Source organism: Micromys minutus, assembly GCF_963924665.1.
Source record: "Micromys minutus genome assembly, chromosome: 25".
Classification (NCBI taxonomy): domain Eukaryota; kingdom Metazoa; phylum Chordata; class Mammalia; order Rodentia; family Muridae; genus Micromys; species Micromys minutus.
The window spans coordinates 3,126,677-3,347,159 of NC_137960.1; the positions used below are offsets into that span (position 1 = coordinate 3,126,677).

At 51.1% G+C, this 220,483-nt stretch overlaps 18 protein-coding genes, 2 long non-coding RNA genes and 3 pseudogenes across 32 annotated transcripts; 13 read left to right on the forward strand and 10 right to left on the reverse strand.

Moving 5' to 3' along the window:
- The first annotated feature begins 1,724 nt into the window (after positions 1 to 1,724).
- On the forward strand, positions 1,725 to 2,045 carry LOC308436760 (TSC22 domain family protein 1-like; annotated as a pseudogene). Its single transcript has one exon. The product of its transcript is annotated as a TSC22 domain family protein 1-like (transcript).
- An 18,761-nt stretch (positions 2,046 to 20,806) lies between these two features.
- On the forward strand, positions 20,807 to 24,890 carry LOC308436983 (H-2 class I histocompatibility antigen, D-K alpha chain-like). Its single transcript, XM_080938007.1, has 8 exons — positions 20,807 to 20,906; positions 21,108 to 21,377; positions 21,622 to 21,897; positions 23,427 to 23,702; positions 23,830 to 23,946; positions 24,124 to 24,156; positions 24,357 to 24,404; positions 24,539 to 24,890. The coding sequence occupies exons 1-8, from the start codon at positions 20,834 to 20,836 to the stop codon at positions 24,541 to 24,543; spliced, it is 1,098 nt and encodes a 365-aa protein (XP_080794133.1). The 5' UTR covers positions 20,807 to 20,833; the 3' UTR covers positions 24,544 to 24,890.
- A 9,026-nt stretch (positions 24,891 to 33,916) lies between these two features.
- LOC308436994 lies at positions 33,917 to 36,627 on the reverse strand. Its single transcript, XR_013975549.1, has 3 exons — positions 36,535 to 36,627; positions 36,160 to 36,212; positions 33,917 to 35,927 (listed from the first exon to the last, which is right to left on the reverse strand). It is a non-coding gene; the product is annotated as an uncharacterized lncRNA (long non-coding RNA).
- On the forward strand, positions 36,189 to 43,621 carry LOC308436978 (H-2 class I histocompatibility antigen, D-K alpha chain-like). Of its 5 annotated transcripts, none has more exons than XM_080938001.1 (9): positions 36,189 to 36,384; positions 36,586 to 36,855; positions 37,084 to 37,359; positions 38,876 to 39,151; positions 39,279 to 39,395; positions 39,573 to 39,605; positions 39,806 to 39,853; positions 40,837 to 40,908; positions 43,532 to 43,621. In XM_080938001.1, exons 1-8 carry the CDS (start codon positions 36,312 to 36,314, stop codon positions 40,905 to 40,907), a joined length of 1,164 nt encoding a protein of 387 aa, XP_080794127.1. In that variant the 5' UTR covers positions 36,189 to 36,311; the 3' UTR covers position 40,908; positions 43,532 to 43,621. The 5 variants fall into 5 exon arrangements, with proteins under 5 accessions (XP_080794127.1, XP_080794125.1, XP_080794124.1 ...); XM_080937999.1 differs by lacking the exons at positions 40,837 to 40,908; positions 43,532 to 43,621 and adding exons at positions 40,984 to 41,109; positions 41,190 to 42,408; XM_080937998.1 differs by lacking the exons at positions 40,837 to 40,908; positions 43,532 to 43,621 and adding an exon at positions 40,984 to 42,408.
- A 1,955-nt stretch (positions 43,622 to 45,576) lies between these two features.
- Positions 45,577 to 54,052, reverse strand: VPS52 (VPS52 subunit of GARP complex). The gene is made up of 20 exons (XM_080937991.1): positions 53,749 to 54,052; positions 52,940 to 53,024; positions 52,286 to 52,338; positions 52,073 to 52,148; positions 51,842 to 51,909; positions 51,433 to 51,608; positions 50,888 to 51,038; positions 50,209 to 50,309; positions 49,983 to 50,115; positions 49,824 to 49,881; positions 49,188 to 49,321; positions 48,720 to 48,875; positions 48,329 to 48,447; positions 47,962 to 48,085; positions 47,704 to 47,799; positions 47,509 to 47,616; positions 47,283 to 47,348; positions 46,574 to 46,685; positions 46,219 to 46,337; positions 45,577 to 46,062 (listed from the first exon to the last, which is right to left on the reverse strand). The coding sequence occupies exons 1-20, from the start codon at positions 53,836 to 53,838 to the stop codon at positions 45,916 to 45,918; spliced, it is 2,172 nt and encodes a 723-aa protein (XP_080794117.1). The 5' UTR covers positions 53,839 to 54,052; the 3' UTR covers positions 45,577 to 45,915.
- A 196-nt stretch (positions 54,053 to 54,248) lies between these two features.
- On the forward strand, positions 54,249 to 57,652 carry RPS18 (ribosomal protein S18). The gene is made up of 5 exons (XM_080938011.1): positions 54,249 to 54,288; positions 54,733 to 54,831; positions 57,054 to 57,242; positions 57,332 to 57,423; positions 57,533 to 57,652. The coding sequence occupies exons 1-5, from the start codon at positions 54,286 to 54,288 to the stop codon at positions 57,606 to 57,608; spliced, it is 459 nt and encodes a 152-aa protein (XP_080794137.1). The 5' UTR covers positions 54,249 to 54,285; the 3' UTR covers positions 57,609 to 57,652.
- A 342-nt stretch (positions 57,653 to 57,994) lies between these two features.
- On the forward strand, positions 57,995 to 59,757 carry B3GALT4 (beta-1,3-galactosyltransferase 4). The gene is made up of 2 exons (XM_080938004.1): positions 57,995 to 58,050; positions 58,417 to 59,757. Exons 1-2 carry the CDS (start codon positions 58,037 to 58,039, stop codon positions 59,546 to 59,548), a joined length of 1,146 nt encoding a protein of 381 aa, XP_080794130.1. The 5' UTR covers positions 57,995 to 58,036; the 3' UTR covers positions 59,549 to 59,757.
- Positions 59,758 to 60,059: 302 nt separating this feature from the next.
- On the reverse strand, positions 60,060 to 68,008 carry WDR46 (WD repeat domain 46). Its single transcript, XM_080937994.1, has 14 exons — positions 67,750 to 68,008; positions 67,465 to 67,671; positions 67,293 to 67,373; positions 67,046 to 67,158; positions 66,833 to 66,920; positions 66,690 to 66,751; positions 65,338 to 65,442; positions 65,081 to 65,231; positions 64,843 to 64,978; positions 64,377 to 64,476; positions 60,927 to 61,335; positions 60,744 to 60,839; positions 60,483 to 60,596; positions 60,060 to 60,397 (listed from the first exon to the last, which is right to left on the reverse strand). Exons 1-14 carry the CDS (start codon positions 67,816 to 67,818, stop codon positions 60,296 to 60,298), a joined length of 1,833 nt encoding a protein of 610 aa, XP_080794120.1. The 5' UTR covers positions 67,819 to 68,008; the 3' UTR covers positions 60,060 to 60,295.
- Positions 68,009 to 68,233: 225 nt separating this feature from the next.
- Positions 68,234 to 69,641, forward strand: PFDN6 (prefoldin subunit 6). The gene is made up of 4 exons (XM_080938015.1): positions 68,234 to 68,527; positions 68,732 to 68,802; positions 68,879 to 69,003; positions 69,483 to 69,641. Exons 1-4 carry the CDS (start codon positions 68,464 to 68,466, stop codon positions 69,604 to 69,606), a joined length of 384 nt encoding a protein of 127 aa, XP_080794141.1. The 5' UTR covers positions 68,234 to 68,463; the 3' UTR covers positions 69,607 to 69,641.
- A 916-nt stretch (positions 69,642 to 70,557) lies between these two features.
- On the reverse strand, positions 70,558 to 79,052 carry RGL2 (ral guanine nucleotide dissociation stimulator like 2). Its single transcript, XM_080937988.1, has 18 exons — positions 78,926 to 79,052; positions 78,527 to 78,723; positions 77,129 to 77,212; positions 76,739 to 76,917; positions 76,586 to 76,636; positions 76,204 to 76,501; positions 75,701 to 75,952; positions 75,514 to 75,617; positions 75,349 to 75,433; positions 74,693 to 74,761; positions 74,511 to 74,585; positions 73,610 to 73,642; positions 73,356 to 73,477; positions 73,044 to 73,139; positions 72,843 to 72,954; positions 72,466 to 72,759; positions 71,243 to 71,357; positions 70,558 to 71,143 (listed from the first exon to the last, which is right to left on the reverse strand). The coding sequence occupies exons 2-18, from the start codon at positions 78,680 to 78,682 to the stop codon at positions 70,932 to 70,934; spliced, it is 2,337 nt and encodes a 778-aa protein (XP_080794114.1). The 5' UTR covers positions 78,683 to 78,723; positions 78,926 to 79,052; the 3' UTR covers positions 70,558 to 70,931.
- A 644-nt stretch (positions 79,053 to 79,696) lies between these two features.
- On the reverse strand, positions 79,697 to 87,972 carry TAPBP (TAP binding protein). The gene is made up of 8 exons (XM_080937996.1): positions 87,842 to 87,972; positions 87,532 to 87,702; positions 87,072 to 87,332; positions 83,119 to 83,517; positions 82,587 to 82,928; positions 82,423 to 82,512; positions 82,240 to 82,316; positions 79,697 to 80,668 (listed from the first exon to the last, which is right to left on the reverse strand). Exons 1-8 carry the CDS (start codon positions 87,966 to 87,968, stop codon positions 80,657 to 80,659), a joined length of 1,479 nt encoding a protein of 492 aa, XP_080794122.1. The 5' UTR covers positions 87,969 to 87,972; the 3' UTR covers positions 79,697 to 80,656.
- A 744-nt stretch (positions 87,973 to 88,716) lies between these two features.
- Positions 88,717 to 91,313, reverse strand: ZBTB22 (zinc finger and BTB domain containing 22). Its single transcript, XM_080937993.1, has 2 exons — positions 91,235 to 91,313; positions 88,717 to 90,692 (listed from the first exon to the last, which is right to left on the reverse strand). The coding sequence occupies exon 2, from the start codon at positions 90,624 to 90,626 to the stop codon at positions 88,722 to 88,724; it is 1,905 nt and encodes a 634-aa protein (XP_080794119.1). The 5' UTR covers positions 90,627 to 90,692; positions 91,235 to 91,313; the 3' UTR covers positions 88,717 to 88,721.
- Positions 91,314 to 91,948: 635 nt separating this feature from the next.
- DAXX (death domain associated protein) lies at positions 91,949 to 97,187 on the reverse strand. Its single transcript, XM_080937989.1, has 8 exons — positions 97,064 to 97,187; positions 96,004 to 96,229; positions 94,697 to 95,528; positions 94,390 to 94,601; positions 93,960 to 94,182; positions 93,347 to 93,821; positions 93,023 to 93,242; positions 91,949 to 92,149 (listed from the first exon to the last, which is right to left on the reverse strand). Exons 2-8 carry the CDS (start codon positions 96,211 to 96,213, stop codon positions 92,090 to 92,092), a joined length of 2,232 nt encoding a protein of 743 aa, XP_080794115.1. The 5' UTR covers positions 96,214 to 96,229; positions 97,064 to 97,187; the 3' UTR covers positions 91,949 to 92,089.
- A 148-nt stretch (positions 97,188 to 97,335) lies between these two features.
- LOC308436993 lies at positions 97,336 to 105,648 on the forward strand. 2 transcript variants are annotated; one of them, XR_013975547.1, is made up of 4 exons: positions 97,336 to 97,523; positions 98,177 to 98,351; positions 99,707 to 99,872; positions 104,741 to 105,648. It is a non-coding gene; the product is annotated as an uncharacterized lncRNA (long non-coding RNA). The 2 variants fall into 2 exon arrangements; XR_013975548.1 differs by lacking the exon at positions 98,177 to 98,351.
- An 883-nt stretch (positions 105,649 to 106,531) lies between these two features.
- Positions 106,532 to 106,777, reverse strand: SMIM40 (small integral membrane protein 40; the record flags this gene model as incomplete). The annotated part of the gene is made up of 1 exon (XM_080938016.1): positions 106,532 to 106,777. One exon carries the CDS (start codon positions 106,775 to 106,777, stop codon positions 106,532 to 106,534), a length of 246 nt encoding a protein of 81 aa, XP_080794142.1.
- A 7,579-nt stretch (positions 106,778 to 114,356) lies between these two features.
- On the forward strand, positions 114,357 to 114,939 carry LOC308436985 (high mobility group protein B3-like; annotated as a pseudogene). Its single transcript has one exon. The product of its transcript is annotated as a high mobility group protein B3-like (transcript).
- An 886-nt stretch (positions 114,940 to 115,825) lies between these two features.
- Positions 115,826 to 116,280, forward strand: LOC308436991 (10 kDa heat shock protein, mitochondrial-like; annotated as a pseudogene). The gene has a single exon. The product of its transcript is annotated as a 10 kDa heat shock protein, mitochondrial-like (transcript).
- A 1,122-nt stretch (positions 116,281 to 117,402) lies between these two features.
- KIFC1 (kinesin family member C1) lies at positions 117,403 to 130,733 on the forward strand (the record flags this gene model as incomplete). Its single annotated transcript, XM_080937992.1, has 11 exons — positions 117,403 to 117,527; positions 122,024 to 122,161; positions 122,255 to 122,354; positions 122,916 to 122,969; positions 123,441 to 123,491; positions 123,675 to 124,072; positions 124,781 to 125,560; positions 126,201 to 126,491; positions 126,623 to 126,696; positions 126,785 to 126,860; positions 130,689 to 130,733. Exons 1-11 carry the CDS (start codon positions 117,438 to 117,440, stop codon positions 130,731 to 130,733), a joined length of 2,097 nt encoding a protein of 698 aa, XP_080794118.1. The 5' UTR covers positions 117,403 to 117,437.
- Positions 130,734 to 131,704: 971 nt separating this feature from the next.
- PHF1 (PHD finger protein 1) lies at positions 131,705 to 136,187 on the forward strand. Its single transcript, XM_080937995.1, has 15 exons — positions 131,705 to 132,083; positions 132,600 to 132,774; positions 132,859 to 132,940; positions 133,037 to 133,132; positions 133,319 to 133,419; positions 133,518 to 133,666; positions 133,798 to 133,893; positions 134,017 to 134,085; positions 134,192 to 134,315; positions 134,393 to 134,460; positions 134,552 to 134,656; positions 134,776 to 134,944; positions 135,037 to 135,131; positions 135,365 to 135,445; positions 135,622 to 136,187. The coding sequence occupies exons 2-15, from the start codon at positions 132,616 to 132,618 to the stop codon at positions 135,908 to 135,910; spliced, it is 1,683 nt and encodes a 560-aa protein (XP_080794121.1). The 5' UTR covers positions 131,705 to 132,083; positions 132,600 to 132,615; the 3' UTR covers positions 135,911 to 136,187.
- Positions 136,188 to 136,313: 126 nt separating this feature from the next.
- Positions 136,314 to 137,889, reverse strand: CUTA (cutA divalent cation tolerance homolog). 2 transcript variants are annotated; one of them, XM_080938010.1, is made up of 6 exons: positions 137,770 to 137,889; positions 137,214 to 137,422; positions 137,029 to 137,088; positions 136,886 to 136,931; positions 136,736 to 136,785; positions 136,314 to 136,516 (listed from the first exon to the last, which is right to left on the reverse strand). In XM_080938010.1, exons 2-6 carry the CDS (start codon positions 137,393 to 137,395, stop codon positions 136,390 to 136,392), a joined length of 465 nt encoding a protein of 154 aa, XP_080794136.1. In that variant the 5' UTR covers positions 137,396 to 137,422; positions 137,770 to 137,889; the 3' UTR covers positions 136,314 to 136,389. The 2 variants fall into 2 exon arrangements, with proteins under 2 accessions (XP_080794136.1, XP_080794135.1); XM_080938009.1 differs by having other exon boundaries at positions 137,641 to 137,799.
- A 1,816-nt stretch (positions 137,890 to 139,705) lies between these two features.
- On the forward strand, positions 139,706 to 167,987 carry SYNGAP1 (synaptic Ras GTPase activating protein 1; the record flags this gene model as incomplete). Of its 4 annotated transcripts, none has more annotated exons than XM_080937984.1 (19): positions 139,706 to 139,783; positions 142,808 to 142,929; positions 144,591 to 144,696; positions 150,428 to 150,519; positions 150,896 to 151,017; positions 152,584 to 152,737; positions 152,935 to 153,033; positions 154,623 to 155,246; positions 155,355 to 155,499; positions 155,619 to 155,763; positions 157,114 to 157,350; positions 157,436 to 157,637; positions 157,847 to 158,025; positions 158,599 to 158,640; positions 158,896 to 159,967; positions 160,329 to 160,502; positions 161,838 to 162,049; positions 163,783 to 163,873; positions 167,306 to 167,987. In XM_080937984.1, 19 exons carry the CDS (start codon positions 139,717 to 139,719, stop codon positions 167,450 to 167,452), a joined length of 4,032 nt encoding a protein of 1,343 aa, XP_080794110.1. The 4 variants fall into 4 exon arrangements, with proteins under 4 accessions (XP_080794110.1, XP_080794111.1, XP_080794112.1 ...); XM_080937985.1 differs by having other exon boundaries at positions 161,844 to 162,049; XM_080937986.1 differs by lacking the exon at positions 158,599 to 158,640 and having other exon boundaries at positions 161,844 to 162,049; positions 167,307 to 167,348.
- Positions 167,988 to 170,084: 2,097 nt separating this feature from the next.
- ZBTB9 (zinc finger and BTB domain containing 9) lies at positions 170,085 to 172,523 on the forward strand. Its single transcript, XM_080937997.1, has 2 exons — positions 170,085 to 170,188; positions 170,434 to 172,523. The coding sequence occupies exon 2, from the start codon at positions 170,473 to 170,475 to the stop codon at positions 171,865 to 171,867; it is 1,395 nt and encodes a 464-aa protein (XP_080794123.1). The 5' UTR covers positions 170,085 to 170,188; positions 170,434 to 170,472; the 3' UTR covers positions 171,868 to 172,523.
- Positions 172,524 to 210,543: 38,020 nt separating this feature from the next.
- On the reverse strand, positions 210,544 to 219,068 carry BAK1 (BCL2 antagonist/killer 1). Its single transcript, XM_080938008.1, has 6 exons — positions 218,893 to 219,068; positions 216,423 to 216,523; positions 213,513 to 213,648; positions 213,154 to 213,297; positions 211,828 to 212,008; positions 210,544 to 211,736 (listed from the first exon to the last, which is right to left on the reverse strand). The coding sequence occupies exons 2-6, from the start codon at positions 216,484 to 216,486 to the stop codon at positions 211,632 to 211,634; spliced, it is 630 nt and encodes a 209-aa protein (XP_080794134.1). The 5' UTR covers positions 216,487 to 216,523; positions 218,893 to 219,068; the 3' UTR covers positions 210,544 to 211,631.
- Positions 219,069 to 220,483: the final 1,415 nt, after the last annotated feature.

Consider the following 220,483-nt stretch of genomic DNA (forward strand, 5'->3'; position numbering starts at 1 on the left):
TTTCTTTCTTTCTTTCTTTCTTTCTTTCTTTCTTTCTTTCTATCTTCCTGCTGCCTGTGGATCCATATGTAGAAACCTCAGCTCTGTCCCCAGCCCCATAGCTGCCTGCATGAAGCCATGATTCCCACCATAATGAGAACAGACTGACCTCTGACACCGACAGCAAGCTCTGATTAAATGCTTTCTTTTATAGGGTTTCCTGTGTTTGTGATGTTTCTTTATAGCAATAAACTCTAGCTAAAACATTTTCTTATGTATTTCATGCACAGAAACACCACAACTGCTTGGCAAACCAAACAAACTTCCATACAATTCAAACCACCATAAACTTCACTTTGCCTGTAATGAACATTAGTGAGGAGGGTTGTCCAGTGTGGACATTACTTTGTCTACGTCCCATTATGGTTGTTACGCTCATCCTGCCTTTAGCAACTGTCCACTGCAACCTGGCCCCTGTTAACAACTAGACCCACTGCGTTTAACTCATCCAGTTCAGCAGCATCTCCATCCCTCAGGTCTGACACAAAAGAAAGGACAATGACAAAGCTCTTCATGTGCTGGTGCCCTTCTTATATTTTGTGTCTTATAGGACCAGTGAAGGGCATGTCCTCTGAGCCTTCCTATGGCAAAGAATTAGGTTTTACACAGATAACCACTCTACCATTGCAATTTCTCTGAGCCTTAAAATCCCTCCATCAACACCAAGCCAGGGGATATTAGGCATCTTCAACTCCTTCTCAGTAGACGGTCTCTTGATAAATATTTCAGCCATGTTTCAAACATAGTCTTGACACCTTTAAAATGTAAATCTTCCACAGGAAAGCTACAATATCCATGCAGCAGCACCACATCCCAAAACACAGTCTGACCCAGGTTTATGTTCTTTCAAATATCCCACACCCACAAAGTCCATTCCCACTCACTCCCCAGACTTCTGCTTAATGAATAGCAAACTCTTCAAGCTCCTTACATGTGTGCACAGAAGTGTAGGGCTCCTCCGCATGGACCACACCTTCTTCCTTCCCTCCTGGAATCTACTTTGTCTGAAGTCTGGTTTCAGGTCTGGAGTCAGATAACAGAGATGCTGAAAAACACTGGAGTGAGAAAGGACTGCTGGACAGACCGGCAGACATATGTGAGAACCTCAGAGTGGAAGGCAGGAAATGTGTCGAGTTCAGGGAGATGCTTTGCCTTTGTTTCAACGTGTGAAGAAAAGCTACAAATTCCTTCAAAGTTAGTAAACCTTACATTTGACCAGGGGAGACCTCATGCACAAAAGAAGAAAGAAAAGAAGAACCAGACAAAGCATGAATTCTTGTCCCTCTACAGCATACGGCTCTGAGACTGGCTGAGACACGAATGTTTCCAGCCAGGATGTCAGCTACTCATAACCAGTAAATCTTATTGGCTACGAAGTCCTCATGGCTTCTCCGGCCACCCTTGCATATGGCGTGGGTGGATTCACAGTGCAGCTTGGGTTTATAGCACAAACAGACTTATAAAGACTGATGCCTTTCCTTCTCACACATAGAAGAGAATCAGCTGTAACTGATCTGTGCACACTGTGTATTCCATGCACGTGTTAATCCAGATATGCATATTACTTGTAAAAATTTGTGTTTTCACAGATGCATCTAGGAGTTTACCAACTGGGACATTTCTCAATTTCTTTCTTGTCTTTGCTGGGAACTGAAAACGCTTCCGTGAGACTTGACAATAGCTCTGGTGCAAGCGTGGTAGCCATCGACACCAAAATAGAGCAAGCTATGGATCTGGTGAAAAGCCAGTGGATGTGTGCAGTTAGAGAGGAAGTGGAGGTGCTGAGGGAGCAGATCAAAGAACTAACAGAGAAAAACTCCCCGCTGGAGCAGGAGAACAATCTGCTGAAGACACTGGCCAGTCCAGAGCAGCTCGCCCAGTTTCAGGACAGCTGCAGACTGGCTCCCCTCCGGCCACCACACAGCCACAGGGGACCACACAGCCTTCCTCTCCCCACCCTCCCCCCCGAACAGCCAGCATCCCAGGGCTCAGGATCAACCACATAGCCTGCTGTGCCCAACAGAACTGGCTGCTGCTGTCTGAACTGTACAGACGAAGAGATGTGTTAGTGAGACGCCGCCTCCACAGTCACCCATTTCATTGCTGTCTGCGAGAGACGTGAGACTCACACACGCTGTTCTCGCTTTCTCCCCAGTGTTAAGCACTCATAATGCTTTGGCTTGGAGAAATATACTAGTTGAGTGAATTTAAGGTTTCATCAGAGTGGGCGTGGATGTACTCTGTGCCACGTGGCAGATGTCTGAGGACTGGTTTAATTGACGCTGAGGCGCTGTGTGCCTTTTCGACCCTCCCCAGCCTCCTACCCTGCTTCCAAGAGCTCTGGGGCTTGCCTGCACGGGGCTCGGAAAGTGGGTGCTCCTGGATCTCGTGGTCTCCTCTCCTTCCCTTCAGAGAACTTGAGAGGCCAGAAACAAGACTGCAGGGGGGGGATGCAGTCCTTTTACAAAACCGACAACTGTCACCAAAGCTTACAGAACATGACAGTACTGTCCCTCTTTTCAGAAACACCAGAAGACACAAAACTGTTAGAGACACAAGGGTGGCAGGTAGCTGGGACCTAGGCTGTCCTATATGAAGGTTGTTTCGCTTGTTGTATATTTGTGTATGTAGTGTAACTAATTTGTACACTAGAGGACGGTAACTATTGTTTAGGTTTCACAGGTCATTCTGCGCATGTCCCACTGTCCCTGTGTTTATCTGCTCTGCTTGTCACCTTCTAACAAAGCATATCAAATGTAAAATAAAGAACACTAAGTCCTCACTCCCAAGGTTTGGGGCTATAGGTATTTGGTTATCGAGTGGGTGATGAATGTTCGTTGTTGTGAAAGTGTGGTTTGTCACAAGTCCTTAAAGGTCCTGGTCAGAGAGCAAACAAAGGAAAGGAGACTGGATTCAGAAATTTCTTCCTCTCCTTTTCTTTCTTCTGTCTTTCTCTACTCTCTGATGTTAGGGTTGAAGCTTGAGAAGGGATGAAAAGAAAAAGCAAGCAATACAAACATAAATTATCCAACCTACTTAATAAATGTTTAATAATAATGAACATTAAATATGTGTACAGCCTCTCCTTTTGCCCACCACCCGGAAGAGGAGGTGAAAGAGAAAAGTTATTAGGATATGGGGGAAGCAGACCTGTTTCATCATAGTTCTTTGGTGACAAGCCCAGTCTTCTTGTCAGGAGTTCAGTCCTAAAGGAAAAGCCAAATACAAATCAACAGCTGCACTACAATGTTCTCGGCCGGCAGACCCCACACAAGAACCAGCAGCTACAATCCAGTCCTCTCGGCAGACAGACACCATGCCCCAAACAGCAACTGTAGATCAATCCCGAAGAAACTGCAAGGCCCACCAACCAAGAAGCTGCAGGAACCTCACAAGCAGTTCTTGGAGAGTTTCTCTCAATGGCAGCATCACCACAAGTGGATCTCAACAACACAACGATGTAAGAAAAAAACAACACATGCATGTCATTCGTGAGGAACAGCAGGGCTGAGGAAACCAGACGGAAGCTCAGTGCTCATCCCGCCTGTCTGTGGGGTCACATTCATTCTATTCATCACAGGTCCTTCCATGTGTCTGCTATAGCACAGCATCCTTTCACCTGTGTCTGCTGCAGGAAAACATTCTTTCACATATGTGGTTTAGCAAGACATGCTTCCCCTGTGTCTTCTTCAGGGAAACACTCTTTCACGTGTGTGCTCCAGCCATCATTTGACATAACTGACTTTCAAATAAACTGGAAGTTTCCACGTCAGGACTAGAAGGGAATGATAGGATAAATGGATAGATTGTTGAATCTACGTTTAGACATAATATATACTTATAGTCTCTATATTTTACATTAGTTTAGATTTTTGGATATTGAGAGAAATGTAAGCTTATATTTTGCTACAACATACTGTACACATGCTTCAACTCTTGTTTAAGGTATTGTACCTAGATTCCGGGTGTTGGAGACAGAGGGACTGCTACTCTACAATGGCAATGCATGAGGTAGACTTCCTGGCTCTGACTCTGTTGGATGGGCATGTGCAGTTCAGGGTGCTTGATCGGACCTCTGTGGTCATCAGCCTGAAGGATACATTCCTATGCTGGACATCAACAACCAGCAGCCTGAGCTTAGCAACCGGCAGAGGGCTGTGGTTCAAAGCTCTGGTGTGGGAGAATGTGAACACCATCTGTGCTTACCTAATTCCTGCCATGGTAGGGCCCTAAGGCAGGTGCGGGAGGCTGGCATGTTCCTCTGTCTGCCCACCTGACCGCTTTGGCACAACTTGTGCAGATAAAAAGAGCCCCTGCCAGCCAAATCCCTGCCATGGAGCAGCCCCTGCCGTGTGCTTTCCAGAGGTGGGGTCAAGTGTGAGTGCCCCTGGGACGCAGTGGTACCCTCTGTCAGACAGTCCTGGGCCCTTCCTAGCTGACATAATGGCTTCTCTGACTCCCTAAGCGGCCATCAACTGCTGACTCGGAGCATGTGTTGCGGGCAGTAGATGTCTCACCTTCTGCAGACCACCCTTGTCCCCAGACCTTGGGCAACCCCTGTCTTAATGGGAGCTCGTGTGTCCCGAGGGAAGCCACTTATGAATGCCTGTGACCTGGGGGCTTCTCTGTGCTGCACTGAGAGAAGGGGCTAGTTGAAAAGTCAGTGGGGGACCTAGAAACACTGGCCTTCGATGGGCAGAGCTACACTGAATACCTCAATGCTGGGATTGAGAGTCAGAAGGCAATGCAGAGCAACCACTTTGAACTGAGCTTATGCATGGAGGCCACTCGGGCTAGTGCTGTGGATTAGCAAGGCCACAGAACCTGCAGAAAACATGGCTCTGGCCATTGAGGATGGGCACCTACAACTGAGCTATAGTGTAGCATCCCAGCAGAAGATCAACACCATCTGGTGACTTCGAGTCAGGGCTCACAGGGAGCACAGGGAAGGTTCCCTTCATGTTGGCAATAAAACCCCTATGACTGGCTCTTCCCCACTGGGTGCCACACAGTTGGACACAGATGGAGCTCTGTGGCTTGAAGGCCTGCAGAAGCTTCCTGTGGGGCAGGCTCACCCCAAGCACATGTTTTGTGGGCTGTCTGCAGCTGCATCTGCTGGAGGTCGCTGTCACCAAACAGAGCTAAGACCCTGCTTCTATCCCTGAGTTGCCATCTTCCCTACTGTAATTATTCTCTATTTTTGTAAACTTCTTGCATTTTTATATGATTTTCTTGACTGCATGTTGTCCAGATGGACGGCTGTCCTGGCCTCCTTTCCATCCAGGCAGCTGTGCTGCAGAGACAAAGTGGTGCTGAGGGACTCAAGTAGACCGTAGCACCGAGAGCCTTGGCCTTCGAAGATGACCTTAGGACACACTCCTCTGCCTAAGGTACCGTGCCTCAGCCCTGTGCACTGTATGTTGCTACCTGTCCACTTGTATTGGTCCATTGGGTCTCCTGAGCCATTTCTAGGCCTTGTTTGTGTGTAATTAATGTGTTATGGATGAGAACTGTGTCCCTGAACAGGAGGGGGCTGTTGGGTTTGAGGGGGCCCTTCATTAAACCTTCATCCATCAAAGACCCAATGTTACCAAGTGTTGGTGATCCAAGGCTAAAGGGAGCTGCACAGCATGTTGTTACTAACTCCAGGTCAATGTCAAATACCATAAAACCAAGTCTGAAAACCTTTTTTAAAAAGCTATTGTATCTGTGGAACTCATTTTAAAATGTATTGCAAAGTTCTAGTGCTTGAAAGAAACTGTGGCAAACAGTGCAAGATAATTAAGAAATAAATGCAAGTTGGTAGACGGTCAGTCAATCTATGGACCTGTTAGATCCTAGTTGTGTTAATTACAGAAAGAGGTTTTCTTTAGCCTCTCGTGGAGGTTTCCAAAGTTGAAGAGATAGTAGATGGCTAGACACAAGCAAACTTTGCCTATTCTGATATACTACAGACAGATGGGTGGTCTTCAAAATTCCAGAGATCTACAGGATATGGCATTCAAAACGTTTCATTAACACGAGGCTTTCCATAACAGTGAGACATGACTGACCTGGCCACACCCCTGTTCTACTTCAGAGAGGATGATGGGCTTCGAAGAACCTCCATGTGGAGTTTGCTTCAAATGTGGCAAAGCCAGGCACCAGCCAAACCTGCCCTTCTTCTCCTGCACACAGCATGCTGTCCTAACAGTGGACACGCAGAACACACAGGAAGATGACTGGTGAGCTTTGCCAAGGCAAGCTGGGGAAGTCCTTCACTAGTCCTGCTTCACAGAAATGTGAAAAAGCTGCAAGGTTCCCAAGCCTTGGCATTGCAGGAGAGGTAAAGGCATGTTGGTCTTTAAGCTAATGGTAACAGCACCTGGTTAAATCACAAGGAGGGAGCACACATCAAAAAGGAGCATCTTGACCTGGGAAAGACTTATGATTTCTTAGCCCACTCTGCTGTTACCAGCCAGCGGCAGCTGCTGTGTCTATTTTTACTAATGCCAGGGACATTTCATGATTTTCTCAGGCCTGAAGGGTGGCGGCCATGAATCTCCCAAAATAAATTAACTTCCAATGGAGTCCTAAGAACAAAATGGAGTTTATTCTACTACCTCAGTCCCTTCAACTGCAAATCCTACCAGGGCCTCACCTGATGGTCTCTCCTGAGCCTTTATTACACAAGACTTACAAATGGTAGAATCCAGATGGACCAAATGCGACCATTGGACCCCTGGTGGCCAATGGGCCTCAAATTTGCTCAGCAGAGATATCTTAGAGTATCTAAATGTGGCCCTTGCGAGTGGAGAGGAAAGAGAATGTCTCCAAATAGAAGACAATCAAACATATCAAAATCAAAAGCATCCCAAATTCTAAGAGCCGCTGTTGATTCCTTACCCCCTGACTGGAAGGGATGACTGAAGAATCCTGACTGAACAATGGCCTTTAAAATGGGGAGAATTGAACAATTTCACCATTAGTTAAACACCAGTCAGACATGAGGATCATTCATTCCTCTAGGAGCCCCTGGAATGTCCAGGATTTTAAATTGAAAAAGAAGCCTGGGACCTGGAGGCTCCTGAGGATCTAAGAGCAATTCATAAAACCATAAAAATTTGGGGCTCACCTCAATGTGGTCTCCCCCTTGCCCTTGTCATAGCTGTAAATACCCTGCTATTAGTCACTAAAGATGCCTCTTTTCAATGCCACACCATGAACAAGATTGCAAGAGCTTTGCCCTCTCAGCACCTAAAGTCAATACCCCAGAACCAGCTGGTAGGTTTGAGTGAAGGGCACTTGCAGGAGGCCTGGTTAACAGCTGCACCATTTGTTAAGAAGCCATAAAGCTGTACCAGGTGCATTAAAACCCCCTTTTAACTTAGTTCTCTATATAGTTCATTACATAGATGACCTGTTAATAGGACAAGATAAAAGGCAAGACCAATAACTAACCTCAGAGAATCTTAAACAACAAGCCATAAAAGCCCTAACAGAAAGAGGCTTTATATTGTCCAAAGTTAAGATTCAGCTTCTTTGGACTGGAGAGATGGCTCAGTGGTTAGAGCACTGACTGCTCCTCCAGAGGTCCTGAGTTCAATTCCAAGCAATCATATGGTGGCTAAAAAGTATGTTTAATGGGATCCAATATGCTATTCTGGTGTCTATGAAGAGAGCTACAGTGTACTATATATAAAATAAAATAACTCTTTAAAAAAGATTCAACCTGTTCCTCCCATCACATTTTTAGGGAAAGAAATTAGCATATCCTCAGTCTGGAAGCTAGATTGTCGGTGACTTCCCAACCCACTAACTCTAAATACCCTTCAAAGCTTCTTAGGCAATGTTAATTGCTGTAGGTCTTGGCTCCCATGCAACCAGGAAATAACAGCCTCTATTTGATTTATTACAGGGTGACAAGGATCCCCTCTCTCCTCTCTTCCTGATGCCAGAGGCAGAGAGACCCTTTGTTGTAATAAAAATCACAGTATAGAAGCACCTGGCTTGTTCTGATCCTCAGCAGTAATCCAGGTCCTTACATTCAGTTCTTCCCCACAGTGGGTGGAGTCTCAGTCTCAGGGGAACCTAGAACAGCTCCATGTGCTGATAGTGGGAGGACCTCAACTATTTAGAGAGTGTACCTTAAAAATTAAAGGTAAAGAACCTGATGTAGGTGTTTTACCCTCCCCCGCCTCCTGACATCCAATGACTCCTGAGAAACCACCTCTTTTCCTAATAGCCTCACTGGCTTTCCAGGACAAACAAACAACCGTTATTCACAAGATAAATTCCTTCCAACACACCAGTCTTTGGTTGGCTTCCTCTTGGTCTCTATCCCATGGGCCCCACAGCTTTTACTGATGGAGAACCACAGGATGCTGTCTACACAGCATACCAAAGACACACCAGCTCCGAGTCACATTTTCCCCTCTCACAGATAAATCTACCCACTTTAAAGAACTGTATTTCATCATCCTGGTCCTAACACACCTGAAAGAACCATCTAATCTATATTCAGACGACACTTATGCGGTCAACTTCCTCCCGTGGCTGGCCTGCTCCCATGTCAGACTTGGTGGGAACCATCTTTCCCTATTATTCATTAAGATTTCAAAAATACTATAAACTAGAACATATCCATTTTTAATCAGCCATGTGTGGTCACACTCATCCCTCATCAGACTCCTCTCTGATGGCAACACATCAGCCAGTAAGACCGCTAACGAACTCCCATCCGCTGACCCATGTTAACCTGAAAGTAAGACCGCTAACGAACTCCCATCCGCTGACCCATATTTACCTGAAAGACCTTCAGCTCAGTTCCCCAATTCCTTCATGAAATACCTCAAATGCATCTTCAGAACTTGCTCCTTCTGTGCCTCCCTAATTCCCACCCTTGCTATACAACTGGGCACCAAACCCAGAAGCCCTAAGGCTAATGCTCCCTTCCAAGAATGATGTTGCCCACATCCCATCAGTTGGTACACAAAAATTTGTATTTGTTACCATTGGTACCCATCCCAACAAAACGTAATTAATAACATTTTCCACTTTTGCTATCATGGGGTCCCTCTCCGTAGCAAAACTGATATTGGACCGGCATTCAATTTTATATTATATTATATTATAAAATTTCTGCAAGACGTGGAAAATTGTCGACCATACTGGTGTTCCTCACAACCCTCAGGGCCAAGCTGTCATTGAAAGAAGAAATCAAACACTTAAAAAAGTAATTAATTAAACACAAGGCTTCCTACCACCAAATACTGAATTAAACCTTGCACTATTCACACTGAATGTGTTCAACATCTATGCCAAAGACAAGCCTTCCCTTGTCTGTCACTGGAGTTTGTTGTAGTAAATATTAAAACATAAAGAATTGTTTATCTGTTTATCAGGCCTGAGGTCTCACTCCTCAGGTTCCGCCCTGATATGGAGTGTGCACACCTGGTAGTCACCACCTGGATCTCACTCCATTCTCACAACTCCCTTCCCTTGGTGGTTTACTACCGTCTGTTCTCCGCCTCTGTTCTGGGGTGTTTCTGTACCCCAAAATCTCACAAACACAACTCTACAGCCCAATAGCTTTTTATACAGGTTTATATATTCAACTCTCAATCCACAAACCCTCTACACAACAACATTGCATCAAATAGAAAAAAAAATTGTCTTTCTTTATGAGATATTAGACCTATACAATCTTTAATGTTCATAGGTATTTAACACCAATCAATATCACCTGGGTCTAGCTCGTCCTTGGGAACCTCCATCTTACCACGACCACTTCTTGTCCTCTAACCTCTTGTCCTCTGACTTCTTAGTCCTCCCTTCTCTCCACCTCTCTCTCCCCAGCCAGTCACTGGCTTTCCTTTATTTTACTAATTAAAATGGAAAGGTTCAGATAGTCACCTCTTGAGTAGGTGACTGGGCAGCCTTTCTTGGGGAATTAACATTAAAATACAAACAGCCTCAGGAATATCTACAGGAGTCCACCACCACATATACCAATACGGACCCATTTGACAGGTATTGGAGGGGATAGATTCCCTATTGACTACAGGAAGGGCATTTGTTTGTATCTTTCCACAGGACCAACCTCACCCTGTGGGGGTCCCTGCCTGCAATGTCCGATGAGAACCCTTCAGTCAGAAGGACGGAGCACCTGGGGATCACAGAGAAAACAAAGAGGAGACCATGAAGACACCCAAGGGCACACAACCAGGTCATGTTGTGAGACCTCAGGAGTCTTAGCTCAGGAGCGCAACCCACAGAACACAATTAGACAACAGACCACTGTAGTAACAAGAGGTTTTTATTTCATGTACATGGGGTTGCTCATCCTCACAAGGAGAGTCAACCCCGAACTCAACAAGCACACATCTTTTATACTTTTTTGTGAGGGGAGTGAAGTACTATTTTACTATTGGTCAGCAGTATAATTTTCAGAAAGAGGAAAGGAAGGGGGAGGAAAAGGGGGAGAAACTTTGGCAGTAAGGTTGTTGACAATTTGCATTCTCCTTGGAATTCAGTACAGGGAGGGGTAGGGGAGCTGTTCCTTAAGCAGTCATTTTTGTTTTGTCTTAACTCAGCTTGGTCAGTATAGCTTGACCTGTCCACTAAAACTTTGTTTTTACATTTTCAGAACCTTGTTTATATATTTCAAAACTTTGAGGGGTTTTGTCCTCGTTTTGTTTCTCAGAATTGGGGGTTTAGAGCATGAATTAATTATGACATGCGTCAGGACCGTATCTAGGGCCTTCTAGAGGCCAGGTGTCTATCAGTCAGCATATTCTGTGGTTTTTCTGAGAATTACTCTGGGCCATTGTTTTTGTTTGTCAGGCACAGGTGGGATCTCATAGCCTTGGGATGACTGGAAAGTCTCTGAGTCTGACTTCAGCCATTTCTGTGTCTTTGGAGTCTCACATTCTAAGAATGGGGTGTTTTAGAAAAGTCTCAGAGCCCCTTAAAACTTTGTTTTCTACATCAATCACCTGGAAGGACGCTCCTGTCCTCATGGATACAGCTCGATGTAGCTGTTCCCCCTCAACCCACCAGACACTCCTCCGCCATTCTCATGACTGTTGTTTCCCTGCTGACCTCCATGGCTAGTGCACCCCTCCTGATGCTTGTTTAATGTCAGGGAAACCTCCCGGGAGGAACCAGATCCTCGGGAATGGAGACTGACTGCTCACTAGCAGATGTGAGAAACCCATCATGACTCCTGTGCACCAGTGGCACTGCTGATTCCTTTGCTTGTTTCCTTGACAACCAGACCCGCCATGCCTTAGGAAAGTTAATACCTATGGAGGATGTCCCTATTGGGCAGGTAAGCAATGACTGGTGAGTTCAGAAGAAGTCGGGAGGCTCAGCTGTTTGCTGTTAGAAGTAGGTTTTTACGGGTGATTTCAGTCTCCAATTGACAGGACACCCGCAGTCACGTCAGTAGTGTCAGGATAGCAACCATGAGTCAGCAGCAGTGGCACAACTCAGCAGAAACAGCCAGGCTTCCACCAAATCAGCATGAGTCAGCAGGAATGACCAGGACCAGCAGGGAAACCAGGAGAAGTTCTCTGCCATGACTCTCAACGCAGTGAAGACCAGTGAAGGTGAAGACTTGAGACCCACAAAGTGTTGCAAAGCCACCTAAGCAAGCCACCATCGCTGCCCACTGTGTCCTATTTATTCTCCCTCCAAACGTCACCTGTTCTCACGCGAGTCTTGCCTTCCACAAGCCTTGTCTCTGCAAAACACCATGTGAGTCTGTCTCAGCCAAATTCCACTTGGGTCTGTATGAGCTGACATATCCAGAGTCTGCCCATCAGCCCACCGCAGAGAAGCAAGAAGCCACCAGAACACCACCAGAACTTTTTGCTACATTTCTCTATGGAATTAGAGGAAACTGCGATCTCTAAACCATATTAAGGCACCTTGTGTACTGTCTCTTGGGTTTTATTCCTTCAAACATCATGTGCCCTTTCACGTGTTTGCTTTGACATAACATCCTGTGTCTGCTTCAGCAAAACCTCATCGACACAACCAACTTTCCAAAGAAACCAGAAGTTTCCACTTCAAGAACAGAGATGCTTCTCTCTCCTGTAACTTGGGTCGCACCCCTGGAACTTATGCTCCTGGACTACCTTATCTTTCAGCAGCTGATAGTCTGGAGTTCACTCCCCGCAGCTCCAACGAGGGCAGGAGGATGCGGTGTTCAGCATAGTCTGACTTAAAGACCTGTTCACAAGCCTGTTGCTGCTCTGCATTGTGGATGGCTCTGTACTGCAGGAGAGAAAAGTCCTGCTCACAGACCTGTAACCATTTAAATCATCTCATATTTATACCAATAAAGAATGACAATGGAGGCAGAAACTGAGAAAGAATTTTACCAGCTCAGTGAGGAAACTTTATTTCCTTAACTATATCTGAGATATCTATTCATAAGCCTGAAGCTACAACTCAACTGCTAGCTCTTTAGAAATCCTTTCTCTGTCATTCTTCTGAGCTAGTCTGCGTTTCTCTTGACCTCCTCAAACTCCAAAATGGCTCCTCAGCTCTCTTTCCTAGATTTCTGTTGTACCTGTGTACTGTCAGTTGCTTCTCTGTGGTTCCTGCAAGGGCTGAGAGGAACTGTCATCACTTACCTGGAGCTTCTTCCATAGAGTCTTTTTAATGCTGAGAGAGAGAGAGAGAGAGAGAGAGAGAGAGAGAGAGAGAGAGAGAGAGAGAGAGATGTTTATAAAGAAGTCCAGCTCCGACTATACACCCTGGCAGGCTGAGCCATGACACTGGTATGGGAATTTTTTGTTCCGGGATTGGTGGCTTTTTTCACCTCCTTTTTCCTGGCATCGGAGCCATGGATTAGAGTGGGAAGAACTTCCAGATGCAGCTGGCTTTTGCTGAGGTGCCCTTTCAGTGAGGACTGGAGGGGAATGGAGAGGTGTCACCACTGTGGACAGCTCCTGAGGTGTTTCACCAAGGCAGCAGAAAGAAGGTGTCCCACCATGGACAGCTCCTGTTTTGCCTGCAGGCTGAGGAGACTTCATGGAGCCCCCATTTTGGACAGCTCCTGTGGGACATTTTACTGAGGTGGCCTGTAGGCTGGAGCATAAAGTAAGGGCCTGCCGACACTTTGAGGTCTTTAGCATTAGAGACCACAGTGAGCCAGGATAAACTTTCCCTGAGCTGTATCTTGTCAGATATTAAGCTACAACAATGGAAAATGGAACTGTATTGGATACTTTCCTATTGCTGTGATTAAACACATGTCCAAGAAAAATTATAGAAGGTTCATCGGGGGATTAGGGTCCCAAAGAGTTAAGAGTCCATCAGCATCATGACAGCAGACACCAGGCATGACAGCAGCAACAGCTGAGAGCTCACACCTCCAACCATGTCCCCAGTGACACACTTCCTCCAGCAAGGCCACACACATCCTAAGCTTGCCCAAACAGAGCCTACTGGGAACTAAGTATTCAAATGACCAAGAATACAGGGTTCATCTTATTCAAAGGAACACAGTAAGTAATACAGTGACCCCCCAAGCTCTCTGTGCGAATATGAGATCTTCCAGGTGTAGTGCCAGGGAAATGTTATCGATCCCCCAAACCCAGTCAGGAGCTGATCTGATGTGATCACAATAGAGGCTTTTTATTTGATCTATCTCGGGCCCATCAGTGCACCGTGGTCATGCAGGACTGTTTTAGTGATGAGGAGCCCGAATATGTATCGGGGAAGGTTGTATAGTAAGTAACAAGTGGGGGGTAAGTGCATAAGCATCTAATTGGGAAGGTGCTAGGGCCTTTAACATAATTCACTGGAGCTGAGAGTCATATTATAAACTTAATTTCTGTTTCTGTCTTTATTGGTGGTCATTAGACAGAGGTGGGCTTGTAATCTTGGGGTACAGGTTTGTTGGGGGTATAATATGGAAATGCAGGTCCTGTTTGGGTTTAACCTAGAGAGTCATGCTCAGGATTTGTTGAGAGGTAACTTTGGAACTAATTCTCAGAACTTTTCTGTTAGTTTGCCTGAGTTCAGTTCTGTGAAATGGAGTCTGAATTTAACTTTGGTTTATCACAGGCAGCATCTGTCTGACACTGCCACATTTAGACCCTGGGCAGGAAGGCTTGGTTCTCCAGAGTCTCCCACGGCAATGCCTGTACCCAACTGGCCAAAATGCTTTACTAATGTCATGGTTGGCACAGGAATAAAGAAACTTTCCAAAGGAAACTTCAAATCCATTCTCTCCAAGGGGACCACTGTGTTGGCTCAGAGGGTAAACGTTCTTGCCACCATGCTTGGTTCCCTGAGTTTGAACCACAGAAGCCACATGGTGAATGGAGAGACCTGACTCCCGTAAGTTCTCCTCTGAGCCTCACACGGGCATCACACACACCCCTACACATAATTATTAAATTGTTGTAATAAAAATAAAAACAAACCATGATGGCTTCATGTTGAAGGAAACAAAAATACATATGTGTAAGTTGTGTCAAATTTGCCTCCAGACTTTCCAATGTGCAAATTTTCCTGTGTCCAAAACCCACATTGTGATGAGAAGCTTCCAGAAGGATTGAAGGGCAATCCGAGCAAGGAAAATCACAAGATTTTAAACTATTTTATGCGTAGTGTATGTAAACTATTGCTGTATGTGTACAGTGTGTGATGGAGGGCACTCCCCAGCTGTGGGGTGTGTGTTGGGGGCAGAGGGAGCCAGAAGACAACTTTATGGAGGTGTTGAGAATTTGAACCCAGGGCCTGTGGTGGACAAGGTGGGAATTCTAGTTACCGAGCCATATTTCCAATGTTTAAAAACCAGTCAGTAGATAAGGGTTTTCTGTTATTTCAAAGGCCAGCACTAAAGCTTTTGTCTAGAGATGGAATTAGAGACTACCTGTTAGAGACAGACATGGTGGACTACAAGAAGAGCTTTAGTAATGCAGCTAGCTGGTCTGAGGACCTAATTTTGGAGAACCAGGCCTGAGGTGGATATTTCTGAATTCCTTGCAGATTCAGTTGGGTCGTGTGATGTTTTTCTGGAAACTGTCTTATGAGAGGATGTTTTTGCCGTAGGATAAACATGGATTTTTGGAATATGCCTGGAAAGGGGCATGTGATGATTTGCTAGAGTTTGAGAGATTCCTCTTGAGAGAACACATTATATTTGGAAAAGGTATAAATATAACCCAGCAGACCGCTGACGATGCTGTGTGGCATTGGTTCACCTTGCCTTCTTTGCTGCTCTTCCTTAGGCTTTGCCGAGGCTGGTCTTCACTGGTGATGTCCAGACATTGGTCAGCCTAGACTTCTTTGCTGATCATTTGTCTTGACTTTGAGGAGAGAAAAGAACCAAAGAACTTCTGGTGGTGTTCCAGCAGCTTCTTCCTGCTCCTGCAGACTAAGGCCGATTGGTAGAGCCTCAGAGTTGCATCTGGACTGAAAGGCCATTGCTCATAATTGTGTGAACACAACTGCTGATATCCTGACAACACAGACATCTCCCCAAAGGACTATTTCTATACAGGTCCACATCTTCCTTTGCTGTATTAACCCTTTCTTTCTACTACCTCTGGTGGTTGTTGGGCTAGAAGAGAAGTTAATACATTTAAATAAACTTATTAAAGCATTTTTTGGCAAATATAAGCCCACATAGGGCATCTGGACCTTTCTGTGTGTGGGTTATGTGACCAGTGCTGCATTGGTGCTGGAGGACATCCGATGTTTGGATAGACTGAGCACTGTGGGAACAGATGGGAAGCTCATTCTCTTGGATTCTGTGACCCTGAGGAATCCAGGGCTTCTCATATCCAAACCTCTGCAGGTAACTTAGGAGGCTCAGGCCTGAGTGAGGCCCCATGCTGCAGAGAAAAGAATCACACAGAGCCAAAGCATGAAAATAAAAATGGTGTCAATTCTGAGTAAAATATGGCACTGGAGAGATTGTTCAGAGGTAAAGAATGCTTACTGCTGTCCCAGAGAACCTGGGCTCAGTTCCCAGCTCTAACCCACTTGTAACTCCATCTCAGAGGGGATAGGGCGCCCTCTTCTGGCCGCCTGTGGCACTCCATACACTTGGCACACAGACTTTTGGAGACAAAATACCCATATACATAAATAATTTTTTAAAAGAATGAAAAAGAAATGGAGGTAAATTTCTATAGAGAAAGAGATCCCTGAACAATATTGGGGGTCATGAGAGCAGTAGGAATACCTCCAAACCCTAGTGCAGGACTCTGGGATCCTCTGCACTTGTTAGGGATTCGGCAACATAAGGAAGAATATACACAAGTCCCCACAGAGTGGCCCTGATGTTACTGCTCTATGAAGACTGTGTGTTCATTTGTGCTGTTTGTGTTGATATGTCTTGATGTAGCTCAGGTTGATCATGAATTATTATTTTTTCAAGATTTATTTAGTTATTATATACTCCATTCTGCTTTCATATGGTCCATCTGCATAAGTCCACCAGAAGAGGGCGCCAGATCTCAGATGGTTGTGCGCCACCACGTGATTTCTGAGAATTCAACTCGGGACCTAAGGAAGAGCAGTTAGTGTTCTCATACCTGAGTCATCTCTTCAATCCTGACCTTGAATTTTTGATCCTCCTGCCTCACCTCAGCATGCCAGAGCCAGAATCACATGTGTGGTGTTGTGTGATGTGTCTGTGTGTTTGGGTGTGTCTATGTTAAGGTGACTGGAGAGTGTGGTAGAGCAACAATTGGGGAAAAGCCTACACAGTCTCACTCAGAAGATGTGTTTCAGCCCGAAGACCATAAGGACCCGTGAAAACCGCAGAACAGAGGATTTGGGGCTGAAGGGAAAATCCTTGTCTGCTTCGGTATCAAGAGGGCAGAGGAGAAACTCCCTGCCTTCCCCAGCATTCAAAGCTCACAGCCCCTTAGGTGATCCTGAACCGGACCGGCTCCTACTCCTGTGTCCTGCTGCCCCCTGGCGGCCTTCAGCGGTATCGCGGTTGCCAAGGGTCCTGAGGACAGACTGGGCTGTGTCCAATGTCCCTCCAGACTGAAAAGTCCGGGTCACACTGAAAAAGAGCCGCACTAAGGAAGCTGGAATCCCCTGCATAGCCCCCACATCGAAGCCTTAGTTTTTCTTTTGTTGCTGCTGTTGGATCCAGAGTCACACGCTTCCTGTTTTCATTCCTGTTGCTTAGTCAAGAGTGCTATCCCTTTTATAAACAAAGTAGTCAACTTGAGGGAAAGTAGAAAAAAAAAAAACCTGCAGCTGAAACCCTTGTGGGGCGTGGCCCAAGAAAAGCCTCAGTAAACACTTTGTTTGCTTTTTGAAACAAAGTATCCATCCCTCTTTTTCCTGCCTTTTGTTCTACTCTAATGAAAATGAAAGCTCCCATTCTGCAATGCCCAGGTAGAGACCATTGTAAAGTGTGTGTGTTTACAACAGTAACCAGTTCTCTTAACTGACTGCATTCCATAATACCAGGTTTCAGCCCAGTTTCTTTAAACATTTCTCCCCACCATTCCTCCCTCAGTCCCCAACAGTCTTCTTAATCACTCCCTTCTCCCAGTGTTCCCAGTACCAACAGCTCCAAACTGTAACCTGTAGTTTCTAAGCAGCGCACTGCAGAACCTTCAGAGGAGCTGCAGAGCCCTCCTTCAGCCCCAGCTTTAAGATGCTTCCACAGACACTGTCAGAATTGGTGGCTTCTGAGAAAATGGCCAGACCAAGGCATCAATCAGCCTGAAGCCATCACAGTCGTTGTCCATGGTGGCTCATCTCCGTTCCCCTAAGCAGGAGCTGCCCCTCAGGAGCAGGACATGGTGGGTCAGCTCCTCTCCAGCCTCTCCCAGAAGCTCCTCAAAGATGTCAACTTAGCAAAAGGCATCTGTGGCCAGGAAAGATTTTTCTCTCAGGGACCTGATGCAAGGGAGGTGAGGGAACAGATAGAAGATTCTACCAATCTCTGTGCAAAACCAAAACCAAACCACCAGTTCCTGAGCTTCCCACAAACCCCACCAACATTAATCAGGAAACTTATCAATCTGTGAATAGGAAAACCTACCACTCTTTCAACTTTTTATAAACAAAATAACATAAAATGAAGAAAAAGAACCTGCTGCTGAACATGACACAGGGCATTTCCCAAGAACAGCCTCCCTCAGTAAACACAATGATGGTTTTAAAAACAAAGTATCGATCTCTCCTTTTCCTGCCTTTTGCTGAATGGTACTTGAAATCAAATCTCCCATAGTGCAGTGCCCTACACTGGGCACCACTTTTACAATGTGTGCTTTATGTCCAAACAGTCATCAGCTCTGTGGTCCCCAATCTGTGAGCTGCTGATCATCAAAGCTACAGCCAGTCTCTCCTCCCTGCCCCAGCCTACACTGAGATGCCCGCACAGGAGCTGACAAGATGGTGGGGCCATGACATCTCCTCAGCCTGCAGCCATCACAGGAGCTGTTTATGGTTGGTCACCGCCTTTCCTGATCAGCCAACTGCAGCCATGAGGAAGTATTCCCCGTGGTGACACCTTCCATGCCTTAGCCTACAGACTTGGTAAAATACCACCCCAGGAGCTGTCCCTCAGGTGATGGCTGCAGTGACAGCACCTCCTCCCCAGCCTCCCACAGCAGCTCCACAGAGATGGCGCTGTTGTGTTGTGTTTTTCTCAACCCTACTTTTAATATAGGTTCTTAAATGTATAACCTCCCTTCTAGCTCACTCCCCACAAGAGGTAGTAGAGAAGAAATGTTATTAGGATACTGCGGAAGTGGATCTGTTTAAGAATTGTTCTTTGGAGCAAATCCCATCTGTGTTGTCAGGAACTCAGCAGTTCTGTTCACAGGTCAGCAGTGGCAGCTTGATTGGCTCCCGATGACTCCGTGGATACACCTGCACTCCAGGTCATCGGTGTTGGGACAGGAGCAGGAACAGGTCAGCTGAATTGGCATGAGTCAGCAGAGGGATTAGGACCAGCAGACACACCAGAAGTTCTTTGCCATGCCGCTCTCATGGAAGTGAAGATCAGTGAAGACACAAGACCAAGAAGCATTGCAAAGCAAGCTATGCAAGCAAGCCCAGCCTCCCGTCTCTGTCCACTGCGTCCTATTTATACTCCCTGCAAACATCACAGGTCCTCCATTGGTCCTGTCTCACCACGTGTCCTGCCTCAGCATGTGAGTCTGTCTTAGCAAAACTCCACACAAGTCGGTATCACCCACAGATTGATGTCACTCTGCCATTGAGCCTGAGTCCACAGAGGCAGCAAGGAGCCCCCAGCACACATGTAGTTCACGGTGCTTGTCTCTCTATGGAGGGCCAACAAACAGAGTTCCACAAAACAATGTAAGGTGAACCAATACCTGTGTGTCTTCATCAAATAACCCTTGATCACGGGTCCTTTCACAGGCTTGCTTTAGCAGAACATCCTTTCACTGTGTTTGCTCCAGGAAAACATTCCTTCACATGTTGTCACAACAAAACACCATTGAACACAACTGACTTTCTAAAGAAACCTGAATTTCAATTCATGTCACCTCAGAAAGGCTGGTGACATCTGGGAAGAGCTATCCACTGTCACCCATGGAGGCTTCCTCTTGGGGCTATGTGGTTCCTGAGGTCCTGTGTCTCTAGTGCCCTTCCACTGGGATACCTTCTCCCTCAGGGCTGTGTGATCCTGGGCTTCTGACTCCTGGGACATTCTCCATCTGAGCAGAAACACTTACATTTTGGTGCAGTGACTAGAACAGGCTCTTCTGGTGCCTGTGCTTCCTAAAGCTGACACGTGAAGGAATGTTTCACCACAGCAGACACAGGTGAGAGGATGTTTTCCTAAACCAAGCATGTGAAAGGACCCATGATGTTAATTAAGAAGGAATATAAATGTGACCCAACAGATGGTGGAAGAAGCAGATATTGGTACCTGGCCGTTTCTTACTGGTCATCGTTTGCCTGCAGATCTTTTGCTGAAAACTGCTCGATGTAGCTGTTCCCCCTCAACCCCCGAGACACTCCTTCTCCACCATTCTCATGACTGTTGTTACCCTGCTGACCTTCATGGCTAGCCGCACCCCTCCTGATACTTGTTTAATGTCAGGGAAGCCTCCTGGAAGGAACCAGGGAGTCTACTGTGCAGAGACAATGACCCAAGTCCACACAGACAATCTCAGGACCGGGAATGAAGATCCTTGTAAATCAAACACCCATCTGGAGCTACAGAACTTCTTCTGTGAATAAACAGGAGTCTGGGTCTAAGTCCAAGGGTGAGAAGACAGATCCTGGGGGAAGAGGCAAAGGCTCCTCTTTACAGATGAGAGTCTTGCACTCAGGCTTGGCAGTGTGAGGCGCCCTCTGAGGAGAACAGAGCCTGGTCTCTGTGGGGTCCTTGTGGGGCTTGTGTAGTCATGGTATATCCGGAAGTGGCTTTTCTTCTAGAAGTTTCCAGGGTCTGACTCTGAAGAGAAGAAGGAAGAGGAAGGGTGGGGGAGAGGACAGACAGAGTCTGGCCTGCGGGTCTCTCCTGTCGTCTGACAGTTTCTGGGTTAGAAAGACAGACACCATGACAAACAGCGCTCTGTCCACAGCACAGGATTCAGGCAAAGTCTCAGTCCCCAGGCAGTGAGGTCAGGGGCGGGGAAGCCCAGGGCTGGGGATTCCCCATCTCCCCAGTTTCACTTCTGCTCCTGTGTCAGATCCTTCTGCCCGGACACTGATGACGCGACGGCAGGTCTCATTCCTATTGGGTGACGAGATCCCGGAAAACCAATCAGCATCTCCGCGGGCACTGACTATAAAGTCCCTGCAGCCCGCGGGACTCAGACGCGGGTGATCACCGATGGGGGCGATGGCACCGCGCACGCTGCTCCTGCTGCTGGCGGCCGCCCTGGCCCCGACCCAGAGCCGCGCGGGTGAGTGCGGGGTCGGGAGGGAAACGGCCTCTGCGGGGAGGGTCGGGGGCGGCACCGGGGAAGCCGCGTCCCCGCGTCGCCCACCTGACCCTCCGCCCTTCTCCACCCGCGTCCCGACCCCGCGCCCCGCTCCCCTCCCGGCCCGCGCACCCGCCCGGGGTCCCGGGAGGAGGTCGGGGTCTCACTGCTCGCCGCCCCCAGGATCACACTCGATGCGGTATTTCAACACCGCCGTGTCCGGGCCCGGCCTCGGGGAGCCCCGGTATATGGAAGTCGGCTACGTGGACGACACGGAGTTCGTGCGCTTCGACAGCGACGCGGAGAATCCGAGGATGGAGCCGCGCGCGCGGTGGGTGGAGCAGGAGGGGCCGGAGTATTGGGAGCGGAACACACAGAAAGCCAAGGGCAATGAGCAGAGTTTCCGAGGGAACCTGAGGAACCTGCTCCGCTACTACAACCAGAGCGAGGGCGGTGAGTGACCCCGGGTCGGAGGTCACAACCTCTCCACGTCCCAACACTCAGGACAGAGACGTCCGGGGTCCCAAGTCCGAGGTTCAGGAGCAGAACCGACCCGGACCGGTTTCCCTTTCGGTTTACCAAAGTTGGTGGGCGGGGCGGGGCGGGGCGGGTGGGCGGGGCCGGGGCGGGTGGGCGGGGCCGGGGCGGGTGGGCGGGGCCGGGGCGGGTGGGCGGGGCTGACCGCGGGGTCCCACAGGCTCTCACACAGTCCAGGAGATGTATGGCTGTGACGTGGGGTCAGACGGGCGTTTCCTCCGGGGTTATGATCAGTTTGCCTACGACGGTCGCGATTACATCGCCCTGAACGGAGACCTGAAAACGTGGACGGCGGCGGACACGGAGGCGCTCATCACCCGACGCAAGTGGGAACAGGCTGGTGAAGCAGAGAGACTCAGGGCCTACCTGGAGGGCACGTGCGTGCAGTGGCTCCGCAGATACCTGGAGCTCGGGAAGGAGACGCTGCTGCGCTCAGGTGCTGGGCCGCGGGCAGCTCCTCCCTCTGCCCTCGGGCTGGGGCTCAGTCCTGGGGAAGAAGAAACCCTCAGCTGGGGTGATGCCCCTGTCTCAGAGGGAAAGAGTGTCCCTGGGTCTCCTGATCCTTCCTCTCAGTGACTGCACTGACTCCCAGGACTCAGCCTTCTATCTGGAGAGTTCAACTCTGTCTCAGGGGAAAGGAGAGAGTTTCCTGACAGAACAGCGGGGGCTCCCTGCTGTCAGCCATGGCCTCTCCCAGGCAACTTCTCTCCCCACAGCTGTGTGTGGACACTGACTCCTGTCCTGCTGAGTGTGTTACACCTTAGGACCGGAAGTCTCCTTTCTCTGATAGGAGACATGGGCTGCACTACATAACACTGGTTTCTCCAGTTTCTAGAACTTTCCAAAGAATACATTATTGCAGATCCTTCTCTGTCTTTGGGGATTGCATTTCTTTCATGCCCCATTTCTCTCCGTACAGTGGAGAATGGTCACATGAGCCCTTTTAGGGTACCGGTAATAATATAAATTGTTGAATTTTTAAAAAATTTTTTCCTCTTATTTTTTACTTTCCTTTTTATTTACTTTTTTTTTTTTTTTTTTTTTTTTGGGAATGTCTTATTTTGGGTCTACTCAGTTTTTGTCTGAACTGCATTGTTCCTGTTTCTCCCCGCCCTTGTATTAGCATTGGTATCAGTCTCCCATGTGCCAGGGTTAACTGCTAACCTGGAAAATTAGACAAGTTCAATCAGAGTTCTCATTAAAGGAGAGATTCTTGTGAACTTAGATTGTTTCCTGTCAGAACTAAACATCCAGAAGCCTCCTGCTCTTCCTCTGCCCCCACAAGTCACAGTTCTCCCCACAGTGAATCAGGAATTGGACTTTCTGAGTGACAGGGTCTTCTACAATCCAGGGCTGGAGTGAGAGGGAAGATCCACACACCCTGTGAGCCCACTGTGTTCCAGTGAGTGCTGCACTGGGTTCCACAGCACACTCCAGGGATCCTGTGTGACACACCTGTACCTTGTCACTCCAGAGACAGGATCTGGGAGTCATTTTCTCTGGCTGTGTGTCAGAGTTCACCACATTTCTACTACACACTTCCTGATGGTTGGTCACTTGGATCAACAGTTAATGCTGGTCAGCAAGATGACCACAGTGTTAGACTCTGTGGTGGCAGCCTTCCAGTAGCACATGGCCCTAATTTCTAATTTTAATGTGAACTCAAACATACATTAAATTATTCATTTTCCATTCATCTTCCATTTGGGCTCCCTGTCTCATGCTATAGAGCATCACATGAGGACGGCCATGTTGATCCACTGGTTCCTGTGGATTCTCTCTTAGTTTCTGAGTCCCTCAGGAAAATGTGCAGTTCTGTGCTGAGGGAACAGCTGTACCTGCAGGTCACTAGTGCGATGACAGTTGAAGTGTGAGACACAGAGTTCAGTGTCATTGATTTATCTTGTCTTGGTTAGATCTCAGTTGATCTTATTAACTGTGTAACTTCTTGAATCTTCCACACAGATCCCCCAAAGGCCCATGTGACCCATCACCCTAGGTCTGAGGGTGAAGTCACCCTGAGGTGCTGGGCCCTGGGCTTCTACCCTGCTGACATCACCCTGACCTGGCAGTTGAATGGGGAGGACCTGACCCAGGACATGGAGCTTGTGGAGACCAGGCCTGCGGGGGATGGAACCTTCCAGAAGTGGGCATCTGTGGTGGTGCCTTCTGGGAAGGAACAGAATTACACATGCCATGTGGAACATGAGGGGCTGCCTGAGCCCCTCACCCGGAGATGGGGTAAGGAGGGTGTGGGTGCAGAGCTGGGGTCAGGGAAAGTTAGAACCTTCTGCAGACCCTGAGGTGCTCAGGGCTGAGAGCTGGGGTCATGACCCTCACCTTCCTTTCCTGTACCTGTCCTTCCCAGAGCCTCCTCCATCCACTGACTCTAACATGGTGATCATTGCTGCTCTGGCTGTCCTTGTAGCTGTGGCCACCATTGGAGCTCTGGTGGCTGTTGTGATGAGGAGGAGGAGAAACACAGGTAGGAAAGGGAGGGTCTGAGTTTTCTCTCAGCCTCCTTTAGAACAGTGCTCTGCTCATTAATGGGAAACACAGCCACACCCACATCACTACTGTCTCCAAGTGGGTCTGATGTCAGTTCTGGAAACTTCCCAGTGTCTAGATCTTCCTTGAAGTCTCACAGCTTTTCTTCTCACAGGTGGAAGAGGAGGAGACTATACTCCAGCTTCAGGTGAGTGTGGGGGTGAGATTGTCCTGAGGCCACTGGACTGAGGTTGGAGGTTTTGGGAATTTGGGAATTCATAAGGGCTCCTCCACAGAAATCTTCAGGGGCCTGAGTTTCACCTTTGTAGGAATACATACATATACACAGATACATCCACATTAATATACACATACATATATGTATACATTTGTTTTGTTTTACCCTAGGCAGGGACAGTGCCCAGAGCTCTGACGCGTCTCTCCCAGATTGTAAAGGTGACACTGTGGGACCGAATAGGGAGGGGCAATGTGGACATGATTGGGTTTCAGGAACTCCCAGAATCCCCTGTGAGTGGTGAGTTGTTGGGATGCTGACTTCACACTGATAGTTCGTGACTCTCATTCTCTAGCATGAAGACAGCTGCCTGCAGGGGACTGAGTGACAGACGCTGTGTTCAGGTCTCTCCTGTGACATCCAGAGCCCTCAGTTTTCTTAGACAACCTTGTCTGATGTTCCCTGTGAGCCTATGGGCTCAGTGTGAAGAAATATGTAGCCTAGTCTGCCCTGCCCAACAGGACCCTGTCCCTGCACTGCCTGTGTTCCCTTCCTCAGCCAACCTTCCTGGTCCTCCAAACACTGGGGACATCTGTATCCTGTGAGCTCCATGTTGCCCTGAGCTGCAGCTCCTCACTTCACACCAGAACAAAACTCTGAATGTGAACTTGATTGTTAACATCATGACTTGAGGGTTGATTGATTGTTAAATTAAAGGATTAATAATAGATTTTTTTTGGTGTGTGTGGTGATTTCTGCTTTTTTTTCAGTGATGTTGCTCTGCATTGTGGATGGCTCTGTATTACAGGAGAGCAACATCCTGCTCATAGGCCTGTAACCACTTAATCATCTCATATTTAAAGGAATAAAGACACAGGGTCATAAACTGAAGAAAAATCTGCAGCTCAGCGAGGAAACTTTATTTCCTTAACTATATCTGAGATATCTATTCATAAGCCTGAAACTACAACTCAACTGCCAGCTCTTTTGAAATACTTTCTCTGGGTCAGTCTTCTGAGCTCGTCTGCGTATCTCTTGTCCTCCTCCAAATCCAAGATGGCTCCTCAGCTCTCTTTCCTAGATTTCTGTTTTACCTGTGTCCTGTCAGATGCTTCTCTGTGGTTCCTGCAAGGACTGAGAGGAAAGGCCATCACTTACCCGGAGCCCCTTCCATAGAGTCTCTTTAAAGCAGAGAAGAGAGAGGGAGAGGGAAAAGGAGAGAGTGTGCTCTGTCCAAGGTCCAATTGTTTATAAAGAAGTCTAGCTCCTACTATACACCCTTGGCAGGCTGAGCCATGACACTGGTATGGGATTTTTCTGTTCAGGGATTGGTGGCTTTTGTCACCTTCTTTCCCCTGGCTTTGGGCCCATGGATTAGAGTGGGTCATCCTTCCCAGATGCAGCTGGCTTTTGCTGAGGTTCCATTTCTGTGAGGACTGGAGGGGACTGGAGAGGTGTCACTACTGAGGACAGCTCCAGAGGTGTTTCACCAAGGCAGCAGGCTGAAGCAGGAAAGAAGTTTCCCACCATGAACAGCTCCTGGGATGTCTGCAGCCTGAGGAGATGTCATTGAGCTGCTATTTTAACAGGAGCCCCATTTTGGAAAGCTCCTGTGGGACATTTTACTGAAGTGGTCCATAGGTTGGAGCAGGAAGGAAGGGCCTGCCGCCACTTAGAGGGATTTAGCATTAGAGACTCCAGTGAGCCAGGATAAGCCCTTTGTCCCCGAGCTGTGTCTTGTCAGATATTGAACCACAGTGATGAAAATGGAACTGTATTGGTTACTTTCCTGTTGCTGTGATAAAACACATGTCCAAGGAACCTTATAGAAGGTTCATCTGGGGATTAGGGTCCCAAAGAGTTAAGAGTCCACAGCATCATGACAGCAGACACCGGCCATGACAGCAGCAACAGCTGAGAGCTCACACTGCCAACCATGTCCCCAGTGAAACACTTCCTCCAGCAAGGCCACACATCCTAAGCTTGTCCAAACAGGGCCAACTGGGAACTAAGTATTCAAATGACCAAGGATTCGGGGATCATCTTATTCAAAGGACCACAGTAACTAATACAGTGACCCCCAAGCTCTCACTGCAAACATGGAATCTTCCAGGTGTAGTGCCAGGGAAATGTTAGAATTCCCCAAACCCAGTCAGGAGCTGATCTGATGGGATCTCAGTAAGGTGTTTTTATTTGAGGTAGCTGGGGCCCATTAATGCACCACAGTCATACAGGTCTGTTTTAGCAATGAGGATTCCTGAATATGTATCGGGGAAGGATTTATCGTAAGCAGCAATTGAGGGGTAGAGTGTGCAAGCATCTTATTAAAAAAGTTGCTACGGCCTTTAACATAATTGGCGGGTGCAGGGAGTCATATCATAAACTTAATTTCTGTTTCCCTCTGTACTGGAGGTCATTAGGCAGGGGTGGGCTTGTAACCTTGGGGCACATGTTTGTTATGGGTGTAACTTGGAGATGCAGGTCCTGTTGTGGGTTAGCCTAGAGACTGGAGCTAGGCTCAGGTTTTGTTAGGAGATAACCTGGGAATTAATGCTTGGAACCTGTTAGTTGGCCTGAATTCAGTTTTCTGAAATGGAGTCTGAATTTAAAAGATTTGGAAGATCCACACACCCTGTGAGCCCACTGTGTTCCAGTGAGTGCTGCACTGGGTTCCACAGCACACTCCAGGGATCCTGTGTGACACACATGTACCTTGTCACCCCAGAGTCAGGATCTGGGAGTCATTTTCTCCGGCTGAGTGTCAGAGTTCACCACATTTCTGCTACTACACACTTCCTGATGGTTGATCACTTGGACCAACAGTTAATGCTGGTCAGCAAGATGACCACAGTGTTAGACTCTCAGTGGTGGCAGCCTTTCAGTAGCACATGGCCCTAACTTCTAATTTTAATATGAACTCAAACATACTAAATTATATATTTTCCATTCCATCTTCCATTTGGGTTCTTTGTCTCATGCTATAGAGCATCACATGAGGACGGCCATGTTGATCCTCTGGCCCCTTTGGATTCCCTCTTAGCTTCTGAGTCCCTCAGGAAAATGTGCAGTTCTGTGCTGAGGGACCAGCTGTACCTGCAGGTCACTAGTGTGATGACAGTTGAAGTGTGAGACACATAGTTCAGTGTCATCATTGATTTAACTTGTCTTGTGTAGATCTCAGTTGATCTTATTAATGGTGTGACTTCTTGAATCTTCCACACAGATTCTCCAAAGGCCCATGTGACCCATCATCCCAGATCTGAGGGTGAAGTCACACTGAGGTGCTGGGCCCTGGGTCTGATGTCAGTTCTGGAATCTTCCCAGTGTCTAGATCTTCCTTGAACTCTCACAGCTTTTCTTCTCACAGGTGGAAGAGGAGGAGACTACGCCCCAGCCCCAGGTTAGTGTGGGGGTGAGGTTGTCCTGAGGCCACTGGAGTGAAGCTGGATTTGTTGGGAGCTCTGGGAACCCATAAAGGCTCCTCCAGAGAAATCTCAGGGGCCTGGGTTGCACTGATATATGAATATATAAATATACATATATACATCATATACATATACACATACATATACACATACATATATACATACATATACACATACATATACATATACACATACATATACACATACATATACACATACATAAACACATACACATTATTTTGTTTTACCCTAGGCAGGGACAGCCCCCAGAGCTCTGATGTGTCTCTCCCAGATTGTAAAGGTGACACTGTGGGACCTGAATGGGGAGGGGCAATGTGGACATGATTCGGTTTCAGGAACTCCCAGAATCCCCTGTGAGTGGTGAGTTGTTGGGATGCTGACTTCACACTGATGGTTCGTGACTCTCTTTCTCTAGCATGAAGACAGCTGCCTGCAGGGGACACAGTGACAGATGGTGTGTTCAGGTCTCTCCTGTGACATCCAGAGCCCTCAGTTTTCTTAGACAACCTTGTCTGATGTTCCCTGTGAGCCTATGGGCTCAGTGTGAAGAAATATGTAGCCTAGTCTGCCCTGCCCAACAGGACCCTGTCCCTGCACTGCCTGTGTTCCCTTCCTCAGCCAACCTTCCTGGTCCTCCAAACACTGGGGACATCTGTATCCTGTGAGCTCCATGCTGCCCTGAGCTGCAGCTCCTCACTTCACACCCAGAACAAAACTCTGAATGTGAACATGATTGTTAACATCATGACTTGAGGGTTGATTGATTGTTAAATTAATGGATAGAGAATAGATCTTTTTGGTGTGTGTGGAGATTTCTGCTTTTTTTTTCAGTGTTGCTTTGCATTGTGGATGTGTATTACAGGAGAGCAAAGTCCTGCTCATAGGCCTGTACCATTTAAATCATCTCATATTTAAAATAATAAAGACACAGGAGGCATCAACTGATGAAAAATCCTGCAGCTCATTGAGGAAATGTTAATGATCCCACAAACCAAAAAGAAGCTGGTCTGATGTAGTCACAGTAGAGCCTTTCTATTTGATCTGCCTCGGGCCCATCAGTGCACCACGGCAAAGCAGGGCTGTTTTAGTGATGAGGATCCCGAATATGTATTGGGCAAGACTTTATAGTCAGCAGCTGGTGGGGGGTAAGAGTGCAAGCCTCTAATTGGAAGTTTCTTACGGCCTTTAACATAATTGGATGGTGCTGGAAGTCATATCATAACCTTAATTTCTACTTCCCTCTGCATTGGTGATCGTTTGGCAGGGGTGGGCTTGTAACCTGGGGGTGCAGGTTTGCTGGGGGTGTAACTTGGAGATGCAGGTCCTGTTTGGGGATAGCCCAGAGAGTGGAGCTATGTTCAGGTTATTTGGAAGATAACCTGGGAACTAATGCTTGGTACCAGCCTGTTTGTTTGCCTGAGTTCAGTTCTCTGAAATGGAGTCTGAATTTAAAAGCTTTGGCCTCTCACAGGCAGCAGCTGGCTGACAGTGCCACAGGTGGAACCTGGGCAGTATTCTTGGTTCTCCAGAGTCACCCAAGGCAATGCTGGCACCTATCTGACCAGTAAATTCTTTTTCTAATGTCATGGTGGGCAGCCCTTGTCTGTGCCAAGTCCAGGAATGAAGGAACTTTCCAAAGAAAACATCCAAACCCAATTGTCTCCAGGGTGACCATCAATATGGCTCAGGGTGTAAAAATTCTTGCCACCAAGCTTGGCTCCCTGAGTTTGATTCACGGAAGCCACATGGTGAATGGAGAGACCTGACTCCTGTAAGTTCTCCTCTGAGCCTCACACAGGCATCACGCACATCCCTACACATAATTATTAAATCAGTGCAATAAAACTAAAAAGAAACCATGATGGCTTCATGTTGAAGGACACAAAAACACATATGTGTAACTTGTGTCCAATTTGCCTTCAGACTTTCCAGAGGGCAAATTTTTTTGTCTCCAAAACATACATTGTGATGAGAAGCTTCCAGAAGGATTGAAGGGCAACCTGTGCAAGGATAATCACAGGATTTTAAATTATTTTACATGTTACATATTTAAACTATCGCTGTATGTGTACAGTGTGTGAAGGAGGGCACTCCCCAGCTGCGGGGTGTGTGTTGGGGGCAGAGGGAGTCAGAAGACAACATTGGGGATCCAGTTCTCTCTCTCCATGAGGAGTCACCTCACCTTCCTGGCCTGTGTGCCACCATCCTGATTATGGAGGTGTTGAGAATTGGAACCCAGGGCCTGTGGTGGACAAGGTGGGAATTCTAGTCACCGAGCCACATTCCAATGTTGAAATCTCATCAGTAGACAATGGTATTCTCTTATTTCAATGGCCAGCACTAAAGCTTTTGTCTAGAGATGGAATTAGAGACTACCTGTTAGAGACAGACATGGGTGGACTACAAGAAGAGCTTTAGTAATTGAGCCAGCTGGTCTGAGCACCTAATTTTGGACAATCAGGCCTGAAGTAGATATTTCTGAATTAATTGCAGACTCAGTTGGGTTGTGTGATGCTTTTCTGTAAACTGTCTTATGAGAGGATGTTTTTGCTTTAGGAGAAACATAGATTTTTCTGGAATCTGCCTGAAAAGGGGGCATGTGATGTTTTGCTAGAGTTTGAGAGATGTCCTCTTGAGAGAACACATTATATTTGGAAAAGGTATAAATATAACCCAGCAGACTGCTGACGATGCTGTGTGGCATTGGTTCACCTTGCCTTCTTTGCTGCTCTTCCTTGGGCTTTGCCGAGGCTGGTCTTCACTGGTGATGCCCAGACATTGGTCAGCCTTGCCTTCATTGCTGATAGTTTGTCCTGACTTTGAGGAGAGGAAAGACCAACGAACTTCTGGTGGTGTTCCAGCAGCTTCTTCCTGCTCCTGCAGACTGAGGCCGATTGGTAGAGCCTCAGAGTTGCTTCTGAATTGAAAGGCCATTGTTCACAATTGTGTGAACTCAATTGCTGAAATTCTTACAACACAGAAATCTCCCCAAAGGACTATTTCTATACAAGTCCACATCTTCCTTTGCTGTATTAACCCTTTCTTTCTACTACCTCTGGTGGTTGGTGGGATAGAAGTGAGATTAAAACATTTAAGTAAATTGATTAAAGTACTTTTGGGCAAATATAAACCCATACAGGGCATCAGGACCATTCTGTGTGTGAGTTATGTGACCAGTGCTGCATTGGTGCTGGAGGACATCCGATGTTGGATAGACTGAGCACTGTGGGAACAGATGGGAAGCTCATTCTCTTGGACTCTGTGACCCTGAGGAACCCATGGCTTCTCCCACCCAAACCTCTGCAGGGTAGTTAGGAGGCTCAGGCCTGAGTGAGGCCAAATGCTGCAGAAAAAAAGAATCACAGAGAGCCAAAGCATGAAAATAAAAATGGTGTCAATTCCGAGTAAAATATGGTGCTGGAGAGATTGTTCAGAGGTAAAGAATGCTTACTGCTGTCCCAGAGGACCTGTGCTCAGTTCCCAGCTCTCACCCATGTGTAACTCCATCACAGAGGGGATAGGGCACCCTCTTCTGGCCGCCTGTGATACTCCATGCACGCGGAGCACAGACATGTGGAGACAAAATACCCTCATACATAAATTTTTTTTAAAGAATTTAAAAGAAATGGAGGTAAATAAGATTTCTATACACAAAGAGATTCCTGAACTATATTGGGGGTCATTCCAGCTGAAGGAACACCCCCAAACCCTAGTGCAGGACTCTGGGATCCTCTGCACTTGATGTACACACTGGTCTTAGGGATTCGGCAACAGAAGGAAAAATCGACACAAGTCCCCACAGAGTGGCCCTGATGCTACTGCTCTATGAAGACTGTGTTCATTTGTGCTGTTTGTGTTGTTGTGTCTTGTTGTAGCTCATGTTCACCTTGAATTCTTTTTTTTTATTATCTACAATGTTCTGCCTGCATATGTTTGTCTGCCAGAAGAGGGCGTCCTATGTCTTTACAAATGTTGGTGAGCCACAGCTTGATTTCTGAGAATTCAACTCAGAACCTAAGGAAGTACAGTTAGTGCTCTCCACCTCTGAGTCATCTCTCCAGTCCTGACCTGAATTCTTGATCCTCCTGCCTCACCTCAGCATTTCAGGGGCCGGGATCACACGTGTGGTGTTGTGTGATGTGTCTCTGTGTGTGTCAGTGTGTGTCTATGTCAAGTTGACTGCAGTGTGTGGTAGAGCAACAATTGGGGAAAAGCCTATAATCTCACTCAAAAGTTGTGTTTCAGCCAGAAGATCAGAAGGACTCGTGAAAACCGCAGAACAGAGGAATTGGGGCTGAAGGGAAAATCCCTGGCTGCTTCGGTATGAAGAGGGCAGAGGAGAAACTCCCTGCCTTCCCCAGCATTCAAAGCTCACAGCCCCTTAGGTGATCCTGAACCGGACCGGCTCCTACTCCTGTGTCCTGCTGCCCCCTGGCGGCCTTCAGCGGTATCGCGGCTCCCAGGGGTCGTGAGGACAGACTGGACTGTGTCCAATGTCCCTCCAGACTGCAGACTGCAGAGTCCAGGAACTGCTGGCCAGCTTCACGTGTCTTGAAGCTGTCCGGGTCACACTGAAGAAGTGCCACACTAAGGAAGCAGAAATCCCTTCAAAGCCCCCACATCGGAGCGTTAGTTTTTCTTTTGTTGATGCTGTTGGATCCAGAGTCACAGGCTTCCCGTTTTCATTCCTGTCGCTTAGTCAAGAGTGCTATCCCTTTTATAAACAAAGTAGTCAACGTGAGGGAAAGTAGAAAAAAAAACTGCAACTGAAACCCTTGTGGGCGGGGACCAAAAAAAGTCTCAGTAAATATTTGTTTGCTTTTTGAAACAAAGTATCCATCCCTCTTCTTCTGCCTTTTGTTCTACTCTAATGAAAATGAAAGCTCCCATTCTGCAATGCCCTGGTAGAGACCTTGTAAAGTGTGTGTGTGTGTGTGTTTACTACAGTAACCAGTTTTCTTAACTGCCATCCCTGCTCCCATTTTCAGCCCAGTCTTCAAACATTTCTCCCCACCATTCCTCCCTCAGTCCCCAATAGTCTTCTTAAACACTCCCTTCTCCCAGTGTTCCCAGTACCAAAAGCTCCAAACTGTAACCTGTATTTTCTAAGCAGTGCACTGCAGAACCTTCAGAGCAGCTGCAGGCCCCTCCTTCAGCCCCAGCTTTAAGATGCTTCCACAGATACTGTCACAATTGGTGGCTTCTGAGAAAATGGCCAGACCAAGGCATCAATCAGCCTGAAGGCATCACGGGAGTTGTCCATGGTGGCTCATCTCCTTTCCCCTAAGCAGGAGCTGCCCCTCAGGAGCAGGACATGTTGGGTCAGCTCCTCTCCAGCCTCTCCCAGAAGCTCCATAAGATGGCACCTCAGCAAAAGCCATCTGTGGCCAGGAAAGATTTTTCACTCAGGGACCTGATGCAAGGGAGGTGAGGGACAGACAAAAAAAATCTACCAATCTCTGTGCAAATCCAAAACCAAACCACCAGTTCCTGAGCTTCCCACAAACCCCACCAACATTGATCAGGAAACCTATCAATCTGTGAATAGGAAAACCTAAAATGCTTTCCACCTTTTATAAACAAAATAAGATAAAATAAAAAAAAAGAAAAGAACCTGCTGCTGAAAATGACACAGGGTATTTCCCAAGAACAGCCTCCCTCAGTAAACACAATGATGGTTTTGGAAACAAAGTATCTATCCCTCCTTTTTCTGCTTTTCGCTGAATGGTACTAGAAATCAAATCTCCCATACTGCAGTGCCCTACACTGGCACCACTTATACAATGTGTGTTTTATGTCCAAACAGTCATCAGCTCTGTGGTCCCCAATCTGTGAGCTGCCAATCATCAAAGCTACAGCCAGTCTCTCCTCCCTGCCCCAGCCTACACTGAGATGCCCCCACAGGAGCTGACAAAATGGTGGGGCCATGACATTTCCTCAGCCTGCAGCCATCACAGGAGCTGTCCATGGTTGGGCACCACCTTTCCTGATCAGCCAACTGCAGTCATGAGGAAGTATTCCCTGTGGTGACACCTTCCATGCCTTAGCCTACAGACTTGGTAAAATACCACCCCAGGAGCTGTCCCTCAGGTGATGGCCACAGTGACAGCACCTCATCCCCAGCCCCCACAGCAGCTCCACAGAGATGGCGCTGTAATGTTGTGTTTTTCTCAACTCTACTTTTAATATAGATTCTTAAATGTTTAACCTCCCTTCAAGGTCACTGCCCACCAGCGGTAGTAGAGAAGAAATGTTATTAGGATGTTTGGGAACTGGATCTGTTTAGGAATTGTTCTTTGGAGCAAATCCCATCTGTGTTGTCAGGAACTCAGCAGTTCTGTTCACAGGTCAGCAGCGGCAGCTTGATTGGCTCCCGATGACTCCCTGGATATACCTGCACTCCAGGTCATCGGTGTTGGGACAGGAGTAGGAACAGGTCAGCTGAATCGGCATGAGTCAGCAGAGGGATTAGGACCAGCAGAGACACCAGAAGTTCTTTGCCATGCCGCTCTCATGGAAGTGAAGATCAGTGAAGACACAAGACCAAGAAGCATTGCAAAGCAAGCTATGCAAGCAAGCCCAGCCTCCCGTCTCTGTCCACTGCGTCCTATTTATACTCCCTGCAAACATCACAGGTCTCCATGGGTCCTGTCTCACCACGTGTCCTGCCTCAGCATGTGAGTCTGTCTTAGCAAAACTCCACACAAGTCTGTATCATCCACAGATTGATGTCACTCTGCCATTCAGCCTGAGTCCACAGAGGCAGCAAGGAGCCCCCAGCACACACGTAGTTCACGGTGCTTGTCTCTCTATGGAGGGCCAAAAAACAGAGTTCCACACAACAATGTAAGGTGAGGCAATACCTGTGTGTCTTCATCAAATAACCCTTGATCACAAGTCCTTTCACAGGCTTGCTTTAGCAGAACATCCTTCTACTGCGTCTGCTCCAGGAAAACATTCCTTCACATGTTGTCACAACAAAACACCATTGAACACAACTGACTTTCTAAAGAAACCTGAAGTTTCAACTTCATGTCACCTCAGAAAGGCTGGTGACATCTGGGAAGAGCTACCCACCCTCACCCATGGAGGCTTCCTCTTGGGGCTATGTGGTTCCTGAGGTCCTGTGTCTCTGGTGCCGTTCCACTGAGATACCTTCTCCCTCAGAGCTGTGTGATCCTGGGCTTCTGACTCCTGGAACATTCTCTATCTGAGCAGAAACACTTACATTTTGGTGCAGTGACTAGAACAGGCTCTTCTGGTGCTTGTGCTTCCTAAAGAGGACACGAGAAGGAATGTTTCACCACAGCAGACACAGGTGAGAGGATGTTTTCCTAAACCAAGCATGTGAAAAGACCCATGATGTTAATAAAGAAGGAATATAAATGTGACCCATCAGATGGTGGAAGAAGCAGATATTGGTACCTGGCCGTTTCTTACTGGTCATCGTTTGTCTGCAGATCTTTTGCTGAAAACTGCTCGATGTAGCTGTTCCCCCTCGACCCACCAGACACTCTTTCTCTGCCATTCTCATGACTGTTGTTTCCCTGCTGACCTCCATGGCTAGTGCACCCGTCCTGATGCTTATTTAATGTCAGGGAAGCCTCCTGGGAGGAACCAGATCCTCAGGACTGGACACTGACTGCTCAGTAGCAGATGTGAGAAACCCATCATGACTCCTGTGCACCAATGCCACTGCTGATTCCTTTGCTTGTTTCCTTGACAACCAGACCTGCCATGCCTTAGGAACGTTAATACCTATGGAGGATGTCCCTATTGGTCAGGTAGGTTAAAAAACGGAGCATGGGACATCCCACAGGACAGATGTACAGTAAGCTACAGTTCCTGATGGTAACCACGTTTGGATAAACAGTGGAGAACCTTGGAACAAACTGTGGAGAATGGGGGGGATTCATAAAATTTATGTTCACTTTGATACCAAATCCTCTTCCCAGAAGACAAGGGGGTCTACTGTGCAGACACAATGACCCAAGTCCACACAGACAATCTCCGGACCGGGAATGAAGATCCTTGTAAATCAAACACCCATCTGGAGCTACAGAAGCTTCTTCTGTGAATAAACAGGAGTCTGGGTCTAAGCCCAAGGGTGAGAAGACAGATCCTGCGGGAAGAGGCAAAGTCTCCTCTTTACAGATGAGAGTCCTGCACTCAGGCTTGGCAGTGTGAGCCGCCCTCTGAGGAGAACAGAGCCTGGTCTCTGTGGGGTCCTTGTGGGGCTTGTGTAGCCATAGTATACCCGGAAGTGGCTTTTCTTCCAGAAGACTCCAGGGTCTGACTCTGAAGAGAAGAAGGAAGAGGAAGGGTGGAGGAGATGACAGAGAGAGTCTGGCCTGCGGGTCTCTCCTGTCCCAGAGCTTCTGGGTTAGAACTCAGAGACATCAAGAGGAATAGCGCTCTGTCCACAACACAGGATTCAGGCAAAGTGTCAGTCACCAGGCAGTGAGGTCAGGGGCGGGGAAACCCAGGGCTGGGGATTCCCCATCTCCCCAGTTTCACTTCTGCTCCTAACCTGTGTCAAGTCCTTCCGCCCGGACACTGATGACGCGACGGCAGGTTTCATTCCTATTGGGTGGAGAGATCCCGGGAAACCAATCAGCATCTCCGCGGGCACTGACTATAAAGTCCCCGCAGCTCGCGGGACTCAGACGCGGGTGATCACCGATGGGGGCGATGGCACCGCGCACGCTGCTCCTGCTGCTGGCGGCCGCCCTGGCCCCGACCCAGACCCGTGCGGGTGAGTGCGGGGTCGGGAGGGAAACGGCCTCTGCGGGGAGGGGCGGGGGCGGCACCGGGGAAGCCGCGTCCACGCGTCGCCCACCTGACCCTCCGCCCTTCTCCACCCGCGTCCCGACCCCGCGCCCTGCTCCCCTCCCCGCCCGCGCACCCGCCCGGGGTCCCGGGAGGAGGTCGGGGTCTCACTGCTCGCCGCCCCCAGGATCACACTCGATGCGGTATTTCCACACCGCCGTGTCCCGGCCCGGCCTCGGGGAGCCCCGGTACATCGCTGTCGGCTACGTGGACGACACGGAGTTCGTGCGCTTCGACAGCGACGCGGAGAATCCGAGATACGAGCCGCGCGCGCGGTGGATGGAGCAGGTGGAGCCGGAGTATTGGGAGCGGAACACACGGATCGCCAAGAGCAATGAGCAGAGTTTCCGAGTGAGTCTGAGGACCCTGCTCCGCTACTACAACCAGAGCGATGGCGGTGAGTGACCCCGGGTCGGAGGTCACGACCCCTCCACGTCCCAACACTCAGGACAGAGACGTCCGGGGTCCCAAGTCCGAGGTTCAAGAGTAGAACCGACCCGGACCGGTTTCCCTTTCGGTTTACCAAAGTTGGTGGGCGGGGCCGGGCGGGTGGGCGGGGCCGGGCGGGTGGGCGGGGCCGGGCGGGTGGGCGGGGGTGGGCGGGGCTGACCGCGGGGTCCCACAGGCTCTCACACGATCCAGCGCACGTTTGGCTGTGAGTTGGGGTCGGACGGGCGTTTCCTCCGCGGGTATAATCAGTTCGCCTACGACGGCCTCGATTACATCGCCCTGAACGGAGACCTGAAAACGTGGACGGCGGCGGACATGGCGGCGCTCATCACCCGACGCAAGTGGGAACAGGCTGGTGAAGCAGAGAGACGCAGGGCCTACCTGGAGGGCACGTGCGTGCAGTGGCTCCGCAGATACCTGGAGCGTGGGAAGGAGACGCTGCTGCGCTCAGGTGCTGGGGCCGCGGGCAGCTCCTCCCTCTGCCCTCGGGCTGGGTCTCAGTCCTGGGGAAGAAGAAACCCTCAGCTGGGTTGATGCCCCTGTCTCAGAGAAAAAGAGTGTCCCTGGGTCTCCTGATCCCTCCTCTCAGTGACTGCACTGACTCCCAGGGCTCAGCCTTCTCCCTGCAGAGTTCAAGTCTGTCTCAGGGGGAAGGAGAGAGTTTCCTGACAGAACAGCGGGGGCTCCCTGCTGTCAGCCATGGTCTGTCTCAGGGGGCTTCTCTCCCCACAGCTGTGTGTGGACAGTGACCCCTGTTCTGCTGAGTGTGTCAGCCCTTATACCTCAGGACCAGAAGTCTCCTTTCCATGATAGGAGACATGGGCTGCACTACATAAGACTGGTTTCTCCAGTTTCTAGAACTTTCCCAAAAGTACATTCTTACATATCCTTCCCTGTCTTTGGGGATTGCATTTCTTCCATGCCCCATTTCTCTCCGGACAGTGTAGAATGGTCACATGAACCCTTTTGGGGTACCGGTGATAATATAAATTGTGGAATTAAAAATTTTTTTTTAAATTTTTTCCTCTTATTTTTTACTTTCCTTTTTATTTACTTTTTTTTTTTTGAATGTCTTATTTAGGGTCTACTCAGTTTTTGTCTGAACTGCATTGATCCAGTTTCTCCCCGCCCTTGTATTAGCATTGGTATTAGTCTCCCATGTGCCAGGGTTAACTGCTAACCTGGATAATTAGACAGGTTAAATCAGGGTTCTCATTAAAGGAGAGATTCTTGTGAACTTAGATTGTTTCCTGTCACAACTAAACATCCAGAAGCCTCCTGCTCTTCCTCTGCCCCCACAAGTCACAGTGCTCCCCACAGTGAATCAGGAATTGGACTTTCTGAGAGACAGGATCTTCTACAATCCAGGGCTGGAGTGAGAGGGAAGATCCACACACCCTGTGAGCCCACTGTGTTCCAGTGAGTGCTGCACTGGGTTCCACAGCACACTCCAGGTATCCTGTGTAACACACCTGTACCTTGTCACTCCAGAGACAGGATCTGGGAGTCATTTTCTCTGGCTGAGTGTCAGAGTTCACCACATTTCTGCTACACACTTCCTGATGGTTGGTCACTTGGACCAACAGTTAATGCTGGTCAGCAAGATGACCACAGTGTTAGACTCAGTGGTGGCAGCCTTCCAGTTTCACATGGGCCTAAATTCTAATTTTAATGTGAACTCAAACATATATTAAATTACTTATTTTCCATTCATCTTCCATTTTGGGCTCCCTGTCTCATGTATAGAGCAGCACATGAGGACGGCCATGTTGATCCACTGGCTCCTGTGGATTCCATCTTAGTTTCTGAGTCCCTCAGGAAAATGTGCAGTTCTGTGCTGAGGGACCAGCTCTACCTGCAGGTCACTAGTGCGATGACAGTCGAAGTGTCATCATTGATTTAAATGTGTCTTGTGTAGACCTCAGTTGATCTTATTAACTGTGTGACTTCTTAAATCTTCCACACAGATCCCCCAAAGGCCCATGTGACCCATCACCCCAGATCTGAGGGTGAAGTCACCCTGAGGTGCTGGGCCCTGGGCTTCTACCCTGCTGACATCACCCTGACCTGGCAGTTGAATGGGGAGGACCTGACCCAGGACATGGAGCTTGTGGAGACCAGGCCCTCAGGGGATGGAACCTTCCAGGTGTGGGCATCTGTGGTGGTGCCTTCTGGGAAGGAGCAGAATTACACATGCCATGTGGAACATGAGGGGCTGCCTCAGCCCCTCACCCTGAGATGGGGTAAGGAGGGTGTGGGTGCAGAGCTGCGGTGAGGGAAAGCTAGAACCTTCTGCAGACCCTGAGCTGGTCAGGGCTGAGAGCTGGGGTCATGACCCTCACCTTCCTTTCCTGTACCTGCCCTTCCCAGAGCCTCCTCCATCCACTGACTCTAACATGGTGATCATTGCTGCTCTGGTTGTCCTTGGAGCTGTGGTCGCCATTACAGCTGTGGTGGCTGTTGTGATGATGAGGAGGAGAAACACAGGTAGGAAAGGGAGGGTCTGAGTTTTCTCTCAGCCTCCTTTAGAACAGTGCTCTGCTCATTTATGGGAAACACAGCCACACACACATCACTACTGTCTCCAAGTGGGTCTGATGTCAGTTCTGGAAACTTCCTTCTGTTAAGATCTTCCTTGAAGTCTCACAGCTTTTCTTCTCACAGGTGAGAAAGGAGGAAACTACACTCTCGCTCCAGGTGAGTGTGGGGGTGAGATTGTCCTGAGGCCAACGGAGTGAGGTTGGAGGTTTTGGGAGTTTGGGAATTCATAAGGGCTCCTCCACCGAAATCTTCAAGGGCCTGAGTTTCACCTTTGTAGGAATACATACATATACACAGATACATCCACACTAATATACACATACATATATGTATACATTTGTTTTGTTTTACCCTAGGCAGGGACAGCCCCCAGAGCTCTGATGTGTCTCTCGAAGATTGTAAAGGTGACACTGTGGGGCCTGAACAGGGAGGGGCAATGTGGACATGATTGGGTTTCAGGAACTCCCAGAATCCCCTGTGAGTGGTGAGTTGTTGGGATGCTGACTTCACATTGATGGTTCGTGACTCTCTTTCTCTAGCATGAAGACAGCTGCCTTCAGGGGACACAGTGACAGATGGTGTGTTCAGGCCTCTCCTGTGACACCTAGAGTCCTCGGGTTTTCTTTAGACAACAGTGTCTGATGTTCCCTGTGAGCCTATGGGCTCAGTGTGAAAAAATATGGAGCCTAGTCTGCCCTGCCCAACAGGACCCTGTCCCTGCACTGCCTGTGTTCCCTTCCTCAGCCAACCTTCCTGGTCCTCCAAACACTGGGGACATCTGTATCCTGTGAGCTCCATGCTGCCCTGAGCTGCAGCTCCTCACTTTACACCCAGAACAAAACTCTGAATGTGAACGTGATTGTTAACATCTTTGGCTTGAGGGTTGATTGATTGTTAAATTAATGGATTGAGAATAGAGGGTTTTGGTTTTTTGTTTGTTTGCTTGTTTTTTTATTTTAAGAAATGGCAGATGGAGAACCTTTCAGAATCCATGTCACTAAGCTGTGTGTATCTGATGGGACAGGATGAGGCTGTGTGAGCTGAGTGTGAACAGGGCTGTGCCCAGGTGTGCTCAGTGTGTTGTTACCTGTGATGAGGTCACTCCTCAGCTGTGTCAACTCTGGGCTCTGCTCTGTCCATCACTGTGAAGCACCTGCTGGGAGTCTGTGATCACAGGACACAGGGAAGGACACAGCCTTGTCCTGTCCCCAGGATTAGGAGCCCCCAGGGCTAAAGATCAGAGACTCACCTGGGGATCCTTTAAAGTGCAGGGTGCACAGGATAAGTCACACTGCATTTCCTCAGATTTGTTTTAGCCTCTAACTGAAGCTGCTCCGGGCTCTGCCTGTAGCTATGCAGCTGTGGTGATTTCTGCTTCTCTTCCCAGTGTCCTTCCCCGGGTTCTCAGGTATAAGAAGTGATTTTCTGTTGAACTCCCAGGATCACATCCACAGTTGAGGTAATTAGCTTAGATTTTCAAAACTTAATTTCAATAAGAGTTCTTAAATTTTATCCTTCCTTCTAACCACACCAGAGGTTGTGGAAAAGAAAGGTGATGGGAATACAGGGGAAGTGGACCCGTTTAGAAATGGTTTCAGAGCAAATGAATCTGTGCTGTCAGGATATCAGCCGTTCAGTTCGCAGGAATCAGCCATGACTGGTGAGTTCAGAAGTCGGGAGGCTCAGCTGTTTGCTGTTTAGAAGTAGGTTTTTGGGGTGATTTCAGTCTCCAATTGACAGGACACCCGCAGTCACGTCAGTAGTGTCAGGATAGCAACCACGAGTCAGCAGCGGTGACACAACCCAGCAGAAACAGCCAGGCCTCCACCAAATCAGCATGAGTCAGCAGGAATGACCAGGACCAGCAGGGAAACCAGGAGAAGTTCTCTGCCATGACTCTCAACGCAGTGAAGATCAGTGAAGATGAAGTCTTAAGACCAACAAACCGTTGCAAAGCCACCTAAGCAAGTTACCATCGCTGCCCACTGTGTCCTATTTATTCTCCCTCCAAACGTCACCTGTCCTCACAAGTCTTGCCTTCCATGAGCCTTGTCTTAGCAAAACACCATGTGAGTCTGTCTTAGCAAAACTCCACTTGGGTCTGTATGAGCTGACATATCCAGAGTCTGCCCATCAGCCCACCGCAGAGCAGCAAGAAGCCACCAGAACATCACCAGAACTTTTTGCTACATTTCTCTATGGAATTACAGGAAACTCCGATCAATAAACCATATTAAGGCACCTTGTGTACTGTCTCTTGGGTTTTATTCCTTCAAACATCATGTGCCCTTTCACGTGTTTGCTTTGACATAACATCCTGTGTCTGCTTCAGCAAAACCTCATCGACACAACCAACTTTCCAAAGAAACCAGAAGTTTCCACTTCAAGAACAGAGATGCTTCTCTCTCCGGTAACTTGGGTACCACCCCTGGAACTTATGCTCCTGGACTATCTGATCTTTCAGCAACTGATAGTCTGGAGTTCACTCCCTGCAGCTCCAGCGTGGGCAGGAGGATGCGGTGTTCAGCATAGTCTGTCTTAACGTCCTGTTCACAAGCCTGTTGCTGCTCTGCACTGTGGATGGCTCTGTATTGCAGGAGAGAAAAGTCCTGCTCACAGACCTGTAACCATTTAAATCATCTCATATTTATACCAATAAAGAATGACAATGGAGGCATAAACTGAGAAAGAATTTTACCAGCTCAGTGAGGAAACTTCATTTTCTTAACTATATATGAGATAACCTATTCACAAGCCCGATCAGCTCTTTCCTAGATTTACCTGTGTCCTGTCAGATGCTTCTCTGTGGTTCCTGCAAGGACTGAGAGGAAAACCCATCACTTACCTGGAGCTTCTTCCTTAGAGATTCTTCTCCAAGATGAGGAGAGAGAGAGAGAGAGATAGAGGGGGGAGAGAGAGAGAGACAGAGAGAGAGAGAGCTCTGTCAAAGGTCCAATTGTTTATAAAGAAGTCCAGCTCCTACTATACACCCTTGGCAACCTGAGCCATGACACTGGTATGGGATTTTTCTGCCCAGGGATTGGTGGCTTTTTCACCTCCTTTCCCCTGGCTTTGGCCCCATGGATTAGAGTGGGTCATCCTTTCCAGATGTAGCTGGCTTTTGCTGAGGTTCCATTTCTGTGAGGACTGGAGGGGATTGGAGAGGTGTCACCACTGTGAACAGCTCCTGAGGTGTTTCACCAAGGCATCAGGCTGAAGCAGGAAAGAAGGTGTTCCACCATGAACAGCTCCTGGGATGTCTGCAGCCTGAGGAGATGTCATGGAGCTGCCATTTTAACAGGACTCCATTTGGACAGCTCCTGTGGGACATTTTACTGAGGTGGGCCATAGACTGGAGCAGGAAGGAAGGGCCTGCCACCACTTTGAGGGATTTAGCATTAGAGGCCACAGTGAGCCAGGATAAGCCCTTTGTCCCTGAGCTGTGTCTCGTCAGATATTAAGCCAAGGTGATGAAAAATTGAACTGTATTGTTTACTTTTCTGTTGCTGTAATAAAACACATGTCTAAGAAACTTATAGAAAATTTATCTGGTGATTAGGGTCCCAAAGAGTTAAGAGTCCATCAGCATCATGACAGCAGACAACAGGCATGACAGCAACAACGCTGAGAGCTCACACCTCCAACCATGTCCCCAGTGACACACTTCCTCCAGCAAGGCCACACATCCTAAGCTTGCCCAAACAGAGCCAACTGGGAACTAAATATACCCATATACATAAGAATATTTTTTAAAATAACAAAAAAGAAATGGAGGGAGGGAAATAAGATTTTGGTAAAGAAACACAGATCCCTGAAATAATATTGGGGGGTCTCTATAGCACGTAGGAACACCTCTAAATTCTAGTGCAGGAATCTAGGGTGGCTAGTACTGGATATATATATATATTGTGGTCTTAGGGATTGAACAAGGAAAAGGAAAAATCGACACAACTTTCCCCACAGAGTGGCCCTGATGCTACTTCTCTATGAAGACTGTGTGTATATCCATTTGTGCTTCTTGTGTTGTTGTGTCTTGTGTCGGCTCAGATTGACCTTGAATTCTTTTTTTTTTTTTTAATAAGATTTATTATATGCTGTGCTCTGCCTGCATATATCCGCCAGAAGAGGGCGCCAGATCTCATTACAGGTTGTTGTGCGCCACCATGTGATTTCTGAGACTTCAACTCTGAACCAAAGGAAGTGCTCTCAACCTGAGTCATCTCTCCCTCCAGTCCTGACCTTGAATTCTTGATCCTCCTGCCTCACCTCAGCATGCCAAGTGCCAGGATCACACGTGTGGTGTTGTGTGGTGTGTGTTTATATCACAGTGACTGGAAAGTGTGGTGTTAAGTAACAATCAGGGAAGAAGCCTGAGGTGCAATCTCACTCAGAAGTTGTATTTCAGCCTGAAGACCATTAGGACCCGTGAAAACCACAGAACAGAAGATTTGGAGCTGAAGGGAAAATCCGTGGCTGCTTTGGTATGAAGTGGGCATAGGAGAAACTCCCTGCCTTCCCCGGCAGTCAAAGCTCACAGCCACTTAGGTGATCCTGAACTGGACCGGCTCCTACTCCTGTGTTCTGCACAGCCTTCAGCAGAATAGCGGCCCCCAAGGATCGTCTGGACAGTCCCTCTGACTGGCTGGCTTCATGTATCCCCAAAGCTGTCCGGGTCACACTGAAGAAGGGCCACACACTAAGGAACTGTTATCTCCTGCACAGCCCCAAAATCTAACATTAGTTCCTTTTTCTTTTAATGTTCCTGCTGCCCAGAATTTATTCGAGGGCTTCCTTCTTGTTTGACCATGTCCTGTGTCCTAACACACTGGCAGAGTTTGATGTGATCCACCCAAAGAAAGGGTCCTGGGTTTCTTTAGGATTAAATGTCTCTAATCCTAGCCCTCAGGAGGGTGGATCTCTGTATTCTTCCACCATATAGCATGTTCCAGAACACCCAGGGCTCTAAGGTGAAACCAGAAGACTGGGATCCCCAGGACTGACCCTGGTGGCTCAGTAGGGAAAGTAAGTGAGAAAGAAGCATGAATTCCCTGGGGCAGGTCTGGGTGAACTTCTGGTCCCTCAGCCCAGTACAGCCAAGGCACTGGGATGAACAGGGTAAAGGAAATACTCAAATTACTTTTATTTTCCTTGCCAGCATCTTTCACCTGTTGTAGATAGAACATAGGGACTGCTTCCTGCCCTTTACTATATCCTAGCCCTTTACTTTTAAGAAGTGGTCTAGGCTGGCCTTGAACTTATTCTATAACTAAAGCAGACTTTCCATCCAATGCCTCAGGCTCCCAGTTAGCCAGGATTACAGGCCTACAAACCAGCCTAGGTTTTGCTTAAGACTTGGTCAGACTGTGGTGGTATACACCTTTAGTCCTAACACTTGGGAGGCAGAGGCAGATGGATCTCCAAGTTCAAGACCAGCCTGGTCTACAGAGTGAGTTACAGGACAACCAGAGCTACACAGAGAGACCCTGTGTTGAAAAACAAACAACTTGGTCAAGGATGTTCCTTCACTCTAGAACCTGTGGGTTATGACCCCTTTGGGGGCCAAAGCACCCTTTCACGGGTGTTTTAAGACCATCAGAAAACACAGATATTTATATTACTATTATTAACAGAATTATGGTATATTATAAAGTAACAATGAAAATAATGTCATGGTTGGGGCCACCATGAGGAACTGTATTAAAGGGTCACAGTATTAGGAAGGTTGAGAACCACCGTTCTGGAGTCTGCAGACTCCATACAGAGGTGGGGCGGAGGGCAGCACAAAGGGTCTGAGTCACAGGTAAATGACAAGATCTGTTTTGGAGCCAGGTCTACCCCTGCCTCAATGCATGGGTGCAGGTGTTACAGGCTGTCCACCCTCAAAGGAGCTGTGACAGCCACTTAAGACAACCTGGGAGGCTGTGGATCTTTCCCATGGTAGCCCTCAGGACAGTGCACAAAGCTGTCACCTTCCCAGGCCTGTGGCATGTGCCAGCCTCCTGGAGAGCTGCAGTCACAACTATGCCACCCCTGGGCCACAAGCAGCAATAGACCATGGGCTATACTGCACCCTCTTCCTGATGCCCACCAGGAACTGAGTAGGTCTACAGAAAAGAAATGCTGAGAACTCAAAGTGTTTATTATTGTCAGACTGAGAGAGCCCCGCCAGGAGGTGATGTCACTGTCCCAGAGGAGCCCACAGATCAGCTACAGGGTGGCCGGCACCGCTCTGCCCTAAGAGCTGGAAGCTCACAGGCTGCGAATGCCCAGCACAGGAGCTGACCTGACTGGGAATTGAAGGTCATGTCAGCCCAGGGAGTGGCCTCGGGCACACTGTTGAGACAGAGTCCTGGCAATGGGGGCTGAGTGAGGTGTGTGGAAGCCTTGGAGAGCACAGGAACGGGAAGGGGTTCCAGGTGACAGCTCCACCTATGGGTGCATGGGGCTTAGGGCCTGGTAGTCTGAGTCAGAAGTTGGGCTTGTGTTTCTTCAGCTCCACCATGAGGTGATGGATGTTGATGAGCTCCGCCCTGGCTGGGAGCGCACGGAGCTGGGGCTGGGACAGCACCCGGTGGAAGCGATGGTACAGCTGGATCAGCTGGGTCAGGGCCCCCTGCAGAGAGCACAGTTGGGTCAGACTCATGGCCACTGGGCCTGTCACAGCTTCACCAGAACGTGGCACAGCTGCTTGTGGGCCTTCAGGGCGTTCGTGTGCTGCAGAGCCCAGAGGAAAGAGCAAGGACACACGCAGAGGGCTGGGAGCGGTCACCTGGATGATGCTGGTTCCATTTCGAAAGTTGGTAAAACTCCGCATTACATCCTGACTCAGGGACTCCACTGACGCCTTCCAGGAACTACCGAAGCCACGGATCAGCTGAGTGACTCGGGCTGACCACCAGAGGAAAGAGTGTCTCAAAGAGCAACCAGGGCTGGTGACCATCAGGTAAGGCCTGCCCAGGGCATAGCCATGCTCACCATCAAGCCTGGCTTTCCAGGTATTTTTCCAGCCAAGTCTTTCCTGCTGTGATGCCTCCCTGTCTCTCTCCCCGCTCTCCCTGTTAACCTGCACACTCCTGCTGTTCCTAACTCCCGCTGCCCACAGCGCCAGGACAACATCCACATACCTTCCTCCCCCCGGAGCCGCTCAGCCTGCCCACGCTCAATCAAGGCTTCAGCCTCCTTCACAAATGCCACCAGACCCCCAAAGGGGGGAGACAGCAACTCTTCAATGAACTCCTAGGGAAACATGCAAGCCCAACAGAGTCAGACTCCTGGAAACAAAGGATCCCTATTATGGACGGTCATGTCTAATGACAGGCCATATAGTAGCCTCTGTGAACCTTCTAATTTAGGTGGTGATGTCACAAGTTGCAGAGAACGTCCCCAAGGATTTCCTTCCAGAACCAAGAACCAATAAGCTGGCTCATCAGGGAACAGTGCTTGCCACCGGTCCCCAGACACAATGTGGAAGAAGGAATGGAGCCCACTCCTAGAAGCTGTGACCTGTGACCTCCATGTGCTTCAGATGTGCCTATGGGAGCTAGCACACACGAGTACATTCACACAGGACTATAGTGCAGTAACGTACACACATGCATAGCTATAGTGCACACACATGCACACATATACACAATACGTATAGTGCATGCATGCACACACACACACACACACACACATACATAAATAGCTACTTTTCTTATCTGTTTCTAAGGTATTATTACCATTAAAAGTTAAATGGAACAGACTAGCATGAAGGCAGTGAGTCGTGATTACAACGGCACATGGAGGTCAGTCCAACAGCACCGTGGTCTCCCTGCCACACCCAGGCCCTACCTGTGTCCGAGCATTGAGCAGCTGCTGGAAACTCTCCACCTCTTTGCTGTCGTCAGCAGCCCGCTCCTAAGGAAGACAAGACGAGTGAGGAGCCTGGGAATCCTTTACTGTCGTCAGCGCTTCCCCTTCACTCCACGCTGCAGACACGGCCAGGGTCCAGCGGTAAAGCACTGAGCTCCTGTGGAGCTTGCAGCCTTAGGGACTCCCGTGGGGGGGGCACCGTTACCATCAGCACGCCCAGCATCATGTCATAGTTGTTGATCAGAAACACAAGCTGCTCCTTCCTGGAGGAGAACTCCGCAGCCACTCGGAGGACAAAATTTTCCACCTCCACCTGCAAAAGCCAAACAAAAGCAGCAGGTTAAAAAGCCAGGTCCCAGGTCCCCTCGCCGTGCTGGCACGCGGTCCTGCCTAGCCTCACCTGTAGCTGTCCCAGCAGCTGCAGCGTGCGTTCATTGGGGATGGTCTGGTTGATGCTGACAAGCGCGGAGGAGAACTCAGCATAGCGGCGTGTGATCTGGGAGCAAGAAGGGAAGGCTCACACCGGCCTGCCTGGCAGACACAACCCTGCTGCCTCTGCAGCTCCTGTCCCCAGTCAGGACAGGAGTTGTCTGCCGAAGTGCCCAACCCACCACTTAGTGTGACCACCAGATCCGCTTGTTACCTCACCCGCCCTTACATAGTGGGGCCGAGTGTCCAGTCCCCCAAGGCGCTGGGGGTCAGTGCTGCGGACACTCTGGACATTCATCTCCAAGATCAGCTCAAACCGAGGCCACAGCAAGGCAAGCACCTGCTCCCAGTACCTGCAGACTTAACCAGAATCTAAGGTCAGCTGCCTAAGGTCTCCTGGCTGCCCAGGAGAGCACAGCAACCTTCAGGGTGACGGTGGGTGTGTGTGTGCCCGACACCAGTGCTGCCCCGGGACACACAGATGGGAATAGGGTAAAGGATGTCAGGTGAGGAAGAGCCCACATTCAGGGCAGAGTTGTTTGCATAAAATTAAAAAGCTGACCACCTCCAGGCACCAAGGACCAGAGCTCAGTGACCTGTCCAGGGCAGGGACGTCCCTCTTTGCTGCAATGTTGCGGAACCGGAGAACAATGTGAATGCAGAGAAAAACAGCAATGGCGTCATAGCAGTCGGCCAGGTAGGACTCCAGGTGTTTCTGTGGCACAGCAACAGGCAGACAACTCAGTGTTAGCTTGTTCCAGTGGCTGTAGGCAAACAGATGTACATCTCTTTGGGGAAATGGCACTGGCCAGGGAGACCAGCTCCATCCCTGTCCACAGGCACCTCGAGCGGCCTGACTTATATAAGTTCCCCAGAGCAGAAGCCGGGGCTGAGCTTGGGATGGGAGCTCCAGGGTTCCAGGGCTTACAGGACATTCTCCTGGAGTTGCTGCCTGCCTGTGGAAAAGCACAGAAGTTGGAAACTCACCAGCGTCATGGAGAGCGTTCGGCCCATGACAGCGTGGAACAGGTCATGTGCAGCAGGGCCAGACACGACGAAGAATTCACAGATGAAAAGATATTCACGGCAAGAATTGTCGAGGAGGGCATAGTGCTGGCTGCGGAAGAGTGCTTCAAATGGATACTACCAGGACAGAGAGACACACACGGATGGGTCTCACACTGACCCCGTGGGTATGGAGACTCAGCTCAGTAATGAGAGCTCACAAGACCACACACCCAACCTCCAGGCAGGGAAGAGCCCTCTGAACAGGCACTGTAGAGGGGACACAGGGCACAAGAAGAGCCCTGCCCACTGGCTGCTGCCGCCCCCAAATGCACTTCAACTATTGTCTCCTGACAGTTATTTGGCAGCCGGTCTCCCTGTGCAGGCCACGGACCCCCAAACTAACACTGGGGACTGATCCCTGGCAACAGAGGCGTAGCCTTGCAATACCCTCTGCTCTCCACGCTGGGCAGTGTGGGGCACCAGGATGGGGGCCTCGAGCTCGGCCGGTGAGATGACAGCACCACGGGTGCCCAGGGTAAAGATGGTGTTCCTGCTTCGGAGGGACGGCTTCGAGAAGAATCGTAAACAGCATCGGAGTCAGGGAAAACAGTGAGACCAACCACCCCAGGCCCAACAAGCCGAGGCCTGAGAATCCCAGAACCAGAGCCTTGCTCCGCCTGACACCCGTAATGGCCGTCAAAATTTTACAAACCCTCTGAAATAATTGTGAAAAACTGTCAAGAGTGGCGCGTGCTTCTTGGAGAGGAAGCTCTAGCTTTAACGTCCTCAAAAGTCTCGAACCACAGAACGGGTAAGAAACACATCTCTGGGCTGGAGAGATGGCTCACCAGTTAAGAGCACTCTGCTCTTCCAGAGGTCCAGAGTTCAATTCCCAGCCACCACATGGTGGCTCACAACCATCTCTAACGGGATCTGATGCCCTCTCCTGGTGTCTGAAGACAGCTACAGAGTACTGAAAGGAAGGAAGGAAGGAAGGAAACCCAGCCCTGCAGGCTGAAGCCAAACGTCCCCACCATGGTTCCCACCATGAGCCCCACATGTGAGGCTCCCTCTCCAGGATATCTTTCTTTGCCGTGTCTTCTACACCCATCAGATCGTCTTTCTCAGCAACTTCCTCGTACTAGAAAAAATAACAGAGAGCTGAACCATCACTCTCCACCACCAGCAGGCAGGGAGCTCTGTCCCTCCTTCTCCTCCTCCCGCTCCAAGCCAGGGGCTCACCTGCACTTTCATGAGCCGCCCCACATACGACCGGTAGTATGACAGGTAGATCTTGCTCAGCGTCTCTACGTACTCATCCCTGATCTCCTTGGCTGTCGCACGCTCATTGCCCAGCAGGAACTGATAGAAAAACCTGGAAGGACCAGGGCAAGTCAGACACCATGGATGCCCACGCTGGACTGTTGAGAGGCTTACCGGCCACCCTGTGCCCTCCTGGTGTGGGCACCTGTACTTCAGCAGGGCCGTCTGGGGGATCTGATAGTTGGTCATCGGCTTTCTGAAGGAGTAAATCTTCTGGAGAATGAACTCACGGATCTTCGTCACTGCCTAGACGTAGGGAACAGATAGGCCACGAAAGGGGGGGAGCGTTTACTGTACGGCAGGAAGGGAGGGAGGTGATGGGGGGTGCTGAGGATAAAGGAAAGGAACAAATACTTCTGTTGTGTTCTGGTTATGGAAGCAGGGTCTCTCTGTGCAGCCCTTGCTGTCCTAAGACTCATGGAGGTCTGCCTGCCTCTGCCTCCTGAGTGCTAGGGCTAAAATCGTGCACCACCATGCCCGTCTTATCTTTTCGGACTGTTTCATCTTGTAAATATGGAATACAGAAGGTTTTATAAATTTCATGTCATTCCTTACTTACACAGGGGCCATGCTCGTCCTCTCTGCATGGCTCTAACTTTAGTATCCAATACCAAAGCGAGCACTGCTTGTTTTTGAGGCAGGGTCTCATGTATCTGGGGCTGACCCCAGGCTCCTTCCTGTATGCGGCACTGGGGATGGAAACCTCTACCAACAGAGCCACATCGAGAGCCTCTTTAGATTTTCAGGAGGGCTGGAGGGCCAACGACTCACTACACAGTGGGAAGCAGGGGGAGCCCTTGGGAAGCTGACTCTAAGCTCCCCACCTTGACCCGGAGCCGGTCGAGCACGCCCCTGACGTCTGCACAGGCTGCGGTGCCTCTGGCCTCCTGCTCTCTGACCGCAGCTGCCTTGGCATCCAGTTCCTGTAGCTGCTCCAAGAACCTGGGCTCCGTCACTGGAGCTTCCAGAATTGCTCTGAGGAGCAAGGGAGAATGGGACTGGTTAGATGGGAGATTCAACAGCCTCCTGAGCCACACCTCCTCACATGGCCCTGGATTACTCCCAACCTGTGTCCCAGCCTTTGGTGGCTAAAGCAGGGTTAGGAGTTTTTAACCCATCCGTTATTTCCTGTACCATTTTTTTAAAAAAAAAAAAAAAAAACAAGATCTCACTCTATAGCCCAGGCTGGTTTTCTTACAATCCTCCTGCCTCAGCCTCTCAAGCATGTGATTACAGGCATGGGCCAGCACACCTGGTTTCTACGTGGTAGCTGACAATCCCAGCCTGGAGACCTATGTGGTAAACTGGGTAGGTAACCCAGTCCAGCCACCTGCTCTGGACATTTCGACCCTTCCAACCAGTGACTCACGTGACCAGAGCAGAGGGCACCACTAGCCCATCTACAAGTTCCCCAAGTTTCCCCCGGACTGCCTGTCGGTTACGAAGTCGGATGTTCATGGCCCCTGACTGCTCCTGCAGGGTCCGGATCTCAGAGCTGATGGAGCTGAGGTCGCTCTGAAAAGCTCCCAGCATCTGCTCCATGCGCTGTGGGGAGGGCAGAAAACACTGTGGATGTGACTCCCAGTTGACAGGGAATGGGCAAGTGTGCCACCCAAGTCTCTAAGCAAATACCCCAGTATCCAGCAACCCAGGAGGGGTGGGAGATCTTTACTTGTCCAAGAGGGCCAAAAAAATACTTAACAAGAAAAAAAAATGGGGGTGGGGGAGAGTAGAAGGCAATTAGGTGAGATCTGAGGCAGCGTTTGAGGATTACCAACCTCCAGCACAGCGTCACAGGCTGTGATCTGATTGTGCAGAGATGTTATGTTTTCACTCTCTTGGATATCTGACCCACAAAAGTCAAGGGCTTCACACTCAACAGAGTTCTGCAGATCTGCAGTACCTGCCCCCCAGTTGTCCCCAAAGTGACAGAAACCTGTGGGGGCTACCTGCATCACACATCCCCCAACCCCAAGCCAGTAACGCCCATCTTTCCCCCCGGGGGATACAGTCCCGGATGGACTTCTGCTCGACCTGCTGCAGCTCCAGCTCCACCTGCTTCGAATAGTGTCGAAGATCCACACCCTGTGGGACATGGCAAGGTCGGGGAGAAGCCACAGAGAAAGGACACCAGAACAGACTGGCTGGAGGGGAGCCACCAAGGTGAGGCGACACCCAGAGTAAGGGAAGGTGGGGGAGATGAGGGGAGTGAAGAGTCTCACCGTTTTGAGAGCTTCCTTCACTAACTCGTCCTCCAGATTTGCCTGGATGTGAACTGGAAACGAGTTTATCATTAGGGTCCCCTGCCACACCTCCCTCTACCCATTTCTGCACACCACACCAATCTCCCCTTTCCTTCCAGCCCCCATCCTCTCCAGTTATAGGCACAGTCGTTTTGCACCGTGGGACTTTCCGCTGTCTCGCCTTCTCACGGTCCTACTTGACCACAGATCAAAAATGTGAGATCTAAAGCGTGTGGTATTCTGAGAAGGTGAAGAACCTCTCACCTGGCCTTGGATATGAAACATCTTTGCTCCGTTCATCTATGGTGCGTGCTGTGCCTGCCTCTCAATCACTCGGTCTTGGCTGTCTGCACATTTATGTCCAAACAGGCTTTATTTTTACTTAATACTAGTCCCAAAGAGCAAGAAATGATGCAGCAACTCTATTACAGTGAATTACTATAATTAGTCTACTCTTTCTCTTCATTTCTTACTAAGCCTAAGTTAGAAGTTAAACCTTCTCAATTCATAGATTAAACTTTATACATGCATTAAGGGAAAAAAAAACATAGAGGGCCATCTACTGGGGTCATGTAACACATTCCTAAAGAATAAAGGGGGCTTACTTTGCCCCCCCCCCACGTTACCACTTACCATCCACTTCATCCAAGATGAATTCATCAGAGGTGATATCCAACTCCCCAAGTTGTAGGGGCTCTTGGAGTCCAGAGCCAGCCCCCTGAAGAGGGACAGGTTAATGAATGTGGGATATAAGAGGAGATGTTGGAAACAAAATACAACCCGATATCACTAATCCTGCAAGCGAGGTAAGGGTTGCTTTTTCAGGGTTGCCACAGTAAGGGGTCAACGATTCTGATGCACTCAGATCTACATTTTGGGGCTACTGAGAATTGTCAGGAAATTCATGGAGTCGCTGGGGTTGTTCAAATGAGAAAAACTAGCATGAGTCAAACTTGCCTTTGAACTACGGACCTCAGTCTCCTGCTATCCCAGGTGATCTACCTGAAGGAGTTCCAGGGGCTAAAATTGTCAGCTTACACAGTGTTTACCCATGTGTTAGGTGCACCCTAAAGCATACTCATTAGGTTAATCCTAACTACCAACTATATATAAGGCAGGTCCTAATAAGGTCTCCATTTTATAGGTGTGGTAAGCGTTGGCACCGAAAACATAGCAAGTGGTGGGACTGGAAGGAACCCAGGCAATCCTATTACAGAGCCACGTTCTTAATCTTTTACACTATATTCTCATTTATACTAAAAAACGTGAACAGGAAGCTGACCCTGTATTCCTGGGACTTGAGTTTGAGCCACTTTGGTCTCTACGAGTCACCATCACCCATAGCAGGGCGGCTCTAAACCTTGTGTCTAAACCCGGCCTATGCCTTCCTGAGAAGGACGACCTGACGACACTCCAGAGGACAAACAGTCCCGTGCTCTCACCAGCGGGCCCTCCTCCTCCTCCATATCTGAGGCCCCAGCCCGCAACACCAGCTCCCGGGCAGCAGCCGCCATGGTCGCGGCGGCTGCCATTCCCCCTCAGCCTCACTTCCGGCAGCTGTCAGTCTCAGAGAGTCCGTTTCCCAAAGCAAAAGCACAAGTCCTGGAATGTCTTCTATAGAGCAAAAAAGGCTCCGAGATATTTGAGCTAACGCCTCCAGTCTCCCTTGTGAGGTTTTGATCAGTTCGGTTAAGTGCAAGCGGGAAGGTGAACGTCTCGAACACAACCCTGCCCCGGAACCTTTGCTCCTTGCCCTCACAAGAACCGTAAGACGCCAAGGAACACCGAACCGGAAGTTATAACTCCCGTCCTATCCAAACTGTCTCAATACAACTCCTCCCTTAAGGAGAAAAGCAGTTACCGGAAGCGGTTCTCCGGAATAGCCCCGCCTCTTCCTCCAGGAAGGTATATAAGAACTATACGTCACTTCCGCTCTCTCTTCCACAGGAGGCCTACACGCCGCCGCTTGTGCCGCCGCCATGGTAAGAGCGGATTCCGCGCCGAGATCCGGCGACATCGGAACCGGGGCAGGGAGAGTTTTCCATCAGGGCTCAGAGAATGCCCTGTGCTGCGAACCTGCAGCCTCCCCTGAAGCGATGGAGCGCGACTCGGAAGGGGGCAACCTAAGACGTGTAATTCCGGGGAGCAGGGACCCGAGAAAGGGTCACTCCCCGGACACACCAAAGTTGCCAGGAGCTTGACTGTGGGGTCCTCCCGCCTCCCCTACTCAGGGTACTGGGGGCCGCGGCCGACGTCCACCTTCATGTCAAAGGTTGCGCTTGAGCGCGCCTGGCGTTTGTGGTGAGCGCTGGTGACTGAGTTGTGTAAGAACTTAGCAGAGGCGGTGGTCACTGCCTTCGACCCTGCCTCGGCCACCTTGTCGGTTTCGTGGTTACCTGTCTTGATAACTGCCCGTGTTCTCTTAGTCTCTAGTGATCCCTGAGAAGTTCCAGCACATCTTGCGAGTACTGAACACCAACATCGATGGGCGGCGGAAAATAGCCTTCGCCATCACTGCCATCAAGGTAAAAGTGTTTAGGGGGCAGAGAGTAGCAACTAAACTCGCCTGACACGTTAGGAGGAAAGCCCGAAGATGACCTGAGGTGAAACCAAAACACTGCTCCAGGGGAAGTGAGTGTGGCCCTGCCCCACCTTGCTAAGGTGTTCCCTAGATCTTCAGCTTATGAGATCGATTCTAGCGTGATCTCTGCCGTCTGCAAGCCTTGAGTAGAATTCCTGTGAACATACATCTTAGACGGTGGTGATCGCTGCGGGTGGCCTATGAAGGATAGCACACAGGTGCCACGGTGGAAAGTGACAGTTGGTATAGGAGCTGGTTTATGGCAAAACACCAACTGGTAGGTGAAAGTGGGACGTTCGTCCTTTCAAAGCTAAGAGCCTCCTAGAGGGGGCCATGGCTTGTGGAAGTTGGTAATTGGAGGAATAACATGCAGCTGGTGAGAATGTGTGCTCTCCTTGAGGTCAAGCACTAGACCTGTCTCTGGGTTCAAGGGAGCTGCAGTTTGGCTTTATGTGATGGATGGAGGTCTCGGTAGCTGAAGGGATGTCACATGGACATAAAATTTTGAAGTAAATTTTTTTTAACCTTACAAAGTCTTGGTGTTTTGTTTTTTAAGTTCTTGCCATATTTACTTTTTTTTTTAATTTGCACTTTGGGAAACAATAGTGGAGAGGGAGGTTCCCTGGTATGGTGGCCAGAACACTGTCTAGGAGGTTGGAAGGCATGGGGAGGTGCTTGTGCTGTGTGTGACCTTTGTAAACCGAGCATCTGCTCACTTTAGAGTCCAGACAGAATGAATTGAGGCACTTAGGGGCTATGCCATGACAGTAGAACTTGGGTGCCGGATTGTGAGGGAGAGATCTGAGGTAAAGGTCAAAGCAGTGGAGCACGCCTTTAATCCCAGCACTGGGAGGCCAAGGCAAACACAGCTCTGAGCTTGAGGCAAGCCATGGCTACACAGGGGGAAACCCTGCCTCAAAAACAAAGGTTAAGCTTGTTGGGAGTATTGAGGAGGGTGACTGGGAGTTTGAGGGTAGAGGGATTGTAAGGTGACTTACTCCGGAGGTGATTAGGATGGATTACGGTGAGAATTTGAATATTTGGAAGGACATAGGAAGAGTTTGATCAGACAATTGCTTTAAATACTGAAAGTTGTTTCTTTATAGTCAGCAAGGTAGGCATAGTGCTGCGCTCTGTAGCCTAGCTGGCCTTGAACTGTAAAGCTCTGTCCTGTGCCTTGTCACCATAACCTGACTTCATATAGTACAACTTTAACAGCAACAGTCTCAAAGAGAAGTCGACAAAGATGTGGAGGCTGAGGCGGTGGTTGTGAAGGTGTTTACCTTCGTGTCTGAATGCACATACAGTGCCTGTGGAGACAAGAGGGTGGCTTAGATCCTAATTGGGTGTTAAGAGTGCTTGGTGTTGGACCCAGGTCCTAGAAGAGCAGCCAATGCACCAAGCCATTTCTACAGCTTGTACAATGACAGTCTTCCCCCTCCCCCCTCCCACTTAATTCTGGTAGTCAGAGCTCAAGGGAAAAAAAAACTCCTTCCTATAGATTTGACTTTGTTCATCTAATGATGAATGCCTGGAGCCTGTGGCTGGGCATTGAGAGAAACATCCTGCTCTTGTGGAGTTGAATTTGTGACACATGTCCAGTTTGTCCTGAATGGTGTTCCCTTCTGGTTAGTGGACAGGCTTTGTGGAAGAGTGGTCTGGAAAATTGTAGGGTTCAGGACTCCTGTGGGTGGGATTAACTAATGCAGGATCCCTAAGGTAGGCCATAGCAATCCTGTCTGGGCCTCCAGGGTACTGGGATGGATAACAGGTGAACCAACACCTGCACAGCCCCTCTCCTTTTGAGTAATGGCTTAGTGGGAGGTAAGGGGGCTGGAGGTGGTTCAGCGTTTAAGAGAGCAATGGCTGCTCTTCCAGAGGATCTAGGTTCAATAACCAACACTCAGCCAAGAGCATCAGCACCTTCTGTGTTCACTGTGGCACACAGACCTACAATCAAACAAAACACAGGGGCAGGAGAGAACTCAGCTCTTACAAGCACTGACTGCTTTCAGAGGTTAAGTTCCCAGTGACCACATGGTGGCTCACAACCATGTGATGAGATCTCACACAGTGCCCTCTTCTGGTGTGTCAGAAGGCAACGACAGTGCTCATAAATAAAGTCTTCAAAACAAGTTTATACCTAATTCTGAACTTTAACCTCAGGGTGTGGGGCGGAGATATGCTCATGTGGTGTTGAGGAAAGCAGACATTGACCTCACCAAGAGGGCTGGAGAACTCACCGAGGATGAGGTGGAGCGTGTGATCACCATCATGCAGAACCCACGACAGTACAAGATCCCAGACTGGTTCCTGAACAGGCAGAAGGATGTGAAGGATGGGAAATACAGCCAGGTGTGTGGGGCGTTGGGGTGGGCATGGGGTATCTGTTAAAACCGGACAGCGTTGGGAGATAAAGCTGGCGCCCCTGTCTCCAAATCTAGGTTCTAGCCAATGGTCTAGACAACAAACTGCGTGAGGACCTGGAGCGCCTAAAGAAAATTCGAGCCCATAGGGGGCTGCGCCACTTCTGGGGGTGAGTGAGGCTTCATTCAACTAACTGCCTGCTGCTAAGCAGGCTTCACAGTCCGCACGTGTCTCAACTCTTGCTGCTTGGTGACCTGTGTCTTGTTTTTCTTCTGCAGCCTTCGTGTCCGCGGTCAGCACACCAAGACCACTGGCCGCAGGGGCCGTACTGTGGGTGTATCCAAGAAGAAATAAATCTCTGGGCCTTTGCTGTTAATAAATAGTTTATATACACATGACCTTGGTCTCTGCGTCTTCCATCTCTTGGTAGTGCGATAGTATAGTGACCCTGAGCTCTGCTAGTTCGGTCGTTGGAGGGGGTTGGGTGCCCTCCGGGTACAACGTTTTTGGTGTGTTAGAACTTAATTTTTCCCAAAAGCTCCTGTCATGTAGTGGGAGCTGTGTGGTCCTATCTGCCTGCCTTACCACCCCCACTGGTGTCGGCTCCTTTCTGTGGGGTGTTGACAAGGAACAACCTTAAGTGTAACCGCAAGTGGGCGGGAACAGTCATCTAGGTGGGGCGTCCGGTGTTGGTAACCTCCAGGGGGAGCTTGGGTAGGTTTCAATTGGGTCTCGAGGGGTTGGCGCACAGATCTGTTGTGAAGTGGGTTCTGCACGGCCAGATGCTGCTGCTCCGGTGAGTTATCGGGAGATACTGCTATATGAGGTCCTCTGTAGTGGGGAAAAGCGGTATAGTGCCCCATGTGCTGGGAACAGAAGGGTTGGACCAAGTGTGATACACGCTGTTTCTCGGCTTCCGGGCTGAAGTGGCATGATGGGAAGGTGGTGGGGGAGGGGCAGGATGAAGCTGCGTTCCGGCGTGCAGGCTAGGCTAGGGGAACGAAGCGGTCCCCGGGAGCCGCTGCGGTGGGCTAGGGCCGCACCCGACCGACTGCATCTCATGATGTACCTGGGCCCCACTCATGGATCACCCGGTCTCCGCTGCAGCAGACGGTTAGGGCCGCCTTCCAAGCTCCCAGCGCTCTAACAGCTCTGCCCACAGGTCTCCGCGGCTCGCCATGCCCCTCAGCCTCTTCCGGCGCCTCCTCCTGGCAGTCCTAGTACTGGTGATCATCTGGACACTGTTTGGGCCTTCGGGCTTGGGGGAGGAGCTGCTGAGCCTGTCTTTGGCGTCCCTGCTGCCAGCCTCAGCCTCGCCTGGACCGCCCCTGGCCCTGCCCCGCCTCTTAATTTCTAACCCCCAGGCCTGTAAAGGCTCCGGACCCCCTCCCTTCCTGCTTATCCTGGTGTGTACGGCTCCAGAGCACCTGAACCAGAGGAACGCCATTCGGGAATCTTGGGGCGCCATCCGCGAAGCCCGGGGATTCAGGGTGCAGACGCTCTTCCTTCTGGGAGAACCTATAGGACAGCAGCTTGCTGACCTGGCTTCAGAGTCAGCAGTCCAGGGGGATATCTTGCAGGCCTCCTTCCAGGATTCCTACCGCAACCTCACCCTCAAGACCCTCAGCGGACTGAACTGGGTGAACAGATACTGTCCTATGGCCCGGTACGTCCTCAAGACGGATGATGACGTGTATGTTAACGTCCCAGAGCTGGTGTCAGAGCTGATACAGAGAGGGGGTCCTTCAGAACAGTGGCAGAAGGGCAAAGAACCACAGGAAGAGATAACAGCAGTTCGTGAAGAGCCCAAAGGCCAGGAAGTGCCCCTTCTGTATTTAGGCCGGGTACACTGGAGGGTGAGGCCCACTCGGACACCAGAATCGCGGCACCATGTATCAGAAGAACTGTGGCCAGAAAACTGGGGTCCTTTCCCACCCTATGCCTCGGGCACGGGGTATGTACTGTCCATCTCTGCTGTGCAGCTCATTTTGAAGGTGGCCAGCCGGGCGCCCCCTCTACCTCTAGAGGATGTCTTTGTGGGAGTAAGTGCAAGGCGGGGGGGCCTTGCCCCCACACACTGTGTCAAGTTGGCTGGTGCTACCCACTATCCCCTGGATAGGTGCTGTTATGGGAAGTTCCTGCTGACATCCCACCAGGTGGATCCTTGGAAAATGCAGGAAGCCTGGCAGCTGGTGAACAGACTGGATGGGAAAAGGACTAAGCCCTTTTGCTCCTGGCTCCAGGGATTTCTAGGTAACTTGAGGTGCCGGTTCATAGCCTGGCTCAATAGTTGAGGACCTGGGGCCTCAGAAAATAAGACAGCACCTCAGGGACCTTTGCCCCAAAATCGATGCACAGGTTGCAATCTTTTTCCTCACAGCAGACTCTGGATAGCTAGGAGACTTGGAACCTGGCCTACCAACTCCAAAGACCTGGGGGGCATAAAGCACAGGGGGGCTGTGGGGAAGACTATGTTCTCACCAGCAGGAACAAGAGCCCAATAAACATGTCTCTCTACCTCAAGTGCAGTGTCTTCACCAGGACCCCAGCACACCTAGACAGCCCAGAGGTTCCAATACTGCACGTTAGTTCTTTATTACGACCACTCTGGGGTTAAAAACCCCACCACACCAAGGCAAAGGCAATGGTGGGGATACAGGCAGGACAGTGAGCTAAGCCTAGAACTGCCCAACAGACCAACAGGATGGTCCAGACCTCTCCAGAAACCTTGTTTAATGCCCACCCACCCCAAGGAGCTGGCTGTTCATACCCAGTAGAGACACAAGGCACACGGGAGTTTCCCTATAGATCTTTGTGTTTTATTTACAGTGCGGGGTGTGTGTGTGTGTGTGTGTTTAGTGTGAGATGTCCTAGATGGTCCATGCGAGAATGGAAAGGTTTAACAACTTGTTTTTTCTCCTGCCAAGTATCTTCTGGGAACTGGTGTCTTCCGGGAACGGAACTCAGGTTAGGCATCAAGTGCCTTTGCCAACTGAGCATTCTGGTCCCTAAGGGTCAACTTGGGAACTGCTGTCTCTGGCTCATCGTACAAATCTATCCAGTGCAGACGGACGGGCTCCAGGCTTGGCCATCTCTTGCTTCTTCTTCTTCTGCTGTTGCTCAAGGCTCTGCCGGACTTTGTCCTGAGGACGAAGTGGGGAAGGAGCATGAGGCACAGCAGAGGCTGGCTCAGGCTCAAGGCCGACACCTGGCCCCGAGCATACATACCCTGTGCTCCTGGTCCATGACCTTCTTCTTCCTCTTCACGAGGCTGGCTGTAGAGCTTCGGCCTTTCTGCTTTGCCTTGGGTTGAAAGGCAGCCTTGGCATCGGGATCGTAGCCCTGACATGGGACATGAAGGAGGTCAACAGCAGTCCTGGTGACCCAGCAGCACTTACATCCCCTGCTGCACTACAGTGGGGTGGGACAGAGGCGAGGGCTGGACACTCGAGGAGAGGTAGGAAGGCTGCGCAGTAGGCAGCGCCATACCAGTCTCTCTATCCGCTCCTTCGTTTGCTGCTCCAGAGTAATCACATCCACCTCTGCCAGGGCTCGAGGATCCAAACAAATGAGCTCTGCGGGTACCTGGGAGCGTCACAGGACAATGTGTAAGGAGCCATGGGGAGGTGACCAGAAAGGAAGGAGGGCCAAGTCCCAGCACAGCTAGCTCACCTTCTCCAGGAGGGCCTTCACCTCCCACTCCTGGCGCTGCTTCTGGCTCCTGTAGGGATTATTCTCCAAACCATCAAAGTTGGGCTCAGCAGCCCCAGGGACCAGCATGCTGGTGATGCCTCCGCTGTGCCCCACCCCCAACACGTCTTCAAACGGGCAGAACTGGACACCATGCACATGGCCTGAGAGCCGGTGGGTGAGGTAGGGCTGCTCCAGGGAGGGTGGGCTAGCCTTGCCCTGCCCTGCCCATATGTTGACCACGTCACCCATTCCTGCAACTAACAGTCCCCGCTGGGAAAAGGCCAGGTGCCCTGCTCCCTGGGGCAAGGTCCGGGAACTCAGGGGCTGGAATGTCCCTCGCAAGTCAAAGATCTTCAGCTGGTGGTCCAGACCAGATGTGGCCATGTACCTGTGTGGGAGATGGGCCAATTAATCTCCAATAGGGAATGACTGGAGCCTGTGGCCACCTCCAAGGTCTGGATATGAAGGAAGCACCACTTTCCCCACTTAATGCTGTGCCTCACACAGCCCACCCCACGGTTTCCATTACTTGCTACTTGCTTATTGAGAGTCTGACTATTGTGGAGCCCTGAGCTCAGAGATCAGCCTACCTGTACCTCCCAAAGGCTGAGATTAAGGGGTATGTGCCCCACTGTTTTCAAGGCCAGAGATGAAACCTGGGTTAGGGAATGGCTGAGACAAACATCAAATCTCGCCTGTTTGTTCTGGGGTTTTGTTATTGGAGAAGTTGAATTCGGGGCCTCATGTCTGCTGGATAGTTCTGCTACCCTTGGCTCCTGCCCACGCCGATCTGGTGCCTGCTTCCAAACCTACTGGCACTGCACTGCTCCCAAGTCGCAGCTCTGCAGAACACATGCCAGTCTGTACATAAGCGATAATCTACTTCAGAAGGCAGCACTGTGGCCCGATAGAGGCGCCAAGTATTTAGAGCGGGGCCTTCCTTAGCAAGAGCCAAGTTGTGACAGCAGGCCAGCTGTGGGCAGCCATGAAAGCATGTCTGTCTGCAAGGTTGGTAGGGACACCAAGAGGAAAGGGGCTGTGTGAAGTCTGGCTCCACAGACTCTCCAGCAGTGACCTAACAGTGAAGGCTGTGTTTCTCAAGAAAACCTCCCTTGGTGTGTGTGGTAATGCATGCCATCGATCCCAGGCATGTAGGGGCAGAGGCAGCCTGCCTCAGAGAGAGTTCCAGGACAGCCAGGGCTGCACAGAGGTGCCTAGCAACCCTGTCTCGAAAAAGAAAGAAAAAAAATCCTCCTAGAAAGTAGCAAAGTTAACACACACAGTACACCACGTATAACCAGATACCCAAGTATAAACTATTTTCTTTCAGAGGCTAGGAGGGGAGCTAAAGTTGATGAGCCTTGCCAAGGGGCCAAGGAGTCCAGGAAGGAACTGAAAACTTCTATGAGCAGAGGTTCACCAGGTAACAGAGCTCAGTAGAGCCCCAACAGGACAAAAAGGCCACTGGGCTAGACATGGTTGTGCATGACCTTAATCCCAGTACTTAGGTGAGTTCAAGGTCAGTCTCGTCCACATAGCAAACATAGCAAGCTCCAAGCCAGGGCTATATAATGAGACCATGTGCCATGCCAAAAAAAGCCACTGGTACAAACCAGAAACAACTGAGAGAACCTGGACAGTGTCACACCCTCAGGTGGACCTGACACGTAACCACGGGTCCAATGTTTAAGTTAGTCAGGCACAGAGGTATTCTGTGAGAAGCATCTCAGCCTCCAGAAGCTGGCTCTATGCTATCCTAATGCAGGCTTCCAGGAAGCCTTGGGGAAGAGATCAGCTTCACCTGTAGCCTGAGGGGGCCCATCGATAAGCAGGGATATGGTGAAGATCCAGAACTTTTAGGACCACGGTGCTGACCAGGCAGCGGAGGCCTGGGTGGGAGAGCTGTGGACCCAGGCAGGGTGAGCTACAGCTTGGACCTGGTGCTGCCGGAGGCACAGACATGCTTCCCTACTCTCCAGAGCCAGGCTGTTACAGGGAGAATGGGCAGAACCAAACTACGTGTTCACAAAGACAGTGATGGCAGCCAAAGTAACCTCAGTATCCTGAAAGCCTTTGCAAGTGGGTAACTTTGGGCTTTTCCTTACCAACCTCCTTTACTGGTTTGTTTCCATCTTAAAAAAAAAAATTAACGTAGAAAATCCCTGACCATCAGTGAAGGGGGATGTGGTTTGTGGGAAGTCCCTCTGGAAACAGGGCAGACATGCCATGCAGAGCTGGCCGCACCATGCCTGTCAGGAGAGTTCCCAGAGGTACAAGGCAGAACTGCAGAGGTAGTCAGTCACAAGCAAGATCAAGAGTGAAGAAGCCACCAGGGCTGGGAGTTGGCAGCACACACCTTTCATCCCAGTACTCAGAGGACAGGCAAGCAGAACTATGAGTTCAAAGCCAGCCTGGTCTACAAAGCGAGTTCCAGGACAGCCAGGGCTACACAGAGAGACACTGTCTCAAAAAACCAAAAGAGTGGTACTACTAGCCAGGCCCAGACCCATAGAGCACTCAGAGACGTTGGTTTTTAGACTTAGTTTCAGTTTGTAGTATAGTATGTACAAAGATCTTGATCTTCCATTCCCCTGCCTCAGCCTCCTGGATGTCGGGGTTAAAGTATGTAGTACAGTTGCTGCTCTGGCAATGAGTGTTCTGATTCCTGAAGAAGTTGATAACCGTGTGGCTCAAACCATTAGAAAGAAGGCCCAGTGGCAGAATCCAGTAACCCCAGCACTCATGGAGTAAAGCAACCCTCTACCTGCACACTCAACACTGTGTGGGCATGGGTGGAGGTGAGGGGTTGGAGTCTGTGTGCTAAGCCTTTGCTCTTTGGTACCAGGGGTTTCAATGCAGAGTTCAGGTACAGAATCTGGGACACATCATGGTCTCCTTGTCTAAGACATCAGCAAAGATACAGCTGGGAAGTAGGTTGGGGTGGGAGTCGGCTGTCCCTGAGAGGACCAACATTCCCCATGGCCTAGCTCCTCCCTCCACCACCCACAGGCACCCTTGGCAGGCTACGCTCTGGGCTGAGCTGGGGACATGAGCATGATCCCTGACCTACCCTCATGTGGCTAAAAAAACAAGTTCAGGTTGGGGAAATTTCTGTGTAAGGGAACAAGAGAGAAGGCACTTCATGGAGGAAGTGACACAGCAACTGATGGGCCCAGCAAAAGGAACAAGACGTCACATCACAGAATGGAGGCACTAGCTGGGAAGTGCTCCTGGGAACACAGCATGCACCAAACTAGACCCACATCCCTCTCAGGATCGGGAAACCGCGACTCGGGCTCTGCAACACACCCACGCTTTACACAGCTGGTCAGCTACAACTTAAGGACACACACTCACACACTCACACCAAGCCATCCACCTTCCTGCCCAGCTGTGCCCAACACCAAGTCCCCCAAATACGTGACTTACGTGCCTGTAGAATCCACTGCCACAGCCCGAACCCCGCCACGGTGACACAGAATCTTCGCCAGTGGCTCCTTCACGGCTGGACTCCATAAAGACACTGTGCCTGAAAGGCGGAGACCTGGGTTACTACTATAAGCCCAGCCTGGGGCTCCTGAGGCATTAGCCTCAGGCTATTAAGTGGAGAACAGACAGGACACAGGTAAAGACTTCCACAGACCTGGAAGGCTGGGGTGCAGCTCAGGAGAGCACGGTCTCATATGGCCCTGGGCTCAGTTCCCAAAACCACGAAATGTATTAACGTGTTAGTAGAGGGTCAAGAAGGTATAAGAGAAACAGGTCGGCCAGGCTGGCACACACTTGTAACTCCCACTGTGCAGAAAGCTGAGGCAGGACAGTTGCTGTAGCCACAGGTCTGAGACAGGTACTAGACAGTCTCAAAGAGAGAATGAAAGAAAATCCGAGAACTGACCATTGCTGTGTCCCAGGTGGATAACAGCATTGTAGGGGTTCTGAGCCATGACACTGAGCCGTCCAGCCCGCGCATTCAGAGCTGTCACGATCTTCCCCACTGACACATCCAGGTAGGTCAGAAACCCTGTCTCTGACTGAGAGAAAAACGAGATGTCCAGCTGTCTTCTTTCTACCAGACCTGAGGAAGAAAGGTCCGCCCAAGGACCCACCGGGCCCTCTGCCCCACAAGCACTCACAGCGCTGGCCAGGAGGAAATGGAAGGGGAGGAATTCAAGGCGGGTCACGCGGTCACATCGACGGATACAGTGGAGCTCGATGCCCTGGTTGTCATAGATGTAAAGCCAGCGGTTCTGGGCGACCGCGAGCAGAGCCTCAGAATGGAGAAAGCTGCATAGAAAAGGGGAAGGGCTCATGGGACTCAGCACCCCAGGGCACCATCCAATAGGAAACCGGCTGGCCCACCTCCCAACGACCACCACCGGGAAACACTGACTGGATGTCCCGCACTGCTTCCATGACGTTGATCTCACACATGAGCTTCTTTGTCACCCAGTCCAGGGCAGCCACATGACCCCGGCGCCCTCCTAAAGCCAGGTGTCTGTTGGAGATGAAGCAGAGAGTTAATTTCAGACTGGAATAATTCAGCCAGACCCATCCCAGCCCCGGGAAGAAGCACGTTGCCGCACACTGCAGCGAACAAACCCATGCTGTGTAACTGAAGAAGGCACAGGTCGTGTACACACATGACCAGCTGAGGAGACACAGCCAAATCTTAGTTCAAGAGTCACAGAAGGGGCTAGGAAGATGGCTAAGTCTGTAAAGTGCTTGCCACAAAAGTATAGGGGCCTGAGCCTGAATCCCTGGCACACGGTAATCTCAGTGGTAAGAACACTTGATGCTCTCATGAGAACATTGGGTTCGGTTCCCAACAGTCACAACTAAATCACTCGTGACACCAACTCCTGGGTGTCTGATGTCCTCTTCTGACTTGGATGATACCAGGCAAATGTGTGATGCTCAGACATACACGCAGACAAAACACTCATACACATAAAACATAAAAACTTAGAAACATTAGAGAATAAAGAAGAGGTTCAGCAAGAAGGCCCAGTGGCTGAAAATATTTTCCCACAAGCCTGGTGACCGGAGTTTGAACTCCCCAACCCACATGAAGGTAAATGAAGAAAATGGCTCTTCGGGCTGCCCACACACAGTGTCACGGGTACGAACAAGCACACTCGTACACATCAATAATAAGGGGGGGGAGAAAAGCAGTAATGAAGACTCCACATTGACCTCTGGTGATCACACGCACACACACCCATGTGCAGGCAACCAAAACATGAACTGGAACACACATACACAAGTCGACAGAAGCTGAGGGGCTGAGGGAAGGTGTGGCTCAACAGCCAAGTGTGTGTTTTGCAGGCACACACAAGGTCATGGGTTTCATATCTAGAACCACCAAAAGGACTCAGCTTCTTCCAGCCCTTGCTGCAACGAACCCCTTCCATGACAAACTACACCCCCCCCAACTATAAGCCGAAGTTAAGCTAACTTCTTCCCTTAGAAAGGGGACAGGGCAGTATGGTAGAGGGGCAACTCAGAGACAGCAGAGTTAGGTGTGCAAACATCTGTGTCTAGTACACGACGAAAACCCCCAGCCTAAAAGGAAAGAAAGGCAGGATGACCAAAGGAGGCTTGCTGGCTTCGAGATGAAGAGATCACAAGCCCCAGGTTCTCTTCTGACCTCCAGGTGTACACACATGTGCGCACGCACGCACACACACACACACACAAATAAATAACTAGAGGGAGAATAGAGCTGCCGGAACTCAACCTTACCTCCCTGTTCGAGAGTAGTTCAGTCTGTAGGGTCCAAACTGCCTCAGATTCAGGTCAAAGTGCTAGAAAGGGTAAAAAATAGCCATGAAAGAATGAACTCGCCCCACCCAGTCTCCTGAGCCCCTCTTCCCGCTTGGGCTCACCTTCGCAGCACTCGAGATATCCACAGCCTCCACAATGTCTGTCTGGAGTATTTTTGCTGTGTCTTCCCCATCTTCTCCTACCAGAAACCTGAAAGGCAGTTAGGACGACGACGGTGACACTCCCCACCATGAAGCGGGAATACAAACATAAGAACGATAAAACGAAGTCCCACAAAGACAGGACAAGGAAAGCCCAGGTCGGGGTCCACTCACCCGGGTTCCTCTGCAAGCAGCAGCTCAGCGCGGGCAGCTCTGATACTCGCCTCTTCTTCCTGCGCTTCAGCCTTCTCGAGTCGGCTTTGGGTTTTAGGCTTCGAATGTGGGAGCTACGGCATTGTTGACAGGGTTGGAAGAACCGAGGAGCATGATGTGGGGGTCCCAGGAAAGCCACTTGAGAAGCTGCCACCACCTCACCCAACCCCTCGGCCTCCCATCCCTCTCACTGCCCGCAGGTCCTCACCTTTTTGGACTTGTCAATACGACAGAACTTCCGGGCCACCTCCAGGGGGGCGGGGACGGGTCCTGGGAACGGGTCCTGAGCCTGGCGAGGCAAGAGGCAGGTTCTGATGAAAACGGTTCCTCCCGTTCTTACGGGGAGACCTGCATAGCCACCCTGTCAACCCCGGGCTCACCCCAGACAGGGTCCTCTGCGGCTTCTTCCGGTCTGAGGCGTTCTTTGGGATCGGGGGTTTCTTGGAGAACCGAGATTTCTGGGCGATGTGCGCGCTCTTGGACCTCGGGGGTCGCGGCTCCCCTGTCCTCGTCTTCTTCCGAGGCGGCCCCGGGGAGGCGCCGGCGGCGGACGGGGTGGTCTCCTCCTCCCAGTAGCGCCGCGGTTTCTAAGGAGCAGAGGAGAAGTCCTCGCACGCACAGCCCGAGCCCGGGCCCAGGGCGCGGACACCTCCCACCAAAGCTACCTTCCTCGTGGCCTGAGGCTTGTCTTTCTTGGGTGGGACACCCCGACCCGGCTTGGGGGCTGTCTCCATCTCGAAGACCGAACTACGATCCACGTGCGAAACTCCTTCTTCAGCGGCCCCACAGCCTTCTAGGAAACTTCCGGAAGTCCCCTGGTCTTCATCCAATCATCGCGTACGGGCGTCTGAAGCCTCTGGAGCCATGTTGAGTGAGGGCATGCCTTTATGAGCCCGGTAGCCTCGCCCGAGGAGCAACTTCTAACTAAATGAAGATTAAAGCAAGTCTGAGCCCCGAATCCTGGTAACGATGAACTTTGATTTTCCACATTAACTCCTCTGTCTTTCCCAAAACCTCTCGAGTCGAATCTTTTAAGAAGAACGAGTCTCACACAGGTCAGAACTACGTGTCCCGGCATGTGTCAGAATTTAACTTCCGGCGCCGTCTTTTTTTTCCCGGCATGCCTTGTTTACTTCCGGGTTTATTAATACTGAGAGTAGAGCGTGAAAAGGATAGGCTTTGGCTTGGAGGATTTGGGGGTCTCTTTTTTCGCTCTCCATTGCCTAGGGAGTGGCTCTTCTGGACGAAGAAAGGCTGCGGTGCCTCGGAGAGCCGCCGGTAGAAGGTCCTGTCCTTCTGCAGGGCCAGGAAGGGGAGTTCAGGTGCCTTCCAGAGCTGAAGACCCAGCGACACCCGCCCAGGAGGCTTTCTCCTTCCCCATGGCTGAACTGATCCAAAAGAAGCTTCAGGGAGAGGTAGAGAAGTATCAACAGCTGCAGAAGGGTAAGAGGGCGGAGTTGGTGTGGTCTTGCCCCTGTCCACTCTCAACTATGATGAGGCGTCGTGCCCCATGTTGGGGTTGTGTGTGGGGAATCTTGTGTGCACCGAACTCGGTACCCTCTCTTTCTCACAACCAGTCTCTCCAGAATTGTGCGGTTCTGGGCCCATTTGATGTTTTTAATAGTGTATTTCCTGTCATCACCCCAGACTTGAGTAAATCCATGTCAGGGAGGCAGAAGCTTGAAGCACAGCTAACGGAAAATAATATCGTGAAGGAGGTGAGGATGGGACGCTGGGGGCGAGGCGGGGCTTACAGGCACGGTTATCTCATACACCGCCCCATCCCCTCTTCAGGAACTGGCCTTGCTGGATGGATCCAACGTGGTCTTCAAGCTTCTGGGACCCGTGCTTGTCAAACAGGAGCTGGGGGAGGCTCGGGCCACGGTGGGGAAGAGGCTAGACTACATCACAGCGGAAATGTAAGCGCTGCAGCTGGCGTTTCAGTGCAGAGATGTTGAGCCCGTGCTGGATGGTTCTCTGTAGCAGCACCCACCTACCTATGTCTGTAAAGTCCTGGCTGTCCTGCAATTCACTCTGTAGACTGGGCCGACCTGTCACAGACTCGCCTGCTGCAGCCTCCCAAGGGATGATGGGATTAAAGGAGTGTGCCACCACTCCAGGCCTTTCTTTTTGTGTTACATTTGGGCCATGGCCCGCATTCGTCAAAGGACAACCTTTGGGAATGATCTCCCTATTGTGGGGTTCTGTAGCTTGAATTCGGGTGCCAGCCTTGGGAACTCAGTGCAACCCGTCTCACCAGCCCAGTCTTCAAGACCCTTAGTGACCTCCCCACTTTCTGTCCCATAACCCTCAAATTTTCCACCAGTCTCCCTTTATCCCAGAACATTGAGCCCTCACAGATTTCTCATTTCCTCTTGCCTCCCGTTTTCCTCCTCAGCAAGCGCTACGAATCGCAGCTTCGGGACCTGGAGCGGCAGTCAGAGCAACAGAGGGAAACCCTTGCCCAGCTGCAGCAAGAGTTCCAGCGGGCCCAGGCAGCAAAGGCTCCTGGGAAAGCCTGACCCCGTGGAAGGGGGAAAGGGAGGGAGGGATGAGGCTAACCCTGAGCCAATAAAATGTAAACAGAACCAAGCCTACCTTCTAGCCAGTCTTTCTTCACTGTCCTTTCTATTTTTTTTTAAACTAGTTGAAGACTTTGCTTACCTGTAATAGGTTTTTTTAAAAATTATCATTATTTTTAATGTATGTATGAGTACATTGTAGCTGTCTTCAGACACACCAGAAGAGGGCATCAGATCACATTGTAGATGGATGTGAGCCACCTTGTGGTTGCTGGGATTTGAACTCGGGACCTCTGGAAGAGCAGTCAGTGTTCTAACCACTGAGCTCCAGCTCCCTTCTATTTCTTTACACTTTACACCCTGAGATTCAGGTTCTTATGACTGGAATCTCTCTGCGGCCGGATTCTGGTGTTTTGTTTTCCTGTGGCTGAGAACCGAGCTCAGGGTGTTGGCTGTGTGCCTTCAGTTTCGAAACTGAAGTCTGAGGTGTCTGAAGCCATTCTTGCCTGTACCCTTTGGCTTCCCTTAACTTGGTTGGTGTAACTTGGAGACATGGCCTGAGAGCCCAAGATATAACAGAGTCACTCGGTCACTCCCTGTGAGCACCTGGTTTTCCCCTCTGTCTTCTTAGGATTGGCTAGAATGTAACCTTTAACCAATCTGACAATTCCTTCACCACCTCCACAAAGTTGTTCTTTGGTTTCTTTGTCCTAAGCTATTTCCTGTATAAATCTGCCTTGAGAGAAGTCCACGGGGATCACTGTCATTCGGGAGCCCCAGCTGCTTAGGGCCTTTGACAAGAGAAACAGGAATGTCTAAGGAACCAGGAGTGAAGGGATCGCTGGGTTACCTCTCACCATCTTGTCCTTGGATCCAAGGATGGCACCGTGGTCTGAGCACCCACTCCTCTCACTACCCAGCTCCGCACACTGAAGGGTGGGGACAGGACTCAGGTAGTGTCTTGGTTTATTAGTGTCACAGTGGCGAGAACCCCCAGAGTGGGACAAGAGACCCCCAAACAGAGCGTCTTGTCACTGCCCTATGCCCTGGCTCAGCCTCTAGGCCTTCCCTTGGCCCTTCACAGGCTGTAGTGGATAATGCTCTTCGCAGCACAGATGCACCACATTCCCCAGAGAAGGAAGCTATATGCAGGTCGATCACCAGTCCCACGGGGCTGGCTTTCTCAGCGGTTTCGTAAACAGGTGACTTCACTGTCCCAGGGTGGCTGGCCACCTTTCAGAATTTCTGCTCTTAATGCAATGGCCACCGCTCGTGGCTGCTCACTCCTGGTATGAGTTGCGATGTAAACCAACAGGACTTCATCCTCAGAACAGTGCCCGAGCAATCTTCCTCCCCGTGGCCTTGATCCTGGGAAAGGAGCCCCCTCCTCCCTCACTCGGAGGAGTTCCTGAGGCAGAGGGGCCGCTGTGGGAACCCGAGGTGGCCGCAGAGGGTCTTCTCCGCTGCCGCAGGAGGAAGTCGTGAGATGCACCATCCATGGCGTAGAAGACGTTAGCTGAGTGTGGGATGGTCAGCTCTGTGGGTTCCAGAGTGGGAAGGAAGCACTCAGTCCTCCCACGAGTGCCAGCTATGAGCGAGCGCCGCCCTCCGTGTGCCCTCCCTCCAGCCTGCTCACCTCGCTCCCCTGGTAGCAGCTGCACCAGCTCAAACTCTGAAGCCACAGCAGAATCACGATTGTTTTTCTTAAGGACACGGCTAATGACACTTGGAGCCTTGTCCTGGCTTGTCACCTTGCAGGAGAGACCAACAGAACAATAAGCAAGCTGGGCAGTGGTGGCTCACACCTTTGATCCCAGCACTTGGGAGGCAGAAGCAGGTGGATCTCTGAGTTCGAGGCCAGCCTGTTCTACAGAGTGAGTTCTAGGACAGACAGGGCTACACAGAGAAATCCTGTCTTGGGAGGCCAGGGGGGAGGGGGTGGACAATAAATATGCCATGATGACTTGTTTCCTGTCCTTTTAGCCCAACCAAAACAGGTCACCTGCATCTAATACTTTATTTTTTTATTCAAGATTTATTTATTATATATGAGTACACTGTAGCTGTCTTCAGACACACTAGAGGAGGGCATTGGATCTCATTACAGATGGTTGTGAGCCACCATGTGGTTGCTGGGATTTGAACTCAGGACCTCAGGAAGAGCAGTCAGTGCTCTTAACCACTGAGCCATCTCTCCAGTCCGTCTAATACTTTAAAATAAATAAGAGCCAGGTGTGTGGTGGCACACGCCTTTCATCCCAGCAATTGGGAGGCAGAAGCAGGTGGATCTCTGAGATCAAGGCCAGCCTGGTCTACAGAGTGAGCTCCTGGATAGCCAGGACTACACAGAGAAATCCAGTCTCAAAAACTAAGATTAAAAAAAAAAAATTAAGCAGGAGAGATGGCTCAGAGGTTAAGAGTACTGACTAAGGTTAAGACCTCTTCCAGAGGTCCTGAGTTCAAATCCCAGCAATCACATGGTGGCTTACAACCATCTGTAATGGGATCTGATGCCTTCTTCTGGTGTGTCTGAAGACAGTTACAGTGTACATATATATAACAAAAAAAAAAATTAAACAAGAAACCTAATGTAGTAGCTGCCAGTGTCCTGTCAGCCAGCCCACATGGTTCCTAGGGCAACAAGGCTGCTTCCCTGTGGGAAAACTGTTGACTTTGAACATGTAATACAGTTCCTGAAAACTCAGGGTGTGGCCTGCTAATGCACAGTTGCCACCAACATCAAACAAGTACCTGAGTCCCACAGAAGCTACAGTTGAGTCCTTCTGGCTACCCAAACCCAAGACTAATGCCTAATAAGGTGAGGTTCTTCCCACCCTGCCCAGCCCCGGGCTCCCTCACCAGGATGCTCTTGTAGACGCTGCCGTCCTCCCCCAGCTCCATCTGGACTCGGATGATTCGGCAATCAGAGGACCCTGGCCCAGATACCCCGCCCCCATATCCAGCAGTCCTAGAGGCCCCCTCTCCTGTGCCCCCACTCAACGGAGACCCACAGGAGGCGGAGCGCCGATGGCCTCGAGAAGGCCTAGGGGAGGAGGCTGGAGGAGAGAGGTGGCCGGGGTCAGCAGGGCTGTGTAGGGAGGGGCTGCTTTCCAGGGCAGAGTCCAGAGATGAGACGGATGGCCACTTCACGTGCTAGGGGCAAACAGGTGAGGTCACGACCGGAGGGAGGCAGAAGAGAAAGGTCCTCGCGTGCTCAGAGGCGAGTGCAGGCTCACCTGGGCGAGGCGAGTCAGCAGAGGAGCCGGGGTCCCAGGCACCTCATCTCCCCCCACACTGGGCCGATCCCAGGACACAAGCGGACTGGGGCCTCCAACAGAGCCCAGAACTCTGCAGAGGGAAGAAGTTAGACAATGACGGGGGGGGGGGGTCGTCAAGTCCCCAGGAAACCGGCTCCCAGCAGCCAGTGATGTCCTCACTCTGTCCATTGTGTGATGACCAGTGCTGGCCGAAGCATCCTTGCAGCAGGGGAGTCGCTGGTACCGGGTGGCTCCACTTCACAGGACACACAGTGACTGGACAGGATAGCCATGGGCAGAGGTCAGGACGTGCCACCAACACACACATACACACACACACACACACACACGCTCACAAGTACCCATGCACACACTCACACACAAACACATGCACACACACATTCACACATGCACATACGCTCTCGAACACATGTGCACACACACACCCATCCCAGAGTCCTAGAACCCAACCACCCAGACACAGCCAGTCACCTCTGAGCTTCAGTCAATGGCTGCAGGCCCTGGAGCCATTGCTGGATGTCAGGGTTAGGTCGGAGGTCATAGCCACGACATTCGTTCTGAAGACGCAGCAGCTCGGAGAGGACAGCAAACTCCTGGGAAGGAGCCCTCAGACTGCAGGAGCCAAAACTCAGGGCCCCTGACTTCACTTCCCTCTCCCCCTTCCTGGGACACAGAGAGGGAGATCCACCCCAGCCCCGCCCCCGTCCCTCTCAGACTCCCCTCACCTTCCTCCGCTTGTCGAAATTGATGTAGCCATTCTGCAAGGGCAGTAGGGGAGGGATAAAGGGCTAATCCTGCTCAGAGAGAACACCCCTCCTTCCCCAAACACAGCCAGTGCACCAGCTACTTGGACTGCGTCTTCCGATCCCTCCTCTTCCTCACAGTCACATCTCAGACCTAAACCCATCTTGACTTGATCCTTTGTTTTTGAGATGGTCTCACTGTGTAGCCTTGACTGGCCTAGAACTCACTATGTAGATCAGGCTAGCCTTGAAAGCATAGAGATCTGCACCACCCCCCCACCTCTGCATCCTGAGTGCAGAGATTAAAGGTGTGTGTCACCAGGCTGGGCAAACTAAATCTTTAATAAACAACGTAGACCAGGCAGAGACCAGCCTGCCTCTGCCTCCCGAGTGCTGAGACCACAGGCAATGCCCCTCCACTTGACGCTGACAGAGAGCATCTAGCTTCTAGATGAGAAATGGAGCTCACAGCGGGACAAGGAACTTTCTGGAAACCTCAGCGTTTCATTCTCTTTACTACACTGGGGATGGAACCCAGGGTCTTGAACGTGCCATGGAGTCACTCACACGACCAGCTACTCAGTCTTTGTGTATTTAATAAACTGTTTGTGCTGATGTTTCCAACCTGCTGTAAGCACTTGACAAATACGAATAAACCTCTCCCACTAACAGGTGGATGTGCATACAGTCGGATGTGCATACAGTCGGACATACACAGCCCAATGGTGTACAGAGGCTGAACTACTTCCCATGGTAACAGAACCTGACTCCAGAGCCTGCACTCTTCCTCCTGCCTTCAGCCTCTCTGATCCTGAGGTATACATGTTGAACTACCCAGGGTAGACACATACACACACACACACACACACATACATACACTGACCTCCAGCTCATCCTTGGAGGCTGCATCCAGCATCACGAGATCCTTCAGGAAGGTTCCCAGATACGGAACCACACCCTGCAGGCAGAGATCCGGGATGTGAGCCCTTCTCACCTTCCCTTCAGACACAACAGTCATTCATCTCACAGGTAAGCCGCCCCTTCCCAGCCCCACTGAGCACTCACCCCACCCCTGGAGCCAGACCTTGGGGTCTTCTTGGAGTGTGGCTCCACAGGGGGCTGCAGCTTCACTTCCTAGTGGTGACAAAGCAAAGGTGATGGGGAGGAAGGAGCAGGGGAGGAGGGAGCAGGGGGTGAGGGAGAAGGGGAGGAGGAAGCAGGGGAGGAGGGAGAAGGAGAGGAGGGAGAAGAGGAGGAGGGAACAGGAGAAGAGGGAGGAGGGGAGGAGGGAACAGGGGAGGAGGGAGAAGGGGGTGAGGGAGAAGGGGAGGAGGAAGCAGGGGAAGAGGGAGAAGGAGAGGAGGGAGAAGAGGAGGGAACAGGAGAAGAGGGAGGAGGGGAGGAGGGAACAGGGGAGGAGGGAGAAGGGGAGGAATGAGCAGGGGAGGAGGAAGCAGGGGAGGAGGGAGAAGGGGAGGAGGAAGCAGGGGAGGGGGGAGAAGGAGAGGAGGGAGAAGAGGAGGAGGGAATAGGAGAAGAGGGAGGAGGGGAGGAGGGAACAGGGGAGGAGGGAGAACGGGAGGGATGAGCAGGGGAGGAGGAAGCAGGGGAGGAGAGGAGGGAGAAGAGAAGGAGGGGACAGGAGAAGAGGGAGAAGGGGAGGAGTGAGCAGGGGAGGAGGGAGCAGGTGTGGAGGCTGGGGAAAGCAAGACTGCCCTCACCTGCATGAGGAGCTCTCTGCTCTGGGAATAATTATCCTCCTCTGAGAAAATCTGACACAGGCTGGAAAAGACTCTGAGGCTGTCCCTAGAGAGGAAGAACAGGGCCCTGAGCGCAGGCCTGGGAAGCTTCCACACCCAGGCCTCCGGCACCTTCCCTCCTCCTACCTGGTTGTCTCCCCCCAGGCTGCCCGGAGCCTGTGGATGGGGCTGGACTGCAGAGCAGACACAACAGCATACACGGAGGAGAAGTTCCGAAGCAGGCGGCACTCCTGTGAGGACACGGAGTCAAGGCTCTAGGGTCCCTCCCCACTCCATGAAAGAGTCCCCAGCCAGCAAGGCTGTTTTCTCTCACCTCAGCCACACGGATCCACTTCTCCAGGAGCCGGGCCCTCTGTGGAGGTCGGAGTGGCCTCACGGTCACCTCTCTCGGCCCCTCTCCAATTGAGGTGGCCCCCAGGACAGAGCTAACTACCGCCCTCGCCACCTTGTTGAACTGTGTGACTGTAGCTCGGACAGACGGGCAGAGGTGAGAGTGTCCTGGCCGGTCTCTGTGACCCCATAGGCCTCCCAGACACTGAGAGGGGATCAGATTGAGAAACAGCTCCTGCAGGGCAGAAGTCAGAGGTTACAATTTAGAGTCAAGCCAGGCAAGTTTCCAGTATCAGGGATCTGAGGCTCTTAAGTAGCCAGGGACCAGTGGGGTCAGAGTTCAAGGGGAACAGCCAAGGGGCGAAGGAAAGAGAAGGGTCAGAGAAGCAGACGGAAGGAAGAGATTGGAAGCAAGAAAAGGATCTGGAGCCAAGGAGAGGTTAGTGAGGGGGTCAGAGAACGTGGGGTCAAAGGTCAAGGTCTCACCGCATCTAGCAGGGTCAGCTGTTCGGCCAAGTGGTCAGCGAGGAACACCAGGACATCCGTGGGGTCAGCAGGGGAATCGCCAGGAAGGGCCAGGGGCTTAGGAAGGTCGGGGGCCCGAGGGTCCACCCGGGCCCGGAGGTTTCGGATGAGGTCAGCACTGCCCCCCACAACACCCTCCCGGGCTGCATACCCTGTCCGAAGCAAGAAGCTCTCAAGCCGGTCAAGTTGACCCTTGACCTCAGAGCCAAAATCCTCAGGGTGAGAGGCCAGCCAGGTTGAGAGTACAGACATGGCTACCCTGAGAGAAGGGGAACCAGCCAGGGGTCAGAGGTCAGCCTCAGCTCCCTCTTGTGGGGATTGAAGTTGAGACAGGGTCACTCACCCTGTGGTCCTCTCTAGCTCGCCTGGAGGATGCGATTCGAGGGCTTCCAGCCTGGGGATTAGGAGAGGGTCTACCTTGCAGCTTTTTCAGCCCCCCTGGTGCTGGGAGTTGCTCAGAGGGAATCCAGGAGCCTCCTCACCCTGGGCCCCTGACCTGTCAGCCACAAGCCCAAACAGGGCTGGAGTGGAGGTGAAGGCCCGGTGTGTGGCCAGCAAGGCTGGAGTGAACGTCACGTCGGCCCCTGACGTCCTGGCATCCAAGAGGTGTCTGACCAGGGCCTCCAGAGTACCAGCGCGGAGCCGTCGGGAGGAGCGAGGGGGCGGCAAGGGAGCCTGGAGAACAAGGAGCGCCTCTCATCAATCCCAGTCTCACTGCTGAATCTGGGATACTCCAGGTCTAGCTCTTTTTTTTTTTTTTTTTTTTTTTTTTTGCCACGGTTCAGAAATGGCTTAAATCACACAAGAGTACCACCAGACCTCCAACCTAGTGCTCTGGCAAAAAAAAAAAAAAAAAAAAGGCAAGACCTCAAAGTCGTGATCTCACCAAGGGATCAAGAGGCCTATACTGGCGGCTTGTGACAGTAAAGGTCGCGCCATCCTCCTCCTCGTCCCACACTGACAGAGAAGCCTGAAGGAGCAAGAAGAGGAAGTGAGTTCCGCAGCACCTCCAGTCCCCAGCCATTGTCCCCAGGCCCTGCTCCTCCCTCTGCACCCCTCCCTCACCTGTGATGGCGGGGGACAATACCAGCGCGTGCGAGGGGTAGAGGGTACTGGTGACCCCAGGTCTACCCCACCCCGGGGCTCAGACAGCCCCCCCTAGCCACCTCAGAGCTGGGTGGAATAGAAGAGGTTGGAGTGGGAGTTTCAACTGAATGCAGGAACCCCTCTTCTGGTCACCCCCAAATCCCCTTGCACCCACAGCTGAGCCCAACACAGCAGAAAAGTGGGGTGCAAAGTCATGAGCAGAGCGCCCGAAGAAGCACAAAGCCAAAGGCAGAGAGACCTGAAGCAGAGAGAAGCTGAAACTTCAGGTTTTCACTAGACCCGCCCTCCCCGACAGAACCAGAGGAACCCAAATTTAGTCTTTCCGCAGAGACTCCCTTTCCCCATCCCCAATACAGCTTCCACTCAATCTCAGGACCCCTTGAAGGTGGCGGCTCCAATCCCAGTTACAAGAAGAAGGGGAAGTAGGGATGATGGGGGGGGGGGGAGCGGTAGACTCAAAGTCATGTGGCCCTAGCCCCTCCCCCGACCGATCCCGAAAAACCAGCCTTGCCAGTCACCCTAACTTTACCAATGTCGGGGCCCAGGAGTCTGGGTCCTCGGGCTCGGATTCTAACTTCTGGACCCTCCTGAAGCCCTAAATCCTGCTGCTGGTCACGACTATTATTCTCTAAGGACGAAGATGACCACGCTCTACCTATCCCGGGACGTGTCTCCAGGTGCCAGAACCTCTTTCTTGGCTTGCTGCCTCTATTAAGCACCAGGGGGTGGGGAAGAGGCGGCGAAATCTGAGGGTTCCCTCCCCTCCCTCCCCAATCCTAGAGTGTGAGGAGCTGGTTACTGTGGAAACAAACCCCTCCCAGTCAAACAAGGAAAAAAAAAAAAAAAACGAGAGACAGGGACCAAGACACAACTGCCCAGTGGCAGCCGTCTGAGGCAGGTACGGGCAAAGAGGGCCTGGGCCCCGCAGGCACAGTCAGGCTGCCTGCCAGTCAGACATTCCAGGCAGGAACTCAGCAGGTTCCTGCGGGCGAGTTCCGAGTCAGACGGACAGGGCCAACTTCAGAGAGACCAGGACCCGCAGCCAGGGGACAGATATCCAGAGAGAGCGTGGCGGGGTGTGAGTGAGGTTGGGAGGAAGAGATCGAGGGACCCAGAGACACCAAAAGGAGAGTCTCAGAAATATTTAATGCCCTGCCTCCCGCCACCTGCGTCTCACCTCTTCTTCTTCCTCATCCTCTTCCTCCTGCCCCCCGCCCACGGCCCGGCCACCTGGGTCCCCACCCTCTTCGGGGTCCCGGCTCCGGAAGCTGCTCAGCACGACTCCCCCAGGGGGGCTCGTGTCCAAAAGCAGCCGCAGGGGCCGCGGGAGCATGGCCGAGAGAAGGAATCAGCGGGGTCGGGCCATGGGGGCGCCTGGGGAGAGACGGGTGGGATTGGGGTGGAGTCAGACGGGCGTGGGGGAGTCGGGCTAGAAGGGACCTGGGTGGGAGTCCCTCAGGAAGGCTGGGGGAGGAGGAGATACCGGAGTGGGAAACCCGAGCCCTCGGTGCGTGCTGGGGGTTAGGGGCATAACTAGTGCGGAATGGGCAGGGTCACCCGGTGCTCCGGCTCTGACCTGCTCGGGAAGGGTGAGGGGCTGCGCGCGGGTCCCAGGCCTCAGTTCTCCTCCGTCTCTGGCCCTTTACCGAGTCCCCTCCCCGGCTTTTCCGCGATGCCCCCCTCCTGCACCCGGCCGGGCTCCCGGGCCCTCCCGCCCTTTCCGCTTCCCCCCTCCCCGTGTCCGCCCGACAGCAGGAGCCAAAAAGGGAAGGAAGTGAGGACAGGAGCCAGGGCGACCGACTAGGGGAGCTGGATGCCAGGGGCTGGGACGCAGGCTCCAGGTGCCCCACTCCACTGTCCCCTACAACGCTACTTGGGGATTCTGAAGCCCATGTCTCCCAGCACAAATAGACTGGAGATCAGGGTCCTGTCGCGAGCCTCCACGGGAGGGCAAGCACGGGGTTTTAAGTCACTTTCTCTAACAAGAGCAGAGATGCAACTCGCGAGGAAAGCGACCTACTGAGGGCGCGACCCCGTTACAGCAGCCCCAGAATGACACCGCCCACGCCAGCACGAATGCGACGGAGTAAATCCGCGCCAGGTTTTCCGAGCCGCCCTTATGCCCGCCCACTCACGGTGGGGGGAGCGGAAGCCAACTAGAACGGCGCCGCGGCGCTTCCGGTTCCATTTTGGTCCGTCGCTCCGGGCGTCCGGTTCTCACAGTGCACGCAGTTCCTACGGTGGCTGTGTCGTCACCCCGCGTACGGGAAGACCCGGTAATGGCAAGGGCCCAGAGTTACTAGGAGATTGGCTGTGCTTGGAAATAGGAGAATGAAAGGCCGGCATGTTAACTCTTAAAGACTTTATTGGCTCACGAGGCCCGGCAAACAGGAGAGCACGGCCATCCCTTAAGTACAGCCAGGGGACAACATGGGGGACACTCGTGAAAGGACGAGGCTCACCAGGCCTGGGGCCCCCGAGATGGCTAAGGTGGACCAGGCAAAGGAAACGCTGTAGTATGAATGGAGGGCTGGAGAGGTACGCATTAGTCTGCCATGGGAGACACATGGACCCTTCGTCTCTAGATTACTGTTGTAGGCTGTCCCCGAGGTACCTAGAACGCTAAAATGCTATGAGGTCTTATCGTCCTTAATTCCCTGAGCAGTGGTTCTCAACCTTTCCAATGTTACAACCCTTTGACGCGGTTCCTCAAGTTGTAAAGTTATTTTCATTGCTACTCCCTAACTGGTTTTGCTACTGTTGTGAATCCTAATGTAAATGTCAGGTATTCCCGATGGACTTAGGGGTCTTGACCTACTAAGCCTCACTTTTTTTCTCATTTTAACTTTTTTGTTCGATTCCAATAGCTGTAGCACACATGACAGAAACTCGTTGGGCTTCTTGGTCATTTTAAAGATGTACTAGAACCAAAAAGTTTGAGAAACACTGCCTCGGGATGTTAAGAATGCTAGATTTGTCTTAAAAAAAAAAAAAAAACAAAACAAAAAACCCTATAAGCATGTCCATTGTCATTTGTTACTCTGGAGGCAGAGAGACAGGTGGATCTCTGGGACCTTGAGGCCAGCCTGGTTGGCTTGGTGCAGGTCCAAGCCAGCTAGCCAAAATTACATACAGAGACCTTGTCTAAAAACAAGAACACAAAACAAAGAAGTTAATTAAAAAAAAACAAAACACCAATCCGAGCCACTGGAGAGAGAAGAGGACATGAGGGATGTTGTTCTGGGGCAGGAGCTCCTGAAATCATTTGGGCCAGAGATGAGGAAGGCAGCTTCCGCCGACGAAAGCTTTACTGTGACTTCTGCAAGAGAGGGAAGTGGGGAATTTAATGTGTTAGGAGAGTTCCTCTTGGTTAATCTAGAAACATCCTCATAGTTACAGGCATGGGAGCAGGAGGGGGCTGGCATTTCCCACCTGCCAGACATAGTCCTATGTCCTAGCTCCTGAGTCTTCTAGAAGACCCCATGGGTCAGCTGAGTCAACCCCACCCCTGGGCTGTGCCCTGAGCTTTATAACTCTAAGTTGTTTACAGGTTTAAATTGTCTGGAGAGGTAAGATTCAGACTTGTAGGCTGCAGAGTGGTCTCCCTGGCCACTGTTCTTCCATCCTGAGGGGAGTTTCCCTCCGAAACAGCCTCTGTCCGAGGTTCTCATGCTTTGATAGGGCCCCACTTTATTTACTCTCGTAAATTCCAATTGTCCTCTGCTTTGATGGGGCCCCACTTTATTTACTCTCGTAAATTCCAATTGTCCTCTGCTTTGATGGGGCCCCACTTTATTTACTCTCGTAAATTCCAATTGTCCTCTGCTTTGATAGGGCCCCACTTTATTTACTCTAGTAAATTCCAATTGTCCTCTGCAGTTTAAAAATAAGAACTTAAGCTGGTGAGAAGCTCAGCAGGCAGAATCAATTGCTGGTTTGAATTTGATCCAGGATCCTACAAGGCTGTAGGAGAAAACTGGTTCCCAGGAGTTATCCTCTGACCTCCAACCAATTATAGTAATACATTCATACGCACACATAGGAGAAAATCTTAAAGAGGAATAAAGATGGTCTCAGGGGGGGGAAGGTACTTGCCATTCTGATCCCCCAAGACCCGTAGGGCAGGAGTTTTGACCTCCACACATGCTGTGGCATGCACAGCCCCACACAAATAAATGTAACTTGTGAAAGTTACAAAGGCTCAGTACCTGGGTGGTGAGGCCCTTTAGATCTAGCATCTGGGAAGTGGAGGCGGGAGGAGGACGGATTTTAAGATCACCCTCAAAAAGCTGGCAGTGGTGGCACATGGTTTTAATCCTAAGAAAGAGGCGGGCACATCTGTGCCTTTGGCCAGCGTGGTCTACAGAGCGAGTTCCGGGACAGCAGGGGCTACACGGAGAAACCAAAGTGGGAGTGTGTGTGTGTTGGGGGGTGTTATCCTCAAATATATAGCAAGTTTGAGGGCAGCCTGAGCTACATGAGACCCATATCAACAAAAATTTAATAAAATGTATGATTAAATTTTGCCTGTTTCATTTTACTCTCTCCCCCGTGAGCCAGGGTTTCTGGGTAGCAGCTGAGAACTCAAGATTCTGCCCGGCCTCTGAAGTGTTGTGCACTCGGCTTTTTTTTTTTTTTCTTCTCCCCCTCTAATGTAGCTACTAATGTGTGGCCTACATCTTCAATGGACAGAACCGCCTGAGTAATTTTTAAAAATCACTACTCCCAAGGAAACAGATCCAGGTCAGATAGTCTGAGGTGAACCATGCTGAGGATGAGGAGGGATTGAGACCAGGTGTGTGTAAAGTCTACACCTGCCACGGCAGCCATCGTCCCTCCCAGGAATAACCATCAGGAGCAGGTAAAGCCCCAGCAACGGGGCACTGTTACCTTCGAGTCTCTGGGAGTGGTCAGGCTGGAAGCTGTGGCCTTCTCCTTTGAGACTTCAGGAATGGTCAGGTAGGCAGCTATGGGGAAAGAGTGGTGAGACATGGGCAAGCCTGAGGAAGGGAGGGGTGGGTGAGACTTCAGAGTGGGCAGGGTATGTCCTGTGGGAGCAGGCCTCACACTTACCCATCCAGCCTAGTGCCTTGAAGAGGCCCAGGAGGAGAAAAGCAGACAGGAACAGGCCTATGCCGTCCTCTACTGAGGGCCCAGAGAAGCCTAGCAAACAGAAGTCAAGTCAGCTTGGTGTTTCCTGAGGCTCCCCCTGATTGAGAGGTTCTCCAAGTGATTACCTGCCACCTCCAGGGTGACTTCAGCACTGCGCCCCGATGCCGGCAGGCTAGGGTGGTGGACCCGGCAAGCATAGTGCACACCGTGTTGTTTGGCAGTGATTGGGGGTAGCTGCAGGTGCCCAGACTGGCTGACAGAGCCATCAGAATGGTGGCGGGTGGTGGAGAGCCATGTCTTCCCCTCAGCCTTTCTAGAACTTCCTTCTGGGCCATTTCTGAGCTCCCATTCCACCTTCAGGCCCTCCTCAGGGTAGAAGTGAGACACAAGACAGAGCAGTTCTGGGGGTGCCTCTCCTGGGGCAGCCCACACAAGGGGTGCTGGTGTTAGAGACACTCTGGGGGGCTCTGAAGAAAAGAGAAAAGGAAACTGAGGGAATCCACCCCCCTCAGTTCATCTTGTTGCTTCCCTGCTATTATTGGGGTGCTCTGTCCCATTAGTACTCCACAAGAACCCCACGTTGAAGCTTTCAGATCCCTACGACTCCCAAGTATCTTCGTTATCATCCCTCCCCCCGCCACGGTGCTCCCGACTCACTGTGCACAGTCAGCTCCAGGGAGACCTGTCCTTGCAGATAGGGCAGGTGTACAGTAGCCAGGTAGACGCCCTCCTGAGAAGGCTTCACTGCTGGCAGCCAGAAGGTCCCATTCCCAGTCCACGGGCCCCAGGGCTCATCGTCATCCCAAGCAGCAAATGCTACAGCCTTTTCTTGGGCTGGTGGCATCTTCTCAGCCAGCCCGGGAGTTGCAGCCAGCAGCAGGTAACCCTTCCCCTTGTGCTGGCGCCGCCACTCCAGCCCAAAGGGAGGAGGACCTGGGGCCAGAGAAGGAGCATCTTCCAGAGCGGTGGGCGCGTAGGCAAAGCGCAGGTCCAGCACTGCATCCTTTCCCAGTTGGATTCGAGGGGCAGGGTTATGAGTCAGGACGGTCAGCACCACTGGGCGTTGGGAGAGTGGAAAGAAAGGAAATGGAGAGGCAGAGCTGAGGGCCCAAGCTCCAGTTTACGCACGATTCAGAGACACGTTCATTTATAATACTATGAGGGGTAAATCAAGGTGATGGGGGAAGGGGGTCACAGCCCTGGATATTCTGTACTGAACACACTGCCAACTGCAATTCTCAAATTCTATAGATGGCTAGGATCTAAGGACACACTTTTTTAAGTTTAAAATTGTATGCTTATGAGTATTTCCACCTGCACCCCCAAAGATGTTAAGTGCACCGTGTGTGCAGCACCAAGGGAGGCCAGCAGAGGGCACTAGATCCCCTAGAATTAGAGTTACTACACTAGGACCACCTCTTGTGAAGAAGCTCTTAACTGCTGGGCCATCTTTCTACCACGACCACACACACACACACACACACACACACACCTTCTCTCTCTCTCTCTCTCTCTCTCTCTCTCTCTTGTGAAGAAGCTCTTAACTGCTGGGCCATCTTTCTACCACTACCACACACACACACACACACACACACACCTTCTCTCTCTCACTCTCTCTTTAAACACAAGACTCACTCTGGCCCAGGATATCTTGAAACTCACTGTGCAAGCTAATCTAGTCTGGAACTAATAGATAAGTTATCTCATCTCAGCCTCCCTTCTTTCCTGTGTGTGTGTGGGGAGGGTGACTACTGCTGCCATGCTAAGGGCTGACCCTAAGGCCTTGTGCATGGGAACAAGCACCTGTCATTGAGAAACAGTCCATCAGGGAGACACAGCTATCAGGGATGTCCTGAAGCTCCTGTCCCTGCCTCTCAGGTGCTGGGATTACAGGCCTGAGCATCCAGTGCTGACTGTCACACACAGCAGGCAATGCGCCTACCACTGGGCTACACCTCAGCCCCACCCCCCAGTCTCCAAAGCAGAAACAGAAACTGGACTTAGTGGTTCACACTGGTAACCCTGGCACATGGGACACTCTGGCAGGAGGGTTGACATGACTTCCAGACAAGCCTGCCTGAGACCCAGTCTCAAAAACAAAAATGAGTAACGGGAAGCCATAGGAAGAACTGTACCATAGTGGGAATTCTGGGATTTGGGTCTCTTTTTTTTTTTTAATTTTTTTTAAGATTTATCACTGTCTCTGTCTTCAGACACACCAGAATCCCGTTACAGATGGCTGTGAGCCACCATGTGGTTGCTGGGAATTGAACTCAGGACCTCTGGAAGAGCAGTCAGTGCTCTAACCACTGAGCCATCTCTCCAGCCTGATTTTGGTCTCTTAAGGGCTGCTTCAGACTGGCTGTGTGTCTGTGGCAGCCGACAGTCGGCCTTTGTGCTCTAGCAGAGGTGTGGTTTGGCCAGCTTCGGATAGTTTCTGTGATTGTGTGATGCTTGCTTGGAATTATGGGAACTTTTCTGAGAGTAAATAAACACTAGGACACACACACCCCGCTAGGAGGAGCAGGCTGTTGGCCATTCAGGGGGTTTGGTTGCAATTTGTTAGTCATGCTCAAAGAAGCAACAAAAAGAAATTAGATTCAGAGATCTCTCTCTCTCTCTCCTATCTAGTCATAGGGAGTAAAACCCAGGGCATAAAGGGTGGGAAAAAGAAGAACACACAAAGTAACAAAGACCAGCTACACCAATTACTGAGCTGCCAAGGCTGCAGTGAAGGTTATGCCATTTAATGCCCCTAGCTAACCAAATCTGTTCCACTCCTTCCAATCCTTGACCCCCTTTTTGATGTTGCATATTTGTATTTGTCTATGTGTATATACTTCAGGTACAGCCTGCCTAGGACATGTTTCTGAAGAGTGGTTAGAACTAAGTACTGTATGCACTAACTATTAAGGAAGGTAGACTTGGCACTGGTTAGGCAGCTCCTCGGCTGTGGCATGTCTGTGGGTGAGCGCCAGCTCCCGAGACTGGAGTTACACCTGTGAGCTGCCATGTAGGTGCCAGGAATTGAACCCAGACCTTCTGAAAGGTCAGCCAGTCCTCTTAACCGATGAGCCATCTACCCCTGTTTTCCTGAGTTTCTAATCAAGCAGAAGTGACCTGATAAGGAAGACAGGACAAAGCAACTTGATTTTGCCCAAGAGTGTATGAGAAGGGGTCTCCTGAGAATCAGCTCTGGCCCGGAGCACTCTAGGAGCCCAAACAAGGGCCTAGAGAGGTGACTCAGCACTTTAAACCACACACTGCATTACTGAGGATCCAAGTTCGGACCCAGCACCGGTGCCACACGGCTCAAAACCACCTGTAACCCAGCTCCAGAGGGTCCAACAACCTCTTCTGGCTTTCCTGGGCAGCTACATTCAATGTATGGACCCATACACAGACACACACACAAACAAAACTGACGTTGCAAGTAACTCACTACAGTCACTGAGCCACGCACGCCTGCCCTGCGGAGGCCACACAGGACTGTCACTGAGCACACAGGGCCACCCTGTACACTGTGACTCACATGCCCAGACGTTCAGTGTGTTCGTTGTCTGCAGCTTCATCTGGGAACCTGGGGTCCTAACTTTCTCTTGGTGCTAATAACATTTATTGGATAGCACAGCGCCTTAATTCACGGCCACAGAGAAAAGTAGCTTGGGAAATAGATCCTTCTTTTTACAGTTGGAAAAAGCAGACCCATAGGGCAAAGGCTGTGGTCACTACCACCATCCCACATGTAGACCAGCAGTGTGACGACTGGTTCTCTCCAGAGAGCTACTGTCCCCACAATGGGCCTACACAGGGTGGAGCTAAGAGTGGGGGTGTGGGGAGAGCTGAGGGTTTCAGACTGTCCCCCTTAGGAGATTTCAAATGATGAAGACAACGGTCTCCGGTTTGGTGAGAGTATTTGCATAAAAACACCAGAAATGGGGAAAGCCGGTGAATAGGTGGTGTCAGAGGGTGTCAGAGAGAAGAGCAGAAGCTCATAGACATTCAAGACAGGTCTTCCCCATTTCTGCGTATCTGCCCACGGACACCCGCTTGCTCTGTCCAGCACGAAAAGTGGTGGACCTCTGGGAACTCAAGCTGCACTTAGTGAGAGGGTGGCCTTTGCAGGAGAATCTCTGTGTGTCCCTTCTGCCCACTCACTAGAGGACACTGAGGCCGACGGCCTTAGGAAGAGGTTCCTTGCTGGGCTGATTGTCGCCAAGCTCTAGAGGGTTTTGAAGAGACTCGAAGTGTGATTTTTGAAACCTGACTTCTAACTGTGAGCTTCTCAAACTCTGGTATCTGGAAACCGACACCAGACCACCTCCCCAACCCCTCTACAAAGCCCCGCCCCAAAACCACAGGTTTCGATTTTACTCTCCGCCTACAATGAAAAGTGAAGATAGTCTAACCAACTCCTTCCCTTAACAACAACAACAAAAAAAAAAAACTACACACACAACACTAACTCTCCTCCCTCTCCTCCCCCCCCCACCCCCAATTGGATAAATGACCTATTCAAACTTCTCGGCAAGTTGACGAACTGGCCGATCTAGACAGACCCTTAAAAACCACCCAACCATCTCCCGCTTCCCGCTCCTCTGCGTGGCTACCTGTTGCCATGGTGATGAAGACAGGCTCCCGCTGAGGCTCCGGCTGTGACCGCAGCAGGCTGGAGAGGCGGAAGGCAGTGCTGGATACGCTGACCAGCAGCCAATCCCCGTCCAGGGCCCGCGGGCAGTTCTGCTGCGGAATCAGACCTCTAGCCCACTTCGCCGAGGCGGGGAACGGGATGAACCGACTCATCTCGCAGTGTGGGGCGGAGGCGCTTGCAGGATACCGCCTGAAGGCAGCCAGGAGCATTCCCGCCGGGTCTGCGGAACCGAAAAGGGTGTACCGGTCGCACTGGCTTGAAATGTGCTCACTATATACAGGCCGGAAGGCACAAGCTAACAAAGTAGAGAGCGACTTAGAGAGCATCCAAACTTAATTTACAAAGGGGAAAACTAAGGCCCAGGGTCCCTATGTGAGCTAAGAGGAAGTGACAGATACAGGCGAGTCCCGAAGACTCACCATCCACCTTGAAGTATAGCTTAGGGTCAAGATCTGGCCGAGGCGGCGGCCCCCTGGGTCCATGGCGCAGTAACAATGTGGCAGGTTTCTTGGACAGGCCACCCCCACCTGCATCCTCCACGAACCAGCATTCAATGGTCTCTGGTCCAGCCGAGACCACGTTCGCCAGGCCTGGGGGAGAGGGGCTCCGGTGACCAGGCGGCCACAGGGTGTCCGGCGACCTGCCCGCCCCTTCAGACCTGCGATGGGACCACCTCCCTCTCCTTCCCAGTGTGTCCTTTTCTAAATAGAAGAAATGGGGTCCGCTCACCCAGTGCCACAGCGACGAGCAGAGACAGTGGCTTCATGGTGCCGCGATCGCCCTTACCAAGTCTCTTCTTGCCTCTTTCACTTTCATTTTCCCCCAGGGTGAAGAACTGGAAATTCCCCGCTCTCATCAGGTGAGGGCGTGACTGCGCGTTGGAGGAACGCAGCCCACAAGGGCCAAACCGAGATCTCGAAACCCGGTCTCCCCCCTCCTCGCCCTGCACCCACCCCCGTAGATCACCGGACGGAGTTTGAGCTCTTTAGCAGCTAAGGCTCCGCCCTCCGGCTGCGCCGTCTCAGCGCCACCTCCCTTAGAACCAGACTCCCACGTCCCCCGACCTGTATCAGGTCCCAGCAAACAGAGGGGTGTTGGGAAGCCAAGTGAAGTGACCAATAAATATTTAATCACTGTTAACGCGGCTCACTCCTTGTCTCCACCCACTTTCATGACAACCCAATTTGGGATCCCCATGGCAAGAGTGAGATAGTACAGAAATAAGGGGCGCATCTTTCAAGAGGAGAAAGGACAATTGTTAAGAATCAAAGGCTTCGTCCCACAACACAAACACAGACTTCAGGCACAAACTAGCACAACCTGACTGTTGGCCCTGTGACTCCAGGATGCTCAAAAGGTCCCTTTTCCATTCCCCCACCGTGTTGGCACTACTCCGTGAAGGTGGGGCTCTGGTGTGCTCAAGGGAGAAGGAAAAAACAAAACAAAACGGCTTAGTTCCAGAGATATCGAGGAAGGGGCTGGTGATGGTGCAACCTATGCCCTTCTCTAGAATATATACAAAAGTCCACAGAGATAAGGGAAGACGGTTTGGTGGGAAAACCCCGGGAGCCACGTTGCCCTTAGACTAAGCTCCCCAACTGCCTGCCCTTCAGTGTGCTGCTCCTCCACCCCCACTGAAATCCATCTCCACTTTGTGCACGCTGGGTGGGGACCAGACACGCCTATGGGATGGGGGTGTGGCCGAATTTGCCTCATCGCCACTGCCCCCACCCACTGCGGAAGACTCCCTCTTGGGTTGCAATGCTGGCCCCGCAGGTGCCCCAGGTCCAGGTCCAGGTCCCGATCCGGCCCCGCCTGCGCCCATTCGGTGCCGGCGCTCACAGTGTCCCCGGTGACGCATGAAACTGTCCCGCCACATGAACTTCTTGGCGCAGACACTGCATTCGTAGGGCTTGAGGCCTGTGTGAGTCTTCATGTGCTCGGTCAGGTGGTGTTTCATCTTGAACTTCTTGTTGCACACCGGGCAGTCAAAGGGTCGCAGGTTGAGATGCATATTCACGTGCCGGTCGCGCATACTCTTGTGTGAGAAGGCCTTCCCACAGTGGCACAGAAAGATCTTATTCCCTTCGCTGTTGCCCACCCCTCCAGGAGCCCCACCAGAGCCACCAGGTATGCCCAGCCCCACCGCAGAGGTGCCCCCTAGGGTTACTGCCCCGTGTTCTGCTGCGTTCCCAGGTGGCTGGCCTGGAGCCTGTGAAGAGGAGGATGGGAAAACCAAGATCTGGTTGCCCGGCACATCCAACGGAAGGAGGGGTCGTGGAGGGTGGGCGAGGCCATAGGAGGAAGGGGTGGGGCCTCCGGAGTCATCAAGCCCTGCTGCAGCGCCCCCACCCTCATAGGGGCCAAAGTCATTGGAGGATTCACAGAAGTTGACCTGTTCCTCCCCCTTGTCTGCAGGCTCGGTCAAGGTCCGAACGTCACTGATACTAAGGGTAGCCTCAGGTTCCCCCCCTGCAGGAACTCCAGAGCCACCCCCCAGTTCTTCATCCTCGTCATCCTCACAAGTCAATACCAGATCTTCCTCCTCTTCCTCATCCTCTAGATCAGGGTCTTGGTGGACCAGAGATGCTGGTGCAGGGCAATTTCTAGGTCGCTTCCCATACACCCAATGTTTCTGTGGCACGGCACTGGTAGGCATGCAGTTAGGCCTCCGGAGCCCGGCCCCCGGGGCCACTGCCCCTCTCCCATCCCCACCGTCATCACAAAGCTCGTCGGCCTCCAGCAGCAACTTCCCGGAGGTGGTACCCGCACTGCCAACCACAGGCCCTGGGAACACAGGGCCACCATCTCGACGGTTCCCACTACCCGCCGCTGAGGCCACAAATGCATCTTGGGAGGAAGAGGAGAAATCAGCAGACTCCCGGGGGCTGAAGTAGTTGCTACTACTGGGAGACTGGTTCTCACTGGCCCGGCTGGAGGTATGGGAACGTACAGAGCCTACGGTGGCAGGGGCGACAGTGCCCCCGCTCCCTGAGGGGACACCGGCACAAGGGACAGAGACAGAGGGGGCTGCAGCAGTAGCGACAGTGGCAGTAGTGGCTGAGGATCGGCCCTCCCGAAGGAGTTCAGTGCACTTATCCACAATGTGCCACATCTGGAGGACCGACCCCACGGTGAGAAAGTTCACAATGTCCGCAGCCGCCATGCTGAGGCGGCCAGTGTACGCCGAGGCCAGGACAGTCTCAAAAGCACCTGGGTCCATGACGCTTGGCAGTGAGATGGAAGTCATGCCTTTGAGTAGGACCTGGTCATGAAAGTAAGGAGAAGAGGCGGCCAAGACAGCCCTGTGAGCACGGAACTCCCGTCCCTGCACGCGGATGGACACATCGCAGAGTTGACCCTGGAGCCTCTGCTGGTTGAGGGACTCCAGGAGGGCACTGGTCACCTCAGGGAAGGACACATGGACCACTGCAGCTGCCGGCAGTGGCGGTGGAGCCAGTGACAGAGGCAGTGGGAGTGTGGCCCCACTAGGTGACAGAGGAGATGGCTCCATGTTGTGGAAGGAGATACCCCCCCAGCCACAGGAACAAAGGAAAGAGGAGGGCGGCCGGGGGGGTCTCTAGGAGGAAAAAAAAAGAATAGCATTTTGAAAAGACATAGACCATCACATTTAAAGAAACAAAACACTGAGAAAGGTACAACTGTTAACCCCATGGCACAGATGGGGCAACTGAGGCTCAGAATTATTAAGTAAAACATCCAAGTACACCAATCAAACCGCAGCTCTAGCAAAGAAAGTATTCCAAGTTTAGTACTTTTTCCTAGGTCAGAAAATAGGGGATTCTCAGGGAATGGGTGTCTATCCTAGTCTACAGATGCCTAGAGCCTTTCAAAAAACGCCCCTCCTTGGTGTTACTTACCAATTTCTTTGGGGTGAAGGGGTGTCCTCCACAAGTTCTCAAGCTCCTCCCCCTACAGCCCCCACTTAATTCCCCGACCCCGCCCCTTCAGGACCCTCCATGGCTCCGCCCCCTAGATCCCCGACCCCGCCTCGTGTTTGCCCCCGCCCCCCGAACTCCGCCCCCCACTTTTCCCCAGTCGCACTCTTGGACTGTTCCCCTGCCTGAGGAAGGCCCCCAGCCATGCGCGCCCCATGCTTACCTGGCCGCACGCCCCCGGGCCCCCCCCTCACTCGGCGACCAGAGCCGCAGCCCCAGCCCCTCCCGCCGCCATCTTGTGCCGACTCCCTCCGCCCTCCGCCTCCACTCCGCCTCCCGGACCAGCGACCTTAAAGGCGCAAGCCAGCACCCCTCCTGTGCCGCTGGGCTAAATTCAACCGACACCGACACTTTTCCTTTAAAGAACCAGCTCTTCATTTGGTCTTAAAGGTACCAGGTCCCCTCTGCGGCTGAGGACTGAGGAATTAATTTGGCCGAAGCTTTCTTTCCCCTTTAATCCTACAAGCCTACCTTTTCCCATTGACCAGTCCTGGCTTCCGCTCCTCAGGCTCCACCCCAAGCTCTGGACATTAGCTTGCTCGCGGGATCTAACAGCCCTTTTCCCAGCATCTGACAGAACCCTTGAAGCCCCGCCCCCTTCCTCCAGGCCTGGATTGGCCAAATAACCTTGAGTCAGCCCCTGATTGGCCTTTTCACTCATACCGCTCAAAATGAGAAAGTAAAGCCGCTTAAGAAGGCTTCTGAAGCACTTATCTTAACAAGTGCCTAGGGGAAGGAAGGCTCAAGGAAGGGTAAAGATGAGCAGATGAGTGCGCCCTAAAAAGAGGTCTGCAAGGGCCAAGCTAGAAAGGGCAGATCAAAGACAAAGGAAAGGAAAGAATACAATAAGAAAAGAAATTCATTGTTTATTAATGTATCTGTGTAAAACTTAAAAACATCTGATTTTTTTTTCTGTCAAAAGAAACACCACCAAAACGGGAGGAGCTCCGTCCATGTTCTGCTGGTCATCTTCCAACAGTCATACAAACCCTTCTGGATGCAGGGAGTACAGGGACTGCTAATCAGAGTCTGAGAGCACAATGATCTCCTCGGGATCGCACTGTGTGGCCACACTCGTCTGCAGACAAATCAGGGGAGAAGAAAGGGTGAGCCAGGCATGGTGGCCCATGCCTTTTTAGCACTCAGGAGGCAGAGGCAGACTGGTATCTGAGTTTGGGGCCAGCCTGGTCTACATACAGAGTTCTAGAACTGTCAGGGCTACATAGAGAGGCCCTGTCTCCAAAACAAACAAGATGGAAGGAAGGCTGGGAGATGGCTCAGCCACTAAGCACACTGCTGCTTTACAGCAGACCTGTGTGTTGTCTCCAGAACTCACATGGTGGCTTACTGCCTGCCCTCTCTGTAACTCCAGACCTAGAGGCTCAGACACCCTCTTTTGGCCTCCATGGCCATGAGCCACAAATGTAGCACACAGATGTACATGCCAACAAAGTACTTATTTACATCAAATCAGTTTGTTTCACTCGGCCTCACTATATAACCTTGACTGTCCTGGAGCTCACAGTGTAGACTAGACTGGCCTTGCAGTCAGAGATCAGTGTGCCTCCGCCTCCTGGGTGCGGGGGTTAAAGGAATAAGCCACTATGCTGGGCTAAATAAATCTAAACATACAGTCAGTCTTTGAGACTTTGTGGGTTCTTTTTCCTCCTCTTTATCTGCACCCATCACTAGATAGAAAAGAAGGAAGAATAGAGAGAGGGGAGAAATAGGGAACTCTGAATCTAATTTGATTCTTCTTGAGCAAGACTACCAACAAACCACAACCACGACCACTCAGCTCTGAGTTTTTATAAAGAAACCAAAATTCCAAAATTGTCACTACACATGCATGCATGTGCGAATGTGGATGGGGAAAAAGAGTAGCAGGTGCAATACACCCAGAGAGAACCAGTGAGAATGACCAGCCAGGAGAAACTCCACCCCAGCTTACCTTATAAACACAGGGCCGGGGAGACTGAGCCTGGGACATCTGGAGTGTCAGGGATGGAGAAGGGCTGCACAGGGAACTGGTCACCAGTTCATGGCTGGAAGAGTCCACCCTTGTGGAGGAATCAGCAACAGGAGCCGCAGAGGCCAAGGGGGGAGACGGGACAGGTAGGATGCTTGTCTTCTGCCCACTGTCCTGCTGTGCCGTCTCCTTTTTTATATAGCTAAGGACAGAAGAGAAATGACAGAGAGGGCCTGAGGCCGCAGGGAGACCCAGGACATCAGGTTCCCTTCAGAGAGTCCTGCCTCCTTCCTCACCCAGTGTTACCTGTTTTCTAAGGGTCCAGATTCCAGTTGCTTCTTTTCCTTCCGCAATCTCTTGCTTGGTGGACTGCCATCTAGCCACGTCTGATAAGAAACACACCCATTGAAAGATGTAGAGGTAACTACAGCTGCCCCATTTTCCAAGATGGTGGGGAGGGAATCTTCTGACTTTTTTCTGGAAGAGGAAATGTTCCTTTCCTTGGGGTAAGGGGTGTTATCCTTAGGCAAAGCTTCAATCTCTAGCTCAGAGAGCTGGGGCACAGGACTCGCTTCCCCCAGGAGCGGCTCTTGGAGCTGTTCTCCACTGCTTTCAGCATCGGTGCTGAGAGGGTCCGGGGATGCTCCTGGCGGGGATGCTGGTGTCCCTGTCAGTCCTCTCTCTTGCTGCTCCTCTGGGGATCTGAGCCCTTCTGTGGGCTCTGAGTTCCTTCTTCGGAAAATGTGCGAAGGGGGTGTGGGACTCTTATCTCCTTCATTATCTGGAAAAGAAAAGGGGGTGGAGTGAGGAACAGCTTGAGGGGCTGTGCAAAGGATGGAGAAGGAAGGAAAGGATCAACAAGGAACTCATGTCTGGCAGAGCCAAACTCCCCACAGAAGTGTTCCGTTTACACATATACCTCCTCCTTCCTCTTCTTCATCACCCCCTTGATCTTCCTGCAACTGTTCTAAATCCTCATCTTCAGTGACCTCTTCCTCCTCATCATCCTCTTCCTCCTCATCATCCTCTTCCTCCTCATCATCCTCTTCCTCCTCATCATCCTCTTCCTCCTCGTCATCATCATCATCAGTCTCAGCCTTGGAGGTAGTAGGGCACTCCTGGGATGCCATGCCGCTAGGACCCTAGGGAAGAAGGAGTCTCTCTTAAGGAATCCCTTGCCCCAGAGGTTTCTGGTAGTACGAGGACTTGACTCTGGGTCATAGTGCTAGGTAAGCACGTCACCAGTGTTCTTTCCCTGCTTCCATAAGCGACTCCAGGAGTCACCCTGGATCCCTGCTGGCAATCCAGGGTGAAGACAAGCTTTCTGACAGGTGTTAGCCCTCCCATACCTCACCAGAATCCGAGGAGGCTTTGGGGAGGTCTTTAGACTGGGAAGCGGCGCCTGAGAGCCGGGCCCGCCTCTTCTGCCTGTCCCCCTCCTCACTCTTGTCTTGCATCATTGCATACTTGGAGATGACTTCATCCAGCCGGTTCATGGCCAAGGTTCGATTTTCCCGAAGGCGGCGAGCCAAGGTCGGATCCGAGAGTGCGGGGTCAATGCCTATGTGGGAAAACAGGGTCAGAGCACCTAGTCCCAATCTGAGAAGGGACTAGAGATGCTTCCATTCCTAAGGAGGCATCTCAGGAGCTTCCTACCTGGCCGGTAGTCATCAGTGAGGTGGCATCCGAAGTTATAGATGAGATCCAGATGTCGCCGCTCCTGTAACCTGACACCCACATCCCGGAAGGCATCCTGAGCCAGGAGCTGAAGCTGCTGTCTGGAAAGGCCCAGACTGTGCCGGGTCGCCGCCTTCTCCACTGCCCTCAGCACGTCTCCGTAGTCGGGGAAGGTGTCCAGCCCCGGCTTGTTGATGAGACGCTCAACGCGCCTGTTGACCTCCGGATATCGGGTGCCTCGGTAAGGGATTCGCTGCTCTATGACCCTCCCAGTCAGCGAAGAGCAGTCTTTCAATTCACACAAGCGCCCAAAGAGACGGATCAGTTTCCTCTTCAAGCGGGCCTCCTGCAAATATGACGAGTCTGGATCATCCAGTTCTGAGAGATCCAGCTCCTTTTCCTGCAGCCGCCGTATCTCTGCCACATACAGGGCCAACAGTTGCTCTAAGCGCTGGATCTGCCTCCTGGAACCACGAGTCCTTGAGGCCTCAGAGGCAGTGGTCTCAGTGTTTGTAAGGTCAGAGGGGGGGTCTGTGGGAAGGTTATCCCCACAGGATTCACTGGCCGCTGAGGCTGCGGGAGCTAATTGCAACTTCTTCTTGACCGAATGAGCTTTAAGGACAGTGCACAGCTCATTGATGTAGACATAGAGCTTAGCAGGCCGGCTCCGAGACCGAGACAGAACCCGGGACAGGATGTTGCAGAACTCTGCAGAGGCCAGAAAGGCAGACTGGGCACGCTGCTGCAGTTTGTGGAGGAACGAAACCACCTCAGGGTGGTCCGATGTCTGCATCTTACACAGTTCAAGGAACTAAATGGTTCAAGGGAGGGGAGGGAAAACAAAACCACGACAAAAACCGCTGGCATCAGTGAGGAAGCTAGAACATCAGCCAATCAAACACCCCTTTCCCTGGAATCTCCCCAATCGCATCATAGTGGTTCACACCTATTTTTTTTTTTTCAATATTTATTCTACATATGAGTACACTGTCAGTCTTCAGACACACCAGAGAGGGCATCGGATCCCATCACAGATGGTCATGTGCCACCATGTGGTTGCTGGGAACTGAACTCAGGACCTCTGGAAGAGCAGTCAGTGTTCTTAACCACCAAGCCAGCCATCTCTCCAGCCCAAGGTCACATCTTTAATCCCAGCTGTCAGGAGGCAGAGGCAGGTAGAACTCTGTGAGTTCCAAGGCCAGCCTCATCTAGACGGTTCCAAGCAACCAGCGCCACAAATGGAGACCCTTATCTCAAAAGCAAGGGGAGCCGGCCCTAAAGCTTACCTCTTCAAACAGCTTCTCATTCTCCAACTTGTAGCACTTCCTGCTACCTGAGTTACTGCTCCCTCCATCCCCACGAGGGTCAGAAGAACCAGAGGCTTCTTCTGGTCCTGGTGAGACAGGGTTGGAGGGTAGGTTGGAGGGCCCTGGCTCAGCAGATGCTTCATCCTCCTCATCATCATCAAGCACAATGATGCTGTCATCAGTGGCCATGGGAGATCAAATCCCCCTGAGGGAGAAAGTATTTGAAAGGTCAGAATTCTGGAAGGGAGCCTCGAAAGAGCCCCTCCTGCTTAGTCCTCACCCTGTCAGATACCTCGGGGTTCCAAACAGCTTAATCCTTCCCAAACTGCAACTATCAGTTTCAAGCAGTTCTGGGGGAAAACCTACCGACCATCTTAAATCCTCACCCTAGACTCCAACCCTCCGGTCAATTTCCTGTCTTTCAGTTGCGTTTCTTTCCCTACTCTCTGTTAGCTGTTAAGTTTCCTTCTTACTCCCAATCCTCAGTGGGGTCCATATCCCACACTGCTCTCCGAGTTTTTCTGTCTACAGAAAACAGCACCCTGTCGATGCCACCTTATGGGTTTGCCCAGCTCTCGCCCTCAGACACGACAGTCCTCTCCGAGTTCTTCCTAACTCCCACTTCTTAGACTCCGAGGTTAAAAGGTTTCCCTCTCACAGAGCCTGGTGTCCTCTCCGCTCTTACAGACATCTCCATGTTCCACCTTCCACAAACCAGGACTTTAGACTGGAGATTTTTCATCTCCAGTCCCCTCCCTCTCACCGCACCCTGGTTCCCCCCATTCTCTATGACTTGTAACCGACAGCGTGCCCACCACCCGGCATTCCTAATGTCCAGCCCCAGGCTAGAACAGTCTCCAGCCTCAGCTTCCCGCCAAGTAACCATCTCTGCGTTCAGCCCTAGGCCGCCACACTCCTCTTCAGGGCTAGCAAGGTACCACACGAGCTCGCCCCTCAGACTCGGCAGCCAGGCCGACAGTCTTTCGCCTTCACCACTCCTGCGCCGCCACCCCCGCTCCGCGAACGACCTGGCCCCCACCTCAGAAACGGTCTCTCGAGGATCCCCCTCAGCGCGGGTCACAAATCCTCACAAAGTTCCTTCCGCCTTCCTATCCCCCACCCCCACCTCAGGCCCTACAACAGACCGGAAGACTCAGAGTTTCCGCCTGAAGCATCTGAGGGCGGCCATATTGCTGTACGAGACCCAGCACACTTGGAACCGGAAATGACGCTTGGTCCGCCCACCTAGGCCGCCGCTCTAGATGAGCGAACGCTCAGGGGGCGGGGCTTGGGACCAGGTAGATGGGGCGCGCCATGTTGCCGTACGTCACCGACCAACCGGCTTGGCCAGGTGTGGAGCTCTTTGCACCAGGAGCTTGCCCAAACCCCTCGGCCGGTCAGAAACTTCCTGCCTCTGACCTGCCCCCACCCCACGCCATCGGGTGGACGGTGGAGAAGACCCATTTTTCCATCCTAGGAGGGGCAGGAACCCCAAGCAGGTACCTGAGGGGCTGATGTCTTTTAAGATTGTGCAGGGTTCCAGGGAAGGAAATAAAGGATTTTCCTGCCTACGCTTGCCCTTCCCTTCGAGAGGCGGCGTGCACCTGGAGGCTGCCCAGCGTCGGCCTCCTGAGTCAGGTGCACGCGCTTGCGTGTACACACACACACACACACACACACACACACACACACACACACTGACACACGAATACAAATGAGCACAGCATGCTGCTCGAGTAAGGTATTGTTGTTATTGCTGTCGGAGACTGGATGCTCAACCTGCGCCACAGACGTAATGACCGGGCCCCCTGGTGGGGATGGTGGCCCTGTTTCACCGAGGGTCGTCCTCGGCGACAATACAAAGGCAGTGCTTCCGGGCGGGGTTTTGCAGGGCGCGGGATAACCTGGCGCGGGCTTGGTGAGAAGCCGTGCAAGCTGCCGCTTGGGAGCGCTGGGAAACGAAATGAGGCTCATAAAATCCCGCTGGGTGTCTCCTCCAGGATAGCTGCGGAAAACAGAAAGGGAGGGGAAGCGCTGTGATGCCCGCCAGGCCCAGGGTGGGGAGGCGAGGTCCTCAGGTGTGCTGATGAAGCCTGATCAGCCTACACCCTTCGCGCGCGGATTCCGCATCTCCGTCGCCTCCCTTCCTCAGGTGGTGGGCATCTCGCCAGTTTGCCGGACCAGGAAAGAAGCCCAGCTGCTCTCAGATCACCCGAACTTCAAACTTAAACCCACCTCCTCGCTTCCAGTCCGGTCTTCTAGGCTTACACGTTTCAATGTGGGGAGGGGGGGCTCTCCAATGTCCAATGGCTAACCGCACTCTAGAGGTAATGGATTTAATTTGTCCTTGGGTTTCTCAAAACGGGTTTCCGTGAATGAATGCCTGAAGTGAGGGTTCCGGTTCTTTTCACAATTACTTATATTCCGTTTTATGTGCGTGTCAGTTTTAAGTCTCTGCACGACCTGAGCGCAGGTGCCTGCCGAGCCTTTTAAGAACACTTGTTGCTCTACCAGGTTCAACTCCCAGCACCTCCCTAGTGTGACTCACAACCGTCTTGTAACCCTAGTTCCAGGAAATCCAATAGGCTTGTGCATGGTGAACCTACATGCATACAGGCAAGTCACCCATACACATAATAAAGCAAAATAAATATGTTTTAAAAGTTAATCATAAAAGCAGACAGAAAGCTGAGGGAGCATGGAAGAATGGAGGTGGGGTGGAAGAAAGTTAGGTGAGAAGAATTCTGTGAAATGCTGTCTGGACAAGGCCGGCTTATGGCACTGACTCAGAGAAGCCAAGGTTACCTGCTCCAGGTAAAGAGCTATCAAGGAAGGAGGCTCAGGAGGATCCCCACCCATCTCTGAAGAGCTACTAGCAAATAATTGTTGTTGGGGGAGTCTTTTTTTGACACTGGTAAATCCAGTTGAGCTCGTGCAAAAAATCCTAATTAAAGTGAGTCACAAAACAAAGACAGGGAAGTAGAATCAACTTGGGGGTGGGGGGATTTCCCTAAGAGTTAAAGGGGGATTCGAGAGAGAAATGAAGGTTAAAAATGACCAGAATCCATTACGTACAATGAATAAAAATAAACATGTTTTACACTGTTTGACCCATTCTGTTCCTGCAACAATCGAAACAGCTCAAAGTGGCTTTACGTATCCGGGTGTTTGCCAACAGGCATGCCTATGCCACTCGTGTACCTGATGCCCATGAAAATCAAAAGAGGGTGACTGACCCCAGGGTCTGCAGTTATGAGGAGTATTCGGAACTGGGGATAGGGAGGCCCTGACCTGGAGCAGGGCTGGGAGTCTCAGGAAGGAGGGTGCTAGTGTGGTGGCTTTGAAGTGTATACCGGACACTGGTGAATAGGGACTGAAGGCGTGGGTTCCAATATGCTGAGAGGCCCCCTAGGCACAGGTCCACACAGACAGACACATGTCCATACAGACAGACACAGGTCCATGTTGGAAGCTGTTTGTGCCTCACCGATAGATGGTGCCGGCTTCCTGCCTATGTTTCAGCAAACAGAGCTGTTGTCCAGCCCGAGGGATGTAGTGCGCATATACCACACACGTCACAGCCCGCTCTCGGGGCATGCTAATGAGATACTGGAGGGCGCACTAATCAGGAAGCTGCAAGAGTCTCCTTGGCATATTTAAGCAGTGCACTTTTCTTCCTCAGGTTCCTCTGCTCAAGAGTACTGTACAATAAAGGTTGTTCGCAGAAAAATCCTGTTGCCGCTCGTTAGGCGTGCAACAAGTGGTGCTAAAAATCCCGGGAAGCCTTAACATCACTGGTGCCAAGGGGAACCTTCAGTCCGCTGAAGTGGATTCAGAACTGCGAAAAGGTAAATTAAATAAGTAAGCTCCGAGAGGCATGTCCCTCTTTGGATTTTATGGAGCACCAAGAGAGCGTGCCAAAAACGGAGGCATGTCCCTCCTTGGATTCTCTCCGGCAGTAGAAGGGTTATTGCTTGCATTCGTGGTGACCATTGTGATAGTATCGCTGTGGAAGTTAGTTAGATCATGTTTGCGGGATCAGAAATGCGAGGCCATGATTAAGGCAGGACAGAAAGTTATCACGCAGCACCAAGAAGGCATGTCAGAAACAGAGCAGAATAAAATTGGGAGCGCACAAGGAACAAAAATTAAAACAGGTAGGCTCCGAGAAGCATGTCCGGAGCATGTCAGAAACGGAGCAGAATACAAAATGAAAGTGAAAGAAAACCGAACGCTGGCAGACGAGTTAGAGGATGAACTGTTTGAGTCTGAAGAGGAAGATTTAGAGGAGGAGGCAGCGGAATATGAGGCAGAGCGATGGTATCATCGGGGTGGAGGACTCCTGTAGCGAGACCAAAAGCTCTTAAAGCAGCCGCTGCGGTGGCCTCTACTCCTCCGCTTTATCCAGAGAGGAAGTGCGAGTTCTCCTTCTGTTCACCGGAGACACGCCATGCCATCTGGCAAATGTTTCCTGTGTTCGAGGATGATAACAGTGTCTGTAGCTATCACCCCCTCGAGTATGAGCAAGTTAAAGAGTTGGCAGAGTCAGTCCGAGCTTATGGAGTCACCGCTAATTATACCATGTTCCAGATAGAGAGGTTAACTACAATAGCCATGACCCCTGCTGATTGGCAGTTTGTTACCAAAGCTTGTCTCCCAAGTATGGGACAATACATTGAGTGGAAAGCCTTGTGGCATGACGCTTGTCAGACCCAGGCTTTTGCCAATGCAGCCGCTGGACAGCCAGCTTGGAATTTTGAAATGTTGACAGGACAGGGACAGTGGGCAGTTAACCAAACAACCTACCCCGTGGAAGTCTATGGCCAGATAGCGCTTTGTGCCGTGAAGGCATGGAAAGCGCACACTAATAAGGGAAAAGTGTCAGGAAATCTAACAAAAGTTATTCAGAGTCCAAGTGAACCCTTCTCAGACTTTGTGGCCCGCATGATGGAAGCAGCGGGCAAAATATTCGGAGACCAAGAACAGGATATGCCCTTGATAGAGCAACTGGTCTTTAAACAATGCACTAAGGAATGTCGTAATGCCATTATCCCCTGGAAGGTAAAGGATTACAAGCCTGGATTAAAGCCTGTAGAGAGATTGGAGGACCTTTAACTAATGCAGGCTTAGCTGCCGCCATACTACTGGGGCGGCGGCGGCCTGGTCCTCCTAGGAGGAATGTCACTTGTTTTCAGTGTGGGAAGCCTGGTCATATGAAGAGAGAGTGTAGAAGTCAGAGCTCTAGATTCAACCCTAAGAGTATTCCTGACCTGTGTCCTAAGTGTAAGAAAGGGAAGCATTGGGCTAATGAATGTAGATCAGTAAAAGATATCACTGGGAGGCCCCTAGAAGCATCAAAAAATGTACAGCGGGGCCCCCATCCTCAGGGCCCTTAAATATATGGGGCAACCAGCTCCCCAGTAGTCTGGGAGCAGGAGAACCCCCACGGAGAGCCACTCTGGGTTCCGCGGGATTGGACCTCCGTGCCACCACCAGAATTGTCCTGACCCCACAAATGGGAGTTCAGCCTATCCCTTCTGACTTTCATGGACCATTACCCGCTAATACAATAGGGCTGCTTTTAGGATGCTCATCTGCCACCCTTAAAGGTTTGGTAGTACACCCTGGAGTGATTGATCAGGATTATAAAGGCCAACTAAAGATCATGTGCTCCTCCCCAAGTTTGCTTCCCATCTCCCCAATTCGGATCGGATTGCTCAATTGCTCATCCTCCCCAATTGTCCTGCCCAATTTGCATCAAACAGGGTGAGAAGGGAGAACAAAGGCTTCAGTTCTTCAGGAACTAACTTAGCATATCTATTAGTAGATTTGAATACTCGACCAACCTTGAATTTGGAGATTGAAGGAAACCTTTTGAAGGACTTTTGGACACAGGGTCAGACAAAAGCATCATCTCTACTAGGTGGTGGCCTGCTAAGTGGCCAGTTATTCAATCTTCCCACTCATTACGAGGCCTTGGCTATGAAGCCAGTCCTGCTATCAGCTCTAAATCATTAAAATGGAAAGCCCCTGAGGGACAGAAAGGGACTTTTACACCATATGTCCTTCCACTACCTGTTAATCTATGGGGAAGAGACATTTTAACAGAACTAGGTCTTAAACTTATGAACAATTACTCCCTGCCTGCACAGGGGATGATGACTGATATGGGGTATATCCCCAGAAGAGGCATCGGCAAACATCATCAAGGTCCTACAGACCCCATACAGCCCACCATAAAATCTGATCGAAGTGGTTTGGGTATTTCTTAGGGGCCGTTGAGGGGACTATGCCCATACCATGGCTTACAGAGGAGGCAGTGTGGGTTCCTCAATGGCCTCTTTCCTCTGAAAAATTAGAGGCTGCCCACAAATTGGTAAGAGAGCAATTACAGTTAGGAGCCTTCTAGCTCCCCTTAAAATACTCCAATTTTTGTCATAAAAAAGAAATCAAGCAAATGGAGACTCTTACATGACCTCAGAGCTGTTAATACACAAATGCAACTGTTTGGGTCTGTCCAACACAGTCTCCCGCTTCTGTCAGCATTACCCAAGCTGTGGGAGATAATTATTGTAGATATTAAAGACTTTTTTTTCTGTCCCGTTACATCCCAGAGATAAAGAGAGGTTTGCCTTTACTCTGCCTGCCATAAACCATGTAGAACCTGATAAAAGATACCAATGGAAAGTTCTCCCACAAGGAATGGCAAACAGTCCTACTATGTGCCAGCTGTATGTACAACAAGCTTTAACCCCTATTAGAAGGCAATACTCGTCATTGTCCATTTTTCATTATATTGATGACGTTCTTTTATGTGGCCCTAATGTTCAAGACTTAGAAGTAGCCTTTCATGATTTAGTTAAGTCCTTACAGCACTTTGGGTTAACGATAGCTTCAGAGAAAGTTCAGCAATCACAGGTGGGAAGGTTCTTAGGAGCCGTCATTCACCCAGAATTTGTTGTACCTCAAAAAATAGAAATCAGAAGAGATCATTTACAGACATTAAATGATTTCCAAAAGCTCCTAGGGGACATTAATTGGCTAAGGCCTTTCCTAAAGATTTCTACTGCTGAACTAAAACCCTTGTTTGATATTCTTGAAGGAGATCCACAGTTAACATCCCCACGGTGTCTGACCCCAGAGGCTGTTGCAGCCTTACAAAAGGTAGAAAAAGCCTTGACTAAAGCTCAGCTAGTCAGAATACACCCAGGTGAACCTTTTGAACTATGTCTCTTACAGACTGAGAAGTTGCCTACTGCAGTATTATGGCAAAAAGGTCCTTTGCTGTGGATTCATCCACAGGCTTCCCCGGCCAAAATTATTGAATGGTATCCCTCGGCCATAGCCAAACTTGCCTTGCGAGGATTAAAGGCTGCGGTTACTCATTTTGGTACCTATCCAGAAAAAAATAGTTATTCCATATACTGCAGAACAGTTACAGACTTTGGCTGCAGTTGATGATGATTGGGCCATACTTGTATGTGCCTTTTCTGGGACGTTTGACAATCATTACCCTAAAAACCCAATTTTGACCTTTGCACGCTGCCAGCCTCTCGTGTTTCCCCGTGTGACAAGCGCAGTCCCTCTTACAAAAGGTGACATAGTATATACTGATGGCTCTAAAACAGGGCTAGGCGCATATGTGCATGAAGGCAAAGTAGTAACCAAACAATTTGCCCAAAATTCCCCTCAATTGGTTGAATGTCAAACTGTTCTAGAAGTTTTACGTGCTTTCCTTGGTCCTGTTAATATACTCTCAGACTCCTCTTAGTTAGTAGTTAATGCAGTTAATTCCCTGGAGGTAGCTGGTCTAATTAAAACTGGGAGCCCAGTTGCTTCCATATTTATGCAAATTCAGCAGGACGTTCTCCTTGCTACACCACGCACATTCGTGCCTACTAGGCCTACCCGGCCCGATGTCACAAGGTAATATTTTAGCAGATCTTGCCACCTGAGCTACTGCATTTGCAGTCCTGACCCCTGTGGAGGCCGCCACCCGGTTCCACTCTCTGTTTCATGTGACAGCTGAAACCTTACGTAGGCGTTTCTCCATCACCAGAAAAGACGCCAGAGACATAGTTTTCCGCTGTGGGAACTGCAGCGTCTTTGCCACCACCCCACATGTAGGGGTAAACCCATGAAGCATTCAGCCTCTCCAAATATGGCAAATGGATGTTCCCTCCTTCAAAAAATTAAAATATGTACATGTGTCCATTGACACCTGTTCAGGAGTCATTTTTGCTTCTCCTTTATCAGGAGAAAAGGCTTCTCATGTTATTACTCATTGTCTTGAAGTGTGGAGTGCATGGGCATACGTAAAGTGTTAAAAACAGACATTGGTCCTGCCTATACTTCAGCAAAATTCAAGCAATTTTGCCATCACATGGGAGTTTCACTCCTGACAGGATTGCCTTATAATCCTCAGGGTCAAGGCATCATTGAACATGCTCATCGCACCCTAAAGGTTTATTTAAACAAATAAAAAGGGGGAATTGGAGAGGTGCCCCCTATACCCAAAATGGCCATTTCTACTATACTTCTTACCTTAAATTTTTTTAATTTGGATGCTCATGGCCATTCAGCTGCTGAGCGCCATGGACAATGGCCTGTGCCACCTAAAGAGTTAGTGAAATGGAAAGATGTCCTCACTGGTGATTGGAAAGGCCTGGATCCTATTTTAATACGATCCAGGGGAGCTATTTGTGTGTTTCCACAGGGAGAAGAAAGCCCAATTTGGATCCCAGAACGTCTAACACGTCAAATGCTACCAGAACAAGATGCTGTTCCACTTGCTTCTGATGAGCTTGTCCTGCATGACAATTCAAGCGGAACCTCGACGGGGGATTCTGTCGGTGTTTCCAAAACCGATACCCATTCGCCTTAATGCAAAACTATTTCCTCGTTTGTTTGGCACCAATAAAACCTTTGATGTACCGTACTTGCTCTTAGACACTGAGATAGCAGGGTTAGGGGAAAATAGAACTTTTGCCTTATCAGGTAGTTTTTGGCATGCTTTTATGCGGAGGTACTGTGTTTCTGCTCTAGATGGTGTGCAAACTCCGTACTCAACAACAATGTGACAAAGTGGTCATAGTGCAAGCTCTTGCTGCACTTGAAATGGGCACCTCTCCCTCTGTTTGGCTTAGTAAAAGTGATGGGTCTGTGTCTGGATAGCCCCTGCACCCTGAGCCTTTGAGGCATTGCACCAGGAATGGGTGTCCTACACATAGGCAGCCTTTGCACCCTGCAGGGCTCATTCCCATTGCACGCAGGAAGGTGCCTTACCCAAAATTATTGCTGATCATGGTCTTGAACCCTAAAGGTCCAACAAGAGCCTGATGGTTGATCGGCCATGTTTTATTTAAGAAAAAAAGGGGGAGATGTTGGAAGCCGTTTGTGCCTCACCAATAGATGGTGCCGGCTTCCTGCCGATGTTTCAGCAAACAGAGCTGTTGTCCAGCCCAAGGGACGTAGTGCGCATATACCACGCATAATGCTCATATACCACGAACGTCACAGCCCGCTCTCAGGGCATGCTAATGAGATACTGGAGGGCACACCAATCAGGAAGCGGCACAAGTCTCCTGGGCATATTTAAGCAGTGCACTTTTCTTCCTCGGGTTCCCCTGCTCAAGAGTACTTTACAATAAAGGTTGTTTGCAGAAAAATCCTGTTGCCGCACCTTGTTCTTGTTGGTGAGACATTAGGCGCGCGACAGGTCCACACAGAGCCTTACATCTCTTTTTCCAGAGGCAAGGGAAACAAATCCTTTCTGCAAACAGAAACCTGTTTCACACATTCCTGGGGGAATTCTGGCCTTTATCTGCCAGGGTCCCTTCTATAGTTTGAGGTGGGCCAAGACTCATTTCTGGACATATGCACAGCCTAAGACCTAACAAGTCCCAGCTGTGTTGCTCCGGGATAGCTACTCAAAGAGACCTGAGTCAGAGCCCCGCAGAGACATTTGGTGTATCCACATTTATCGCTTAGCACTCACAATAACCAAAAGAATGGGAGCAGCCAACCTGCCCATAAAACAGACAAAAAGACAAAATGTGGGATGGACATACAGTGGAGTCTTAAAGCCAGGAGGAAGACTTGAACCATGATATTTGCAGGAAAACAAAAGGAAATGAAATCCATTCTTAAGCAAATTAAGCTATTCAAAAGGCAAAATGGCTCCTTGTATTCTCTTTCATAGGTGGGCTCTGGAATTACATTTATATACTATATGTATATAAAGGTAGGGATGTGTTTCTGTTGCAGACCTAAGTTTGGTTCCCAGTACCCACTTCAGGTGACTTAAGGCTCCTGTAACTCTAGCCCCTGGGGACACAACACCTTCTATCTTCTGCGGGCACCTGAGCTCATGTGCCCATACCCACAAACGGACAGATAAAGATAATCTTAGGGTGCTGGCCTTAATTCTATCTTCCACCCCAATCTCTCTAACATCTATCTCCGTTCTCACCTCAGTAATAAGGACAGGTTGTCTATAAGAAGATGCTCACAGTTCCAGAGCTGCCTCTTCCCCAGGGGTCCTCAGGAGCCAGTCCCAAAACTTGGTCCATGGCAGGGGCCACAGCAGTTTGTATGCAGCCTCCAGCATCAGCAGTGTCAAGAACAGGACCAAGAAAGTGAGGAAGAGCTTGTCCAAAGCGCGCCGCAGGGGCCCCCGGGGAGGAGTGGGACCCCGGGCGAATGCTAGGAATATATCCCCCTCCTCCACGCCGCCCTCATTGTCCTCTGCCATTTTCACCCTCTGACAGCTGGCCTGCTCAGTGTGGGGATGGGAGGCCTGACTCAGCACTGCTGGGATTAAAGGGTGGTGCTAAATCTTCTGAAATCTCTGTGGGATACTAGTGGGGACCCTGTAAACTCACTTATTAAACTGAAGACAAAGGGTCCCAGCATAGTAGGGATAGCTGGTCTTTGCTACTTTGTGGGTTCTTTCTCCCACCCTTTATCCCCCTGGTTACACCCCCTAACACTAGATAGAGAAAGAAGAGACGTGAGAAAGGAATTAGGAAAATCCTTGAGTCTAGTACCTTTCCTTTTGTTTCTTCTTTGACCCGCAGCTGCTAACAAAGAGAAAACCTCCCCAAATCTCCATCACCACCCCACCACCACAGGCTCCAGCATCTATCTACCTTCTGAAAAGTTTCCATAATTCCAAATGTCACACAATCACAGAAACTGCACCTGGCAAACCCATGCTTCTGCTAGAGCAGGAGGCAGATCAGTCAGCTGGTATGGACTGGCTGAAGCAGCCCCACATCCCACATCTGGGAGTAAAATAGAAACATGTTCCTTTCTCTTTTTTCAATTTTATTTTTGTTTTATATGTATTGATATTTTACCTACTTGTCTTTCTGTGTGAGACCATCAGACCCCCTGGAACTGGAGTTCCAGGTAGTTGTGAGCTACCATGTGGGTGCTGGGAATTGAACCCATGTTCTCTGGAAAGAGCAGCCAGTGTTCTAAACTGCTGAGCCATCTCTCCAGTCCCAAAATCACACTCTTATAATATCTCTGGGTTTTTGTTTTGTTTTTTAAAAAACCAAAATTCCAGAATTCTCAGGACAGTGGAACCCACCATTAAACTTACTACTAGGGAGGCCAAGGCAGGTGAATCTCTGAATTGAAGGCCAGCCTGGTCTACATGGAGAGTTCCAGGCCAAGAATGGAGAAACAAAGAGAAGTTAACTTGAGTCATAAGTGCAACAATGTTGCACAGAGACAAACAGGATGAGGGAGGGAGGAAGGACCTGTTCAGGATCTTGGTGAGAAATGACAACATAAGTTTCAGTAGAATTGAAACTTTAGCCTAATTTTAAGTTCTGACTTCTGAGTTTTCCTTACCTCCTTCTCTTTTTCTCTCCTCTATTTTTGTTTTTTTTTGTTTTTTTTTTTTTTTTTTTTTTTGATTTTTAGAGGTAATTTTTTCCCCTATTCCAGGGTGGCCTTGAACTCGCCGCTTAGCTCAGGCTTTTGGGATGTCTCTGTGACCTTCTCAGGCTACAGAGAGACAGGCCTTGGGAAGCAAGAAGGGAGTTTGGCTCAATACAACTCCTGTAGCTGATGTCAGTCCAATCTTCTGGAGTGATTTATTTTAGATGAATTTAAGGACAGCACAATTTGCTGAAAACTGCTCCAGTGATAATTAGCTCAGTCCCTCGTTTCCAAGAAAGCATCCATAGATCTCCTCCTTCAGAACAAAGAAAGCTATATACAAACATGGAGACCCTTTGTGAAAAGTCCATAAAACTAGGTTCTACTGATTTACTGAGAAAAACAAATTTATGATAAGGGTCTGGGGGAGGATCCAAGCTCTAGAATAGTCTCTAGTCACAAGATAGCACAAAGGTCACCAAGCCAGAAAACATGTCCACTCCAGCTCTGCTGGGCGGATAACAGATCCTGCATTCCTTCCCTGACCTGCTGAGCACAGCAGGGAACCTGGTGCTTATCTGTGAGCACTCAGATCTCTGTGCCTCCCTCATAGGCTTGCCTTTAATACAGAGCAGTCCTGGCCTCTGCCTCCCTCCCGAGCACCAGGGTTAGGATTACCCTGTGCAGTGTGCCCTGGGCTTTAATTCTTGGGACAAGATCTATGAAGATCTTTAAAACAGTATTTAAAAACAAGTCATTTTAAGAAGATATATAGGCATGCAATGAATTCTGTGGTGGTTTGCCAGGAAGCCCTGGATTTAATCTTTCACATTTCAAACACCCACTGTGGTGAATGTTGGCATTAGGACATTAGGACCGCTCCTACCCAGTGATGGTGCCACCCACAGGTGACAGGGACCTGGCCTATCCATCACCATGGAAACAGCCAAGCATTCCCAGAATACACCGGTTCAGAAGGCCACTTCCACCTGGAAGCAAATGATGTCACTACCCCCATAAAAGACCAAACCCTCCTCCTCCCCTTCTCTCTCTCCTCTCCTCCTCTCTTCTTTTGACCCCAACCCCTGTCTAGTCATTCTATTAAACCTCTCCACTTGGAACCCATATTGGTTTGGCATGGTTTGTCTGGGTGCGAGCCAAGAAATCTATTTAACAACAGTGAGTGCTTACAATTCCAACACCGGGTAATTGGAGGCAGGAGAATCCTAAATTCAAGATCATCCTCCACTACATAGCAAATTCAGGACCAGCCTTCTGTCCCGGATACATTGTCTCAAATAAATGAAGGGGCTGGAGAGATGATGGCTTAGCCATTAAGAGCACTGACTGCTCTTCCAGAGGTCCTGAGTTCAATTCCAAGCAACCACATGGTGGTTCATAACCATCCGTAGTAATGGGATCTGATGCCCTCTTCTGGTGTGTCTGAAAACAGCTTCAGTGTATTCAAATAAATAAAGTAAATACATCTTTAATCCCAGCACTCAGAAGGCAGAGGCAGGCAGATCTCTGAGTTCCAGACCAGCCAGGGTTACACAGAGAAACCCAGACTCGAAAGAAAAAATAAATTTAATTTTTACATATACAGCTCTGGCCGTCCTTGGACTCATTATGTAGTCTAGGCTGGCCTTGAATTTATAGAGATCTGCCTGCCTTTGCCTCCTGAAATAGCATCCCTGGCAGGTCTCCTTCACACGCCCCTCCAGAGAAGGGCAGGTCCACTCAACCTGGCCTAGAGAGGGGTTTGGGGCAGTTAGATAAAAGCCAGCCTTCCTAGGAACTTGTGAAACCTGCTCCTCTCTGCCAAACGACAACATTTCCCTTACCTCTGGCAGACAGGACAAATGGCTCCCCCAACAAATATCCGTGGTTGCATATCAAAGCCATGCTGGCCTCCAGGCTCCATCTGTCCCTAGTCATGCATGTACTGTTGTCCAAAGCCCCTACCCTGGCATCCGGGCCCTTCACTTCACATTGCCATTGCTCTTCTCCCCACCATCATCTATCTCCCTCCCTCCCTCCCTCCCTCTCTAACATCTACACTGAAAACCTTCCCTAATAATGTAGCACTCATGTCAACCTCTGGGGCCCCTCAGGTAACATCTGCTGCTGGGCACCCAGGAGAGAACAAACCGCCCGGCCTCTTCTCACCGAACCTAGCTGCCGATCTGACTCTCCTGAGAGAGAGGATTCATGTCCCTGAGTCTGGAGGTTTCTCTTGCCCTAATGGATACCCATCTCATGGAAACGGATGCCTTGTCTTTGGGATTCAGACATTTCTCTCTGACAAGTCTCAGCGATAGTGCCAGAGATGGTTGGGGATAGTGCCAGCTGACCTTCTCACCAGGGTGTCGGGTCCAAAGGAAACTCCTAGTTTCCCAAACTCCAAAAGGGCAGTCCAAGTACCAGAAATGACTAATATATATATATTGTATAAAATATATAGAAATTATATAAATATATAATAATATATAATTGATAATAATAAACATGTCACATATATGGCTATATATTACTTTCTCACAGATAAAGCCTGAAACTAGCATTCCCCAGGAACTTGTGAATCTGGCTCCCATCTTCTGAAAGGAGTCATTTTCCTTCCTTACAGCAGAAGGGACATATGGCATATCAAAATGCACGGCGGTCTCCAGCCTGGGTGCCCATGCTTGACTTGGGTTTAAGTCACTAGACAGTCTTTATGTGCCAGCCAGAGACGGTTAGGCGGAAGTGGAGCAACAGGAACTGTCAGGTTAGCACAGGCAGAGAGATTCCCTGTGGACATTGATGGATTAGGCCTTTGTTTATTCCTTTCAGCAGCTGTCTACATCTTGAATGTCACTTGCATCCCGGAGCCAGTTGTGCTAAAGTCTGGACACCTCCTGAGACCTGGGAGGTGTCACAGGCTCCCCTTAGTATCACCTCAGCTACACAGCTCAGAGTCCACACTGTAGACTCCTAACCCCTTCTCACCTTCTCACCTACCTAAGCTCGCATAGGCTACTTCAGCCACTCTCCTCCCTCCCTCCCGCCCTCTGTTGTTTTCTATACAGGGTCTCTCTGTGTAGCCCTTGGTTGTCCTGGAACTCACTTCGTAGACCAGGCTGGCCCCAAGTGCAGAGATCTCCCTGCCTCTGCCTCCCCAGCACTGGGATTAAAGGTGTGCACCACCACTGCCTGGCTTGTTTTCTCTGCTCTCTGTTCCCTGCTATTCTCCAGTCTCACCGACATCCAGTCTGATCAGTCAGCTTTCTCCTTCACTCTCTACTCTGGACTCTTCCAGATGCCTCTGGATTTTCCCCTCCCTTATACACAATAACCCCTCCCCAAACTATGGATTATATATATATCAGTTTCTACAAATGGTGCCCAACACCTGGGGAGGGTACAAAAGGACCCCTTTCCCAGGGGCCGGTCTCCCCTGACTGAACCTAGCTGCTGGTTTAACTCTCTGTTGAACCATTTGTTTCTGCTGCTGGCTTCTGCCTCGGGCCATATTTGAATCCGAGGTTGTGAAGCTGCCTCTTCCTCGGCTTCTGTCCTCACCTGATCTCTCAGGTGCTCAAGGGTCACCTTGGAGCAGTCTCTGCCGGCTCTTGTGTTCCTGCTCTTTACTCTCTCACTCTTGCTCTCCCCCCTTGCCCCTCCTCTCCCCATTCCCTTCCCCCATCTCTCTCCTGAGCTCATGGCTGCCAGCCTCTACTCCTCTACTTCTTTCTTCCTCTCTTCTCTCTGCCTCTACTACCCTCTTAACTCCCCTACGACCTAAATAAACTCTATTCTGTAAAAAAAAAAAAAAAAAAAAAAAAGAAAGAAAGAAAGAAAGAAAAAAAAATCCTTGTAACAGAAGGGCTGGTAGTTAAAACTCTCCAGCATGGGGCTAGAGAGATGGCCCAGCGGTTAAGAACACTGACTGCTCTTCTAGAGGTCCTGAGTTCAATTCATATGGTGGCTCACAACCATCTGTAATGAAAACTGATGCCCTCTTCTGGTGTGTCTGAAGATGGCTACAGTGTTACTCACATACATTAAATAAATAAATAAATAAATCTTTAAAAAAAGAAACTACAGCATACTTGTATGCAACCTGGATTCAACTCTTATTTAGGAAAATAGACTTTGTTGTTATTTATCACCAGGCTGTGTCAACCAGCCAGCGTCCTAAAAAATGACACTGGGACATCTCCATTATGAATGCTTGGCCTTAGCTGAGGTTTGTTCCCAACTAGTGGGTATGACTTAAATTAACCTATTAATATTTATCTACATTCTGCCATGGGGCTTGTTACCCCCGCCAGCTCTTTATTAAACAAATCAGAAGGTGTTTGAGGGCATGTTTACAAGATGAATGCAGGTATAAGAATAAAATAGCAAGGCTGGAGGGATGGCTCAGTGGTTAGAGCACTGGCTGCTCTTCCAAAGGTCCTGAGTTCAATTCCCAGCAACCAAATGGTGGCTCACATCCATCTATATGGGGATCTGATGCCCTCTTCTGGTGTGTCTGAGGACAGTATCAGTGTACTCATATATAAAATAAATATATTTAGTATTTTTCCTCTCTCAGCTTGCTATGCTTGTTTAAAATGCTCTTCATGAGATTTAACCAGAGAACAAAGTCTATGATGGGCGTTTCTGAGCCTTCCTTTGTCAGTGCAGTTAATCTGAGTCTCTTCACCTTAGCCTCAGGCAGACTCTTCAGACAAGGGCAAAAAGTAGCCACATTCTTCATCCAAAATACCACAAAAAACAGTCTCTAGGCCACATATTGAAATTCTCTGTTAAAACCTCTTGGGCCAGGTCTGTACAATTCAAATTACTCTCAGCAACGAAGTCTTCCATATTCCTTCTAGGATGGTCCACTAAACCTCACTTAAAGCATTCCACTGCTTTCTAAATCCAAAGTTCCAAAATCCACATTCTTCCAAAGAAAAGCATGGGCAGGCCTATCACAGCGACACCTCACCAGTCCCTGGTACCAACTTCTGTCTTAGGGCTTTACTGCTATGAACAGACACCATGACCTTATAAAGGACAACATTTAATTGGGGCTGGCTACAGGTTCAGAAGTTCAGCCCATCATCATCAAAGCGGGAGCATGGCAGCATCTAGGCAGGCATCATACAGGAGTTGAGAGTTTTATATCTTCATCTGAAGGCTGCTAGCAGAATATTGCCTGGCAGGCAGCTATACCCCCACCCACACTGACACACCTACTCCAACAAGGCCATACCTCCAAACAGTGCTAATCCCTGGCCCAAGCATATACAAACCATCACAAATGGCAAGGTTAAGCCTAAAGCAAAGAACTAAAACATGTATTTGTTTAAAATCAGGTCTACCTAACAGAATGATTACATAATGGCTCCCAAACCTCTCAGCGAGATCTGCTGACTATGGCATTTAAGGTGTTTAATGAAAAAGATGGGCTGGAGAGAAAAGGCTCAGTGGTTAGACCACTTCCAGAGGTCCTGAGTTCAATTCCCAGCAACCACATGCTGGCTTACAACCATCTGGAATGGGATCTGATGCTGTCTTCTGGTGAGTCTGTAGACAGCTACAGTGTATTTATATATAATTAATAAATATATCTTTAAAAAAAGATAAGAAAAGAAAAAGGCTTTCCCTGACCACAAAATACCAGCTCCTAATAGCAGCAGCTGAGGCTGTCTCCAAAGAAGACAGGCAGCAACTGACTCCCCTGGAGCTTGCTTCAAAAGTGTGGCTTTACTGATCACTGGGCAAATCACTGCCTCCTGGCAGGGCCTGCCCAAGCTAAGAACAACGCTGGGTTGACTGTCCTGCTGTGCTTCACCAAGGTGAGTCAGTTCTCCCAAGTTCCCTCTCTGCAGAAAAACCTCTGTAGCTGTGGCTGCTCTGTATGACAGTGGAATCCTGATTTAGGCCCCTGAAGAGAAGTCCCACAGGCTGCCTTTCCTTGCTGTCTGGTTTCATGTTAAGAAAGATAAACTCCCCAAACAGGTTCTTTCTTTCTTTCTTTCTTTCTTTCTTCCTTCCTTTCTCTCTTTCTTTCTTTTCTTTCTTTTAAAGATTTATTTATTTACTATGTCCAGATTTTATTATAGAGGGTTGTGAGCCACCATGTGGTGGTTGAGAATTGAACTCAGGACCTCTAGAAGAACAGCCAGTTCTCTTAACCATTGAACCATCTCTCCAGCTCCACCCCAAAACAGGTTTTAGTAGAAGTCAAACTCATATTTTTTTCACACACTAAAATTTTTGCTTTTTTTTTTTCTAGAAAGTCACTAGGGAAATACTGTCTAGTCTAAAACCCATTAATCTTTGGAAAATTAAAACTAGAAAATTTCTAGAGGCGGCTCTCGTGGAGGCAGCTAGCGTGAGGCTGGGGAGCACTGAGCGGCGCGTTGGGTCCTGTGCTGCCCAGACTAGCGAACAATACAGTCTGGATGGCTAAAGGTGATCCCAAGAAACCAAAGGGCAAGATGTCTGCTTATGCCTTCTTCATGCAGACATGCAGGGAAGAACATAAGGAAAACCCAGAGGTTCCAGTCAATTTTGCAGAGTTTTCCAAGCAGTACTCGGAGCGGTGGAAGACACTGTCCAGCAGAGAGAAATCAAAGTTTGATGAAATGGTAGATAAAGTACGCTATGATCGGGAGATGAGAGATTATGGGCCAGCTAAAGGAGGCAAGAAGGACCCAAATGCCCCCAAAAGACCTCCATCTGGATTTTTCTTATTCTGCTCTGAATTCTGCCCCAACATCAAATCCACAAACCCTGGCATTTCCATTGGAGATGTGGCAAAAAAAGCTGGGTGAGATGTGGAAAAACTTAAGTGACAGTGAGAAGCAGCCCTACATTACCAAGGCAGCCAAGCTGAAGGAGAAGTATGATGTTGCTGACTATAAGTCTAAAGGGAAGTTTGATGGCGCCAAGGGTCCTGCTAAAGTTGCCCGGAAAAAGGTGGAAGAAGAGGAGGAGGAGGAAGAAGAGGAAGAGGAGGAGGAGGAGGAAGAGGAAGATGAATAAAAACTGTCTCCTTGTGAATACCTTAGAGTAGGAGAGCACTGTGATCGACACATCTCTTATTTGAGTCGTGTCTATTGCCCCTGTTAGGTTTAATTACAAAATTAGATCACAATCACATTGTAGTTTCTCAAAGTGTCAGCGGTTTACATGAAGTGGCCTTGGGTGTATCAAAGTTGTACACAGCTCCAAACATTGTTAAAATGAAAGGCACTCTCCCGCCCTCCTCACTCAGTGCACTTTGCTGTTGGTTCAACAAGACATTTGGAGATGTTTCTGGCATCTTGTTTGTTCTCAACTGTAAGGTAGTGTTGACCATATGGTCATTGGCTAGAAGTCCTGAGTTGTCACCTGTACATATCTATAGTTTGTAAAGAGAACAAAGCAACCCAGACAGATTCTTGATGCTCCTTGTTTGGTGTGGAGGCCGTGAGGGAAGATGCCTTTTGGAGGGGGCTGTAGCTCAGGGCGTGCACTGAGGCTGGACCTGTTGATACTGCGGTGGGCATCCATTTAGCTTCAGGTTGTCTTGTTTTTGTATATAGTGGCATAGCATTCTGCTGACATTCTTAGTTGTGAGGGGGGAGGGGTCAGCTGGCGTGAGAAAGAAGTGTTTGGAGTTTTTTCTTTAGTTAAGTGAGGTTGAAACTTTTTAAAGAAACTGTAGAACTCATTGTTGTCAGCAAAGGGGGGGGGGGGGAGGAAACTACTGCATCAATGGACGTTCAAGACCCTCTGAACCTAAACGCAATTTGCAACATTCTGTTATTTTTTGTATGTTTAGAATGCTGAAATGTTTTTGAAGTTAAATAAACAATATTACATCTAAAAAAAAAAAAAAAAAAAAAAAAGAGCTTTTCACGTGTCCCGAGCCGGCCCGCTGGACTCTCCTTGCAGCAAGCGGCCCGAGTGCAGAGTCCGGAGCTGCGGCGGCGGAAGTCATGGCTGGACAAGCTTTTAAGAAGTTTATTCCGCTCTTTGACAGAGTATTGGTTGAGAGGAGCGCTGCCGAAACTGTAACCAAAGGTAGCATTATGCTTCCAGAAAAGTCTCAAGGAAAAGTATTGAATGCAACAGTCGTGGCTGTGGGATCAGGCGGAAAGGAAAGGGTGGAGAGATTCAGCCTGTCAGTGTGAAAGTTGGAGATAAAGTTCTTCTCCCAGAATATGGAGGCACCAAAGTAGTTATAGACGACAAGGATTATTTCTTATTTAGAGATGGTGACATTCTTGGAAAGTATGTCGACTGAAGTCACTGTTGAAATGGTGTCACATGAAGCTGCCCATTCCACTGATGTTCTGGACTATTTCATCATGTAAATAATTTCCATGCCTCCCTTTTATAATAAACGGATGATGCCTAAACTGAAAAAAAAAAAAAGAAGAAAATTTCGTGTTCCCCCCCTTAACATTCAGAAGCATCTCAGGTAAGATCTTTGGCGGCCATAGATTTACAACTTGGTGTCAATAAACGTACTATTTATATTTATTTATCTGGTTATGTATGTATGTATGTATGTATGTATGTATATATGTATGTATTTAAGACAGAGTCTCTTTATAGAGCCCTGGCTGCCCTGGAATTTACTTTGCAGACTCAGAGATCTATCTGCCTCTGTATTCTGAGTACTGGGATTAAAGGCAAGTGCTATCATGCCTGGCTTCTAGGTTATAATTTTTTTTTTTCTAATCTAAAAAAAGTTTTATTGACCTGGGCCTGGTGGCGCAGGCTACCTCTGGCATCTCTGAGTTTGAGGCCAGCCTGGTATACAGATAGATTTCCAGGACACTCGGGGATACAGAGAAATCCAATCTCAAACAAAAGAAAACAAATGTATGTGTAATTTATGTATTATTCACATATATATGTTTATATATAATATATATTATTGATTTTATATTCTTTACATGTGTAAAGATATAGTACACTTATGTTTATGTATATGATATATATATTGTTTATGTATAATATATACATTATTGAGTGCGGGAGGGGCACACTTGTGGAGAAACCACGAGCGACCTCTGTGGAGCGTCTCCAGGCCACAGGGTTGGAGAGGAGGCGTGCAGGTTCAGCAGCAGCCGCTAGGTGGCGCTCGCTCTACCCCGACCCTGCTTCGGCGCCTTTGCACATGCGTATTGCCTCCCACGCGCACACGCGCACTAATGACGCAACCAGCGGCCTCAGAAGCCGAGCCGGAAGTGCAGCGAGCTCCGCGCAAAGGAGGGGGAGAGGGAGAAAAGAGGAAGAGCGGATCCGGAAGTACGCTCCAAAGAGTCTAGTTTTCTTGCTCTGTCTAGCGACAAGAGTCCCGACTCGGGGGCGTGGCCCCAAAGGCGGAGAACACCGTGATTGGCTCGCGGTCGCGGCGCCGGCGCGGATTGGCCTCTGCGGATTGAGCGGTGAGTTTACTGCGCGGCGGTTGAAATTCAAAAGTGGCGGGTGTGGCGGGTGGCCTGGCTCCCGTCCTGCCTGGCTCCAGCGTTGCGTGGCGCGAGCCCATGAAAGGACGCGGGTCTCGGGACACCGGCACCCTGTCTGCTGCCTTTGCATCCCGTCCTGTGCAGACCACCGTGGACATGCAGGCGCAGGTGAGTGCGGCGGAGCCGGCGGCGCGCCACGAGCGGAGGACGCAGGCCGGCCACCCGGGGTCCCGGGTCCTGGGGACAGGTCCGGACAAGCTGGCCTGCAAGGGCGAGTCGCACCTCCTCGCGCCCTGGACTCCAGCGGCCGAGTCAGTGCAGGCGACACACAGGCAGCGAGGCTCCCTGGACGGTCGGAGTGACGTTGGCCCGCCATCCCTGTCGTGCAGGAGCGACAGTCCCGAATGTCTTATCTCTCTCCAGCATTTCCCATTTCGAATTCTCAAGCGGATTCGACGTGTTTGTGCTTCTCAGTTCTTACAGATTGCCTAGTGGGAGAAGCGAGGGTTCTGAGAGGTGTTGTCTCGCTTGTCCGCTACGCACATTCCTGCCGATGTCCTGTTGTGTTGCCTTTTCTTTACTGCTGGATCTGGATGGAGGAAGGGGAGAGGAAAAATGGGGCAGTCTACCCAAAGGAGTCCTTAATTCCTCGTCTGTCTCTCTCTTTTTCCCATTTGGACCGGTTGACTAGTTTATGGTTTCCCTGCTCCCCCCCAACCATCTGAGGTGTAAGTGTGTGTGTGTGTGTGTGGCAGTTAATGGGCTGATCTCTCTAGTGTCAGGAAAGCCGGCCTACATTCCTCGTTTTACTTGCTTACTCACAGTCGGTGTTCAGCTCGAAAAGACTTTCTGGTGTACTCGAAGCCAAAAAGGAGAGCATTGCACTGTGACAGGTGACAAAAAAATAAAGTTTAGGTTTTCTCAGATGTGCTCATGCAGTATTTGCAGAGCATCTTCTGTTCCTACACTGTTGTACTTATGTAGGAGACAGGAGTCCTAGCTACCAGAGACAGAAATAAAGTGTGTATCTCTGTTGGGAGGCAGTGAAGGATTGTAAGGGAAAGAAGAAAGCTAGGAGGAGGAGTAACATAAGTAAGGTATAAACAGTCAAAACTAGGAGGAGGTTGGTTAGTGCAAGGCCAGCATCCAAGAAACCCCTGGATCAATAATCCTCTGAATCAAAAGCAACAAACCTTTCGGAGGTCATAAGGTTCAAGCTAGTGATACATTGTCTCAAAAAGAAAAATGATAAAAACAAACCCAGAAGAAACAATATAAAGTTGATCTGGTAATCTGGAGCTGGTAGCCTTAAAAGAATAGCAGTCAGTGTTTGCTTTCTTTTGTTTGTTTAATCATTTTGGGTGATGGTGGTGGTGGTTTTCTCTGTGTAACCCTGACTGTCCTAGAACTCACTCTGTAGACCAGGCTGGCCTAGAACTCAGATCTACCTGCCTCTATCTCCCAAGTTCTGAGAAATAACAGTTTTTGGTGGAATGGTTGAAGTGAAATTGTTGAGATAAATTGAATCCAGGGGTTCTCACCTTCCTGATGCCTATGACCCTTTAATACAGTTCTTCATGATGTGGTGACCCCAAACCATAAAGGTATTTTTGTTACTTTATAAGTGTAATTTTGCCACTGTTATGAACTATATATATCTGACATGCAGGAGACCTGAACCCTGTGAAAGGGTCACTCGATCCTCCCATAGGAGTCCTGACCCCCCAGGTTGAGATCCTGTGTCCTAGATGCTATTTTTGAGAAGTTTTGCTGCAGCCGGCAGCAGCTGCCAGGGAGCACCTTCAAGAGAGGGGGTTTTTCTGTTAGAGGAAGTGTAGTATGTGTGGGCTGGCTGAGGTGGGACTGGTGTGGTGAGCACAGGCAGGGTTGGATTTGGATCCATTGGTACTGAATGGTAAGTGGGATGAGAGATGAGGGCATTGTGCGTACCTTCACGGCAGGAGAGAAGCATTCGTACTGTGAGAGTTGTCCAGAGCAAACGCAGGCACAAAGGTACTGTGAGAGTTGTCCAGAGCAAACGCAGGCACAAAGGTGGTGCTTTTCAGTTACTCAGCAATGAAGTTGCAGTTTTGTTTTTGTTTTTGAAACAGTCTTACCATGTTACTCTGGCTAGTACTGACTGGTCTCAGACTCAAAGGGAGGCAGAAGCAGGTGGGTCTCCATGAGTTTGAGGTCAGGATAGTGTGAGTTCCAGGACAGCCAAGGCACAGAGAAACCTTGTCACAATGCTCCCCCCCACAATAATATGTACAGGGGTACGTGAATACTAAGTTCAACATTTGGTCTTATCAAAATGCATTCTTGCAGGACTCCATCTCGATGCGCCTGTGTCTTACTAAAATATTTTACTTGGTTAAGTTCACTACTAGGAGAGTTTACCAGTTGTTCCCAGCTATCTCAGGGACACATGGGATAGCTAGTCCTTATGTACAGTTAGACCCTTTCTCCAGTCTTCCTTACAGCTTCTCTACATTCCTCCTTATGTATTAAGTCAAGTTCTGTCCTCACAGAGACACTTCCCAAAGTACAGCTGGGACGAGGGCACGTGAGTGCTCTGCTTCAGGCTGGGGGCTGGGTTGCCGGATATACTTGCTGCCCATCTGGTTGACTCCCTAGAGTCAGCCAGTATGCAAGCAATTTAGCTTTGGGGGTAAGACTACAGACTTTGGCAGTGGGCTGGTTAGTGCATACACTCAGTTCCCCCAGTAGCCTTCGGTTTTTGGTTTGACAAAAGCTCAAACTAACCCAGAGCTTCCTGTGATGGAGTAGGTATCCTCAGGTCAGCTTAGGCTTTCTTAGCTCCTGCCCTCCCACCATCCCTGTAGCTCCCCCTGACCCTTGACACCAGCCAGTTCCTAATTACCCCAACACTGGCTGCAGGAGACCCTTCTCCTCAGCCCTACTGCTGGTTTATTTAGCACTCACTTGCGTGCCTCAGGTGGACAGAGAGTATGGTCTGGTGCACAAGCACATCCTTTGTACCCAGTCACTAGCTCCAGTGAACTAGACTCTGTCCCAGGCACTCAGAATGATAAAGGTGGGCTGGAGAGATGGCTCAGCGGTTAAGAGCACTGACTGCTCTTCCAGAGGTCCTGAGTTCAATCCCCAGCAACCACATGGTGGCTCACATCCATCTGTAATGGGATCCGATGTCCTCTCTGGTGTGTCTGAAGACAGCTACAGTGTACTCATATACACAAATAAATCTTTAAAAAAATATATGTGCTAGTCCAGGTATAGTAGCACTTGGAGGCAGAGGGAGGTAGGTCTCTGTGAGTTCAAGGCCAGCCTGGTCTACAAAGTGAGTTCCGGGACAGCCAGAACCATGTAATGTGACCCTGTCTCAAAAACGTGCACGAGAAATAAAAAATTAAAAAAAAAAAAGAATGATAAAGGTGTTCATATTCTTGAGGAAGTAGATAGCTTCCTATAGCTTAGTCATTTGCAGAACTCCAGGTTGGCAGTTACCCTAAGCTCTTAGAAGGCAAGGACTTGGTGTTCATTGTCACCAAGTACTGTGCCTGCTGGATGACGCAGGCTCTGCATATGATGTCACTCATCTTTTATACCTACCTCATTTTCAAATGCTCATAGTTAATCCCCAACCCCACAAGGTCTTGCTTATAGCCCAGCCAGTCAGTCCCAAACTTGTGATCTTACTGTCTCTGTTCCTGGGTGTGGGACTAGAATGTGCTGCTTCCTGTGGCTCACAGGTCAGTTCTTCACATCTATCATGTTGAAACTCAGAAACCTCAGTACCCACCCCATTATAGCACACAGCCAGTATAGTCTCTTCCCTGTCTGCTGAGTCCCATGTGTTGATCTGCATAGGACATTGCTGTTCATGTGTGTCTCTTTTTGCTATATTAGAATGCTTTTCCTTGAACCACGCTTATGAAGCCAACTCTTATCCTCCAAATCGCTACTGAAGGGGCCTTAAAGGGCTGGGAGAGCTTGGGGCATTTGCTGCCAAACTTGAGAGCCTGAACTGGATCCCCAGGACATGGTGACCAGCAGCCTAAGGGGGTTTGACAACCTCTGCTTGGCCTCCACTAGTCTTGCATGTGTATAGTGAGCAGATCTGACCTTAGAATGACATCTCACCTCATGATATCTACCTTCCCCCATTTGGAGATTTAGTTAAAAATGGTGCCCAGAGATGAGTCATTTAGCTTGGCATTCTATAAACAGTGTGCTCCTCCCAACGAGTGTCCCTCTCTTCTATCTAAGGTCCGAGTTTTAACCAGAAAGGCCTGTTGGCTTCGTAGTTGTACTGTAGGTTTCTGTGTTCGAGAATAGTGCTAACCCTGAAAGGTGTGCTAGCTGTACACACAGGGCACTCAGTGCTTGCCGATGGTCAGTCGCAGCTGATGTTGCTGATAATCAATATTGAGAGTTAAAGTTGAAGGGAGCTCAGAAAAGGGCATTTGTGGGCTTTTGGTTCTGTCTTGTTCTTAAGAATCTCTTTTGCCAGCAGGGTGTGATGGCACACACTTTTAATTTAGGCACTTGGGAGGCAGAAGCAGACAGATATATGTGAAACTGAGGCTAGCCTGGTTTACAAATCGAGTTCCAGTACGGCCAGGGCTACACAGAGAAACCCTGTTGAAAGAAAGAAGATGGAGAGTCTTTTTTCCCAACAGAGGCCCCCTTTGTTGGAAGTGAAGAGGAACTTGGAGCTGAACACAACCCTGGTCAAGTCCTCCTCCCGACTGCCCATGCCAGGAAGCAGGCTCAAGAGGGGCCCTGACCAGATGGAGGGTGCCTTGGAGCCTGCAAAGGTAAGGTGTTTGGAGAGCAGAGAGTACGAAAGCCGCGGTGAGGTGGGGTGCGGATAAGGACAGGTTATGGAACCTCATCTTTATCTCTCACAGAAACGAACACGAGGCCTGGGTGCAGTGACCAAAGTTGACACGTTCCGCACGAGAGGACCAGTCCTTAGCACTGTGTCACAGACCCAGGGCCACACTGCAGGTGGGCTGTGGGGGGTGGGCAGGGCCAAGGGTATGGAAGTGCACTGCTGTCTTACTTTCTCTGTCCTCTTGTCTTGAACGCCTGCTTCTCCCAGGCTGCTGTGCATGCTAGTGAAGAGTCTGAGTAGAGGGTGTGAGAGCAAGTGTGAGCAGGTAGCAGCACACTGCGTGCATAGCACGGCCTGCTGAGTCTTCTCACTTGTTGGGTTCCAGCGCAGTGAGTCATATCTGGGGCTGGCCGGACACTTAAAGGACAGGACAAGAAGAGTCTCTTTTTTTAAAAAAAAACGATTTATTTGTATTATATATGAGTACACTGTAGCTGTTTTCAGACACACCAGAAAAGGGCATCAGATACCATTACAGACAGTTGTGAGCTATAGCATGTAGTTGCTGGGAATTGAACTCAGGATCTTTGGAAGAGCAGCCAGTGTTCTTAATTGCTGAGCCATCTCTCCAGCTCCCAAGTAGAGTCATCTCATTCCCAACCCTTTAAGATACATACGTATCAGTGCATGCTGCCTAAGTGTTGTACCATCTCCTCTTCTCCATCCTTGCACAGCTCAGAAAGGCCTTAAGAAGACAGGACCTCGTGGGTGTTCTACTGTTGGTACAGGTAACAGTGCTTAAGGGGGAGCTGACCTGGGATCTGGGTCCATGTAATGGGAGTGGTGACGGAGGGGCTCTGGTCCTACAAGTCTTCTAGGGGAGGGCTGGTGTTGGGATCACATCCAGGGACTTGCACATGTTAGCAAACACAGCCCATAAGTTTATTTGTTTTATTAGTTTTTTCATTTTACTTTATGTGTATGTGCCTGAGCACACATACATGCACACACACAGAGTGAGAAGCATTGAGTCCTCTGGAGCTAGAGTTGCAGATGGTCATGAGTCTCCTGATAAGAATGATGGGAATTCAACCTGAGGTCTCTTTGAGAGTAGCAAGTGCTCTTACCTGCTCAGCCATCTTTGTGGTTTTTGATGAATTTTCACTGTGGCTCATAGTGGCCTCCCTGTGCTGGACTAGAGGTGTGCTCGGTGCCCTCCGTGTCCAGCCTGTAACTCCATGTCAATTCTGATTCTCCAGTGCTGAGGAACCAGAAGCCAGCTCCCGCTGCTCCTGCCCAGAAGCCTTGCAGTAGGTGACATAGAAACATTGGGTGAGAGGCTGGGAGGGGGAGGTGAGGTGGTGAGTGCCCAGAAAGCTCTGTCTTCTACTTTCCTGTCAGGCGAGGTAAGAGGCAGCTGTGGCCTGAGGTATAGAGGCCTCAAGGATAGAAGGCCAGGACTCCTGACTTTGCCCTTTCTGTGCCCATATTAGCAACAACTGCTCCTATGGTGGTAGGGAAGAAGCCTGGTAAACGTCCTGCCTGGGACTTAAAGGGTCAGTTGTGTGACCTCAATGAAGAGTTGAAACGCTATCGGGAGAAGACTCAAACGCTAGACCGGGAGAACCAGGGGCTTCAGGAGCAACTCAGAGAGGTTCAGGAGCAGGCCACAACCCTGGGGTCAGAGCGGAACACCTTGGAGGGGGAACTGGCCAGTGTACGCACCCAGGCTGAGCAGGGCCAGCAGAAGTTGGAGACTCTGAGTGCCCGTGTCTTGGAGCTGGAGGAATGTCTGGGTACCAAGGAAAGGCTGGTTCAGGAGCTTCAGAAAGAGCGCCTGCAGTTGCAGGAGGAACGGAGCACACTGAGCACCCAGCTGGAGGAGCAGGAGGTAAGGCCACTTGCGGCCAGACTCACGGCTGCCCCTCTCCAGCAGAGGCCCTGCCTCTCCAGCACGATGTCTGCACTCAGTTCCTTTGAGCAGCTCCTCACAGCCTGCTCACAGCTCCAACATTCTTCCCTCTTCCCGTGTGTGTGTGTGTGAGCTCTGGTGAGCTTCCGGTAGATGGCATGGCTGTCTCTCAGGTGACTGACATGTCACGTGTGGCACTTTTGAAGTGCATGTCCACCTTACTTGTTCCTATGTTTTACTGTTGCTCTAGAGAGACCTTCCTGGATACCCCTTCCCACTCCTCACAGTGCTAGGTCTTTCTTTTTCTCTCTTTGGCAGCAGGGGCTAGGGATGACTGAACCTGAAGCTTGCTATCCTAGCTAGGATAGCCAGCAAGGTCCCTGGGTCCCCATGTCTCTGCTCAGCTCTGGGAGTCCATGTGCATAACCATAGCCAGCTCTTTTCATTTTTCTTTTGTTCTTCTTTTTTTAAATGTGGGTGCTAGGGATTTTAACTCCGGTCCTTCTGCTTTTACATTAATCTTTTATTCACTGTGTGATCTCCGAAGACTATGGAACTCCCCACCCCTATTTTCTTATCTCTTTTCTTCACTAGACTTCGAGGTCCACAGGGCTAGAGACCCACCCCATCTTGGCATAAGACTTGCTCTAACTGTTGCATCCCACCCACTTTCTCTGTTCTGGGCAGAGGAGGTTTCAGGCCTCAGAAGCAGCTCTATCAAGCAGCCAAGCAGAAGTGGTGTGTCTTCGGGAGAAGACTGCAGCCCAGGTGACATTACTGGCTGAGCAAGGAGACCGGCTCCATGGGTTAGAGATGGAGCGCCGTCGACTCCACAACCAGCTGCAGGAACTGAAGGGCAATATCCGGGTATTCTGCCGGGTGCGCCCTGTCCTTGCAGGGGAATCCACTCCATCTCCTGGCTTCCTCGTATTTCCTCCTGGCCCTGCTGGACCCTCTGATCCTCCAACTCGCCTTAGCCTCTCACGGTCTGATGATCGGCGCTCCACCCTCACTGGGGTACCAGCACCCACTACCCGCCATGATTTCTCCTTTGATCGGGTGTTTCCACCAGGAAGCAAGCAGGAGGAAGTGTTTGAGGAGATCTCCATGCTTGTCCAGTCAGCACTGGATGGCTACCCTGTGTGCATCTTTGCCTATGGACAGACAGGCAGTGGCAAGACCTTCACTATGGAGGGTGGGCCTAGGGGAGACCCCCAATTGGAAGGGCTGATCCCTCGGGCCATGAGGCATCTGTTCTCTGTGGCCCAAGAGATGGGTGGCCAGGGCTGGACATACAGTTTTGTGGCAAGTTATGTAGAGATCTACAATGAGACCGTCCGAGACCTGCTAGCTACGGGGACCCGCAAGGGACAAGGGGGCGAGTGCGAGATCCGTCGGGCAGGCCCAGGGAGTGAGGAGCTTACTGTCACCAATGCAAGATATGTCCCTGTTTCCTGTGAGAAAGAGGTAAGTGGGGACTGGAGCAGGAGTGGCAGAGTGGGGCAAGCCTAAAGCTCAGAAGGGACAAAGGATGGGCTGTGAGGGTAGGCTGCAAGGAGGTCTGCTTTGATAAGGCAAGCCAAGGAGTGAAGGGGTGACACACTCTTCCAAGTGAGTCTGAGGGTTCATTTCCTGCTGCTTACATTGTTCAGTTCATCCTAGTCAGGATGGACTGCCTCAGGGTTTTTAGGAGCTTGATTGCACCTTCTCTGGAGGACTTCAGGCAGTGAGGCCACTTGGGTTGTTCTCTTATTCATTTTGAGAACTTTGCACTGTAGCCCTGACTGCCTTAGAACTCCTGCCTCGACCTCCTGCGTGCAGGGATTACAGGCCTAAGCCACCATGCCTGGCCTGTTTTTATTTTGAGACATGGTCTCACAAGAACCCTTGATATACTTACTCTCTCTGTATCTTGAAGTATTTTTGAATTTCTAGCATTTCTCCTTCAGCCTCCCAAGTAGCTGGGATTATGGGATGGTTTCTCCTGTCTAAATGTGCATACACTCATTTTGCTGGTCTGGTGTTTTGCTCTAAGAGGGTAAGGGCACACCTCACCAGCATGTCCTGGCTTCTGACTGCCTGTACCCCTTGTTAATCCCATCCCTAGGTGGAGGCTCTGCTCCATCTGGCCCATCAGAATCGGGCTGTGGCCCGCACTGCCCAGAATGAGAGATCATCCCGCAGTCACAGCGTGTTCCAGCTGCAGATTGCTGGAGAGCATGCTGCCCGGGGCCTGCAGTGTGGCGCCCCCCTCAACCTTGTGGACCTGGCTGGGAGTGAGCGGCTAGACCCTGGCTTAACCCTAGGCCCTGGAGAGCGTGATCGTCTTCGGGAAACACAGGCCATTAACAGCAGTCTGTCCACATTGGGACTGGTCATAATGGCCCTGAGCAATAAGGTAGAGATGGATGCGTGGGCAGGTAATGTGAGGGGCGTGGCATGAGCTGTGAGAACCCTGCCGTGTCCTAACTGCCTGTGCCCCTTACCCCCCCCCCATGTCCTAACTGCCTGTGCCCCTTACCCCCCCAGGAGTCCCATGTGCCTTACCGAAACAGCAAGCTCACCTACCTGCTGCAGAACTCTCTGGGTGGCAGTGCCAAGATGTGAGTAGAAGGGAGAGATGGGAAGGACTGTGGGAACTAGAGTTAAGATGAGGAGGAAAGAAACAGCTGTGGGCTTCTCTTTCCACAGGCTCATGTTTGTGAACATTTCTCCTCTGGAAGAAAATGTCTCCGAGTCTCTGAATTCTCTACGCTTTGCTTCCAAGGTATAATGATTATCCTGCTGTCTTAGTTTTCTATTCTTGTGACAAGACTGTGGCCAAAGAACTTAGAGTTTATTGGTGGCTTACAGTTTCAGAGGATTAGAGTCCATGGCAGTTATGGTAATGGACCAGGGCAGCAGCAGGCAGGTGAGGTTGGAGCAGTAGCTGCAGCTCACATCCCGAGACCCAACCATGAGACAGAGAGACTGGGAGTGATATGAGCTTTTGAAACCTCAGCACCCCTCCACACACATACGCACACACGCACACACACGAGCGCACGCATACACTTCTGACAAGGCCACACCTCCCAATCCTCTCCACCTGCTGGGGCCTAAGTATTCAGTACAGGAGCTGATGGGCTTCTTCTTTAACCCACCACGGCTGCCCGCTCTGTCATGGCTCCTGCCTGCTCGTAGGCATCTCCATCATGACTCCTGTTTTTTAAGCTAGGGCACATCTATCCAGAGAGGATTTAAACTTGCTAGGCATCTTGGGTACTGCCCACCTGATTCCATTTTTAACTGCTGGCATTTGAATTAATATTTTTAGAAGAAATAACCAGAGTCAGGACTGTATTGCAAGAATAAACTCTGTCCATGTTCCGAGACCTCTCTCTCTTCTCCCTGTATTTGTACTGTTGTTCCCGCTCTGCCCTTCAGAATAGCCCCAAGATGACTGCCAGCATACCAGGACTGCACACTATTGGCTCTGCATAGGACTCTAACAGAATGTACCAGAGTGTATTCTCCAGTCCCCATTGCTGGGCTGGGGCACTTCCACCTTGTTCTGGTGGCAAACAAGGTTCCATCGACACCTTGGTGTATTCTCCAGTTACATGTATCTGGAGAAAAGCTCCTTGGAATGGGATTGCCAGAGCAAAGGACATGGACAGAGTTTTGAAAATTTCCCAAATAGACGTGGAAATTCTAACTCTCACCAGGGGCCAGCCAGGACCCATAATCTCACCTGTCAGGGCTGAGCAGGCCTCCGTTTCATTACCGTCTGCTTTGGTGGGTAATGTTTTCTCCTGGTTTCCCCTTATCCTGAGGGTAGAAGAGCTCTTTGAGTTCTGACTTAATTTGGCGTCTGATGATGACTGGGCCTGCCCTCGGCCAGGCAGAGTGGTCAGGCATGCCAACACCTGTGTTGTGCTGCCTAGAAAGTTACTTGGCCTGTTTTTCACCTGTCAGGGCTTGAGCCAGGCCCTCGTCACAATAAGCCTGAGCTATGTGACCAGCATAATCTCTCAAAGCTAATAAGCAGGCTTTAGCCATATATGGTGGCACACACTTTTTGTCCCAGTATTTGGGAGGCTGAGGCTGACTGATTCCCTGTGAGTTCCAGGACAGCCAGAGCCATTTAGAGAGATTGTCGAAAAGGGGGTGGAGGGAGCTTTAAACTGTTGTACAGGTTCCACAGACTGCTCAGTGGTTAGCACCTGTTGCTCTTCCATATTCAGACTCTGAGGGTAGCTTTAAAGTGTCTTACAGACTGGACAGACGGCTCAGTGGTTACCACCTGCTGCTCATTCATATTCAGACTTTGGTTGCTCACTCTTCCCCTAGGAGTTTTGCTGTTTGGTAGTTAGAGATTTGGTTTGGTTAGATTGGTAATGTTAGTTCAAATTCTTGACCTATTTTATAGCTGGGACAATTGGTATTCAATTACATCCTAAGAACCAGGTCTACATTTATTATTTGCTTAACTCTTTTTTTTTTTTTCTTTTTTTAATGGTGTTATAGGTATCCCAGAGCCCTTGTTCAGCAAGTGTTCTATCCCTGAACCACCTCCTCTGCTGCCACTGTCATTTTATGTCCTTTTTTTTTCCTGTTTGAGACAGACAGGGTCTCAGGTAGCCTAGGCTAGCTTGGAACTCATCTTCTTGCTTGCCTGTCTAGTGCTGGGACCTAGACTTGTGTCTGGGCTTCTTGATTCTCAAAGGTGACTTTATGAGTCAGTAATTTTAGATCCATTATTAGGGCTCTAAAGTGGTGATTTGTAATCAGTATTCATTATTTATGATGAGTAAAAGCATACCCCAGAGGTACTGTTGTGGGTCAGTCTGTGAACATGGTGGTAAAGCAGAGGCATGAAGTGTCTCCAGGTTATAGTGTGCTGGGGCCTGATGAGCTCTCACGGTGTGGACTGACTGTAATGACATGATTGCTAAGATGTGGGAATGATTACCTCAGCTACTGACAATGGCACCCACTAGACTTGTCCAGTGCAGTTAGCTCAGACCGTGAGTTTGTCAAGAACACATTGTGAAACACGCTGAGATGGGAGTGACACCTGTGCTGTGTTGAGTTGGACGTAGTGTAGGAAAACTGGCATGCATAGTTCTTTTGTATGTGAGTATTTTGTGTGCTTGTATATCTGTGCACTATGTGTGCCTGGTGCCTAAGGAAGACAAAAAGGAGGCTGCATTCCTTGGGGTAGACTTGCACACAGCTCTGAGCTGCTGTGTGGTTCCATGAGCCTTTGGAATATAGCCTGTGTTCTTAATCCCTGAACCCCTGAACCTCTTCTCCAGCCCCGAAATGACGGATTTATTTACTTAGTAATATTTAGCTGGGTGTGGTGGCACACCCCTTAATTCCAGCACCCAGGAGGCAAGAGACAGATTCCTGAGTTTGAGGCCACCCTGGTTTACAGAGTAAGTCCCAGGATAGCAGCCAGGGCTACACACAAGGAAACCCTGTGTCAAAAAAAGGGTGGGGGTGAGAAGGTTGTATTTTATGTGAAAGCTTGGCCTGCAGAGGTTATGTTCACAACATTTGTACTTGGTATCTGATGAGGTTAGAAGAGGGCATTGGATTTCCTGGAACTGTAGTGTTTTTTGTGAGCCACCATATAGGTGCTAACAACGGAACCCAGGTCCTCTGCAAGAACCAGTGTTTTTAAACACTGAATCATCTCTCCAGCCTCAAGATGCTGATACTTTATAGGTTTTCATGATTGAGTTCCTATCCTGAGTGACTCCCTATGTGCCTGTAAGCTTTTATGAAGAAGTGGGCCTTACAAGTGCTATATCTTTGGTCAGCAAATTAGCCCTTTGGACTGGGCAAGTGCTCTACCTCTAAATAACAGTTCCAGTGATCACGTATCCTTTGATCTGTACCTAGTAGTCTGTTTCCAATTCTCTACTGTGGTGATACTTTTTTTCTTAGGAGCCCTAGTTCTCAAAGGAGTTTAATGTCTTGATAGGTTTTTGTAGGAGGGCTTTGGGGTGTTTAGACCAGCATGTTGTGGAAAATGGAGAGCTCTTTGCTACTGTAATATTTGTGTAGGTGTCTCAGTTAACTTTCTAACACTGTGTTAAAACACCACTATCAAAAGCAATGTGGAGTAAAGAGGGTTTGTCCATTGTCTAGGGATGTCAGGTCAGTAACTTCTGTAGGCAATAATTAAGTGCTGTTTACTGTTTGCTCCCTATGGTTTCCTCAGTTGGCTTTCTTACCTCATTAGGGACCCACCTGTTCAGGGGTGGCACTGCCCCACAATAAGGTTGGGTCCTCCAATATCAATCTTGAGTTAAGAAAAGGCCCTGTGGCTTGCTCACAGGCCAATCTGATGGGATATGTTCTCGATTGAGGTTCCCTCTTCTCCAGTGAGGAGTGGGTTGTGTCATGTTGACATAGAAACCAGCTGGTGCTGTAGAGCTTCATCTTCCCAGGCTTCTGAACACAGCAGCATCCCTCCAGGGGACCAGGCTGAACCTGCTCCCGTAGCCCTTATTCCAGGGATTCAGACAGTGGGGCAGCGTTGGGGTGGAATGGGAAGATCTGTAGGCCGGAATCTTGTGTAACCCTCTTTACTGCTCCACAGGTGAACCAGTGTGTCATTGGCACTGCTCAGGCTAACAAGAAATGAAGATGGATTTGGAGCCTGGCTCCTCTGCAAGAGTGTTTGCATGTGTCTGTTGTGGTGTATATGTATTTGGTGGGGGTGGGTGGGGTTAGACATTTTATTGGGTGGACAACACTATGTATCCAACTATCAAATAAAGAAAAATTGTTGTAGCTTTTTTCCTTAATCTTCGCTTTAAAGAGATTGAGTAGAGTTGTTTTCCTGAGTATTATGTGCACCACGTGCATGTCTCCTGCTCCGTGAGTTCAGAAGAGGGCTTTAGGTCCTGGAACTGGAATTATGGATAGTTATGAGTCCTCTGCAAAATCACTAAGTGCTCTTAACCGATGAGCCCCTTTCCAGCCCTCTTAACGGTCTTATTACTAGTAGTTGCAGAGGGAGGTGCTGTAAATAAATACTGCAAGCATGTAGAAATGCCCATTTTGACATGTTTTGCAGGTGAGGCTATGGGCTTTCATTTGGGAGGGCACACTTTGCAGTCTTGATGTATCTTCTCTATCCTTCAGCATGGAATTGTGCCCATAGCTGCCCACACTGGGCTCTCTGAACGATTTCTTAGGACTGCCAGGCCCCAGCCTGTAACAGGAATGTTCTTGTCTGGTGTGAGTGCCAGTGCACTCCACAATCTCTTCCTTTCCCTGCCATGGTTCAAACCATGGTGCCGCCTAGTGCCCATTGGTTGGTGTGGGCGCGTCACCGCCTCAGTACCAGTTCGAAATAGCCCCTGGAGGAGCACAGCCATACCAGTGCTCTCACGGAGGAGTGGCTGTGCCCAGGTGCGGCGCGCAGGCGGGGTTACGCGTGCGCAAGAGGGCGGGGCGACAGAAGCGTGAATGAGGAGGGCGGTGCCGCGTGCGAAGGCGGAGCTTGGAGTGGCCACGGGGGCGGGACAGCTAACGGATGTGGCATGGGGCGGGGCCTGGCCCTGACCTGCAGGCTTGCTGCCAAGAAGGTTATTTCCTGCTGCCCTCAGAGCAAGCCTACCCGAAAAGGGGGCTGCAGGGATTTCCTAGTCCTCCCTGACCGGCCGCGCCCCCAACAGCGCAGCGCCCTCTGGGCCTGCTGGAGGTGAGGGAGGTACTGCCTGCCCGCCCCTCCATCTTCTCCTCCCCCTGGTACTCCCCACCCTCCACTCTCCTCCCTCCTTCTGTCGACTCCTCCTGCCGCCGCTGCTGCTTTGGCTGCTGCGTCATACGCCCCAGAGCCGCCAGAACGGAGGGGCTGGGCCCGGGGACCCCCTGGCCTCCACCTGCACGCCCCCCGGTGCTCACACTCCGTCTTCCCGAACCGGGGACTCACCTAGGTTTCTTGGGTCTACCTCTACCTGGCTTCCAGCTGCCCCAGCTGTCACCGGTAAGGAGAAGGCGGGAGGCCCGGAGGGGGGGGGGCAAGGAGCCGGGGGTCTGTGTGCAAGAAGGGGTTGGGAGAGCCTCCTGGTCCAGCTTAGGGTCTGTGCTGGGGCGACTCAAGTTCCTCCTTGAACTGGCAGTGTAGGGAGTAGAGACTTGGACAGGGACACACCCCCTTCCTGGGGCACTCAGGGAAGTTATCTAATCTCTGGTCAAGGAGCCCCAAATTTGAGGGTGACCTAACATAACCTGGCACCAGGATGGTGGTTCTAAATAAGACACACAGGTCTGAGGAGGCAGCTGTTTCAGAAATGTCTTCAGAAAAGCTCCCAAAACATCTCTGGGCAACAGATTGCCCTAGTTAGGATACTTCTACACAGCTGGGAAAGGTGAAACTTAACCAGTAACCTTGACTCTGAAGACATCTCTTCACCTGAAGTCCCTAAGAGTTGGGATGCTACAGAACTAGGCACAGTGACGCTTTCTCAACTCAAACTCTTACCCTCCTATTTCGGAATAGCCCCTCCCAGGATGCAATGGCGCAGCTCCCCCGGCTGAGCCGTTTGGGTGCCCCCTCTCTTTGGGATCCAGCTTCCCCTGCTCCCGCCTCAGGCCCCAGACCTCGGCTTTGGGAGGGTCAGGATGTGCTGGCTAGATGGACGGATGGGCTGCTGTACTTGGGCACCATCAAAAAGGTAAGACCCACCTCTGATCCCACTGCTTCCCAGTCTCCGGCCTGATTCTCGTTCCCATTTTATCATCTTGGTCATCCATTCCAGGTGGACAGTGGCCGGGAGGTGTGCCTGGTCCAGTTTGAGGACGATTCCCAGTTTCTGGTTCTGTGGAAGGACATCAGCCCAGGTGAGACCCTTCAGACTGCAGCCTCTCACAGCAGACGCTGGAGTGGGTGGGCACGCTGGTTGGAAACAGGCCTCCTGACACTTCATTCTCTCCCAGCTGCCCTCCCTGGGGAGGAGCTCATCTGCTGTGTGTGTCGCTCTGAGACTGTGGTCCCTGAGAACCGGCTGGTCAGCTGTGAGAAGTGTCGCCACGGTGAGGGTGCAGTTTGCCCTGGGCCTCCCTTGTAGCATGAGTCTTCACCCTGTCGCCTCATCTCAGTACAGGGAGGGAGCCATAGATGAAGATGACAGGGCCATGCAAGGCCGTGCAAGGCTGAGGGCTTAAATGGTCAGGACTTTAGTGCACACAGTGTCCACTCTCAACATTGTCCTTACTCAGCTTATCACCAAGACTGCCACGTTCCCAGGGCCCCAGCCCCTGGAGAAGGAGAGGATACATCCTGGGTCTGCCGCCAGTGTGTCTTTGCGATTGCCACTAAGGTAAAGGTACCTCTCTGCCCCTTGTGTGTGGAGCCTCCCATGATCTCTCTCTCCTCTCCTTTCCTGCCTCTCTGAAGTTTCCATCTGTTCTTCTGCAGAGGGGAGGCGCACTGAAGAAGGGTCCCTATGCCCGGGCCATGCTGGGCATGAAACTCTCCCTGCCATATGGACTGAAAGGGCTGGACTGGGACGCTGGACATTTGAGCAACAGACAGCAGAGCTACTGTTACTGTGGAGGCCCTGGGGAGTAAGTGAAGAGGGTGGCCAGCTATGGGGTGGGTGTTGTGTGGGGGCAGAGCCCAGGACAAAGGGGAACCAACAGGGTGAGTGGTTTCAAGAGGGCTGTCTGAGGGCCACAAGCACTGTCTTCCCCTTGAGGTGGAACCTGAAAATGCTGCAGTGCCGGAGCTGCCTCCAGTGGTTCCACGAGGCCTGCACCCAGTGTCTGAGCAAGCCCCTCCTCTACGGAGACAGGTGAGACCCAGGGAGGCTGCGCAGGAGCCAAGGATACTCTCTGGCTGTCCCGACTAGTTAGCCCTCTGCAGGGTGTACCGGAGGGTTGAGTGAGGTGCATCCTCTGTCCTGGCCCGTGTACAGATTCTATGAATTTGAATGCTGTGTGTGCCGGGGCGGCCCTGAGAAGGTCCGGAGGTTACAGCTTCGCTGGTGAGATGGATTGTCCTCCGTGTGACTCATTTCTGTCCCCCGCCGGTTTACTGTAATGACTCCTGACTTCAAAGTTGCTGCTGTTGACTGTCTCATGCTCTTCCAGGGTGGACGTGGCTCACCTCGTCCTCTACCATCTCAGCGTTTGCTGTAAGAAGAAATATTTCGATTTTGACCGAGAGATCCTCCCCTTCACCTCTGAGAATTGGGACAGTCTGCTTCTGGGAGAGGTAAGGGTTCTAAAGTTTGGGAACTGGGGTGGGACAAGGAATGTCTGCTCCCTGACCCATTTATCCTCCTCCTTCAGCTTTCAGACACTCCCAAAGGAGAACGTTCTTCCAAGCTCCTTTCTGCTCTTAACAGCCACAAGGACCGGTGAGTCAGAAGAGGGAGGCGTGTGATGTGCTAGTCTGGATGAGGGGAACTTTGCTACAGCACTGACCTGCCGATTTTCTCCTTGTCCCAGTTTCATTTCAGGGAGGGAGATTAAAAAGAGGAAATGTCTTTTTGGTCTCCATGCTCGGACCCCTCCTCCTGTGGAGCTTCTTACTGGAGATGGAGCCCCTACCAGGTCACTGATCCAGGGGGGATGGGGAAAATTCTCAAGGATCTGTTTGGAGGGTATTTGTATAGAAATGGGGGTCTTGGGGTGCCTGGGAGGGGCTGGGGGGATAAGGAGGCCTCTTACAGCTTCCCTTTAGGGCAGGGCCCTGGGGGAGGGGTCTCAAGTCCCCTGGGGAAACGACGGAGGTCGGAGCCAGAACCCTTGAGGAGGAGGCAGAAGGGGAAAGTGGAGGAACTGGGGCCACCCACAGCAGCGCACAGTCGGCATGGGTCCCGGGAGCAGAGGGCCCTGCAGGTACAAGGGCAGGGGAAATCCCATGGGGCAACCTGGCGGGGTGTGTGAAGGAACCAAGGGTCATCTCACAGACCCTCTGCCTTTTCCTACAGGCCTCAGTGTCTCCACCACCCCCCAGCCCTAACCAGAGCTACCAAGGCAGCAGCGGCTACAACTTCCGGCCCACAGACGCCCGCTGTCTGCCCAGGTCAGTGCCTGGTCTAGATGTGCCCCTGTCATTCCTTCTCCACTCTGTCACCTGCAACTCTTTTTCCCGTTCTGCTTTCATTTCTCAATTCTTGTCCAAAGAGACTGTAGAGTCAATCGCTGCCCAGCCTTCTGGGCGCGCAGACGCACTAGCGGTAGTATGTGAGATCGCCCTTCGCAGGGAAGACATGCTTCCCTGCTTCAGGTGCTGACTTGCCTGTTCCCCAACCTCAGCAGCCCCATCCGGATGTTCGCCTCCTTCCACCCTTCTGCCAGCACTGCAGGGACCTCTGGGGACAGTGAACCCCCAGACAGGTGAGACACTACCGGTTCCCTCCTTTCCTTATATGACCTCAGGCTTCTTAGACTCTCAAGTCCAGACTAACCTCAAAGTCATGGCTGCCCTTCTGCCTTAACTGTTGGGATTAAAGGCATAAGCCACCCTCATCTATCTGGCCTGTCTTATCTTACCGTTGTCTTCTCTCTTCCAGGTCACCTCTGGAACTTCACATTGGCTTCCCCACAGACATCCCCAAAAGTTCTCCCCACTCAATGACTGCCTCATCTTCTTCAGTCCCAGCCCTGACCCCAGGCCTTTCTAGACATTCATTGCCCCCTTCTCCCTTGTGTCGTAGTTTGTCTCCGGGGACTGGGGGAGGAGTCCAAGGTGGGGTTAGCTACCTGTCCCGAGGGGACCCTGTCAGGGTCCTGGCTCGAAGAGTGCGCCCTGACGGCTCTGTGCAGTACCTAGTTGAGTGGGGAGGAGGGGGCATCTTCTGACAGCTCACTTCTGTCCGCCTCCCATTCACACACTGGCACTTTCATGCCCTGACCTCTGACCTCACCTACAGCTGGGATGTACCTGGAGAGACAGGGAGTGGTTCTCCCTCCTGCCCAGGCTGGAATCCAGGGGTGTGGGGGAGAGGCCCTCTACTCTGCCCCTTCATGACTCCTAACCCCCCCCTCATTTCCTTTGATGTTATTTTGTTACAGCTTTTGAAATATTTTTTAAAACTATTTAACCCCTGGGTATAGAGATTTGGGGGGTGGGTAGGTTGGGTGGTCCAGGATTCCAGACTGTATGACTAATAAAGATAAATAAACCAAGCAGGCATGAGTCATTTTGAAAGATGGACAGAGGTGCTCCTGATCTTCCCCCAGCTATATGTCACAAGAGAAAATGCACGGAGAGCAGGTGAGGGTTTATTAGGGCTCAGTCAGCACATGGAAGGAGGGAGCTGTGGCAGGAACAGGGCTCGTCACGGCAGGGCTGTGCCCGAATCGGAAACCGAGTCTGTGACCTGGTGCACCCAGTGCAGGTACGGGGGATTCCCCTGCTCCACAGGCAGTGCGATCACCTCGGCAACTTCATAAGGGTGCACAGACCTGCAAAGTGACAGGGTCCGGGTTACTCAGACACCCAAAGACATCCCCCCTAAGACTCCAGCCCTGACTCCGAAGTAGTTTCCACCACTCGTTCATCTCGGAGCTCTTTACCAAGCTGGAGGGTGTCTCAGTGGCAGAGTGCTTGTTTGCCTGAATGCTCAAGGCCCTGCCTGGTTCACCCCCAGTACCACCACCAAAAGAAAACCTCAAAGTTCTTACCGAACAAACTCTGTCAGAGCAGGAACCAGGGAACTTTGGGTTTTAATCATCTAAGGGCAAAGACAGACATAGTTCAACCAAAGGGGTGCAACTGGTTAATAGGTGATAGCCAGAGTGGTCAAAGGAACCAGGCAGAGGGAGTTTTCTCACCATCAGCACCTCACTATCTTCCTCAATCTTTCCTTTCCATTCATAGCTGAAGATGTCAGAGAAAAAGAAAGGAACAAAGTCTTTGGAAAGAAGATTTCTCCCACAAAAAGCTCCCCGCCCCTCAAGTTAGACTGACAACTTACATGGATGTGATCTGCGGGATGAGGTTGACGCAGGCTGCCAGGCGCTTCTCTACCACTGCCCTGAGGGTGAAGCAAGATCAGAATGAGCACAGCCAGGGGTTGTGGGTTGTGCTGGTAGCCTAGAGACAGCACCCTTCCCCTATCCCCAACTCTTCCCTCGTAGGTCATCGGGCTGAGGTCCCCACCTGGCAATCTCCTTGGCGACTTTTTCGTTAGGACAAGTGACAAAGGCTGCAGAGACTGATCCTGGGACGTAACCGGATCCCGAAGCAGGAGAGGGCTGGGACGGAGGGCTACCAGAAGCCATGGACAGCAGAGCTCGGGGTAGCAATAGAAGGCGGGAAGCCACTGGCAGTAGCGCAGGCATCCAAAGAAACGACAGGAGGAGCGTGGCCTGGAGCGGGGTGGGAGGGGCTGATTCAGTGTCCCCACAACTGCACCAGGAAACTGCACCCGTGGTGCCTTCTGGGACAGACACCAAGCCCCTGCCCTGCCTTTTCTGCACCAGGAAGAAAAATGTCCCTGAAACTTAAAAAACTTGGGACAGCTCCTCTGTTCAGCTGCAGAAGCTCGGTGAGACTTCGAGACCGGAAGGGGCGGGACCAGACTCACCCCTCCGCCGAGTAGGACGCCAGGCGCCCGCCCCCAGTTCATGCAGCCCACGCTGGTAGAGAAAAGATGAAAGGCCGCTCGTTTCACGGAGGAAAGATCCGGTGCCCCGGAGGAGCGGCCTCCTCTTACCTGCAGCAGCCACGTGACGAGAAAACAGTGCGCATCACGTGACAGGAGCAGCCCTGCCTTCGGACTCTCCAGACCTGGCCAATCCCGGCCCTCGAGTGGCCCGATTGCCCTGCCTCCCGAAGGGGGCGGGGCGTCCGGCCCTCTGGCCAATCGGCAGCTTGATCTGAGGACGTGCGCAGAAGTGGCCCGCCCGCTTCCGTGAAGCCTCAGCCCGTTGCTGGCAGGGGAACGCCGCTGCGGCGGCCCGCCGTCACGTGACGAGGCCTGTCCTTTCACGCGGCGCCGCCTCAGGAGCCGCGAGCGGGGGCCAATCGCCGGCCGGCCTCGCCGGCCACGTGACGTGAGACCTGGCGACCCGCGCTCTCGCTGCGTCAGGCTGGGGCCGGAGAGTCGTCCTGAGCCCCGGAGTGTGCCTAGTAACAGTCCTCCTCCCTCCCCGCGCTGACAGGCAGGGAGCAGTCTTGGGTGGGGACAGTGTTTCCCCCCCCTTGCGTTAGCACCGAGCTGAGAAGCCAGCTGTCCCTGGGTAGGGGGCAGTGATCAGGCAGGCTCAGACATGGCACTGCCAAGGCTGAGTGAGGAAAGACACCTTTTCAAAGCACTGGGTGACACCACCTGTAAATGGGCTAGTGGGTGATGGAAGATACCGAGAGCCCAAAGCTTAGGACTGGCTGACTGGCAAATGAGAGGGTAACAGAAATGAGAGTTGCAGGTTAGAGTTCCGAGTGATGGCCCTGTTCTTTCTCCCTTGCTGATTCTTCTCCCCAGGACTGGCCCACCTCTCGGTCTTGGGTCTCCTTACCTTCATCCATTTCCCCAAGGAGCCAGGACCTGCCCTACATAACCTCCCTGGAGCCTAAGCACATCCAGTGACCCAAAAATGGAGAGGGGGCCAGTGAGAGGCCAGAGAAGAGGGAGGAGTCAGCAGGAAAAAGGGCTCTGCCGCCCAAATTTTATCCCTCCCTCCAAGGCCTGGGGTCCTTGGCGTGGGTGGCTGATGTTAGGCACCTGCATTTCCCTCTTGAGTTGGGGAGGGGGTCTCAGAGACTCTTGTGTGTGTAGGTGAGGGTAGGGTCCAATATTTGGGTCCTTCCTAGGGTATGAGTTACCTGTCGAGTTGTTTCAGGGAATTGAGTCCCATGATCATCAACTCTGATCTTTCAAATGCAATGTATTTTAAATCTCGGTATGGTCATCTTCATCTTTCGGCCAGTCGAATGTCTCCTCCCTCAACCCCAAATTTGCAACTTCTTTGAGATATGAATGTGGGTTTTATCTCTAGCTAGATTCTAAAATCTAATTCTGGCCTGGAGCTCTTTCTAATATTCACTTCACCTTTTTCTTTGGGTCTAGGTCTCCGTTTTGGGTCCAGGGGTCGGACAAGATTAACATGGGTCTGGAGAACCTTGCTGAGACTAAATTCTCAGATTCTGGTCCATGACTCTTTTCTTTAATTTGGGTTCGGGGGCGGGGGGCTCTGAGCTCAGGGGTATCTTTCCCTCTAGATTTGGATCTGTGAGACCCAATTTGTTGAGTATGGAGTGAGGGGTGAGGTGGTGAAGTATCTTCTCTGGGTCTGGGGTCTGTCTCGGGGGTCTTGGGTCAGCTTCTTCAGGACTGCCGTCTCCGGTGTGTATGAGTCAGGGGTCCCTCGCTCTCTCTTTTCCGGGTCTCTCTGAGTAGGGGTGGGGGCTGCAGTCTCTCCCTCCTCCTCCTGCTCTCTCCTCTCTAGCTCGCTTCCCCCGCCCCCCCTCTCTCTGCTGCCGCTGCTGCCGTTGGCTCTTATTCTCCTCCTCCTCCTCTCCTCCTCTCTGCTCTTCTCCGCTCCTCTCTCCTCCTCTCTCCTCCTCCTCCTCCTCCTCCACCTCCTCCTTCTCCCCCTTTCTCTCCCCCTCTTTCTCTCTTCTTTTTCTTCCCCGTCCCCCCGCCCCCTCCCCCTCAGGCCTGATGAGCAGGTCTCGAGCCTCCATCCATCGGGGGAGCATCCCCGCGATGTCCTATGCCCCCTTCAGAGGTACGGTGGTGCTAAGGGTAGGGGAGGGCCATGGGGGGGGCAAGAGGGGGAGGGGCAGGGGGCGGGGGGCCGGGGCCACCGAGGGGAAGGATCGGCTGAAATGGAGGGAGAGGGGAGAGCTGGGAAGGCAGAGGTGGGAACAGTGGGAAAGGAGGGATTAGAGGCATAGGGGTAGGTAAGGGATAGAGGGGCTGGGACATGGACCTCGAAGGGGGCTGAGGGGAAGATGATGGAGGGGAAAGCGCGTCAGAAAGGGATGAGAAGGGAGGACTGAGTTTGGGGAAAGGCTGCAGAAACGGTTTGGGTTTGGGAGCCGAGTGAGGAAGAAATTACCAAGGAAATAGAGACACGGTCTTAGGAGAGGGTAGAGGGGAAAATGAAAACACGGGCGGCCGGCGTGATAGACCAAGAAGATGGGAAGGAAATTTGGTGAGGGGCTCAGAATGATAGGACTTAGGAAAAAAAAGAGGAGGATGGAGGGAGGGAAGGGGCCAGATGGAGAAAGAGGGTGGCAGTGGGGGGGTGGGGGGTCCAGATGGAGGGAAGAGAGGAGAGAGAAAAGGTTGGGGGAGGGGACACCAGAGAAGGGGGAGGACCAAGTGGTTTTTTTTTTTTTTTTTTTTTTTTTTTTTTGGTTGGGTGAGGGGGAGATGCAAGTAAGGCTGAGGGATGGGAGCAAGGGCCAGGTAAAAATCCTGGGGGTGACTGACTGGCCCTCATCAGATTCTTGAGAAGTGAGATGCAGTCTCTGGGTCTCATCTGTTTCCTCCACTTAATCGCTTTGACCCCTTCCCCCACCCACCTCTTCTTTCCAGTCCCCCTCCCTGCCTCTGCTGTCCATCACTTATATCTTTCCCCCCATATGGTGTCCGTTTCTTATATGAGTCCCCCTTCTGTCCTTCCCCTGTATTGGTCCCTATCTCATCTCTCTCCCTCGCTGTCTTCTAATAACCACCTTAGTACACCACTGCTGCTCCTGGGCCCCATGTCTCAGCCCCCTGTCGGGTCTGGCTCACCACCTCTGCCCCATGTTGGCAGAAACCTTGTGGCCCATTCCCTTGCCCTAGGCATGTACCACCATCTTTACTTCCCCTTCTCTTAGGTCTGTTTCCTATCCCACTTCCCATCTTGTCACGTGCTCTGAGCTTATTTCTTATTTTCCAACCTGGTGATTCCTCTGTTCTTGTCCCCTCTGCTTCCTAGGGTAATGGAGATTTGGGGGGCGGGTACCAAAAGACTGGTTTTGATGGTTGGAACAGGGCTTTAAGGAATCCCCGTCTTAGAGCCTTGTGGAACTTCCCATTTCACCTTTCTCTGCTATGTTCCATTGCCTCCTAGGACCATTAGTGTTCTTAACTATAGACTGTGTTGCATGTGTGCGAGTGTGTGTGTATGTGTGTGTGTTTGTGTAGAGTTGTACCTAAGCCAAGGTTCCCTGTGTGTGTCCCTTTCCTGTTCCCAGTAGAATAGTGTTTCTTGAGGTCTAACTTGCTTGCCCCAGCTGCAGCCCTGAGCAGCTCCTCTGTTGTGTTTTGGTTATATGTATCAACAGAATTTTCCTCTGGATCCACCATGTGTTGAGATGTACTAGGCCTCAAGTGACTGAGACCTAAGTTATGGGTAGTTCTTGTTGCTGTTGTGCTGGGGTTCTGAATCCTGGTGGGGTTTGTTGTTGTTGTTGTTGATGGTTGTTTGTTTTGTTTTCCCTACCACTGAGCTATACTCCCCAGCTCCGTCAGTGATCTCTGATGTTTAAAGAATAGGAGTAGAGTCTCCAAGAAAGCATCGAGACAGTGAAATTTCCAAAGTATCATGAGGTGCTCCATCTTTTCTGCAATTCGGGTAAATTTGAGGAATATGACCATCATCAATAAGGGAATGGGGTTCCCTGAAGTTACTCAAGGGGCTGGAATGAAGCGTGAAGGCCAGTTTTCCTTAAGTGTGCCCAAGTTAATTGCCCCACAAAGGTGACAGCACTGGCCTTTTCTTCCTGTGAACATTCTCCTTGGCCCAGCCTCATCACCCCAGTGTCACCAGTTTCCTTTTCTGACTCCCTGAGGCCTTTCCTTCACTGTACAACGCTAGCAAGACAGCAAAGATAGAGCAGGGAGACCCTTGGGTGCCTGAGAACACACAACTGTTGGTCCCCTTTTTTTTTCTGGAAATGTGTCTATTTTCAGATCATATCTTAGAAAGTTCCTCTGTCATCAGACATGGCTGTTCCACGCTTCCCTCCACTCTTTCTTAAGTTTCTTGCTGTGCCCAGTGACAGCCAGGTGCGGCTGTCAACCTGTAGTGTTGGCTTCGGTCCTGTCTGTGAAGATGAGGTGGGGAGTGGAGGGTTGACTCTTGACTCCTGAGCATGTGGTGGACAGAGAGGCCAGTTATTCTCTGGTCCTCCAAGCAGTGTACTTACCACGTTCTCCCACCCGGATCCCTGCACAGCCAGATGCTAAGAAGAGCTACCCTCTCCCTGGTAACATCTCCCAAAGGACAATCAGGGTAGGGGTAGGGAATTAGGAAGGGAAGAAGAGGAGAGAGGCCTCACGCCTCTCTGAACATGGAAGCCCCTTCCTCTCTTCTAAGTGTTTAGTTCTCAGAATCTCATGACTCAAATATTCAGCACAAAATCATCTTTTCCACAGCTGGGTACCTCGTATTCTCCTAAATGTGTGAGACCACATCCATTTTAAGCAGATTATTAATGCCTTTCCTCTGACCTCTGTGTCTTTTGCCAGTTTCATGAACCTCTACCCCCTACCCCCAACACTAGTGAACTGGCCACCTTCTCCTGCCCCCAGTAAAGTCCCTCTCTGTCATGAGACTAATTCTCATCCTTGAAGCCATGCTCATGACCATCTTGTGACCCTTTAAAGTCACCAGGCACCTCACACTAGGACCTCTTCAGGTGGGCGGCAGTCCCTTCTCCCTCTCCTTCAGGAGGGCAGACTCTCTTTCCCGCTTTAGGTTTCTACACCCAGAGTGTAGACCCTCCCTCACTGTTTGTGTGTCTCTGTCCCCCAGATGTACGGGGACCCCCTATGCACCGAACCCAGTACGTTCATTCCCCGTATGACCGTCCCGGTTGGAACCCTCGGTTTTGCATCATCTCGGGGAACCAGCTGCTCATGCTGGATGAGGACGAGGTGAGCGGGCTGAGGAGGAGGGTGGCCATTGGGATTGTTACAAAGTAGATAGTCCTTCTTGGACTTCCGCTAGAAGGTCTTGGAGGCCGTTGGCAGTGCTGTAGAAGAACTATAGTTCTGAAGATTTGAGGGTGCCTCCTGACCTCACCCCCCCATATTGTGGGGGAGGGAAAGTGAAGGGCTTAAAGCAAGTGAAGAAAGGGAGCCTTCCTCCAAAGGGATGCTCAGCTTTCTCCTCCCCTGCCTCTCCTAGTTCTTTATCACAGGGCACAGAGCAGGCCAAGACTGGGTGACCCCGAGGAAAGGCAGAGGAAGTGGGGTCAGCCATAGGGCCAGAGGGACTGACAGACAGGACAGGGGTTGCTGGATCTTGGCATGAACGGGAAGGAAAAATGGTTCAAGCTTCAGACTAGGTTTACTTACACCTCTACAGGGCAGGTTGGGTTTCAGGAAGGGCCGTGATAGGTTGAGAGGCCAGAGCAGGCATGCGAGGGACTGTGGGGAGCTGTGTACAGGGCAGTACTTGGGCTACTCAGAGTGAGGAGGTGGTTAGTGGCCATGTAAGGCCTAGGAGTACAAGGAGTGTTGGTTCCAGAGTAGGAACAGGGCCCAATTCTGAAGGGCGAGGCCCCAGGTGTGGTTTGGGGAGCCATCTTTAGAGGATCTAGGTGATGAAGTTTCGTGTAAACACTGTTGGGGCTGGAACTGTGGGGTGTAGAGGAGCCTTGAGGGCAGGTGAAATGTGGACAGAAAATATCCAGGTCAGGAGATAGAAGTATCTGACAGGGACCATGGTAACTCTGGCTGCAGGTGAGGTGGCCTGGTAGACCTAAGCTCAGGGTACTGGAATGCATTTGAGTGGTTTGCTATTGGTCATCAGCCTTGACCAAGGATTTGAAGTCCACTGGATGGTCTGGGAAAGGGGCGGGGGCAGAGCAGCAGTGGCAAGGAAGGAATCAGACGTGGAGACAGAGAGGAGCCACTAGCCAGCAGGAATAGCCTGTCTGGTAGGAAGGTGGGAGTGGGAAGGCGAAGATGGAGATGGAAGAATGAAGGCCCTTGGGAGCTGGAATTGGATGGTGGGGCTGGGGCCTCGTGGGAGTCTTGCTTTGGTAGGGGTGGAAGTTAGGATGACGCCTCCCAGGGGGAGCTGAGGTGAGGCATAGGGAAAGGTAGGGCTGAGGGAAAGAGGGTAAAGGAGAGAGATGAAAAGGGGGGAGGTGACCAGGCCCTCTTGGGGGAGGGGAGGTTGGGTCCCAGTCTGGCCGCAAGCCGGGCTGTGGGAGGGAGACAAGCTGTGGAACTGATTATAAATGCAGCTGTGGCAAGCTTGAGGGAGAGAAGGGGGCGAGGAAGGTGGGAGGTTGGGAGGGAAGCAGGGAGGATGGACAAACTGAAGGTCATAGAGAAACCAGACTCAGGAGGTAGCTAAGTCCTGTGGATTTTCTCGGGCAGCGCTGAGCTGAGTGGGGTTTGGGAGAATTCTCTAGACTGTTTCAGGAGAAATGGAGGGAGAGCAGGGAACGAGAAGTCCCATCACCAGGGCCAAGGGACGTGGGCAGGGGTGGAAGGGGCAGGTGGGCTGGCAAGGGGCTCCCATGGAAGGGGAGAGGAGGGAGGGCGCAGGCCCGTGGGGTCTGACACACTCCCCAATCCCCTAGATACACCCCCTTCTGATCCGCGACCGGAGGAGCGAGTCCAGCCGAAACAAACTGCTGAGACGCACCGTCTCTGTGCCAGTGGAGGGGCGGCCCCACGGCGAGCATGGTACGGCGGCCGAGCAGGCTCGTGCCCCGGACAGTCGCGGGGAGCGGGCGGGGGTGGAGAGCAGCCGTGATCCCGATCCCGAGGACAGGGCGCCCTCGTCCGGGCTGCGCGGGGTACCGGGGCTGTTGGTGAGCGGCCCCCGCGTGTCCACACACTGCTTAGCTTTGCTCCCTTTTTCCTCTCCAGCAGTGAAGTTTGACTGTTTCCCTGGTGCTTGTAAAAATAATCTGCTTAGATCTTCAGTCTCCTGTCTGTGCTCCTGGCCCTGGCCCCCGCATCCTCTATCTGAGAACTTGGAGAAAATGACCTAGTCCCCGCCCTCCCCCAGACCGTGTCCCACTCGCGAGCTCCCATCTTTTTCCAGATCTTCGGGCCTGTGGCCTCTCCTTCTTCTTCCTTCAATTGATTCTGTTTTCTGCAGTGGGATCACTCCCTGCTTTCTTGTTTCTCCCCAGTCTCATTTCTGTTCCCCCTTGATCCCCGTGTTCCTCTCCTCTGCTCCGGGTGGAACTCCGTCAGACCCCATCTCCTCACTGTCTCTCCAACTCTCTCCCTCTCTCCATCTGTCTCTTCCCCTTCCTCCTCCTTTCTGCCCCCCACCCCCCTCTTTAGTCATTTAAAAAAAGATTTTTGTCTTCCTCTGAGAAGTTCGCTTAAAAGGTTTCCATGGGAACAGTGAGGGGAGATGAAGGCAGAGAACAGGGATCTGCAGCCAAGGTGCAGAGAGACGCCCTCACTCTCCGGAAACCCCCTTGCCACTGCCCAGTTCCTCAGCATTTCCCTTCCATGACCTCCATCCAACCCCATGAGACCCCTTTATCCCTCCCACCATCTCTTCCTCCCCAGGGTTACAGGCTTTCTTAGAGAACTAGTGTTATCCAGTCAGCTGCCTGCTGATAGGTCCCAGCCTCACTGCCCCTGGGAGGCTAGCTTTGGCACCCCAGGCCAGTGGTCTGGGATGTGTGTCATTGTCATGGAAACTGACATGAGGGTGTAGGTAGCACTCTGAGGCAAGCCAGGAGGTGGTGGCGAAGAGTATACAGAGATTGGGTGATGTCTGTCTGTCGTGTCCATGTGGGGCATGATTTTTGTTTGTGCAGTGTGTACCTGTGTGCTCTGGAATGGTAACATGCTCATAGAGTGTTTGTCATGTGTCCTGCTGTTGGCCGCTCTGCCCACACAGTTCTCTGTCTCCTTAGAGTCCTCAGGCCTTTGGTGTGGGTCTCCAGTGTTTTGGGTGAAGTTAAGGTGGCCCGTGAAGGTTACTGTATTGGGGCTTAGTAAAGGCTGGGAATGGTTTCGGATATTTATATTTGAGGGGCAGGATTTATTAGAAGTTAGTAGGTGGTGAAGGTTTGGAATCTTCGGAGAGAAACAGAAATGTGTAGAGGACACGGAGGGTGTGCAGGGGACATAAAGGGTTTGGGGACTTTGGGGGCTCCACTCTGCAAAGGTGTTTGCTGAGGCTGTGGACGCTACAGCCCGGGAGAGGTCGCCGGACCTTTGAGGGCATTGGAATCCAGGGCTCCTCCTCTGCTGGGTGGAGCTGCAAACCCTCACTCCCTTCTAGGGTTTCTCTCTCCCTCCCTCTCTCTCTCTGTCTCTCTCTCTCTCTGTCTCTGTCTCTCTTTTTGGGGGTGGGGGTCTGTTCACGAGGCGATGATGGGAGGCCTAGTTGGTTTTGGGGGTCCCTCTGTCCCCCTCCCCCGTCTCTCTCGCGCTGTCTCCGGGCGACAGGGCTCGTGACAGAGGCGGCCACGGCAGCAGCGGTCGCCTAGCAACGGCGGCGGGGCCCGGGCAACGGCGGCAGCGGCGGGAGCGGCGGCGGAGGGAGCCGTTCCCGCGGTTGTCACCGCGCGGCCGTCCAGGCCGTCCCGGGCCCCGCCGCCGCCCCACCGCGTCGGGCGGCGCGAGCCGGGCCGCCGCCCCCTCTCCCTCCGTACCCGCCCCTCCCCCGCGCAGAGCGGGCCCCTCCCCCATCGGGGACACCCTCGACCCCCCGGGGGGCGGTGCGAGGTAAGGGCGGGGCTGAACGGACGAAGCACGCGCGTGGGGGGCCGCGCGCGTGGGGCGGGGGCGCGCGTGTGCGTGGGCACGGGAGGGGGCTGGGGAGGCCGCGGTGGCGGCGGCGGCGGCAGCTGCTCCCTCCGCATGTTCTCGCTGCATCTTCCGAGTGGGGGGAGTTATGGTAACCGGAGGGGGGGCAGTAGAGGTCGGGAGGGTGGGGGTCTGGGCAGCTTCCTGCTTGTGACTGCGCGTGGGGGCGGCTGGTGTGAGGGGGTCTTGGAACCCTAGAGGAGGGCCAGACCTGGTGTTTGCCTGTGTGATCTTGACCATGCTTGTACCCTGTGTGTCGGTGCATGTGCACATGGGGCCCAGTTCCTCTTGCACACGTGTAGCCAGCACTGTGCAGGTATGCCCTGTCTTGCCCCGCCTCTGCCAATTAACAGCCTTAGGGCCTGTGGGGCTAGCCACCGGTTTATGGGGTAATCTGTGGCCATACTAATTCATGTCACCTCTGACCCTGAGCATGCATGTCCCTGGTTGAGGCCAATGTGTAAGAATGTGTGGCTGGCCAGATGAGAATTTTCAGTGTCCCTGGTGGCAGGTGTGTGTCTTTGCATGTATGTTCCAACACTGGTCTGAGAATCTGTGTCAGTCCCAGCATGGGTGTCCAGGGCGTGTCTGGATGTGGGTGGTTGTGTGCCGGTGTGCCGGTGGTGGGGATAAAGTGTGTGAATGGTTCCTTGTAGTCTGACTGCATGAAAGACCTTTGGACTAGGCAGGTGTGAGCCTCTCTGTCTGCCCTAGATGGGGACAGAAAAGCTTGACAGGAAAGAAGTGAAGGGTAAAGAGGGAAGTAGGGATGAGAGAGTCAGCAAGAAGAGGAGAGCAAAGAGCAAGGGAGAAAGAATGCCTTGAGAATAGGAACCTAAGAGCTGAGCTGAACTTGGAGAGAAGAGGGCAGAGGACAGGGAAGTTAGGCAGCTGAAGAGCCAGGCCCTGCCGGGAAGCAGTCTGAGAGGGTGGAGAGAAGTGGATGCAGGAGGGCCTTGGCTGCCAGGTCTGTAGGACCAGGCTTGGCTGGATTGCAGGAGGCCATCCAGCCACAGAAGCTGGTTCCCAGTAAGGCCTGTCACCACGGAGACTGCAGTGTGTGCCCTACCTCCAATTTCTCTGGCCCCTCTCTAGCCCCTCTCTAGCCCAGCTCATCTTTCTCTGGCTCCCTTGGAGAGCTGTCAGCTGGGTATGGAGAAGAAAGGCTACAGGAGGGGCAGGGGGTTGGTGGGGGGTGTCGGGGGTTGGAGGGTAGGAGAAATGTTTGTGGGTGATGTCAAGATTACAGACATTGGAGAGGTGGAGTCCAAGCCCTTGCTCTCTCTCTCTCTCTCTCTCTCTCTCTCTGTGTGTGTGTGTGTGTATACAGGGTGTGTACTGTGTGGGTGTATGCACAATGCCTATGTTACGGGTCTGTGTAGGTGGCTGTTCTGTGTGTGCATGAGTGTATATATCATGCAGGGATGGGACATGGAGACCCAGTGTGGCAGTGTATGCTTTTCAGGTTTGCTGTGTGTACATGGCTGTGTGCTCTTTTCTGTGTATGTCACCACAGGCAGCACTAATGACAGGCCATCCCATGCTCCCGTCACTCTGCCCTCTTCTGTGTCTGAGTCCTGGGGATCACATGTGTGTGGCCTTGGAGCCTGTGACTTAGTTCCTGGTATTACATGCCTTTCCTCCAGGAAGTAAGCAAAACAATCCGCAGATTTTACCCCCTCTGTGGTGGATCTAAACTTAAGGCTTTTATGACTCTATTAGAGATGCATGTGTGTGAAAATAACGGCTGGCCTAGGTTCCCTGGACTGAGAGTAAGGCAGCCATACCTGAGAGACGCAGGGGGTAGATGAGGAGGGGGCAGCGCTGGGCCTCCGGGTGACAGAGGCTCATTAACACATTTGCTCCTCATTGCTTGTTTTATGTGTTGTGTTTTCCTGGTAGCCATCACAGATGCTGGTGATTAGAGCCATGAAAGAGCTAAAAGAAAGCTGGGACTGGGGAGGAGGGAGCTGTCCCAAGGCGGTGAATGTGGTTGTACTGTTAATATGGATTGTGAGTGTTGACTGGGATCATGATGTATGTATACATCAGGGGTGACACAGGACCACAATATACTTAAGCATATGTCTCAGGGCTTAGACTGACATGCTCCTGTGGAGCACGGGTTGTCATAGGGTTACATGTCAATGTATGTAGTGTACTGCCCACATGATAGCCACATGGTCCACACCAGCAGTTTTCATGTGGCTGTCTGAGTTCAAGTATGTACACCCCTGTTGCAGTACTCACAAATGTCTAGGCATGTGGGGTATGTGGGCCTGGGGTCCCCATGCTCAAGGCTGTTTGTATGTCTCTGAAGCACAGTTTCCTATTATTTCTCCTAATGCGGCTGTGATATCCATGGTTCCCCACTGCTTGGTGGATTTTTGTGCTCTACTGTATTTTCGTGCTCTACACACGGTTCCTGGGAGACAGAGAGGGTTCTGGTGTCTCGGGATCCAGACTGACTTTTGTGTGCAAACCTGAGTCTACCTATTAAAGGACCAAAGAAGGACTGGCTCTGAGGCTGTGGGCAGCCTGGAAGCAGACATGAAAATGTCTTGCGGTTTTCTCTGTTCTCTTCTGGAACCTAGCGGGTTAACAAGCAGTTCTTCCGGTCGCCCCTCCCAGCCTGTAGCTTCTTGTTGCCATGGAGATGGTGGCCCCGCCCCTGATGCAGCACCAGCCCCCCCATTGGCTGCAGTGGTGACTGTGGGGCTGAGGGGGGAGCCCAGGCCTGGGCAGCCATTCTGGAGCTGGAGCCGGAGCTTGGCTTCCCCCACTTTGATTCTCCTTCAGCCCTTCAGCCCCTCCAAATTCCCTAGCAGCGGACCTTCAGCTCCCTTCCTCTAAGCTCTTGTTCCCTCGATTCTTGGCAGGCTGAGCTTCATCCGTATTCACCTCCCCCCTCCTCTTTGCCAGCCTTTACTTGGGAGTCCCCAGAATCCCACTGTCCTTCCTCCCCACTCCTCTGCATTCTTTTCTTCTCCTCTTCAACCATTCACTAGCACTGCAGTGCACGTGGACCCGGCTCCTTCTCCCCGCTCCCCATCGGTCCCTTCCTCAGATTTCCTGTTGTTCCCTTCTACTCAGCACAGGTCCCTTCTGAGACCTTCCCCTCCGGTCCTGGGAGGGGGTCATGGGAGGCAGCCCTGGACCTCCAGACAGACAGGGCCTCTGGGAGGTGTGGGGCAGGAGGAGGATGTGCCTGGCCGGGAAAAGAGGAAAGCCCACCAATGGGCAATGACCTTTAACCTGTCTTCCTCCAAGCAAGCCCCTTCTCTTGGGTGGGGGACAGGCAACTGAGCCTCCCTGGGCCGTGGGTATTCTCCATTAGGGGGTTTTACTGACCCTCTTGACTATGCCCTCCTGCTGACTGCTAGTCCCAGTCATGGGCTTAAGGCCTCCCACCCCAACCCCGTCAGGGGGCTCCGGCTCGGGTTCCTTGCCCCCTCCTTCCCACCGCCAGCCGCTCCGCCGCCGCTGCTCTTCTTGCTGCTTTCCGGGGGGTAGGTGAGGCCGGAGCTGAGGGGCCGAGGGAGGTGGCTAATACACTGGCCCAGGGTGGAAATCGGGACTAACAGTTCCCCAGCCCCTTCCCCAACTTTCCTTCGGGCCCTTTCCTTCCCTCCAGAATACCACTTGGGTCGCTCGAGGAGGAAGAGTGTCCCAGGGGGGAAACAGTACAGCATGGAGGCCGCCCCCGCTGCGCCCTTCCGGCCCTCGGTGAGTGAATGGAAGTGCTACCAGATGTGGCTCAGCCTGGCCCCATCTCCTCCAGCCCCAGCTGGAGCCCCAGGATTCTGAAAAAGAGGACCCAAGGAAGAGTGTGCATGTATCCCCACCTCTTTGGTTTACCCCTTCTTGGCTCTGCCCCCTACTTCTTGGACCAGCCCTCCCACCTTTTCCAAGCTAGTGTGTGTGTTTGTGTGTCTGCTCACATCATACACAGCACCCGTGGGAGCAAGGAAGGCAAACTGGTGTCAGGGCTCCTGTCCCTTTTCCTCTACTCCATCTTCTTCCAGGGATTCCCTGCCACCTGAGGGTGTCTAGGGAGAATCTGAGCTGCCCCCAGTCACCCCTATTCCCATTTGCTCCCCAGCAAGGCTTCCTGAGCCGGAGGCTAAAAAGCTCTATCAAACGTACAAAGTCACAACCCAAACTTGACCGGACCAGCAGCTTTCGACAGATCCTGCCTCGCTTCCGAAGTGCTGACCATGACCGGTAGGTACAGGACCTGAAAGGAGATGGGTGCTGAGTGAAGTCGGGGTCCCTGAGAACAAAGGTTAACCGCAGAGAAGAGCTGGCCTAAGCTATAGGTGACAGGAAAGAGGTAGTGACAAGGGGTGATCTGCTGAGGCAGGGGAGGAGGTGAAGGTGAAGCCAAGGAGGGCAGGAGGGCTCATAGGGTGGAAGGAAGGGTGGGCTCCTGCCCCTGGTGAGAGGGAGGCAACAGAACCTGGGGGAGGTGAGGCAGGGCAGCAGGTGGACCTGGTGAGGGGCAGCTGATGCTGATGGAGGGTCAGGGCTCAGAGACCCCAGTAGTAGGGCTGGTGGGGAGCAAGGGAACAATGGGAGAGGGAGTGTCTGGTATTCCGGTAACAGAATGGGGGCAAAGGCTGGGGTTAATCCAGGCCTGAGGAATGGGGAAGGAAACCTGGCTGCTTGCCTTTGTCCTCTGGGCTTCCCCTAGTCCAGTCACTCCCCGGAGAGAGTCTGTCCTTTTCCCTTGCGTATGGCTTTCCTAGGGACTGAGCAGGGTAGGAAGGTTGGGATCAGGTGAGTCACACCTTTCCCTGCCCCCTTCTAAGTAACCAGTGCTGGATTTGGGGCTGGAGGGGGGGGGGGGTGTGAGGGCATGGTATTCCTGGCCGCGGGGGCGGGGGGCCGGGGGAGCGTGGTGCTGACGGCAGCCAGAGCCTGTGATGACGGGGCTGCTATAAATAACTTCATGGAGGCTCCCACACCCGAGCTCCCCTCCTGCTTCCCCATGCTCTCCATCTTGGTCCCCTACCCATTTCCACGCCACTTGCTGTCCTTTCTCTCCTCGCTCTGGTACCTCAGCCCCGTGTACACCCTGGTCTGTCCTCTGCACAGCAAACGCTTGCTCTTCCTCAGCCTGACTGCCCCTGCTTGCTGTGCTGCCTCCTCCTCTTCCCAAGTCTGCTTTCCAGCCTCTGACCTTTATTCTGCCCCCTGACTCTCCTGTGCCTTTCTCTCTTTATCCCCGGGTTGTACTGAAAACTCACTTCATTTATGGTTTGAATCATAAAATGTTTATTAGGCACTGTGTGCCAGGTCCAAACCAGACATTACTGTATTTCCTCTGTGACTAGACTCTTAGATTCCAGTTTTTTCCTTTATATTGAGATTCTGCTTTCTGAAGTCACCTAGACATGTCCAGGCCATTTTGTTTTTACCTTTTCTTTTTTGCTGCTGTTGTTTTGTTTTCGACATGGTTTGTTTCTGTTTTTAAAGACAAAGTCTCACTATGTGGCCCTAGCTAGCCTGGGACCTGCTATGTAGTCCAGGATGGCCTCAGACTTAACAGGGATCTATCGGTCTCTGCCTCCTAAGTGCTGGGCTTAAAGGTTCGTATTACTATGCCCAGCAATTTTGAGGATGAGTTGACACAGATAAGTCTCTTGAAGGGCTTTGGTTTCCATACACCTCCCCCATCCACACGAGGGGCCTAGGCTTCCTCCTGTGATGCTGTATGTGAAGGACTGAGACTCTCCTCTAGTAAGGAAAGGGCCTTCCATAATGTTTCTCTGAACCTTGTGCCACCAGGGCCCGGCTAATGCAGAGCTTCAAGGAGTCACACTCCCATGAATCTCTGCTGAGTCCCAGTAGTGCTGCTGAGGCCTTGGAGCTCAACCTGGATGAAGACTCCATTATCAAGCCAGTACATAGCTCCATTCTGGGCCAGGAATTCTGCTTTGAGGTAGTGGCTTTGTGGGCTGTGGTGGACTGAGAGGGCAGGGATGCAGGAGGGTAGGCCCCAAGGGCCTGGAGTAAGTGGTGCATGTGTGGATATCAGGGGAACAGGGCTAGGATGACGGAGGAAGGTGAGGTGTGGTCTCCAGCCTCTAGGAAGCACCCCTTTTTGGAGCCCCACCTCAAATTCATACTCATCTCCAGGTAACAACATCGTCTGGAACAAAATGTTTTGCCTGTCGGTCTGCAGCCGAAAGGGACAAATGGATTGAGAATCTACAGAGGGCCGTAAAACCCAACAAGGTACTGGGGAGGAAGGGAAACGGGGGCTGTGGGCCTAGTGGGCTAAATGATGGGGGTCTGGAAGGAGGAGCAGGCATAGGAGCTAGGGTGATTGCCATTGTTTGGAGTCCCCCGTTTATTTCCCTTCCTTCCCCAACTGCTACCTTATGTCATGCTCTGCTTCCCAACCATGAAAGCCACAGAGCTAGGGAGCAGACAGGGCTTGTCAAGTTCTTCAGTCCAGTCTCCCTGCAGATGGAAGGCCTTACTCCCCTAACAGGTGGTTACCCAGCCCCAGTCAGTGCTTTGTGAACCCTGGCTCTCTTTATAAAGTCTACACAAGTGTGGTTGGACTCAGTGACCTCAAGGCCCTCTTGACAGAGTCCCTGTGCATCTGCTCCAACCAAGACTTAAGTTCCCCGAGAAGAAGCTGCCACTCCGTCAGCTGGCCTCGGATTCCAGTTTGTAGCAGACTCACAGTCCTGGCCATCTTCCTCTTTTCCCCCTGGGCCTTTCTTAGGAAATCCCACTTAAAATGCTCCACACAATCTGAACCATACAGGATCCAAGTACCACACTGCTTTCAACACACCTCCTCAAGCTGATCCTCAGGTCACACTGCACGGGCCCTATATCTGATGTTTCTGTGGGACTCTCTCATCCACATGTTTGAGGTCTCCCTTACTTTAAAGAACAGTGTTGCTGTGGTGGCACAGGCCTTTAACCCCAGCACAGAAGCAGGTGGACTTCTGTGAGTTCAAGGCCAGAGTGCATTCCAGGATAGTCAGAGCTATATGGGGTGATCCTGTTTCATAAAACCAAAAATAAATAACATTAAAAGTCCACATTTATTTCTTTGTGGGGGTAGGGGGGGTCACAGTGCACATGTGGCGACCAGAGCGTGGCTTTCTGGACTTGGTTCTTTCCTTCCACTCTCATGGGTCCTGGAGCGCACACTCATGCTTGGCACCATCACCAAGGAAGCCATCTTGTTGGCCCCTTCATGCTTGTGACTTGCCACTTGAGCATTTCCCAGCCTTAATTCTGTATGAGCTGCCCTTCTCTGTTAGCCTTCGGGGCCGCAGTAAAAGTCACCATGGACTGAGCCAGCTGAAGCTGCTCTCCCACAGGTCAGGGTTGAAGTCCAGTGTAAGCAAGGCCAGGTCAGTTCTGAAGCTGTCACATCAGTCCTTCCCTCTTTATATGGCGGCCTTCCTTCTGTATGTCTGGAAATAGCCCTCTCCATGTGATAAAGTCACCAATGACTGGATTAAGAGATCACATTCATCAAGTGTGCCCTCATCGTAGTTGACATCTGCAGGACATGTTTTTGAATGAAGCCACACTTGGGCTCTAGAGAAACACTAATTCACGGTCACTGCTAGGGGTAGTGGTGCACGTGCTCATTTGGGCCAGCCTGGGCTACCTAGTGAGGCTATCTCAGAAACCAGAACCAGGGTGGAATAGAATTCTGGGCGTGGTGGACACTATTCAAGCCCAGTATACTTACTGCTCACCTTATAGCCACCATCATGATCCTGCGTGTTCACTGTCCTTCCGGTGTGTCTGTCTTTACCCTTTGATCTGCCCCAACCACTTCCTCATGCCAGGACAACAGCCGCCGGGTAGACAATGTGCTGAAACTATGGATCATAGAGGCTCGGGAGCTGCCCCCTAAAAAGCGTTACTACTGTGAGCTGTGTCTGGATGACATGCTGTATGCACGGACCACCTCCAAGCCCCGCTCAGCTTCCGGAGACACTGTCTTTTGGGGCGAGCACTTCGAGTTTAACAACCTGCCGGCTGTCCGGGCCCTGCGGCTGCATCTGTACCGTGACTCGGACAAAAAGCGGAAGAAGGACAAGGCAGGCTATGTTGGCCTGGTGACTGTTCCAGTGGCCACCCTAGCTGGGCGCCACTTCACAGAGCAGTGGTACCCCGTGACCTTGCCGACAGGCAGTGGGGGCTCTGGGGGTATGGGCTCAGGGGGAGGAGGGGGGTCAGGGGGTGGCTCAGGAGGCAAAGGGAAAGGAGGTTGTCCTGCTGTGAGGCTGAAAGCTCGGTACCAGACGATGAGCATCCTGCCCATGGAGCTGTATAAGGAGTTTGCGGAGTATGTGACTAACCATTACCGGATGCTGTGTGCAGTGCTGGAGCCTGCCCTGAATGTCAAGGGCAAGGAGGAGGTTGCCAGTGCACTGGTTCACATCCTGCAGAGTACTGGCAAGGCCAAGGTGAGCTCTGTGCCCCCAGGGAAAGCTGGCTTGAGTGAGCATGGGCTTGTGGGCAGTGAAGAGAAAATAAACTCACGAGGCTGACCCTTGGGTTTTCCTGGACTCCAGGACTTCCTTTCAGACATGGCCATGTCAGAGGTAGACCGGTTCATGGAGCGGGAACACCTCATATTCCGCGAGAACACGCTCGCCACTAAAGCCATAGAAGAGTACATGAGATTGATTGGCCAGAAATACCTCAAGGATGCCATTGGTACTTCAGGCCTTCTTCCCGAACCTCCCTGTGCCCACCCTACCATTCCTCCAACCCAGGGAGCCCCTGTCCCTGCCCTTGGAAAGTGTGACCGCTCCCTGTTGTACACCCTCTCCCAGGGGAGTTCATCCGTGCTCTGTATGAATCTGAGGAGAACTGTGAAGTAGACCCCATCAAGTGCACAGCGTCCAGTCTGGCAGAGCATCAGGCCAACCTGCGGATGTGCTGTGAGTTGGCCCTGTGCAAGGTGGTCAACTCCCATTGGTGAGACTGGGAACTCTGGGCTGGGGGGCCAGGGCTGGGCAGTTGTGTGTTCATCTGTTCATCCATCTGTCCATCCTCAGAGGACTGATCATCAGTACGGGCAAAGCATTTTCTGGGGTGTCGTAGAACAGAGAGAGGTGAACCTCAGATGACCTCTAACCAAAATGAGTAGGGACACATGAGATGCACAGAAAGCCACAGAACCGTTATGATGTGTGTTAAGGGAGGGTTCCGAGGGCAACACCAAGTCAGAGAAGACAAAACCGTAACAAGGTGCCCCGGACTGGACCATGAGGACCGGACTTGGGCTGGTATTTGTACACAGTAGGCAAAGGACATTTCCAGGCTGTGAGATCGCACAGTTGTGTTGTGAGAAGGCCTGGAGCTTTCAGAGGATGGCCATCAGCTGCAGCACAGCTTCTAGTGGAGGCAACAGGGGAGAGAGAGCTGTGCTTTGGGGATGAAAGAACCTGGAAGTACAGGGCTCAGGAGTCTGCAACTGTCAGACACCAGGAAGAGGCATGACGGAGGCTGCCCACAAGTCAGAGCTACACGGGGAGGGAAAGAAAGAAGCCCAGACCACTGGAGGCTCTGGTTCAGGTGTGAAAACCAGATGTTGGATCAGGGTGCAGTCAGAAAGCCTAGAAAGGGGCTACTCAGGCTCAGGGTTGGCTAGAGGAAGGATCAGCAGGGGTTGTGTGAAGAGTCAGGAGGACTCAGAGGTCATGAGACTCTAGTGCTTAGGAGACCCACAGCCTCACTGACAGATCCAGGGAAGTCAAAAGGAGGAGCCAGCTGGCAGTGTGGGGGCGATGGTGAGCTGTTTTACACGAGTCAAGTTTAAGGTGTCAGTGGGACATTGAAGTGGCACTGGGAGGCGGGGAAGAGCAAGCTGAGCCATTCCAGGGACTGGGGATCATGCCTGGGGCACGTCCATCCCCATTTCCCTGGAATCCAGAAGAGTTGGGGGGTCCGAGCTCCCTGTACCTCAAGTGACCCTCCATCTCTCTCCCATCTCTGTCTCTTCCCTTGGTGTCTGTTTTTCTTCTCCTCCTCTCCTTGTCTCTCTCACACCCTCCGTCTCTCTCCCACGTGTCTCTCTCCCCTTGCCCCTTTCCCCAACTCTCCATTTCTCTCTCCAGAATCTGTTCCCTCTACCGTGGCCCTCTTCTTCAGCAGCCTCCTGTCTTCCTCCTGCAGTCCCTCCCTCCCAGTCTCTCTCACCTGTCTCCACACCCTCACCTCCTACCACCCCCTCAGCATGTTCCCTGAAAGCTGAGGGTCTCTGGGGCTCAGTCCCGGTCTCTCTTTCTCTCTTTCTCTCTCTGTCTCCCTACCCCTTCCCCCCAGCGTGTTCCCGAGGGAGCTGAAGGAGGTGTTTGCATCTTGGCGGCTGCGCTGCGCAGAGCGGGGCCGGGAGGACATTGCTGACAGGCTGATCAGTGCCTCGCTCTTCCTGCGCTTCCTCTGCCCGGCCATTATGTCGCCCAGCCTGTTTGGGCTTATGCAGGAGTACCCAGACGAGCAGACCTCACGGACCCTCACCCTCATCGCCAAGGTCATCCAGAACCTGGCCAACTTCTCCAAGTGAGGGAAACTTCAGGAAGGGCGGGATGAGCTGGGCTTCTAGAAGGGTGTCCTGAGTCACCAGGGCATCTGTGTCTCTGGCCAGGTTTACCTCAAAGGAGGACTTCCTGGGCTTCATGAATGAGTTTCTGGAGCTGGAGTGGGGTTCTATGCAGCAGTTCTTGTATGAGATATCCAACCTGGACACGCTGACCAACAGCAGCAGTTTTGAGGGCTATATAGACTTGGGCCGCGAGCTCTCCACACTTCACGCCCTGCTCTGGGAGGTGCTGCCCCAGCTCAGCAAGGTCAGTAGAGGTTCCTTCTGTCCCATCCCCAGGTACTTCTAGAAATACCTGGGCTAAGAGATGATCTCTGCACAAAATTCTTACCTCCTTCCTGTTCCCAGAAACGTCACCACCACTTCTAGTGCACGTCACGAAACCTCTGCCCATGGCCTCTGAGGCCCTTTTAGAACTGGGCACTCACTCATCAAGTGACAGCCTTGTCCTTCCAGGAAGCCCTCCTGAAGCTGGGTCCACTGCCCCGGCTCCTCAATGACATCAGCACAGCCCTGAGGAACCCTAACATCCAAAGGCAGCCAAGCCGCCAGAGTGAACGGACTCGGTCTCAGCCCATGGTGCTGCGAGGGCCATCAGCCGAGATGCAGGGCTACATGATGCGGGACCTCAATAGGTGAGCACCCTGCTTCCACACCACTGCTCTGGGAGCATGACCGCTCCTGGAGGCTTCCTGCTGGGCCCTGTATGTATCTCTCCAGACCTCAGAAGGGAAGAACAAGGTTCTGAGGGACAGTGGTTAGAGTACAGGTAGTGGGAGGCTGGGGGCTCCTCAAAGCCAGTGAGGGAGAGGTGCAGAGCCCAGAAGTGCTGAGGCTCCTCGGCTCCAAGCTCAGCCTGCCGTAGCTGGCTTACTTTGTTCCCCTGACAACCCACTGCTTTCCTTAGGCTGTGGTTCAGCCATGTGGTACCAAAATCATCAGGTATCCCTGGGAGACCTAACTCCTGCTCCCCCACACTGCCTTACCCCAGTGGGCTCTGGAGCCCGACATCCAGTTTGATGGGGGAGGGGAGGGTCTGAGCCTCAGCTCCGGACGGTGTCCTTCATCTGTGATTACTCTGCTGTCCTCACCCATGTCTTCGTCTGCAACACCACGCCCTCCCGCCATCCCTTCCATCTCCGTCCACACCTCTCTCCTCCTCTTCCTCCTCCTCCTGTCTGTGCTTGCCCCTTTGCATCTCTCTCCAGCTCCATCGACCTTCAGTCCTTCATGGCTCGAGGCCTCAACAGGTGAGGGCTCTGTCCTCCCCACCCTTCTGTCCTGCTGCACTGGCCTTCACCCACCTCTGCTCCTCATCTCCTCCTTTCCCAGGCCTTGTCCCTTCCCTTCTCCCATCCTCCCTGCCTGCCTCTTTAGGGCTGCCACCACAAGCTCTCGGCCCTCCCCTGTGGGTCCCACTTTTTACCTAAGGCCAGCACCAGCCCACAGGCTCAGGTGCCAATAGTCCTGGCCTTACTCGCCTGTGTCCCCTTTCCTTCCAACAGCTCTATGGACATGGCTCGCCTCCCCTCCCCAACCAAGGAAAAACCACCACCACCACCTCCCGGTGGGGGTAAAGACCTGTTCTATGTGAGCCGGCCACCACTGGCTCGGTCGTCCCCAGCGTATTGCACAAGCAGCTCGGACATCACAGAGCCAGAGCAGAAGATGCTGAGTGTCAACAAGAGCGTGTCCATGCTGGACCTTCAGGGCGACGGGCCTGGGGGCCGCCTTAACAGTAGCAGTGTTTCCAACCTGGCCGCTGTTGGAGACTTGTTACACTCAAGCCAGGCCTCACTGACAGCAGCCTTGGGGTTGCGGCCTGCACCTGCCGGGCGCCTCTCCCAGGGGAGTGGCTCTTCTATCACAGCAGCTGGCATGCGCCTCAGCCAGATGGGTGTCACTACGGATGGTGTCCCTGCCCAGCAACTGCGCATCCCTCTTTCCTTCCAGAACCCTCTCTTCCATATGGCTGCTGATGGGCCAGGGCCCCCAGCAGGCCATGGAGGGAGCAGTGGTCACGGTCCACCCTCCTCCCATCACCACCACCACCACCATCACCACCACCGAGGGGGAGAACCCCCAGGGGACACTTTTGCCCCATTCCATGGCTATAGCAAGAGTGAGGACCTCTCTTCAGGGGTCCCTAAGCCCCCTGCCGCCTCCATCCTTCACAGCCACAGCTACAGTGATGAGTTTGGACCCTCTGGTACTGATTTTACCCGTCGGCAGCTCTCACTTCAGGACAACCTACAGCACATGCTATCCCCTCCCCAGATTACCATCGGTCCCCAGAGGCCAGCTCCCTCAGGGCCAGGAGGGGGCAGTGGTGGGGGCAGTGGTGGGGGTGGTGGGGGCCAACCACCTCCCTTGCAGAGGGGCAAGTCTCAACAGTTGACAGTGAGTGCTGCCCAGAAACCCCGGCCGTCCAGCGGGAACCTATTGCAGTCCCCGGAGCCAAGTTATGGTCCTGCCCGTCCACGGCAACAGAGCCTCAGCAAAGAGGGCAGCATTGGGGGCAGCGGGGGCAGCGGTGGCGGAGGGGGTGGGGGGCTCAAGCCCTCCATCACCAAGCAGGTAGGTGAGGGTAGGGTGAGGTGGGGTGGGTGAAGCAGTGTAGTCTGGTGTGACATTAAACAAAGGGGTGGCAGTTGGCCTGCATTGCCAGTCTGAGGGCAGCTAGGACTAGGTAGTGATTTTTTTAAACAAACTCAACGAACATTAAGAAGAGGGTCCTCGGCAATGTCCTCTGAACTGTTGAGGCGCCAAGGATGTGTGGATGAACAGCTGAGGGCCCAACCTCAGCACTTCTCCAGGCGGGCAGGGCTACTCTACTAGTTCTGAGGGAGAAGGGCTAAGTCAGGGGAACAGGTCTGGGGTCATTTCTCTGTTCTCTTCCTCTGAGCATGCCCTCCCTTTCCCTCCTTGCTGGTCTCAGCATTCCCAGACTCCATCCACGCTGAACCCCACAATGCCGGCCTCAGAGCGGACCGTGGCCTGGGTCTCCAATATGCCTCACCTGTCGGCTGACATTGAGAGTGCGCACATCGAGCGGGAAGAGTACAAGCTCAAGGAGTACTCAAAATCCATGGACGAGAGCCGGCTGGACAGGGTACAGTGGCCTTGCCCTCTGACCCCCGTTCTTTTCTTTTCATGCCAGGGGAAGGAAGGCTGTCAGTCCATCCATGCAGATAAGGAGGGTAAAAAGAAAACAGACAGACCTCTTTCCTATTAGGAGTAGAAAGACTCTGTTAGCCCAGCTGTCTTTGTGGGTCAATCCATACTACCTGCCTATAGTGTAGACCGGAGGGAGCCGTTCTGTTTAAGCTCTGAGGAAGAGAATGGCTCCAGGATTAGGGTGTATGTAAGGAAACCACTGAAGGTGGTCAAGGTAGCACAGGCCTGTGAACTGTTGTTTACTCAGGAGGCTAAGGCAGGAAATGTCAGCTCAAGACCAGCTTGGACAACTTAATGAGACCCTGTTTCAAAATAAGAAGTGGGAAGGAAGCTGTTGGAACAGTTTGTGGTAGAATGTGTTTGAGGATGCAGGATGCAGGAGGCCCTTGGTGTCAGCGTCCAGCACTCACCCAAGGCAGCTAGCCCAAGCCATGACTCCCCCTGCCTGTAAAATGGCACTGCTTAGGAGCAGGCCTTCAGAGGATGGTGACGCTTCTTACGCTTCTTACGCTTCTTACGCTGCTGCCGTTCCTGCCCGGATGCAGATGAGTCCTTGTTGAGGAAAGCCCAGTCCAGCACTGCACAGAGCTTTCACAAGTGCAGAGCAGCTGGGAGCTCCCTATGGGATACGTGTGTACTGTGCAACTCAGGAGCTGCGGTTTTAGTTACCTCGCGGTTAGGTAGCTGTGTGTAAGCTGGGGTAGAGCTTAGCAGTGGGGTTCTGGGTTTGACCCCTAGCACGGAAAAACAGCAGAGCATAAAAGCACTACCTGTGACGTCTGGATTCAGCCACATGGAGCTAGTCTGAGCCAGACTCCTATTAGTAGCTGTATTCTCAGCCTCTTGTTTGCAGCACAGGACTAGGGTGGAAGTACAGAGACAGCACCTGTCCCACCTCACCCAGTAACTTTTCTCCTGTCCCCCATGTGCTAGGTTTGGAATTCTTGTCCTTAGGCCTTTAATTTGTAGATAAGATTCTCAAGGAGTGTCCAGGAGTTTTGACAGGGTGCCCAGTGGACCCCGTGTTCCCCATGCATGTGTGAGGGCATGGCACATTTCTAGGGTTTGGGACTGACTTTGACTTTGCTCCACCTTGAAGAAGCCTCAGTATTACCTCAGAGCTTTCTTCAAGGCAGATCAAGTGTGTTCAATATGCAGAGAAAGGACAGGGTACTCCTTGTCCATGGCGGAAGCAACAGGGATGGGAGCAGACTGGTAAGGCTGAGGCTGGGCGCCTCTCACAGTACGGGGTCATGTGCCCGGCGGGCAGGTGAAGGAGTACGAGGAGGAGATACATTCACTGAAGGAGAGGCTACACATGTCCAACCGGAAGCTGGAGGAGTATGAGCGGAGGCTGCTGTCCCAGGAAGAGCAGACCAGCAAGATCCTGATGCAGTACCAAGCCCGCCTGGAGCAGAGCGAGAAGCGTTTGAGGCAGCAGCAGGTGGAAAAGGACTCCCAGATCAAGAGCATCATTGGCAGGTGAGGGGCGGCCCGGGGAGGGAGAGGGAGAGAGGAGAAACTGCTCAAGGCAGTGAGTGGTCGTCCCTTACCATGCCCTACACTGCTCACACACTACCTCCCGAGGCCCGTAGTCTAACCATCAGCATTTGGACTTAGGCCTGGGCTCCCTACCAGTTCTCCCTAACCCAGCCTGTGAGGTTCACCACTGAGCTAAGCTACAGGCTCAGGTTTCTAGCCGCAGGAACTCTAAACCACTCCTGTGTCCCTGGCCAGAGCACCTTGTCCAGGCTTGAGATGGGCTCTAGATGGGCTTTTGGCTTGCCAGTGCTCTGAAGGACCTGCCTCCTCAGGGGCCACCACAGACAGAGCCAGCTGCACCCTGACCTATTGTAATGTGAGATTTAATGAGAGGAAAATGTTTTTTCCACCTAAGAGTAGACCTAAGAGTGACTCAGGCACAGGGCATAGAAGCTCCATCCACTCCGTCCTCTGGGAAGGAGCTGCACTGGGGGAACCTGGCGGACAGGAGTCTTGGAGATACAGAAACCTAGCTGTGTGCAGTTGTGTACACTTCTTTGTTTATTTCTAGACAGGGTTTCTCTGTGTAGCCCTGGCTGTTGTAGAACTTGCTCTGAAGACCAGGCTGGCCTCCAACTCAGAGATTCACCTGCCTCTGCCTCCCAAAAGCTGGAATTAAAGGTACGAACCCCCACCACCAGTATACTTGTGCACATTTGTAATTCAGGCTTTCTGGTGGCAAAGGCAGGTAGATAGATCTCTGTGAGTGTAAGGCCAGCCTGGTTTACATAGAGAGTTCTAGCTGGACTGCATAGAGAAACCTTGTCTCAAGAAACAAACAGATGACACAGAAATCTCACAGGCATACCCATGTTTGTAATTCCAACATTTAGGAGGCCGAGGCAGGAGGATAACCTCAGCTACACTGTGCATTCTAGGCTTCCTGGCTACAATGTGAGGCTCTATCTGAAAACAACCAATGGGAGAAATCGAGTCTACTTCCATGGGTTCGAGAGATGCCTTAAGTGCTGAGAGGATACACAGTTCCTGCAGAGAATCTGAGTTAAATCCCCAGTGCCCACTGCGGGAACTTACACCTGCCTGTAACTCTGGTACCTCAGGCCTCTGCCAGCTCCTACACTCGTGTGCACAGAGCCGACAGACACACACAATTAAAAATAATAGGCCTGGCGGCAGTGGTGACACACACCTTTAACCCCAACACTTGGGAGGCAGAGTCAGGCAGATCTATAAGTTTGAGTCCAGCTTGGTCTAATAGAGTGAGCTCCAGGACAGCCAAAGCTACACAGAGAAACCCTGTTGTGAAAAAAAAAGAAAGAAAAATGCTGGGTGTGGTGACACATGCCTTTAATTCTATCGTGAGAGAAGCAAAAGCAGGCAGATCTCCAGAGTCTAAGGTCAGCCTTGTCTACACAGTGAGTTCCAGGCCAGCCAGAGCTACACAGTAGAACTGTCCCCCAAAAACAACATACATACATATATACAAGTGTTAAAAACTCCCCAGAAAGTAGGCATGAAAATCCCTGGGTGAAAGTAGAAAGCAAGACTCTGGTGACAGCATTTTTTAGGTAATGGGGGAAGAGGAATTCTGCAAGGAGGGGGAAATGTCCAAAGCTTTTCCAGAGTTGCAGGGGTTCCCCAGGGTCAAGAGTACCACAGGTGGGCTCTGAGTCCGTGCCCGCCACTAACCCCACTGAAGCCCGTCCCTTCAGGCTGATGCTGGTGGAGGAGGAGCTGCGTCGGGACCACCCCGCCATGGCTGAGCCGCTGCCTGAACCCAAGAAGAGGCTGCTCGACGCTCAGGTGGAAATTACAATGTCATTTATCTTCTCTGTGTCCCATCCCCATCCATCCCACTGTCTGTGGACTCACCGCACCAGCCGAACCGCCCTGGCCCCATCACTGTCTGTCCGTCTCCTGTTGTCCTCAGTTTGTCTACTCATCTGCATCCCGTTGTCTGTGCCTTCATCACTCCTGGCACTGCCAGCCTTACTCCTGTGCCTTCCTGTCCCATCTTCCCACTCTTGCCTGCATCTCAGGGCCTTCCCCAGAGCCTCAGCCTCTCAGCTCCCTGCCTCCGATGCCCTTGAACTTCTGCATCCTCCTGGCCCAAACCTGTCTGCTCCCTCAGCTCCTCTTCGTCAGGGAGGCTGTAGGTTCTGGATGGAACAGAACATAGCATAACCTGAGCTGTGATTTCTCCAGCCCCATTACCCTAGAGACTCGAGCTTCTCTTGACTTCTCATTCTGACTCCTTGGTAGATCCTACAAATCTTGTCCCTGCTCTTCAGATCCTAAAGGCCTCTCCCAGAAACCCCTTTTCATAGTTGAAGTTCAACCTTCCTTTGGCCTGTGGTGTTTCCCAAAGCTACCGTCTAACACCCTGTCGCCACTCTCTCTGCTCCTCAGCCAGCTTCCAGGCCTTTCTGCACCCTGGCCCCTGCTTCCCTCAGATCCTGCTCTTTCCTGCCCATACTCCTCCTCCCTCTGCTCTGACCACCAGGCATCCCTGCCACCACCCCAAAGCTTCCTGACCCCATGACCCCACTCTCTCCCCCTGCAGCTCCTCATCAGGTAATTCTCCTGGTTCCGCTTTGACCACGGGCGGAGGACACTGGGGGAGGTGACTCCGGACCACTGCAGGTTGGTGGTGAAGCCCACCCCCTCCAACTCTCTGGAGCCTCTCCCCTCTCACTGCTTCGCACCACACCCAGAGACCCTCCACAGCCCCCTCTCTCCTGACACCTCCTGCACAGACCCCTTCCCAAGGTACAACCAGAGCTCACCTGATGACACCCCCACACCTATCCTTCAGTGCTTAGCGGTACCAAACTGGACCCTTCGAAAGACCAAACACAGTTACAGGTTCCCCACCAGCCACCTCCTGGCACCACCCTCCTTTCCTCTACCTATCCAGTGTCTGTCTGTCACCCCCCATTTCACCAGAGCGTCCTTGGGAGCTGGGAGGTTGGAGTGGGTGAAACAGGGTGGTGGGATACTGGGCTGAGGCCAGGCTGGAGGGCTGTGCTGACTGCAGCAGGTAGGTTGGGGGTCCTGCTTCCTTTCCTAATCCCTCACCCCCTCCTTCTGTTGCCTCCTTGTTTCTCCTTTGCACTTGTGAGGCAGAAGGAATGTGAGGCTTCCTTAGTTCTCCTGGGTGGAAGTTGGGAGTGGGCAGTTAGTTCAGGGCGAATGTGAGGAGCCCGGAGGAATGCTGCTGAGGTGTCCTGCAGTGAGCAGAGCAGGTGGCACATGAGGGCAAGAGTCCTGGACAGTCTCACATGGCCTGTCAGTCAGAAGTGAGGAGGAACAGCTCCCTAGAATGTATTCAGGGCTCAGCACCATATTTAATGCCAGGCAGGGACTCCAGGAACAGCATGTTAAATAGCCTTTCAGGACACATAATCCTATCCAAAAGCCAGAGAATGGGAAGCTTCAGGGTCACCTGTCCCGAGACCCTTCTGTGGGAAGGATGTGTGGCGGACAGTGGCTCCTCCCTGTGTAATTGTTACTTTCCGCCTGCCCGGAGTTGTCAGTGATCTGCAGACAAATGCTGAGAGACACAAGGAGCCTCACCATGCGGGGACTCCTGCAGTGAGTTCTTTTGTAAAATGAGCAGTGGCACCCTAATCTATCCAGTTTCTAAATTTGGGTTCCTGAGGGCGTAGGGGCATGCCCATGTGTCGTCATGAGCAGACAGGCAGAATGGAGGCGATCTGAGGGCTCCTTCCCCTGCTCCCACTGACGGCCTGTGAGATACCCAGAGACCCAAGAGGGCAGCTTGTCTAAGGGTATATTTTGGGTGGCCTTGTAACAACAGGTGAGTCTTTGATCCTGACATGGGGGTGGGAAGCTGATCTTGACTTTTGTGTCCTTTGGAGACAGGGTGAGATACAGATAACTACATGCTGCCCAACCTACGTGTCTGTGGCTTAGACAGTGATTTGGATGTTTGTTCCAAACTATTTTGTAGGCTTTGACCCCACTGCAGCCCAGCTACTACTTAAAGCTAATAGAATTCATTTTAAGCTGGATTCGAAAAGCCGAGTTTGTGTCCTGCATTGTGGGGACACACGCCCTCTCCTGCAGAGGCACAGAAGGCTGTGCTGTGGGTAGGAGCTGGGAAGTGTGTTAAAGAGCAGTAGAAGTTTCTAAAAATAGGTCCAGGAGTAGCCTAGAATCTGCTACTCAAGCTGGAAACTTGGGGAGAAGAGCTGAGACAAAAGAAGGATGGGGCAGGAAGATGGGGATTAGTCAGTCTGGGAATGCAGTCTAGGCACAGAAAATGCCTCTAAAACCAGTGGTTCTCAACCTGTGGGTCACAAGCCCTGTGGGGTCGAACAAGCCTTTCACAGGGGCCCCGAGTCTAATATGTACATTATGATTCATAACAGCAGCAAAATTACTGTTATGAAGTAGCAACAAAATAGCTTGATACTTGGGGTGACCACATGAGGAGCGGTGGTAAAGGGCCATGGCATTAGGAAGGTGAGAACCACTTTCTCTGGTCACTCCTCCCAAGTGTCCCTCTTCATCACTTCCCTACCGTCTCCTGTACAGTCAGACCTAGTCTGGGATGTTATGTTTGAAAGGCCCGCTCTGATAGCTGACAAACCTGAATGACAATGTCTATCCAGTAAAGGCCTGTCTTCAACACAGTGAGTAGAGCTCTGTGAACAAGGCTTCCACAGACCCTCAGGGAGCACAGCATAATGAATGAAGTCTGTTTGCTGCTGTGGGCTAAGGCCCCCTCCCACAGACATGTTTCCACCAATTTGTTTAGCACACTCTTTTTTTCACAGATAAAGGAAAACTCAATTCCTGGTTTTGTTGAAGTTACTAACAAACTTCTAGATCTGTAGGGGTTTGCATTAATGAGGTTTTACTATACTGCCCCCTGATTCCTCAGTGCGTTCTGAAAAGTTCCTGCCTGGGGTGGAGGTTGCTGGGAGGGGGCTCCATGGAAGTGGGGCTGGGAGGGAGCGGGGAAATACATAGTTCCTGAAGTAGGTGTTCTATTGGAGGGAAGCTGTGTTTGAGCTGGTTTTCTGGTGTGTGCTTCGAAGACTCCTGGTAGGAGTTGGGGTAATGTTTCCTGGAGGTGAGAAACAGACAGGAGAGGGGTGGACATGGCTGTGGAGTGAACTGGGTAGGGTAAGCACAGCTTGGGGCTAGCATCCTGGCCCCCGCGAAGCGTCTCAATAAGTCCGCGCTCTCCTCTTTGGTGTCTTGCAGGAGAGGCAGCTTCCCCCCTTGGGTCCAACAAACCCGCGTGTGACGCTGGCCCCACCTTGGAACGGCCTGGCCCCCCCAGCCCCACCCCCCCCACCCCGGCTGCAGATCACAGAGAACGGCGAGTTCCGGAACACCGCAGACCACTAGCCCACCCAGCATCACAGACCTCCTTCCCTGTGCACCCTACCCCGGCCCACCCAGCATCACAGACCTCCTTCCCTGTGCACCCCACCCTGGAACATCACCAACCACCAGGACTGGACGTCACCAAGGGACAGCGGGATTGTCTCCCTTAATGCCTCCTTGGGGCACCCATCTGCCGACTCCACTGCTCCATTCTAGGAGGGAGAGTGGGACCCTCAGCTGCCCTCTTTCACCCCAGGACACCACCTACCCACACAGACCCCTTCACTCTGGGGTGCTATCCCCATCCTCTGCCTCATAGTTCCCCTGAGCACTGGGGGACAGACCCTCACCCCCACACTGGGGGTGTGGCACCTCCAAACTTTCAACTTCAGGGTGATTTTTTTAGCAGTAACCAGAGCTGACAATCTATAACTCCCCTTTACCACCCCATTTTGGCCTCCCCTGCCCCCCTTGTTATGGGGAGGGGACCCCGGGTGAGGGGCCCTATTACCCCTTGATTTCTCAGGAGCGTCTGGGGGGGCTCAGCACGCACAACTCCTTCTCCTCTCTCCACTCTTACATTAACTCTCCCCACCCAGAACCCAGATGGGGTGGAGGGGGCCACCGGGGCAGGGAGGGGGCGGCAAGGGGGGAATGGGAGTTGCCTCCCCTTCTTCCCACACCTGATCTGCTCTTGGCTGGTCCCAGAGCGGGGTGAGGGGGCACATGCCCTCCCCTCCCCCAGTGTGTTGGGTGGGGTGGAATTGAGGTTCGGATGAGGGGGTTAGGGTTTAGGAGGCCATGTGTGTTGGGTTGTAGAGGACAGACTAGCTGATCTGCCCTACCCTAACACACGGCCAGTCCTCTACCCCTTCCCTCTCTTGTCTCTACTCCCATGGGGAGGGGGGAATTTACTCTAGGAAAAGCCATGTCTCTCTCCCCCAGGATGGGGGGACCTGTGTTGGAGGATGGGTGTTTGGGGGCCCCCTTACATGACTCTGTCCCCTGGGGGAGGTAGGACAGGGCTGGGCTTCCCTCTCACCCTCCCCCTCACCCAGTCTCCCTCCCTCCCGCCAGCTCCACGCTTTTTCGGTGTTTTTCTGTACATAGCTCTCTGGCGGAATAGGGGAGGTAGGATGGATGGGGTTTGGGGTGGGTAGGCCATGGAAGGGGAGAAACCCCTCCTGGGTACCCCCTCTTATCTGACTGCTGTCCCCTACCCAGCCTTGTCTCTTCACTCCTTCTTGCGTTTGGTATTGAGAATTCTTCCCAGACTCCAGACTCGACCTTTCTTTTGTATGGACAGCTCTCCTTCAGACTTACCCTTCTACATACACCCACCCAGCCGGGGCCAAATTTATACTTATATAAAAGTTGTAAATATGTGAAATTTTATCCCATACCGTTTCCTCTGCTTCCCCCCCCCCCCATCAGGCCTTACCCTTGGACCTCCTCCCTCCTCTTTGGCTGTTGTAATTATCTGGGGTTTGTACTGTACATAATTGGGGTGGGGGGCTGGGAGGCGACCCCTCTGTACAGAGCTTCCTGGCTCCCTAGCCTCACCCCTCACTTCCCTCCCCACCCACCACCTTAAGAGTAGGGAGAAGATCTTCTTACTCGGTTGTTTTGTTTTTTTTTTTTTTTTTCTGTTTGTTTACTTGTTTTCCCTGCCCCTGCTCCCAGACTCTTGGTCCCCCACCACTGCCCCCCCCTTTTCTCCCAGGCCCATTTCTTTCTTTCTTTTTTTTTTTTTTCTTTTTTTCTGGAGTGTGTGGTGAAACCGAAAAATCATGTTTAATAAACGGAGATTGTTCTTTTATCGCTGGGCTGACTTTTATTTATCTTTGGTTTTTCAAGACAGGATCTCTCTGTGTGGCTCTGGCTATCCTGAAACACTCAGTAGACCAGGGTCTAACCCTTGAACTCAAAAGAGATCTGCCTGCCTCTGAAATGCTGCAACTAAAAAACTCGCCCGGCGTTGGGCTGACTTTTTAGCCTGGGGTCTGCAGAACCACTTAAGGCTGACAGGGACTACTTTTAGGGAGAAAAAATAAAATCAAGTCTGCTTCCACTATACACTGCTCCACCCAATCAGGAGAACAATATATACAATACCACCGGGTCTTCCTGGTGAGACCCGGACTCCCGCTCTCTACCAGCAGTAGCACTTGACCCGAAGGCGCTGAGGCTGACAGGCTTTAGCGCCCGAAAGACTCCAAGTGCAGGGTCGGTGCAAAACCCTCTCAACCTAGGGTTTCACCCTGAGAACGCTCGTCTGCGAAATGGAGGAAAGAACCCGGGTCTTCAGCAAGCGTGCGCTCCAGACCTGGCTGCCCCGCATGCACGCGGAGGACAGCAGCACCTACCTCGCGCGGCGGGAGTGGAGATGAACACCGCGCTGCGGAGCCCGTCCCTCCCCTCACCGCGTCTCCAGAAACAGGGGAACCGTCCTCCACTGCGGTCGCCCCACCAGATCACATTCGGCGACACTCGGACAGTCCGCCCGCCCTCAGTCCCGCCCCTCTGTCCGCACAGCCAATGAGGAGAGGGCTTGTAGGCTGCCGCTCTTCCATTGGTTGCAGACCTTGCCCCGCCCTCCGCGCCAGGCCTCAGCAGCGTCCGGCGGAATTGCGGCAACTTCCGGCCGGCCAGGCTCAGTGGAAGCTGCGGAGCTCCGACGCGGTCGCGCGTGCGGTGGGGGCGTGTCGGTGGGAAGTCGCGGGGCCGGAGCTCGCGGAGCCGGCCTGTGCGTGCACGGTAAGGAGGGGCGAGCGGCGGCGGAGGGCGACCCGAGCCAGCGAGGTGGGGCGCCATCCCTGCCCTCTTCGGCTTCCGCTGGGCCTGGAAGTGAAAACCCTGGTTAGTGTTTTGTTGGGTTTTTAGGTGGGCGGAACTAATATACAGAAACTTGTTACTGAGGAGTTTTCAAGTGTCGGTAGGGAGTGGCTTGAGACAGGTCTCATACCCCGAACTTGTGTGACCCCAGTCTCTTTCCTCTGCAGCCTTCACCCCTGGGATTTATTTCTCTTCCTGGGGTAGCCATGGATGGTTCGACTCCTTTGCCTCCCGCACCCTCTTCTCCGAGGTGCAACCCAGCCCCACAGACAATCCATATTGAGTTCCCTCATCATAGCTCTTCGCTGCTGGAATCCCTGAACCGCCACAGGCTGGAGGGAAAGTTCTGTGACGTATCCCTCCTGGTTCAGGGCAGGGAACTTAGGGCTCACAAAGCAGTGTTGGCTGCTGCCTCTCCTTACTTCCATGACAAGCTGCTTTTGGGGGATGCGCCCCGACTCACTTTACCGAATGTCATCGAGGCAGATGCGTTCGAGGGACTACTTCAGCTCATTTATTCAGGAAGCCTCCACCTGCCGCTGGATGCTCTCCCCGCCCATCTTCTTGTAGCCAGTGGCCTTCAGATGTGGCAGGTAGTGGATCGGTGCTCAGAGATTCTTCGAGAACTAGAAACGTCTGGTGGAGTTTCAGCTGCTGGAGGAGCCTCCAACCTCACACTTCTTTCCACAACATCTTCAGGAGGCTGGTGCATCCGCTCTTCCCCTTTCCAGAACTCAGTACGGCCCTCTGCTTCTACAGAGAACTCTGCTTCTCCTGAGAGCCCCGTTGGAGGGGAGGGGAGTGCACTAGAAGGAATGTTACAGATTCAGGTGAAAGTCGAGGAGGAAGAGGAGCAGGGGTCAGCAGCCCCACTCTTTCAGACTCCTCAGCCTGAGAGAGTGTCAGGAGAGGGTTCCGAAGCTTGTGGATCCCACCCATTGCCTACATCTGCTCTTGCCAGCGAGCCTTCAGAGGATGAGAACTCAACACTTGATCCTCCTGCCCCTCCTGTACAAGCTTCCCAAATCTTTTATGTTAATCAGGAAAACGTCGAGTGTAAGGAGGAGATTTCAGGAGGCAGGGCTCAGTCTGGAGGAGCAAAAGAAAAGGCCAAAGTACTATCTGGAGAGAACTCTGAGGAAAATGGGGAACTAAGATACTTGCTGTCCTCAGGAGGAGAAACGTCTGGGGCAGGAGATCCATCCTGGAAACCAGTGGATCTTCATGGGAATGAAATCCTGTCAGGGGGTGGAGGACCTGGAGGAACAGGACAGGCTATGCATGGGCCTGTGAAGCTAGGAGGGACACCCCCTGCAGACGGAAAGTGCTTTGCTTGCTTGTGTGGCAAACGGTTTGCAGTAAAGCCAAAACGAGACCGCCACATCATGTTGACCTTCAGCCTTCGCCCTTTTGGATGTGGCATCTGTAATAAACGTTTCAAGTTGAAGCATCATCTGACAGAGCACATGAAGACCCATGCTAGAGCTCTGCATGCGTGTCCCCATTGTGGCCGTCGGTTCCGTGTCCAGGCCTTTTACCTTCGACACCGGGACTTATGCAAGGGCCAGGGCTGGCCCACTTACCACTGGACTTACAAATGACTACTGATGCTCTGTAGTGATTTCTAGGGCAAGGTAGCCACTGCTGCTGATGGACTCTTACCTTTCACACCTCAGTCCTGGGTTGTGTAATCATTCCAAGAGATTATATATGTTATGAACCCCTTACTCCTTACTCTTGGGTATGAGCCTCACCCTGGTATATTTGGAAGTCCTCCTTTTCATGCTGATAGCCCGTGGAGGAACTGCTGACCTCAGATTATGTTAGTGAGAGAAGAGTTGGAGCAAAATGACCCAGTAACTCTTACCTCTTCTTCACGAGGAGGTGAGGGAGCTGGTCTCCAACTAGGGATGCGTTAGATTTGGAGCTGAAGTAATTACCAGGCTCAGCTGTGAGCGGCCTCTCCCTCACTGTCAGCAGTATTCTGTTCCTGTACCCTGTCATTTCTTTCCAGAGCTTTCTAGGTTGTACTTTGCTTTCTCACCAGGAGACACCTTTCCCCAATATCCTTTTAAAAATGTACTTGATTGGGGCTGGAGAGATGGCTCAGCAGTTAAGAGCACCAGCTGCTCTTCCAGAGATCCTGAGTTCAAATCCCAGCAACCACAGGATCTTTCACAACCATCTGTAATGGGATTCATACATGCAGACAGCATTCATATGTTTAAAAAAATGTACTTGAACATGCGACAGTTGTGCTGCACATATTTAATCACAGCACACAGGAGGCAGAGGCAGGTGGATCTCTTCAAGTTCAAGGCCAGCCTGGTCTACACATGGTGAGACCCTTTTTTTTTTTTTTTAGGGGGAAATAGTACTTGAGCACTTTAGCAGACTGAGCGCTACATATGTTATTCTCTAAGCCCACAGTAGAGGGTATTCCCTCAGCAGCCTTCACCTTATCCATCTTTCACTACCACTGATGACTTGCTTATGATCACAATGACAGATGTGACTCATGAACTCAGGAGATGGCAGCTGACATATAACGCTTTCGGGGTGGCATTTGCTCTCTGAACAAATCGCCCCGCTTAGAGGAACTCAGGGTTGAAACCACACGTGGTGAAGTCTGCAGAGGAGCTACAGTGGGGCCATACTGCTCACTCTCCCATCTCTTCCACGTTTGGTAGGAACACCACCTTTGTAGGGTAGAGGGGTAGATGGGATGCAGGTGAAGGGGATGCAAAGTCACTAATAAACTGCCCTGAAACCTAACCTGACCGTAGACTGGATTGAGTAATTTGTGTGGAAGAGGTGTGGGGGCGGAGCTGCAGGAGATGAGTGTGTCTCTTTTGCACCCAGTTACATTGGTGGAAGAAGAATGAGCGGGTTTCAGACATCACAGAGAGTGCGGTCCTGCTGAGGAACCTGAGTCTGACCTGCTACTGCTTGGTTCTCTGTCTCGGTTTGTTGACATCTTGCCTTTCTGACTAGCCCAGCCTGGCCTCAAACTCATGATCCTCCTACCTCAGCCTGTTGAATACTAGGATCACAAGCACATACGGACATGTCTGGCTATGTCCACTTTTTGAAAGGCTTTGGGTCACATACTAGCTTAAATTACTTCCTAATTTCTGACAGCCTGCATAGTGTTGGATGGCACTTTGATTTATTCTATGAATACTTAGAACAGAGCAGTGTGCTAGCCCGATTTTTCCTCATTGGGGCAGTGTCTCAGTGAAGAAGAACACTCACTGCCCAGACACAAAGGCCTGAGTTCGGGTCCGAGCACTCATGGAAAAAAGCCAGGTGTTGGGCTGACAAGAGGGTTCAGCAGTTACCTACTGACAAGCCTGACACTTCGAGTTTGCTCCCCAGAACCCACATGGTGGGAAGAGAGAACCTGCTGGGGGCTACAGGGTAGCCTGCACAGGAGATAAGGGGTGGGTGAGGGAAGGGAGGGAGTCAGGCATGGGTGGTCCAGGGAATTTCACGGCTCTGACTGACTAGCTATCAGGTGCCGCTTTATTTATATAGGTTTCACAGAATACAGGCAGATTAATGATTATCCGAGTGTTACAGATTGGGTGCTTGATTTTTCGTTACATATCCAGGGTTACAAGTTCAGTCACAATTAATACAAACAGAACAGGTTTTAAATGTATCTATATGTTTATTTTGGTTTTTTGAAACAGGGTTTCTCTGGGTAGTTCTGGCTGCCCCTGGAACTCTGTAGACCAGGCTGGCCTTAAGCTTAGAGATCCACCTGCCTCTGCCTCCCAAGTGCTGGGATTAAAAGGTGTGGGCCATCATCACCTAGTGTCTTGGTTTTGCTTTTTTGTTGTTTGGTTGTTTTGATGCTAGGGATTGAATCTAAAACCTCACAGTTGGAATTATGAATCTCACTAGTGAGCTACAAACTCAGCTGAATCTTGTTCTTGTGGCACTGGACTGAAAATAAATTTCTTAGGCAAGTGTAGGCTTAGATTTTTCAAAACCTACTTTAATAAGGTTTTTTTTTTTAAAGATTTATTTATTTAGTATATATGAGTACACTGTAGCTGTCTTCAGACACCAGAAGAGGCCATTAGATCTCATTACAGATGGTTGTGAGCCACCATGTGGTTGCTGGGATTTGAACTCAGGACGTCTGAAAGGCAGTCAGTGCTCTTACCCGCTGAGCCATCTCTCCAGTCCAATAAGGTTCCTTAAATGCTTTAACCTCCCTTCTAACCCACCACCCACTAGAGGTAGTGGAAAGGAAAGGTTAATAGGCCAAAGGGGGGCAGTGTGGACCTGTTTAGAAATAGTTCTTTTGGGCAATTCCAATCTTCATTGTCAGGATATTGCCAGTTCAGTTCATACGGATCAGTAGCTTGATCGACTCACAAACCATTCATGAATCAGCAATGGCAGTTTGACCAGAAGTTCTTTGGTGTGTTTCTCTCTACAAACTCAAACAATGATCAGTGAAGGTTGGGGTAACCAGTGCCTCAGCATCATCACTGAAGACCAGCCTCAGTAAAGCCCAAGGAAGACCAGCAAAGAGTGGCAAGGCGAACCAATGCCACACAGTGTGACCCACTGTTGGGTTATATTTATACCCTTCCCAGACATGTGTCCTCTTAAGTGTTTGCTCCAGCAAAACATCACATGCCCTTTTTTCAGGCAGCTTCCAGAAAAACACCATGTGTCCTCAACAAAACACCCTCCCACATGTCTGAGCAAAACATCCTCTCATAAGACAGTTTCCAGAAAAACATCACATGACACAACTGAGCCTCCAAAGAAACAGCTCTAGCACCTTGTCCACACCTCAGTGTGACTGAAATCTTGAAAGAAAACAATGAAGTCCTTAGTAGAAGAGGGAAGAATGTGTATAGGTCAGCAGAGACCTGTTGAAGATAATCTTCCATCTGGGATGCCTTAAAACCTCAATGCTGGGCTGGAGAGATGGCTCAGTGGTTAAGAGCACTGACTGCTCTTCCAGAGGTCCTGAGTTCAATTCCCAGCAACCACATGGTGGCTCACAACCATCTGTAATAAGATCTGGTGCCCTTTTCTGATGTGTCTGAAGACAGCTACAGTGTATTCATATAAAATAAAAATAAATAATTCTTAAAAAAAAAAAAAAAAAAAAAAAAAAAAAAAAACCTCAATGCTGTAGATTTTAATCCTAAACCAGGGGTTTCTACCCTGCCCTTAGCCATGTTCAATAGAACACACACACACAAGAGCTGAGCAAATCTGTCCTCTACACTAGCATGTCTACTTCCCAGCTGATAATCCCATTATATAATTTGACATATTTCGTCTGGGCTGCTCTTAACATCAATTAGCCAACCCACATGGCCATTATTTTAAGATTCTTGGGGGCTGGAGAGATGGCTTAGTGGTTAAGAGCACTGACTGCTCTTCCAGAGGTCCTGAGTTCAATTCCCAGCAACCACATGGTGGCTCACAACCATCTGGAATGAGATCCGATGTCCTTTTCTGGTGTGTCTGAAGACACCAGAAATTCACTAGTAAGGGATGACGTGGGAGTGGGCGTGGTCACGTAGCATCACCTGGGTCTACTCGTAGTGTCTGGCAGCAGCCAGGATCTAGCATAGCTGAGCACCTCGGTCTGTGTAGCCTTTACCTGAGCATTGATTGACGAAGGTGAGCCTGCCCGCCGCCTCCCTTCAGCTTGTGAATTTTAAGGCAGAATCCGTCTTTTTGCTTTTGAGAGTTTCTGACTACCGGAACTTGCTCTGTAGACCAGGCTGGTCAGGAACCTACAGAGATCCTCCTGTCTCCACCTCCTGAGTGCTGGGATTAAAGGTGTGTGCCCCTGTGTATGGTCCTCTTTCCGTCTTTATAATACTTGGTTATCCTATGAGACAAACAGTTCTTAATCATTACCTAATATGTCTTTTTGTTCTGGACATGTTTTTTTGCTGAGCCCCTCAGCAATCTTACCTGGAAAAATTAAATTGGGGCTGGAGAGGTGACTTGGCAGTTGACACTTCCTGCTCTTACAGACAACTCAGGTTCAATGCCCAGCACCCAGATGATGGCTCACAACTGCCTATAACTAATCCCAGGTACCCCACTTCCTCTTCTGGCCTCCTAGGGCACCAAGCTTGCAAATGGTGCGCAGATATAAAAACAGAAGAAACACCTATATACATAAATAGATGAAAATTTTAAAAATGGAGATAAACTCAGCACTCGGGAGGCAGAGGCAGGAGGATCTCTGTGAGTTCAAGACCAGTCTGGTCTACAGAGCAAGTTCCAGGGCGTCCGGGGCTACACAGAGAAACCCTGCCTCGAAAAGTCAAAAGCAAAAAGAATAAAAATAAAACTGCAGGTATAGATTGAGATCGTTGGGCTGAGAACGTGGTGCAGGAGGAGCAGTAATTCAAAGTCAGCTTCAGCTGCTCCGAGAGTTTAAGGACAGCCTGGGCTGTGCAACACGTGTAAGAACAAAAAGAGAGACCTTTATGCCAGATCTCTTCAAAACACATCCCGAAAGATCAGTTGCTTTCCTGAAAAGTGACTTGGATAATACACCTACATCCTTCACATCAAAATTCGAGAGGTCATGTGACCCTTGCCTTGACTCCTTAATCATTGTTGATATGCAAGGCATGTATTTTCTTTAAAAAAAGATTTATTTATTTTATGTGAGTACACTGTAGCTGTCTTCAGACACACAGAAGAGGGCATCAGATCCCATGACAGGTGGTTGTGAGCCACCATGTGGTTGCTTGGAGTTGAACTCAGGACCTCTGGAGGAGCAGTCAGTGCTCTAACCACTGAGCCTTCGTCTCTCCAGCCCCGCAAGGCATATATTCTTAAACTGTGTGTGTCATCACATTTCTGTGCATGTGGAGGTCAGACAGCTTGCAGAGTCAGTTGTCTTCCGCCACGTCAGTGTAGGGCTCAAACTCGGCTTCTCAGCCTCAGCAGCAGCGCCTTTGCCCACTGAGCCGTCTCACCAGACCTGTGCCCTGCTGTGTGACATGTCTTTACCTGAGCTTACAGGGGTGTCAGTCATAGTTACCATAGTTACGTTGTTCTGTACCCTCATGCCAGTGACAGGAGTATCACTTAAAGTGAGAACACACAAGGCAGTGTGTCTCTTGGTTAACGTGCTGCCGTAGGAACACTACAAAGGGCTTCTGCGAACCCGAGTGCTGTGTGGAATGTACCGTGAGAGTCTGTGAGGCTGAAGCGCTTACGTTGCCCATTGCTGTGACAAGCATACCCTGCGGAAACTACTCACCTTCCAGAGAGTCCCGGGGAGTTCGGGCTGATCTCAAGCTCACCGGTAACCAATGATGGCCTTGAACCTGCTTCCACCTCCAGTGTGTGGTTCTCGTGGCTCAGTCCCACACCCAAATGGTTCGGTGCTTGTCGCTGTGACCAAATACCTGGCAACCTACAGGTTTATTTTTGGCTTCCAGTCTGAGAAGACAGTCCCTTTTCTTAGGTGGTGGGAGGTGGGGTGGGAGGCAGGACAAGGCGGATGGATGCCGTTGGAACAAGGAGAGGTGGGTTCTAACTATTCCTTGTGATCAGAACTTCAGCCTATGAAATGACACTTGCCTACACCAAGGTACTTCCCCCCAACCCCATGTCAGTAAAACCTCCCTGGAAAGACTCAAGTTGACCAGATTAACTGTCAAAAATGTGAAAGAAACTCTAACACTCTCAGCGACACTATGAACTGCTAAGATATGCTACAGGAAGTGAACAAGCTGCAAAAGGACAGGTGATTTTCTTTTGCCATTGGCATAGTGACAAACGTCTTTGAAGACCTGCAGAGGTTATTTAAACTCCTAGAGACTAAGCACTGTGCACGCTGGAGAAGACATGAGGGGGGCCTTTGGCTCAGAGGTGTGTGGCTTCTGTTTCAGCAGAGGACAAAGCTCTGGAGGTGGGTGGATAATTTCACAGCTGTGCGAACATGCTTAATGTCAAAACTATACACCGGCAAAATGGATGAAAATGGTAAACTTTATTAACTGGAATTTAAAAAAGAGCCCCCAGTGAATGAATGGGTAAGGCATTCGAATCAGTGGCTGCTACATCACAAAAAGACGAGCAGACATTATGTTCCACTTGCAGAAAATGCCACCACCACATAAGAGTTAGTACTGCCAAAAATACCCACAGTGAAAATGATGAGGCCTTAAGAGCTAACACACACACAAAATGTCTGGGGCCAGGAAGCATGATCAGAAAACAAGCAAAGCTGGAACCGAGGACAGCTCAGCTTGTCCAACAAAAAAGAATTTTAGTGGCTGGGCACCCACCTTTGATCCCTGTCCCCAGGAGGCAGGAGGAGGGGATCTCTGAGAGTTACAGGCATGCCCAGTCTACATAGGGCAAGTTCCGGGCGTGAGGGCTGCAGGATAACCTGCCTTAAAAACAAGCACGTGAAAGAATGTTAATAGCTGTGGACACTGGTGGTGGTGGGGGAGTGCTGGGGGGAGAGTGTTAGGGGGGGATTGCTGGGGTTGGGGTGCTGGGGGAGGAGTGCTGTGCTGGCAAGGACACAGTATCATCCTCTGGCTTTTACACACACACACGCAAATACATGCACAGGTAAGCACACCCTGACACACACACACAAAATATAAACTCACAAAACAATAGAAATAGTCTTAAAAATATACCTATTATGGGTCATGGTCTAAGAAATAATTTGTTCCCTGGAGACAGGGTCTTCCCCTGCAGCCTAGGCTGGCTTGGAAGTTGCCCATAGTGCAAACATGGCTTTCCTTTCTTATTTCTTGAAGCAGAATCTCCCAGGCTGGTCCTGAGTGGAAATTCTTCCTAGCTTTCTTAGCTGCCTGAGAGTTGTACTTTGAAGTGTGAGTTGCCAAACCACACACACACACCGTGGACAAGCGGTGCGCTTGGCTGCCTGTGTTCCGCAGGTTATGCACCGCATCTCCAACACCACACTAGGTGTTACTGGTTTTTCCTTAACCTGGGTCCAGTCAAGGGATACACCGTGTTATTAAAGAAACTTCTATTCTCCGGATGCACTGTCATCTCCGAGGCTTACTGTCTGTCCGCTAACCTAGGCCTAGGCCATGAAGCTTCTGCCCTCCGTACAATCTAGACTTAGAATGCTTTCAGCCTCTGAGACTCAATAGGCTCACCCTTCCTGTCCTTTGTGAGCTCTGGCTGGCCGGTCAACTCAGATGTTCTGGCTCAAACTCCTCTCCAAGATGACTGGTTCAGTCTGGCTTCTCTTTCGGCCTCTGACTTTTTGCTCTTCCTGTTCTCAAAATATGGCAATTTGTTCTAATCTTCTGGCTCCTTCTCATTCTCTGGCTTGTTCTCTCCTCAGCCTGTCCCTGTACAGCTCTCCCAGTTAGAACTGCCTCCTCTCTGCCCCTCAAGCAGCTGCCTCTCTCTCCTCCTGAGTTGGACGCATCCTGTTCTGTCAACTGTCTCTGACTCTCACTGCCACTCAATCAGACATCACTTTCAAACATGGCGGCTTCCTTCTGCAAACTAAGGTTACCTTCATTGTTTGGGATTAGAGGTGTGTGTTAAGGGAGTGTTTGTATTCCAGCCGGAGGGATTAAAGGTGTGGGCTAAGGGTAAACCACACCACAACTAGAAACAGGTATTTTTTTTCCTCCAGTAAATAATGCAGTCTTGGGGTTCACAGCGTGATCAAATATCTTGCAACAGCACTATGTAGTAATGTAAATAGCATAGTCTTGGTCCCTCCTGCTGACTGGAGCCAAGGCTGAGTCCTGGCTGTCTCTGTTAGGTCACATCATTGCTATCCCAATCCTACTGAACGAAGTGCTGGTGCATCCGTGAAGTGTTTGCGAGTGGATCGAGCCGCCGCTGACCTGTGAACTGAGCTGCCAATTTCCAGACAACGCAGATGGAAGTTGCTCCAAAGAACAATTTCTAAACAGGTCCCCCATCCTTTCTTTCCCATGAGGTGGTTGGTGAGCTACAAGGGAGGTTAAAGCATTTAAGAACCACCATTAAAGATAGGGTTTGGAAAAGTTAAGGTTACAACACAGTGAGGCTTTTTTAAAATATGTGTTGGGGTCGAATACAGAGCCTCACACACTAGACTAATGCGTTAAGATTAAGCTACACTCTCAGGCCAATAATAGTTCCTTTTGTGGTTGTTGCTGTAGTTGTTGGCTAGTGTGAGAATACATGGAATGTACATGAGCAAGTCCTTGCACCTATCCTGCCCACTGTTCTGAGAGGATCCTGCAGCAGTGGGCACAGGGCTGTGAGGGGCAGGAAATGTCTAGGCTGTGGGGATCGTTGGACATTGGCTCTGGATAATTGTGTGTGGGGGGAGGATATGTGGTATGTGTATGTGTGTGTGTATGTGTGATGTGTGGTGTGTTTTTGCCTGTGTTTGGGTACATGTATGTATGTGTGTGTACACATGTGCATGTGGGTACATATGTGTGTATGCAAGTATGTGTGTGCATACATGTGCACATGTATGTGCAAATGTGTGTGTAGTATGTTTGTATGTGTGTGTTCATGCATGTGTGTGTGTCCACATGTCTGTGGAAGCCAGAGGTCCACGCCACTGTCTTCTTCAATTGCTCCTCCACCTTTACATTTTCTGAGTGCACATGGCCTGTGTAGGCATGCGTGTGCCCCAGTACACATGTGAGTGTGAGAGGAGTTTGACTTTCCCTTCCATCTTCATGTGTGTTCTGGGAATCAAGCTCAGGTTTTCAGACTCCCACAGCAGGCAGCTCTACCCACTGGGCCATCTCCCTACCTTGTTTTAAACAGGGTCTCTCGCTGAACCTGGAACTCATGGATTAGGCTAGCCTGGCTGGACAGCAAGCCCCGGGGGTGCCCCGTCTCTTTCCCCGGGATGAGATTGCAGGTGCGAGCAGCAGCTGTCAGCTTCCTCTGCAAATGCTAGAGATCAGAACTAGATGCCTCCTGCCCTCACTAGGTAACATCCTCAGCCCTGCACATAGATTTATTTTAGCTCTCACTGTGTAGCCCAGGCTAGCCCCCTATTTATGATCCTCCTGCCTCTCTCACTGTCGTGCCTGGCTTTGCCATATCCCCCAAAAATAGCCTATTTATTTATTTAATTAATTAATTTTTTAAAGAATTCATTATATGTATATGGGTGTTATGTCTGTATGTCTGTCTCTGTCCCACATTCGCACCTGGGCCCTTAAAGGCCAGAAGAAGAGTTTTGTCTTGTTTTTCTGAGGCAGGTCTCACTATAGCCCTGGCTGGCCCAGACTTGCTGTGTAGACCACCTTGACCTCAAACTCAGACATCTGCCGGCTTCTTTCTCCAAGTGCTAGGATTAAAGACATTAGGTTTTTCACTTTAGTTGTGAAGGTCATGATGTGATCGATTTTTAAAGTGACACTGGGGTAGCTGAGGAGTCAGCGGTTATGAGCGTTTGTTGTTCTTCCCGAGGGCCTGAGCTCAGGTCTCAGCACCCACATGGAGGCTCACAACTGCCTCTAACTGCAGCCCTGGAGGATCTGAGCCTCTCTTCTGGTCTCCACGTGCTTACAGACCAAACACCCATATACAAAATAAAATAGTGGAGTTTTTAAAAGAACATTTACTTAACTGCAATATTACACTTACTAAAAATAACTCCTTATTACAAGTACCACAGTCTGGATCCATGTTTTTAAAGCTGTCCAGCTAAGGCTTGACTGCTATGACTGCTCTGGTGTTCAGGTTGTGATCGCTCTCAAGTGGCTTGCTAGTTTGGGGTGGCAACTTGAGTTCCCAGACACTACCTGTAAGAACTGTGGAGGGGACTGGGGGGGGATTGCTCAGTGGTTAGAGCACTGGCTGCTCTTCCAGAGGTTCTGAGTTCAATTCCCAGCAACCACATGGTGGCTCACAGGCATCTGTAATGAGATTGGATTCCCTCTTCTAGTGTGTCTGAAGACAGTGACAGTGGACTCAATACATAAAATAAATCTTAAAACAAAACAAGAACTGTGAAGGGCTAGGGGTGTTCAGTGGTTAAACTTGTTCTAGCACATTCCAAGCTCTCGTCACCATCCCCAACACCACAACAGTCATGAGGACAGTGCACCCTTGCCTTCTGATTTTGGTAGTTACTGAGAAGTTTGCCATTTGTGTGGGCCTAGGTGCTCTGTGGGAAACCTGAGTTTCTCTCTGACACTTAGAAGTGCCCACTGCCTTTGAATTAAGTTTGTCAGCAGAGGATTTGGCTCATCTTGGGATTTATTTCCCAACACTGAGATTTCTTGTCCAGATCTGTCTGGAGGATCCTCAGGCATGGCCACTTCTCCGCTCTTCGTTGTCCGAAGAGTCCAGAACAGTGCCTGCAAGTCAGTGCTGGAAGTAGCTGTTAAACGGACTTGTAGACAGTGCTTTCCCTCTTCCTCCTCATCCCCCCACTTTCCCCGGCTTACACCTGAGACATTTTGGAATGCCCCCCATTACCCACTTCAGACTTGCTGTGTTGCTGGGTGACCCTGCCCTGAATACTGGGGCACAGGTGTGGTCACCAGGCCCAGCCTTTGTTGTACCTCAGGACTCGGGACTCTGATGTGCTTTGCAAGGTTTTGTCTTTCTGTTTGTTGTACAAGCACACACTTAAGTCACAGCAGATTAATCCCTCTTATGTGCCCCCTGACTGCCCAAGACAAGGTCTTGTCATGTAACCCTGGCTGGCCTGGAAATCACTGTGTACCTGCCTCTGCCCCCTGAGTGCTTGGATTAAAGGTGTGGGCCCATGGGCTTTCTTATACTGAAATACACTGAAGCTGTCTGTCTTCACACACACCAGAAGTGGGCATCGGATCCCATTACAGATGGTGGTGAGGCACCATGTGGTTGCTGGGATTTGAACTCAGGACCTCTGGAAGAGCAGTCAGTGCTCTTAACCACTGAGCCATCTCTCCAGCCCCATTATGTGGTTTCTGATTTCAGCTTATGAGCTTGTGTTGGTGACCTTGGGATAGACCATCTTAGGCTATTACCGGATTCTGTTAACCTTGTTTTTATGAGTGTGTCAAGTCTGTGGAGAAATGAAATCATATGAAAAGGAATTGGCAGTAAAGGTAAGCAAGGCCCAAGTTATAGAAGAGACACAGACCTGAAAGTGAGAAGAGCGTCAGGGGTGAGCGTCACACCCTGTCAGGAGTCAGTGCAATACAAGGCAGAAGCCACGCTAAGGACTCCCAGGAGGCCGAGCATGGTGGCCACAACTTTAATCCCAGCACTCAGGAGATAGAGGCAGGGGGATCAATGTGAGTCTGAGGCCAGCCCAGTCTACATAGTGAGTTCCAGGACAGCCAGCACTACATAGTAAGAGCCTGCCTCAAAAACCAAAACTACAAAAGTCCCAAGAGCTGCAGAGGTGGCTCAGTGCTTCAGAGTAACACTTGCAGAGAACCGGAGATTAGTTCCCAGCACCCAAACCCCGTGACTCCAGTTCCAGGAATGACACACACACACACCTAATGAAAAATAAATCTTTTAACAACAGAGCCTGGAGAGACAGCTCTGCAATTAAGTGTGTTTGCTGCTCTTGCAAAGGACCTGAGTTCAGTCCCAGCCACGCACATCAGACAGCTCACCACCACCTATAACTCTAGTTCCAGAGGATCCGATGCCCTCTTTGGCCTCTGTGGGCACACACATGGTAACACACTCTCAAGTGCATGCACCTGAATAAAAAGAAATCTTAAGGGGACTAGAGAGGTGGTGGCCCAGTGGTTAGAGCACTGGCTTTACCTCCTGAAGACCCACATTCAATTCCCAGCACCCATATGACAGCTCACAACTGTCTGCAACTCCAGTACCAGAGGACCTGACACCCTCACACACATACAGGCAGAACACCAACGCACATGAAATAAATATAAACACAAATGTAAAACCTTATCTAAAATAAAAGATCGGGCTGGTGAGATGACAGTGGTTAAGAGCACTCACTGGCTCTGTTCCTGTCACACACGGTGGCTCAAAGCTGTCTGTAACTCAGTCCCAAGAGGGTTCAAAAGTCCTCCTCCGGCACCAGGTACACATGCAGTGCGCAGGCTAACACAGAAATACTTCTCCATACAAATAACTTTGAAGACTGTCTTCTCTCTGCGTTCTTTGGTGTCTTCGTAATAGATGCGGGAGGAGGGGGTGGGTAATTGGGGTAATTGCAGAGCAGCGTCTGCAAGAAGGTTATTAGCCAGGAACCCCCGCTCAGAAGCGGGTCCGAGCGGCTATCCTGTTCATCCCTTCCCTAAAGGACTCTCGGTGGGGAGAACACACCACTCTCTGGCCCACGTGGTATTTCCCCAGTTTTAATTTCGAATCAGGCTAATTATGTCCGTGGATCATACAGATGTGTTAAATAATTGACGAGATGGGAAAAGAACTCGTAAAACCCCAAAGAATTACCATCTTAAGCAGAGAAATTTTCATATTCTATTTTCTCTCGATCTTTCCAATTTGGGATTTTGTTTATATACCAGGGAAAGCAATTAAACAGGCAGCTTACTTTTGAGAAGCCCCTAGAGCCTCCACAGCCCAGCAAAGTATATCTGAGCTGGGCATCCGGCACTCAGCACACCCCTGTGGCTCTAAGCTGTTAATAGGGAGCTGGCAAATCAGCCTCATGGAAACAAGCCGGCTCAGCTCACAGCCGTGCCTTGTGAGCCCAGACGGGCTGCAGCCTCTGTCCACTTGGCTTGCTGGCTCTGAGCCCCTCCATGTGTGGCTCTCCTGGGGATCATCTTTCTCCGGAGAGAACAGGAGACCTGGGGCACCCAGGAGTCATACACAGGTTTTGTTGTTATGGGAGTGAATTTACAATTTTTACTTGTAATGGTGTGTGTGTGTGTAGGTACACATGTGCATGTACCTGTATGCCCATTAGCAAAGGGCGTTAGATCTCTCGGAGCTGAGGGTTCAGATGGTTGTGAGCCTCATGCGTGGATACTGAGAGCCAAACATGAATTTTTAAAAGAACAGTAAGTTCTTACCGGCTGAGCCTTGTTATTGTTTTTTTGTGTTGAGACAAGGGCTCACTATATAGCTCTGGCTAGCCCAGGTCTCTCTCTGTCAACTGGTATGAACTAGAACTCACAGAAATCCTCCTGCCTCTGCCTGGTTCTGTTTCATTCTGCTTTTAACTTTAAAAGGTTTTTGTTTTTAGTTTTTTATATTTACTTACGTGTATTGAGTATGTTGTCTGCATGTATGTGTGTACCACATATGTGTCTAGTGCCCTCAGAGGTCAGAAGAAGGCTTTGGATCCTCTGGAGCTAGCTACAGATCGTTCTGAGCCTCTACGTGTCCTGGAAACTGAACTTGGAAGAGCAAAAAGAGCTCTTAGCCTTTTAGCCATCTCTCCACCTCCAAAGTAAATCTCTAAAATAGGAGAATATCTTCTCTTTCTTAGGCAGATGGCAGAGTGCTAAGACCATCCTTAGCTACATAGCAAGTTCAAGACTAACCTTAATTACTTTTTAAAAAAGGTTTATTTATTGTATGTATGTGAGTACACTGTAGCTGTCTTCAGACACACCAGAAGAGGACATTAGATCTCATTACAGATGGCTGTGAGCCACCATGTTGTTGCTGGAAATTGAACTCAGGACCTTTGGAAGAGCAGTCAGTGCTCTTAATCACTGAGCCATCTCTCCAGCCTTTAAAATTACTTTATGTATTTTTTTCTTACATCCTGATTGCAGTTTCCCCTCCTTCTTCTCCTCCCAGTTCCTTCCTCCACCTCCCCTTCCCACCAACCACTCTCCTCTCTTTCTTTTCAGAAAATCTCCAAAAGGCTGGCTTCCCCTGGTCATCAACCAGCCATGACATATCAACTTGCAGGAAGAGTAGAGGAGGAAGATTTTTTCTTTCTTTTTAAACATTTTGTTTTATTGTTGAAGGCAGGGAAGATTTATTTTTATGCATGTCTGTGTTCCTGTGTGTGTGCCTCATGTTAAGTGCACACAGAGAGTTGGATCCTCTGGAGCTCCAGCTGTGGGCAATTGTGAGCTGCAAGCACTCTTACCTGATGCTCTATGTCTTAAAGAAGTGTGTGTGTGTATGAGAGAGAGAGAGGGATAGGGAGAGAAGAGAGAGAGAAGGGGATAGGGAGAGAAGAGAGAGAGAGAGAGGGAGGGAGGGAGAGAAGAGGGAGGGAAGAGAGAGAGGGAGAGAGGGAGGGAGAGGGGAGAGAGAGGGAGGGAGAGAGGAGAGGAGAGAGAGGGGGAGAAAGAGAGGGAGGGAGAGAAAGGGAGGTAGAGAGGAGAGAGGGAGGGAGAGAGGAGAGAGAGGAGGTAGAGAGGGAGGAAGTGGGAGAGAGGGAGGGAGAGAGGGAGGGAGGGGGAGAGGGATAGAGGATGAGAGAGGGAGGGAGAGAGAGGAGAGGGGGAAGGAGAGAGAGAGAGGGAGGAAGAGAGAGGAGGGGGGAAGGAGAGAGAGAGGGAGGGAGAAAGGAGAGAGAGAGGGAGGGAGAGGAAAGAGAGGTGATATGTATAAGTGTAGTCATACATGTACCATAATATGCATGTACACATTTTGGAAGTCAATACTCTTCTTCCATTGTGAACTAGCCTGGGGTAGTGTAGGCATATAATTTTCTCAACCTACTTTAGTAAGCATTCAACCTCTTCTAGCCCACCACCCACCAGAGGCAGCAGAAAAGTTATCAGGATACAGTGGAAGTGGACCAACCTGTTTAGCAATAGTTCTTTGAGGACAGGCTCAACCTTTGTCAGGATGTCAGCACTTCAGTCCTGTAGCCAATACCACTCCAGTCCTCTGGGCAGACACCACACATGAACCAGCAAGGGCAGTTCAATCCAGAAGAAGCCGCAAAGGTTCGCCAACTGGCCAGGGTCCAAGGAAGCTACAAAGAGCCACAGGAACCTCACAAGAAGTTCTTTGGCAAGTTTCTCTCTAAGATGTCATTACAAGCAGAGCTCAGCAATGAAATGTAAGGCAAACCAATACATGTCTGTACATAACAAACGAAGAATAGAAGAATAGCAAACCATGCTCTCTCCCACTGTCTGTGGGGTCATATTTATCTCCTTCATCATGCGTCCTTCCATGGGTCTGCTCCAGCAAAACATCCTTTCCAAAACGTCCTTTCTCCTGTGTCTGCTTCAGGAAAACATCATTTGACATATCTGACTTTCCAAAGCAACCAAAAGTTTTCTCTTCAGGGTAGGGAGAGAATCCAGGAGGGAGGAGTCTGCAAAGCAGATGTGAGCTGTAGCATGTTGTGGATGTGTCTTAGTCAGTTTCATTGCTGTGAGCAGACACCATGATCAAGGCAACCCTTATAAAGGACAACATTTAATTGGGGCTGGCTTACAGGTTCAGAGGTTCAGTCCATTATCATTGTGACAGGAAGCATGGCAGCGTGCAGGCAGACATGGTGCAGGAGGAGCTGAGAGTTCTACATTTCCTCCAAAGACAGCGGTGGGGGGGGGGGTCTCTTCAGCACCGGACAGAGCCTGACCATAAGATCTCAAAGCCCTGCCCCCACAGTGACACACTTTCTTCAAAAAGGCCACGCCTCCTAATAGCACCACATCCTTCCAACCGAGCATCTTCAAAGGACCCCAGGATGCGCCTATGTGTTTCCTCTGAGAAGCTGGGGATATCCTCAGGGTTCAAAACCTCTTCTGGTCTGCCACCTGTCTACTCAGCTCAACCCAGTGTCCAGGATTAGAGAGCCGCTCCTCAGTACAGTCTAGGAAGGATGGTGTCCGTCCGGGATTCACCAGCCTCCACCTAGCAGATCTGGGAGTTCAGGCCAGGGCTGAGCTCTCCAGCCTTTCTTGCTCAGCATTCCGAGTGGATGCCGTGGAAATGGATGGTATACAATCAAAGTTTCAGACGTCAGGAAACTGGGGCAGTCAAAGTGCTGGGTGACAGAGTCGCCGTCCAAAAATAACCGAGTAGCCTAGAATGGGGGGCTGAGCTGAGATGACAAAACAATAGGGAGCTTGGCTGGCTGTTCTGCCTGACTTGGCTCTCCCATGTGCAGGGTAAGGGTATGTGGTTAGCCTCCCGTGTGGAGGCTGAGCGGTGTGGTTTGGCAGCCTCAGTGCACACGGGGAGTGCATGGGCTTCTTTTTCTTTTTTGCTTAGATTGTTTCACTTTGCCTTTTGCGTATCTTTTGCCTGCCTGTTTGTATGAGCACCATGTGTGTGCCCAGTGCCCGTGGGAAGTCAGAAGAGAGCATCAGATTCTCTGGCACTGGAGTTACAGATGGTTGTGAGCCACCACGTGCTTCCCTTGCGCTGAACTGAGGTTCTTGCAAAAGCAGGGAGCACCCTTAACCACCGAACCGTCTCTCCAGATCCACAGCTTGTGGGTTTTGTGGGCACAGAACCACTCTTTGTAAGAGGGAAGCCTGCTGCCTGTTTATTTCCAGTGTGTCTTTGACTGTGGGGATCCCTGCTGAACGAGGGCAGGCTCGTCATTTGTGAAACAAACAAGTCACCAAGGAAGTGTCCATTCTAGACGCTAGGATCTGCAAGGTCACCCTGAAATGAGAGCACCTTCTAACTGGAGAGATTAGCCTTGGGGAGAACTGAGGCTGCCCCTCTTCCTGTGGACACTGGACTGTCTCCTCAGATGAGTACCTCTCTGGAGTCACCCTGAAGAGAGGCAGGACTACTGCTCCTCCCTCAGTTAAGCGTCTGAAGTTCCAGACTCAGAAAATGGCTGCGATGTTTGGTCTTCCGCCTCTCAAAATGGCCACTTTGATTAAAATAGTTTCCTGTCTTTTGACCTTCCTTTTGTCTACCTTTTGCTTTTAAAAAAATTATTCATTCTATGTATATGAGTACACTGTAGCTGTCTTCAGACAAGCTGTCTTCAGAGGGCATCAGATCCCATTACAGATGGTTGTGAGCCACCATGTGGTTGCTGGGAATTGAACTCAGAACCCCTGGAAGAGCAACCAGTGCTCTAACCACTAAGCAATCTCTCCAGCCCCTTGCCTTTTGCTTTTGAGACAGGGTCACACGTAGCCAGATGGCCTAAGAATCTCTCTATGGTGAAGACGACCCTGAACTTTTGACCCTCCTGCCTGCACCTCCTCAATACAGCTGTGCTCCACTAACCCTGGGGTCTGCAGTGCTGGGCGTGGAACTCAGGGCTTTGGGTGTGCTAGGCCGGTGAGCAACAACTAAACCACCACGTGCTGCTCAAGAGTGAGGACAATGACCTGGGTGGGGAGCAGGTTGGCTGTGGAGAGGTGCTGAGACCTGTGGCTGGTCTTTGCTACTTTGTGGGTTCTTCTTTCTGCCACCCTTCCTTCTCCTTCACCCCCTTTGTCTCCCCTTCCCCCACATCACTAGATAGGAAAGAGAGAGCGCCTCTCTCTTCTTCCAGCATTGCTGCAGCTTTGTACACCCTAGCATTTATCATCTACCTCTGAATTTCAAAGGTCACAGAGAAACTATCTGCAGCTGGCAAAATCACGCCCCTGTTAGAGCATGAAGCAAATCACAGCTGCTGCAAAGAGGCCCCATATCCCACACCTGGGATTAAAACAAAAACAAGTTACAATATTTTTGTGGGGTTTTTTAAAAGAAAAATTCCAGAGTTCTCTCTACAGAGACCTAGTTCAGATACTCAGTTCAGGCTCTTGAGGAACACAGGCCGCTCGGCAGAAGCTAGAGGAGCTTCTACAACAGCCACAGAGCACAGGAACTCCTCACATGTAGCCTGGGATGAGGCTTCCCTGGGTTTAGCAGGGTAGTGGAGCTATTAAATAGGGCATACGGCTGTAATGTAGGCATAACCCACACTGTGTCTTACAAAGCCTTCCCTCTGTGGGAGCTTCTTCCATCCCCAAGCTGGCCTCAAACCCCGGGGTTCAAGGAACTATCCTGCCTCACCTTGATGGGGGAGGATAAGCCTGGTGGCAGTTGTTTCTTGAGCACAGAGTAGCCTCCTCCGCCAGCTGCCTGTTGGTTTGCTCACAGTCCATTGCCTGTGTTACCTGTGGTCCTTCCTGGATGGAGTCCACGGCAAGTTCTCCGCTGTGCCGCACTAACTCGCAGGGCCCGGGGAACTAACTCTAAGCATCCGACTGTTGGTGCGGAAGAGATGGCAGAGGACCAAGCTGAGTTCCAACACCCACATCGGGCAGCTCACAGCACCTGCCACTGCAGCTTCAGGGAATAAGATGCTTCCTGCACTGATATGCACACGTGCGTGCACGCACACGCACACACACTGCCTGGTGTGGTCGTACACTCCTTTAACCTCAGCACTTGGGCAGCAGAAGCAGGCAGATCTCTCTCAGTTTGAGGCCAGCCTGGTCTACATAGTCAGTTCCAAGACTACCTAGTGAGACTACCTTTTCTTTTCTTTCCTTTTAAAAAGAAAAAAAAATTACTTATTTTATTTATGAGAATACACTGTTGCCTTCTTCCTGCACACTAGAAGAGGGCATCAGATCCCATTACAGATGGTTGTGAGCCACCATGTGGTTTCTGGGAATTGAACTCAGGACCTCCCGAAGAGCAGTCCGCTGAGCCATCTCTCCAGCCCCCCCCCACTCCTTTTCAAACAAAATAATAACTATTTTTTTTTAAATGCCTGTATTCGTTTCCTAGCACCCATAAGTCAGGGGTAGTGGTGTAGAAATGAAGTTCCAGCACCAGTCAGGAATGTCAAAGGTCATGGGTGAGTGGCCACAGAGTCAGGAACTGTATGGGTAGAGAGAGGCAAACAATCAAATCCCTTCTCTCATGTGTGCACATGTGTGTTTGTGCGAGTGACTGAGGAGACCCAAAGAGGGTGCTGGGTCCCTAAAGCTAGAGTTTCAGGGGCTTGTGAGTCACCCAAGGGTGCTGGGAAGTATCAGTCCCTCTCTTTTAATTTTTTTTTAAGATTTATTTATTTTGTATATATGAGAACACTATAGCTGTCGTCAGACGCACCAGAAGAGGACATCAAATCCCATTACAAATGGCTGTGAGCCACCATGTGGTTGCTGGGATTTGAACTCAGGACCTCTGGAAGAGCAGTCAGTGCTCTTAACCACTGAGCCATCTCTCCAGTCCCTCTCTTTTAATTCTTCGTACTACATTTTAATACTCTCTGTGTATGTATGTGTGTTTGTCTGTCTTCATGAGACAGAGGGCATACAGGTTGGAGAACACCTCCCCTTCCACCCTGTGGATCCAGAGTCAGGCTTGAGGACAAGTGCCTTTGCCCACTGAGCTGTCTTGACCAGCGGCGTGCATTCCTCTCCCCTAACCTGTTTGCCGGGCCACTTTGGACCAGTGACTCAAACTCTCTGACTGTGAAGACAAGATGGCAGGCAGGACCCACCTCCTCAGGTTGTGCGGAGGATAAAATGGAACGGCAAGTTCAGCTCACCCGCTCAGCACCTGGCTCCCGAGGCATTCCAAGGGGATGTGATTGTCTACCTCTACAGATCCGCACGCGTGGCCCCGTTTCCCCGTCGTTCCCGGCGCTATTAATTTCACTTCCCGCTTTCTATTTTGGGCACTTCGGAGGAGTCGGCTGTGGCTTTCTAGCAATTCTGGATGTTATGGTGTTCTCTCTCACCTCTCTCGGGGTTTCAAGGCTCATAAACCTCCCCCTCCCGCTTGCTGCCTTATCCCAGGCAATTTGGAAGGCAGTGCTGTGCCGCCCCGCCCACACTTGACTGTTGAGCACCCCCTTCCCCCACCCACTGGTTAAGAGGAGGGTCTTAGGAAAGCTTTATTTCCGACTCCACTTCCATTTCCCCACCCCCATGCTTCAGCCTTCGCTTGTGATCTTGGGCTCAGTGGAGATGCTTCCCCTAGTCAGTGAAGAAGCTCCCCACCCATGTCCTTCCTGCACTCTCCAGATTTCAAGCTCAGTCTGATTCCAGGGAAGGGGCAGGTGGGTCACACAAAGAGCGGCAGAAATGGCTCACTCCATCCTCATCCATTCACATGAGAGTTGGGACGTTACAGGCCACTGGTAAGGCTGGGTGTGATGGTGCATGCATCTGTAATCCAAGCAGCCAGAAACAGGATTGCTACAAGTTCAAGGCTAGCCCAATATACCTGGCCTGTTCTAGGCTAGCCACCCTGTCTCAGAAAACAAGACAAAATGTTGCATGTGGCTTTCAAACCAGACTTGAAATACAGGCTGTCCCCACAGACATCTTGCTCTAGGTGGCCTGTCTTCCCCTGTGTCCCCAACTTTGGTTTCAAATAGAGCTGGCCAACTCTGGCAGAAGCCTCTTTCCCTTCTTCATTCTGAGGTGACCTCAACCCACCATTCCCCAAAGCACAGCACACACTGGTGTCTCTAAGTGTAAAATGGACTTCAGAGAGGAGCTGAGCAGGAGCCCTGATGCCCTGCATTCAACAAGACCTGTGACTGTTCTTCCAGAGGTCCTGAGTTCAAATCCCAGCAACTACATGATGGCTCACAACCATCTGTAAAGAAGCTTGTGGGGAAGGTAAGGGTGGCTGTAGGAAAGACAGTGATGAGTGACCACTCCTGCCCCCTGCTGCCACAGGTGGCACCTCCATAAGTCTACAGGAAAGGGATCACCTCCTAGGTGACCCAGGCTGCTGTCTCCGCCTCTTGCCTATTGTATCTTGGCACTGCTGTTCCACCCTCATGCTAGTTAACTCCTTTGGCCACTAAAAGCCTAGAGACACTGGGTGTGGTGATACACACTGGGCGTGGTGGCACACACCTTTAATCCCAGCACTCCAGAGACAGAGGCAATCCAGAGATATATTGGAGGTCAGCCTGGTCTGCAGAAAGTTCCAGGACAACCAGGGCTACACAAAGAAACCTTGTCTGGGAGGTGGTGGGGTGGACCTAGAGACCTTGAAGAAATTTCCCACAGAGACAATGGAGCCCAGAAAGACACTGGCCACAACTGTGTAACTAGAGTCACGTGTGATACAGATCTCTCCCTTGTCCCCCGAGGGAGCAAGTGCGGCAGGGGCTGAGTTGATGAGTTCCTGACGCACGTGAACAAACATATACTTGCCAAAGATGGATGACCAACACTTCACCAAGGAACAGTTCCACCCAAGTCTTGAGTACTGAGCCAGTGAGCTCTCTGAGAGTCGGAAAGGTGACATTTGAGACTTTCTGAGAAGGGGGCCAGCACAGCAAAGACTCTCGAAAACCGCACCCAGGAAGTGCTTACTGCTTACGCCTCTTGGACGAGTCCCCTTCTCTTGAGATTTAAGTCATATTTAGTTATATGAACGTGTCTGTAAATGTAGCACCTGTGGCGGCCAAAAGGGGGCACTGGGTTTCACTGGAGCTGGAGTTACAGGTGGTGAGCTACCCGAAATGGACTGGGAACCAAATTCTGGTCCTTTGAAAGAACAGCAAGTCATCTCTCCCGCCTCTACTTTCAAGTCTTACAAGCCTCCGGAGAATGTCACAGTTGGGGGTGGAACAGAAAGTGGCTATACACAGTAGGATCCTGGCTTTTGTCCCCAGGCATCCTCTGTGGTTAGGTCTGCTTGCTCTCTGTGCCCACCCTGAACAGCCATTCTCTGCAAAGCCCCCTGTACCTGTCTAATCCACTCATCTGATCTGGGTGTGTTGAATGATGTTGATATGCTCTCTGGAGGTGTGGGGGAGGGGATCCCTCTGGCAGAGCCATGTTGGACATTCCTTTCCCCTGAGGGACCAGCCACATGACGGTATAGTATAGAATAGAGTTTAATCAGGGCACGGGGAGGGGAGTTAAGAAGGTAGTAGAGGCAGAGAGGAGAGGAGAGGAGTAGAGAAGTAGAGGCCGGCCATGAGCATGTGGAGAGAGAGGGGAAAGGGAATGGGGAGAGGGACAAAGGGAGTAAGGACAAGTGGGCAAGGGGAGAGAGAGCAAGAGAGAGAGGAGGGGGCAAGAGGCCCCTTTATAGTGCCAAGTAACTGTGGGACAAAGCATACCTGGCTGTTGCCAGGTAACTGTGTTGGAGTTTACAGAATCCTAACACCCACCAAATATATATACAAGTCCACTCTTTAGCCCTGGGACCCCGTCATAAGGTGACCGGGTCTATAAAAGAGATGTTTGTAGATATGAGGACTCTGAAAATAAAAGAATCCTAGGTTATTTTAGGCCTATGTCTAGTAATGGGTGTCATAGGACACACACACACACACACACACACACACACACACGGGGGCGAAGGGATCTGGCATCTTGATGTTAAATTCATAGCTTCTCAAACTTAGAATATGTATGTGTTGTTTTAAGACATTTGGCTCTAAGGAATGGGAACAGCACCTTGACAAATCCAAGCCTTTCCTAAACACTCTCTGAGATGGCAAGGACAATTGTCATACTTCTCGGGACACTTGGCTCCCTCTGCCTTGCTGGCCCCACACTGCTGTTACCTTACCTCACAGGGCTGGATATTTCTATTGATTCTGACTTCTAAGTGTTAAAGATCTCCACTGAGGCCTTCCCAAGAGAGACCTCTGTTAAGATCCCCCACAGATTGTAGGCCCTCTCTCTCCGGGAACTCTCCTCAGGCTGGAAGCCAGCACAGCAAAGGTTTAGAAAAGAGTGACCCAGGTGTGAAAGAAAAGAGTGGTAGTGAAACTCCCAGCACTCAGGAGGCAGGAGGAGGCGGCAGAGCTCTGAGTTCAAGGCCAGCTTGGTCTACAGAATAAGTTTCAGTTTCAAGGCTATACAAAGAAACCCTGTCTGGGGGTAGGAGGGAGGAGAAAGAAAGAAAAGAAAGTTTCACGTTAGCCTGGGCTACGTGAGCTCCTGTGGCAAAAAGAATTTACCAAAATCAAGCTAGACAGTCTGCTGCTCTAGCGCAGGAACCAGTGGCCCCAGACTGGGTGCAAGTCCTGCAGGTACCCGACGGCAGAGCGCCTGCACACATCTCCTAGTGGGCCTCTCTGGTGAGACTGGGCTATTCCGACTCTGCTGGGGTGTCTGTGTGGGAACCCAGCAGGACCTTTTCCTTGGACCTTGGCCACAGGATTGGCAGACCTGTTTTCGTCACCTGCTTCTTATCAAGAAAGCATTCTGGGAACCCAGACACGATCTTTCCGGTCCACGCTGTTTGCGGCTGCCCTCAGACCTCAGGAGCAGAGCTGAACAGCTGCGCAGGAGCAAGTGACCCACGCGGCCCACGCAGCCCACGCATCCCAATGTGCTCGCTCTGTGGCCCCAGAAGAGGCAGCTTGCCTGGGTGAGTTTGCGAGAAGCCAAGGCTCTCCGTTCCACCAGCACCTTTTCTTCATTCCGAGCATCAGCATTCACTTGGGGTTTGAACCAATGTGATGACTGTTGTGTCAAGACGGGACCTCTTAGTGGGGTCTTCATGGTGCCTCCCAGCCTTTTCTACGGTTTCCCCGCCGTGATGGGCCCTGAGAGCCCAGTAAAGATAGGTTTCTCCCACCTCGGCTTCCCCACACCCCTGAAGCTTCTCAGGATGTCACATGGACCCCTGGCTGCCCACACCACTCGGGGAGACCCATGCCCAGGGAAAAGGGCTGTGTTCACTCGGTACCTAGGGGACATATCTCGCCGTGAGGTTCACGGTGGATAGAAGCTTGTTAGGGCACAAGCCCTGTACACGTCTCACACAGCTTCTAGGAGCATTTTGTAAGGAGAGCTACGCATCTTGTGTGTGGCTCACTTCACGGGGTCCTCTGTAGCTCAGGTTGGCTTTGAACTCACAAAGTAGCTGATGATGACCTTGAACTCCTGCTCTTCCTGCCCTCCGGATGCTGAGAGCCACGTGCCACAGAACCTGGTTAGAGGGTGCTGGGGACTGAGCCCAGGACTTCATGCATACTAGGCAAACACACCCTACCGACCGCAGCCTCCGTTCTGTTCCTGAAATCTTTTTGAAGATTTTTTGTATAAAGATGTTTTTGGCTGCACGTGTCTGTGCACCACATGCATGCAGTGCCCACAGAGGCCAGTAGAGGGCGACATCACAACCGGAATTGGACTTGTAGAAAGTCCTTAGCCATCCTGTGGTGCTGGTAAGCGAACCAGCGTCCTCTGGAAGAGCAGTACTTTCACACTGAACTATCCTCAGGCACCCTTCCCCCACTCTCATTTTCCTCATACCCGATGAAGTTCTTCCGGCAGGAACTCTTTGATGGTCAGTAGCCGTGGCCTCTCTGTAGGCTCTCTGCATGTTCTATTTGATATGAGGAAAAGGCCTCCCCACACCCAGACCCTTCCACACCTGCCACATCCCCCCAGCTTTTCCTGCAGTGTACGCCGCCTCCACACTCCGAGCCTAGGGCTAGCTCCTGAGCCACGTTTTCTCATACGGGGAACTTGCTGTAGACAGGGCTACACAGCAAGGCTCCCGCTCTTGCTCACTGCAGAGCTCTGTGGCACCAGAGTGAGGTCAGATGTTTGGAATACAGTATATCCCAGCAGTGATTTCTCACACATCTTCCATCTTCAAAGACTACAAAGGAAGCCCCCCTCTGAGCTGCAGCAAAGGGTGCTGGGAACAGCTCAGCACTGTAGATGTTCTGAGAATCTGCCCTCACCACCCCGGGTTGCCTGGGTCTCTGAGGGTGGAGCTCCCCCAGGGCCGGCCTTGAGCCCCAGTGTGTTCAAAACAGAGAGAAGCAGGGCCAGACAGGCCAGGCCAGAACCACCAGCAGCGACCTGGGAGGCTGAGGCAGGAGACTGGAAAATTCATAGGTAGCCTGAGGTGCAGGGCAAGTTCACACCCAATTGGGTCAGTTTAGCAAGACTTTGTCTCAAAATAAAAAGCAAGAAAGGGCTTAGTGGGCAGGGTGTTGGGAGAGGGGGGTCGTGTGTCTGAGCAGAAGAGGACGTTGGACCCCTGACACTGCATTACAAACAGTAGTAAGCCACTGTGTGGGTGCTGAGCCATTCCTCCAGCCCCACAAATGTTTGCTTAAAGGGAAGCTGCCATAGCTCCCTTCTATTTCTGCTTAGAACGTGAATGTGAGGAGAGAGCCTCGGTAGCCATTTTCAGAGCAGTATGTGACCGTGAGGAAGTCACATGCTGGCGATGGCAATGGGAAAACAGGAGCCTGGAGCCAGGGAACTGCCTGGAGCTGCCCACGTTAGACTTCAGCACAAGAGAAAACCTCCACCCCGTGCACCGGCTACCGAAAAGAACCTGCAGCCTGAACCCGCGTCTCCCAGCACCTGGATCGGAACCGCTGTGAAGTAGACTGTGTTCCTAAGTCAGATCCACACGTGTCCTCACAAAGGGACATTCAGATGCCATTCTGTTAGCTCGGCATGCTTCCTGACAGGACAGCTGACAGCTAAAGTGTATTGGTTTCACATTATTAAATATTCCTGTTTATGTAACATCCCCCCCTCCTAATTTTAGGTAAACTTGGACATGATTTTCATCCATACAGAGCTTAGTTATTTCAGATGTCCTAATGAGTCACACCACACTTATATTAACTTCTTCAGACATCATGCTTTTAAACTTTGTTTATTTCTAACCATACCTTATGTCCCACACTGTAAGCCATTCCTTATACCTCAGCGTATTCACTCTTAAGGCTCTTCTGGGGGTTTACACAGCTAAACCCTGGGAACAGTCTGCCCAGGCAGATTGAGTAGAAGACGCTCCACTGTATTTTTAGAAGCACTTCCAAAGCTTATTTTTCTAGAACAGTGGAACTGTTTGACATGGTGACTTTTGCCTGTAAGCACCTGGGAGGCTGAGGCAGAAGGATTGCCAGGAATTTGAGAGTAGCTTGGCCTAATTAGTGAGTTCCAGGCCACCCAGAGCTATGGTGAAAGACACCCTATAAATACATAAGTAAATAAACAAATAAAACAAAAAGAAAAGAAAAATGTATCAGGAGAAAGGGTCTGAGGGCTGAGTTCAATGGCAGGACACCTGCTTAGTGTTTGCAGGGTCTTGAATTCCCAATACCATTTTTTTTTAAAGAGCAGATGTAGCTGGTCTTTGCTACATCTTTGTGGGTTCTTCTCCCCATCCCCCATTCCCCATCCCCAGTTTCATGCCCTGTCACTACATAGGAGAGAGAGAAGGGGAGGGGAAGGAGGGGGAGGGGAGGGGAGAGGGAAGGGGACAGGAGATCCCTAAATCTATTTCTTTCCTTTCATTTCTTTGACTATGGTTACCAACAAATCCCCATTGATAAAGGAAATCCCAACCAACCCCCTCTGATAGACCCAAACGATCTACCGGTGCTCCTGGGGCTCCAGCTAAAAAGTCTCCACAATTCCAAATGTCACACAATCACAGAAACTGTCTGGAGCTGACAAACCCATGCCTCTGCTAGAGCAGGAGGCAGATCAGTCAGCTGTTTCAGACGGTCCGAAGCTGCCCCATCTCCCAAACCTGGGATTAAAATGAAAGCACATTCTTATAATGGTTCTGTGGTTTTCTAAACAAGAAAACAAAATTGCCAGTACAAGTAGAGGTGCAGGGCTAGGGAGGAGAGAGAGAATTGAGAGGTTAAGAGCTCTGCTCTTCTCTGGGTCGCAGGTTCGATTCCCAGCACCCACACCATGGCTCGCAGCTGTCTGCAATTTCAGTTCCAGGGGACTCGATGCCCACTTCAGGCCTCAGAAGACATCAATTATGGGGGGGGGGGGCAGGCAAAACATCCACACATGCTGACAAGCCTCACAACCTAAGTGTTTTGTGTTTGAGACTGCGTCTCACTGTGTAGCTCTGGTTGGCCTGGAACTGGGTATGTAGACCAGCCTGGCCTCAGTAAGATACAGAAACGCTTCTTTCACATGGGAAGCCCAGGGGCTAGCTGAGTGGGTTCTTACAGGGAAAAGGAAGCTGAACCTGTAATCTTCACCAAAGCTATGTGCCCTTCTGCAGGCAGAGGTGTGTGCGGCTTAAGGTCAGAGAAGGGGAAGTCCCACTAGTCCAGGAAGTCCTCCGTTTTGCGCTGAGCCTAGAAGGCTATCTGGATATTGTAGACTTTGACCTTTATTAGCAGGACAACAAGGGTATGTATATTAGTCAGGGCTCTCTAGAGTGACAGAATTTACTGAATGGATTTTTTAATTTATTTTTTCATAAAGAGAGAGGGCGGATTTATTAGGATGACTTACAGGCTGTGGTCCAGTTAATCCAACAATGGCTGTCTACCAACAGAAAGTCCAAGAATCCAGTGGTTGCTCAGTGCACAGGGCTGGATGTCTCGGCTTGTCTTCTGTATAGCCGGGATCCCCTGAAGAAGTAGATATTGATGTAGAAAAAAAAGTTTTAAGGGGCTCTGAGACTTCTCCAAAACACCCATTCTTAGAATGTGAGACCCTAAAGACACAGAAATGGCTGAAGTCAGACTCAGAGATTTTCCAGTCATCCCAAGGCTATGAGATCCCACCTGTGCCTGATAAATAAAAACAATGGCCCAGAGTAATTCTCAGAAAAACCACAGAATATGCTGACTGATAGCCACCTGGCCTCTAGAAAGCCCTAGATAAGGTCCTGATGCATGTCATAATTAACTCATGCTCTAAACACCCAATTCTGAGAAACAAAACAAGAACAAAACCCCTCAAAGTTTTGAAATATATAAACAAGGTTCTGAAAATGTAAAAACAAAGTTTTAGTGGACAGGTCAAGCTATACTGACTAAGCTAAGACAAAACAAAAATGACTGCTTTAGGAACAGTTCCCCTACCCGTACCTGTACTGAATTCCAAGGAGAATGCAAATTGTCAACAACCTTACTGCCAAAGTTTCTCCCCCTTTTCCTCCCCCTTACTCTCCTCTTTCTGAAAATTATACTAATGACCAATGGTAAGATAGTAGTTCACCCCCTCACATAAAAGTATAAAAGATGTGTATTTTTTGAGTCCGGGGTTGACTCTCCCAGCGAGGATGAGCGACCCCATGTACATGGAATTAAAACCTCGTTATTACAGCGGTCTAATTGTCTGTGGGCTGCACTACAGACTCCTCGGGGTCTCACAACGGTACCAGTGAAGGAGCTGATTTGCCACGGGGAAGAGATTCAGCAGGCAGAGAGCACACGCTTCCTCCTTCCACGTCCCTAGACGGGTTTCCAACAGAAGGTGTGGCCCATGCCTCCACCTTCTAGATGCTGGGATTAAAGGTGTTTTATTAATGCTGTTTGTGCATATGGGAAGAAGAAAGTGTAGGATTTCCCGGAGCTGGAGTTATAGCCGGTTGGTGTGTATTGTCAGACTTTCTTGACCTGCCAGCTCCCAAAGAAGGCAGAGACTTACTATTATTTTTTTAGGCCTAGCTGGCTACCTCCCGACTAGCTTGTATAAATCAATTAACCCTGTCTACACCTGTCCATGACTGCCCGGTGGCCCTTACTATGTCCCCTAAACCTGTCTTCCTCCGTGTCTGGCTAGCAAATCTCTCTCGGTTCTCCCCACAGTTCCAATCTCTGCCCGGATGTCCGGTCTTTTCTCTTCTGACCAGTTACAGGCCGCCGGCTCGTTAGCAAACCAACCAGAAGGTGATGCAGAATTGTTTCCAAATTACGACACAGGTGCCGGGCAATCGGAATAGTGTCTACACTCTGCCCCGTACAGAAATCAACATTTGAATAATTCAAAGACAACCTATACACAGCTCACAAGAGGATGGTCCCAACCGGTGGGTGCTGGGAATAGGTGAGTGCTCTTTAGAGCCCTGTCTCCTGCCCCTAAAAGCAGGTTACCTGGGCAGTTCCAGCAGCCTCTTAGCCATGTCCTGATGCAAACACTGTTTAGCTGTTTCTACACCACGTGCTTGGCCCTGGGGGAGAGGCTCCATTTCAGACCTGTTAACCACAACCGCAGGGATCTTCCCACCCTCTTAGCGCCCTGGTCTCCAAAGCTGCTTCACTGAAACCTCGTCCCAGCCCTCCCCAGCCCTGCCTGCAGTGAGGATTCTGCAGTTTTGGTTTCTTGAGAAAACGGAAATATTATAAACATATAAAATATTCGTTTTAATCCCAGGTGTAGGGAGACTGGGCTTCGCTCTACCAGAGGCACAGTTCTGCCAGCTGCGGGTAGTTTCTGAGACTGTGTAATGTTTGGAATTCTGGGAACTTTTCAGAGGGTACATAAATGCTAGGTCCCCCCCCACCCCGCACCCCCTGCAAGGTGGAGAGTGACGGTTGGTGGTCATTTGGGGGAAAGAAATTAGAGTTAAGGATCTTTGTCTCCTCTCTCTCCTTCTTTCCTACCTAGTGATAGGTGTCAAAACTGAGGGATAAAGGGTGGGAAAAAGAACCTACTTTTACCCTCTTTGGACATCCTCTGAGGCCATGCCCCTGTGGATCCTTTCTGTGATGGCCCATCCCATTTTTTCTCTTTTGACATATGTATACAAGTGCCATTGGGATCAGAGGACCACTTATGGGGTCAGATCTTTCTTTTTTTAAGATTTATTTATTTATTTTATATATGTGAATACACTGTCGCTGTCTTCAGACCCACCAGAAGAGGGCATCGGATCCCATTCCAGATGGCTGTGAGCCACCATGTGGTTGCTGGGAATTGAACTCAGGACCTCTGGAAGAGCAGTCAGTGCTCTTAACCTCTGAGCCATCTCTACAACCCGAGAATTTCCTATTCAAGAATGTCCCTGTGGGTGGAGAATGGAACTTGGCCTAGCGTTGACCCGAGGTGGATGGGTGTAAGGCTGGAGAAAGCCCCTAGGGTCCTTCAGGAACAGCTCGCAGCTCTGATGGTGCAGGCGAGGGCTGGAGCAGGAGCGGGAGGGGCTGTAGACTATTGGGGACAAGATGAAATGGCAGGACGGTAGCTCTGTTGGTAGAGCTGCTGCTTGCATTGCGCAAAGCCTGGATCTGATTTTCAGTATCCTGTAAGAGGAGACAAGATGGTGTATGGCCAGGAGGTGGAGGCTGCACGAGTTCAGTCTTGGGGGGAAAAATCATTCTGTAAATTCTCCTCCAAAACCGAGCGCCGACCGGGTCCCATCTCAGCTCTGCACTTGACCCGTAGCCCATGGCACTGGTGGTCTGCCAAGCCAATAATGAGATGATAGAAACAGAAGAGACGCTGGGCAGTCTGTACCCATGAAGGTGTGTGAACAGCATTCACGTGTCAGACCAGTTGGTGGTGACCAGGTTCCCTGGAGAGGTGAGTCAGCTTCACAGCCAGAAGGGGCTCTGGTAGGCCTGGCCCCTTTTCCCGTTCTCTGCCTCGTTAAACCGTTAACTTACATTCCTAAAGCTTCAAGGTCTACCTACTTCCTCCTCCAGAGGCTACTTCCTCCTCCTGAGGCTGGCTACCAAGGTCTGGCCATCTAAGTACTGAAGAAATCAGAAGCCCCGCCCCCATGACTCACCTAATTAGCATGCCCATTTAAAATTAAACACCGCATCCTAATAAGGGTCTCTTTGCCTTTATAAACTGCCATTTTCCTATGTGCCAAGGCTGTCTCTTCTCTATCCAGAGACTTTGCAAATGCCCCTTCTCCCTCTCCCATTCCCCCTTTCTCCACTCTCTTTTGTCCCTCCCCCTTCTCCCTCATCCTCTATCCCCTGCCTTTGTTCCTTATCCTAACCCGTAGTCCCTCTGGGGCAAATAGATCTCCTTTGGGCTGAGAACTTAATCTTAGGCTCTTGCCTGATACTGTTTCTTCCAGAGCCCAAGGGCCTCCCTAAGGGATGGTCTTGATTGGACGTTGAACTGTACCGGCCCAACACAAGTTACAGCCTGTCACTCTGGGTGTTAGGACCAACCAGGAACCTTTGAGTTCTCCAGTCCAGCTAGGCTTCCCGTGTGCTTCCTCGTGGGGGAACAATGTGAGACAAGCTGCAGAATGGTTTTACTGACTTGCCAGATAGACTTCCCATAAATTGGCATGCTGGTTAATTTTAACAGCTTGGGAGTTACATAAATGTCCAACAATAGAGAATCGGTTAAGAATAAAATTCATTATAGTGCCTAAGTATAATGTAAAACTACGTAAAGAACACTAAAAAAAAAAAGTGTTTTCGCTAGGTGTGGTGCCACACGCCTCTGAGTACTCAGGTAACAGGTGCACAGGACTGAAGAGTTCAAGGCTAGCCTGGGCTACAGAATGAGTTCCAGGACTGTCTGGCCCATAGAGTGAGACCTTGTTTGGAAGAGGGGGAAGTGAGCCAGGCGTGGCGGCACACACCTCTAATCCCAGCATCTGTGATGCAGAGGCGGGTGGGTCTTAGTGAGTCTGAGGCCAGCCTGGTCTACAGGGCAAGTTCCAGGACAGCCAGGACCACACAGAAACAGCCTGTATCTAAAGGCCACAATAACAAAATAAAAGTGAAAGGGTAGATACCTTAAAAAAAAATTTCCCTAAAGGAAGGTTGTTTTGCCTTTGAAGACAGCACGGTGCCTTAGTATAGGCTTAGTACTGTGTCACCAAACACCCAACAGAAGCAACATGGGACCGATTAATTCTGGATCCTGCAGCCCACCCTGGCAGTGGGATGGGCTCACCGCCACAGCAGGTGCCACGTGAGGTAGGCAGCGGGGCACAACAGGAAGTAGGGATCTAGGGTAGGAAGTAGAGCCCGCCTGCCCATCATCCTGAAGCCCCACCCACACCCCCAGGTCGCCAGCTAGTCCTCGTGGTCACATGGTTCCAGGACAGCTAGAAGGAGCGCCGTCCGCCAGAAATAGGGACTTCTGGTCTGGAGACTTTAAGAACGGACAGGCACTGTATGTGGTGGGGGGAGATTTACAACCCAAGACACGAGGACTAGGCAGCAAAACAGGAAGGAAGGAGCGTGATTCTCATCCATGCGTAGGACGTGTGTGTGTGTGTGTGTGTGTGTGTGTGTGTGTGTGTGTGTGTGTCCGATGGGGTCTCCTGTCACCCAGGGTGCCTCCAACTCTTTCTTAAGGCTAGCCTCGAACATGTTAGTTGTTTTGGCTTACTGCAGGAACTCAGACTAGTAGAGAGGAGTTGGTGTGAGCAGCGAGCGTTATTTAGGAAAGACCCTCACAACCTTGGGCAGCTCCGACTGGTGTTAGAGTCAGGGCGCTGCGTTATCGACAGCACGCTACTTATTGTATCTTAAACTTTATTCTATTTTTAGTTATGTGCGCATGTGAGCGCAGACACCCGCAGAGGCCAGAAGAGGGAGTCAGATCCCCGGAGCTGGCGTTGCAGGCTGCTGTGAACCCCCTGATGTGCGTGCAGGGAACTGATCGGGCCTCGGTGAGAGTAACAATCGCTCCTAAGTCCGATTCTCCACAGTGGAGTCTTGAAGGGACAGAGAGCCTTTAATTCTGAAGGATGAAAGGGATTTCCCACCCAAAAGGTTCAGAGAGAGAGGAGGCGATCTCACATCACGTGGTTTATCCCAGCCCACGGGCCAGGAGTCACAAGGCAAAGAGAGCAATAGACAAAAGTCAAGTTATAATTCCAGGTTGTCCTCAGCCAAAGTGTCAGGGAGGCTGGGCTCGTTCACAGCTGCAAGTAGGAGGGAGAGGACTGAGCTCGGGAGAGCTGTGAGTCCTTTGTCAGCCCTGCCCCTGCAGAGGCTGCCAGTGGGCAGGGCCTGGTTTCTGGGAGAGAGAAAAGGCAGTGGGGGGGGGTGCGGGGGGGGGGATTCTGGGGTCCAATGCCCAGACTACACGCAGGCACCGCTCTATGCCCAGAATGCCCTAGTTTTGAGACAGCATTGCATGCTGTAGACCAGGCTGGGATTCTGGGATTCACAATCTTTTCTCAGCCTCCTAAAGGACAGGCTCCTCCTTTCTTTTCCTTCTTTCCTTCTTTCTTTCTTTCCTTCCTTCCTTCCTTCCTTCCTTTCTTCCTTCCTTCCTTCCTTTCTCCCTCCCTCCCTTCCTCCCTCCCTCCTTCCTTCCTTCCTTCCTGTTCATGAAACAGGGTCTCACTAGTGGTGTTGGTTTGACGGGCCTAGGACTCACCACATATATACCAGGCTGGCCTTGAACCATGATCTTCCTGCCTCACTCTGAGATTACAAACTAGGATTTACAGATGTACCCTGACTAGCTCAGAACTGAGAGTTCTGAGGCTGAGGAGAGGCCTCAACTGCTACTCACGGAAACTGGGGTACACTGTAAGTAGCCTCTCTCATTGGAAGGATCTAAAGTTGCCAGAGGTGGGTGGAGGGCTCTTGCCAGGGTGATAAGGGGGAGGAGGGCTGTGGAGGTTTGAATGAGATTGACATCCCCCCAAGTACTTGGCCCTTAGCTGGTGGAATTGTTGAGAAGGTTTAGCAGTGTGGCCTACTTACTGGCCTGGGCTTTTAAACTTTCAAAGTCCACACCATTCTCAGTTAGCTCCCCCTCAGCCTCCCGTTTATGGATAAGATGTGAGGACTCAGCTACTGTTCCAATCCCACACCTGCTGCCTGCCTGCTGCCGTGTTCCCTCGCCATGATTCTCGTGGACTCTAACACCCTTGAACCATGGGCTCCCAGAGGAAGTGCTTGCTTTTATGAGTCGCCTTTGCCAACAGAACAGTAACTAAGACAAGGGCTGTTGTGTGTTCCGCAGGGATAAAGGGACAGGCTTCAGGGTAAGTTCCCCAGGTTCCCGTATCACCGAGTTGTTGATATTAACACTGGAGCAAGCACGTCAGAAAAACCTCCAGGGAGGTGTGGTGGCTTACACCCGTCACCTCACTGTTTGGAAAGCGGAGGCAGGAGGATTGCCATGAGTTTCTGGAATGGTTTAGGTTACATTTAGGGGTCCCCAGTATCTATTCCTAGGTACTTTGGGTGAGAGGCTAAAGGCAGGACCAGGAGTTCCATATCAGCTTCAACTATATAATCAGTTCACAGCCAGGTTGAGAAGCAGGAAGCACTGTCACTTTCTATGCCGTTGATGATGACGACGACGATGAACCGTCTAGCTTTGTCCTAATTTCTGTCACCACTATTAACAATTTGTGAGTTCCATTCCAATGGCAAAGGAAGAAACTGAGGCAGGAGAGGAAGGAAAAAGGTGGAGGAGTGGGAAGAGAAAGCCACCCAAACAGTAACAAAGAGAATCTCACAAAAAAGCTGTTGGGACGCTGTAAACCCCACCCCACGGTTACCTGGCAACAGCCAGGTATGCTCCACCCCAGTTTCCTGACAGTATAAAAGGGGCTGCTTGCCCCTCTTGTGTTCCTGTTCTCCCGCTCTTGCTCTCCCTCCCCTTCCCTCCTCTCTCTCCCGTGCTCATGGGCGGCCTCTACTCTGCTCCTCTCTTCTCTCTCTGCCTCTTAACTCCCCTCCCCATGCCCTGAATAATTATTCTGTGCTATACCATCCTGTGGCTGGTTCCTCAGGGGGAAGGCATCTCCCTTACCCCCATGCCTCACCTCCATGGAGCATATCTCCCCCACCTTTCTTCATCATTACCCCTACTCTCTTCATCTTCTTCCTAACATTCTTTTTACCTTCACTGGTGCCCCGTGTGAGATTATATTTCCTCATGACCGCACTTCTCTCTTTTACAGGCAAACAAGGCTTTTAACCCCTGCACTGGGAGGCAGAGTTGGAGGATCTCTATGAGTTTAACACCAGCCTGGTCTACATAGAGAACTCCTGGACAGCCAGGAAAAAATAAAAAAGCCTGTTGAGGGCTAGTATGCTCAGTGGATAGAGACCCTAGCTGTAGAAACTGCACTCCAAACTCAGATACCAAGTAATGGAAGCAGAGGTGTCCTTTGACCTCCACATGTCTCGGTAGCTCATGTGTCTCCCCTGTAAGTGAATATGTATCACAACTTTGTATTCAATCCTTTGGACAACACAACTTTAAAATCACCGAAATCATAGAAGTAGCTATTGGTGTGACATTTTAAAAGGACTGTTTCTCAGGGCTGGACAGATGGCTCAGAGGTTAGCACTTGCTAATCTTAGAAAGAACTTCAGTTAGGTTCCCGGCACCGGTATCTCGAAGTTTAGAGTCAGTTCCAGGGGATCCGATGCTCTTCTACACTGACACGAGCACGTGTGCGTGCACACACACAATTATATATACTTAATTTAAATTTTAAAATATCAGACCACAGTTGAGTACAATGGCACATGCCTTTAATCCCAGCACTCAGAGAGGCAGGGAGAGACAGATCTCTAAGTTCAAGGCCAGCCTAGTGTATGTAGCTTCAGCCCAGCTAAGGCTACACAGTGAGGCCCTGTCTCAAAAATGAGCACCACCATCATCACCAACAAAAAACAGGAGCAAAACCAGCCAGGAATCCAGCCGAGACAGCCGAACGCTGTGTTTAACTTTTTTCTCTTGGTTTTGGTCTTTTGAGACAGGGTTTTATCATGTAGACTTGGCTCTATTGGAACTAGCACAATAGACCAGGCTAGCCTCCAACTCAGAGATCTGCCTGCCTCTGTCTCTTGAGGGCTGGGATTGAAGTTGTGCATTACACTGCCAGGCAACTGTAAAAGTCTTTCTAGTACTCTTGAGACCCTGTGTGGAATTCCCCAGCATTGAGAAACAACTTGGCAGAGCCTGGTGGACCATGCCTTTAATCTAAGATCCTGTCTCCAAAATGAACAAATAAAAATTAAATGTTTCCAAGGCTGGACCTAACTAAAAAAATCTCAATTTCCAGTTCTTAGACATAGAGGCAAGAAGATAGAGAATTCAAGGTCATTCTTTACACAGCAAGTTCAAAGCCATCCTGTATCATACTGTACCCTGCTCTCTCTCTCTCTCTCTCTCTCTCTGTTTCTCATATATATATATGCATACATATATTCTAGTTAAATATGTTAGTTAAAATTGTAAATTTAAAGCATACTTTCATAAATTCTTAAGTTTAACTTGCATATGTTGATGTTCTATTTAGAATTCTCATCCATTTTTTATACTGACATATATACATTTGTGTAATAAAAGGGGGCATAACTTGTCCTTTGATTGGTGTTCAGTTAGCCTGTGGGCTGACAGATGAATTTGCTTGAACATTGCCCATACCATTTACAGACTTGGCTAATTAAGTTCTCGTAAATATTTTAAACGATGTTTACAAATTTAACATACTTGATTTTATTTTCCAAGCACAAATTCCTCACGGGACATATTTACAAGTCAAATGAGAAAAAGTTTTAGGCACTGAAACATTTTCAAAGAACCCTTATCAATCAACATTTAGTTTACGTATATGTGTGAACTACACATCTGGAGGTCAGAGGACAACGTCCAAGAATCCTGTAGTTCCTGGGGGTGGGTCTCAGGGCATCATGTTCTCCAGCAGGTGCCTTTACCTACTGCCAGCCCTAATTTTTATTATTTAATTACATGTATGTGTGCGCTTGGTGGTCTGGTATGTGAACAGATGTCCTTGGAGGCCAGAGAGGGCATCGGATCCCATACACTTGGAACTATTGGCTGCCCTAAGCTGCCTGTTGTAGGTGCTGGGAACTGAACTCAGATCTCTGCCAGAGCAGTAACTGCTCATAAATGCTGGGTCATCTCTGCATCTGCGACCTTTTGTTTTTTTGAAACAGGTTCTCTCCCCTACCAGGGACTTGCATTAGTATCTGGAAAATACTTTCCAGTCCTTGGACTGGAATCCTCTACATTTGAAGTATGTATGTAGGTAGGTAGATAGATATACAGACACTGAGTAATGTGGGGAACAGGAAGTCGTTTTCCAATTAAACTGTTGGGATAGATACCAATGACCTAATACAATGTGCCTTTTGGAGACGGGGTCTCAATGTAGCTCAGGCTGACCTCAAACTCGCCATGTAGCCTTGTAGCCTTGCTATGAAATCCAGATGTATCTGGTGCAAAGAAGGTACAATTTCAGGAGACCCACAAATGTTGAAGCGTAGGAGGGCATACTCTCGATTTAACCGCGGCACCTGCAGGGTCCATCTGCGCCCAGCAGCCTCTCAGCCTATTCCTTACTCCGCCCCTCCTAACTTCTCGCCCTCTGGTATGGGCAGCTCGGAAAAGTAACTGGGGATCAGGTTTGGGGCAACCTCATCTTGTTAGGTGAGAAGTCAAAGCGCTAAACCTGGGGCTCACCTTCCTTGCAGAAGGAATTCACCGCCTCTTAACCTTTGGTTTCCAAACTGAGAGTGGCTAGAACAATTTAGCTTTCAGGCCCCGCCCACAAGGAGCACGCATGCGCGTGCGCGCGTGTGTGAAGCCTCGCGGGTCATGTTGGACTCGGGCGGCAACTCGCCCTCAGTCTCTGGCCTTAACCCGGAAGATCAGAGTTGCCTCGACATTCAGTCCACCTAAGTCCGTGGCGGGCTTGTGCTCGCGAGGCCGGCGACCCTCTCCTCCTACCTCCGGGTAAAACCTCAATCCTCTTTGCTACACACGTGACTCTATAAAGGTGCCTGCCTTTCTGAAAGGTGGGAGTCTAACGCACCCACTCATCACATATCGTTCCAGCCTCAAAAAGAAGTTCTCAGTATACACCCTGGTACACGGCGCCTTAAGTGTTAGCTTTGAGCTCGGCATGGCGGTTCCAAACATTCTTCCAGTTCCCAGTGTCTGTGGGCACACAGAAGGCAGGGAGAGTTCAGAGCCAACCCAGGCCAGTGAAAGTGCAGCTTCACCAGGCCTCTTGGACTGACAGGTCATGTGATGGGCTGGGGAGAGTGTCAGAAACACAAACCCGGGGTGCCCAGGACTGAAGGGAAAAAGGAATCTTTGTGAATTTTGGAACATTTTAACGCCCCCAGCTTGTTATTTTTATCCCCCCCTGGCTGCCTCTCTGTAGGGGCTCCCATGCAACATCAAAACTCCTAGGATCAAAAAAGCCCAGCATGTGTGTGTGTGTGTGTGTGGACATAGGGAAGCAGGGAGCTGGAACATTATGTCCCAGGCAGAGTGTGAAAAGGGGCCTTGAGGGCTGGTGTGGGCTGTGGCTCCTGTAGAGAGGTCCCCAAGTGGTGTACCTTCCCATTCAGCCCCCCAGCCCAGGGGTCCCTGACTTTTCTTGTGGTGGGAAGCTGCCTGGACTGAAAAGAAATAACAGGGCCATGAGAGGCTCAGCAGGCAACCCGAGTTTGTTCCAGGTCCGGAATGGCAGAGAACTGATTTCCACTCAGTGTCATCTGACTTACACACACACACACACACACACACACACACCGTGGCACATGTCCCATCACACATGCACAGAAAAAAAAAATTACATAAGGGGTGAAGAGCCGGAGGGGAAGTCACAAAGGGTTGGCTGGGGTTTGTTTTGGCTTTCCAACCATCGGCAGCTCCATATCCTAGGATCTTGCCATCTTAGCATGAGGACTTTTGTAGTATGGAGCCGGATTATCCGAGCGTGCCCAGCTTTCCACAATCTAGCATGGAACAGGTAGCGGAGTGTAAAGATGCTAGGTGGGGCGTTAGGGGCATTGCACAGTTTATTTCCAGACACAGAGGGTGAGGTGGGGGAACCCATCCACCTCCCCCGCTACATTTGGCTTAATCAAGACTTTTCTCACCCCTATGTTGTGCAAGAAAAAGAAAAACACCCCTTACCCCACCCGAGGAGGACCTAGGCAGACAAGGAGCGTATGGGTGAAGATGAGGTTCAAGTATTCACAGGTTCCGGGTGGGGGATCCACTGTTGCTTCTGCTGGTGTCGTTCTCTATTGTGGACACCTCCAAGTGAGTGCCCACCCCTTCCCCTGTTATAGTGATGGAGTCTGAGGCTCCAAAATCTATCAAAGAGGCCTTTCTGGCGGGCAGACTCACCCGAGGGCCCTGGGGAGAAGGTGAGGATCGTCCCCTACCCACTAGGTTGGAAGTAGTGGTCAGGAAGGGACACAGGTTTGGAGAGCCTTGATGGACATGTTCAGACAGCTGTGGTCTGAACTCTCATCTCTGCCCTCACTCTGGGCTCGGAATCCCTGAGAGTCCAGCCGCAAAGGCAAAAGGGATCAGGGTAGGGGACTGGAGAGGGAGAGTGGGATGGGGGAGGGGAAGTGGAAGATGGAGGGGGGGCAGAGTAGGTCCTCCACTCCTACAGCTGGTCCTGTTCTTGAGAGCTGATGTAGGGAGGGTCGGGACTGTGCTCAGGTCCTTTTCTTGAGTTCTGACCTTCCAAAGTAGCAGGTATGCTGGGGATACGGGATAGAACTGCTGTCCTAACACCCTCAATGTCTGACTTTGGGCCCGGTGGAAGAAAAGGGAGGATTGTATCCAAAGGGTAATATAAAAACAAAACTGTCTGGGAAGCAGTGGCCCAGCCTTTGGCCCCCCAGGGCATCAGTCAGCCCCTCTCAGACAGGATGGGGTTCAGTAGCACCATGCAGTGTTGGGGTGTTCAACCTGCCTAGATGACCTCTGGGCAGTGGTTATCCACAGCAGGGGTGCCTGTTTGCTAAAGTGTCTTTTCCCTCAGAGGAGAGAGGACTGTGACAGGGGAGGGCGGGAGGGAGAGGTTCAGTCCAGGCAGGCATGTGGCTGGGGCCCCAGAGGGGCTCCCCCAGAAGTCATGACCTGAAGAATCTGTGTACCACAAATTGGCCCAACAGAACCACACCAAAAATTACCACTACGCTCAGGATGGGGTCTCTACCCAAATTCAGAGCTGCTACCTGTCAGAAAAAACAAAAACAGGATGGGTTATAGTGGCCCAGACAGCCCCAGCAGCAGGGTGTGGGGGGCTTTCCAACCTCAGGCACTTACCCAACCGCCTCTCTGCGCGATCCATCTGGCAATGTAGTGGTTCAGTATGATATCAGCCAAAAAGCAGGTCACCTGGCCCAGGAAGCCGGTCAAACCACGCTGGTAGACATACAGGGCCAGACGGTAGCCAAAGCCCAGGAGAGCCACCACACGGCCCCAGCTGATGCCACTTTTAAATAGGCTGTGGGCAAAGGGTTTCATAAATCATGGAGAGCCTGCCTTGAGGACCCGGTCCTTTCCTTCTTCCTCTGCCCGACCTCCACCCCACCCCCAGACGGGAAGCTACGTGGCTGAGCTGCCAGTCCAGGTTAGGAAGTCTGCCTCAGCCTAGCTGCCCATCAGGAAGAGTGTGGCTTTCTAGGAAAGGATGTGGCCAAGAGAGTGGTCAGCTCAGAGGGTCTTAGAGAGGGAGGGTGAGCAGATAAGGTGGCGGGGAGATTACCTGTGCACGCTGCCGCTGGCCTGGCAGCCCGAGGGACAGCAGAGAGAAAAGGACAAAAGAGATTATGACAGATTCCCAGATCACAGGGGCACGGGGATGTGCCACCTCTGTGCTTAAACCTGCCACCTGCTTCTACATCTGCTGTCACCTTTATATTCATCCAGACACTGACTCCCTGGTGTAAGGAAAGTAGAGCACTTGGTGTCACCTGCCTATGATCCTAGCGCTTGGGAGGCCGAGGCAGGATGATCAAGAGTTCAAGGCCAGCCCGGGCAACATGAGACCCTATCTCTAAAACAAGGGACTGGAGAGGTGGCTCAGTGGTTAACAGCACTGGCTGCTCTTCCAGAGGTCCTGGTTTCGATGCCCAGCAAACACAAGGTAGCTCACAACTGTCTGTAAACAGCTCCAGGAGCCATCTTCTGGCCCCTCTGGGCACCAGGCATGCGAGTTGGTGCACACATGTATATATCGGCTGAACATTCGTACACACAAGATGAAAAGATTAACACCAAAGCTGAAGCCAGCTCGGATGTGGCTTCAAAGGGCTAACACCGATTCTGGTCTTTTCCCTGTTCCCTAGTTTTCACCGTGGTGGCCTTTGGCAAACTGGGATGTTAGCCATGTTACTGAGTGAACCGGCATCAGGTGGCCTCTTAGATGCCATCCAGGGCTGGCAGAAGTTGGTGGTCCAGCTGCGGTGCAAGGCTCTTGGGAACATCACCCCAGGGCGCTAGTCACTGGTACCAGAGCTCATGAGAGACCCGAGCTTGGTGCAAAAGAGGGTGAGTGAGGGCCAGAGGGGGACACAGGTGGAGATGGTGTGAGCTTTCACCCTGACACTGTTCCCCAGCTGGGGAGCCCCTCACTCGGATGCAGCATACCTGGAGGCGATCTTGGTAAAGAGTTCGTAGGCGTTCCCGGCTGTGGGCTGAAGCTGTTCCAGTAAATTCTGGAACTCTGTGTCGTAGCGCCTGTTAATGTCGTCTCCGATGATTGCCAGCTGCCGACCCACCTGACCCAAGACACTGTAGGGACGAGCATCAGGTGGTGAGCGGGAAGTCTCTGCGCTGGGAGCTAGGCTTGTGGCAGAGGGGCACCCATGAGGTGGGGGGGAAGGTCCCTTACAGTGCTATAGGCCAGACAGAGGGCACACTTGTCACCAGAAGAACAGCAGATGGGGGCGAGGAGCCCGGCTGAGAGGGAGTGACCGATAGGACCTGTGCCCAATGCTGGAGCTTACCTGCTGGGTTCCAGGGGCAGGTTGTCCATCTCAGGGTTAGCAGGGGCAGCTGCCCCCTGGGTCTCCTGTTCCCGCTGGTGGAGGTAGAAGACGTAGCTCCGAAAGACCTCCTCTGTGTCCTGGGCAACCTGCTGCTCTGCGGATCAGAGCTGGGAGTCAGCAAGAGCATGCTGTCCCCAGCACCCCCAGCCCCGTTTCTGTGCTCACACTTCCTGCAGCCCCTTCATGGGCACATTCCTCCCCATGTGAGCGTTCAGCCTCATGAGAGTTAATCCTGGCGTGTGAACTGAGGCGCAGGTAGCCAGGCCATGTATGCAGGGCCATGCAGCCAGGACAACAGGGGAGGAACTATTTGTCTTGGTGGTCAACTCCATGGGTCTGGAGTCTTTAAGACTCATCTCTGGGCAGGTCTGAGAGTGTTTGCCAGGACGGAGGAAGGGAGGGCTCTCTTTACAAAGTGAGCACACCTTCCAGTTGCAGTGCCGCTGCCTACCCTCCCCCACTACCTGGCCCCCCACCTTCCTACGCTCACTGCCTGTCCATCTTCCACTGCCCACCCTCCTTCCACCTTCCACACTGACTGCCCTCTCCCTACCTCCCCTCCCGCCAGTGCCCGCCCACCCTAATGCCTGTGGGTAAGTACTCAAATCGCTGATATCAGAACCCAGCTGCCTTGGCTTTCTGCCATGCACCAAGACCCAGGAATCCTCTAGGGCTTCAGCACCAGATTGGAACTTCTGGGGTCTGTGCCTTGTGACCAAGCAGTTGCTGGGTTCTCGGCTGCCCCAGTGTGTAGATGGCCTTCGCTGGGCAACTGGGGCCCATCAGGGATCCCAAGCCAACAAGTCCCCTTGTGATGTCCAGCCTCCAGTCTGCCCTTTGAAAGAGCCCTGGAATGACAGCCCAGAACTGGGCTCTGTGGTGAGAGTTCTGGCTTCTTAATAAACGTGGTTATACTCCATGGATGCTTTTGTTTTAATCCCAGGGGTGGGCTAGGGGGTTGCTTCAGATTGCGCACAGTTGCTGACCACGGGGGTCTCCTGCTCTAGCAGGGCACGGTTTGTACCAGCTGAAGCTAGGTAAATTCTGGGGACTCTGGAGAGCCCCAAGAGGGCCTGTGGCAACTGTTGCTGGTTCATTCACTGCCTTTGCTATCCCCGGACTGCTGGACATTCTGATGACGAAGACTGGCCATTCCCCAAGGAACCCAATGACCCCAACCAGCAGGAAGTTGTGTATTCTGTTGGCTGAAAGAGATCTATGTCCCCTTTCCGATCTAACCTTCTTTCTCTCCTTCCTAGTGTTGGGGGGCTGGAAGGAATTCGCCCTCCATAGGTTACTTCAAACTGATTAGGGTTGGTGGGTCTCTTGGGGCCGGTCCAGTCTTTCTTGTTAGAATCTCCAGCAGTCTAAAGATAGCAAACACAGCAAGCGGGGCAGCAGCCGTTACCACAGGCCCTCTCTTGGAACACTCAAATTTATAACCCCTCCAGAGTCCCCAGTACTAAGCTATCTGCAGCTGGTAAAAATCACATCTCCCCAGAGCACGAGACAATCCTAATTAGCAGCTAGGGACAAAATGAAGCAGCCTCATATCCCACATGTGGGGTTAAAATGAAAGCACTTTCACATAACTTTTAAAAAATGAATTTCAAGATTTATGTTCATATATATGAATGCTTGCTCTATTTGCATGTGTGCCTTCAGAAGAGGGCTTCAGACCCCATCACAGATGGTTGTGAGCCACCATGTGGTTGCTGGGAATTGAACTCAGGACTTTTGGAAGAGCAGCCAGTGCTCTTGACCACTGAGCCACCTCTCCAGCCCACATAACTGGGTTTTTTAAGAAACCTAAATTCTTACTGTAGGGCTCCTGAGCTGTCTTGGGTGGGGATGTGGACCCAAGTCCTTGGAGTGTAGGAAACAGGAAGAACCAAACTGGGGAGCCTTTGCCCAAATCAACTAGTCAAAGGAAAATGGTTTCTTTTTCACTGTTTTGAGACAAGGTCTTGCTGCATACATAGCCTTGGCCAGCCTGGAACTCCATTGGTAGACCAGGCTGGCCTCAGATTCAGGATGCCTTTGCCTCCCTGGTGCTGGGAATAAAGACGTGGCCCACCAAACACTGCAGGCACTGGTGGTTTTGTTCTGTGAGGGTCTCAGCTGGCCTCACTGGAGCCCAGGCTGACCTGGAATTTCTTCTGCAGGACTGACCGGCCTGGGGTTGCAGACATGAGCTACCACACCCAGTTCACACAGACCTGGGATCTGAACCCCAAGTCCAGGGATCAGCCTGGTCTCCCCACCCATCTACTTGAGAGAAGAGAAAGGTCAGCCGTTTCACTTCCTCTCCCAAGTGTGCGGCAATGCCTTTCGCAGACCTGGCTGCGGGGAGCCAGGTCACTTCCTTCTTTCTCCCGTGCAGGGAAGCAACCAGTCAGGGCTCTTCTGCTTCCTCCCTCTCTCTGCCTGCCCTGAGAAGGCTCAACACCACCTACACACACACACACTCACACACACACACTCACACACATGTGCACACACACACACACACACACAGAAACACCCACACCCCCCAACACACACTCATATACATACAGACACAGCAGGAAGGACATACCACATGCACATACATATGCACACACATACTCACACACATACTACGAATACACAGAAACACCCACACTCCCACTCCCTCCACACACAGCAGGAAGGACATACCACACACACATATATGCACACACTCACACACACACACTACGAATACTCCCACATACACATACACCAGGAAGGACATACCACATACACACAGGCCACACACACACACACACACACACACACACACACACATGTCTCATGCTCTTCTGAGTCCTGTGCTTATGAGGTGCTGAGGGACAGGAGGACCCCTACCAGAAGGGGTCGGGGACGAGTTGCAGCTGTCCTTTGGAGGACCTGGTCCTTGTCCAGATGCCATTTTTCAGGTCTTGGTAGAGAGCACCGTCACTTGTCACCTGCAGAGATGAGTGAGAGAAAGCACAGGTGAGGCTGGGCATGGTGGCTTATTACTTTAATCCCAGCGCTCGGGAGGCAGAGGCAGGCAGAACTCTTGAGTTGGAAGCCAGCGTGGTCTACAGAGTGAGTTTTAGAGAGGACAGCAAAGGCTACATAGCAAAGGCTACACAGTGAGACCCTGTCTTAAAGGGGGAAAAAGGAGACCTCAGAGTGGTTGCTCTGGGCACCACAGAACAGGGCACCCCACTTCCTCAACTGCCAGGAAGACCTTGCATCCTCTGGGACTAAAGTTCTGCCACCTTAAGGGCCCTGTGGGAGCAATTGGAGTTCAGCACCTGGTTGCACCCCTTCAGGGGAAACACAAGGACCATTGAGGCAGCCAGGCAGAGACCAGGCGAGGTCAAGGCCTTGAGGGGGCTTGTGGCACAGCCTTGCTCTTTCCAGTCACTCCTGGACAGCATGAGGCTGCTTTCAGAGACTGGTGTGTGTGTGTGTGGTGTGTGAGTGTGTGGTCTGTGTGTGTGCATGCATGTGTGTGGTGTGTCCTTCCTGGTGTGTGTGGGGGGGAGTGTGTGGGTGTATGGTGTCCTTCCTGGTGTGTGTGGTGTGTGCTCTGTGTGTGTGTGTGTGTATGCATGTGTGTGTGTGTTCTTCCTGGTGTGTGTGTGGTGTGTCCTTCCTGGTGTGTGTGTGGGGGAGTGTGTGGGTGTATGGTGTCCTTCCTGGTGTGTGTGGTGTGTGCTCTGTGTGTGTGTGTGTGTATGCATGTGTGTGTGTGTTCTTCCTGGTGTGTGTGTGGTGTGTCCTTCCTGGTGTGTGTGTGGGGGAGTGTGTGGGTGTATGGTGTCCTTCCTGGTGTGTGTGGTGTGTGCTCTGTGTGTGTGTGCATGTGTGTTCTTCCTGGTGTGTGTGTGTGTGTGTGGTGTCCTTCCTAGTGTGTGTGTGTGCATGTGTGTGTGTGCATGTGTGTGTCCTTCCTGGTGTATGTGTGTGCATGTGTGGTGTGTGTGAGAGAGAGAGAGAGAGAGATTAAATGTGTGTGAAGGTCAGGAGGCAATTGGGCAGTTTTCAGGACTGGGTTCTCTCCTTCCACCACGTGGGTTTCAGGCATAGAACCTGGGACCTGGGCTGTCACACATGGCTGAGTATCTCACTGGTCCAGCTTTGCTGTTGTTGTGACAGAGTCTCAGGGATTATTTCATAGTTTGTCCCCAGGGCATCTCTCCCTCTGATCACTGCTTGGAAGTGAGCCGGGGTCTCTCACAGTCTCCCCACTGTACCTCACTGCTGCTGCACACCATTTGCCAGATCACACCATGCACTTCGGGGCTGTCTTCTGGTTATTGGTTTATCTACCTACCTACCTACCTATTTATTCATTTCAGACAGGTTCTCTCTAGGCAACCCCAGGAAAGTCTTTTATCCCTGAGCCTCCTGACTCAGACATTGGCTGCCAGGTGTCACAGGTGTTCTCGGCCACGCCATGCCACACCACGCCCAAGCCTGTTTTCCTCTTTGACCTGTCTCGAGTACAGTTAGTTCCTGAGGCAAGACCTTTCACTTTCAGTTTGCACCCCTTCAGGAGTCCCACCCCTTTCTAAGCTGCCTCCATCACCTCCGGCTGGAGACAGTTTTTAAAATTTACTCAGGGGCTCTCTGAAAAGGGGTCGGGGAGAACTGGTTCCCCTTCACCTTCCATTTCACTGATGGAGACAGGGCAAGTGGACGCTCCTCTTGTCATCCCTGAGAGCCAGGCCTCAGTAAGAGCCCTCTGCCTGGCACAGTCTACCCAACAGCTCCTTCCGGGATAGGGTGCTCTTCCTGATACCTTGATTCCATCCAGAGCCCCCTGCCCCCCCAGAAAACATCCTGGAGGCTTACTGTTGGAAAGCAGGTAGAGTCTCAAAAAAGCCCCCCACAGCCTGTCCTGCCCTGGGCCTCCTGGCCCCCATCCAAGTGGCCTTGACCTCCCATTATTGTGTTATGCCTGGGCCCAGGATTCATGTTTCTCACAACCAACCACTAGGCTGTACTTAGAATGGGGGGGGGGGCGATTTTTGGGACAGCAGGGGTATCAACTGTATAATTTCTGTCACTGTTCATGACCTTGACGTTCCCCTCCTTCCAGATGAATAAAGTCCCAGTTGCCTGGCATCCAGGGCCACCAGAGCCTGGGCAAGAGAGAACGATGGATGGCCACAGGCCCTGTTTGGATTATGCCACCAGCATGGCTTTAAAGACCACCCTGGGAAGCCACATCAAGGCCTCCCTCCTCACCGGTTCCCGATGGAGCTTTCTGCCCCACCCTGGGCCAGAGCTGCCCGGGGTTAGTAAGATGGGGTTTGGCACTGGCTGCCGGTGTACCTACCTGACTCTGCTCCAGATGTGGGATGGCTCAGCAGTTTGAAGACAAAGATCCCGAAGGGCTTGCTGGCTGCCTCCAGGGCCAGGATTTCAGGCCCGGCTGGCAGGAACTGGTATCAGTAAATTCATGGTGCTGGATGCCGCCTGGGTTTGCCTCTTGGCCCCAGGAAACCTCGCGACTTCACGACCATAGAGGAGCTAGCGGCTCCCGGCAATGATCAGCTCCCTCTAGAGGAAGTTCTTGATGGCCGCCGGATGCAGACACGCAAGGAGGCTGCTGCTTGGAGGAAGGTGGGCCTAGCCTGGCAGTTCCTCCGCAGCCTCCCCTGCCTGCCTTGTCCCAGCCAAGGGGAAAAGCTTTCTGTTTTCTGCCTTTCCTGTCTCTGATTCCGGGGCCTCCTCTCCCATCTTCTCCCTCTAGCGAAAAGCAAAACACAAGCAACAACAAAAACCAGGATGGAGCCCAGGGTGGCGGAGCCGACCTGCAGTCTCAGCTTTCAAGAGGCTGAGGCAGGAGGATCATGAAGTAGAGAGGCCAGCCAGTGCATAACACCCTGAAAGAAAGAAGGAGGAAGAAGAGGAGAAGGAGGAAGGCTCAGAATCTGTGCTTTCCTAGACCCCTGCCAGCCGCCAGGCTTCAGGGACTGATGTCAAACCCAGAATAAACAGGAGTTTATAGAGTACTGTTCTTTGTCTGCAGCCCACCCCCACTCCCCTATAGTCTGCACCCCACCCCCACTCCCCTATAGTCTGCACCTCACCCCCACTCCCCTATAGTCTGCACCCCACCCCCACTCCCCTATAGTGTGCACCCCACCCTCACTCCCCTATAGTGTGCACCCCACCCCAACTCCCCTATAGTCTGTATCCCACCCCCACTCCCCTATAGTCTGCACCTCACCCCCACTCCCCTATAGTCTGCACCCCACCCCCACTCCCCTATAGTCTGCACCCCACCCCCACTCCCCTATAGTCTGCACCTCACCCCCACTCCCCTATAGTCTGCACCCCACCCCCACTCCCCTATAGTGTGCACCCCACCCTCACTCCCCTATAGTGTGCACCCCACCCCCACTCCCCTATAGTCTGCACCCCACCCCCACTCCCCTATAGTGTGCACCCCACCCCAACTCCCCTATAGTCTGTATCCCACCCCCACTCCCCTATAGTCTGCACACCCAACCCCACTCCCCTATAGTCTACAGCCCATCCCCACTTCCCTATAGTCTGCACCCCACCCTCACTCCCCTATAGTCTGCACCCCACCCTCACTCCCCTATAGTCTGCACCCCACCCCCACTCCCCTATAATCTGCACCCCACCCTCACTCCCCTATAGTCTGCACCCCACCCCCACTCCCCTATAGTCTGCACCCCACCCCCACTCCCCTATAGTCTGCACCCCACCCTCACTCCCCTATAGTCTGCACCCCACCCTCACTCCCCTATAGTCTGCACCCCACCCTCACTCCCCTATAGTCTGCACCCCACCCTCACTCCCCTATAGTCTGCACCCCATCCTCACTCCCCTATAGTCTGCACCCCACCCTCACTCCCCTATCTAGCCTCAGCCAGGCTTCCACAATTTGTGGGTGA

Excerpts from the sequence above, each read along its gene's own strand:
- LOC308436983 (XM_080938007.1), top strand. The coding sequence starts at position 20,834 with ATGGGGGCGATGGCACCGCGCACGCTGCTCCTGCTGCTGGCGGCCGCC. Across the intron at positions 21,898-23,426 it reads GGAGACGCTGCTGCGCTCAG|ATCCCCCAAAGGCCCATGTG; the intron begins GTGCTGGGCCGC and ends TCTTCCACACAG. Across the intron at positions 24,157-24,356 it reads AGACTATACTCCAGCTTCAG|GCAGGGACAGTGCCCAGAGC; the intron begins GTGAGTGTGGGG and ends GTTTTACCCTAG.
- LOC308436978 (XM_080937998.1), top strand. The coding sequence starts at position 36,312 with ATGGGGGCGATGGCACCGCGCACGCTGCTCCTGCTGCTGGCGGCCGCC. Across the intron at positions 36,385-36,585 it reads CCCGACCCAGACCCGTGCGG|GATCACACTCGATGCGGTAT; the intron begins GTGAGTGCGGGG and ends CGCCGCCCCCAG. Across the intron at positions 37,360-38,875 it reads GGAGACGCTGCTGCGCTCAG|ATCCCCCAAAGGCCCATGTG; the intron begins GTGCTGGGGCCG and ends TCTTCCACACAG.
- VPS52 (XM_080937991.1), bottom strand. The coding sequence starts at position 53,838 with ATGGCAGCCGCCGCGACCATGGCGGCTGCTGCCCGGGAGCTGGTGTTG. Across the intron at positions 48,876-49,187 it reads CCCAGCGTGGAGAGCAGAGG|TATCCATTTGAAGCACTCTT; the intron begins GTATTGCAAGGC and ends CTGTCCTGGTAG. Across the intron at positions 47,800-47,961 it reads TGGACACTCGGCCCCACTAT|ATCACACGCCGCTATGCTGA; the intron begins GTAAGGGCGGGT and ends TCTTGCTCCCAG.
- RPS18 (XM_080938011.1), top strand. Across the intron at positions 54,832-57,053 it reads TCGCCATCACTGCCATCAAG|GGTGTGGGGCGGAGATATGC; the intron begins GTAAAAGTGTTT and ends CTTTAACCTCAG. Across the intron at positions 57,243-57,331 it reads AGGATGGGAAATACAGCCAG|GTTCTAGCCAATGGTCTAGA; the intron begins GTGTGTGGGGCG and ends CTCCAAATCTAG.
- WDR46 (XM_080937994.1), bottom strand. The coding sequence starts at position 67,818 with ATGGAGACAGCCCCCAAGCCGGGTCGGGGTGTCCCACCCAAGAAAGAC. Across the intron at positions 61,336-64,376 it reads GCAGTGGATTCTACAGGCAC|GTACATGGCCACATCTGGTC; the intron begins GTAAGTCACGTA and ends TCTCCCACACAG. Across the intron at positions 60,398-60,482 it reads TCATGGACCAGGAGCACAGG|GACAAAGTCCGGCAGAGCCT; the intron begins GTATGTATGCTC and ends CTTCGTCCTCAG.
- PFDN6 (XM_080938015.1), top strand. The coding sequence starts at position 68,464 with ATGGCTGAACTGATCCAAAAGAAGCTTCAGGGAGAGGTAGAGAAGTAT. Across the intron at positions 68,803-68,878 it reads AAAATAATATCGTGAAGGAG|GAACTGGCCTTGCTGGATGG; the intron begins GTGAGGATGGGA and ends TCCCCTCTTCAG. Across the intron at positions 69,004-69,482 it reads GACTACATCACAGCGGAAAT|CAAGCGCTACGAATCGCAGC; the intron begins GTAAGCGCTGCA and ends TTTCCTCCTCAG.
- RGL2 (XM_080937988.1), bottom strand. The coding sequence starts at position 78,682 with ATGCTCCCGCGGCCCCTGCGGCTGCTTTTGGACACGAGCCCCCCTGGG. Across the intron at positions 76,637-76,738 it reads TTTGGGCTTGTGGCTGACAG|GCTGGAAGCCCTCGAATCGC; the intron begins GTCAGGGGCCCA and ends CCTAATCCCCAG. Across the intron at positions 73,140-73,355 it reads CCATTGACTGAAGCTCAGAG|TCACTGTGTGTCCTGTGAAG; the intron begins GTGACTGGCTGT and ends TATCCTGTCCAG.
- TAPBP (XM_080937996.1), bottom strand. The coding sequence starts at position 87,968 with ATGAGAGCGGGGAATTTCCAGTTCTTCACCCTGGGGGAAAATGAAAGT. Across the intron at positions 82,513-82,586 it reads AGTCACCCTGGAGGTGGCAG|GCTTCTCTGGGCCCTCAGTA; the intron begins GTAATCACTTGG and ends TCTGTTTGCTAG. Across the intron at positions 82,317-82,422 it reads CAAGGCACTAGGCTGGATGG|CTGCCTACCTGACCATTCCT; the intron begins GTAAGTGTGAGG and ends CTTTCCCCATAG.
- ZBTB22 (XM_080937993.1), bottom strand. The coding sequence starts at position 90,626 with ATGGAGCCATCTCCTCTGTCACCTAGTGGGGCCACACTCCCACTGCCT.
- DAXX (XM_080937989.1), bottom strand. The coding sequence starts at position 96,213 with ATGGCCACTGATGACAGCATCATTGTGCTTGATGATGATGAGGAGGAT. Across the intron at positions 93,822-93,959 it reads TGAAGAAGAGGAAGGAGGAG|ATAATGAAGGAGATAAGAGT; the intron begins GTATATGTGTAA and ends TTTCTTTTCCAG. Across the intron at positions 93,243-93,346 it reads TCTGGACCCTTAGAAAACAG|CTATATAAAAAAGGAGACGG; the intron begins GTAACACTGGGT and ends TTCTGTCCTTAG.
- PHF1 (XM_080937995.1), top strand. The coding sequence starts at position 132,616 with ATGGCGCAGCTCCCCCGGCTGAGCCGTTTGGGTGCCCCCTCTCTTTGG. Across the intron at positions 133,667-133,797 it reads TACTGTGGAGGCCCTGGGGA|GTGGAACCTGAAAATGCTGC; the intron begins GTAAGTGAAGAG and ends CTTCCCCTTGAG. Across the intron at positions 134,316-134,392 it reads ACAGTCTGCTTCTGGGAGAG|CTTTCAGACACTCCCAAAGG; the intron begins GTAAGGGTTCTA and ends CTCCTCCTTCAG.
- CUTA (XM_080938009.1), bottom strand. The coding sequence starts at position 137,682 with ATGAACTGGGGGCGGGCGCCTGGCGTCCTACTCGGCGGAGGG. Across the intron at positions 136,932-137,028 it reads ATCCCGCAGATCACATCCAT|CTATGAATGGAAAGGAAAGA; the intron begins GTAAGTTGTCAG and ends TGACATCTTCAG. Across the intron at positions 136,786-136,885 it reads AAGATAGTGAGGTGCTGATG|ATGATTAAAACCCAAAGTTC; the intron begins GTGAGAAAACTC and ends CTTTGCCCTTAG.
- ZBTB9 (XM_080937997.1), top strand. The coding sequence starts at position 170,473 with ATGGATGGTTCGACTCCTTTGCCTCCCGCACCCTCTTCTCCGAGGTGC.
- BAK1 (XM_080938008.1), bottom strand. The coding sequence starts at position 216,486 with ATGGCATCTGGACAAGGACCAGGTCCTCCAAAGGACAGCTGCAACTCG. Across the intron at positions 213,649-216,422 it reads CTCGTCCCCGACCCCTTCTG|AGCAGCAGGTTGCCCAGGAC; the intron begins GTAGGGGTCCTC and ends TCTGATCCGCAG. Across the intron at positions 212,009-213,153 it reads TTTACCAAGATCGCCTCCAG|CCTATTTAAAAGTGGCATCA; the intron begins GTATGCTGCATC and ends CTTTGCCCACAG.